General features: G+C 46.4%; 1 protein-coding gene, 102 non-coding genes and 1 pseudogene across 103 annotated transcripts; 103 read left to right on the top strand and 1 right to left on the bottom strand.

Moving 5' to 3' along the window:
* The first annotated feature begins 66,158 nt into the window (after positions 1-66,158).
* Positions 66,159-66,231, top strand: trnak-uuu (transfer RNA lysine (anticodon UUU)). Its single transcript has one exon. It is a non-coding gene; the product is annotated as a tRNA-Lys (tRNA).
* A 1,527-nt stretch (positions 66,232-67,758) lies between these two features.
* On the top strand, positions 67,759-67,831 carry trnak-uuu (transfer RNA lysine (anticodon UUU)). Its single transcript has one exon. It is a non-coding gene; the product is annotated as a tRNA-Lys (tRNA).
* A 1,531-nt stretch (positions 67,832-69,362) lies between these two features.
* On the top strand, positions 69,363-69,435 carry trnak-uuu (transfer RNA lysine (anticodon UUU)). Its single transcript has one exon. It is a non-coding gene; the product is annotated as a tRNA-Lys (tRNA).
* Positions 69,436-70,966: 1,531 nt separating this feature from the next.
* trnak-uuu (transfer RNA lysine (anticodon UUU)) lies at positions 70,967-71,039 on the top strand. The gene has a single exon. It is a non-coding gene; the product is annotated as a tRNA-Lys (tRNA).
* A 1,531-nt stretch (positions 71,040-72,570) lies between these two features.
* Positions 72,571-72,643, top strand: trnak-uuu (transfer RNA lysine (anticodon UUU)). Its single transcript has one exon. It is a non-coding gene; the product is annotated as a tRNA-Lys (tRNA).
* Positions 72,644-74,163: 1,520 nt separating this feature from the next.
* Positions 74,164-74,236, top strand: trnak-uuu (transfer RNA lysine (anticodon UUU)). The gene has a single exon. It is a non-coding gene; the product is annotated as a tRNA-Lys (tRNA).
* Positions 74,237-75,767: 1,531 nt separating this feature from the next.
* Positions 75,768-75,840, top strand: trnak-uuu (transfer RNA lysine (anticodon UUU)). The gene has a single exon. It is a non-coding gene; the product is annotated as a tRNA-Lys (tRNA).
* A 1,527-nt stretch (positions 75,841-77,367) lies between these two features.
* On the top strand, positions 77,368-77,440 carry trnak-uuu (transfer RNA lysine (anticodon UUU)). The gene has a single exon. It is a non-coding gene; the product is annotated as a tRNA-Lys (tRNA).
* A 1,531-nt stretch (positions 77,441-78,971) lies between these two features.
* trnak-uuu (transfer RNA lysine (anticodon UUU)) lies at positions 78,972-79,044 on the top strand. The gene has a single exon. It is a non-coding gene; the product is annotated as a tRNA-Lys (tRNA).
* Positions 79,045-80,575: 1,531 nt separating this feature from the next.
* trnak-uuu (transfer RNA lysine (anticodon UUU)) lies at positions 80,576-80,648 on the top strand. The gene has a single exon. It is a non-coding gene; the product is annotated as a tRNA-Lys (tRNA).
* A 1,531-nt stretch (positions 80,649-82,179) lies between these two features.
* Positions 82,180-82,252, top strand: trnak-uuu (transfer RNA lysine (anticodon UUU)). The gene has a single exon. It is a non-coding gene; the product is annotated as a tRNA-Lys (tRNA).
* A 1,527-nt stretch (positions 82,253-83,779) lies between these two features.
* On the top strand, positions 83,780-83,852 carry trnak-uuu (transfer RNA lysine (anticodon UUU)). Its single transcript has one exon. It is a non-coding gene; the product is annotated as a tRNA-Lys (tRNA).
* Positions 83,853-85,379: 1,527 nt separating this feature from the next.
* Positions 85,380-85,452, top strand: trnak-uuu (transfer RNA lysine (anticodon UUU)). The gene has a single exon. It is a non-coding gene; the product is annotated as a tRNA-Lys (tRNA).
* Positions 85,453-90,183: 4,731 nt separating this feature from the next.
* On the top strand, positions 90,184-90,256 carry trnak-uuu (transfer RNA lysine (anticodon UUU)). Its single transcript has one exon. It is a non-coding gene; the product is annotated as a tRNA-Lys (tRNA).
* A 1,531-nt stretch (positions 90,257-91,787) lies between these two features.
* On the top strand, positions 91,788-91,860 carry trnak-uuu (transfer RNA lysine (anticodon UUU)). Its single transcript has one exon. It is a non-coding gene; the product is annotated as a tRNA-Lys (tRNA).
* A 1,531-nt stretch (positions 91,861-93,391) lies between these two features.
* Positions 93,392-93,464, top strand: trnak-uuu (transfer RNA lysine (anticodon UUU)). The gene has a single exon. It is a non-coding gene; the product is annotated as a tRNA-Lys (tRNA).
* Positions 93,465-94,995: 1,531 nt separating this feature from the next.
* On the top strand, positions 94,996-95,068 carry trnak-uuu (transfer RNA lysine (anticodon UUU)). Its single transcript has one exon. It is a non-coding gene; the product is annotated as a tRNA-Lys (tRNA).
* Positions 95,069-96,599: 1,531 nt separating this feature from the next.
* On the top strand, positions 96,600-96,672 carry trnak-uuu (transfer RNA lysine (anticodon UUU)). The gene has a single exon. It is a non-coding gene; the product is annotated as a tRNA-Lys (tRNA).
* Positions 96,673-98,203: 1,531 nt separating this feature from the next.
* On the top strand, positions 98,204-98,276 carry trnak-uuu (transfer RNA lysine (anticodon UUU)). The gene has a single exon. It is a non-coding gene; the product is annotated as a tRNA-Lys (tRNA).
* A 1,531-nt stretch (positions 98,277-99,807) lies between these two features.
* Positions 99,808-99,880, top strand: trnak-uuu (transfer RNA lysine (anticodon UUU)). Its single transcript has one exon. It is a non-coding gene; the product is annotated as a tRNA-Lys (tRNA).
* A 1,531-nt stretch (positions 99,881-101,411) lies between these two features.
* On the top strand, positions 101,412-101,484 carry trnak-uuu (transfer RNA lysine (anticodon UUU)). The gene has a single exon. It is a non-coding gene; the product is annotated as a tRNA-Lys (tRNA).
* Positions 101,485-103,015: 1,531 nt separating this feature from the next.
* trnak-uuu (transfer RNA lysine (anticodon UUU)) lies at positions 103,016-103,088 on the top strand. Its single transcript has one exon. It is a non-coding gene; the product is annotated as a tRNA-Lys (tRNA).
* Positions 103,089-104,619: 1,531 nt separating this feature from the next.
* trnak-uuu (transfer RNA lysine (anticodon UUU)) lies at positions 104,620-104,692 on the top strand. The gene has a single exon. It is a non-coding gene; the product is annotated as a tRNA-Lys (tRNA).
* Positions 104,693-106,223: 1,531 nt separating this feature from the next.
* On the top strand, positions 106,224-106,296 carry trnak-uuu (transfer RNA lysine (anticodon UUU)). Its single transcript has one exon. It is a non-coding gene; the product is annotated as a tRNA-Lys (tRNA).
* A 1,531-nt stretch (positions 106,297-107,827) lies between these two features.
* trnak-uuu (transfer RNA lysine (anticodon UUU)) lies at positions 107,828-107,900 on the top strand. Its single transcript has one exon. It is a non-coding gene; the product is annotated as a tRNA-Lys (tRNA).
* Positions 107,901-109,431: 1,531 nt separating this feature from the next.
* Positions 109,432-109,504, top strand: trnak-uuu (transfer RNA lysine (anticodon UUU)). The gene has a single exon. It is a non-coding gene; the product is annotated as a tRNA-Lys (tRNA).
* Positions 109,505-111,035: 1,531 nt separating this feature from the next.
* Positions 111,036-111,108, top strand: trnak-uuu (transfer RNA lysine (anticodon UUU)). Its single transcript has one exon. It is a non-coding gene; the product is annotated as a tRNA-Lys (tRNA).
* A 1,531-nt stretch (positions 111,109-112,639) lies between these two features.
* trnak-uuu (transfer RNA lysine (anticodon UUU)) lies at positions 112,640-112,712 on the top strand. Its single transcript has one exon. It is a non-coding gene; the product is annotated as a tRNA-Lys (tRNA).
* A 1,531-nt stretch (positions 112,713-114,243) lies between these two features.
* On the top strand, positions 114,244-114,316 carry trnak-uuu (transfer RNA lysine (anticodon UUU)). The gene has a single exon. It is a non-coding gene; the product is annotated as a tRNA-Lys (tRNA).
* Positions 114,317-115,847: 1,531 nt separating this feature from the next.
* trnak-uuu (transfer RNA lysine (anticodon UUU)) lies at positions 115,848-115,920 on the top strand. Its single transcript has one exon. It is a non-coding gene; the product is annotated as a tRNA-Lys (tRNA).
* Positions 115,921-117,448: 1,528 nt separating this feature from the next.
* trnak-uuu (transfer RNA lysine (anticodon UUU)) lies at positions 117,449-117,521 on the top strand. Its single transcript has one exon. It is a non-coding gene; the product is annotated as a tRNA-Lys (tRNA).
* A 1,531-nt stretch (positions 117,522-119,052) lies between these two features.
* On the top strand, positions 119,053-119,125 carry trnak-uuu (transfer RNA lysine (anticodon UUU)). The gene has a single exon. It is a non-coding gene; the product is annotated as a tRNA-Lys (tRNA).
* Positions 119,126-120,656: 1,531 nt separating this feature from the next.
* On the top strand, positions 120,657-120,729 carry trnak-uuu (transfer RNA lysine (anticodon UUU)). The gene has a single exon. It is a non-coding gene; the product is annotated as a tRNA-Lys (tRNA).
* A 1,531-nt stretch (positions 120,730-122,260) lies between these two features.
* On the top strand, positions 122,261-122,333 carry trnak-uuu (transfer RNA lysine (anticodon UUU)). Its single transcript has one exon. It is a non-coding gene; the product is annotated as a tRNA-Lys (tRNA).
* A 1,531-nt stretch (positions 122,334-123,864) lies between these two features.
* Positions 123,865-123,937, top strand: trnak-uuu (transfer RNA lysine (anticodon UUU)). Its single transcript has one exon. It is a non-coding gene; the product is annotated as a tRNA-Lys (tRNA).
* A 1,527-nt stretch (positions 123,938-125,464) lies between these two features.
* Positions 125,465-125,537, top strand: trnak-uuu (transfer RNA lysine (anticodon UUU)). Its single transcript has one exon. It is a non-coding gene; the product is annotated as a tRNA-Lys (tRNA).
* Positions 125,538-127,068: 1,531 nt separating this feature from the next.
* trnak-uuu (transfer RNA lysine (anticodon UUU)) lies at positions 127,069-127,141 on the top strand. The gene has a single exon. It is a non-coding gene; the product is annotated as a tRNA-Lys (tRNA).
* A 1,531-nt stretch (positions 127,142-128,672) lies between these two features.
* Positions 128,673-128,745, top strand: trnak-uuu (transfer RNA lysine (anticodon UUU)). Its single transcript has one exon. It is a non-coding gene; the product is annotated as a tRNA-Lys (tRNA).
* A 1,531-nt stretch (positions 128,746-130,276) lies between these two features.
* On the top strand, positions 130,277-130,349 carry trnak-uuu (transfer RNA lysine (anticodon UUU)). The gene has a single exon. It is a non-coding gene; the product is annotated as a tRNA-Lys (tRNA).
* A 1,531-nt stretch (positions 130,350-131,880) lies between these two features.
* trnak-uuu (transfer RNA lysine (anticodon UUU)) lies at positions 131,881-131,953 on the top strand. Its single transcript has one exon. It is a non-coding gene; the product is annotated as a tRNA-Lys (tRNA).
* A 1,531-nt stretch (positions 131,954-133,484) lies between these two features.
* On the top strand, positions 133,485-133,557 carry trnak-uuu (transfer RNA lysine (anticodon UUU)). Its single transcript has one exon. It is a non-coding gene; the product is annotated as a tRNA-Lys (tRNA).
* Positions 133,558-135,088: 1,531 nt separating this feature from the next.
* On the top strand, positions 135,089-135,161 carry trnak-uuu (transfer RNA lysine (anticodon UUU)). Its single transcript has one exon. It is a non-coding gene; the product is annotated as a tRNA-Lys (tRNA).
* A 1,531-nt stretch (positions 135,162-136,692) lies between these two features.
* trnak-uuu (transfer RNA lysine (anticodon UUU)) lies at positions 136,693-136,765 on the top strand. The gene has a single exon. It is a non-coding gene; the product is annotated as a tRNA-Lys (tRNA).
* Positions 136,766-138,296: 1,531 nt separating this feature from the next.
* On the top strand, positions 138,297-138,369 carry trnak-uuu (transfer RNA lysine (anticodon UUU)). The gene has a single exon. It is a non-coding gene; the product is annotated as a tRNA-Lys (tRNA).
* Positions 138,370-139,900: 1,531 nt separating this feature from the next.
* On the top strand, positions 139,901-139,973 carry trnak-uuu (transfer RNA lysine (anticodon UUU)). The gene has a single exon. It is a non-coding gene; the product is annotated as a tRNA-Lys (tRNA).
* A 1,531-nt stretch (positions 139,974-141,504) lies between these two features.
* On the top strand, positions 141,505-141,577 carry trnak-uuu (transfer RNA lysine (anticodon UUU)). Its single transcript has one exon. It is a non-coding gene; the product is annotated as a tRNA-Lys (tRNA).
* Positions 141,578-143,108: 1,531 nt separating this feature from the next.
* Positions 143,109-143,181, top strand: trnak-uuu (transfer RNA lysine (anticodon UUU)). The gene has a single exon. It is a non-coding gene; the product is annotated as a tRNA-Lys (tRNA).
* Positions 143,182-144,712: 1,531 nt separating this feature from the next.
* On the top strand, positions 144,713-144,785 carry trnak-uuu (transfer RNA lysine (anticodon UUU)). The gene has a single exon. It is a non-coding gene; the product is annotated as a tRNA-Lys (tRNA).
* A 1,531-nt stretch (positions 144,786-146,316) lies between these two features.
* Positions 146,317-146,389, top strand: trnak-uuu (transfer RNA lysine (anticodon UUU)). Its single transcript has one exon. It is a non-coding gene; the product is annotated as a tRNA-Lys (tRNA).
* Positions 146,390-147,475: 1,086 nt separating this feature from the next.
* On the top strand, positions 147,476-147,548 carry trnak-uuu (transfer RNA lysine (anticodon UUU)). Its single transcript has one exon. It is a non-coding gene; the product is annotated as a tRNA-Lys (tRNA).
* A 1,531-nt stretch (positions 147,549-149,079) lies between these two features.
* trnak-uuu (transfer RNA lysine (anticodon UUU)) lies at positions 149,080-149,152 on the top strand. Its single transcript has one exon. It is a non-coding gene; the product is annotated as a tRNA-Lys (tRNA).
* A 1,531-nt stretch (positions 149,153-150,683) lies between these two features.
* On the top strand, positions 150,684-150,756 carry trnak-uuu (transfer RNA lysine (anticodon UUU)). Its single transcript has one exon. It is a non-coding gene; the product is annotated as a tRNA-Lys (tRNA).
* Positions 150,757-152,287: 1,531 nt separating this feature from the next.
* Positions 152,288-152,360, top strand: trnak-uuu (transfer RNA lysine (anticodon UUU)). The gene has a single exon. It is a non-coding gene; the product is annotated as a tRNA-Lys (tRNA).
* Positions 152,361-153,891: 1,531 nt separating this feature from the next.
* trnak-uuu (transfer RNA lysine (anticodon UUU)) lies at positions 153,892-153,964 on the top strand. The gene has a single exon. It is a non-coding gene; the product is annotated as a tRNA-Lys (tRNA).
* Positions 153,965-155,495: 1,531 nt separating this feature from the next.
* On the top strand, positions 155,496-155,568 carry trnak-uuu (transfer RNA lysine (anticodon UUU)). The gene has a single exon. It is a non-coding gene; the product is annotated as a tRNA-Lys (tRNA).
* Positions 155,569-157,099: 1,531 nt separating this feature from the next.
* On the top strand, positions 157,100-157,172 carry trnak-uuu (transfer RNA lysine (anticodon UUU)). Its single transcript has one exon. It is a non-coding gene; the product is annotated as a tRNA-Lys (tRNA).
* Positions 157,173-158,703: 1,531 nt separating this feature from the next.
* Positions 158,704-158,776, top strand: trnak-uuu (transfer RNA lysine (anticodon UUU)). Its single transcript has one exon. It is a non-coding gene; the product is annotated as a tRNA-Lys (tRNA).
* A 1,531-nt stretch (positions 158,777-160,307) lies between these two features.
* On the top strand, positions 160,308-160,380 carry trnak-uuu (transfer RNA lysine (anticodon UUU)). The gene has a single exon. It is a non-coding gene; the product is annotated as a tRNA-Lys (tRNA).
* Positions 160,381-161,911: 1,531 nt separating this feature from the next.
* Positions 161,912-161,984, top strand: trnak-uuu (transfer RNA lysine (anticodon UUU)). Its single transcript has one exon. It is a non-coding gene; the product is annotated as a tRNA-Lys (tRNA).
* Positions 161,985-163,515: 1,531 nt separating this feature from the next.
* Positions 163,516-163,588, top strand: trnak-uuu (transfer RNA lysine (anticodon UUU)). The gene has a single exon. It is a non-coding gene; the product is annotated as a tRNA-Lys (tRNA).
* Positions 163,589-165,119: 1,531 nt separating this feature from the next.
* trnak-uuu (transfer RNA lysine (anticodon UUU)) lies at positions 165,120-165,192 on the top strand. Its single transcript has one exon. It is a non-coding gene; the product is annotated as a tRNA-Lys (tRNA).
* Positions 165,193-166,723: 1,531 nt separating this feature from the next.
* trnak-uuu (transfer RNA lysine (anticodon UUU)) lies at positions 166,724-166,796 on the top strand. The gene has a single exon. It is a non-coding gene; the product is annotated as a tRNA-Lys (tRNA).
* Positions 166,797-168,327: 1,531 nt separating this feature from the next.
* Positions 168,328-168,400, top strand: trnak-uuu (transfer RNA lysine (anticodon UUU)). The gene has a single exon. It is a non-coding gene; the product is annotated as a tRNA-Lys (tRNA).
* Positions 168,401-169,931: 1,531 nt separating this feature from the next.
* trnak-uuu (transfer RNA lysine (anticodon UUU)) lies at positions 169,932-170,004 on the top strand. Its single transcript has one exon. It is a non-coding gene; the product is annotated as a tRNA-Lys (tRNA).
* Positions 170,005-171,535: 1,531 nt separating this feature from the next.
* On the top strand, positions 171,536-171,608 carry trnak-uuu (transfer RNA lysine (anticodon UUU)). The gene has a single exon. It is a non-coding gene; the product is annotated as a tRNA-Lys (tRNA).
* Positions 171,609-173,139: 1,531 nt separating this feature from the next.
* Positions 173,140-173,212, top strand: trnak-uuu (transfer RNA lysine (anticodon UUU)). Its single transcript has one exon. It is a non-coding gene; the product is annotated as a tRNA-Lys (tRNA).
* Positions 173,213-174,743: 1,531 nt separating this feature from the next.
* trnak-uuu (transfer RNA lysine (anticodon UUU)) lies at positions 174,744-174,816 on the top strand. The gene has a single exon. It is a non-coding gene; the product is annotated as a tRNA-Lys (tRNA).
* A 1,531-nt stretch (positions 174,817-176,347) lies between these two features.
* trnak-uuu (transfer RNA lysine (anticodon UUU)) lies at positions 176,348-176,420 on the top strand. Its single transcript has one exon. It is a non-coding gene; the product is annotated as a tRNA-Lys (tRNA).
* A 1,531-nt stretch (positions 176,421-177,951) lies between these two features.
* Positions 177,952-178,024, top strand: trnak-uuu (transfer RNA lysine (anticodon UUU)). Its single transcript has one exon. It is a non-coding gene; the product is annotated as a tRNA-Lys (tRNA).
* A 1,531-nt stretch (positions 178,025-179,555) lies between these two features.
* On the top strand, positions 179,556-179,628 carry trnak-uuu (transfer RNA lysine (anticodon UUU)). Its single transcript has one exon. It is a non-coding gene; the product is annotated as a tRNA-Lys (tRNA).
* Positions 179,629-181,159: 1,531 nt separating this feature from the next.
* trnak-uuu (transfer RNA lysine (anticodon UUU)) lies at positions 181,160-181,232 on the top strand. Its single transcript has one exon. It is a non-coding gene; the product is annotated as a tRNA-Lys (tRNA).
* A 1,531-nt stretch (positions 181,233-182,763) lies between these two features.
* On the top strand, positions 182,764-182,836 carry trnak-uuu (transfer RNA lysine (anticodon UUU)). The gene has a single exon. It is a non-coding gene; the product is annotated as a tRNA-Lys (tRNA).
* Positions 182,837-184,367: 1,531 nt separating this feature from the next.
* On the top strand, positions 184,368-184,440 carry trnak-uuu (transfer RNA lysine (anticodon UUU)). Its single transcript has one exon. It is a non-coding gene; the product is annotated as a tRNA-Lys (tRNA).
* Positions 184,441-185,971: 1,531 nt separating this feature from the next.
* Positions 185,972-186,044, top strand: trnak-uuu (transfer RNA lysine (anticodon UUU)). The gene has a single exon. It is a non-coding gene; the product is annotated as a tRNA-Lys (tRNA).
* A 1,531-nt stretch (positions 186,045-187,575) lies between these two features.
* Positions 187,576-187,648, top strand: trnak-uuu (transfer RNA lysine (anticodon UUU)). Its single transcript has one exon. It is a non-coding gene; the product is annotated as a tRNA-Lys (tRNA).
* A 1,531-nt stretch (positions 187,649-189,179) lies between these two features.
* On the top strand, positions 189,180-189,252 carry trnak-uuu (transfer RNA lysine (anticodon UUU)). Its single transcript has one exon. It is a non-coding gene; the product is annotated as a tRNA-Lys (tRNA).
* Positions 189,253-190,783: 1,531 nt separating this feature from the next.
* Positions 190,784-190,856, top strand: trnak-uuu (transfer RNA lysine (anticodon UUU)). The gene has a single exon. It is a non-coding gene; the product is annotated as a tRNA-Lys (tRNA).
* Positions 190,857-192,387: 1,531 nt separating this feature from the next.
* On the top strand, positions 192,388-192,460 carry trnak-uuu (transfer RNA lysine (anticodon UUU)). Its single transcript has one exon. It is a non-coding gene; the product is annotated as a tRNA-Lys (tRNA).
* A 1,531-nt stretch (positions 192,461-193,991) lies between these two features.
* Positions 193,992-194,064, top strand: trnak-uuu (transfer RNA lysine (anticodon UUU)). The gene has a single exon. It is a non-coding gene; the product is annotated as a tRNA-Lys (tRNA).
* A 1,531-nt stretch (positions 194,065-195,595) lies between these two features.
* On the top strand, positions 195,596-195,668 carry trnak-uuu (transfer RNA lysine (anticodon UUU)). Its single transcript has one exon. It is a non-coding gene; the product is annotated as a tRNA-Lys (tRNA).
* A 1,531-nt stretch (positions 195,669-197,199) lies between these two features.
* On the top strand, positions 197,200-197,272 carry trnak-uuu (transfer RNA lysine (anticodon UUU)). The gene has a single exon. It is a non-coding gene; the product is annotated as a tRNA-Lys (tRNA).
* Positions 197,273-198,803: 1,531 nt separating this feature from the next.
* trnak-uuu (transfer RNA lysine (anticodon UUU)) lies at positions 198,804-198,876 on the top strand. Its single transcript has one exon. It is a non-coding gene; the product is annotated as a tRNA-Lys (tRNA).
* Positions 198,877-200,407: 1,531 nt separating this feature from the next.
* Positions 200,408-200,480, top strand: trnak-uuu (transfer RNA lysine (anticodon UUU)). Its single transcript has one exon. It is a non-coding gene; the product is annotated as a tRNA-Lys (tRNA).
* Positions 200,481-202,011: 1,531 nt separating this feature from the next.
* trnak-uuu (transfer RNA lysine (anticodon UUU)) lies at positions 202,012-202,084 on the top strand. The gene has a single exon. It is a non-coding gene; the product is annotated as a tRNA-Lys (tRNA).
* Positions 202,085-203,615: 1,531 nt separating this feature from the next.
* On the top strand, positions 203,616-203,688 carry trnak-uuu (transfer RNA lysine (anticodon UUU)). The gene has a single exon. It is a non-coding gene; the product is annotated as a tRNA-Lys (tRNA).
* A 1,531-nt stretch (positions 203,689-205,219) lies between these two features.
* On the top strand, positions 205,220-205,292 carry trnak-uuu (transfer RNA lysine (anticodon UUU)). Its single transcript has one exon. It is a non-coding gene; the product is annotated as a tRNA-Lys (tRNA).
* Positions 205,293-206,823: 1,531 nt separating this feature from the next.
* trnak-uuu (transfer RNA lysine (anticodon UUU)) lies at positions 206,824-206,896 on the top strand. The gene has a single exon. It is a non-coding gene; the product is annotated as a tRNA-Lys (tRNA).
* A 1,531-nt stretch (positions 206,897-208,427) lies between these two features.
* On the top strand, positions 208,428-208,500 carry trnak-uuu (transfer RNA lysine (anticodon UUU)). Its single transcript has one exon. It is a non-coding gene; the product is annotated as a tRNA-Lys (tRNA).
* Positions 208,501-210,031: 1,531 nt separating this feature from the next.
* trnak-uuu (transfer RNA lysine (anticodon UUU)) lies at positions 210,032-210,104 on the top strand. The gene has a single exon. It is a non-coding gene; the product is annotated as a tRNA-Lys (tRNA).
* Positions 210,105-211,635: 1,531 nt separating this feature from the next.
* On the top strand, positions 211,636-211,708 carry trnak-uuu (transfer RNA lysine (anticodon UUU)). The gene has a single exon. It is a non-coding gene; the product is annotated as a tRNA-Lys (tRNA).
* Positions 211,709-213,239: 1,531 nt separating this feature from the next.
* Positions 213,240-213,312, top strand: trnak-uuu (transfer RNA lysine (anticodon UUU)). Its single transcript has one exon. It is a non-coding gene; the product is annotated as a tRNA-Lys (tRNA).
* Positions 213,313-214,843: 1,531 nt separating this feature from the next.
* trnak-uuu (transfer RNA lysine (anticodon UUU)) lies at positions 214,844-214,916 on the top strand. Its single transcript has one exon. It is a non-coding gene; the product is annotated as a tRNA-Lys (tRNA).
* A 1,531-nt stretch (positions 214,917-216,447) lies between these two features.
* trnak-uuu (transfer RNA lysine (anticodon UUU)) lies at positions 216,448-216,520 on the top strand. The gene has a single exon. It is a non-coding gene; the product is annotated as a tRNA-Lys (tRNA).
* Positions 216,521-218,051: 1,531 nt separating this feature from the next.
* On the top strand, positions 218,052-218,124 carry trnak-uuu (transfer RNA lysine (anticodon UUU)). The gene has a single exon. It is a non-coding gene; the product is annotated as a tRNA-Lys (tRNA).
* A 1,531-nt stretch (positions 218,125-219,655) lies between these two features.
* On the top strand, positions 219,656-219,728 carry trnak-uuu (transfer RNA lysine (anticodon UUU)). The gene has a single exon. It is a non-coding gene; the product is annotated as a tRNA-Lys (tRNA).
* Positions 219,729-221,259: 1,531 nt separating this feature from the next.
* trnak-uuu (transfer RNA lysine (anticodon UUU)) lies at positions 221,260-221,332 on the top strand. The gene has a single exon. It is a non-coding gene; the product is annotated as a tRNA-Lys (tRNA).
* Positions 221,333-222,863: 1,531 nt separating this feature from the next.
* On the top strand, positions 222,864-222,936 carry trnak-uuu (transfer RNA lysine (anticodon UUU)). Its single transcript has one exon. It is a non-coding gene; the product is annotated as a tRNA-Lys (tRNA).
* A 1,535-nt stretch (positions 222,937-224,471) lies between these two features.
* On the top strand, positions 224,472-224,544 carry trnak-uuu (transfer RNA lysine (anticodon UUU)). Its single transcript has one exon. It is a non-coding gene; the product is annotated as a tRNA-Lys (tRNA).
* A 1,530-nt stretch (positions 224,545-226,074) lies between these two features.
* trnak-uuu (transfer RNA lysine (anticodon UUU)) lies at positions 226,075-226,147 on the top strand. Its single transcript has one exon. It is a non-coding gene; the product is annotated as a tRNA-Lys (tRNA).
* A 1,530-nt stretch (positions 226,148-227,677) lies between these two features.
* On the top strand, positions 227,678-227,750 carry trnak-uuu (transfer RNA lysine (anticodon UUU)). The gene has a single exon. It is a non-coding gene; the product is annotated as a tRNA-Lys (tRNA).
* Positions 227,751-229,270: 1,520 nt separating this feature from the next.
* On the top strand, positions 229,271-229,343 carry trnak-uuu (transfer RNA lysine (anticodon UUU)). Its single transcript has one exon. It is a non-coding gene; the product is annotated as a tRNA-Lys (tRNA).
* Positions 229,344-229,938: 595 nt separating this feature from the next.
* LOC132882528 (hepatic lectin-like) lies at positions 229,939-238,165 on the top strand (annotated as a pseudogene).
* On the top strand, positions 230,865-230,937 carry trnak-uuu (transfer RNA lysine (anticodon UUU)). The gene has a single exon. It is a non-coding gene; the product is annotated as a tRNA-Lys (tRNA).
* Positions 238,166-263,456: 25,291 nt separating the features above from the next.
* On the bottom strand, positions 263,457-267,321 carry LOC132882527 (uncharacterized). The gene is made up of 3 exons (XM_060915630.1): positions 267,192-267,321; positions 266,649-266,764; positions 263,457-264,071 (listed from the first exon to the last, which is right to left on the bottom strand). The coding sequence occupies exons 1-3, from the start codon at positions 267,319-267,321 to the stop codon at positions 263,457-263,459; spliced, it is 861 nt and encodes a 286-aa protein (XP_060771613.1).
* Between the last annotated feature and the right edge of the window lie 3,401 nt (positions 267,322-270,722).

The raw sequence follows: 270,722 nt of genomic DNA, 5'->3' as shown, positions 1-270,722 counted from the left end.
TTCTTCCAAGCCTGGTGCGCTACTACCCTGGAAATAGGCAGTACGTAGCCGTCTATAATATTCACAAGGAGCCTCAGACCGTTTTTGTTTGATTTGTAATGCACACAATGTCGCGGAGGTTTCGTCTGTGTACGGTGCTTATTCTTCCCTCATGTAGTTGCGAAGTTTCGAATAACTATTGCGAATGTTTGGGGGTAGTGTCTCTAAAAAGGCACGAATGCTGCTACTGGAGGTTTTCCAGATCAGTTTGAGTTTCTCTCGCATTGTGGCTTTCAGTAGGTCCATCAGGCATCGGTCAATTTCTCACAAATAATCATTCACATTTGTTCTTTTATTGTCGGGATCGAATTGCTCTACATCTTTGGCAAGTAGGTCAATTTGCCGTAAGTGAAGAGTTTGGTGCACGTCCTTGTGCGGCCTTTTTGGCTCTCCTGAGTACTCACTATCTAAGCTACTCTGGTGTTGCTCCGATTTCACACTAGATTTGTAGCCTGATTCATCCGAAGATGGATCAGGGGTACTGTAGCACACTGACCTGGGTGTGCTATGGTCCTGGGCTCGGGATGAGCACAGTATGGCTCCACCCTGGCTAAACGACGAAGTCATGTAGTGAGTTGATGGAGTTTGGCGGGGTGTCTGGTCCTCAACCAGGTAATCTACGGTGTCCGGTTCGGACACCTCTTCCCGCTCTGAGCTTTGGCGCATTGCTGGGGGTCTTTCACGCCCCTCGCGCCCTTCTTGGGGGGTCTGCTCCTCGGCAGCCCTCTTGGCAGCCATTTCGGCTTTCTCTAGCCTTTTGGCGCAATCATCAATGGAGTTTTTCAAGAACTCACGCTCCCTAGGTAACTCATTATTATCGGCTGCCAGCTCGGCGTTGCTGGTGGTCAGCCTTTCAACCTCTCCGCGGAGGCATCTGATTTCTGAATCAGTATCTCAGAAGTATGATAGGAATAGCTTACCCAGTGCTGCTTGGACACTAAAAATTGTTCCTTTTGGATCTCTCATAGGTTTGTTCGAGTTATCTATGTTGTTTTGGCATTCACTTTTACTCGTGTTCCTAATGTTTGCCTTTTCGGAGGCAGAGCAGTGAATGAGGTCTGTGATGACCTCAAGGAGAGACACATCTTGAGCGTTGTCTTCAATTTTTGAGACACGAGGGGATGCCATTTTGCTTAGGTTGGATATTGGATAATTAATTAATCAATGAGTTAATTTATTAATTAATTTTTTATTAATTAATATTAACTACGTAATTAATCAATTAATCAATAAAGTTGTTTTGTTTGACAATGCTACCTCTTATCCTAAATTAAGAATAGGTTATTAGTATTTTGTGATATGGTTATCACGCTACTGTTAACCGTTTAAACACACCTGGGGATATACTTTGGCAATTGCTTACTCAAACTGATAGTTTATCTGTTGTTGCAACAATATTCAAGAAGTCACACCAATCTCCTCGCACGGGGCACCAATTTAACATGTAGGTGCAATTGGTAATTGAGTGATCAATCTCATTAAATCTGAAGGTTAATAATTAAATGGAATCAGTCTCATGAATTAATCTCATTAAATCAGTCTCATTAATCAGTCTCATTAATTAATACCGTTAATTTGCTTAATAATACATTATCAAACAGCTAAATTATGGTATATTCCAAATTATTATGATCACTTACCATATTACATAACTCATGCACCTTTGAATTCTTTGAGATTGGGTACTTCAAAGATATTGGAACACAAACACACAGTTTCAATAATAAATGAATTTATTATAACAAAGATAAAAATGGATAATATCAGTTGGAATCTATATACAGATATGATATATACTTAATGAGTGTGTGTGTGAGAGAGAGAGGCCTTGTGTGTGTGGCCTACACAAAAGAATTAGCTCTGGTAGCTAACTCCACGTGTGTTTGTGGGGGGAGGATGATGACCTCGTGGTCCCTTGAGATAATACCATTAGCCCTGGATGCTAATGAAACAAAAGAATTAGCTGTGTGTTTAGCTAAGGTGTGTTTGTGAGGCCTGTGGCCACGTGTGGAGACACAGATTAGCCTTGTGTCACTAGCTAAGACAAAGGAATGCTAGCTAAGGTGTGTTTGTGAGGCCTGTGGTAAACAAAGGTTAGCCTAGCTTGCTAACGAGACAAAAGGAATTAGCCGTATGTGGCTAGCTAAGGCCCAAGGATCCTACCTCGTGGAGTTAAGACAAAAGGTGTGTAGGTGAGTGTGGAGGAGGGCCGCCACGTGTTCCCTTGAGACAATACACTTAGTTCTGGATGCTAATGAGACAGAAGAATTAGCCGTAGCAGCTAACCCACTAGCTTTATAGCATTACCAAATTCACTGAAACCTTGATGAGGTCAAAATATGTGTAAGAATGAAATTAAGAGTGTTAGGAAGGAATAGAAGATAGCATGCAACCTGTCTATTAAACAATTGAGAGATCAAAACAAAATAGAACAATCAATTCAACACCGAGTGTCTACAGTGTACACATTTAAACCGTTCCTGAGTTTAATTCACACTCCTTAATAAAGCTAATTCCTAAGACTAGTTGCATGCCCAAATTTTGCCAGTCTTACTCAGTATCTTGCCTCTAGCAAGATTATGAAGAGATGTTCTGAGACTTTTGAAGTTTCACCATTGTGGAGCACGTGAGTCGCTTCCCGTGGTCGCTTGTGATGAAAAGAAGTCTCTGATCAAAATAATGTGCACAGCGCTTTAATTAGGAGGAATTCCGGTCGCTCCTAACTTTTTAAATTAAACTGCTTTGGGCTGCAGTTAAGTACATACTTGATAATAGACAAACAAATGAAAAACTGGTTGTAACTCGACTGAGTTAAAAATTTGCGCGATTCGGGACTCTACCGTGGCCAAAGGTATGTAAAAGAAAAGCGCAAAACTCTGATTCTTGCAAGAATGAAGAAAAGACGTCTTTATCTGGTTTTCTGGTGCAGGGTATCTCTTTGTGTCTGGACGGCTTGGGATCCAAGACGAGAGATAGACGGAAGTGTTGTTCCATTTCTTATGCTTTCATGGAGGATATGACATTGGTGATACTGCCCCTGCGTGACGCAGTTCAATGCGGAAGCTGGTGATGGGAGTTGTAGTCCTTAAAGGGACTGTGTTGTAGTTCTTAGACGGACTGTGTACCTACAATAGGCTCCAGCTTGCCTGCGACCCTGTAGAACAGGATAAAGTGGCTAGAGATGATATGAGATGTTGGCCTTAAGTGGAGCCCGGTACCTGAAAGGGTTAATTGGTTCACCTGCGCTAATTAGCGGAGCGCGCGTGAGTGCTCAAGGGTGTATGGAAAGTTTAGAAGCTTGGAGACGCCAGCAGGCACACGGTTTTGGAAGATTGGAAGCTGCGTTGTCGCAAGCTTGTGGATTACTTGTCAGGAGTTCGTGGATGTGGATTTACGTGCTTGTAGGATTGACTGACTTTTCTGGTTGGTGAGAATAAGGCTGAACTGCTGAACGGGCCGCCATGCTCGTGTTTGAACTTGAGCTGCCGCACGCACTTTACAAACTGAACCGGCCTGTGTGCACTCTGCCTTTTGCCTTTCCTACTGCGCAGTGTTCAACCTTTTTAAGTTAGTAACGAACTTTTGTGTTTAAAGCTTTTAAGTTTCAGTATGACTGAGGAAGAGACTGAAGACCAGGATTTCTCAAATGAACGAGAACTGTTTAAGTTAATTGCAATACGCAGAGGGAAGCTTGGTGTTCTAGCACATAAACATAACAAAATCAACAGCCTTAATGAATCCGGCCAAGAAAAAGAAACTGTTGAGAAACAAATTAAGTTATTTGAGGGATTTTTTGTTGAGTTTAATAACTTGCAAGCATCAATACAGAGATTGATAAAAGAGGACTATGAAAGAGAGGCCGATCATACAGACTGGTACAAACCAAAATTTCAGTTTTACAAAGACTTCTTGGATGGCATTATAAAATGGGTTCAGTGCGAACAAAGTGATGAAAAGGAGGAAGCGGGTGACGAGGAAGAAGAGGGACAGCATGAACGTGCCTTCAATATTAAACCCCAGGATAGCGCATCTCAAACAGCTCCCAATGTTCTGCAGAGCTATAAAGCGACACGCGTTCTCATGGTGCATTTACACGTAGCCGGATATCTATGAAGACGCATATTTATTTATGCGGTTGCACCTCTCATTTACACGTAAATGGAGGTTTCAGTCACTGAAAACGTATATCTTTTGAAAACTCCGTTTTCATGCCTGCGTGTAAATAGTGGAAAACGGAGTTTTAGGTTTTCCCGATGTCACGATATGCGTCACAGAACAATATTTGCGTCAAGCACTCAATATTTTGGTTTGATGGTCTCATGGATGCAACATGGGTGGTCGTCCTTTTTACATATTTGCAAACACTTTTGGTTTGTTTGCATTTGCAAATAGGACTACAACTGCTTTATGAGGAGCAGAGGAGAAGAACTGCGAGGAGGGTCGCAGTTTTTCAGGCACTTTTCCTCCCACCAAGACAAAGGCTTGCTGCTTACCAATGTCACCGCCGCTTTTGGATCCGACCCGGGCGAACTGCTGCCTGGTGGCTAAACTTCACAAATGAAGTTGTTCTCCCGGAGGAATGGCACGAGAACTTCCGAATGTCGCAGTCATCGCTGCTCTCGCTTGCGGAGTTACTGCATCTGTACATTGAAGGCCAGACGACTGTCATGCAGAGCCCAGTCAGTGTATTGACAAAAGTAGCCTGCACCTTATATTATTTAGCTGATGAGGGTAGAATATGGAAAATGGCAAATACATTCAGGCTCTCTAGGTCGATGGTTTCCATAATAATCAGACAAGTGTGTAAAGCGATTACTGTGCATCTTGGTCCTACGGTAGCAGCTATTGAATTTTTCTCGTTCCAGCCGCACGCCATGCGACTGCTGTGCAGTTCCCAGCTGAACGCCAGGGGGCTGCCATGGATGGCTCAGACCCCCTCCCTCTCCTATTTTAATTCTAAACATGCCCATTCATTCGATTCCACGGTGTCGCCATTAGATGGCGCTTCTCTCATTAAAAAAAAAAAAAAACATTACTTGAAATGTTGTGTGAAGCTGTTGTACTGCACTTTATTCTGTTTTTTTTATGATCTTATGGATTAAAAACATTGAGATGAAAGCCATCTGAAAGTCTTTTTTTGGGGGGTACATCTTACCTTCTCCGAATAAGTAATGGTTACTAAGTGATATTAATTACCTTTGATTAGTAATTATCAGGTATTACCTACTAGCAAACGAGATAATTTTACCCAATTTCAGTGAGAAAATAGCTGTTGAATAGATACATAAATGTGAGGTAAATTTTACCCAATTTAAGTATTTCATAGCTTTTTATTTCAGTTATTTTATACTCAATATATGGAATTAAATCTACCCCAAACAAGTCAATGCAAATTGTTACCTCAGATTTATTGGGTAAATTCTATACGGTAGGTTACTTTTTTCAGTGCAGGAGCAGGCAAAACTGTGGGTCTTGGTAGTCTGGTGGTTACTGCACATGCCTTGTACCGGTAACTCCTGAAACATGGTTCGATTCTTGCCTTGGGTTTTTCACCCTCACTCCTCTCTCCCTGTTTTCTGCCAACCTCTATACCAGCTACTGTTAAACAAAGGCAAACTCGCTCAAAAATAAATATTTAAAAAAAAGTGACTCTTGCAATCACTGTGCACTTTTTAGTGTTACATGTAGGTCCTGCTTTCAAATAGGCTAGACAATATTAAATAGTGGCAATGTTGGGATGACTGAAAACAAACTTTTTTTTTTGCTTATAAGACTTTACTAACTACTGAAATCTATTACAAGTTGAATGTAGCCACTGATTACTGTTTCATGAAGTAGGCCTTATAGGGCACGCTAAACATGCTTGTGATGAAAGTACCGTATAGCTTAATTGTTTGAATCAGTGTATCATTCGTTCTTTCTATTTTCAAATAATAATAATAATAAGTTAAATTTATATAGCGCCTTTCAAAAAACCCAAGGACGCTTTACAATTATAGACAAGGAAAGAAAAAATAAATAAATAAATAAATAAATAAAAATATAATAAAAAGTGTAAAGTCCACCAAGTAGGGGTCAGGATGTAATTCCCGTGGTGTAGCAGCCACAGTCCCACCAAAAGGCGCACGAAAACAAGTCCCACATCTCCAGCACCGCTGCCGTGATGCCGTCAGCAACATCACTCGAACACCACGCCATGGATCCACACAGCGAGCAGAGAAGCTCCGCCACGCAGAGCGCTGGTGTGTCCCAAACCGCCTGCACAGCCGCCGCGATCAAAAATGGCAATCAAAAAATGAAAAAGTGATTGGTTATTTTGTTGTTTTTATTTTAACACAAAAAATTAAAAAATGACTGATTTTTCATATTTTTTTTTATATGAGCCTAAAATTGAAATGAAAGTCATTTTTTGATTGCCAATTAAAACTGGAAAGAATGAATGATACACAATCCATGTATCATTCGTTCTTTCTTTTTTCAGTAATACGCAATGACTCAGCCAGGCCCTTTCTTTAGTGTAATAAGAGACAGTAGAGAGGTTCATTCCATTTGTCTATTTTTATTAAAATGTACCGGTACAGTGTAATCACAAAACAGTATCGTATTTGAACCGACAAGAGACAGTTACCGTACCATTTCCCACTATGCCCTCCTTTGTTCCTAATAACCAGATTTATCATGTTTAATTATTAACAATTATAATAATAATAAATCAATATAAAACCCCGACATCTACAGAAGATTTTCAACAAATAGGGGGCAGGGAAGCTCGCACACTCCAGCAGCGAGTGATCTGTGATGAGATGATTTTGAGAAGCAAAAAAAAAAAAACACTCATCTCATCTCATTATCTCTAGCCGCTTTATCCTTCTACAGGGTTGCAGGCAAGCTGGAGCCTATCCCAGCTGACTATGGGCGAAAGGCGGGGTACACCCTGGACAAATCGCCAGGTCATCACAGGGCTGACACAGACACCCATTCATACTCAGATTCACACCTACGGTCAATTTAGAGTCACCAGTTAACCTAACCTGCATGTCTTTGGACTGTGGGGGAAACCGGAGCACCCGGAGGAAACCCACGCGGACACGGGGAGAACATGCAAACTCCAAACAGAAAGGCCCTCGCCGGCCCCGGGGCTCGAACCCAGGACCTTCTTGCTGTGAGGCGACAGCGCTAACCACTACACCACCGTGCCGCCCTAGGTAAAATCATTTTAGAAATTTTAGAAATCATTACATTCTTGTTTTTTCAATAAAAATAATATTTTTTAACTTTATAATTCTTAGTTACGTGCCGGGGCTCTGTCAGTCATTGATAGCCCAACTAATCACAGCGCTGTGGTTCTTTTCCTGATCCTTGGCATTGTTTTTTTTTCTTTCTTTGTTGATAATGTGTTATCGTATATGATAAACACGGTTCATTAAAAGGCCCAGAGATTTTCATTTCTGCTGCATGCCCCCTCCTCTCTGCAAAAATTGTGTATTCCTCTCAAGGTGCTAACTGTCTCCATTGTATTGTGAACAGCCACTCCACCCCCCAATGAGGTTGCTATTCATGAATGGTAATTTGGTTTTAGGTTACACCCCAATTTCAATGACAATTTATGGCCCTTTTCTGCCGCTTTTCCACTACAAACGCGGCTGAGCCGTGCCGTGCCGAGTCGAGCTGAGTCGGGCTGAGCGGGGCTATTGAAGTTGCATTTCGACTACAACCGCGCTGAACCGTGCTGGCTGGAAGTGGGTGGACACATTGGGTGGAGTTAGCGAAAGTGGGTGGACGTCACGTGATGTCGTTAAGCAGCGCAAACAGTGACATCAGTGACAGTGGCGGAACAAGTCAGAGCCGGGCCGGGGGCGGGGCAAATGACCGGGCATTTTATTAAAGCTTATCATAACATCATTTTAGGCTACAAAATGTCCGCAACTGCGGTGTTTACCAATTTCAACACTACCGGGTGCAACTATGTTATTTAGTACATCAAGTCCTTCAAACGAACATGTAACTCAGAAACAAAAAACATTAGGATACTGTACATGGCTCATAATAAAACATCAATAGCCTATACTGCGCACATTATTTGAAGGGCATACGAATGAGCGCTCAGAGTGGTGACAGGAAGAGTCAGAAATAAAAGGAGGGCAGTGCAAACCTCACTGAATGCACTGTGTTTACCAATTTCAACACTACGGGGTGCAACTATGTTATTTTGTACATTAAGTCCTTCAAACGAACATGTAACTCAACCAAAAAACATTCGGCGACATACTGTACATGGCTCATAATAAAACATCAATAGCCTACTGCGCGCATTATTTGAAGGGCATACGGCGAGCCTTGCACTCCGCGAACTCGTCCACGATGCTCTGTATGTCACTGATTCAGTGATCTTTTAAGCGGTAGTCTCACGACCCGAATAGTAAACAATAAACATGGAGGACATGGAGTCGTTAGTATTGCTGGTCTTGGTGCTGTGGCTTGTTGTCACCTACAACACCAACAGATACTGGCAAGAGCGTATAGATGAGGCGAGGCACATAAGGCTTCAGAAATTCTCGTAATTCGTAATTATTCTTCTTCCGGGTTTGCGGTGTTTACAGATCCCAGCGCGCTCGCGGGGCGTGTGTGGGCATGTGAGGACACTCCTCCTCACCAATCAGTGCACAGGGGAGTGTCTGCTCACGCCCCCAACCTCAGTCGGCACGGTTTGGCTCGCTTCAGCCCTACTCCAAAACGGTGCGAGTTTTAGGGGCTAAGCAGGGCTGAAACGAGCTGAGTCGTGCTGGTTTTTGGTAGTCGAAACGCGAGCCGTGTCGGGCTGAAGTGAGCTGAAGCGAGCTGAAGTGAGCTGAAAAAGGGTAGTGGAAAAGGGCCATTCCACTACCCTTTTTCAGCTCACTTCAGCTCGCTTCAGCTCACTTCAGCCCGACACGGCTCGCGTTTCGACTACCAAAAACCAGCACGACTCAGTTCGCTTCAGCCCTGCTTAGCCCCTAAAACTCGCACGGTTTTGGAGTGGGGCTGAAGCGAGCCAAGCCGTGCTGAGTGAGGTTGGGGGTGTGAGCAGACACTCCCCTGTGCACTGATTGGTGAGGAGGCATGTCCTCACATGCCCACACACGCCCCGCGAGCGCGCTGGGATCTGTAAACACCGCAAACCCGGAAGGAGAATAATTATGAATTACGAGAATTTCTGAAGCCTTATGCGCCTCGCCTCATCTATACGCTCTTGCCAGTATCTGTTGGCGTTGTCGGTGACAACAAGCCACAGCACCAAGACCAGCAACACTAACGACTCCATGTCCTCCATGTTTATAGTTTACTATTCGGGTCGTGAGACTACCGCTTAAAAGATCACTGATGTCACTGTTTGTGCTGCTTAACGACATCACCTGACGTCCACCCACTTTCGCTAACTCCACCCAATGTGTCCACCCACTTCCAGCCAGCACGGTTCAGCGCGGTTGTAGTCGAAATGCAACCCCAACAGCCCCACTCAGCCCGACTCAGCACGGCACAGCTCAGCCCGACTCAGCCGCATTTGTAGTGGAAAAGCGGCATTACTCTGCCAAGCTCACAATGTCAGAGGACAGAGGACTGGAATTAGTGCCCCAAAAAACACAATTTCAGCTTGGAAAAACTACAGATGGTATAACTTCAGGAAGAAAATAAACATTTATTTCACACTAAGCAGGCTCGCTACATATGGAGGCTATACAAAGCACAGAAATGTAGCATACAGTTGTCCCATCTAGTAGTTTCCACATTCCCATGGTGAGTCTTTCCTACGGTACATTTGCCACAGGTGTATTTGTGGCAGCGTACACAAAGTTCAGTGCTTCTGTTATTATTGCAGGGTATGCGCACCTGGCACTGTCTTTTTCTTCTGAGAAACTTTCATCTCATACTGCTGTTTGTGTTCTTTCCCTTGTGCCTTTTCCTGCAAAAGCCTGTTTTGAAGTTCCTCTGCAAGCTCCAGCATGAACAATTGGCAACTTTCTTTGGATCCTGTACATCCTGTGTACAAGACGTGCATTTGTGACAGCCATGTCAAGCAGGTTGTAAAACACAGCCATGGGCCATCTCCATGTTCCTGCATGCACCGAGTAGTTGCGTAATTTCTGGTCCATGATATCAACGCTGCATTTGAAATGGTTGTAATCAACAACAGTGTTTGGTTTTTGTTTTGGGGTGTCCACAATTTCCACTTTCTGATGCATGGTGCTCAGAAGACAAACAGATTTATTTTTTTTGTTGCAAACACCATCAGCAAGGCACTTCCAGATGTGAACACCCGTGTGGAGTACAACTGGCGCCCCAAGGTTTCCTTTGCAGTTGCTGGTAGCTCCTGACGATTTTTGTTGATGGTGCCAAGCAGAGTTGTTTTTCGTTGAAGAAGCCTGTTAGCCAAAGACAGAGAGGTGAAGAAATTATCCATAGTTACAGTCCTTCCCTGGTCCATACGGTAAATGGTTCCATCAATTTCAAAACAACATTCTCTGATAGCCTCTCTCCCGTTGGACAAGTGGGATCTTTTCCCAAGTAAGGGATGGCATTACACATGTATTCTGTGTCCAGATCTGCTGCAATCCAAAACTTGATTCCAAACTTGTCAGGGTTGGATGCGATGTACTGCAGAAAGGGACAATGAACCTTTGAAGGAAATAACTGCTCATGCATGGTAACATGTTGCCCTGGACTGTAGGACGACACACAATTCTGAACAAACTCCTGCCAGATGTCTGAAATTGCTGCAAATTTGTCCGTTTGTATGCGCTCCTTGCGGGTGTCCTTGCTGTCGAAGCGAAGGTACCGCTTTATTTCAAGAAAGCGGTTACGGGGCATTATGGCTTTGATATCGGGGTTGCCGAATCTATTGGCCCACATGAGTCGCATGGCACCAATGTAGCCCTTGGCAGCCCTTCACAAAAGGATTGCGAGGAATGCCATCAGCTCGAAGACACTCATCTGCCAGCTGAGATTTGTTCTACGGCCCTCCTGGACTGTGCAGTCTCTGATGGCCAACAACATGCTGATATCCAACAAATACAGGAAGCTTTGAAGGCGACTCGTGATTTTGCGTGTTGCAAACTCTGTTGGCCCTCCAGATCCACTGAATGCTGTCTGTGGAGTTTCATGAGCAGAAAAGTCTCCAACTTTGTGGTGGAACCACACAGTGCCATCTTTCGCCTTCTCTGTGGATCCAGGTGTTATGCCCACATCTGCAACTTTTTGTTTTTTTTATTACAAGGGGGGTTGATGTGTGTTGTGTCTTCCTCCTCATCTGATGTGGCCTCTGTGTCTGAACTGTCCCGCTCAATCACATACTTGGGTTAGGGTTTCCGGAAAGATCCACGTCCTGGCCTAGGCCAAGGCCGTGTTGTGCCCTGTCCTTCCCAAGCCCCATCCTCAATGCTCCACAAGTGTCTGGTCAGTACCCCCATGTTATATTATTTGAGGCTAGGTTTTGGGCTAGGGGTTGGGTTAGAGGTGAGCTCAGGTTGGGGTTAGATCCAGGATTTGGGGTTAGGGTTAGAACTGATCCTTCTTGGTTGCCTTGGTTGTGACATTGTGAAGTCTGGTAAGGGTTAGAAACAAAGAGGCTATTTCTCAGGTAACACAATAATTAGGCTTCTTTACACAACAATGGGAGGCAAGTAATGGTACGTTAGACTTATTCACAAATTTGGGGGGGGATTTCATTGCAGACTAAAGTCTGCACTTTGGGCCTTCTAGTGTTAAAAATATGCTGTTAACTCAAAACACTTCTTATTCATTGCAAAACGTTTATTTCAGTGCTGTATACAGGTATTGAGCACACAATGTGACCGCTTTTATGCGATAGCCTAATAATAATAGAACAACCCGAAAATTGCAGGGTAACCCCAGACCTGCGCAAGTGATGCGCTACTGGCAAAAGAGCCAGCGATATATGAAAAAAACCCACACCTTGGACCAAATACATATTATTTTCGGCACGCTGCTCCACCAGTCTGTAATGGTATTTTTCATATGATTACATTATGGTGTAAATGTAGTCTTGAGAAAAAAAAAAACATGTTTGCAGACCGGGTGGCAAGGTGGTGTAGTGGTTAGTGCTGTCGCCTCACAGCAAGAAGGTCTGGGTTTGAGCCCCGTGGCCGGCGAGGGCCTTTCTGTGTGGAGTTTGCATGTTCTCCCCGTGTCCGCGTGGGTTTCCTCTGGGTGCTCCGGTTTCCCCCACAGTCCAAAGACATGCAGGTTAGGTTAACTGGTGACTCTAAATTGACCATAGGTGTGAGTGTGAATGGTTGTCTGTGTCTATGTGTCAGCCCTGTGATGACCTGGCGACTTGTCCAGGGTGTACCCCGCCTTTCGCCCGTAGTCAGCTGGGATAGGCTCCAGCTTGCCTGCGACCCTGTAGAAGGATAAAGTGGCTAGAGATAATGAGATGTTTGCAGACCTTTTGTTAAAATCGCTAAAAGTGATGTTGTAATATTGAAACAATGGGTCTTACAGGGTAAACTACAGTATGGCGTCTAACCTTTTATAATGCGTAACAGCTCGTTTGGCTGGAATGCGCAAGCTGCCCTACCCCCCATTCAGTGAAAAGGGACCATTCTCTTTGAACAATGCAAAAGGCATCCCCCAAAACAGAACATTCAGAACCTGTTTTTCTGTCTCCTATAAACTGCTAAGGGCAAACACTCAGAACACACACTGAAAAAAATGATACTTTGGATAAACTGTGGAAAAACTGAATTAAATATTAATTTATGTCTATCATATATAATTTGTGCTGGATATTTTATTTGGCATTAATAAAAACATTTTAAGATGCCTAAATTTGTGGATGTGGTCTAATCTCGCGTATGTTTCCGATTCCTTCCCGCACATGTTTTTTCAGAGGGGACACACACACACAATGCTAATGCACTACTGCCAATGTGCAATTCTAATATTTTTGCCTGTGTGTGTGTGTGTGTGTTTGTGTGTGTGCGTACATAAGTGTGTGTGTGTGTGTGTGTGTGTGTGCATAAGTGTGTGTATACATGTGTATGTGTGTGCGTGTGTAAAGTCTTATTTTTTATTTTGTTCATACACTGACACTCTCATTCTCTCTCTTCTCTCTCACGCACTCTTCTTTTTCACTTTCAAACTCCTTTCTTTCTTTTTATTTATTTTTTCTTATTCCTTTTTATTTTCTTCATTTCCAGTGTGTATGTGTGTGAGAGAGAGAGAGAGAGAGAGAGAGAGAATGAATAGCCTCAGTGTAATATGACACTCTGGCCAAACGCTGTCAGGGTTTTACACACACACAACATGCAGACAGATAGAGAAAGATTGAGAGAGAGAGAGACATACAGATAGACACAGACAGACAGAGATAGACAGACAGAGATACAGATAGATAGATAGATAGATAGATAGATAGATAGATAGATAGATAGATAGATAGATAGATAGACATGTAAAGCCTCAGCTGCGCATGCCGCCTGGCAACGCACACCCTCGCTCCGTGCGCTAGGTGAAGGATCGGTCAGTGGAGAGCTCAGCTAAGCTCAGCATGTTTAATTCCCCAAGCCAATGACAAGAACTTTCGTGAGAAATAACGCGAACGTCTGCATCATGCGGGATTTGTGGGCGGGAGCGGGACTGAAAATCATAATTCTTTGCGGGAACGGGACTGAAAATTCTGTCCCGCGCAGACCTCTACGGAAAACCCAGGAATGCAGTGTAACCCCTGGGCTACCAAGGCGCATATAGTCCCTGCCGTTTTCCCTTCACATACCGTACATAAATCACCTGTCAGACCTGTTGAATTCATTTTTAATTATATTGACATTGCGCTGTAACCGATGAGTAATTTCATTTCTATTAGGATTTCCCAGTGTGATTGGCAGCTGCAGCAGTGTTACGCTTCTTTCAGAAAACATATTCAAACTCGCTGTATGAGCGCACTAAAATCGTATGGCTTTTTAACTCCCGGTGAAAGTCCTCCGGTTTGAATTAACTAACTGAAATCAGCTGTTCTCAGCGTTTGATAAACCTGCTTTGTGAAACGGACAATCACTGCTCCTCCCCGTGGAAAAATGAGGGATAGCAGCTGGTTTTCATACAAGCTGCTTAGGGGCGTCACCAGTCAGGACTGCATTGACTACGTCATTGTGGGGGATAAATTATCTGCACTGACCAATCGGCAGACAGTCAAGAACCAGTCAGGGGATGGCCAAGGGCCTGCAGAGGGCCAGTCACGGAAACGTGGAACAAATTCAATGGCTGCCACTGTAAGTACATGCGACTGCCGACAACAGAAACTGCTGTCCAACAGCTTGTGCACGGATTTCAGCAAGCGCACAGCCTCCCCCAGTGTCTAGGTGCTGTAGATGGTGCACACACACAGATAAAACAACCTTCAGCCAATTCCACAGATTACATTAACAGGAAAGGCAGGTATACTTTAAATATTCAAGCTACCTGTGACTACAAATATCCATTCATGGACATGGTGATGAAAGGTTCAAGGTATTTTTAATGTCCCCTGAGGGCAATTAACTTTGCAGCCAGCAGAAGAAACATGCACCAACAATAAATACAGTCACAATTGAGACATAAACCAACCATAAATAATTAGAACAATAAAAACATTCATCAAGAAGTGTTTTAAAAGGACGGTTACAGCAGGTAAAAATGAATTTTTGAATCTGTTGGTTCTACAACCTTTTAAAACAAATCTGCGTCTGGATGGTAAAAGGGAGAACTCTGAGAACAGGGGGTGACTGGGGTCAGCTAAAATTGCCTGTGCTTTTTCGAGTGACCTGATTTTATGGAGAGTGGAGATATTGTTCAGGGGAGTATTGGCAATTTTGCTACAGAGACTGATAATGTTAAAAATACGGTTCTTGTTTTTCTGTGTCAGCAACCCAAACCAGCAGATAAAAAGTAAGAACAGATTCAATAAAACAACTGTAAAACATTCTCATAAAACTGCCGTCCATGTTAAAATTCCTCAGTTTATGATAAAAATGCATACGTTGGTGAGCTTTCTTGCATAGTGTCCACGTTTGTCAAAAGTAAATCTGTAGTCGATTATGGTACCCAAGTATTTATACTCCTGCACAACTTCAACTACCTGATCACTAATATATACAGGGGAGATGACATCTTTGTTTTTTCTAAAATCAATGATCGTTTCTTTAGTTTTGCTGACGTTTATGTCTAAAAAGGATGACTTACACCAGTTAATAAAATCAGACACCACTGAGCCATGATCAGGATCATCTGACTTTAAAAGAGACACAATAACAGAGTCATCAGCAAACTTTAAAATATGCCATCCTGTGTGCTGGCTTTGACACAAATTTGTGTATAAAACAAATAAAAGGGGGGAGAGAACACAACCCTGCGGTGAACCAGTGGAGGAGAGCAGAGCATCAGATAAAACATTGTTGACCCTGACACGTTGGGATCTGGCGGTTAAAAAATCCATCAACCAAGAAATAAGACCAGGGTCAATGTTATGTGTGTTCTTTAACCTATTAGCTAAAATATGTGGCTGGATCCAGTTAAAAGCAGAGAAAAAATCAATAAAAACAAGACATGCAAAGGTGTTAGCTGCCTCAAGGTGTGAGAGCACCAAGTTCAGTAAAGTGCATATGGCATCGTCCACCCCCTACCTGGCCTATAGGCAAATTGCAATGGGTCCAAGCCAGTTTTCACAGCAGATAATAGTGCATTCTTAACTATCTTCTCAAATGACTTCATAACAAGGGATGTAAGGGCAACGGGCCTGTAGTCATTCAGCTGTTTTGGAGCTCTGTTTTTAGGGACGGGGACAATAATGGAATCTTTCCATGAGCAAGGGACCTTATTGAGATGGAGGGAGCGTCTAAAAATATAGCAAAAAATATCAGACAACTGATCTGCACAATTCTTGAGTAAGCAGCCACTGATACCATCAGGGCCTGGACTTTTCCTCTCCTTCACACCCTGGAAAAGTCTCCAGACCATACCCTCCTCAATGTGGACAGGATTTTGGTCCGCTGTCACAGCCTTAAAATGGGATTGTTCCACTGCAAAGTTGTGTGTATTAAAACGGTTATAAAAAACATTCAGTTCATGGTCAGACATGTTGCCATGGGAAATAGGACATTTTTTGGTTTTCATACCCATCATGGATTTCACCCCTTCCCATGCAGGGCAGGAGCGACCGGCACAAAGCAGGTTCTCCACTCTATCTTTATAGCTACACTTGGCAAGCTTAAGTTCTTTCTTAACTTGTTTTTGTAGCTCTCTATACTTAGTAGTGTCCCTCTGATAAAAACAAATGTTACGCTGATTTATTAAGTTTTTAACTGATTTTGAAATCCATGGTTTGTTGTTCGGAAAGAAAGAAACCTGTTTGAGTGGAATAACCAAGTCCTAACAGAAGATTACATATGCTGACATAGTCTCTGTGAGATCATCTAGATCAGTACAGACCTCCTTAAACAAGGCCCAGTCTGTACAGCTGTAGCAGTCCTGTAGACTTTGGATTGATTCCTCCGACCAAACCGGAACCAAACGTTTCACTGGCTTGTGTTCCTTCAGGACTGGTTTATAGGATGGAAGTAAATACATGGTGTTGTGATCTGACAAACCAAGTGGGGCTGTGCGCAAGGACTTGTAAGTACCCTTCACAGAACCGTAACAGAGGTCCAGACATTTTCCATGGCGAGTCGGACAAGTCACATACTGGTAAAAATTACACAGGGACTTCCCTGGTTTACAATGGTTAAAATCGCCCATGACAAGGACCGGCGCATCCGGGGAAATCCCTTGTATGGTAGCCACTGCAGCACCTTGACTATAACCTGGGTTGCTAACTCAGCATTAGCTTTCAGGTGAATGTAGACAAGTGTTACAAATAACTGTGGAAATTCCCTTGGTAAATAAAATGGACGAAGGGACACAGACAACAGTTCAATGTCGGGGGTACATAGTGACTCTCTGATTATCACCGTGCTGCACCAGTTCTTATTAACATAGAGACATAAGCCTCCCCCCAGTGATTTACCTGTCACCGAGGGATCTCTGTCCAAGCAAACAGGCTCCCCAAAGCTGTCGATCCCCAAATCGGACTGGGGGTCATGATCTTTGAGCCATGTCTCAGTCAAGGCAAGGAGACAAGCGTTCTTATACTCATGTGAAAACTTGATGTTTGCCTGGAGCTCGTCAATCTTGTTGCGAAGTGACTGGACGTTGGCTAAGATGACAGTGGGCAGAGGAATCCGTCAGTGGCCTTGCCTCTTCAGTCTCTGGCGCACACTACCCCGTCTCCCCCTCTTCCTCAATGGCCTGGGACCCCAGCCCTGGTTACCGCTGATGTATACTGGATGGATGATCTCCACAGGGAAGGTGGATGAGGGATCCACACTGCCAGCGTTGTTGTCCCGTAGAAGCAGCAGGAAATCGCAGCCATATTGGAGAGGCCCTCGGTGGTCACATAATCCACTCAGTAGGTGACAGAAGAAAGTGATGAGAAATAGAAGGCCCAACATACCGCGGTAAGTCATTGTAATTGTTGCAGTAAATAGTAACGATAGTCTGAACTTGTTAGTAATGATGATAAAGACAAAAAACAAGGAGGTTAGAGCTTAAAAGACACGCACTGACATTCATATGCTCACAACGCTCACACACCGCTGCTGCTGCCTGTCGCCATTACCAGCGTCACCATCATGTTAAAATAAATGGCTGGGGAGTGTCCATGATGCTCGTATGTTTGCAAATTCTAATCTAATCACATACCTGAAAAATGGAAATATTCCACCCTATCCCAGGCAAATTATTGATGAAGAAGAGGCCATACCAATTTACCTACTGGGCGACCCCGCATATCCACTGCTCCCACATCTGATCAAAGAATACGCCAATGGGGGGAGCACTGCCCAAGAGCAGTACTTCAGACTGTCTTTGGGCCATCCACGGATGGTAATAGAATGTGTGTTTGGTAGGCTAAAAGCCCGGTTTGGAGCCCTGAGAAGGTCAATGGACATCAATCTTGATGACCTCCCTTTTGTCATTTTCCTGGCATTACCTGGCAGGAGAGGTAATCTGCCACCACCATATGTAGCCCCCGGTCTGTAGGCCAAATTGAATTTAAAGTGCTGAAGGGTGATACCCAGAGTGATCCGCATGGTGGTCCCACTGGTCAGAACAGAGGGTGAATGGGTGTCCGAGCAGGTAGTATCAGAGAGTGAGGACTGCCCACTTGATGGGCAAACACTTTTTGTCCATCGATATTTTCCACTCATCCAGCATTCAAGAGTGACCTGGAAAAAGCAGTGCTGTCACACAGATTCGAACTGGAGCTGTTGCGACCACAGTCCCATAAGAGCGTCTGCTAAATACCTGTAACATATTCTAATGTAATCTCAAAACAAAATTTCGGCTTGCTGTATGTATTTGACGAGGGATAAATTTTGTATCCAGCTGTTTGGATAGAGCCGTAACGTACTTGCCCCAGGAGTTGCTGAAATAGCTCAGTTAGGAGTGTGTTAGACTGAAAATCTAAGCATCTTTGGCTCAAGCCTGGATTTCAGCATCAAGGACTGTGGCTGTGTATATCTTGGTCTGTGCTTTTTTTTTTTGCCAGGTTGATGCCAGTAATTTGATGGTTAAAACAATCACACTGTTTGACTTTGGTTCCATGGTGTAATGGTTAGCACTCTGAATCCAGTGATCTGAGTTCAAATCTCAGTGGAACCTGTGAATCCTTCATTTGCAGCTTCCAAACTAACATGCACAGAATGTCTCAACAGAAAGCTCCTTTTGGTCAAGCCAGCTTTTATGTCCCAAACCCTTTGTGTCTGTCACCATGAAACAACTTCTTTTCAAGATGGGTATGGGCCAGTTCTGCAATTTTGAATCTGGGCTTTATTGTAATATCATCACAGCTTCAATGGTATTGGCCACTATGTGTCTGTATTGATCTTCCGAAAAGCACAAGTGCTGTATGATTTGGCTCCATGGTGTCATGGTTAGCACTCTGGATGGTGAATCCAGCCATCTGAGTTCAAATGTTGGTGGAACCTGTGAAAGATTGTGCCTGCATTGAATGATGGATAAACAAGACAATTTTGTTTCAGTGAGGAAAATCCCACTTTTTATGCAATGCATGATCAGAATACATAAAACAGAAATGTACCCCCTTTTTATTACAAAGTTGTACTGATCAGTCAGCATTTTCTCCAATTTGGACAGAGAAATCCTGTTTGCTGTAGCAGAAAGAAACCGTTGCTCCAAGTTATCATTGTTTCTAGCCAGTGGACCACTGATGACCCATCCCAGCAATGTCCTAATGGCATATGGACCATTCCCACAGCTGTTGATGACCTCCCAAGGTTCCATTATCTTGGGAGCATTGCTACCAATTAACAGCACAACATTTGCCTTAATGCTTGGGATGTGCACCTTTGACAAATATGGCCAATTAGGTGGGGTTTACATTAGACCGTATCAGCGGATCATCAGATTAATGTTTTTAAAACGATTAGCGTGCACACAGCAATGTCAATACACGATTTGCGTGCACACAGCAACGCCAATACACGGATACGCTCGGCTCCGCAGGCATCCTGCGCTCCAGATCACTCCGCCCTGAACAGCGAGTGCCCTCTGGAGGGTGCGCACTCCGGCCCTGCGCAGCTCACAGAGTGCGCGAGTGAAGTGCACGAGCAGTGATTCGGGACTGAGCTGCTGTGTGTGTGATCTCAGTGCATATCGGGCATGCGCGTCACTTACCACTTGCAAGTGGAAGGATGGCAAGCCTAAAGACAATCATAACTACACAATGGGCAGTATTTGCATCAGTATTTGCAGTATTTTCATACTTTTATACTCTTTAATGAAAGGTGATACAAGGCGGAAGTCCGCGCCGTTTTTCAGCAGTCGCGTCACATGACCAACGCCAGCGAAGCAGGAAGGTGGATGTCACAGTGACGTTATCCAATGACGACGCCAGCTAGAGCTCAGCACAGCATATCCACGTATTCTCAATGTTTACACAGCACCAGACCAGACACGATCTGGATTGAATACGTGGACCCTGGCGGATTCCCGTTTCCCGGCGTTTCCAGGCATTTTAATGTAAACGGACAGTGCATCCGCGAAGAAAATGAGACAGATACGGTCTAATGTAAACTTGGCCTTAGTCAGATCTTCAGGAGTTACCAGATCATCTACAGTGACAGGCATTTCCTTCTGTGTAAAAACCTTGAGAAGGATGTGAAAATCATTGCTGTCCAGACCAGTTATCTCTTAACCAGTCAAAGAATAAGCTGGAACAATCTTTTCTTACCCATAGTCTGCAACAGGAGGCTAGTTCTTCTGCCTGTAACATTCAATTTCTGTATTAGATGTTCTGAGTAAAATGTAGCCAAGCTACCGGCATCCAGGAAGGCATATGTATGTATAATTTGATTCCCCTTTTTTAATTTCACCTTTCCAGGTAAAATGGATAGAGCACCTCGGTCCTTACCGGCCCCTGTTGGGCTACATGTTATGAGTGGGGTCAACTGATCATTGGATGGTTCCTTTGATTGTTCCAGAATTGCAAGATGCCCCTTAATATGAAGCACAGTAGGATGAGTTTGACTACATGCTTTAGACATCAAGCACTGCTGGCAATTATGACTCATAAGCCCAGAACGTAAACATGCAAAGCAAACTCCCCTTTCCTTCAGGAAGATTATCTTTTCCTTGTGCCCCTTTCTCTGAAACTTCTTATACTCATCCAAAGTGTGACCACAAGCACACACACAAAAAAAAACATTCAACTCCTTTAGATGTCTCTAAATCTGAAGTTGGTTCAAGAACTCCCTCAGACAAATCCATAGATGTTACTGTTGTGGTGACAATATTTCCTTTTATTCTATCCCTGGGCTGCAATTTAAACTTGTTGGGATTCTTTTCCCCTATGGCACCAAATGATGGCTCCTGTATGTCACTAAACAACTGCGCACTAGTTCTTGTGGTCGTCCTCTTGTAAACTGCTCCAAATGGTACAAGCAGTCTGCCTTTCCTGCCTTTTGCTCCATTCCTTGTTCAAAGGCTTTGATAAATGCCCTTTACTGGAGTGGATTCCTTTCAAATATGGGAATTTCTTGGGGTGGCATGGACAATGTACTGTTGTCGCACTAAAGATGCAGTTATGTCGTTTTCTCTGTGCATGATGGTAAGGAGGTCACTAGATGAATATTGACCACTTTGCTGATATGAGAATTGCCTCTGCTCACCCTCCATTGGTGCCATTGTTGGCTGGCGACAAATTTGTTATAATGTTCCCATAGTATTGGTTTCTTGCTGTTGCTCATTGGGATTGGCCCACTGCTTTGAGGCAGCCTCAGACCACTGTTCCATTTCCTTTCTTTGCACATCTGGTAATTGTGGGTCATTAGATGGAAATGATCCCTTCATCGCACTGATTTCTTTTGTTGGCTTCCAAAATCACAGATTGTATTCTTTCACTATAGGATTTAAGACGTTGATGGATTGCCATTTCCGTTTTTCCCTTTCGAGATAGGAGTTCATGCCATCTGAGGGTGCTTGAGAAGAACTTTACAGATCTGAGGCCTGCAATACAGCAAATTTAGCAGTTGATGCAGCCAGTTCAGTCTCATCTCATTATCTCTAGCCGCTTTATCTTGTCCTACAGGGTCGCAGGCAAGCTGGAGCCTATCCCAGCTGACTACAGGCAAAAGGCAGGATACACCCTGGACAAGTCACCAGGTTATCACAGGGCCGACACATAGACACAGACAACCATTCACATCTACAGTCAATTTAAAGTCACCAGTTAACCTAACCTACATGTCTTTGGACTATGGGGGAAACCAGAGCACCCAGAGGAAACCCACATGGACAACATGCAAACTCCGCACAGAAAGGCCCTCGCCGGCCACGGGGCTCAAACCCAGACCTTCTTGCTGTGAGGCGACAGCACTAACCACTACACCACCGTGCCACCCCCAGTTCAGTCTCATCTCAGTTAATTCTATGATAAATTGGACATAAACATTATCCTTCACAATAAAAGGAAATATTTAAAAAAATATCAGCATTTGCCCAGAAGACTTTAAGTTTATTGGTCATTCATTTATTTACTTATTTATTAATTTGTTTGTTTATTTTACTGAGACATGGTCAAGTCCCAGGATGAGACAAAGAATGCAAATGAAGCCAGTATTAAGCAGAAGGAACTTGGAATTTTGCATTCGTGATCTGCATCCAAGACCCTCCAATTTCCCTCTTCTGGTACATGGCTGAATAGGATTGCTCTTGGAAGGTGCATTTCCTGAAAGTCAAGTCAAGTTTATTTGTATAGCGCTTTTAACAATAAACATTGTCGCAAAGCAGCTTTACAGAATTTGAATAACTTAAAATATGAGCTAATTTTATCCCTAATTTATCCCCAACAAGCACGCCTGTAGCGACGGTGGCAAGGAAAAACTCCCTTAGACGACATGAGGAAGAAACCTCGAGAGGAACCAGACTCAAAAGGGAACCCATCCTCATTTGGGCAACAACAGACAACATGACTATAACATTAACAGTCCGAACATAAAGTCAGCTTTGTTGATGCTATAAACCCCCCACCGACGGAAACCCGAGCGCAAAACCGTTCACAACAACCACAGTCCCAAAGTCAGCAAGTCAACTGCAGTAAGCAAGTCAACTGCAGTCCCCAGCACAAAAGCACCACTGCAAGAGTCCAGAGCATCCTCCAGGCGCGACCCCCAACTGTCCACATGGGGCCGCCCTCCACAGGAGCGATGCGATGAGACTCCAACCAGACACAGGGCACCAGGATGGATCAGGCAGGTCCGAGGAGTAGAAGAGGTTCAGCATCTCGATCCCAGGACCAACATGTAACTCAGAGGGACAGATTTGGGGGGGGGAGAACTGAGAGAAAAACACAGGTTGTTGGGTATGCCCAATGTCACCTGAATAAGTAGGAACAGTATACATATTGCACTGAGTACAAGCAGGGACTCTGGCAACTAACTATGACAGCATAACTAAAAGGGGAGAGCCAGAAGATAACACAGGCATGAGGGAGTCCCAGAACATAAAGCAGCCAGCCACTACACCGTCAACAAACTCGAGTGAGCAAGCGAGTGGGGACTGATAGCATCCATACATCCCAGTTTACCAAAACACTATGTCTGAGGACCCTCCAGATCTACATCTTTACCTCAAACACCATTAACAAAAGGCTTGACTAAACAGATATGTTTTCAGCCTAGACTTAAACACTGAGACTGTGTCTGATTCCTGAACACTACTTGGAAGGCTGTTCCATAACTGTGGGGCTTTGTAAGAAAAAACTCTGCCCCTTGATGTAGCCTTCACTATGGGAGGTACCATCAGATAGCCTGCACCTTTTGATCTAAGTAGGCGGGGCGGGTCATAGAGGAGCAGAAGTTTACTCAGGTACTGTGATGTGAGACCATTCAGTGCTTTAAAGGTCAATAGTAGTACTTTATAATCAATACAAAATTTGATTGGGAGCCAATGCAGTGTGGATAAGACAGGGGTGATGGGGTCATATGTGATGCCTCACCGAATCCAGGGACACATGTCGGCCGAAACGAATCCGAGATAATCACAAAAGAAGCATTTTTTTTTTCGAAATTTGTGATTTTTGTTTTTTTCCATCATGTGCAAGTTGAGATCTTGAAGAATGCAATCAGTATTTCAGATAATAGATTGTTTTGTTGGAAAAGCATACTTTTTTTGTTGCAATTTGTCTCGTTTTTGTCAGGACTGTTGCCTGCTGGGGTGTGTGGGTAAATTACCATATGGGCCATTCACGTGATGATTTAAGTCCTTTTTTTTTTTTTCACGAATCAGCTATATGATACAAGCTGAGCTTGTGGCTACTTAAGCTGCATACAGGCATGTAATTTCACTATGGAATGAGCAAGCTAAACAGAGCGCAGAGGGGCTGAAACACCGCGAAGCAAACAGACACACGTTTTTTACATCGGAGATAACCATTTCTAGCAAAAAAACCCAACCAAAAGGAAGCTAGGATTACCTTCCATCGGAGGCATTGGCGTGTGCAAGGCGCCGTTTCTCTTTCTGATGGGGTAAGTTTATTAACCTAAGGCTGTGTGGTTATTTTTGCATGTAACAGAGAGTGTTGTGGTTTGGTTAAGCCTAGGTCACAACCGGACGTACGATTTTTTGGCCGTGTGATTTTTGGCGTTTCCCAAATCACTGCGTTTTTTTTTTTGTTCATGGAGAAAGACGCGCGTTGGCCGTAAGTTTGTCTTGCAACCTGAAAAAAACGTAAGCGCCCGTAGAGTTTGTTTGACATGACAAAGAACCTCTGCGGCCGGTTTGCGGCTCGAAAATCAGCACATCACACGCGCCCTCCGTGCGTTTCTTGCGTTTTTTGCATGTAGACCGGCCGTAGGAGCATGTATGGCCGGTTGTAACCGAGGGTTTACATGAAACTAGCGTTGTGTTAGTTGTGTCATCATCGTGCTATCTTTCTTACGGTGTGAGTAATTTTTCAACCACAAAATGTTAAAGTATACTTTAGGACTTATTTTTGTACTTCATAATTGTTTTGGGCATACTTTGCATGGAAGGAAAATTGACGTGGTGTTCTTTGTTTACATGAAAGTAGTATCGTGCTAGCTCGTAGGGGGTAGAGCTTTCCTTAATATCATGCAAATGAGCACCATTATGTGCCCGCCCTACACCCAGAGTAGCTGAGATGGAAAACTTTGAGGGCGATTTTCTCCCTTTTCTGTTTTAAGAGATATGCACTTTCAAAAGGCCTCACATTCTTCAAATATTGTCAGATCTCCACATGGAAGGCATCATTGGAAAGCTTAGAAACTGTACTTTCTGAATCTGTCAATAACTCAAAATGCCCCCAGGTGGACATGTGTCCCTGGATTCTGGATTTGGGCACATATTTTCTAGTTCTAGTAAGGACTCTTGCTGCTGCATTTTGAACTAACTGGAGCTTGTTTATGCACTTATTGGAACATTCAGACAGTAAGGCATTACAATAATCCAACCTGGAGGTAATGTAACAGGATAGATGAGTGGGCGCCATTAAGGGCGAATGGATCAGACCAAAAACAGAGGGAGAGGACAAAAAAAAATCCAAGCAAGAGTTTTTATTTTTAAAACTTAGTGGCAATTTTTAGCCAAACAATGTTCAAAACACACTGTTCCCTTCTTCTTCTGTATTTTTGATATTTAAAAAAACAGATTTGTACAAAAATAGATTTTCAAAAAAAAAAATACAAAATTTGTCAACTAGAATGTCCCAAAAATATTTGCTATGTCTCTTTAAGAGCAGAGAACCACCAGCAGCAAAGTCAATGTCAAAACAAACTCACCACATGAGATCAAACGCTAAAACTGAAGACACAGGACTAGACTAACATACATAAAGAAGATGACCAGCACCATTCCAACATGAAAAGGGGAACACATAACAATCACTAAACACAAACAATAACATTACAGACTCTGATGCATCATAAGGACATCCTACAACATTTAAACAACAAGTTGACAACATAAACATTAAAACTAAACATCGCAAAACCTCACTGTAATACAGAGATATAGAAGTGGCTTGATCAAGGCCATCTCCGTCTTCCCTATGACGTTCTAGCAAGTGGACCGGACCAATTGTGGCCAGAATGAAATAAATGAGTCTGTTTCATATCGGCACTCTTTTTCCACCCGCAGGATGCGACAAGACAGTTAATCACCACGGCAAGAAACGGTATATTACTTTTTTTCTTTTCAGCACCTAAGTCTCTGCAGCAACTTGGTACATTAAAAAGAAACATTAGAAATGGTCTGTGTTGCGTTTTTCTTACCAAAGACATTTATGGAAAAAACAGTGTTCATGGGCAAAAAAGTACCAGCAAAGTTTAATGTATTAGCGTTTAACTCAATATTCCTGGAGTTGCCAGGATGTGTGTGTTTAGGCACAGGTAGGCAGTGAACAAGGGCTGCTTCACAGCCGCGAGGCAAGGGAAATGTGCGGTCCGTCCGTGACCGTCACAGGTAACAAAAGCATGAACTAGTTTTTTCCGCGTCATGTAGTGACATTAAATTTCTTATCTTAGCAATATTTCTGAGATGAAAGAAAGCTATCCGGATAATGTTATCAATGTGAGTTTCGAGTGAAAGACTGGGGTCAATAACTCCAGGATCTTTTACTGCTGCACATGAAGAAACAGAAAGGCCATCCAGAGTTACTGTGGAATCAGAAAACTTACTTCTAGCTGCATGTGGTCCGAGTACAAGTACTTCTGTCTTGTCAGAGTTAAGCAGAAGGAAGTTAATAAGCATCTAGTGTCTAATGTCCTTCACACATTCCTCAATTCTATAAAGCTGGTGTCTCTCATCAGGTTTTGCAGAAACATACAACTGTGTGTCATCAGCATAACAGTGGAAACTAATATGTTTATGAATACCCAGAAGTAACATATATAAAGAAAAAAGCAGTGGCCCCAAGACAGAACTTTGTGGAATACCAAACTTTACCTCAGTACATCTAGAAATATCACTATTTATATCAACATACTGATAGCTATCAATTAAATAAGAGCTGAGCCAGGAGAGGGCTGTTCCCTTAACTCCCACAACATTTTCTAGTCTATCCAGAAGAATGGAATGATCAATGGTATCAAATGCTGCACTGAGGTCAAGCAACACAAGCAGCGAGACACAGCCCTGATCAGACGCCAACAGTAGGTCATTTACTACTTTAACCAAAGCTGTCTGTGTTATAATGAGGTCTAAATCCTGACTGATACATTTCATGGATGTTATTCCTATGTAAATATGACCATAACTGCTGTGTCACAGCTTTTTCAAGGATCTTGGAGATAAAGGGGAGGTTTGATATTGGCCGATAATTGGACAGCTGACAGGGATCAAGGTCAGGTTTTTTAATCAGGAGTTTGATAACTGCTAGTTTAAAGGATTTGGGTACATAGCCAATCCTAAGAGAAGAATTTATTATTTTTAGAAGCGGTTCAATTACTTCAGGTATTATCTGTTTGAATAGACATGTAGGTAAGGGATCTAGTACGCAAGTTGAGGCTTTTGATGCTGAGATTAATGAAAGTAATTCAGTTTCTTTTAGGGGAATAAAATGTTCTAATTGCTGATCTGATACAGTTATAATGTAGGAAAATGGCGGCACTTAGCTCTGGGGACTCTGGGGCATACAGCAGAGCCAGGGCTGCACTGAGGAAAGGTATCAATACTGCCAACCAACAATATAGGAGGCATATTGAAGCCTGTTTCAGCAACTCTATTAAACCCCAGGCAGGTATGGGAGGGCATCAGGGCCATCATGGACTACAAGAGCAAAGCAACAGTAACATCTTCCTCAGCTGATGCCACCTTAGCTGAGGATTTTAAACTATTTTTATGCCTGCTTTGACAGGAAAAACACAGACCCAGTGCTGCCCCCCCCTTCCTCTGACCCTGCTCCAGTCTTGAGCTCTCATGAGGTGAGACGTGTCCTCGACAGCATCAACACCAGAAAAGCAGCCGGACCGGATAGTGTGCTGGGCCGCGTGCTGAAAGATTGTGCTGCAGAGCTAACAGATGTCTTCACCTCCATTTACAATACATCGCTGTCCACATCATGGGTCCCCACCTGCTTTAAGGCAGCAACAATAGTTCCCATCCCCAAGCAGTCAAATGTCACATGTCTGAATGACTACAGACCTGTGGCACTCACCTCCATTCCTGCCAAATGCCTTGAAAGACTGGTCAACAAACACATTAAAGGCGCAATACCACCAACACCTGACCCATACCAATTTGCATACAAACAGAACAGGTCGACTGAGGATGCTATTGCCATTGTGCTCCATTCACTATTGGAGCATCTCGAGCAGAAGAACACCTATGTGAGGCTCCTCTTTGTCGATTTCAGCTCGGCCTTTAATACAATCTGGCCCTTCAAGCTCCAAGCCAAACTACACCATCTTGGATTGAACATCTCACTGTGCAATTGGATTGTGGACTTTCTGACAAACTGAACACAGAATGTGAGAGTAGACAAGCACACTTCCTCCACCCTTTCAATCAATACTGGGGCCCCCCCAGGGTGTGTGCTTAGCCCTCTGCTTTACACCCTGTTCACACATGACTGCTCTGCTTCTTCTCTTTCCAATCTCATTGTTAAATTTGCTGATGACACTACAGTGCTCGGACTTCTCAACAACAATAATGAGACGGATTACAGGGCTGAAGTGCAACATCTAGTGTCATGGTGTGTGGGTAATAATCTCATACCGAACATCAAGAAGACCAAGGAGATGATTGTGGACCCCCGCAAGAAGAGACAAAACAACCACCCTCCACTCTTTATTGGCAATGAGGCGGTGGAGAGGGTGATGTACTTCAAATTCTTGGGAGTGACTATCACTGAGGACCTGTCCTAGGGCATCAACACCACCTCAGCGGTAGGAAAGGCCCAGCAACAGCTCTACTACCTGAGGCAACTGAAGAATGCCGGGATCCAGAAACAGCTGATGGTGAACTTTTACAACTGTGCCATCAGCAGTGTTCTGATGTCTGGTTTCCTTGTGTGGTTCTCCAGCTGTACTAAGGCCGAACAGCAGGCACTCCAGCAGGTGGTAAAAACAGCGGGTAAAATCATGGGGACCGCTCTACCAGAGATCAGTACCATCTACACCTCCTGCTGTCTGAAGAGAGTGTGTAATATCCTCCATGACCAACACCACCCGGCCCATCACCTGTTCCACCTGCTGCCCTCAGGCAGAAGGTACAGGGCCTTACCAGCCAGAACAACCAGAATGGCCCAAAGCCTGTACCCTCAGGCAGTGAGGCTGCTGAACAGTGACCCACTCCCCTCTCTCCCCTCCTCCCATGGACAGTAGACCACACCTCACCCTACAATAACTGTGAACTGGACTCTGCATTGCTGCAACATTACATTAACTCCACATCTGACCATGCTCTCTGTTTTTGGTGCCCCTGTTTTTGATCTGTTTTCCGATATACCTCTTGCTGCTACGACTATGACTGTTTACATTTCGTGCCTGCACTGGACTCTATTTATAATGTGTATTATGGGACTTTGCACTACTATGCACTTTTTACATTATGCACTTTTACACCTACTATGTATGGCTGGGTTCCTCCAACGGAATTTCGTTGTTATTTATGACAATGACAATAAAAAAGTGATTGGCTGATATTGTTAACTACAGGGTCACTTACATTGTCTGACCATAAATTACTAGTTTGAATTTTTTGTCAGATATTCTCAATTTTGTCATTAAAAAAATTCATGAAATCGTTGCTACTACATACTACAGGTGTGCATGTGTCTATAGTGGACAAGTTATGCAGGGGCTGACAGTGACCCAATCAAAGTTGATAACTCTGGGAGATCATTTATAAAGCTCTGTGCAGTAGTTGACATGAATGTATATTTAATGCAGTAGCATGGTGAGGTGCATATATTATTACTCATAGTTTGAATGAGATGAGATAATGATCGGAGATAACTTCAGACTGTGGAAATATGACTATATTTTCTACGTTTAACCTGAATGTTAGCATTAGATCGAGGGCGTGACCACCATTATGGGTTGGTCCTATGACATTCTGATTAATCCCTACTGAATCTAAAATGGACACAAACACTGTTTTCAAAGGGTCTTCTGGGTTATCGAAGTGAATATTAAAATCTCCGACAACTAAAGCTTTGTCTAAGGAAATAACCAGATCTGAGATAAAATCTGCAAATTCAGAAAGAAACTCAGAATATTGCCCCGGGGGCCTGTAAATAATAAGTAATGGAATTAACTGAGTAGACTTATTTTTCGAGGCTACATACATTATATGGGTATGAAGAACTTCAAATGTATTGAATTTATAACCAGGTTTTTGTGTTACACCTAGACATGGGCATAGAGGACGTGGGGGACATGTCCCCCGCACTTCCAGTATTTGTGCCCTCTGTCCCCCACACTTTTTACAGCCATTACAACCACTCAATTCATTTTTAACATGTGGAAACGCGTTTTTCCAAGCCGCCTCTTAACGCATCATGAGCAGGTGGAGCTAAGGCGGCAAACAAACACCACTGTCGTGTGTGATCAGAGACACTTTAGAAAATATTGTATGAGTATCTTTGGTGTGATTCAGATCTGGGCAGTGCTTCTGTATGTTCAGCAAACCAGCCAAGAGGCTAAAGACTTTAGATAGTTTTTTTCCAAACAAACCGTGTAAGTTGAGTAATGCTGTTGAATGTAGATAATGTTTAGCTGAAAGATGACAAATAGATGTCAATTTAGTTAGTTAAGCTAGCTAGCTAACTTAGAGGTGGTAGTAACTAGTTACATTTACTCAAGTAACTTCTTAGATAAATTGTACTCTTAAGAGTTGTCTCCCATCTCATCTCCTCTAGCCGCTTTATCCTGTTCTACAGGGTCACAGGCAAGCTGGAGCCTATCCCAGCTGACTACGGGCGAAAGGCGGGGTACACCCTGGACAAGTCGCCAGGTCATCACAGGGCTGACACATAGACACAGACAACCATTCACACTCACGGTCAATTTAGAGTCACCAGTTAACCTAACCTGCATGTCTTTGGGGGAAATTGGAGCACCTGGAGACGGGGAGAACATGCAAACTCCGCACAGAAAGGCCCTCGTCGGCCACGGGGCTCAAACCCGGACCTTCTTGCTGTGAGGCGACAGCACTAACCACTACACCACCGTGCCGCCCTCTTAAGAGTTGTTTTGTTGCAAAATACGTTTTACTTTTACTTGAGTAATATTATTCTAAAGTAACAATACTCTTACTTGAGTAATGTTACTATTTTGGCTACTCTAAGATTACTCACTTCTGGGTAGAAAATAAGAATATAAATGTATTTGTGTTCCTTTGACTGTTATTTTTGTAAAGGTTTAATTTATTTTTGTGGTAGTTAAAGTTTAAAGTACATGAATTTGCTGATTATTATTACTGTATTCCTAATTCTATTTCAAAATGTTGCTTTCCATATATTTTTTAATCTTTATTGCCACAATAGAAAGAGCAGGGTGAGAGAGGAGACAGTGGACCAGAGGCCAACAGGGATGATTATGCAGGGTCACAGGTGAGAAGAGAATATAACTAGCTATGTGACTACTACTATTCTTAATTCTATTTATAAATTTTGCTTTCTAGATTTATAGATTTTGACTTTAGATTTTGATATATCATTTTAAAGAACTAAAGTTGGTTCCCTGGTGCTGTGCTGTTTGTGGTTATGTGGTTCTTTAGCTGCTAAGGAGAGGTGCAATTGAATGCAAGAGGATGATAAATCACTCAATAGACCTCTGAACAATTTGTCCCCCTCACTTCTAAAATGATGGCTACGCCCCTGCACCTAGATAATCATTATAGATAACCACAACGCCTCCTCCTCTGCCAGTTAGACGAGGCTGGTGTATATAACTGTATCCAGGAGGACTCGCTTCATTTAATGCTATATATTCATTTGGCTTAATCCATGTTTCAGTTAAACAAAGTACATTAAACTTCTGATCAGTAATGAGTTCATTAACCATTAGCACTTTAGATGTAAGAGATCTAATATTTAATAGCCCCACCTTTAGATCAAAAGTGCAGGCAGCAGCTGTACAGTCAGTATGATCTAATTTTATTTTGATTAGGTTACTGGAACAAACTCTCTGAAAATTTCTACCTTTTTGTTGAGCTCGGGGAACAGACACCATCTCGATGTAGTGGACCCTGAGTGACGACTCTGTGCAGCTAGCAGACAGTCGGTTTAGCCTGTTCGTCTGCTCCCTGGCCTTGGCTCTGGATTGTCAGAAATTAACTTGGCCTGTTCTGAGACTATGACCTATGCTGCAGGAAATGAGAGCAGCACCTTCCCGAGTGGGATGGATACCGTCCCACCCTAACAAACCAGCAGTGCCCTCAAAATTAGCCCAATTATCTATAAAGCCCACACTGTTTTCAGAGCACCACCTGGACAGCCAGCAGTTCAGTGACCATAACCTGCTGTAAGCTATATCGCCACGCCACATTGGGATGGGGTCAGAACATACTACAGCATCGGACATCGCCTTCGCTAATTTAAACACCTCTACAAAGTTACTCTTAGTAACCTCAGACTGACGAAGGCATATATCATTAGCTCCTGCATGGATAACTATCTTTGAGAACCTGTGATTGCCTAGGACCCTAAGATTACCTGCTATGTCCGGTGCCCTGGCTCCCGGTATACACCTGACTAAAGCTGCTGGTGCCCCTAAAGGCTGAGCTAATTTCACGTGCCGTATGATAGAGTCCCCTATAACCAGAGCTCTTTCAAGTTTCTCAGCAGGTGCATCACTAAGGAGAGCAAACCTGTTCAACACGTGACGTGGAGAGGAGTGGTGCTCCCGTGGGCGAGCCTCAGCAGTAACTTTGGCTCTACGCTTATGCCGCTGAGCCGTCACCCATTCACCCCGCTGTAAGGGCTCTAATGACGGAGTTGGGGGATTACTAACTCCACCTAGGGCATCTAGACTTTCCCCTACAGAAACTACACTGTTCTCACGCTCACTGGCCTTCTCTAAAGCCTGGACACGCACTTCTAGCACTATAATTTTCTCTGTCGGAGAGCTAACTAATCTGCACTTATCACAAATAAAGCTAATAAAGCTATCGCTAGCGACGGAGGAAGAATGACTAAACTTCCTGCACTCAGCACACTGAACAGGCTGAAGGTGTGCCATGATGAAAAGATTCATGTACGTTAATCGAAGATCTGTTGACATTAAAGCAGATCCGATGTGGATGGCCTCCGCTTGTGGTCTTTACACAGGAGAAGAAAAAGAAAGCTTCCGGTCTCTGCGTTCTTCTGAAAAAAAAGGAAAAAGGAAAGCGACAGTACAATAAAAATGAAGATAATACTGGAAAATTATCTCATCTCATTATCTCTAGCCGCTTTATCCTTCTACAGGGTCGCAGGCAAGCTGGAGCCTATCCCAGCTGACTACGGGCGAAAGGCGGGGTACACCCTGGACAAGTCACCAGGTCATCACAGGGCTGACACATAGACAACCATTCACACTCACATTCACACCTACAGTCAATTTAGAGTAACCAGTTAACCTAACCTGCATGTCTTTGGACTGTGGGGGAAACCGGAGCACCCGGAGGAAACCCACGCGGACACAGGGAGAACATGCAAACTCCGCACAGAAAGGCCCTCGCCGGCCACGGGGCTCGAACCCGGACCTTCTTGCTGTGATGCGACAGCGCTAACCACTACACCACCGTGCCGCCCTACTGGAAAATTATTTGTAGAAAAAAAGAAAATTTAAAAAAAGATTAGTAATTAACGCCAACGCGCGTGGGAAAAAAAAGTACTCGTCGCAAACCACTCAGGAACCAGGAAGTGCGTAGGAACTCAACCAGGAAGTCCGCTGTCCGCTGAAATAATAATAGAAATAATAAATAATAGAAATACTACAGACAAACTCTTTAGAATTTTCTATATTTCTGCATAAATATGACCCAAAACATCATCAGATTTTCACACAAGTCCTAAAAGTAGATAAAGAGAACCCAGTTAAATAAATGAGACAAAAATATTATACTTGGTCATTTATTTATTGAGGAAAATGATCCAATATTACATATCTGTGAGTGGCAAAATGTATGTGAACCTTTGCTTTCAGTAGACGCATTTTTTTAGGCTTGCTTTTAATCTATAGTTTTTTTTTAAATAAATTTATTTATTTTTTATTTAGTTATTAGCCTTTTTAATTAGTTATTGAATTATTTATTAGTTTGTGATTGTAAAGTGTTTAGAGCATATTTGTATAGGCGCTAAATAAATTGTATTATTTTAATTTTTGGTAAAACTAGAGATAATTAAAAAAAACATAAAATTCATATCTGGTTGCTGGTCACCTTACTTATGTAAGGATCTAAGGACATATAGACACTTGTTTGCTTCTATGAGTTTCCCTTAACATGCTCTTTAAATTTATTATTACTCTGAAAGTTACTCTTAGTATTTTAAAGTGCATATCCTGGACCAATTTTTTTTTTTAATATATATGAAAGTATTTCCCTTTACACACTCATCCAGAAGGGTAATTTTGCACAAGGCCATCTGTCTACAGCAGAAAAAAATAACGTCTGGAAAAATCCCAAGGGAGTCTGGAGCCAGAATCGTGACGTCACCTGCGGAAGTGTTAGCAGGCTGCGAGAACTTGCACAGTTTCAGTGCACAGCCTGTGTAGACCAAGCGCTCCCATTTCTCTCTCGTTGTCTGGTCTTTTGGGAAACGCTGAGTACTAATCCCATCAAGATTGGTGTTGCTATACCATCCTACGATACATCTGTTAACCATTTTAATAGTTATATGATAACGTTGAAGAAATTTGCAGAAAACCACCAGGTTGTTTTCTCATAAACAAACCAGCGCTGACGTAGGATTCAGAGGGAGGCGTCCCGCACGCAATGTCACAAAAATCAATGTTTGGCAGGAAATCCAAATGGCAAGTTTTTTTCAGAGGTGGACCAATTCGCCTCAAATGGTTTGATTTCAACTGAATTGTTCTGGTATTGCGCAAGGTAAAAAAAAAATTGCAGAGAATGCAGAATGTTACAGATATTTGACCAAAGTTTAATATAAAATAGGAGAATTACATTGATCTTGCTCCTGAATTTACCAATGATATGCCCTTTAAGCTTCTCTACTTGCTTTATGCTACAATCTGAATTCATATCTCCCTTAGTTTTCTGATAAATAACTAATTAATTACTTTTATTAATATTGTAGGGCAGGCAATTGTCCCTAAACCAATCAAAATATTGTTCAACAACTTCTTTACGTATCTGCTCATTAGTATTAGCATTTTTGCTCTTGCATTCCTTAACTTGGATGGTAATATCACCCGCATATTTAATTATATGACTCAGTTCATTTTCAGCAATATCAAGATCGTTAATGGGCAATTCCATGTAAATGTCAACCTCACCATGCAAGAATAAAGCAACATGTAATACATCAAAACCACTCCCAGAGATATCACCTAGGCCTGTATTTTACAGATGTGAATAAGTTGAACCAATTTGTCACAAGAATTGTTCCCATCGCCTTAATATGTCAGTCTTTCTTTCTTATAATGTAAAACCCAAGCTAAAATCAACTTTGATCATGTACAATTCTATATTATTGCCACAAGCCACAGAAATGTATGCTAAAATCCACAAAACAGCAAAACAATAGCCATCCTAAATATTATTTAAGAACTTTGATAGTTTTAGCTGATATTTAGAGAGTTTTTCAAAGGGTTATGGTGGTTAAATTGCTGATTTTCTAAACATATGCCATGTCTATTTCAGACGCGTCACATCCATAACGGAATTTCGTCACATCCATAACGCTGACTTTTCCTTCCGAAACTCTGCATGAAATACAAAATATTTTAAACAAAGATTTTTTAATATTCACCTTGGACCCCTCTATCAAATGGATATCTCCATTTCGACATTAGGTTTACAATTTCACAGAGTTTGATAAAAATGTACAGTCACCCAAGAAAAGTGATACTTTTTCTGTCACATCCATAACGCATCTTTTATTGGCATTTTCTGGCATGCCCTAGATGTACTATGGGAATTGTTCTTGTTCTATCACTTCTCCAGTATGGTACAGCCTTAAAATATGCAACACCTGTTTAAATACTGGGAGACAATAAAACATGCACTGGGTCATTTGTTGCCATTTTGAGTTCAAGTGTCACGTCCATAACGCTGGAATTGCTCTAATAATAATTTCAACTTGGCCTTTCTCACACCCAAAGCCACTTTACAATTACAAAAAAAAAAAAGCACCAAAAGAGGCTTAGGATGTAATTCCAGTGGCATCGCTACCCACAGTCCCACCAAATGGCACACGAAGGTATGTCCCACACTGCCTGCACAGCCACCACAACACCATCAGGCAACATCATTCAGAACAGCGCACTGAGCACAGAAGCACCACCGCACAGAGCGCTGGACGACCATGATGTTAAAAGAGTAACGACCTCACTGCAGTCCATTGCAAGGAACACAGGCATCACCCATGGCAGACCAAGGCCTGAAGAGAACTGACACCCAAAACTGGGTCTGGAGCTCCACCACAACCACCGGACAAAACATTCAAACAAAGAACAACCATCAAACTATACAAACACAAAAAGAAAAACAAAGGGGGGGGGGAGAGAAAAATAAAAAGCTACAGTGAGAAGCGGCAGCCGAAATGTGCACAACTGGAAATGGGAACAATAATAAACAAATTAAAAAGATGTAGGTGACTTACACTTCCTTGAGTCATTCTCTTATTAACAAAATGCCACTGATAAGTATTACCCCAAAAAACGAGCTTTTGTTTTCTATCTTTAGAATCTCTGTGTGTAAGGGTCAAGGCCAGAAAACCATACTGGGTGCCCATGATCTTCGGGCCCTTAGACGGCACTGGATCACATACAGGCATGCTTCTGTACTGGAAGCAGGGCCAGATTAACACTTTCTGAGGCCCGGGGCTAATTACCAGGATGAGGCCCTTCATATCGTGTCCTAACGCATGACCTCACACAAACCCACGACAGGTGCACTGACACATCAGCGCACACAGTACCAATCTATGACACACTACCGTTTAAAGCGAACTGGCAATATGAATTCAATTCAATTCAATTCAATTCAAGGGTAGCTTTATTGCCATGACTCATTGCAGTAGTGTTGACAAAGCTGACAGAATAATGATGGAAAACAAAACATATCTGAATAGACCTATACTTAAAAATATAGGAAGAAAGAAACTAAGAAATTAAACTTATGGTGACTTGTATTAGGCTAATCATCCCAGAAAAGGTAATAAAATGTATTTGTGGTAGATAGAAGAAAACTTAAGGTATGATTTAGATTTAAAAAAAAGGGAAGTTTTGCAATACTTGTAGCTTAGTCAGATAGAATGAAAGGAAACATTATCGTGTATAGTAGTAATAATAATATTTTTAAATGAATAAATGCATAAATCAATATGTATAGCCTGTAGGTACTGTAGACCAGTGTTTCACAAACTTTTTTTCATGGTGACCCACATTTTAAAAGCCACAAACCTTTTTCGCGAAACAAGTCAATAGAGATTATATGTAATTCACAAAGTTGTAATTGACCAGTATTTAAAAAACATTTTTAAAAAGCTCAATGAATACATGTTCAAAATACACACATGTCCAGGCTACTCACAAACCCAAGCAAGAAGGCAGACAGGCAAATTTATGGTGCAACATATTTGGGGTAGGCTATTTGAAATGTGCACACAAACACGCTAAAAACTATTTTACAATTAATGGAGCATATTGAGTAGGCAGCGGCGGCCCGTCAGAAAAAAAAACATGACTCACCAAGTGATTTCAAAAGGCCCGTTTTCTGCTGTTCCTCAATGCAAAATCATCAATGAGCTCCTCAAAGTCCAGTTGTCCCAGTATGTCATGCTCTATTGACATTAAAGTCAGATTGTTCAGTCTCTCCTCCAACATTGATGTTCTCAGTCTATGCTTGATAATGCCCAGTTTGGAAAATGACCTCTCCCCGCTGGCATTGCTGACAGGCAATGTAAGGTAAATCCTGAGTGCTATGTCGACATTTGGGAAAACATTTTGTAGATGCCTCTCTCGAATGAATGCCAGTAAGTTCCTCGGCTTTCTGTTTTCAGTGGAAACTTTTGCAAAATGCACAAACTGCCCCAGTTTGTCAGGGAAATCATCCGCCAGGTCTTCATGGTATTTTGCCTGCAGGTTGACACTTTTCTCACGTATTTCACTAAGGGACAATTTGTCTAGTTGTGTTAGAAATCCGAAGTATGTGCAGGTTTCTTTGTACACTGCGTGTCTCTGCTGTAATGCACTAATCAGTTTGTCTATTATGACAAAGAATGTCTCCCGAAATCGGTCTTCTCCCGCATTGTGCACATGGTCAGGTTCGTCGGTGTCATCGGCTCGGGTGGTGTGCTTCACTGGTCGAGTCACTGTGTACTGCTGTGACAATGACAGTGATTTGGCCTGGGATTCCAAGTGTTTGAACTGGGAGCGTAAATTGTACACAAAGTCTATGAGGGACTGGAGTAATTCCACAGCAGTAACTAGGTCCAAATCCACTGTCTGCAGGGCCGTGCTTGTGATTTCAAATCTTTGCAGCACGGTATCCCATATGATGGTGAGGAATGCTGTCTTGAATCTATTCATTTTTTTGCCAGGGATTTCGCCTCCTCACGTGCGGCTGATTTCTGATTGTCATCTTCCGCTATCTCCTTTAAAGTGTCGTGGACATTTCTGAAATTTAAACGGAGAGATTTTGTAGCCCGTGCATGTGCCGCCCATCGCGTAGATGAAAGTCCCTTCACCGTCTCCATGCGTTTGTTCTCGTTAGACTCAAGTCCATCCATTAATATTTTCCAGCGGCTAGGCGAAGCTGCGAAAAAAGTGAAAATGGATTGAATCAGCCTAAAAAAAGAACTGGCGTCACAGCAACAATCAACACTACAGACCCCAACAAGGTTCAGGGAGTGGGCTGCACATGGAATCCAATCAGCAAGGGGGTTTCTTTCCTGAATTCAAGCACGCAATCCCTTGTACGCACCTGACATGTTGGACGCATTGTCAAAGCACTGTCCCCTGCAATTTCTGATGTCGATGTGCATGTCCTGCAGCAGACTTGTGACAGAGTCAAAAAGGGACTTGCCTGTATGGCTAAATATGGGCAGAAATTTCAAAAATCCCTCAAAGATTTTGCCCTCCTCAGACACATAATGCACCACAAACGTTAACTGGTCAATGTGACTCAAATCCGGTGTAGAATCCACTATCAGAGAAAAATACTTCGCGTTTTGCAGCTGCATAATGATCTCTGCTTGAACTCGCTGACCCATGAGACCAATAAACTCCTCGCATATAATAGATGACAAATATGAGGGTGTCCCTCGCCCCTTATTTCCGTATTTTTCAAGTGTTCATCCAGAAAGGGATCAAACTTGCCCAGCAACTCTAAAATTCCCAAATAGTTGCCGTTGTGCACTGAGCCCAGTGTTTCGTTGTCTCCGTGGAATGCGAGCCCACGCTCTGACAAAAATTTAATTACTGCCACAATTCTCCGCAGTACTTCTTTCCAGTAATTAGCCTCATCTTTGAGTTGATCCTACAGCTCCGCGTCTATCCCACGTACCTGCGTGCACGCAAGCCAAGTGAGCACTGCATTTCGGTGAGGCTGGCCCGCTTCATGCATCTCCACCCGGTCAACGGAATGCTTCCAATCTGAAAATCCAAAAGCGGATGATTCGTGACCGAATAGTTTGCAAAAAAAGCAAAACATGTTTCCAGTGGATGGGGAGTAAGAAAGCCATTCTCTTGCTACCTTTTCTCCGTTTCTGAGCGAGCGTCTGAACAATGTTTTGCTCAGACATCGTTTCTGACTTTTATAAGTCCTTTCAGAAGTCGAAAAATTGTCATCTTTATGTTGACAAAGTGTGGGTGCAGTAATTCCCTTTCCGACCCAGTAGGTACGCATCTCCTCATTAACTTCTCCCCAACATGCAACATCGGTCGATATATCTGTTTTTGCCCCTGCCTCAGAATCAACAGGCTCCTCCGCTACATTACCTGCCGCTGGTTCTTCTCCATCACTTGTTTCTTCAGAGGAGATTGTATTGCTAGCAGACTGGCTAGTTGTGTTGGTTAGTTGGCTAGTGGCCGTTGGTTGCTGTCCATTGCTGACAGTTGCATCTTCGCTGGTAGCCACTACAGCAGGCTGACTAGTACTCCACGTATTGGTTAGTTTGGGTGTTTTCTTAAGTAATTCTGTCACTCTTTCATGTTTTATTGCTTGTAATTTTCTTTTTTTGGCCCCGCTCTCGTGTTTCCTTTGACCCGACATTTTCGCTCGTTTTTTACTCTACTTCTACTAACTTTAGTCACTTGACATCAGCAACCGGAGGCCCCCCTTGGTGGTGAGGCCCGGGGCTGCAGCCCTTTGAGCCCATTCTTTTAATCCGGCCTTGATTGGAAGTCACAAAATGGGCTCAGGAATATTTCCAGAGAACATTATCTGTGAACACAATTCACCGTGCCATCCGCCATTGCTAGCTAAAACTCCGTAGTTCAAAGAAGAAGCCGTATCTAAACATGATCCAGAAGCGCAGATGTCTTCTCTGGGCCAAGGCTCATTTAAAATGGACTGTGGCAAAGTGGAATACTGTTCTGTGGTCAGACGAATCAAAATTTGGAATTCTTTATGGAAATCAGGGACGCTGTGTCATTCAGACTAAAGAGGAGAAGGACGACCCAAGTTGTTATCAGCGCTCAGTTCAGAAGCCTGCATCTCTGATGTTATGGGGCTGCATTAGTGAGTGTGGCATGGGCAGCTTACACATCTGGAAAGACACCATCAGTGCTGAAAGGTATATCCAGGTTCTAGAGCAACATATGCTCCCATCCAGACGACATCTCTTTCAGAGAAGACCTTGCATTTTCCAACATGACAATGCCAAACCACATACTGCATCAATTACATCATCATGGCTGCGTAGAAGAAGGGTTCGGGTACTGAACTGGCCAGCCTGCAGTCCAGATCTTTCACCCATAGAAAACATTTGGTGCATCATAAAACGGAAGTTACGACAAAAAAGACCTAAGACAATTGAGCAACTAGAATCCTACATTAGACAAGAATGGGTTAACATTCCTATCCCTAAACTTGAGCAACTTGTCTCCTCAGTCCCCAGACGTTTACAGACTGTTGTAAAGAGAAAAGGGGATGTCTCACAGTGGGAAACATGGCCTTGTCCCAACTTTTTTGAGATGTGTTGTCATGAAATTTAAAATCACCTAATTTTTCTCTTTAAATGATACATTTTCTCAGTTTAAACATTTGATATGTCATCTATGTTCTACGTATTCTGAATAAAATATGGAATTTTGAAACTTCCACATCATTGCATTCCATTTTCATTTACCATTTTTTACTTTGTCCCAACCTTTTTGGAATCAGGGTTGTATTTGGATATGCATGCTGGGTCCTACAACCACCTTTCTAGTTTGAGTTATGGAGGAAAAATTGTACAAATTGTTGCATGACAGAGAATGAAAAGTGACCATCAGTTCACATTCACAAATGCATTTCCCCCCATGTCTGTTACTTTATCTTTCACATATTCTCATCTCATCTCATTATCTCTAGCTGCTTTGTCCTGTTCTACAGGGTAGCAGGCAAGCTGGAGCCTATCCCAGCTGACTACGGGCGAAAGGCGGGGTACACCCTGGACAAGTCGCCAGGTCATCACAGGGCTTCTTTCACATATTATAATAGCAATATTTTGTGTTTGCCAGAGATGAGGATGGGTTACCTTTCGCGTCCGGTTGCTCTCGAGGTTTCTTCCTCATATCATCTCAGGAAGTTTTTCCTTGTCATTGTCGCCTCTGGCTTGCTCACCAGGGATACATTTATAAATTTAAATTTTATATCTGGAATAGATTTATTTCTGGAAAGGTGCTTTGTGACAATGTCCATTATTAAAAGCACTGTACAAATCTAATTACACTGAATCGACTTTTAGATATGCAGATTAGCTTTTATTAGTATAAGTCCATGCCTTTGATAACTGCAACAGCTGCAGCCTTGTGTTGATTTTGAGGCTCACATTAACCTTTAAAAATCCTTAACCTTGGTATTAAACAAATTATATGATCACATACAAACCCACTCAACCTTAAAAACAATATAAGCAGTGCTCGCTCAAAAAAAGACTGGACCATCCCTTATCACAGAATTATTATTTAAATTAAATAAATGAAACAATGGCCTTACATATATTTCATCAAATAGTGTATCATCAAATCGGATCATAAAACAAAACAAAGCAAATGTCACTGATGGTTTCTTATTCATCCATCTCATCTTTGTTGTATTTACATGATCATACTATAAAGTTTAAATGGAGTGTTTTAAAAATCCCTTTGCTTTAACAAATGCTTGATTTGCAGGAAAATAATACATACAGGGACACACCCTGTGAATTACATACATTTAAATCAAAACATTCCTGCCAGGTTTTTATTAATTTTGATTATAATAATTCCTTTCAGTATTTTGTTCATATGAAATAAGGAAGGTTTATTTCTTCAGAATGGAAACTTGGCTCCATAATCTTCATAAATAAAGCTTTATTTAAATAGTTTGGCAATGTAATCTGACTTACTTTGTATACAATATATACAACAACAAAAATGAGTACACACAACTACCTACAACATGCAGGTGACATCACATGACCACATGATTAATGGTTTCTGTATTCACATGATTCTAATAACTATAAACACACACACACACACACACACACACGTCCATAACTTCTTAATACGGTACACATACATGAATTCCTTCATCATAATAAGTGCTTTATTCTGATCAGGGTCACAGTGGATTTGGAGCCAATTATGCCTACATCATACGATAATCTCATCTCATTCTCATCTCATCTCTAGCCGCTTTATCCTGTTCTACAGGGTCGCAGGCAAGCTGGAGCCTATCCCAGCTGACTATGGGTGAAAGGCGGGGTACACCCTGGACAAGTCGCCAGGTCATCACAGGGCTTCATATGATAGTTTCTATACAAAAATAAAGGATTGTAAGGCAACACTTATTTCTTCCACAGGAAATGTGTTTTGAATAAATTTTATTAAAATTTAATTTTGTGGTTTTTGTTGGGAATTCTGAAAAGAAGTTTCAGAAGCCAGCTTCACTGAAATAGTCAAGTCAAGTCAAGTTTATTTGTATAGCGCTTTTAACAATGAATATTGTCGCAAAGCAGCTTTACAGAATTTGAACGACTTAAAATATGAGCTAATTTTATCCTTAATCTATCCCCAATGAGCATGCCTGTGGCGACGGTGGCAAGGAAAAACTCCCTCAGATGACATGAGGAAGAAACATCGAGAGGAACCAGACTCAAAAGGGAACCCATCCTCATTTGGGCAACAACAGACAACATGACTATAACATTAACAGTCCTAATATAAAGTCAGCTTCGTTGATGCTATAAACCCCCCACCGACGGAAACCCGAGCGCAAAACCATTCATGACAACCGCAGTCCCAAAGTCAGCAAGTCAACTGCAGTCCTAAAGTCAGGAAGTCAACTGCAGTCCCCAGCCACAGAAACACCACTGCAAGAGTCCAGAACATCCTCCAGGCGTGACCCGCAACATGGGGCCGCCCTCCACAGGAGCGATGCGATGAGACTCCAACCAGACACAGGGCACCAGGATGGATCAGGCAGGTCCAAGGAGCAGAAGAGGTCAGCATCTCGATCCCAGGACTGACATGTAACTCAGAGGGACAGATTTGGGGGGGAGAGAAAAAAAAAACACAGGTTGTTAGGTATGCCCAATGTCACCTGAATAAGTAGGAACAGTATACATATTGCACTGAGTGCAAGCAGGGACTCCGGCAACTAACTATGACAGCATAACTAAAAGGGGAGAGCCAGAAGTTAACACAGGCATGAGAGAGCCCTGGGACATAAAGTAGCAGCCACTACACCGTCAACAAACTCGAGTGAGCAAGCGAGTGGGGGACTGACAGCATCCATACATCCCAGTTTATCAAAACACTCTATGTCTGAGGACCCTCCAGATCGAGTCCTTTACCTCATAAACACCATTAACAAAAGGCTTGACTAAACAGATATGTTTTCAGCCTAGACTTAAACACTGAGACTGTGTCTGAGTCCTGAACACTACTTGGAAGGCTGTTCCATAACTGTGGGGCTTTGTAAGAAAAGTCCCACAAATACATTTCTCCATGCTCTCTCTCTCTCTCTTGTACACCTGCTTGCACTCAAAATCCCACTTCCCAGAATTCACAGCAGCTTTCATGTATGGCCACAACAGTCTACAACACCCACCCTGCACATCACTGCTCACAGTCTTCTGAGTGCTAATCATTTGCACTTGTTCACAATCACCACAGCTCACTGTTTATGGACTTCAACTCTCACAGTTCACCGTGAAGTGATGCTCAGTCCTTTGTGTCTGATTTTAAGCCTTTTGTTATTGTTCTGCTGATTTTGACTTTGTTTGGACTTTGCCTTTTGATGTTGCCTCTGATGTTCTGTTTGTGCCTCGCCTGACCTTTGCCTGTTTTTTGATACTGCCTTTTGCATCATGATTTGGATCTGATTAACAGTGGGCTCTTTATAAACACCCCGTTCTGCTTTTACAGCTGTCTGTTGCATGCCAATCTCTCTCTCTCTCTCTCTCTCTCGCTCTCTCGGTAATTTCACTGTCATCCTAGAAAAAGGCATGTAACATTTTCACAGAAGAGAAAAATAAATAAGTTTTATCTTCTTTTACTTCCTCGATCTAGGATATTCCAGTGTGCTTAAACAAACTTTCATTATTGTGCTCCAAACTCAATAGTTGTTTAACAGGAAATGTGATGGTCTTTTTTTTAAACAACTCTATTCTTGTAAACAACTGAAAAAAAAAGAAACCCTCAATATTTTAATATACCATTATTAAGAATGATGTTTAGTTCTAATTTAGAAATAAACTTCAGCAGATTAATACACAAATTATGGTTTCTCTACAAAAGCAAACTGACATCATAGACTGAGGGTTGAGCCTGCAGAGGTAAACATGTAAAGAGCTCCATCGTGTGAGAAAACCACGACTCTGCTCCAGTCATGTGTAGTGCTTTTTGTACAGTGTAGTTGGGTTTCCTGTCACTGTGGGCCTCAGACTGCAGTAGTACAGTGCAGAGTCTGTCACTGCAGCAGAGGAGATGAGCAGATCTACTTTCTTACTCATTTTATCAAGTTTAATGGACACTTGTGGATGAGGTGGTTGAGCCTTTGTGACATGTCCACCGCTTTCAACAATCAGCAGCAGAAACTCTGGTCTTGATCCAGGTTTTTGTTGATACCAGTGAAGACTGTTACCTGATCCAGTATATGTGCAGGACAGTGTGATGTTGCTGCCTTCAGTTCCAGATATAGTGGTTTGTTCTGGTTTAATGCTGTTGTCAGCAGCTTCTGCTATAAATACATTAACATAATATCATGACCATTTATTATTAATAAACTGTTATTAAAAACATTGTTCTTTTTGTTTGTTAAATAATTAAACATTTCATGTATAATGTATCTGACTTACCAATGTCAGCATGAGTGAGGAAAAGCAAGAAGAAGAGTAACATTGTTGTTATGAGTGTTTAGTTCAGACCTCTAGTTTTAGAAATAAATGCCAGTGTTGTGTATTTGACATTGTTTCTGATGTCTCCACATGTAGCTCCACCCACTCATATTGATTCATATTCACCACGACTCTGCTTCAGCTTATAATACACAAGCCTTTATTTGCATGTCTGTGATTTTAATCAATTATGACTTTATGTTGCTATGAACTACAGCACAAATATTACAACTTTGAAAAATCCCCAGCTTTGCCATGAGACATATTCTATAATCAGATACAAATTGACTGTGGAACGGGCTGTGGGATTGGTTCTGGACTAATGGCCTTTAGGAGGTGCTCGAGAACAATGGCCTCCTTTGTTGCCACTGTGTCTGCCTCAGATGGACTAGCCCCCTCCAAAATTTTTTTTTATTGGGGTTCTCCTTCTCTAGGGAAACATAAATGAACCAGAGCATGACCAAAAAAATCATGTGAGCTCTGAAGGCACGGGTGCTCTACAGGCAAACAGTCCAAATCGACAGGCAATCTCAAGAACGGGAAACAAGCAAAAGGTCGGGTGAGGTATGAACAGACTATCACAGGCAAAGAGAACAACGGAAACTAGGAACAGGTACAGGAATCAGAAAACCAGGAAATCTAGCACAGGGAAATAAGGCTCGGTGATGCGCACTGTGTGCGAGAGTCTGCTCGGTGCGAGTGCAGGCCGGAGCGCATCCCAGAGTCCTTCTGGTGCGCCAGAGTGCGCAGGACTGACAGTGATGCATTACATAAAAACCAAAAGAGGCACAAACTGTCAAAAAAGCATTTTAATTTTGCAAGTATATAATTTTAATGCACATACACCCACCCATTTGCATACTCAGTCAAACCGAGGGTTAATTTAAAATCACTTATCCATCCACTAGGACCAGCTTTAAACCAGTCTATTATTGATAATAGCCCTTCTCACTCACCATTAATGAAGCAATGTGTTCAAAGCTTAATATTCACGGTGTAAGGAAATCACACTTCAGCCCAAGATGCAGCTTTAGCTCTACTTTCACATTACAACCCCAAATCAGAAAAAGTTGGGACAGCATGGAAATAAAAAAGAAAGCAGTTATTTCTAAATTTACTTTGCCTTGTGTTTCATTGTAGACAGTAGGAACCCAAGATATTTCATGCTTTGTCTGGTCAGCTTCATTTCATTTGTTAATATGCCTAAAATAAGGAAGATAATAATATTTTTGCTTCTGAATTAAGGTTTATTAAACCCCTTACTGCTCAGCTCTAACAACACACAAAGTTAAACATCATTAAAGGTGCCCTTCCACCAAAAACGTTTAAACCTGGATCTTTTTGAAATACCATTGTTCACTCCGAGTTGCATATGCATGCTGCATGTGAAAATGTAATTCTACTCCCATTCCCTGTATTAGCTTATGAAAGAAAATAGTTGGAAAAATGAGCGGATCAGAAAAAGCCATACGAAGTTACGTCACTTCAAAAATTAGTATTCATGGCCTTGCCCACCTTGGCTTGTGACCGCCCATGGGAAGAAAGCGCTAGGAGAGAGATGTAATTCGCCCCGCGGCGTGGCGCAGCGCTCCGCATCAGTTTCGTTTCTAACAGCGGCTCCAGCCTGACTTTGCACACTCGTAACTCGGGCAGGGGAGGTCCCAGCCTCCCCAGACTTGGTAGCCAGCAGCCTCTGCCCTCTCCTGAATGAAAGAGTGCTCCCTGGGCGGGCTAGCTCTGTGCCACGGGACGTAATTTGCCCTGAGGCGTGGCGCGGTGCTCTGCATCAGTTTCATTTCAACGGCGACTCCAGCCCGACTTTGCACGCTTGTAACTCGGGCAGGGGAGGTCCCAGCCTCCCCAGACTTGGCAGCCAGTGACCCCTGCCCTCTCCCGAACAAACCAGCGCTGCCAGGGCCCGTCAGCTCCCAGCTAGGGGACATTATTCCCCCCACACCCCCCGAGGCGAGCTCCTCTCCGTGCCTCGTGCCTTGATGAGAGCCATTGCCGCAGGGAGTATTCAAATAAATAAATGAATGAATGAATGAATGAATCCCTCCCAGTCACACGCGCGCACACACACAAGCGTTCTGGTTGGGGAGAGAGCTCCCTTCCTCTGCTCTCCCTCTCTTCTTATAGGGCGCGGTCACTGGGGAAGACACACAAACACACGTTAATTCCCATCAGGTGCAGTGATTCTGCCACTTACCTTCCCTGACTCTGCCCTCCATTCACAGACCAAAGCTCAGCCATGCCCCCGCTGCCACATCTACATTCAGGGTGGCCGCGGGTCCTTAAAAAGTCTTAAAAAGTCTTAAATTTAATTTTCCTAAAATAAGGCCATTAAAAAGTCTTTAATTGTCTTAAATTTCAAACCCCGTGGTCTTAAATTTTCAATCTTAAATTTAGGGAGATTTTACTTAGTCATATCGTTAAAATGTGGTACACTTTGGATGGGGAAAAAGTTTAATCATTTTTGATGCTCACAGTTATACCGTGCAGGCTCCGAATCCACCGGTTGCTAGACACAAGCGTGCTTGACAACCACTCAGTGCCTGATCTGTTGTGTAAAGGCCAATTTATGCTGACAACCCAGTCCTCGCAGATAGCGTCGCAGACAGTGTCTGCGTAGCCCCCCCACCTTCGCAGACGCTCTGCGCGCACCTCCCAAAAATTGTGACCACCGCAGAAGCCTCGCAGACAAGAGGGCTCTGATTGGTCCACTCTACATCCGCTGTACACGCACTTCCGCTTCCCTACTTTCCCGGTTTGGTTTGTTTTAACGACCGGCATTTTTAAAAACACGAGCGAAGATGGAGCAGCATGAAGAGCGGTTGATTGAGGAAGTACGTACATCTATACGACTCCAGTTCTAGTCATTATAAAAAAAAAGTTCTAGTCATTATAAGTAACCGGAGGATAAACACTCCACTAACCACACCCACCAACTACTCCTAGCGACTTCGCACCCCCTTGCGTTGTGCCGGTGAATAACATCGCGCACGCCTATTACTCCCTGCTCAACGATAAATTACAACTGTCTGCGAAAAGCTATCTGCGAAAGCCTTGTCGCAAGAGCATGCAGAGGCCTTAAGTCCTATCATGTGAGAGAGCGAGCAGCCCCGCCCCTCTTTGCTCCCTGAGTGGAGCTCATCGCCTTGGTAACGGTGCTCAGGTGCAAGGAAGAGACACAATATGACAAGCAAAGAGAGCTTTTTCTCAGAGTTCCCTCTCCTCAAACAATGGGGATTTACACGGAAACAAAAGGAGTTATTCACAAACTTCTTTCACATTGAGTGCTACAAGGCTCTCATGAACACATTTATGTAAGTTTTTTGTCCCTAGAGTAAAAAATGTGGACACTAGAGCGAGTTAAAAACAAGTGACATTTCTGATTTTGCAGTCAAAGCGCTGCCACATTTATAATGGGAGTCTATGGGGCAGCGCGCCTGTCCTCTCCTTACTTTCAGGCTTCTCATTCAAAAACTGTAAGTTCTATCGCTCAGGTAGACACATTGTGTGAATCAAGACAAGTGTGGCTACAACTTTTGAGAAAATTGTGTGTGTAGAGTGAAAATTGTGGCTGAAAACACAGTTTAAATGAGAAGGTTAGAGCTTTTTTTTTTTCAAGCTGTCTACACTCTAAATTCCTGAGCCCCGCTGGTGTGTAACACAATAGACACCCATTATAAAGTCTGAATTTCTCCAGATTTGATCATGGTGTTTGATCTGTGACTGATCAAAAAGTATAGAACCTAGCAAAAAAGTTGAATGCCAGATCCACACAGGAGAATTTTGTCTCCGTTTTAAAGTTTGAATCATGTCTCTAGGTGAAAGCATGCCAGAGCAGCAGATGTTTGAAAAACATTGAAAATGTGCGATTTTTTCAATTAATTCCATAGAAAATGAATGGGAAATTTTGTGTGATTTTTTTTCGCGACTATGTCGCGAAAAAAATCGGAGAATGCTGAACAAAGTAATAGCATAGCGAGTTCGAATGAGCCACACGTTTTGATGTATTGTTTGTCTGTGTGCGATGTACGGTTATTGGGTTATTCGAAATCAAAATTTGTACAGAAGATGAAAAACGGAAGAACAAGAGTTTGCTGTGCTTTGCTCCCTATATGGGAGTCAATAGTTTGCAATGCATAGCACTGCATCACTAATAATAAACTCCTGTGCACGCAGTTCCCAGGATTAAATGTATTTTCCACAGACCATTTATTTATTCATTTTACTCAAATACAAAGTAAAATGGCAGTAAATCATCTTTCTTTTCTTGCGTATTGCATCATGAGGCGTTCCTGGCTTGTAAATCTCTTATTTTCGGTGCATGACACATTCATGCAGCTGAGCATGCTATGAATTAACAACGACAACGGTCTGCAGTGGGGCTACACAATTAAACACTCAGCAAACATTTCTCCATTTGTGTATTCAAATACACTCCAACGACTCAGTTTGGTTTCATTTACAACCAACAGTGTCTTTTGATGCCAGCACGTAATTGAACGAGAGAAGATTGGTTTACCGGAGACAAAATAAGCGTTATCTCTGCTTCTGTTCCCTCCGACGGCCCCGACACACTACTGCCTCCGCCGAGTGCGCGCACACACACACCGCATGTCGGGGCCGCGGATGAGTTACTTTCCCTTGATCAACGAAGTCAGCGGGGAATTTGTGGTTATTATCGGTACAAACAGCGCGAATCACAACTTAAATGAGTGCGGTTCAGTTTGACATTATTGTCAGTCCGTTAGATAAACATTTAATTTTATTAAAATCGAAAATTAATATTTAGAGCCTGTGGGCTACAAAAATAATAGTCATTAAAGTAGCCGGCTGGACTTAATTGTGTAGTCGGCTGTATGGCCGGCAGCCGGCGCTTGTGGAAAGCCCTGCGTTCCGCGCAGAATATAGAATCGAATCAGCTCTGCGCATGCGCCGTGCAGCACAAAAAAATGGCAGCCACCATGAAGGAAGGAGATCCGGAGTTTTCAAACCTTTGCTTAAGTGTGAAATCGCAAAATGGTATTCTAGCGAACAACAAAATAGTAAAGATTCAGAAAAACAAATCATTCAGTGATCATTTTAATAGTGTAATTTCATCCGAACTAGGCCTAACGGTCGATTTAGAACTACAAAAAGTCCGTGTGTCGGACATTTTAAGTACCTTTGTAAAAGTTTTGCAAATGTTGCAGTCAGCATTTAAAATGCTAACAAAGTTTTTGTACAAGTTTCAGTTGATTAAACTGTCATTTTATTAAATGTGTCTGCTTTTGTAATAAAAAAGTACTGAAAGAAAAAGCAAACACAGCATTGCGATTTTCTTATCCATCCATTAAAAAAAAAATCCCTCCCTCCCGAAAATTTTTTTGCTCACCCGGTGGACAGGAAACGGATTTTTTTTTTAAGGATGGCCTTGGATTCAAACATTGTGACTGCATTCTGATTGTCACATAGTTACAAGTTTATCCTATCCTTATATTGTGTTCTGAGTGTGAATGCCTGTCAAGGAAAAGAAATGAAGTACTTCTACTAGAATAGTGTTTTCTGATGAATGTTTACAAGAACAATAAGTTACATTAAATTATATAGGTTTTTTTTTTCCAAAAGAGTACGTTTTTGTGTGACTTTAGATTTGGTCTTAATTTTTTTTGGAACATGGTCTTAAAAAGTCTTAAATTTAACTTGGACAAACCTGTAGACACCCTGACATTGTTATTGGTCAATACATTGATGTCGAGACCATAATAGCCAATCGAAACAGTTTTTACAAAGACACCCACATCCACTTGTTGTGACCCACTGGAGGTAGCGTCACAGTGCTGTTAGCCGATCAGAGGTAACATGTTTACTGATTGCTGTTAGCCAATCAGAGGTAACATGTTTACATGTCATGAATATTAATGAGTAAGAGCTGAAATCCTGTCATTCTTCCGCCACCCACTCCTCCACCAAACTAGAACAGCCTGAAACAGGAGAACCACAGCATTTTTTTCACCAAAACCGGCTCACAGGGCATTCATTCATACTAGAGACCACCGCACAATTAATGAAAAAACGATGCAAGGGGACCTTTAAATATGAAAAATTAAACTTTTCTCTACTCAAGGTATCATTAGAAGAAGAGAAAGAACAGTAAAAAAAGAGTTACAGACAAGTTCACTGTTTCTGACACAGCAGGTGCTTTATCAAAGAAATGGAATTAGATGAGGATTTATTCTCATGAAAGTTTAGTCATCCGTGGACAGTTATGTTGTTTTATCAAAATGGTGTCTCTGAACTTAACTGAGCTTCTAAGAGTAACCAGAGCAGGGGTTTGGATAATATACCGGTATATGCAGTATGTATGATAGAAGACCAGATATACTCTGTCACAGAGGTTTTATTGTGAAAAGTCATGTTCTTCATCAAAGAACTGAACATCTCTGGAGGATGTGAGCAGGGTTGTGTGGTTCTCAGTACTTTGCCCACAATAAGATAACTGACTTCTCCATCTAGTGTTTACCAAGGAGAAAAACCTTTACTGTATACATTCATACAGTAAATGTTTACTACACATACAGTGCATACATTACAGAAAGACAAAATAGTTATGGGCTGTCAAAAAGATTATTTTAATTTTGAAAATTAATATATTTGCACAAAAATACAGTACAAGTCAAATTTTTGGACACACCTAATTCAAAGGGTTCATTTTTTTCATGAAAAGACACTTCATGTCATAAAGTCATGATGGACTGTCGTTTCTCTTTACTTAGGTGAGCAGTTCCTGACATAATATGGATTACTACCAGTGTCAAATAGAGCTACTTACTGTATTTTTATTATTTACTATTTACTGTTTGATATCAAACACATTAAGAAAGCAAGGAATTCCACTAATTAACTTTTGACAAGGGAACACCTGTTAACTGATTACCTCATGAAGCTGGTTAAGATAATACCAATAGTGTGCAAAGCATCATCATGTGCCATGTGTTATTTCATAGTTTTGATGTCTTCAGTATTGTTCTACAATGTAGAAAAGAGTCAAAATATTCTGATTCCCACAATATACAGTTTCAGTATTATATATGTGGGTTTAATACACTCAGATAATGACATGCCCTTCCTCAGGACAATCCAACAGTGTAATTACTCCAGTCAGAACAGAGAGACTCATGGGTCCACAGGCATTGTGGAATTCTGCTATGAGGATTGGGCCAAGCCTTGTCTTTAGTGCACTGGCTATTGAGGAATATGGAATTGTACCATGAGGGTACAAAGATTTCTTTATTATAAAAAAATGACATAACAGCACACCACCACACATTTTAAGCAGACAATTTGTAAAAATGTGATAATTTGATGATTATTTGTTTTACTGGCAGCACTATGACACATGCAGTTTTACATGTTCACCCCACATGGGTCCTTCAGTTTCTTCCCACCTCCAAAAAAACAAGACTGTAGGAAATTTACTGGGATAAAATGCCCCTAGGTGTGAATAAGGACTCACATCCCATTCTGTGAAGGACTCACATCCCATTCAGGATTTATTCCCACTTCACACCCAAGGGATTCCAGTACAGGCTCTATAATCACCACGACCCTGACCAGCGTATAATGGTTACCAAAGAATGAATTCTGTCTCTTAATAATGTAACATGTGGCAACAATATAATCCCTTTATAAATCTTCAGAGAGAAAGAGAGATTCCCACCAAAAATGTCTCAAAATCATCAGCAGAACTGCCGACAATATAAACAAAACTGTGTGAAATTTTTGTACAGTGCAGTTGGATTTCCTGTCACTGTGGGCCGCAGAGCACAGTAGTATAGTGCAGAGTCTGATACAGCAGCAGAGGAGATGAGCAGATCCACTTGTTTATTTCCTTCAACTTTAGCAGACATTCTTGGGGGAATATTGGGACTTACCGGTAGACCTCCACTTTGAAGAACATAAAGAAGGAACTCGGGTTTAGATTTTGGATATTATCTGTACCATTGCAGGGTGTTTTGTGTAAAACTTGTATCGTATTTGTAGGACAGAGTAACATCACCACCTTCATGAACAACTTCATGGGTGAAAAGTGACTCTATTGAATCTGCCATGGAGTCACTTGTCATAGAAAGGAGAATATAATGTTTTTAACCTTTACATAATCAAGCCAGAACTACATAAGTCAGACCCCCATTCTGCTGTTTTTAACACCACACAGACTAATTAATCACTAATTTAACACTTAATATTTCTAAAGTCACAGAAAAACGTTAACTCACCGAGTGAGAACCACAGACACATGAATATAACAGTGAACATGACGAATGGTCTCAGCTGAATGAGAATTTCTGTGCTCTGATATATTAAGATCATAAAGGTTCCTGAAGCTCCAACCCACAGCATCACATGACAGTGTCACCAATGTTATTGACTGATTGATGATTCTTACTGAATAATCCTGGCTTTACATTCAGCCTCATATATGGAACCTGATTTAAGCACATTGTAAGTAAATACAAACTGGAATCAGGAATAGCTACTGTAATAGTCAAAACTATGCAGTGCAAATAATTTAATTTTAAAACCAATTATTATTCAATAATTACATCAGGATTTTTTTAAAAATCAGGTTTCTGGAAGACAGTTGTGGTTAACCTTTGGCAATGTTGCCGCAAATTTGTGGCAAGGTCATATTTTGACATGCAAATTAATTTTATGGCAAACCTCTGGTGCACTTGTGGCTAACTTTGTGGAAAACTTACAGCAAACAATTGATTCCTAATTTTAATTTTTTGCCACAGGTTTGCTAGAATGTTTACTGTTTGCAGCAAATTTGCTGGCTGTGAGATGAGTGCTCAGGGACTTTGTACAAAGTGCAACACCGAAAAGATTTATGACAAAGATATTCAACAATTTCACTCTTACATGGTGTAGAGTCACCAACATCACTTCACATATCGATGATGATGATGATGATTATTATTATTATTACAGAAAATATTAAATAAACACAATTATATCAACAACACAAAAAGCAAACTAGTGGAAGAAAAAACAAATTTGTTTGCTGCATTGATACAAATCACCACATGTATGAATGAGTATTTATGCATTGTGCCAAGTTGTCTGTGCAGATTCTCAATCATCCAGGTCATAGTAAACTGTGGGTGGTAGAAAAAGGGCAACTGGACTTGCTTGAAGATTCTTGAAAACGTTTCACCTCTCGTCCAAAAGGCTTCCTCAGTTCTGTCTGACTAATAGGGAGTATCAGATATTTATCCTCTCCTGGCTCAGAATCAGAATCAGAATTCTGATGACCAGCTCATCTAAGGTGTCACTGAGGCATCATGTTGGTGTGGGTCGCTGGAGGCTGGGTGTGAATGGCGAGTCATTAGGGTGATCAAAGGATTGCCCGCTACCTAGCGGGCAATCCTTTGATCACCCTAATGACTCGCCATTCACACCCAGCCTCCAGCGACCCACACCAACATGATGCCTCAGTGACACCTTAGATGAGCTGGTCATCAGAATTCTGATTCTGATTCTGAGCCAGGAGAGGATAAATATCTGATACTCCCTATTAGTCAGACAGAACTGAGGAAGCCTTTTGGACGAGAGGTGAAACGTTTTCAAGAATCTTCAAGCAAGTCCAGTTGCCCTTTTTCTACCACCCACATTGTGCCAAGTTATTTAAATGATTTTCCTCAAATAAATATGAATTTCCTTTGATTTTATTCAGGAAATTCATATAGTATAATTATCTTATCTCATTATTTCTAGCCACTTTATCCTGTTCTACAGGGTCGCAGGCAAGCTGTAGCCTATCCCAGCTGACTACAGGCAAAAGGTGGGGTACACCCTGGACAAGTCGCCAGGTCATCACAGGGCTGACACCAGGCCTGGAATTTCGTCATTTTAGGGGCAAGGCCACTTGGCCTTTTGTGCTGTCAATTTTTTGAGGGCACGAAGGCCAAAAGCCAGGGCACACCAAGGCCATAAAATAAAACAATGATTTTAAGTTCACGTCTATAATGAATTTAATTTAAGGACTAATGACTCTTCTGAGGAAGATTGGAGTCTCAGTCGAAACTATCAAGCAGGTAAAGAAACATCTCCTACACTATTATGTCTGAAGATAAGAAAATATTGAACACATCTAAACTTATCAATCCATCACTCACTTCAAAAACTGTAAAACTTATTAAACCTATATCCTCCCATAATTTTTGTTCAATTGACACCAAATGTGCAAGAGCATCTTCATACTGTACTACTACACAGATTTTTGATTAATCAAAATTGAGCCTGGAGTACATCAAAATGTTTGACTGTAAATGGAACGTATACTAGCATGCAGGCTACTGATTAACCCAGACCTGGGCATTTTACGGCCCGCGGGCCTCATCCGGCCCTTTGGTTCATTCTGACCGGCCCACGTAAGGTTAATTAGAAATTACAAAATAAACGCATTTTCTAATTTTACCTCATGCATGGACTGAATGTGCATTGCTTTTATTTTGAAGTTGTGTTCAACAAAAACGCAATGTGCGCGACATGAACATGACATGAAATCCCACAAAACCTAATCCCGCAATAACTACTTCTGTAATTTGTCCAGACCAACCACAAACTTGTATGTCATCCTTCAAACGGTCCAGCCAATCACATCGTGTGACATCACCAGCAGGCGCCGAAGCCCGAGCTAATCTGTAGATCTGATACCTACACCGAATCGACACAGCATCATTATTATAATATGACGTATCTTGCTTGATATGTGGAGTAGAAAGACAATATTGTGATGTCTTTATTGTGTTTTGGGGTGAATGTGACTTGGGGGGGAAGGTACAAACGTTCACATTTTGTTAACCATTGTTTTGGGAAATTTGATTGAATAAATGACGTTTTTCATAAGGCAACCTTGTTTTTTCCATACTCTTACCAGTCTTAGCAGCTTGTAAAAACAATGTTATTTACTGCTTTATATAAAGAAATACAATTAATATTATGCAGAATTTAGTTCAGCCTTTTGGTCCGGCCCTCCACAAGATTTTCTGTTTCTCATGTGGCCCCATGGAAAAAATAATTGCCCACCCCTGGATTAACCCATGAGAGCCCAGACCGATTTCTCAATCAAGGAAAATTATTGAGGAAATAAAATGAACTAAATAGACGACCAAGAAAACATTTCTGACCTTTTATTTTTTTAAATAGCACTTTCATGTCTCAAGATTTGAAATATTAAATTGCAAATTTGCAGAACAGTGCAACACTATTACACTGTTAACCCGAAAGTTCATTATATGCAAACAGTTTGAGGAAATACCACTTTTAAAGATTAGTTTTATTGCATTACTTAAACAGTATGAGTATATGAAGAGTATATGAGACAGTCATTGGGTGTACTCATTTTTGTAATTTAAACAAACTTAAACTATCATGTTTTACCCCAGGCCACAGTGCTGCCCTGTTGTGATTGGCTCAAAACTCAAGACAAGTCTGTGCTTGTCCGATGATGGCTACAGAGGAAGTTGCACCATTTTCTAATTTACACAGAGCAATTTAAGGTCTTTGCACTTTGCATGCTCCTTGGACAATCTGCCTGCATTTTTCTAACAATGAGATAAAATCTCTTGCGATGGTGATCTCGTCAAGATGGCAGCAGTTACACTTCGGTTAAACAGCAAAAAGAAACATACAATACTAGTAACAAAACAATGCTGACTGCATAGATTAAAAAAGTGGCTATGAACAGACAACAGCACATATCACGTATCATATTACAGCAGGAATAAGCAGTAGTAACATCCATGACCTTACGCTTAAAGCTCGACAAAGGAAAAACTTGACAGCAAGCTACTGTAATTAGCATTTGTTACCGACTAAAGTCGGTACTGGGCACATTAAAAGTGGGTCAACGTTGTAATGACATAACGTTACTGTATAAGCAATGCTTATTTAACGGTAACAAACTTAAGCCCTATACAGTATGTTGAAATTCCTATCTTATTTGTTCGTTAATTTATCACACAGTCTTACCTCAGTCAACTTCTTCCCTCCGTCTGTGAAAATTCAACTTCTCAGACGCAGACACAAGTGAGAAGGGGATGCGTTTGATTAAGTCTCCTGGTTGGCTGGTGATAGATTGCTGTCATTATAGCACGTCGGAGCGGTTCATACCAGGCTTGAGTCCAATCCACCACTGATGAGTTGCCCAATAAGAATCCAGAATGTCATCAAAAGACGTATTTTTTTCTCAATAGACGCAGGTGATGATAAGGCCTATTGGCAGTCACGAGGCAGACTACAAAACCGCAGGGCATCAAGGCCACTGTGGCCTTATGGCAAATATTTTTTTCCACGGGCACAAGGCCAAATTGAGAGAACACAAGGGCCATGGCCCTCATGAAATTCCTGCCCTGACTGACACATAGACAACCATCAATTTAGAGTCACCAGTTAAATTAACCTGCATGTCTTTGGACTGTGGAGAAAACTGGAGCACCCAGAGGAGACCCACACAGACAACATGCAAACTCCACACAGAAAGGCCCTCGCCAGCCATGGGGCTCAAACCCAGACCTTCTTGCTGTGAGGCAACAGCGCTAACCACTACATCACCGTGCTACCCCTACTAACCATGGTCTCATCGCATCACTCCTGTGGAGGGCGGCCCCATGTGGACAATTGGGGGTCGCACCTGGAGGAAGCTCTGGACACTTGCAGTAGTGCTTTTGTGGCTGGGGACTGCAGTTGACTTGCTGACTTGGGGACTGCAGTTGACTTGCTGACTTTGGGACTGCAGTTTTCGTGAACGGTTTTCTGCTCAGGTTTCCGTCGGTGGGAAATTTATAGCATCAACGAAGCTGACTTTATGTTAGGATTGTTAATGTAATAGTCATGTTGTCTGTTGTTGCCCAAATGAGGATGGGTTCCCTTTTGAGTCTGGTTCCTCTCGAGGTTTCTTCCTCATGTTTTCTGAGGGAGTTTTTCCTTGCCACCGTTGCCACAGGCTTGCTCATTGGGGATAGATTAAGGATAAAATTAGTTTATATTTTAAGTTGTTCAAATTCTGTAAAGCTGCTTTGCAACAATGTTTATTGTTAAAAGTGCTATACAAATAAACTTGACTTGACTTGAGGATGGCCCCACATGAAGAGCCTGAAGATCAGTGAGGTCACTCATGGTGTTTATGGTTTGTCTCTTGAGGGCTTGGCCTGTCCAGTGTTTTTGTTAGCTCAGATGAGAAAGTAGCCAGAATGTACAGCCCACTCTATGATTGACACACTGCATTATTTAAAATGTGTAGCCATTTTTTGCAAGGCAAATAGTAAACAGAAGCTAACTGCAGCTAGGAACTAAAGTTGTGAGTGACATTACAGCAGTTTCTGTGGGCTGTTTTGAGGATTGGCACAGGGGCTTCAAGGTTCTGTTGTGGCCACAATCTTCAGCAAGTGTGAATGAGTTGGGGCTCAGTGGTAAGACTGCTGGCCTTGTAAACCAGAGGTTGTGAGTTCAACCCTTACTGGGGCCTGTAAGGGACATTTTTGAATGTAGAAAGGTGATCCAGACAAAAGAAGGGATATTGAGAACACTGACACCAGAAGGTGAGCAAGTGCTGCTCATGATTTTTCATCACCTGAAGTCCACTTTCTGCTGGTGAGAATGGCCCCAGATGGACAATTTGAAGATCAGTGAGATTACTGTGTATGAGACAAAGAACCTGAAGGTGTCTTTGGTGTGCAATTTCTGCAAAACATGTTGCACTCAAGTCTCCATCAATGCACAGTTGATAACATCAACAAAAAATGACTTCAAGAGGGACCACATGATGATGGCTGGTGAGAAGACATGTTTGGACAGCATGCAGTCATCTTATCAGAGAAGTTTGCTTTTTATCCATTTGTCTCGTCTTGTCTCATCTTCATCCGCTTTATCCGGGCCCGGGTCGCGGAGGCAGCAGTCTAAGCATGGAAGTCCAAACTTCCCTTTCCCCAGACACCTCAGCCAGCTCCTCGGGAAGAACACCGAGGTGTTCCCAGGCCAGCCGAGAGACATAGTCCCTCCAGCGTGTCCTGGGTCTTCCCCGGGGCCTCCTCCCGGGGGGACATGCCTGGAACACCTCCACAGGGAGGCGTCCAGGAGGCATCTGAAAAAGATGCCCGAGCCACCTCAGCTGATTCCTCTCGATGTGGAGGAGCAGCGGCTCTACTCCGAGCCCCTCCCAAGTGACTGTGCTTCTCACCCTATCTCTAAGGGAGCACCCAGCCACCCTGCAAAGGAAACTCCTTCCCTCACTCGTGAACAAGATCCCAAGATACTTAAACTCCTCCACTTGAGGCAGGACTTCTCCACCAACCTGGAGAGGGCAAGCCACCCTTTTCCGGTCAAGAACCATGGCCTCGGACTTGGAGGTGCTGATTCTCATCCCAGCCGCTTCACACTTGACTGCAAACTGCCCCAGTGCATGCTGAAGGTCCTGGTTTGAAGAAGCCAACAGGACAACATCATCCTCAAAAAGCAGAGATGAAATCCTGTGGTTCCCAAACAGGATTCCTTCCGGCCCCTGGCTGCGCCTAGAAATTCTGTCCATAAAAATTATGAACAGAACCGGTGACAAAGGGCAGCCCTGCCAGAATCCAACATGCACTGGGAACAGGTCTGACTTACTGCCGGCAATGCGAACCAGACTCTTGCTCCTTTCATACAGGGACTGGACAGCCCTTAGCAAAGAGCCCCGAACCCCATACTCCCGAAGCACCCCCCACAGAATACCATGGGGGACACAGTCGAATGCCTTCTCCAGATCCACAAAGCACATATGGACTGGTTGGGCAAACTCCCACGAACCCTCGAGCACCCTATGAAGGGTATAGAGCTGGTCCAGTGTTCCGCGACCAGGACGAAAACTGCATTGTTCCTCCTGGATCCTAGGTTCGACTATTGGTTGAATTCTCCTCTCCAGTACCCTGGAATAAACCTTCCCTGGGAGGCTGAGAAGTGTGATTCCCTTATAATTGGAGCACACACTCTCCAGTCCCCTTTCTTAAAAAGAGGGACCACCACCCCAGTCTGCCACTCCAGAGGCACTGTCCCCGACCGCCACGCGATGTTGCAGAGGTGTGTCAACCAAGACAGCCCCACAACATCCAGAGACTTGAGATACTCAGGGCGGATCTCATCCACCCCCAGTGCCTTGCCACCGAGGAGCTTGCAAACCACCTCAGTGACTTCGGCTTGGGGTAATGGACGAGTCCACCTCTGAGTCATCAGCCTCAGTCTCCTCAATGGAAGACATGACAGTGGGATTGAGGAGATCCTCAAAGTATTCCTTCCACCACCTGACAATGTCCCCAGTCGAGGTCAACAGCTCCCCACCCGCACTGTAAACAGTGTTGGCAGAGTACTGCTTCCCCCTCCTGAGGCGCCGGACGGTTTGCCAGAATTTCTTCGAGGCCAACCGATAGTCCTTCTCCATGGCCTCCCCGAACTCCTCCCAGTTCCGAGTTTTTGCCTCCGCAACTGCCCGAGCTGCAGCACGCCTGGCCTGCCGATACCCGTCAGCTGCCTCAGGAGTCCCGGAGGTCAACATGACCTGATAGGACTCCTTCTTCAGCTTGACGGCATCCCTTACTTCTGGTGTCCACCACCAGGTTTGGGGATTGCCGCCACGACAGGCACCGGAGACCTTGCAGTTCTAGGTGGTTTTTTTTTTATCCATTTGTACTTAGGTTTAAACTTTTTTTTTTAGTTCTAAAAAAAAAATACTGAGGTCCAGACCTCAGTGACCTCATAGCTGGCAATGGACATGATTTTAATACAGCCTAATTCCCAATAAAGCTATTCTCATTTACATTTTTTTTCTGTTATCAGGCAATGGAGCGAGTATGAAATAGTGACTTAAGTGTGGCCCATTAAAACAACATGTTCACCAGCAGTCACATCCAAGCCATTTTCATGCTGCTGCTCTGCACTGAGAAAATTCCTATTTCATAACCTCAGTGTCATCTAACAAAATCAGCATGCACATAATTAAAAAAAAAAACTGTGCAGTGAGAATTACTATATTTACATATAAAATTATTACTCAGAGAGAAAGTTTGAAGAGACAAGGTGTTTTCCTTATTTTTTCTCTCACACAGTGCACAGCCTCTGTCTGCCTGGGAAACCAACCACAAGAAGGATGTTTCGTTTTCAGTCAGGGATGATTAGACCTCATCTGCCCTGCAGTGAATAAACCTTTTAATCCTCTGGAGACAAAGATATCGTCTCCCGAAAGTAGCTATGATTCGTTCAAAAAGTCACAAGATTTGGCACTAAGTCAAAACTGAGCGGTGGGACTTTGCCATTTTTTTCTGAACCGCACTTCCAGGAGGGGCTGCCATCAGCCTCCCAAGCCCGGCCGAGAGCACTCCCTGTCGGGCACGGCCAGGCAGATGAATGCCCTGGTCCATTTGCCCTGTCTAGAAAAAAGATGCAACCTCGCGCCCATGGTAAAACTGAGCAAGGGGACTGTCATTTTCCAGCCTGATGGCCATGGTAAAACTGAGAAGTGGGACTTTGCCATTTTTCCACCTAATGCCCATGGTAAAACTGAGCGGTGGGACTTTGCCATTTTTTTCTGAACCGCACTTCCAGGAGGGGCTGCCATAGGCCTCCCAAGCCGGCCGAGAGTGCTCCTCATCAGTCACGGCCAGGCGGACGAATGCCCTGGTCTGTCTGCCCTGTCTAAAAAAAGGTACATCCTCGGACCCATGGTAAAGCTGAGCAGGGGAACTTTGTCATTTTTCAGCCTGATGCCCATGGTAAAACTGAGCGGTGGGACTTTGTCAATTAGTCTGTCTTCTGTCAAGTTCCTGTCGAGGACTTAGACTTTGTCAACCAACAGAACCACACCCAAAGCTATGAACAATAAATGAGAAAAATAAATAAATAAATAGAAATAATTGAAGGACAAATGAGCAATTAAAGGAAAATAGAAATAATTAACAATTTTACACTTGAAAAAAACCTTGCTCCTGGTGGAATTTAAACTAACACCTCCCTTGCCTAGCAAGCAATAGACAGCTGCTCTAACGACTGAGCTATCCAGCAATTCCAAAAAAAATTGCCTAGATAGCCCAAATAAAGCCGATACTCCACAAGTATATGGGGAAAAGGTAGGAATCCATGCAGGTTTGTGCAAGTATAAATAAGGTCTCTGATCCAGTGCGGAGAACAAATTTTCAGTTGGACAGTTGGACATATGCACCCAAAGGTGGTGAGGGCTGCTTTTTATGAGTGAAGCAGAGACAAGATGACACCTTGTTGTCGTTGGATAGTGCTGTTGAACAAAAAAGTAGGGGACAGGCACCCTGCTGTTCATTTCATGAGTCAGTTACGCGAATAAGCTTTTGACAGTGGACGGTGTCCAGTGTGGAAAAGTGATGCTCAAATTAGGCGCGAGACATGGAATGTGACAAGACCGAGAGTCAGCTTTGTTTAGGCTCACATCAAACTTTTACATTTTCTATGAATATCGACGTTTTTGAACACGACAAAGACCAGGTGGCATGAGCAGGGGATTCGCTTAACACCAGAAGTCCCAGCATTTTTCTGTCTACCTAGAAGACCCACATAGGGGCCATTTGGCCCGACCGCTTTTCCCCAATACACTAATCACTCATTTTGTTATGGTAATGAGGCTGTTAGTGGCAGTTTGTGGGGTGAGGAGGTCACATTTCACACACTTCACACTTCAGTGGTGAAGTCATGTTGGCTACTTCTGTGTGAATGTGAGAATGAGGAATAAAAACACATTCTATTCTAAAATGTGAACATGTGAATGTCCCATGTGACCATAACGACTCATGTGACTGCAACCAGACAATTGTTTGATGGATAAATACCTCAGTGCACATGGACTATCGCTTCAGTTCCCTCAAGAATTTTGTGGTGAAAGAAGCTCCTCTCCGAGGAACAAAGATGCAGAGATTCAACATTCAACAGCTTCTGTGTGAATGTGAGAATGAGGAATAAAAACACATTCTATTCTAAAATGTGAACATGTGAATGTCCCATGTGACCATAACGACTCATGTGACTGCAACCAGACAATTGTTTGATGGATAAATACCTCAGTGCACATGGACTATCGCTTCAGTTCACTCAAGAATTTTGTGGTGAAAGAAGCTCCTCTCCAAGGAACGAAGATGCAGAGATTCAACATTCAACAGGCATTGTAAGATTTCATTTCTAAGCTGTAAGGTAACTAACAGCCACATTTCCATAACAAAATGAATGTCTACAGGGAGGACTTGGGGCCAATTGGCCCTCTTGTGGGTTTTCTAGGTAAAAAGGCCAAATGGCCCCTGTCTGGGACTTCTCAGACGAAGCTGTCGGAAATGAGTGTCCGAGGTCCTGACACGCTTTGGCCACTAAAGACACCTAAGAGCGTAGCCTGGGAAGCTCACTGAGGAGCGCATCAGTTTTTTAATCTGATGGTCCAATGGCCAGTTCACTCCTTGTCAGAGGAATAGGCTTGTTTTTTAGTCGTTTGAAAATGCGTTTGAAAACAACCAGAGGTGGGGAGCCTTCTGTGATCCAACTTTAATTCGTACTTTCACTGCGATGCGGTACTATCGTTCTGAAGCTAGCACACCATTCCACAACCAGCCCCCTGATACGTGTGTTCTCTAAGGGGCGCCTCGAGGCATTTTCTTCAGCGAACCGAATTGGTGAAAGAGCTCTTAGCGGAGCGATCTTGGCTTTTAGCATGAGCTTAAAAAAAAAATATCCTGGATGGTCATCGTAGAGATTGGAGTGCATCTGAACGTCTCTGCATTAGACAGTGCAAAAAGCCCAACAACATTCTGTTGGTGGGTGCGTCACCGCGACGTGATTTCAAGAAACAGCCTTCTGATATGGAGTCAGACGCGCTACCTTTGCGCCACGAGGTCTGAGCGGAGCTGGCGCAGACCGTACCACCAAGGCACAGAGTTGGCATTGCTCTGAAATCTGAACTCAAGCATTGCAAGAGGACGAGCACAAGCTCAATACAAAAGCATAGCCTGACAGGACTCCCCTTTCCAATATAGTCAGCGATATTTCCAAGATCATACGGTATGGCAGTTCTCACCTCGGAGTGTGAGTGCAAAGTGTGGACAAGTAATGCTCAACTTAGGCGTGAGACACGCGACGTGACAAGACCGAGAGTCAGCTTTGTTTTGGCTCACATCAAACTTTTACATGTTCAATGAATAGCGACGTTTTTGAACGCGACAAAGACCAGGTGGCATGAGCAGGGGATTCGCTTAATCAGAGGAAGCTGTCGAAAATGAGCGTCCGAGGTTCTGACACGCTTTGGCCGCTAAAGAAACCTAAGAGCGTAGCCTGGGAAGCTCACTGAGGAGCGCATCAGTGTTTTAATCTGATGGTCCAATGGCCAGTTCACTCCTTGTCAGAGGAATAGGCTTGTTTTTTAGTCGTTTGGTCTCCTTGTCCCGAAAAGACAAGCGGGTGATGCGTGTCAAACCAGTCCAATACCATGAGAAGAAAGGCATGCCTGGAACCAAGGCAAGACCTCTATGAAGAAGAGTCGTGTGGTAGCATTGTCTAAGTGAGCCGCTGGTCAAGATCCTTCAGGTTGTAAAAGAAAACGCATGTCCCGTGCTCACCTTAGAGCCTGCACTGCTCAGTAGATAGGTTCAAGGTTCAGCTTTCTTTGAGTGAACTGTACGGTTTGACAGGTTAAACAAGCACTTTTTTGCTGGCGCAGACCGTACCACCAAGGCACAGAGTTGGCATCGCTCTGAAATCTGAACTCAAGCTTTGCCAGAGGACGAGCACAAGCTCAATACAAAAGCATAGCCTGACTGGACTCCCCTTCCCAATATAGTCAGCGATATTTCCAAGATCATACGGTATGGCAGTTCTCACCTCGGAGTGTGAGTGCAAAGTGTGGACAAGTGATGCTCAACTTAGGCACGAGACACGCGACGTGACAAGACCGAGAGTCAGCTTTGTTTTGGCTCACATCAAACTTTTACATGTTCAATGAACAGCGACGTTTTTGAACGCGACAAAGACCAGGTGGCATGAGCAGGGGATTCGCTTAATCAGAGGGAGCTGTCGAAAATGAGCGTCCGAGGTTCTGACACGCTTTGGCCGCTAAAGAAACCTAAGAGCGTAGCCTGGGAAGCTCACTGAGGAGCGCATCAGTGTTTTAATCTGATGGTCCAATGACCAGTTCACTCCTTGTCAGAGGAATAGGCTTGTTTTTTAGTCGTTTGGTCTCATTGTCCCAAAAAGACAAGCGGGTGATGCGTGTCAAACCAGTCCAATACCAGGAGAAGAAAGGCATGCCTGGAACCAAGGCAAGACCTCTATGAAGAAGAGTCGTGTGGTAGCATTGTCCAAGTGAGCCGCTGGTCAAGATCCTTCAGGTTGTAAAAGAAAACACATGTCCCGTGCTCACCTTAGAGCCTGCACTGCTCAGTAGATAGGTACAAGGTTCAGCATTCTTTGAGTGAACTGTACGGTTTGACAGGTTAAACAAGCACTTTTTTGACATTATTTGTGCCAGCCGACGGCCAATCAAGAGGAAAAGCTGCTTTTACTGAGTGAAGGAGAGACAAGATGACACCTTGTTGTCGTTGGATAGTGCTGTTGAACGAAAAATAGGGGACAAGCACCCTGCTGTTCATTTCATGAGTCAGTTACAGGAAAAAGCTTATGACGGGCGCAAGAAGGTCTCTGATCCAGTGCGGAGGACAAATTTTCTCAGCGGAAACAGTTGGACGTGTGCGCCCACGGGCCCGACCGATTCTTTCTCGTTGACCTGGGACCCTGAATAGCTCAGTCGGTAGAGCATCAGACTTTTAATCTGAGGGTCCAGGGTTCAAGTCCCTGTTTGGGCGCTTATTTCGACAGGTTCATCTTCTAGCAGAAACCTGGTTGAAAATGCATTTGAAAACAACCAGAGGTCGGGAGCCTTCTGTGATCCAACTTTAAATCGTACTGCGATGCGGTACCATCCTTCTGAAGCTAGCACACCATTCCACAACCAGCCGCCTGATACGCGTGTTCTCTAAGCGGCGCCTCGAGGCATTTTCTTCAGCGAGCCGAATTGGTGAAAGAGCTCTTAGCGGAGCCATCTTGGCTTTTAGCATGAGCTTGAAAAAATAATATCCTGGATGGTTATCGTAGAGATTGGAGTGCATCTGAACGTCTCTGCATTAGACAGTGCAAAAAGCCCAACAACATTCTGTTGGTGCGTCACCTCGACGTGATTTCAAGAAACAGCCTTCTGATATGGAGTCAGACGCACTACCTTTGCGCCACGAGGTCTGAGCGGAGCTGGCGCAGACCGTACCACCAAGGCACAGAGTTGGCATCGCTCTGAAATCTGAACTCAAGCTTTGCCAGAGGACGAGCACAAGCTCAATACAAAAGCACAGCCTGACTGGACTCCCCTTCCCAATATAGTCAGCGATATTTCCAAGATCATACGGTATGGCAGTTCTCACCTCGGAGTGTGAGTGCAAAGTGTGGACAAGTGATGCTCAACTTAGGCGCGAGACACGCGACGTGACAAGACCGAGAGTCAGCTTTGTTTTGGCTCACATCAAACTTTTACATGTTCAATGAACAGCGACGTTTTTGAACGCGACAAAGACCAGGTGGCATGAGCAGGGGATTCGCTTAATCAGAGGGAGCTGTCGAAAATGAGCGTCCGAGGTTCTGACACGCTTTGGCCGCTAAAGAAACCTAAGAGCGTAGCCTGGGAAGCTCACTGAGGAGCGCATCAGTGTTTTAATCTGATGGTCCAATGGCCAGTTCACTCCTTGTCAGAGGAATAGGCTTGTTTTTTAGTCGTTTGGTCTCCTTGTCCCGAAAAGACAAGCAGGTGATGCGTGTCAAACCAGTCCAATACCAGGAGAAGAAAGGCATTCCTGGAACCAAGGCAAGACCTCTATGAAGAAGAGTCGTGCTGGTAGCATTGTGCAAGTGAGCCGCTGGTCAAGATCCTTCAGGTTGTAAAAGAAAACACATGTCCCGTGCTCACCTTAGAGCCTGCACTGCTCAGTAGATAGGTACAAGGTTCAGCTTTCTTTGAGTGAACTGTACGGTTTGACAGGTTAAACAAGCACTTTTTTGACATTATTTGTGCCAGCCGACAGCCAATCAAGAGGAAAAGCTGCTGAGGGATGCTTTTACTGAGTGAAGTAGAGAAAAGATGACACCTTGTTGTCGTTGGATAGTGCTGTTGAACGAAAAATAGGGGACAAGCACCCTGCTGTTCATTTCATGAGTCAGTTACAGGAAAAAGCTTATGACGGGCGCAAGAAGGTCTCTGATCCAGTGCGGAGGACAAATTTTCTCAGCGGAAACAGTTGGACGTGTGCGCCCACGGGCCCGACCGATTCTTTCTCGTTGACCTGGGACCCTGAATAGCTCAGTCGGTAGAGCATCAGACTTTTAATCTGAGGGTCCAGGGTTCAAGTCCCTGTTCGGGCGCTTATTTCGACAGGTTCATCTTCTCGCAGAAACCTGGTTGAAAATGCATTTGAAAACAACCAGAGGTCGGGAGCCTTCTGTGATCCAACTTTAAATCGTACTGCGATGCGGTACCATCCTTCTGAAGCTAGCACACAATTCCACAACCAGCCGCCTGATACGCGTGTTCTCTAAGCAGCGCCTCGAGGCATTTTCTTCAGCCAGCCGAATTGGTGAAAGAGCTCTTAGCGGAGCCATCTTGGCTTTTAGCATGAGCTTGAAAAAATAATATCCTGGATGGTTATCGTAGAGATTGGAGTGCATCTGAACGTCTCTGCATTAGACAGTGCAAAAAGCCCAACAACATTCTGTTGGTGCGTCACCTCGACGTGATTTCAAGAAACAGCCTTCTGATATGGAGTCAGACGCGCTACCTTTGCGCCACGAGGTCTGAGCGGAGCTGGCGCAGACCGTACCACCAAGGCACAGAGTTGGCATCGCTCTGAAATCTGAACTCAAGCTTTGCCAGAGGACGAGCACAAGCTCAATACAAAAGCACAGCCTGACTGGACTCCCCTTCCCAATATAGTCAGCGATATTTCCAAGATCATACGGTATGGCAGTTCTCACCTCGGAGTGTGAGTGCAAAGTGTGGACAAGTGATGCTCAACTTAGGCGCGAGACACGCGACGTGACAAGACCGAGAGTCAGCTTTGTTTTGGCTCACATCAAACTTTTACATGTTCAATGAACAGCGACGTTTTTGAACGCGACAAAGACCAGGTGGCATGAGCAGGGGGTTCGCTTAATCAGAGGGAGCTGTCGAAAATGAGCGTCCGAGGTTCTGACACGCTTTGGCCGCTAAAGAAACCTAAGAGCGTAGCCTGGGAAGCTCACTGAGGGGCGCATCAGTGTTTTAATCTTATGGTCCAATGGCCAGTTCACTCCTTGTCAGAGGAATAGGCTTGTTTTTTAGTCGTTTGGTCTCCTTGTCCCAAAAAGAGAAGCAGGTGATGCGTGTCAAACCAGTCCAATACCAGGAGAAGAAAGGCATTCCTGGAACCAAGGCAAGACCTCTATGAAGAAGAGTCGTGCTGGTAGCATTGTGCAAGTGAGCCGCTGGTCAAGATCCTTCAGGTTGTAAAAGAAAACACATGTCCCGTGCTCACCTTAGAGCCTGCACTGCTCAGTAGATAGGTACAAGGTTCAGCGTTCTTTGAGTGAACTGTACGGTTTGACAGGTTAAACAAGCACTTTTTTGACATTATTTGTGCCAGCCGACAGCCAATCAAGAGGAAAAGCTGCTGAGGGATGCTTTTACTGAGTGAAGTAGAGAAAAGATGACACCTTGTTGTCGTTGGATAGTGCTGTTGAACGAAAAATAGGGGACAAGCACCCTGCTGTTCATTTCATGAGTCAGTTACAGGAAAAAGCTTATGACGGGCGCAAGAAGGTCTCTGATCCAGTGCGGAGGACAAATTTTCTCAGCGGAAACAGTTGGACGTGTGCGCCCACGGGCCCGACCGATTCTTTCCCGAAGGTTGACCCGGGAGCCCGAATAGCTCAGTCGGTAGAGCATCAGACTTTTAATCTGAGGGTCCAGGGTTCAAGTCCCTGTTCGGGTGCTTATTTCGACAGGTTCATCTTCTCGCAGAAACCTGGTTGAAAATGCATTTGAAAACAACCAGAGGTCGGGAGCCTTCTGTGATCCAACTTTAAATCGTACTGCGATGCGGTACCATCCTTCTGAAGCTAGCACACCATTCCACAACCAGCCGCCTGATACGCGTGTTCTCTAAGCGGCGCCTCGAGGCATTTTCTTCAGCGAGCCGAATTGGTGAAAGAGCTCTTAGCGGAGCCATCTTGGCTTTTAGCATGAGCTTGAAAAAATAATATCCTGGATGGTTATCGTAGAGATTGGAGTGCATCTGAACGTCTCTGCATTAGACAGTGCAAAAAGCCCAACAACATTCTGTTGGTGCGTCACCTCGACGTGATTTCAAGAAACAGCCTTCTGATATGGAGTCAGACGCGCTACCTTTGCGCCACGAGGTCTGAGCGGAGCTGGCGCAGACCGTACCACCAAGGCACAGAGTTGGCATCGCTCTGAAATCTGAACTCAAGCTTTGCCAGAGGACGAGCACAAGCTCAATACAAAAGCACAGCCTGACTGGACTCCCCTTCCCAATATAGTCAGCGATATTTCCAAGATCATACGGTATGGCAGTTCTCACCTCGGAGTGTGAGTGCAAAGTGTGGACAAGTGATGCTCAACTTAGGCGCGAGACACGTGACGTGACAAGACCGAGAGTCAGCTTTGTTTTGGCTCACATCAAACTTTTACATGTTCAATGAACAGCGACGTTTTTGAACGCGACAAAGACCAGGTGGCATGAGCAGGGGGTTCGCTTAATCAGAGGGAGCTGTCGAAAATGAGCGTCCGAGGTTCTGACACGCTTTGGCCGCTAAAGAAACCTAAGAGCGTAGCCTGGGAAGCTCACTGAGGGGCGCATCAGTGTTTTAATCTTATGGTCCAATGGCCAGTTCACTCCTTGTCAGAGGAATAGGCTTGTTTTTTAGTCGTTTGGTCTCCTTGTCCCAAAAAGACAAGCAGGTGATGCGTGTCAAACCAGTCCAATACCAGGAGAAGAAAGGCATTCCTGGAACCAAGGCAAGACCTCTATGAAGAAGAGTCGTGCTGGTAGCATTGTGCAAGTGAGCCGCTGGTCAAGATCCTTCAGGTTGTAAAAGAAAACACATGTCCCGTGCTCACCTTAGAGCCTGCACTGCTCAGTAGATAGGTACAAGGTTCAGCGTTCTTTGAGTGAACTGTACGGTTTGACAGGTTAAACAAGCACTTTTTTGACATTATTTGTGCCAGCTGACAGCCAATCAAGAGGAAAAGCTGCTGAGGGATGCTTTTACTGAGTGAAGTAGAGACAAGATGACACCTTGTTGTCGTTGGATAGTGCTGTTGAACGAAAAATAGGGGACAAGCACCCTGCTGTTCATTTCATGAGTCAGTTACAGGAAAAAGCTTATGACGGGCGCAAGAAGGTCTCTGATCCAGTGCGGAGGACAAATTTTCTCAGCGGAAACAGTTGGACGTGTGCGCCCACGGGCCCGACCGATTCTTTCCCGAAGGCTGACCTGGGAGCCTGAATAGCTCAGTCGGTAGAGCATCAGACTTTTAATCTGAGGGTCCAGGGTTCAAGTCCCTGTTCGGGTGCTTATTTCGACAGGTTCATCTTCTCGCAGAAACCTGGTTGAAAATGCATTTGAAAACAACCAGAGGTCGGGAGCCTTCTGTGATCCAACTTTAAATCGTACTGCGATGCGGTACCATCCTTCTGAAGCTAGCACACCATTCCACAACCAGCCGCCTGATACGCGTGTTCTCTAAGCGGCGCCTCGAGGCATTTTCTTCAGCCAGCCGAATTGGTGAAAGAGCTCTTAGCGGAGCCATCTTGGCTTTTAGCATGAGCTTGAAAAAATAATATCCTGGATGGTTATCGTAGAGATTGGAGTGCATCTGAACGTCTCTGCATTAGACAGTGCAAAAAGCCCAACAACATTCTGTTGGTGCGTCACCTCGACGTGATTTCAAGAAACAGCCTTCTGATATGGAGTCAGACGCGCTACCTTTGCGCCACGAGGTCTGAGCGGAGCTGGCGCAGACCGTACCACCAAGGCACAGAGTTGGCATCGCTCTGAAATCTGAACTCAAGCTTTGCCAGAGGACGAGCACAAGCTCAATACAAAAGCACAGCCTGACTGGACTCCCCTTCCCAATATAGTCAGCGATATTTCCAAGATCATACGGTATGGCAGTTCTCACCTCGGAGTGTGAGTGCAAAGTGTGGACAAGTGATGCTCAACTTAGGCGCGAGACACGCGACGTGACAAGACCGAGAGTCAGCTTTGTTTTGGCTCACATCATACTTTTACATGTTCAATGAACAGCGACGTTTTTGAACGCGACAAAGACCAGGTGGCATGAGCAGGGGATTCGCTTAATCAGAGGGAGCTGTCGAAAATGAGCGTCCGAGGTTCTGACACGCTTTGGCCGCTAAAGAAACCTAAGAGCGTAGCCTGGGAAGCTCACTGAGGAGCGCATCAGTGTTTTAATCTGATGGTCCAATGGCCAGTTCACTCCTTGTCAGAGGAATAGGCTTGTTTTTTAGTCGTTTGGTCTCCTTGTCCCAAAAAGACAAGCAGGTGATGCGTGTCAAACCAGTCCAATACCAGGAGAAGAAAGGCATTCCTGGAACCAAGGCAAGACCTCTATGAAGAAGAGTCGTGCTGGTAGCATTGTGCAAGTGAGCCGCTGGTCAAGATCCTTCAGGTTGTAAAAGAAAACACATGTCCCGTGCTCACCTTAGAGCCTGCACTGCTCAGTAGATAGGTACAAGGTTCAGCGTTCTTTGAGTGAACTGTACGGTTTGACAGGTTAAACAAGCACTTTTTTGACATTATTTGTGCCAGCCGACAGCCAATCAAGAGGAAAAGCTGCTGAGGGATGCTTTTACTGAGTGAAGTAGAGACAAGATGACACCTTGTTGTCGTTGGATAGTGCTGTTGAACGAAAAATAGGGGACAAGCACCCTGCTGTTCATTTCATGAGTCAGTTACAGGAAAAAGCTTATGACGGGCGCAAGAAGGTCTCTGATCCAGTGCGGAGGACAAATTAAATCAGCGGAAACAGTTGGACGTGTGCGCCCACGGGCCCGACCGATTCTTTCCCGAAGGCTGACCCGGGAGCCCGAATAGCTCAGTCGGTAGAGCATCAGACTTTTAATCTGAGGGTCCAGGGTTCAAGTCCCTGTTCGGGCGCTTATTTCGACAGGTTCATCTTCTCGCAGAAACCTGGTTGAAAATGCATTTGAAAACAACCAGAGGTCGGGAGCCTTCTGTGATCCAACTTTAAATCGTACTGCGATGCGGTACCATCCTTCTGAAGCTAGCACACCATTCGCCTGATACGCGTGTTCTCTAAGCGGCGCCTCGAGGCATTTTCTTCAGCGAGCCGAATTGGTGAAAGAGCTCTTAGCGGAGCCATCTTGGCTTTTAGCATGAGCTTGAAAAAATAATATCCTGGATGGTTATCGTAGAGATTGGAGTGCATCTGAACGTCTCTGCATTAGACAGTGCAAAAAGCCCAACAACATTCTGTTGGTGCGTCACCTCGACGTGATTTCAAGAAACAGCCTTCTGATATGGAGTCAGACGCGCTACCTTTGCGCCACGAGGTCTGAGCGGAGCTGGCGCAGACCGTACCACCAAGGCACAGAGTTGGCATCGCTCTGAAATCTGAACTCAAGCTTTGCCAGAGGACGAGCACAAGCTCAATACAAAAGCACAGCCTGACTGGACTCCCCTTCCCAATATAGTCAGCGATATTTCCAAGATCATACAGTATGGCAGTTCTCACCTCGGAGTGTGAGTGCAAAGTGTGGACAAGTGATGCTCAACTTAGGCGCGAGACACGCGACGTGACAAGACCGAGAGTCAGCTTTGTTTTGGCTCACATCAAACTTTTACATGTTCAATGAACAGCGACGTTTTTGAACGCGACAAAGACCAGGTGGCATGAGCAGGGGGTTCGCTTAATCAGAGGGAGCTGTCGAAAATGAGCGTCCGAGGTTCTGACACGCTTTGGCCACTAAAGAAACCTAAGAGCGTAGCCTGGGAAGCTCACTGAGGGGCGCATCAGTGTTTTAATCTTATGGTCCAATGGCCAGTTCACTCCTTGTCAGAGGAATAGGCTTGTTTTTTAGTCGTTTGGTCTCCTTGTCCCAAAAAGACAAGCAGGTGATGCGTGTCAAACCAGTCCAATACCAGGAGAAGAAAGGCATTCCTGGAACCAAGGCAAGACCTCTATGAAGAAGAGTCGTGCTGGTAGCATTGTGCAAGTGAGCCGCTGGTCAAGATCCTTCAGGTTGTAAAAGAAAACACATGTCCCGTGCTCACCTTAGAGCCTGCACTGCTCAGTAGATAGGTACAAGGTTCAGCGTTCTTTGAGTGAACTGTACGGTTTGACAGGTTAAACAAGCACTTTTTTGACATTATTTGTGCCAGCTGACAGCCAATCAAGAGGAAAAGCTGCTGAGGGATGCTTTTACTGAGTGAAGTAGAGACAAGATGACACCTTGTTGTCGTTGGATAGTGCTGTTGAACGAAAAATAGGGGACAAGCACCCTGCTGTTCATTTCATGAGTCAGTTACAGGAAAAAGCTTATGACGGGCGCAAGAAGGTCTCTGATCCAGTGCGGAGGACAAATTTTCTCAGCGGAAACAGTTGGACGTGTGCGCCCACGGGCCCGACCGATTCTTTCCCGAAGGCTGACCCGGGAGCCTGAATAGCTCAGTCGGTAGAGCATCAGACTTTTAATCTGAGGGTCCAGGGTTCAAGTCCCTGTTCGGGTGCTTATTTCGACAGGTTCATCTTCTCGCAGAAACCTGGTTGAAAATGCATTTGAAAACAACCAGAGGTCGGGAGCCTTCTGTGATCCAACTTTAAATCGTACTGCGATGCGGTACCATCCTTCTGAAGCTAGCACACCATTCCACAACCAGCTGCCTGATACGCGTGTTCTCTAAGCGGCGCCTCGAGGCATTTTCTTCAGCCAGCCGAATTGGTGAAAGAGCTCTTAGCGGAGCCATCTTGGCTTTTAGCATGAGCTTGAAAAAATAATATCCTGGATGGTTATCGTAGAGATTGGAGTGCATCTGAACGTCTCTGCATTAGACAGTGCAAAAAGCCCAACAACATTCTGTTGGTGCGTCACCTCGACGTGATTTCAAGAAACAGCCTTCTGATATGGAGTCAGACGCGCTACCTTTGCGCCACGAGGTCTGAGCGGAGCTGGCGCAGACCGTACCACCAAGGCACAGAGTTGGCATCGCTCTGAAATCTGAACTCAAGCTTTGCCAGAGGACGAGCACAAGCTCAATACAAAAGCACAGCCTGACTGGACTCCCCTTCCCAATATAGTCAGCGATATTTCCAAGATCATACGGTATGGCAGTTCTCACCTCGGAGTGTGAGTGCAAAGTGTGGACAAGTGATGCTCAACTTAGGCGCGAGACACGCGACGTGACAAGACCGAGAGTCAGCTTCGTTTTGGCTCACATCATACTTTTACATGTTCAATGAACAGCGACGTTTTTGAACGCGACAACGACCAGGTGGCATGAGCAGGGGATTCGCTTAATCAGAGGGAGCTGTCGAAAATGAGCGTCCGAGGTTCTGACACGCTTTGGCCGCTAAAGAAACCTAAGAGCGTAGCCTGGGAAGCTCACTGAGGAGCGCATCAGTGTTTTAATCTGATGGTCCAATGGCCAGTTCACTCCTTGTCAGAGGAATAGGCTTGTTTTTTAGTCGTTTGGTCTCCTTGTCCCAAAAAGACAAGCAGGTGATGCGTGTCAAACCAGTCCAATACCAGGAGAAGAAAGGCATTCCTGGAACCAAGGCAAGACCTCTATGAAGAAGAGTCGTGCTGGTAGCATTGTGCAAGTGAGCCGCTGGTCAAGATCCTTCAGGTTGTAAAAGAAAACACATGTCCCGTGCTCACCTTAGAGCCTGCACTGCTCAGTAGATAGGTACAAGGTTCAGCGTTCTTTGAGTGAACTGTACGGTTTGACAGGTTAAACAAGCACTTTTTTGACATTATTTGTGCCAGCCGACAGCCAATCAAGAGGAAAAGCTGCTGAGGGATGCTTTTACTGAGTGAAGTAGAGACAAGATGACACCTTGTTGTCGTTGGATAGTGCTGTTGAACGAAAAATAGGGGACAAGCACCCTGCTGTTCATTTCATGAGTCAGTTACAGGAAAAAGCTTATGACGGGCGCAAGAAGGTCTCTGATCCAGTGCGGAGGACAAATTTTCTCAGCGGAAACAGTTGGACGTGTGCGCCCACGGGCCCGACCGATTCTTTCCCGAAGGCTGACCCGGGAGCCCGAATAGCTCAGTCGGTAGAGCATCAGACTTTTGATCTGAGGGTCCAGGGTTCAAGTCCCTGTTCGGGCGCTTATTTCGACAGGTTCATCTTCTCGCAGAAACCTGGTTGAAAATGCATTTGAAAACAACCAGAGGTCGGGAGCCTTCTGTGATCCAACTTTAAATCGTACTGCGATGCGGTACCATCCTTCTGAAGCTAGCACACCATTCCACAACCAGCCGCCTGATACGCGTGTTCTCTAAGCGGCGCCTCGAGGCATTTTCTTCAGCCAGCCGAATTGGTGAAAGAGCTCTTAGCGGAGCCATCTTGGCTTTTAGCATGAGCTTGAAAAAATAATATCCTGGATGGTTATCGTAGAGATTGGAGTGCATCTGAACGTCTCTGCATTAGACAGTGCAAAAAGCCCAACAACATTCTGTTGGTGCGTCACCTCGACGTGATTTCAAGAAACAGCCTTCTGATATGGAGTCAGACGCGCTACCTTTGCGCCACGAGGTCTGAGCGGAGCTGGCGCAGACCGTACCACCAAGGCACAGAGTTGGCATCGCTCTGAAATCTGAACTCAAGCTTTGCCAGAGGACGAGCACAAGCTCAATACAAAAGCACAGCCTGACTGGACTCCCCTTCCCAATATAGTCAGCGATATTTCCAAGATCATACGGTATGGCAGTTCTCACCTCGGAGTGTGAGTGCAAAGTGTGGACAAGTGATGCTCAACTTAGGCGCGAGACACGCGACGTGACAAGACCGAGAGTCAGCTTTGTTTTGGCTCACATCATACTTTTACATGTTCAATGAACAGCGACGTTTTTGAACGCGACAAAGACCAGGTGGCATGAGCAGGGGATTCGCTTAATCAGAGGGAGCTGTCGAAAATGAGCGTCCGAGGTTCTGACACGCTTTGGCCGCTAAAGAAACCTAAGAGCGTAGCCTGGGAAGCTCACTGAGGGGCGCATCAGTGTTTTAATCTGATGGTCCAATGGCCAGTTCACTCCTTGTCAGAGGAATAGGCTTGTTTTTTAGTCGTTTGGTCTCCTTGTCCCGAAAAGACAAGCAGGTGATGCGTGTCAAACCAGTCCAATACCAGGAGAAGAAAGGCATTCCTGGAACCAAGGCAAGACCTCTATGAAGAAGAGTCGTGCTGGTAGCATTGTGCAAGTGAGCCGCTGGTCAAGATCCTTCAGGTTGTAAAAGAAAATACATGTCCCGTGCTCACCTTAGAGCCTGCACTGCTCAGTAGATAGGTACAAGGTTCAGCTTTCTTTGAGAGAACTGTACGGTTTGACAGGTTAAACAAGCACTTTTTTGACATTATTTGTGCCAGCCGACGGCCAATCAAGAGGAAAAGCTGCTGAGGGATGCTTTTACTGAGTGAAGTAGAGACAAGATGACACCTTGTTGTCGTTGGATAGTGCTGTTGAACGAAAAATAGGGGACAAGCACCCTGCTGTTCATTTCATGAGTCAGTTACAGGAAAAAGCTTATGACGGGCGCAAGAAGGTCTCTGATCCAGTGCGGAGGACAAATTTTCTCAGCGGAAACAGTTGGACGTGTGCGCCCACGGGCCTGACCGATTCTTTCTCGTTGACCTGGGACCCTGAATAGCTCAGTCGGTAGAGCATCAGACTTTTAATCTGAGGGTCCAGGGTTCAAGTCCCTGTTCGGGCGCTTATTTCGACAGGTTCATCTTCTCGCAGAAACCTGGTTGAAAATGCATTTGAAAACAACCAGAGGTCGGGAGCCTTCTGTGATCCAACTTTAAATCGTACTGCGATGCGGTACCATCCTTCTGAAGCTAGCACACCATTCCACAACCAGCCGCCTGATACGCGTGTTCTCTAAGCGGCGCCTCGAGGCATTTTCTTCAGCGAGCCGAATTGGTGAAAGAGCTCTTAGCGGAGCCATCTTGGCTTTTAGCATGAGCTTGAAAAAATAATATCCTGGATGGTTATCGTAGAGATTGGAGTGCATCTGAACGTCTCTGCATTAGACAGTGCAAAAAGCCCAACAACATTCTGTTGGTGCGTCACCTCGACGTGATTTCAAGAAACAGCCTTCTGATATGGAGTCAGACGCGCTACCTTTGCGCCACGAGGTCTGAGCGGAGCTGGCGCAGACCGTACCACCAAGGCACAGAGTTGGCATCGCTCTGAAATCTGAACTCAAGCTTTGCCAGAGGACGAGCACAAGCTCAATACAAAAGCACAGCCTGACTGGACTCCCCTTCCCAATATAGTCAGCGATATTTCCAAGATCATACGGTATGGCAGTTCTCACCTCGGAGTGTGAGTGCAAAGTGTGGACAAGTGATGCTCAACTTAGGCGCGAGACACGCGACGTGACAAGACCGAGAGTCAGCTTTGTTTTGGCTCACATCAAACTTTTACATGTTCAATGAACAGCGACGTTTTTGAACGCGACAAAGACCAGGTGGCATGAGCAGGGGGTTCGCTTAATCAGAGGGAGCTGTCGAAAATGAGCGTCCGAGGTTCTGACACGCTTTGGCCGCTAAAGAAACCTAAGAGCGTAGCCTGGGAAGCTCACTGAGGGGCGCATCAGTGTTTTAATCTGATGGTCCAATGGCCAGTTCACTCCTTGTCAGAGGAATAGGCTTGTTTTTTAGTCGTTTGGTCTCCTTGTCCCAAAAAGACAAGCAGGTGATGCGTGTCAAACCAGTCCAATACCAGGAGAAGAAAGGCATTCCTGGAACCAAGGCAAGACCTCTATGAAGAAGAGTCGTGCTGGTAGCATTGTGCAAGTGAGCCGCTGGTCAAGATCCTTCAGGTTGTAAAAGAAAACACATGTCCCGTGCTCACCTTAGAGCCTGCACTGCTCAGTAGATAGGTACAAGGTTCAGCGTTCTTTGAGTGAACTGTACGGTTTGACAGGTTAAACAAGCACTTTTTTGACATTATTTGTGCCAGCCGACAGCCAATCAAGAGGAAAAGCTGCTGAGGGATGCTTTTACTGAGTGAAGTAGAGACAAGATGACACCTTGTTGTCGTTGGATAGTGCTGTTGAACGAAAAATAGGGGACAAGCACCCTGCTGTTCATTTCATGAGTCAGTTACAGGAAAAAGCTTATGACGGGCGCAAGAAGGTCTCTGATCCAGTGCGGAGGACAAATTTTCTCAGCGGAAACAGTTGGACGTGTGCGCCCACGGGCCCGACCGATTCTTTCCCGAAGGCTGACCCGGGAGCCCGAATAGCTCAGTCGGTAGAGCATCAGACTTTTAATCTGAGGGTCCAGGGTTCAAGTCCCTGTTCGGGTGCTTATTTCGACAGGTTCATCTTCTCGCAGAAACCTGGTTGAAAATGCATTTGAAAACAACCAGAGGTCGGGAGCCTTCTGTGATCCAACTTTAAATCGTACTGCGATGCGGTACCATCCTTCTGAAGCTAGCACACCATTCCACAACCAGCCGCCTGATACGCGTGTTCTCTAAGCGGCGCCTCGAGGCATTTTCTTCAGCCAGCCGAATTGGTGAAAGAGCTCTTAGCGGAGCCATCTTGGCTTTTAGCATGAGCTTGAAAAAATAATATCCTGGATGGTTATCGTAGAGATTGGAGTGCATCTGAACGTCTCTGCATTAGACAGTGCAAAAAGCCCAACAACATTCTGTTGGTGCGTCACCTCGACGTGATTTCAAGAAACAGCCTTCTGATATGGAGTCAGACGCGCTACCTTTGCGCCACGAGGTCTGAGCGGAGCTGGCGCAGACCGTACCACCAAGGCACAGAGTTGGCATCGCTCTGAAATCTGAACTCAAGCTTTGCCAGAGGACGAGCACAAGCTCAATACAAAAGCACAGCCTGACTGGACTCCCCTTCCCAATATAGTCAGCGATATTTCCAAGATCATACGGTATGACAGTTCTCACCTCGGAGTGTGAGTGCAAAGTGTGGACAAGTGATGCTCAACTTAGGCGCGAGACACGCGACGTGACAAGACCGAGAGTCAGCTTTGTTTTGGCTCACATCATACTTTTACATGTTCAATGAACAGCGACGTTTTTGAACGCGACAAAGACCAGGTGGCATGAGCAGGGGATTCGCTTAATCAGAGGGAGCTGTCGAAAATGAGCGTCCGAGGTTCTGACACGCTTTGGCCGCTAAAGAAACCTAAGAGCGTAGCCTGGGAAGCTCACTGAGGAGCGCATCAGTGTTTTAATCTGATGGTCCAATGGCCAGTTCACTCCTTGTCAGAGGAATAGGCTTGTTTTTTAGTCGTTTGGTCTCCTTGTCCCAAAAAGACAAGCAGGTGATGCGTGTCAAACCAGTCCAATACCAGGAGAAGAAAGGCATTCCTGGAACCAAGGCAAGACCTCTATGAAGAAGAGTCGTGCTGGTAGCATTGTGCAAGTGAGCCGCTGGTCAAGATCCTTCAGGTTGTAAAAGAAAACACATGTCCCGTGCTCACCTTAGAGCCTGCACTGCTCAGTAGATAGGTACAAGGTTCAGCGTTCTTTGAGTGAACTGTACGGTTTGACAGGTTAAACAAGCACTTTTTTGACATTATTTGTGCCAGCCGACAGCCAATCAAGAGGAAAAGCTGCTGAGGGATGCTTTTACTGAGTGAAGTAGAGACAAGATGACACCTTGTTGTCGTTGGATAGTGCTGTTGAACGAAAAATAGGGGACAAGCACCCTGCTGTTCATTTCATGAGTCAGTTACAGGAAAAAGCTTATGACGGGCGCAAGAAGGTCTCTGATCCAGTGCGGAGGACAAATTTTCTCAGCGGAAACAGTTGGACGTGTGCGCCCACGGGCCCGACCGATTCTTTCCCGAAGGTTGACCTGGGAGCCCGAATAGCTCAGTCGGTAGAGCATCAGACTTTTAATCTGAGGGTCCAGGGTTCAAGTCCCTGTTCGGGCGCTTATTTCGACAGGTTCATCTTCTCGCAGAAACCTGGTTGAAAATGCATTTGAAAACAACCAGAGGTCGGGAGCCTTCTGTGATCCAACTTTAAATCGTACTGCGATGCGGTACCATCCTTCTGAAGCTAGCACACCATTCCACAACCAGCCGCCTGATACGCGTGTTCTCTAAGCGGCGCCTCGAGGCATTTTCTTCAGCCAGCCGAATTGGTGAAAGAGCTCTTAGCGGAGCCATCTTGGCTTTTAGCATGAGCTTGAAAAAATAATATCCTGGATGGTTATCGTAGAGATTGGAGTGCATCTGAACGTCTCTGCATTAGACAGTGCAAAAAGCCCAACAACATTCTGTTGGTGCGTCACCTCGACGTGATTTCAAGAAACAGCCTTCTGATATGGAGTCAGACGCGCTACCTTTGCGCCACGAGGTCTGAGCGGAGCTGGCGCAGACCGTACCACCAAGGCACAGAGTTGGCATCGCTCTGAAATCTGAACTCAAGCTTTGCCAGAGGACGAGCACAAGCTCAATACAAAAGCACAGCCTGACTGGACTCCCCTTCCCAATATAGTCAGCGATATTTCCAAGATCATACGGTATGACAGTTCTCACCTCGGAGTGTGAGTGCAAAGTGTGGACAAGTGATGCTCAACTTAGGCGCGAGACACGCGACGTGACAAGACCGAGAGTCAGCTTTGTTTTGGCTCACATCATACTTTTACATGTTCAATGAACAGCGACGTTTTTGAACGCGACAAAGACCAGGTGGCATGAGCAGGGGATTCGCTTAATCAGAGGGAGCTGTCGAAAATGAGCGTCCGAGGTTCTGACACGCTTTGGCCGCTAAAGAAACCTAAGAGCGTAGCCTGGGAAGCTCACTGAGGAGCGCATCAGTGTTTTAATCTGATGGTCCAATGGCCAGTTCACTCCTTGTCAGAGGAATAGGCTTGTTTTTTAGTCGTTTGGTCTCCTTGTCCCAAAAAGACAAGCAGGTGATGCGTGTCAAACCAGTCCAATACCAGGAGAAGAAAGGCATTCCTGGAACCAAGGCAAGACCTCTATGAAGAAGAGTCGTGCTGGTAGCATTGTGCAAGTGAGCCGCTGGTCAAGATCCTTCAGGTTGTAAAAGAAAACACATGTCCCGTGCTCACCTTAGAGCCTGCACTGCTCAGTAGATAGGTACAAGGTTCAGCGTTCTTTGAGTGAACTGTACGGTTTGACAGGTTAAACAAGCACTTTTTTGACATTATTTGTGCCAGCCGACAGCCAATCAAGAGGAAAAGCTGCTGAGGGATGCTTTTACTGAGTGAAGTAGAGACAAGATGACACCTTGTTGTCGTTGGATAGTGCTGTTGAACGAAAAATAGGGGACAAGCACCCTGCTGTTCATTTCATGAGTCAGTTACAGGAAAAAGCTTATGACGGGCGCAAGAAGGTCTCTGATCCAGTGCGGAGGACAAATTTTCTCAGCGGAAACAGTTGGACGTGTGCGCCCACGGGCCCGACCGATTCTTTCCCGAAGGCTGACCCGGGAGCCCGAATAGCTCAGTCGGTAGAGCATCAGACTTTTAATCTGAGGGTCCAGGGTTCAAGTCCCTGTTCGGGCGCTTATTTCGACAGGTTCATCTTCTCGCAGAAACCTGGTTGAAAATGCATTTGAAAACAACCAGAGGTCGGGAGCCTTCTGTGATCCAACTTTAAATCGTACTGCGATGCGGTACCATCCTTCTGAAGCTAGCACACCATTCCACAACCAGCCGCCTGATACGCTTGTTCTCTAAGCGGCGCCTCGAGGCATTTTCTTCAGCCAGCCGAATTGGTGAAAGAGCTCTTAGCGGAGCCATCTTGGCTTTTAGCATGAGCTTGAAAAAATAATATCCTGGATGGTTATCGTAGAGATTGGAGTGCATCTGAACGTCTCTGCATTAGACAGTGCAAAAAGCCCAACAACATTCTGTTGGTGCGTCACCTCGACGTGATTTCAAGAAACAGCCTTCTGATATGGAGTCAGACGCGCTACCTTTGCGCCACGAGGTCTGAGCGGAGCTGGCGCAGACCGTACCACCAAGGCACAGAGTTGGCATCGCTCTGAAATCTGAACTCAAGCTTTGCCAGAGGACGAGCACAAGCTCAATACAAAAGCACAGCCTGACTGGACTCCCCTTCCCAATATAGTCAGCGATATTTCCAAGATCATACGGTATGGCAGTTCTCACCTCGGAGTGTGAGTGCAAAGTGTGGACAAGTGATGCTCAACTTAGGCGCGAGACACGCGACGTGACAAGACCGAGAGTCAGCTTTGTTTTGGCTCACATCATACTTTTACATGTTCAATGAACAGCGACGTTTTTGAACGCGACAAAGACCAGGTGGCATGAGCAGGGGATTCGCTTAATCAGAGGGAGCTGTCGAAAATGAGCGTCCGAGGTTCTGACACGCTTTGGCCGCTAAAGAAACCTAAGAGCGTAGCCTGGGAAGCTCACTGAGGGGCGCATCAGTGTTTTAATCTGATGGTCCAATGGCCAGTTCACTCCTTGTCAGAGGAATAGGCTTGTTTTTTAGTCGTTTGGTCTCCTTGTCCCGAAAAGACAAGCAGGTGATGCGTGTCAAACCAGTCCAATACCAGGAGAAGAAAGGCATTCCTGGAACCAAGGCAAGACCTCTATGAAGAAGAGTCGTGCTGGTAGCATTGTGCAAGTGAGCCGCTGGTCAAGATCCTTCAGGTTGTAAAAGAAAATACATGTCCCGTGCTCACCTTAGAGCCTGCACTGCTCAGTAGATAGGTACAAGGTTCAGCTTTCTTTGAGTGAACTGTACGGTTTGACAGGTTAAACAAGCACTTTTTTGACATTATTTGTGCCAGCCGACGGCCAATCAAGAGGAAAAGCTGCTGAGGGATGCTTTTACTGAGTGAAGTAGAGACAAGATGACACCTTGTTGTCGTTGGATAGTGCTGTTGAACGAAAAATAGGGGACAAGCACCCTGCTGTTCATTTCATGAGTCAGTTACAGGAAAAAGCTTATGACGGGCGCAAGAAGGTCTCTGATCCAGTGCGGAGGACAAATTTTCTCAGCGGAAACAGTTGGACGTGTGCGCCCACGGGCCCGACCGATTCTTTCTCGTTGACCTGGGACCCTGAATAGCTCAGTCGGTAGAGCATCAGACTTTTAATCTGAGGGTCCAGGGTTCAAGTCCCTGTTCGGGCGCTTATTTCGACAGGTTCATCTTCTCGCAGAAACCTGGTTGAAAATGCATTTGAAAACAACCAGAGGTCGGGAGCCTTCTGTGATCCAACTTTAAATCGTACTGCGATGCGGTACCATCCTTCTGAAGCTAGCACACCATTCCACAACCAGCCGCCTGATACGCGTGTTCTCTAAGCGGCGCCTCGAGGCATTTTCTTCAGCCAGCCGAATTGGTGAAAGAGCTCTTAGCGGAGCCATCTTGGCTTTTAGCATGAGCTTGAAAAAATAATATCCTGGATGGTTATCGTAGAGATTGGAGTGCATCTGAACGTCTCTGCATTAGACAGTGCAAAAAGCCCAACAACATTCTGTTGGTGCGTCACCTCGACGTGATTTCAAGAAACAGCCTTCTGATATGGAGTCAGACGCGCTACCTTTGCGCCACGAGGTCTGAGCGGAGCTGGCGCAGACCGTACCACCAAGGCACAGAGTTGGCATCGCTCTGAAATCTGAACTCAAGCTTTGCCAGAGGACGAGCACAAGCTCAATACAAAAGCACAGCCTGACTGGACTCCCCTTCCCAATATAGTCAGCGATATTTCCAAGATCATACGGTATGGCAGTTCTCACCTCGGAGTGTGAGTGCAAAGTGTGGACAAGTGATGCTCAACTTAGGCGCGAGACACGCGACGTGACAAGACCGAGAGTCAGCTTTGTTTTGGCTCACATCATACTTTTACATGTTCAATGAACAGCGACGTTTTTGAACGCGACAAAGACCAGGTGGCATGAGCAGGGGATTCGCTTAATCAGAGGGAGCTGTCGAAAATGAGCGTCCGAGGTTCTGACACGCTTTGGCCGCTAAAGAAACCTAAGAGCGTAGCCTGGGAAGCTCACTGAGGGGCGCATCAGTGTTTTAATCTGATGGTCCAATGGCCAGTTCACTCCTTGTCAGAGGAATAGGCTTGTTTTTTAGTCGTTTGGTCTCCTTGTCCCGAAAAGACAAGCAGGTGATGCGTGTCAAACCAGTCCAATACCAGGAGAAGAAAGGCATTCCTGGAACCAAGGCAAGACCTCTATGAAGAAGAGTCGTGCTGGTAGCATTGTGCAAGTGAGCCGCTGGTCAAGATCCTTCAGGTTGTAAAAGAAAATACATGTCCCGTGCTCACCTTAGAGCCTGCACTGCTCAGTAGATAGGTACAAGGTTCAGCTTTCTTTGAGTGAACTGTACGGTTTGACAGGTTAAACAAGCACTTTTTTGACATTATTTGTGCCAGCCGACGGCCAATCAAGAGGAAAAGCTGCTGAGGGATGCTTTTACTGAGTGAAGTAGAGACAAGATGACACCTTGTTGTCGTTGGATAGTGCTGTTGAACGAAAAATAGGGGACAAGCACCCTGCTGTTCATTTCATGAGTCAGTTACAGGAAAAAGCTTATGACGGGCGCAAGAAGGTCTCTGATCCAGTGCGGAGGACAAATTTTCTCAGCGGAAACAGTTGGACGTGTGCGCCCACGGGCCCGACCGATTCTTTCTCGTTGACCTGGGACCCTGAATAGCTCAGTCGGTAGAGCATCAGACTTTTAATCTGAGGGTCCAGGGTTCAAGTCCCTGTTCGGGCGCTTATTTCGACAGGTTCATCTTCTCGCAGAAACCTGGTTGAAAATGCATTTGAAAACAACCAGAGGTCGGGAGCCTTCTGTGATCCAACTTTAAATCGTACTGCGATGCGGTACCATCCTTCTGAAGCTAGCACACCATTCCACAACCAGCCGCCTGATACGCGTGTTCTCTAAGCGGCGCCTCGAGGCATTTTCTTCAGCCAGCCGAATTGGTGAAAGAGCTCTTAGCGGAGCCATCTTGGCTTTTAGCATGAGCTTGAAAAAATAATATCCTGGATGGTTATCGTAGAGATTGGAGTGCATCTGAACGTCTCTGCATTAGACAGTGCAAAAAGCCCAACAACATTCTGTTGGTGCGTCACCTCGACGTGATTTCAAGAAACAGCCTTCTGATATGGAGTCAGACGCGCTACCTTTGCGCCACGAGGTCTGAGCGGAGCTGGCGCAGACCGTACCACCAAGGCACAGAGTTGGCATCGCTCTGAAATCTGAACTCAAGCTTTGCCAGAGGACGAGCACAAGCTCAATACAAAAGCACAGCCTGACTGGACTCCCCTTCCCAATATAGTCAGCGATATTTCCAAGATCATACGGTATGGCAGTTCTCACCTCGGAGTGTGAGTGCAAAGTGTGGACAAGTGATGCTCAACTTAGGCGCGAGACACGCGACGTGACAAGACCGAGAGTCAGCTTTGTTTTGGCTCACATCAAACTTTTACATGTTCAATGAACAGTGACGTTTTTGAACGCGACAAAGACCAGGTGGCATGAGCAGGGGGTTCGCTTAATCAGAGGGAGCTGTCGAAAATGAGCGTCCGAGGTTCTGACACGCTTTGGCCGCTAAAGAAACCTAAGAGCGTAGCCTGGGAAGCTCACTGAGGGGCGCATCAGTGTTTTAATCTTATGGTCCAATGGCCAGTTCACTCCTTGTCAGAGGAATAGGCTTGTTTTTTAGTCGTTTGGTCTCCTTGTCCCGAAAAGACAAGCAGGTGATGCGTGTCAAACCAGTCCAATACCAGGAGAAGAAAGGCATTCCTGGAACCAAGGCAAGACCTCTATGAAGAAGAGTCGTGCTGGTAGCATTGTGCAAGTGAGCCGCTGGTCAAGATCCTTCAGGTTGTAAAAGAAAACACATGTCCCGTGCTCACCTTAGAGCCTGCACTGCTCAGTAGATAGGTACAAGGTTCAGCGTTCTTTGAGTGAACTGTACGGTTTGACAGGTTAAACAAGCACTTTTTTGACATTATTTGTGCCAGCTGACAGCCAATCAAGAGGAAAAGCTGCTGAGGGATGCTTTTACTGAGTGAAGTAGAGACAAGATGACACCTTGTTGTCGTTGGATAGTGCTGTTGAACGAAAAATAGGGGACAAGCACCCTGCTGTTCATTTCATGAGTCAGTTACAGGAAAAAGCTTATGACGGGCGCAAGAAGGTCTCTGATCCAGTGCGGAGGACAAATTTTCTCAGCGGAAACAGTTGGACGTGTGCGCCCACGGGCCCGACCGATTCTTTCTCGTTGACCTGGGACCCTGAATAGCTCAGTCGGTAGAGCATCAGACTTTAAATCTGAGGGTCCAGGGTTCAAGTCCCTGTTCGGGCGCTTATTTCGACAGGTTCATCTTCTCGCAGAAACCTGGTTGAAAATGCATTTGAAAACAACCAGAGGTCGGGAGCCTTCTGTGATCCAACTTTAAATCGTACTGCGATGCGGTACCATCCTTCTGAAGCTAGCACACCATTCCACAACCAGCCGCCTGATACGCGTGTTCTCTAAGCGGCGCCTCGAGGCATTTTCTTCAGCCAGCCGAATTGGTGAAAGAGCTCTTAGCGGAGCCATCTTGGCTTTTAGCATGAGCTTGAAAAAATAATATCCTGGATGGTTATCGTAGAGATTGGAGTGCATCTGAACGTCTCTGCATTAGACAGTGCAAAAAGCCCAACAACATTCTGTTGGTGCGTCACCTCGACGTGATTTCAAGAAACAGCCTTCTGATATGGAGTCAGACGCGCTACCTTTGCGCCACGAGGTCTGAGCGGAGCTGGCGCAGACCGTACCACCAAGGCACAGAGTTGGCATCGCTCTGAAATCTGAACTCAAGCTTTGCCAGAGGACGAGCACAAGCTCAATACAAAAGCACAGCCTGACTGGACTCCCCTTCCCAATATAGTCAGCGATATTTCCAAGATCATACGGTATGGCAGTTCTCACCTCGGAGTGTGAGTGCAAAGTGTGGACAAGTGATGCTCAACTTAGGCGCGAGACACGCGACGTGACAAGACCGAGAGTCAGCTTTGTTTTGGCTCACATCAAACTTTTACATGTTCAATGAACAGCGACGTTTTTGAACGCGACAAAGACCAGGTGGCATGAGCAGGGGGTTCGCTTAATCAGAGGGAGCTGTCGAAAATGAGCGTCCGAGGTTCTGACACGCTTTGGCCGCTAAAGAAACCTAAGAGCGTAGCCTGGGAAGCTCACTGAGGGGCGCATCAGTGTTTTAATCTTATGGTCCAATGGCCAGTTCACTCCTTGTCAGAGGAATAGGCTTGTTTTTTAGTCGTTTGGTCTCCTTGTCCCGAAAAGACAAGCAGGTGATGCGTGTCAAACCAGTCCAATACCAGGAGAAGAAAGGCATTCCTGGAACCAAGGCAAGACCTCTATGAAGAAGAGTCGTGCTGGTAGCATTGTGCAAGTGAGCCGCTGGTCAAGATCCTTCAGGTTGTAAAAGAAAACACATGTCCCGTGCTCACCTTAGAGCCTGCACTGCTCAGTAGATAGGTACAAGGTTCAGCGTTCTTTGAGTGAACTGTACGGTTTGACAGGTTAAACAAGCACTTTTTTGACATTATTTGTGCCAGCTGACAGCCAATCAAGAGGAAAAGCTGCTGAGGGATGCTTTTACTGAGTGAAGTAGAGACAAGATGACACCTTGTTGTCGTTGGATAGTGCTGTTGAACGAAAAATAGGGGACAAGCACCCTGCTGTTCATTTCATGAGTCAGTTACAGGAAAAAGCTTATGACGGGCGCAAGAAGGTCTCTGATCCAGTGCGGAGGACAAATTTTCTCAGCGGAAACAGTTGGACGTGTGCGCCCACGGGCCCGACCGATTCTTTCTCGTTGACCTGGGACCCTGAATAGCTCAGTCGGTAGAGCATCAGACTTTAAATCTGAGGGTCCAGGGTTCAAGTCCCTGTTCGGGCGCTTATTTCGACAGGTTCATCTTCTCGCAGAAACCTGGTTGAAAATGCATTTGAAAACAACCAGAGGTCGGGAGCCTTCTGTGATCCAACTTTAAATCGTACTGCGATGCGGTACCATCCTTCTGAAGCTAGCACACCATTCCACAACCAGCCGCCTGATACGCGTGTTCTCTAAGCGGCGCCTCGAGGCATTTTCTTCAGCCAGCCGAATTGGTGAAAGAGCTCTTAGCGGAGCCATCTTGGCTTTTAGCATGAGCTTGAAAAAATAATATCCTGGATGGTTATCGTAGAGATTGGAGTGCATCTGAACGTCTCTGCATTAGACAGTGCAAAAAGCCCAACAACATTCTGTTGGTGCGTCACCTCGACGTGATTTCAAGAAACAGCCTTCTGATATGGAGTCAGACGCGCTACCTTTGCGCCACGAGGTCTGAGCGGAGCTGGCGCAGACCGTACCACCAAGGCACAGAGTTGGCATCGCTCTGAAATCTGAACTCAAGCTTTGCCAGAGGACGAGCACAAGCTCAATACAAAAGCACAGCCTGACTGGACTCCCCTTCCCAATATAGTCAGCGATATTTCCAAGATCATACGGTATGGCAGTTCTCACCTCGGAGTGTGAGTGCAAAGTGTGGACAAGTGATGCTCAACTTAGGCGCGAGACACGCGACGTGACAAGACCGAGAGTCAGCTTTGTTTTGGCTCACATCATACTTTTACATGTTCAATGAACAGCGACGTTTTTGAACGCGACAAAGACCAGGTGGCATGAGCAGGGGATTCGCTTAATCAGAGGGAGCTGTCGAAAATGAGCGTCCGAGGTTCTGACACGCTTTGGCCGCTAAAGAAACCTAAGAGCGTAGCCTGGGAAGCTCACTGAGGGGCGCATCAGTGTTTTAATCTTATGGTCCAATGGCCAGTTCACTCCTTGTCAGAGGAATAGGCTTGTTTTTTAGTCGTTTGGTCTCCTTGTCCCAAAAAGACAAGCAGGTGATGCGTGTCAAACCAGTCCAATACCAGGAGAAGAAAGGCATTCCTGGAACCAAGGCAAGACCTCTATGAAGAAGAGTCGTGCTGGTAGCATTGTGCAAGTGAGCCGCTGGTCAAGATCCTTCAGGTTGTAAAAGAAAACACATGTCCCGTGCTCACCTTAGAGCCTGCACTGCTCAGTAGATAGGTACAAGGTTCAGCGTTCTTTGAGTGAACTGTACGGTTTGACAGGTTAAACAAGCACTTTTTTGACATTATTTGTGCCAGCTGACAGCCAATCAAGAGGAAAAGCTGCTGAGGGATGCTTTTACTGAGTGAAGTAGAGACAAGATGACACCTTGTTGTCGTTGGATAGTGCTGTTGAACGAAAAATAGGGGACAAGCACCCTGCTGTTCATTTCATGAGTCAGTTACAGGAAAAAGCTTATGACGGGCGCAAGAAGGTCTCTGATCCAGTGCGGAGGACAAATTTTCTCAGCGGAAACAGTTGGACGTGTGCGCCCACGGGCCCGACCGATTCTTTCCCGAAGGCTGACCCGGGAGCCCGAATAGCTCAGTCGGTAGAGCATCAGACTTTTAATCTGAGGGTCCAGGGTTCAAGTCCCTGTTCGGGTGCTTATTTCGACAGGTTCATCTTCTCGCAGAAACCTGGTTGAAAATGCATTTGAAAACAACCAGAGGTCGGGAGCCTTCTGTGATCCAACTTTAAATCGTACTGCGATGCGGTACCATCCTTCTGAAGCTAGCACACCATTCCACAACCAGCCGCCTGATACGCGTGTTCTCTAAGCGGCGCCTCGAGGCATTTTCTTCAGCCAGCCGAATTGGTGAAAGAGCTCTTAGCGGAGCCATCTTGGCTTTTAGCATGAGCTTGAAAAAATAATATCCTGGATGGTTATCGTAGAGATTGGAGTGCATCTGAACGTCTCTGCATTAGACAGTGCAAAAAGCCCAACAACATTCTGTTGGTGCGTCACCTCGACGTGATTTCAAGAAACAGCCTTCTGATATGGAGTCAGACGCGCTACCTTTGCGCCACGAGGTCTGAGCGGAGCTGGCGCAGACCGTACCACCAAGGCACAGAGTTGGCATCGCTCTGAAATCTGAACTCAAGCTTTGCCAGAGGACGAGCACAAGCTCAATACAAAAGCACAGCCTGACTGGACTCCCCTTCCCAATATAGTCAGCGATATTTCCAAGATCATACGGTATGGCAGTTCTCACCTCGGAGTGTGAGTGCAAAGTGTGGACAAGTGATGCTCAACTTAGGCGCGAGACACGCGACGTGACAAGACCGAGAGTCAGCTTTGTTTTGGCTCACATCATACTTTTACATGTTCAATGAACAGCGACGTTTTTGAACGCGACAAAGACCAGGTGGCATGAGCAGGGGATTCGCTTAATCAGAGGGAGCTGTCGAAAATGAGCGTCCGAGGTTCTGACACGCTTTGGCCGCTAAAGAAACCTAAGAGCGTAGCCTGGGAAGCTCACTGAGGGGCGCATCAGTGTTTTAATCTGATGGTCCAATGGCCAGTTCACTCCTTGTCAGAGGAATAGGCTTGTTTTTTAGTCGTTTGGTCTCCTTGTCCCGAAAAGACAAGCAGGTGATGCGTGTCAAACCAGTCCAATACCAGGAGAAGAAAGGCATTCCTGGAACCAAGGCAAGACCTCTATGAAGAAGAGTCGTGCTGGTAGCATTGTGCAAGTGAGCCGCTGGTCAAGATCCTTCAGGTTGTAAAAGAAAATACATGTCCCGTGCTCACCTTAGAGCCTGCACTGCTCAGTAGATAGGTACAAGGTTCAGCTTTCTTTGAGTGAACTGTACGGTTTGACAGGTTAAACAAGCACTTTTTTGACATTATTTGTGCCAGCCGACGGCCAATCAAGAGGAAAAGCTGCTGAGGGATGCTTTTACTGAGTGAAGTAGAGACAAGATGACACCTTGTTGTCGTTGGATAGTGCTGTTGAACGAAAAATAGGGGACAAGCACCCTGCTGTTCATTTCATGAGTCAGTTACAGGAAAAAGCTTATGACGGGCGCAAGAAGGTCTCTGATCCAGTGCGGAGGACAAATTTTCTCAGCGGAAACAGTTGGACGTGTGCGCCCACGGGCCCGACCGATTCTTTCCCGAAGGCTGACCCGGGAGCCTGAATAGCTCAGTCGGTAGAGCATCAGACTTTTAATCTGAGGGTCCAGGGTTCAAGTCCCTGTTCGGGTGCTTATTTCGACAGGTTCATCTTCTCGCAGAAACCTGGTTGAAAATGCATTTGAAAACAACCAGAGGTCGGGAGCCTTCTGTGATCCAACTTTAAATCGTACTGCGATGCGGTACCATCCTTCTGAAGCTAGCACACCATTCCACAACCAGCCGCCTGATACGCGTGTTCTCTAAGCGGCGCCTCGAGGCATTTTCTTCAGCCAGCCGAATTGGTGAAAGAGCTCTTAGCGGAGCCATCTTGGCTTTTAGCATGAGCTTGAAAAAATAATATCCTGGATGGTTATCGTAGAGATTGGAGTGCATCTGAACGTCTCTGCATTAGACAGTGCAAAAAGCCCAACAACATTCTGTTGGTGCGTCACCTCGACGTGATTTCAAGAAACAGCCTTCTGATATGGAGTCAGACGCGCTACCTTTGCGCCACGAGGTCTGAGCGGAGCTGGCGCAGACCGTACCACCAAGGCACAGAGTTGGCATCGCTCTGAAATCTGAACTCAAGCTTTGCCAGAGGACGAGCACAAGCTCAATACAAAAGCACAGCCTGACTGGACTCCCCTTCCCAATATAGTCAGCGATATTTCCAAGATCATACGGTATGGCAGTTCTCACCTCGGAGTGTGAGTGCAAAGTGTGGACAAGTGATGCTCAACTTAGGCGCGAGACACGCGACGTGACAAGACCGAGAGTCAGCTTTGTTTTGGCTCACATCAAACTTTTACATGTTCAATGAACAGCGACGTTTTTGAACGCGACAAAGACCAGGTGGCATGAGCAGGGGATTCGCTTAATCAGAGGGAGCTGTCGAAAATGAGCGTCCGAGGTTCTGACACGCTTTGGCCGCTAAAGAAACCTAAGAGCGTAGCCTGGGAAGCTCACTGAGGGGCGCATCAGTGTTTTAATCTTATGGTCCAATGGCCAGTTCACTCCTTGTCAGAGGAATAGGCTTGTTTTTTAGTCGTTTGGTCTCCTTGTCCCAAAAAGACAAGCAGGTGATGCGTGTCAAACCAGTCCAATACCAGGAGAAGAAAGGCATTCCTGGAACCAAGGCAAGACCTCTATGAAGAAGAGTCGTGCTGGTAGCATTGTGCAAGTGAGCCGCTGGTCAAGATCCTTCAGGTTGTAAAAGAAAACACATGTCCCGTGCTCACCTTAGAGCCTGCACTGCTCAGTAGATAGGTACAAGGTTCAGCGTTCTTTGAGTGAACTGTACGGTTTGACAGGTTAAACAAGCACTTTTTTGACATTATTTGTGCCAGCTGACAGCCAATCAAGAGGAAAAGCTGCTGAGGGATGCTTTTACTGAGTGAAGTAGAGACAAGATGACACCTTGTTGTCGTTGGATAGTGCTGTTGAACGAAAAATAGGGGACAAGCACCCTGCTGTTCATTTCATGAGTCAGTTACAGGAAAAAGCTTATGACGGGCGCAAGAAGGTCTCTGATCCAGTGCGGAGGACAAATTTTCTCAGCGGAAACAGTTGGACGTGTGCGCCCACGGGCCCGACCGATTCTTTCCCGAAGGCTGACCCGGGAGCCCGAATAGCTCAGTCGGTAGAACATCAGACTTTTAATCTGAGGGTCCAGGGTTCAAGTCCCTGTTCGGGTGCTTATTTCGACAGGTTCATCTTCTCGCAGAAACCTGGTTGAAAATGCATTTGAAAACAACCAGAGGTCGGGAGCCTTCTGTGATCCAACTTTAAATCGTACTGCGATGCGGTACCATTCTTCTGAAGCTAGCACACCATTCCACAACCAGCCGCCTGATACGCGTGTTCTCTAAGCGGCGCCTCGAGGCATTTTCTTCAGCCAGCCGAATTGGTGAAAGAGCTCTTAGCGGAGCCATCTTGGCTTTTAGCATGAGCTTGAAAAAATAATATCCTGGATGGTTATCGTAGAGATTGGAGTGCATCTGAACGTCTCTGCATTAGACAGTGCAAAAAGCCCAACAACATTCTGTTGGTGCGTCACCTCGACGTGATTTCAAGAAACAGCCTTCTGATATGGAGTCAGACGCGCTACCTTTGCGCCACGAGGTCTGAGCGGAGCTGGCGCAGACCGTACCACCAAGGCACAGAGTTGGCATCGCTCTGAAATCTGAACTCAAGCTTTGCCAGAGGACGAGCACAAGCTCAATACAAAAGCACAGCCTGACTGGACTCCCCTTCCCAATATAGTCAGCGATATTTCCAAGATCATACGGTATGGCAGTTCTCACCTCGGAGTGTGAGTGCAAAGTGTGGACAAGTGATGCTCAACTTAGGCGCGAGACACGCGACGTGACAAGACCGAGAGTCAGCTTTGTTTTGGCTCACATCATACTTTTACATGTTCAATGAACAGCGACGTTTTTGAACGCGACAAAGACCAGGTGGCATGAGCAGGGGATTCGCTTAATCAGAGGGAGCTGTCGAAAATGAGCGTCCGAGGTTCTGACACGCTTTGGCCGCTAAAGAAACCTAAGAGCGTAGCCTGGGAAGCTCACTGAGGGGCGCATCAGTGTTTTAATCTTATGGTCCAATGGCCAGTTCACTCCTTGTCAGAGGAATAGGCTTGTTTTTTAGTCGTTTGGTCTCCTTGTGCCAAAAAGACAAGCAGGTGATGCGTGTCAAACCAGTCCAATACCAGGAGAAGAAAGGCATTCCTGGAACCAAGGCAAGACCTCTATGAAGAAGAGTCGTGCTGGTAGCATTGTGCAAGTGAGCCGCTGGTCAAGATCCTTCAGGTTGTAAAAGAAAACACATGTCCCGTGCTCACCTTAGAGCCTGCACTGCTCAGTAGATAGGTACAAGGTTCAGCGTTCTTTGAGTGAACTGTACGGTTTGACAGGTTAAACAAGCACTTTTTTGACATTATTTGTGCCAGCCGACAGCCAATCAAGAGGAAAAGCTGCTGAGGGATGCTTTTACTGAGTGAAGTAGAGACAAGATGACACCTTGTTGTCGTTGGATAGTGCTGTTGAACGAAAAATAGGGGTCAAGCACCCTGCTGTTCATTTCATGAGTCAGTTACAGGAAAAAGCTTATGACGGGCGCAAGAAGGTCTCTGATCCAGTGCGGAGGACAAATTTTCTCAGCGGAAACAGTTGGACGTGTGCGCCCACGGGCCCGACCGATTCTTTCCCGAAGGCTGACCCGGGAGCCTGAATAGCTCAGTCGGTAGAGCATCAGACTTTTAATCTGAGGGTCCAGGGTTCAAGTCCCTGTTCGGGTGCTTATTTCGACAGGTTCATCTTCTCGCAGAAACCTGGTTGAAAATGCATTTGAAAACAACCAGAGGTCGGGAGCCTTCTGTGATCCAACTTTAAATCGTACTGCGATGCGGTACCATCCTTCTGAAGCTAGCACACCATTCCACAACCAGCCGCCTGATACGCGTGTTCTCTAAGCGGCGCCTCGAGGCATTTTCTTCAGCCAGCCGAATTGGTGAAAGAGCTCTTAGCGGAGCCATCTTGGCTTTTAGCATGAGCTTGAAAAAATAATATCCTGGATGGTTATCGTAGAGATTGGAGTGCATCTGAACGTCTCTGCATTAGACAGTGCAAAAAGCCCAACAACATTCTGTTGGTGCGTCACCTCGACGTGATTTCAAGAAACAGCCTTCTGATATGGAGTCAGACGCGCTACCTTTGCGCCACGAGGTCTGAGCGGAGCTGGCGCAGACCGTACCACCAAGGCACAGAGTTGGCATCGCTCTGAAATCTGAACTCAAGCTTTGCCAGAGGACGAGCACAAGCTCAATACAAAAGCACAGCCTGACTGGACTCCCCTTCCCAATATAGTCAGCGATATTTCCAAGATCATACGGTATGGCAGTTCTCACCTCGGAGTGTGAGTGCAAAGTGTGGACAAGTGATGCTCAACTTAGGCGCGAGACACGCGACGTGACAAGACCGAGAGTCAGCTTTGTTTTGGCTCACATCAAACTTTTACATGTTCAATGAACAGCGACGTTTTTGAACGCGACAAAGACCAGGTGGCATGAGCAGGGGATTCGCTTAATCAGAGGGAGCTGTCGAAAATGAGCGTCCGAGGTTCTGACACGCTTTGGCCGCTAAAGAAACCTAAGAGCGTAGCCTGGGAAGCTCACTGAGGGGCGCATCAGTGTTTTAATCTTATGGTCCAATGGCCAGTTCACTCCTTGTCAGAGGAATAGGCTTGTTTTTTAGTCGTTTGGTCTCCTTGTCCCAAAAAGACAAGCAGGTGATGCGTGTCAAACCAGTCCAATACCAGGAGAAGAAAGGCATTCCTGGAACCAAGGCAAGACCTCTATGAAGAAGAGTCGTGCTGGTAGCATTGTGCAAGTGAGCCGCTGGTCAAGATCCTTCAGGTTGTAAAAGAAAACACATGTCCCGTGCTCACCTTAGAGCCTGCACTGCTCAGTAGATAGGTACAAGGTTCAGCGTTCTTTGAGTGAACTGTACGGTTTGACAGGTTAAACAAGCACTTTTTTGACATTATTTGTGCCAGCTGACAGCCAATCAAGAGGAAAAGCTGCTGAGGGATGCTTTTACTGAGTGAAGTAGAGACAAGATGACACCTTGTTGTCGTTGGATAGTGCTGTTGAACGAAAAATAGGGGTCAAGCACCCTGCTGTTCATTTCATGAGTCAGTTACAGGAAAAAGCTTATGACGGGCGCAAGAAGGTCTCTGATCCAGTGCGGAGGACAAATTTTCTCAGCGGAAACAGTTGGACGTGTGCGCCCACGGGCCCGACCGATTCTTTCCCGAAGGCTGACCCGGGAGCCTGAATAGCTCAGTCGGTAGAGCATCAGACTTTTAATCTGAGGGTCCAGGGTTCAAGTCCCTGTTCGGGTGCTTATTTCGACAGGTTCATCTTCTCGCAGAAACCTGGTTGAAAATGCATTTGAAAACAACCAGAGGTCGGGAGCCTTCTGTGATCCAACTTTAAATCGTACTGCGATGCGGTACCATCCTTCTGAAGCTAGCACACCATTCCACAACCAGCCGCCTGATACGCGTGTTCTCTAAGCGGCGCCTCGAGGCATTTTCTTCAGCCAGCCGAATTGGTGAAAGAGCTCTTAGCGGAGCCATCTTGGCTTTTAGCATGAGCTTGAAAAAATAATATCCTGGATGGTTATCGTAGAGATTGGAGTGCATCTGAACGTCTCTGCATTAGACAGTGCAAAAAGCCCAACAACATTCTGTTGGTGCGTCACCTCGACGTGATTTCAAGAAACAGCCTTCTGATATGGAGTCAGACGCGCTACCTTTGCGCCACGAGGTCTGAGCGGAGCTGGCGCAGACCGTACCACCAAGGCACAGAGTTGGCATCGCTCTGAAATCTGAACTCAAGCTTTGCCAGAGGACGAGCACAAGCTCAATACAAAAGCACAGCCTGACTGGACTCCCCTTCCCAATATAGTCAGCGATATTTCCAAGATCATACGGTATGGCAGTTCTCACCTCGGAGTGTGAGTGCAAAGTGTGGACAAGTGATGCTCAACTTAGGCGCGAGACACGCGACGTGACAAGACCGAGAGTCAGCTTTGTTTTGGCTCACATCAAACTTTTACATGTTCAATGAACAGCGACGTTTTTGAACGCGACAAAGACCAGGTGGCATGAGCAGGGGATTCGCTTAATCAGAGGGAGCTGTCGAAAATGAGCGTCCGAGGTTCTGACACGCTTTGGCCGCTAAAGAAACCTAAGAGCGTAGCCTGGGAAGCTCACTGAGGGGCGCATCAGTGTTTTAATCTTATGGTCCAATGGCCAGTTCACTCCTTGTCAGAGGAATAGGCTTGTTTTTTAGTCGTTTGGTCTCCTTGTCCCAAAAAGACAAGCAGGTGATGCGTGTCAAACCAGTCCAATACCAGGAGAAGAAAGGCATTCCTGGAACCAAGGCAAGACCTCTATGAAGAAGAGTCGTGCTGGTAGCATTGTGCAAGTGAGCCGCTGGTCAAGATCCTTCAGGTTGTAAAAGAAAACACATGTCCCGTGCTCACCTTAGAGCCTGCACTGCTCAGTAGATAGGTACAAGGTTCAGCGTTCTTTGAGTGAACTGTACGGTTTGACAGGTTAAACAAGCACTTTTTTGACATTATTTGTGCCAGCTGACAGCCAATCAAGAGGAAAAGCTGCTGAGGGATGCTTTTACTGAGTGAAGTAGAGACAAGATGACACCTTGTTGTCGTTGGATAGTGCTGTTGAACGAAAAATAGGGGTCAAGCACCCTGCTGTTCATTTCATGAGTCAGTTACAGGAAAAAGCTTATGACGGGCGCAAGAAGGTCTCTGATCCAGTGCGGAGGACAAATTTTCTCAGCGGAAACAGTTGGACGTGTGCGCCCACGGGCCCGACCGATTCTTTCCCGAAGGCTGACCCGGGAGCCTGAATAGCTCAGTCGGTAGAGCATCAGACTTTTAATCTGAGGGTCCAGGGTTCAAGTCCCTGTTCGGGTGCTTATTTCGACAGGTTCATCTTCTCGCAGAAACCTGGTTGAAAATGCATTTGAAAACAACCAGAGGTCGGGAGCCTTCTGTGATCCAACTTTAAATCGTACTGCGATGCGGTACCATCCTTCTGAAGCTAGCACACCATTCCACAACCAGCCGCCTGATACGCGTGTTCTCTAAGCGGCGCCTCGAGGCATTTTCTTCAGCCAGCCGAATTGGTGAAAGAGCTCTTAGCGGAGCCATCTTGGCTTTTAGCATGAGCTTGAAAAAATAATATCCTGGATGGTTATCGTAGAGATTGGAGTGCATCTGAACGTCTCTGCATTAGACAGTGCAAAAAGCCCAACAACATTCTGTTGGTGCGTCACCTCGACGTGATTTCAAGAAACAGCCTTCTGATATGGAGTCAGACGCGCTACCTTTGCGCCACGAGGTCTGAGCGGAGCTGGCGCAGACCGTACCACCAAGGCACAGAGTTGGCATCGCTCTGAAATCTGAACTCAAGCTTTGCCAGAGGACGAGCACAAGCTCAATACAAAAGCACAGCCTGACTGGACTCCCCTTCCCAATATAGTCAGCGATATTTCCAAGATCATACGGTATGGCAGTTCTCACCTCGGAGTGTGAGTGCAAAGTGTGGACAAGTGATGCTCAACTTAGGCGCGAGACACGCGACGTGACAAGACCGAGAGTCAGCTTTGTTTTGGCTCACATCAAACTTTTACATGTTCAATGAACAGCGACGTTTTTGAACGCGACAAAGACCAGGTGGCATGAGCAGGGGATTCGCTTAATCAGAGGGAGCTGTCGAAAATGAGCGTCCGAGGTTCTGACACGCTTTGGCCGCTAAAGAAACCTAAGAGCGTAGCCTGGGAAGCTCACTGAGGGGCGCATCAGTGTTTTAATCTTATGGTCCAATGGCCAGTTCACTCCTTGTCAGAGGAATAGGCTTGTTTTTTAGTCGTTTGGTCTCCTTGTCCCAAAAAGACAAGCAGGTGATGCGTGTCAAACCAGTCCAATACCAGGAGAAGAAAGGCATTCCTGGAACCAAGGCAAGACCTCTATGAAGAAGAGTCGTGCTGGTAGCATTGTGCAAGTGAGCCGCTGGTCAAGATCCTTCAGGTTGTAAAAGAAAACACATGTCCCGTGCTCACCTTAGAGCCTGCACTGCTCAGTAGATAGGTACAAGGTTCAGCGTTCTTTGAGTGAACTGTACGGTTTGACAGGTTAAACAAGCACTTTTTTGACATTATTTGTGCCAGCTGACAGCCAATCAAGAGGAAAAGCTGCTGAGGGATGCTTTTACTGAGTGAAGTAGAGACAAGATGACACCTTGTTGTCGTTGGATAGTGCTGTTGAACGAAAAATAGGGGACAAGCACCCTGCTGTTCATTTCATGAGTCAGTTACAGGAAAAAGCTTATGACGGGCGCAAGAAGGTCTCTGATCCAGTGCGGAGGACAAATTTTCTCAGCGGAAACAGTTGGACGTGTGCGCCCACGGGCCCGACCGATTCTTTCCCGAAGGCTGACCCGGGAGCCCGAATAGCTCAGTCGGTAGAGCATCAGACTTTTAATCTGAGGGTCCAGGGTTCAAGTCCCTGTTCGGGCGCTTATTTCGACAGGTTCATCTTCTCGCAGAAACCTGGTTGAAAATGCATTTGAAAACAACCAGAGGTCGGGAGCCTTCTGTGATCCAACTTTAAATCGTACTGCGATGCGGTACCATCCTTCTGAAGCTAGCACACCATTCCACAACCAGCCGCCTGATACGCGTGTTCTCTAAGCGGCGCCTCGAGGCATTTTCTTCAGCCAGCCGAATTGGTGAAAGAGCTCTTAGCGGAGCCATCTTGGCTTTTAGCATGAGCTTGAAAAAATAATATCCTGGATGGTTATCGTAGAGATTGGAGTGCATCTGAACGTCTCTGCATTAGACAGTGCAAAAAGCCCAACAACATTCTGTTGGTGCGTCACCTCGACGTGATTTCAAGAAACAGCCTTCTGATATGGAGTCAGACGCGCTACCTTTGCGCCACGAGGTCTGAGCGGAGCTGGCGCAGACCGTACCACCAAGGCACAGAGTTGGCATCGCTCTGAAATCTGAACTCAAGCTTTGCCAGAGGACGAGCACAAGCTCAATACAAAAGCACAGCCTGACTGGACTCCCCTTCCCAATATAGTCAGCGATATTTCCAAGATCATACGGTATGGCAGTTCTCACCTCGGAGTGTGAGTGCAAAGTGTGGACAAGTGATGCTCAACTTAGGCGCGAGACACGCGACGTGACAAGACCGAGAGTCAGCTTTGTTTTGGCTCACATCAAACTTTTACATGTTCAATGAACAGCGACGTTTTTGAACGCGACAAAGACCAGGTGGCATGAGCAGGGGGTTCGCTTAATCAGAGGGAGCTGTCGAAAATGAGCGTCCGAGGTTCTGACACGCTTTGGCCGCTAAAGAAACCTAAGAGCGTAGCCTGGGAAGCTCACTGAGGAGCGCATCAGTGTTTTAATCTGATGCTCCAATGGCCAGTTCACTCCTTGTCAGAGGAATAGGCTTGTTTTTTAGTCGTTTGGTCTCCTTGTCCCGAAAAGACAAGCAGGTGATGCGTGTCAAACCAGTCCAATACCAGGAGAAGAAAGGCATTCCTGGAACCAAGGCAAGACCTCTATGAAGAAGAGTCGTGCTGGTAGCATTGTGCAAGTGAGCCGCTGGTCAAGATCCTTCAGGTTGTAAAAGAAAACACATGTCCCGTGCTCACCTTAGAGCCTGCACTGCTCAGTAGATAGGTACAAGGTTCAGCGTTCTTTGAGTGAACTGTACGGTTTGACAGGTTAAACAAGCACTTTTTTGACATTATTTGTGCCAGCCGACAGCCAATCAAGAGGAAAAGCTGCTGAGGGATGCTTTTACTGAGTGAAGTAGAGACAAGATGACACCTTGTTGTCGTTGGATAGTGCTGTTGAACGAAAAATAGGGGACAAGCACCCTGCTGTTCATTTCATGAGTCAGTTACAGGAAAAAGCTTATGACGGGCGCAAGAAGGTCTCTGATCCAGTGCGGAGGACAAATTTTCTCAGCGGAAACAGTTGGACGTGTGCGCCCACGGGCCCGACCGATTCTTTCCCGAAGGCTGACCCGGGAGCCTGAATAGCTCAGTCGGTAGAGCATCAGACTTTTAATCTGAGGGTCCAGGGTTCAAGTCCCTGTTCAGGCGCTTATTTCGACAGGTTCATCTTCTCGCAGAAACCTGGTTGAAAATGCATTTGAAAACAACCAGAGGTCGGGAGCCTTCTGTGATCCAACTTTAAATCGTACTGCGATGCGGTACCATTCTTCTGAAGCTAGCACACCATTCCACAACCAGCCGCCTGATACGCGTGTTCTCTAAGCGGCGCCTCGAGGCATTTTCTTCAGCCAGCCGAATTGGTGAAAGAGCTCTTAGCGGAGCCATCTTGGCTTTTAGCATGAGCTTGAAAAAATAATATCCTGGATGGTTATCGTAGAGATTGGAGTGCATCTGAACGTCTCTGCATTAGACAGTGCAAAAAGCCCAACAACATTCTGTTGGTGCGTCACCTCGACGTGATTTCAAGAAACAGCCTTCTGATATGGAGTCAGACGCGCTACCTTTGCGCCACGAGGTCTGAGCGGAGCTGGCGCAGACCGTACCACCAAGGCACAGAGTTGGCATCGCTCTGAAATCTGAACTCAAGCTTTGCCAGAGGACGAGCACAAGCTCAATACAAAAGCACAGCCTGACTGGACTCCCCTTCCCAATATAGTCAGCGATATTTCCAAGATCATACGGTATGGCAGTTCTCACCTCGGAGTGTGAGTGCAAAGTGTGGACAAGTGATGCTCAACTTAGGCGCGAGACACGCGACGTGACAAGACCGAGAGTCAGCTTTGTTTTGGCTCACATCAAACTTTTACATGTTCAATGAACAGCGACGTTTTTGAACGCGACAAAGACCAGGTGGCATGAGCAGGGGGTTCGCTTAATCAGAGGGAGCTGTCGAAAATGAGCGTCCGAGGTTCTGACACGCTTTGGCCGCTAAAGAAACCTAAGAGCGTAGCCTGGGAAGCTCACTGAGGAGCGCATCAGTGTTTTAATCTGATGCTCCAATGGCCAGTTCACTCCTTGTCAGAGGAATAGGCTTGTTTTTTAGTCGTTTGGTCTCCTTGTCCCGAAAAGACAAGCAGGTGATGCGTGTCAAACCAGTCCAATACCAGGAGAAGAAAGGCATTCCTGGAACCAAGGCAAGACCTCTATGAAGAAGAGTCGTGCTGGTAGCATTGTGCAAGTGAGCCGCTGGTCAAGATCCTTCAGGTTGTAAAAGAAAACACATGTCCCGTGCTCACCTTAGAGCCTGCACTGCTCAGTAGATAGGTACAAGGTTCAGCTTTCTTTGAGTGAACTGTACGGTTTGACAGGTTAAACAAGCACTTTTTTGACATTATTTTTGCCAGCCGACAGCCAATCAAGAGGAAAAGCTGCTGAGGGATGCTTTTACTGAGTGAAGTAGAGACAAGATGACACCTTGTTGTCGTTGGATAGTGCTGTTGAACGAAAACTAGGGGACAAGCACCCTGCTGTTCATTTCATGAGTCAGTTACAGGAAAAAGCTTATGACGGGCGCAAGAAGGTCTCTGATCCAGTGCGGAGGACAAATTTTCTCAGCGGAAACAGTTGGACGTGTGCGCCCACGGGCCCGACCGATTCTTTCCCGAAGGCTGACCCGGGAGCCCGAATAGCTCAGTCGGTAGAGCATCAGACTTTTAATCTGAGGGTCCAGGGTTCAAGTCCCTGTTCGGGCGCTTATTTCGACAGGTTCATCTTCTCGCAGAAACCTGGTTGAAAATGCATTTGAAAACAACCAGAGGTCGGGAGCCTTCTGTGATCCAACTTTAAATCGTACTGCGATGCGGTACCATTCTTCTGAAGCTAGCACACCATTCCACAACCAGCCGCCTGATACGCGTGTTCTCTAAGCGGCGCCTCGAGGCATTTTCTTCAGCCAGCCGAATTGGTGAAAGAGCTCTTAGCGGAGCCATCTTGGCTTTTAGCATGAGCTTGAAAAAATAATATCCTGGATGGTTATCGTAGAGATTGGAGTGCATCTGAACGTCTCTGCATTAGACAGTGCAAAAAGCCCAACAACATTCTGTTGGTGCGTCACCTCGACGTGATTTCAAGAAACAGCCTTCTGATATGGAGTCAGACGCGCTACCTTTGCGCCACGAGGTCTGAGCGGAGCTGGCGCAGACCGTACCACCAAGGCACAGAGTTGGCATCGCTCTGAAATCTGAACTCAAGCTTTGCCAGAGGACGAGCACAAGCTCAATACAAAAGCACAGCCTGACTGGACTCCCCTTCCCAATATAGTCAGCGATATTTCCAAGATCATACGGTATGGCAGTTCTCACCTCGGAGTGTGAGTGCAAAGTGTGGACAAGTGATGCTCAACTTAGGCGCGAGACACGCGACGTGACAAGACCGAGAGTCAGCTTTGTTTTGGCTCACATCAAACTTTTACATGTTCAATGAACAGCGACGTTTTTGAACGCGACAAAGACCAGGTGGCATGAGCAGGGGGTTCGCTTAATCAGAGGGAGCTGTCGAAAATGAGCGTCCGAGGTTCTGACACGCTTTGGCCGCTAAAGAAACCTAAGAGCGTAGCCTGGGAAGCTCACTGAGGAGCGCATCAGTGTTTTAATCTGATGCTCCAATGGCCAGTTCACTCCTTGTCAGAGGAATAGGCTTGTTTTTTAGTCGTTTGGTCTCCTTGTCCCGAAAAGACAAGCAGGTGATGCGTGTCAAACCAGTCCAATACCAGGAGAAGAAAGGCATTCCTGGAACCAAGGCAAGACCTCTATGAAGAAGAGTCGTGCTGGTAGCATTGTGCAAGTGAGCCGCTGGTCAAGATCCTTCAGGTTGTAAAAGAAAACACATGTCCCGTGCTCACCTTAGAGCCTGCACTGCTCAGTAGATAGGTACAAGGTTCAGCTTTCTTTGAGTGAACTGTACGGTTTGACAGGTTAAACAAGCACTTTTTTGACATTATTTGTGCCAGCCGACAGCCAATCAAGAGGAAAAGCTGCTGAGGGATGCTTTTACTGAGTGAAGTAGAGACAAGATGACACCTTGTTGTCGTTGGATAGTGCTGTTGAACGAAAAATAGGGGACAAGCACCCTGCTGTTCATTTCATGAGTCAGTTACAGGAAAAAGCTTATGACGGGCGCAAGAAGGTCTCTGATCCAGTGCGGAGGACAAATTTTCTCAGCGGAAACAGTTGGACGTGTGCGCCCACGGGCCCGACCGATTCTTTCCCGAAGGCTGACCCGGGAGCCCGAATAGCTCAGTCGGTAGAGCATCAGACTTTTAATCTGAGGGTCCAGGGTTCAAGTCCCTGTTCGGGCGCTTATTTCGACAGGTTCATCTTCTCGCAGAAACCTGGTTGAAAATGCATTTGAAAACAACCAGAGGTCGGGAGCCTTCTGTGATCCAACTTTAAATCGTACTGCGATGCGGTACCATTCTTCTGAAGCTAGCACACCATTCCACAACCAGCCGCCTGATACGCGTGTTCTCTAAGCGGCGCCTCGAGGCATTTTCTTCAGCCAGCCGAATTGGTGAAAGAGCTCTTAGCGGAGCCATCTTGGCTTTTAGCATGAGCTTGAAAAAATAATATCCTGGATGGTTATCGTAGAGATTGGAGTGCATCTGAACGTCTCTGCATTAGACAGTGCAAAAAGCCCAACAACATTCTGTTGGTGCGTCACCTCGACGTGATTTCAAGAAACAGCCTTCTGATATGGAGTCAGACGCGCTACCTTTGCGCCACGAGGTCTGAGCGGAGCTGGCGCAGACCGTACCACCAAGGCACAGAGTTGGCATCGCTCTGAAATCTGAACTCAAGCTTTGCCAGAGGACGAGCACAAGCTCAATACAAAAGCACAGCCTGACTGGACTCCCCTTCCCAATATAGTCAGCGATATTTCCAAGATCATACGGTATGGCAGTTCTCACCTCGGAGTGTGAGTGCAAAGTGTGGACAAGTGATGCTCAACTTAGGCGCGAGACACGCGACGTGACAAGACCGAGAGTCAGCTTTGTTTTGGCTCACATCAAACTTTTACATGTTCAATGAACAGCGACGTTTTTGAACGCGACAAAGACCAGGTGGCATGAGCAGGGGGTTCGCTTAATCAGAGGGAGCTGTCGAAAATGAGCGTCCGAGGTTCTGACACGCGTTGGCCGCTAAAGAAACCTAAGAGCGTAGCCTGGGAAGCTCACTGAGGAGCGCATCAGTGTTTTAATCTGATGCTCCAATGGCCAGTTCACTCCTTGTCAGAGGAATAGGCTTGTTTTTTAGTCGTTTGGTCTCCTTGTCCCGAAAAGACAAGCAGGTGATGCGTGTCAAACCAGTCCAATACCAGGAGAAGAAAGGCATTCCTGGAACCAAGGCAAGACCTCTATGAAGAAGAGTCGTGCTGGTAGCATTGTGCAAGTGAGCCGCTGGTCAAGATCCTTCAGGTTGTAAAAGAAAACACATGTCCCGTGCTCACCTTAGAGCCTGCACTGCTCAGTAGATAGGTACAAGGTTCAGCTTTCTTTGAGTGAACTGTACGGTTTGACAGGTTAAACAAGCACTTTTTTGACATTATTTGTGCCAGCCGACAGCCAATCAAGAGGAAAAGCTGCTGAGGGATGCTTTTACTGAGTGAAGTAGAGACAAGATGACACCTTGTTGTCGTTGGATAGTGCTGTTGAACGAAAAATAGGGGACAAGCACCCTGCTGTTCATTTCATGAGTCAGTTACAGGAAAAAGCTTATGACGGGCGCAAGAAGGTCTCTGATCCAGTGCGGAGGACAAATTTTCTCAGCGGAAACAGTTGGACGTGTGCGCCCACGGGCCCGACCGATTCTTTCCCGAAGGCTGACCCGGGAGACCGAATAGCTCAGTCGGTAGAGCATCAGACTTTTAATCTGAGGGTCCAGGGTTCAAGTCCCTGTTCGGGCGCTTATTTCGACAGGTTCATCTTCTCGCAGAAACCTGGTTGAAAATGCATTTGAAAACAACCAGAGGTCGGGAGCCTTCTGTGATCCAACTTTAAATCGTACTGCGATGCGGTACCATTCTTCTGAAGCTAGCACACCATTCCACAACCAGCCGCCTGATACGCGTGTTCTCTAAGCGGCGCCTCGAGGCATTTTCTTCAGCCAGCCGAATTGGTGAAAGAGCTCTTAGCGGAGCCATCTTGGCTTTTAGCATGAGCTTGAAAAAATAATATCCTGGATGGTTATCGTAGAGATTGGAGTGCATCTGAACGTCTCTGCATTAGACAGTGCAAAAAGCCCAACAACATTCTGTTGGTGCGTCACCTCGACGTGATTTCAAGAAACAGCCTTCTGATATGGAGTCAGACGCGCTACCTTTGCGCCACGAGGTCTGAGCGGAGCTGGCGCAGACCGTACCACCAAGGCACAGAGTTGGCATCGCTCTGAAATCTGAACTCAAGCTTTGCCAGAGGACGAGCACAAGCTCAATACAAAAGCACAGCCTGACTGGACTCCCCTTCCCAATATAGTCAGCGATATTTCCAAGATCATACGGTATGGCAGTTCTCACCTCGGAGTGTGAGTGCAAAGTGTGGACAAGTGATGCTCAACTTAGGCGCGAGACACGCGACGTGACAAGACCGAGAGTCAGCTTTGTTTTGGCTCACATCATACTTTTACATGTTCAATGAACAGCGACGTTTTTGAATGCGACAAAGACCAGGTGGCATGAGCAGGGGGTTCGCTTAATCAGAGGGAGCTGTCGAAAATGAGCGTCCGAGGTTCTGACACGCTTTGGCCGCTAAAGAAACCTAAGAGCGTAGCCTGGGAAGCTCACTGAGGAGCGCATCAGTGTTTTAATCTGATGCTCCAATGGCCAGTTCACTCCTTGTCAGAGGAATAGGCTTGTTTTTTAGTCGTTTGGTCTCCTTGTCCCGAAAAGACAAGCAGGTGATGCGTGTCAAACCAGTCCAATACCAGGAGAAGAAAGGCATTCCTGGAACCAAGGCAAGACCTCTATGAAGAAGAGTCGTGCTGGTAGCATTGTGCAAGTGAGCCGCTGGTCAAGATCCTTCAGGTTGTAAAAGAAAACACATGTCCCGTGCTCACCTTAGAGCCTGCACTGCTCAGTAGATAGGTACAAGGTTCAGCGTTCTTTGAGTGAACTGTACGGTTTGACAGGTTAAACAAGCACTTTTTTGACATTATTTGTGCCAGCCGACAGCCAATCAAGAGGAAAAGCTGCTGAGGGATGCTTTTACTGAGTGAAGTAGAGACAAGATGACACCTTGTTGTCGTTGGATAGTGCTGTTGAACGAAAAATAGGGGACAAGCACCCTGCTGTTCATTTCATGAGTCAGTTACAGGAAAAAGCTTATGACGGGCGCAAGAAGGTCTCTGATCCAGTGCGGAGGACAAATTTTCTCAGCGGAAACAGTTGGACGTGTGCGCCCACGGGCCCGACCGATTCTTTCCCGAAGGCTGACCCGGGAGCCCGAATAGCTCAGTCGGTAGAGCATCAGACTTTTAATCTGAGGGTCCAGGGTTCAAGTCCCTGTTCGGGCGCTTATTTCGACAGGTTCATCTTCTCGCAGAAACCTGGTTGAAAATGCATTTGAAAACAACCAGAGGTCGGGAGCCTTCTGTGATCCAACTTTAAATCGTACTGCGATGCGGTACCATTCTTCTGAAGCTAGCACACCATTCCACAACCAGCCGCCTGATACGCGTGTTCTCTAAGCGGCGCCTCGAGGCATTTTCTTCAGCCAGCCGAATTGGTGAAAGAGCTCTTAGCGGAGCCATCTTGGCTTTTAGCATGAGCTTGAAAAAATAATATCCTGGATGGTTATCGTAGAGATTGGAGTGCATCTGAACGTCTCTGCATTAGACAGTGCAAAAAGCCCAACAACATTCTGTTGGTGCGTCACCTCGACGTGATTTCAAGAAACAGCCTTCTGATATGGAGTCAGACGCGCTACCTTTGCGCCACGAGGTCTGAGCGGAGCTGGCGCAGACCGTACCACCAAGGCACAGAGTTGGCATCGCTCTGAAATCTGAACTCAAGCTTTGCCAGAGGACGAGCACAAGCTCAATACAAAAGCACAGCCTGACTGGACTCCCCTTCCCAATATAGTCAGCGATATTTCCAAGATCATACGGTATGGCAGTTCTCACCTCGGAGTGTGAGTGCAAAGTGTGGACAAGTGATGCTCAACTTAGGCGCGAGACACGCGACGTGACAAGACCGAGAGTCAGCTTTGTTTTGGCTCACATCAAACTTTTACATGTTCAATGAACAGCGACGTTTTTGAACGCGACAAAGACCAGGTGGCATGAGCAGGGGGTTCGCTTAATCAGAGGGAGCTGTCGAAAATGAGCGTCCGAGGTTCTGACACGCTTTGGCCGCTAAAGAAACCTAAGAGCGTAGCCTGGGAAGCTCACTGAGGAGCGCATCAGTGTTTTAATCTGATGCTCCAATGGCCAGTTCACTCCTTGTCAGAGGAATAGGCTTGTTTTTTAGTCGTTTGGTCTCCTTGTCCCGAAAAGACAAGCAGGTGATGCGTGTCAAACCAGTCCAATACCAGGAGAAGAAAGGCATTCCTGGAACCAAGGCAAGACCTCTATGAAGAAGAGTCGTGCTGGTAGCATTGTGCAAGTGAGCCGCTGGTCAAGATCCTTCAGGTTGTAAAAGAAAACACATGTCCCGTGCTCACCTTAGAGCCTGCACTGCTCAGTAGATAGGTACAAGGTTCAGCTTTCTTTGAGTGAACTGTACGGTTTGACAGGTTAAACAAGCACTTTTTTGACATTATTTGTGCCAGCCGACAGCCAATCAAGAGGAAAAGCTGCTGAGGGATGCTTTTACTGAGTGAAGTAGAGACAAGATGACACCTTGTTGTCGTTGGATAGTGCTGTTGAACGAAAAATAGGGGACAAGCACCCTGCTGTTCATTTCATGAGTCAGTTACAGGAAAAAGCTTATGACGGGCGCAAGAAGGTCTCTGATCCAGTGCGGAGGACAAATTTTCTCAGCGGAAACAGTTGGACGTGTGCGCCCACGGGCCCGACCGATTCTTTCCCGAAGGCTGACCCGGGAGCCCGAATAGCTCAGTCGGTAGAGCATCAGACTTTTAATCTGAGGGTCCAGGGTTCAAGTCCCTGTTCGGGCGCTTATTTCGACAGGTTCATCTTCTCGCAGAAACCTGGTTGAAAATGCATTTGAAAACAACCAGAGGTCGGGAGCCTTCTGTGATCCAACTTTAAATCGTACTGCGATGCGGTACCATTCTTCTGAAGCTAGCACACCATTCCACAACCAGCCGCCTGATACGCGTGTTCTCTAAGCGGCGCCTCGAGGCATTTTCTTCAGCCAGCCGAATTGGTGAAAGAGCTCTTAGCGGAGCCATCTTGGCTTTTAGCATGAGCTTGAAAAAATAATATCCTGGATGGTTATCGTAGAGATTGGAGTGCATCTGAACGTCTCTGCATTAGACAGTGCAAAAAGCCCAACAACATTCTGTTGGTGCGTCACCTCGACGTGATTTCAAGAAACAGCCTTCTGATATGGAGTCAGACGCGCTACCTTTGCGCCACGAGGTCTGAGCGGAGCTGGCGCAGACCGTACCACCAAGGCACAGAGTTGGCATCGCTCTGAAATCTGAACTCAAGCTTTGCCAGAGGACGAGCACAAGCTCAATACAAAAGCACAGCCTGACTGGACTCCCCTTCCCAATATAGTCAGCGATATTTCCAAGATCATACGGTATGGCAGTTCTCACCTCGGAGTGTGAGTGCAAAGTGTGGACAAGTGATGCTCAACTTAGGCGCGAGACACGCGACGTGACAAGACCGAGAGTCAGCTTTGTTTTGGCTCACATCAAACTTTTACATGTTCAATGAACAGCGACGTTTTTGAACGCGACAAAGACCAGGTGGCATGAGCAGGGGGTTCGCTTAATCAGAGGGAGCTGTCGAAAATGAGCGTCCGAGGTTCTGACACGCTTTGGCCGCTAAAGAAACCTAAGAGCGTAGCCTGGGAAGCTCACTGAGGAGCGCATCAGTGTTTTAATCTGATGCTCCAATGGCCAGTTCACTCCTTGTCAGAGGAATAGGCTTGTTTTTTAGTCGTTTGGTCTCCTTGTCCCGAAAAGACAAGCAGGTGATGCGTGTCAAACCAGTCCAATACCAGGAGAAGAAAGGCATTCCTGGAACCAAGGCAAGACCTCTATGAAGAAGAGTCGTGCTGGTAGCATTGTGCAAGTGAGCCGCTGGTCAAGATCCTTCAGGTTGTAAAAGAAAACACATGTCCCGTGCTCACCTTAGAGCCTGCACTGCTCAGTAGATAGGTACAAGGTTCAGCGTTCTTTGAGTGAACTGTACGGTTTGACAGGTTAAACAAGCACTTTTTTGACATTATTTTTGCCAGCCGACAGCCAATCAAGAGGAAAAGCTGCTGAGGGATGCTTTTACTGAGTGAAGTAGAGACAAGATGACACCTTGTTGTCGTTGGATAGTGCTGTTGAACGAAAAATAGGGGACAAGCACCCTGCTGTTCATTTCATGAGTCAGTTACAGGAAAAAGCTTATGACGGGCGCAAGAAGGTCTCTGATCCAGTGCGGAGGACAAATTTTCTCAGCGGAAACAGTTGGACGTGTGCACCCACGGGCCTGACCGATTCTTTCCCGAAGGCTGACCCGGGAGCCTGAATAGCTCAGTCGGTAGAGCATCAGACTTTTAATCTGAGGGTCCAGGGTTCAAGTCCCTGTTCGGGCGCTTATTTCGACAGGTTCATCTTCTCGCAGAAACCTGGTTGAAAATGCATTTGAAAACAACCAGAGGTCGGGAGCCTTCTGTGATCCAACTTTAAATCGTACTGCGATGCGGTACCATTCTTCTGAAGCTAGCACACCATTCCACAACCAGCCGCCTGATACGCGTGTTCTCTAAGCGGCGCCTCGAGGCATTTTCTTCAGCCAGCCGAATTGGTGAAAGAGCTCTTAGCGGAGCCATCTTGGCTTTTAGCATGAGCTTGAAAAAATAATATCCTGGATGGTTATCGTAGAGATTGGAGTGCATCTGAACGTCTCTGCATTAGACAGTGCAAAAAGCCCAACAACATTCTGTTGGTGCGTCACCTCGACGTGATTTCAAGAAACAGCCTTCTGATATGGAGTCAGACGCGCTACCTTTGCGCCACGAGGTCTGAGCGGAGCTGGCGCAGACCGTACCACCAAGGCACAGAGTTGGCATCGCTCTGAAATCTGAACTCAAGCTTTGCCAGAGGACGAGCACAAGCTCAATACAAAAGCACAGCCTGACTGGACTCCCCTTCCCAATATAGTCAGCGATATTTCCAAGATCATACGGTATGGCAGTTCTCACCTCGGAGTGTGAGTGCAAAGTGTGGACAAGTGATGCTCAACTTAGGCGCGAGACACGCGACGTGACAAGACCGAGAGTCAGCTTTGTTTTGGCTCACATCAAACTTTTACATGTTCAATGAACAGCGACGTTTTTGAACGCGACAAAGACCAGGTGGCATGAGCAGGGGGTTCGCTTAATCAGAGGGAGCTGTCGAAAATGAGCGTCCGAGGTTCTGACACGCTTTGGCCGCTAAAGAAACCTAAGAGCGTAGCCTGGGAAGCTCACTGAGGAGCGCATCAGTGTTTTAATCTGATGCTCCAATGGCCAGTTCACTCCTTGTCAGAGGAATAGGCTTGTTTTTTAGTCGTTTGGTCTCCTTGTCCCGAAAAGACAAGCAGGTGATGCGTGTCAAACCAGTCCAATACCAGGAGAAGAAAGGCATTCCTGGAACCAAGGCAAGACCTCTATGAAGAAGAGTCGTGCTGGTAGCATTGTGCAAGTGAGCCGCTGGTCAAGATCCTTCAGGTTGTAAAAGAAAACACATGTCCCGTGCTCACCTTAGAGCCTGCACTGCTCAGTAGATAGGTACAAGGTTCAGCGTTCTTTGAGTGAACTGTACGGTTTGACAGGTTAAACAAGCACTTTTTTGACATTATTTTTGCCAGCCGACAGCCAATCAAGAGGAAAAGCTGCTGAGGGATGCTTTTACTGAGTGAAGTAGAGACAAGATGACACCTTGTTGTCGTTGGATAGTGCTGTTGAACGAAAAATAGGGGACAAGCACCCTGCTGTTCATTTCATGAGTCAGTTACAGGAAAAAGCTTATGACGGGCGCAAGAAGGTCTCTGATCCAGTGCGGAGGACAAATTTTCTCAGCGGAAACAGTTGGACGTGTGCACCCACGGGCCTGACCGATTCTTTCCCGAAGGCTGACCCGGGAGCCTGAATAGCTCAGTCGGTAGAGCATCAGACTTTTAATCTGAGGGTCCAGGGTTCAAGTCCCTGTTCGGGCGCTTATTTCGACAGGTTCATCTTCTCGCAGAAACCTGGTTGAAAATGCATTTGAAAACAACCAGAGGTCGGGAGCCTTCTGTGATCCAACTTTAAATCGTACTGCGATGCGGTACCATTCTTCTGAAGCTAGCACACCATTCCACAACCAGCCGCCTGATACGCGTGTTCTCTAAGCGGCGCCTCGAGGCATTTTCTTCAGCCAGCCGAATTGGTGAAAGAGCTCTTAGCGGAGCCATCTTGGCTTTTAGCATGAGCTTGAAAAAATAATATCCTGGATGGTTATCGTAGAGATTGGAGTGCATCTGAACGTCTCTGCATTAGACAGTGCAAAAAGCCCAACAACATTCTGTTGGTGCGTCACCTCGACGTGATTTCAAGAAACAGCCTTCTGATATGGAGTCAGACGCGCTACCTTTGCGCCACGAGGTCTGAGCGGAGCTGGCGCAGACCGTACCACCAAGGCACAGAGTTGGCATCGCTCTGAAATCTGAACTCAAGCTTTGCCAGAGGACGAGCACAAGCTCAATACAAAAGCACAGCCTGACTGGACTCCCCTTCCCAATATAGTCAGCGATATTTCCAAGATCATACGGTATGGCAGTTCTCACCTCGGAGTGTGAGTGCAAAGTGTGGACAAGTGATGCTCAACTTAGGCGCGAGACACGCGACGTGACAAGACCGAGAGTCAGCTTTGTTTTGGCTCACATCAAACTTTTACATGTTCAATGAACAGCGACGTTTTTGAACGCGACAAAGACCAGGTGGCATGAGCAGGGGGTTCGCTTAATCAGAGGAAGCTGTCGAAAATGAGCGTCCGAGGTTCTGACACGCTTTGGCCGCTAAAGAAACCTAAGAGCGTAGCCTGGGAAGCTCACTGAGGAGCGCATCAGTGTTTTAATCTGATGCTCCAATGGCCAGTTCACTCCTTGTCAGAGGAATAGGCTTGTTTTTTAGTCGTTTGGTCTCCTTGTCCCGAAAAGACAAGCAGGTGATGCGTGTCAAACCAGTCCAATACCAGGAGAAGAAAGGCATTCCTGGAACCAAGGCAAGACCTCTATGAAGAAGAGTCGTGCTGGTAGCATTGTGCAAGTGAGCCGCTGGTCAAGATCCTTCAGGTTGTAAAAGAAAACACATGTCCCGTGCTCACCTTAGAGCCTGCACTGCTCAGTAGATAGGTACAAGGTTCAGCTTTCTTTGAGTGAACTGTACGGTTTGACAGGTTAAACAAGCACTTTTTTGACATTATTTTTGCCAGCCGACAGCCAATCAAGAGGAAAAGCTGCTGAGGGATGCTTTTACTGAGTGAAGTAGAGACAAGATGACACCTTGTTGTCGTTGGATAGTGCTGTTGAACGAAAAATAGGGGACAAGCACCCTGCTGTTCATTTCATGAGTCAGTTACAGGAAAAAGCTTATGACGGGCGCAAGAAGGTCTCTGATCCAGTGCGGAGGACAAATTTTCTCAGCGGAAACAGTTGGACGTGTGCGCCCACGGGCCCGACCGATTCTTTCCCGAAGGCTGACCCGGGAGCCCGAATAGCTCAGTCGGTAGAGCATCAGACTTTTAATCTGAGGGTCCAGGGTTCAAGTCCCTGTTCGGGCGCTTATTTCGACAGGTTCATCTTCTCGCAGAAACCTGGTTGAAAATGCATTTGAAAACAACCAGAGGTCGGGAGCCTTCTGTGATCCAACTTTAAATCGTACTGCGATGCGGTACCATCCTTCTGAAGCTAGCACACCATTCCACAACCAGCCGCCTGATACGCGTGTTCTCTAAGCGGCGCCTCGAGGCATTTTCTTCAGCCAGCCGAATTGGTGAAAGAGCTCTTAGCGGAGCCATCTTGGCTTTTAGCATGAGCTTGAAAAAATAATATCCTGGATGGTTATCGTAGACATTGGAGTGCATCTGAACGTCTCTGCATTAGACAGTGCAAAAAGCCCAACAACATTCTGTTGGTGCGTCACCTCGACGTGATTTCAAGAAACAGCCTTCTGATATGGAGTCAGACGCGCTACCTTTGCGCCACGAGGTCTGAGCGGAGCTGGCACAGACCGTACCACCAAGGCACAGAGTTGGCATCGCTCTGAAATCTGAACTCAAGCTTTGCCAGAGGACGAGCACAAGCTCAATACAAAAGCACAGCCTGACTGGACTCCCCTTCCCAATATAGTCAGCGATATTTCCAAGATCATACGGTATGGCAGTTCTCACCTCGGAGTGTGAGTGCAAAGTGTGGACAAGTGATGCTCAACTTAGGCGCGAGACACGCGACGTGACAAGACCGAGAGTCAGCTTTGTTTTGGCTCACATCATACTTTTACATGTTCAATGAACAGCGACGTTTTTGAACGCGACAAAGACCAGGTGGCATGAGCAGGGGGTTCGCTTAATCAGAGGGAGCTGTCGAAAATGAGCGTCCGAGGTTCTGACACGCTTTGGCCGCTAAAGAAACCTAAGAGCGTAGCCTGGGAAGCTCACTGAGGAGCGCATCAGTGTTTTAATCTGATGCTCCAATGGCCAGTTCACTCCTTGTCAGAGGAATAGGCTTGTTTTTTAGTCGTTTGGTCTCCTTGTCCCGAAAAGACAAGCAGGTGATGCGTGTCAAACCAGTCCAATACCAGGAGAAGAAAGGCATTCCTGGAACCAAGGCAAGACCTCTATGAAGAAGAGTCGTGCTGGTAGCATTGTGCAAGTGAGCCGCTGGTCAAGATCCTTCAGGTTGTAAAAGAAAACACATGTCCCGTGCTCACCTTAGAGCCTGCACTGCTCAGTAGATAGGTACAAGGTTCAGCGTTCTTTGAGTGAACTGTACGGTTTGACAGGTTAAACAAGCACGTTTTTGACATTATTTGTGCCAGCCGACAGCCAATCAAGAGGAAAAGCTGCTGAGGGATGCTTTTACTGAGTGAAGTAGAGACAAGATGACACCTTGTTGTCGTTGGATAGTGCTGTTGAACGAAAAATAGGGGACAAGCACCCTGCTGTTCATTTCATGAGTCAGTTACAGGAAAAAGCTTATGACGGGCGCAAGAAGGTCTCTGATCCAGTGCGGAGGACAAATTTTCTCAGCGGAAACAGTTGGACGTGTGCGCCCACGGGCCCGACCGATTCTTTCCCGAAGGCTGACCCGGGAGCCTGAATAGCTCAGTCGGTAGAGCATCAGACTTTTAATCTGAGGGTCCAGGGTTCAAGTCCCTGTTTGGGCGCTTATTTCGACAGGTTCATCTTCTCGCAGAAACCTGGTTGAAAATGCATTTGAAAACAACCAGAGGTCGGGAGCCTTCTGTGATCCAACTTTAAATCGTACTGCGATGCGGTACCATCCTTCTGAAGCTAGCACACCATTCCACAACCAGCCGCATACGCGTGTTCTCTAAGCGGCGCCTCGAGGCATTTTCTTCAGCGAGCCAAATTGGTGAAAGAGCTCTTAGCGGAGCCATCTTGGCTTTTAGCATGAGCTTGAAAAAATAATATCCTGGATGGTTATCGTAGAGATTGGAGTGCATCTGAACGTCTCTGCATTAGACAGTGCAAAAAGCCCAACAACATTCTGTTGGTGCGTCACCTCGACGTGATTTCAAGAAACAGCCTTCTGATATGGAGTCAGACGCGCTACCTTTGCGCCACGAGGTCTGAGCGGAGCTGGCGCAGACCGTACCACCAAGGCACAGAGTTGGCATCGCTCTGAAATCTGAACTCAAGCTTTGCCAGAGGAAGAGCACAAGCTCAATACAAAAGCACAGCCTGACTGGACTCCCCTTCCCAATATAGTCAGCGATATTTCCAAGATCATACGGTATGGCAGTTCTCACCTCGGAGTGTGAGTGCAAAGTGTGGACAAGTGATGCTCAACTTAGGCGCGAGACACGCGACGTGACAAGACCGAGAGTCAGCTTTGTTTTGGCTCACATCATACTTTTACATGTTCAATGAACAGCGACGTTTTTGAACGCGACAAAGACCAGGTGGCATGAGCAGGGGGTTCGCTTAATCAGAGGGAGCTGTCGAAAATGAGCGTCCGAGGTTCTGACACGCTTTGGCCGCTAAAGAAACCTAAGAGCGTAGCCTGGGAAGCTCACTGAGGAGCGCATCAGTGTTTTAATCTGATGCTCCAATGGCCAGTTCACTCCTTGTCAGAGGAATAGGCTTGTTTTTTAGTCGTTTGGTCTCCTTGTCCCGAAAAGACAAGCAGGTGATGCGTGTCAAACCAGTCCAATACCAGGAGAAGAAAGGCATTCCTGGAACCAAGGCAAGACCTCTATGAAGAAGAGTCGTGCTGGTAGCATTGTGCAAGTGAGCCGCTGGTCAAGATCCTTCAGGTTGTAAAAGAAAACACATGTCCCGTGCTCACCTTAGAGCCTGCACTGCTCAGTAGATAGGTACAAGGTTCAGCGTTCTTTGAGTGAACTGTACGGTTTGACAGGTTAAACAAGCACTTTTTTGACATTATTTGTGCCAGCCGACAGCCAATCAAGAGGAAAAGCTGCTGAGGGATGCTTTTACTGAGTGAAGTAGAGACAAGATGACACCTTGTTGTCGTTGGATAGTGCTGTTGAACGAAAAATAGGGGACAAGCACCCTGCTGTTCATTTCATGAGTCAGTTACAGGAAAAAGCTTATGACGGGCGCAAGAAGGTCTCTGATCCAGTGCGGAGGACAAATTTTCTCAGCGGAAACAGTTGGACGTGTGCGCCCACGGGCCCGACCGATTCTTTCCCGAAGGCTGACCCGGGAGCCCGAATAGCTCAGTCGGTAGAGCATCAGACTTTTAATCTGAGGGTCCAGGGTTCAAGTCCCTGTTCGGGCGCTTATTTCGACAGGTTCATCTTCTCGCAGAAACCTGGTTGAAAATGCATTTGAAAACAACCAGAGGTCGGGAGCCTTCTGTGATCCAACTTTAAATCGTACTGCGATGCGGTACCATCCTTCTGAAGCTAGCACACCATTCCACAACCAGCCGCCTGATACGCGTGTTCTCTAAGCGGCGCCTCGAGGCATTTTCTTCAGCCAGCCGAATTGGTGAAAGAGCTCTTAGCGGAGCCATCTTGGCTTTTAGCATGAGCTTGAAAAAATAATATCCTGGATGGTTATCGTAGAGATTGGAGTGCATCTGAACGTCTCTGCATTAGACAGTGCAAAAAGCCCAACAACATTCTGTTGGTGCGTCACCTCGACGTGATTTCAAGAAACAGCCTTCTGATATGGAGTCAGACGCGCTACCTTTGCGCCACGAGGTCTGAGCGGAGCTGGCGCAGACCGTACCACCAAGGCACAGAGTTGGCATCGCTCTGAAATCTGAACTCAAGCTTTGCCAGAGGACGAGCACAAGCTCAATACAAAAGCACAGCCTGACTGGACTCCCCTTCCCAATATAGTCAGCGATATTTCCAAGATCATACGGTATGGCAGTTCTCACCTCGGAGTGTGAGTGCAAAGTGTGGACAAGTGATGCTCAACTTAGGCGCGAGACACGCGACGTGACAAGACCGAGAGTCAGCTTTGTTTTGGCTCACATCATACTTTTACATGTTCAATGAACAGCGACGTTTTTGAATGCGACAAAGACCAGGTGGCATGAGCAGGGGGTTCGCTTAATCAGAGGGAGCTGTCGAAAATGAGCGTCCGAGGTTCTGACACGCTTTGGCCGCTAAAGAAACCTAAGAGCGTAGCCTGGGAAGCTCACTGAGGAGCGCATCAGTGTTTTAATCTGATGCTCCAATGGCCAGTTCACTCCTTGTCAGAGGAATAGGCTTGTTTTTTAGTCGTTTGGTCTCCTTGTCCCGAAAAGACAAGCAGGTGATGCGTGTCAAACCAGTCCAATACCAGGAGAAGAAAGGCATTCCTGGAACCAAGGCAAGACCTCTATGAAGAAGAGTCGTGCTGGTAGCATTGTGCAAGTGAGCCGCTGGTCAAGATCCTTCAGGTTGTAAAAGAAAACACATGTCCCGTGCTCACCTTAGAGCCTGCACTGCTCAGTAGATAGGTACAAGGTTCAGCGTTCTTTGAGTGAACTGTACGGTTTGACAGGTTAAACAAGCACTTTTTTGACATTATTTTTGCCAGCCGACAGCCAATCAAGAGGAAAAGCTGCTGAGGGATGCTTTTACTGAGTGAAGTAGAGACAAGATGACACCTTGTTGTCGTTGGATAGTGCTGTTGAACGAAAAATAGGGGACAAGCACCCTGCTGTTCATTTCATGAGTCAGTTACAGGAAAAAGCTTATGACGGGCGCAAGAAGGTCTCTGATCCAGTGCGGAGGACAAATTTTCTCAGCGGAAACAGTTGGACGTGTGCGCCCACGGGCCCGACCGATTCTTTCCCGAAGGCTGACCCGGGAGCCCGAATAGCTCAGTCGGTAGAGCATCAGACTTTTAATCTGAGGGTCCAGGGTTCAAGTCCCTGTTCGGGCGCTTATTTCGACAGGTTCATCTTCTCGCAGAAACCTGGTTGAAAATGCATTTGAAAACAACCAGAGGTCGGGAGCCTTCTGTGATCCAACTTTAAATCGTACTGCGATGCGGTACCATCCTTCTGAAGCTAGCACACCATTCCACAACCAGCCGCCTGATACGCGTGTTCTCTAAGCGGCGCCTCGAGGCATTTTCTTCAGCCAGCCGAATTGGTGAAAGAGCTCTTAGCGGAGCCATCTTGGCTTTTAGCATGAGCTTGAAAAAATAATATCCTGGATGGTTATCGTAGAGATTGGAGTGCATCTGAACGTCTCTGCATTAGACAGTGCAAAAAGCCCAACAACATTCTGTTGGTGCGTCACCTCGACGTGATTTCAAGAAACAGCCTTCTGATATGGAGTCAGACGCGCTACCTTTGCGCCACGAGGTCTGAGCGGAGCTGGCGCAGACCGTACCACCAAGGCACAGAGTTGGCATCGCTCTGAAATCTGAACTCAAGCTTTGCCAGAGGACGAGCACAAGCTCAATACAAAAGCACAGCCTGACTGGACTCCCCTTCCCAATATAGTCAGCGATATTTCCAAGATCATACGGTATGGCAGTTCTCACCTCGGAGTGTGAGTGCAAAGTGTGGACAAGTGATGCTCAACTTAGGCGCGAGACACGCGACGTGACAAGACCGAGAGTCAGCTTTGTTTTGGCTCACATCATACTTTTACATGTTCAATGAACAGCGACGTTTTTGAATGCGACAAAGACCAGGTGGCATGAGCAGGGGGTTCGCTTAATCAGAGGGAGCTGTCGAAAATGAGCGTCCGAGGTTCTGACACGCTTTGGCCGCTAAAGAAACCTAAGAGCGTAGCCTGGGAAGCTCACTGAGGAGCGCATCAGTGTTTTAATCTGATGCTCCAATGGCCAGTTCACTCCTTGTCAGAGGAATAGGCTTGTTTTTTAGTCGTTTGGTCTCCTTGTCCCGAAAAGACAAGCAGGTGATGCGTGTCAAACCAGTCCAATACCAGGAGAAGAAAGGCATTCCTGGAACCAAGGCAAGACCTCTATGAAGAAGAGTCGTGCTGGTAGCATTGTGCAAGTGAGCCGCTGGTCAAGATCCTTCAGGTTGTAAAAGAAAACACATGTCCCGTGCTCACCTTAGAGCCTGCACTGCTCAGTAGATAGGTACAAGGTTCAGCGTTCTTTGAGTGAACTGTACGGTTTGACAGGTTAAACAAGCACTTTTTTGACATTATTTTTGCCAGCCGACAGCCAATCAAGAGGAAAAGCTGCTGAGGGATGCTTTTACTGAGTGAAGTAGAGACAAGATGACACCTTGTTGTCGTTGGATAGTGCTGTTGAACGAAAAATAGGGGACAAGCACCCTGCTGTTCATTTCATGAGTCAGTTACAGGAAAAAGCTTATGACGGGCGCAAGAAGGTCTCTGATCCAGTGCGGAGGACAAATTTTCTCAGCGGAAACAGTTGGACGTGTGCGCCCACGGGCCCGACCGATTCTTTCCCGAAGGCTGACCCGGGAGCCCGAATAGCTCAGTCGGTAGAGCATCAGACTTTTAATCTGAGGGTCCAGGGTTCAAGTCCCTGTTCGGGCGCTTATTTCGACAGGTTCATCTTCTCGCAGAAACCTGGTTGAAAATGCATTTGAAAACAACCAGAGGTCGGGAGCCTTCTGTGATCCAACTTTAAATCGTACTGCGATGCGGTACCATTCTTCTGAAGCTAGCACACCATTCCACAACCAGCCGCCTGATACGCGTGTTCTCTAAGCGGCGCCTCGAGGCATTTTCTTCAGCCAGCCGAATTGGTGAAAGAGCTCTTAGCGGAGCCATCTTGGCTTTTAGCATGAGCTTGAAAAAATAATATCCTGGATGGTTATCGTAGAGATTGGAGTGCATCTGAACGTCTCTGCATTAGACAGTGCAAAAAGCCCAACAACATTCTGTTGGTGCGTCACCTCGACGTGATTTCAAGAAACAGCCTTCTGATATGGAGTCAGACGCGCTACCTTTGCGCCACGAGGTCTGAGCGGAGCTGGCGCAGACCGTACCACCAAGGCACAGAGTTGGCATCGCTCTGAAATCTGAACTCAAGCTTTGCCAGAGGACGAGCACAAGCTCAATACAAAAGCACAGCCTGACTGGACTCCCCTTCCCAATATAGTCAGCGATATTTCCAAGATCATACGGTATGGCAGTTCTCACCTCGGAGTGTGAGTGCAAAGTGTGGACAAGTGATGCTCAACTTAGGCGCGAGACACGCGATGTGACAAGACCGAGAGTCAGCTTTGTTTTGGCTCACATCAAACTTTTACATGTTCAATGAACAGCGACGTTTTTGAACGCGACAAAGACCAGGTGGCATGAGCAGGGGGTTCGCTTAATCAGAGGGAGCTGTCGAAAATGAGCGTCCGAGGTTCTGACACGCTTTGGCCGCTAACGAAACCTAAGAGCGTAGCCTGGGAAGCTCACTGAGGAGCGCATCAGTGTTTTAATCTGATGCTCCAATGGCCAGTTCACTCCTTGTCAGAGGAATAGGCTTGTTTTTTAGTCGTTTGGTCTCCTTGTCCCGAAAAGACAAGCAGGTGATGCGTGTCAAACCAGTCCAATACCAGGAGAAGAAAGGCATTCCTGGAACCAAGGCAAGACCTCTATGAAGAAGAGTCGTGCTGGTAGCATTGTGCAAGTGAGCCGCTGGTCAAGATCCTTCAGGTTGTAAAAGAAAACACATGTCCCGTGCTCACCTTAGAGCCTGCACTGCTCAGTAGATAGGTACAAGGTTCAGCGTTCTTTGAGTGAACTGTACGGTTTGACAGGTTAAACAAGCACTTTTTTGACATTATTTTTGCCAGCCGACAGCCAATCAAGAGGAAAAGCTGCTGAGGGATGCTTTTACTGAGTGAAGTAGAGACAAGATGACACCTTGTTGTCGTTGGATAGTGCTGTTGAACGAAAAATAGGGGACAAGCACCCTGCTGTTCATTTCATGAGTCAGTTACAGGAAAAAGCTTATGACGGGCGCAAGAAGGTCTCTGATCCAGTGCGGAGGACAAATTTTCTCAGCGGAAACAGTTGGACGTGTGCGCCCACGGGCCCGACCGATTCTTTCCCGAAGGCTGACCCGGGAGCCTGAATAGCTCAGTCGGTAGAGCATCAGACTTTTAATCTGAGGGTCCAGGGTTCAAGTCCCTGTTCGGGTGCTTATTTCGACAGGTTCATCTTCTCGCAGAAACCTGGTTGAAAATGCATTTGAAAACAACCAGAGGTCGGGAGCCTTCTGTGATCCAACTTTAAATCGTACTGCGATGCGGTACCATCCTTCTGAAGCTAGCACACCATTCCACAACCAGCCGCCTGATACGCGTGTTCTCTAAGCGGCGCCTCGAGGCATTTTCTTCAGCCAGCCGAATTGGTGAAAGAGCTCTTAGCGGAGCCATCTTGGCTTTTAGCATGAGCTTGAAAAAATAATATCCTGGATGGTTATCGTAGAGATTGGAGTGCATCTGAACGTCTCTGCATTAGACAGTGCAAAAAGCCCAACAACATTCTGTTGGTGCGTCACCTCGACGTGATTTCAAGAAACAGCCTTCTGATATGGAGTCAGACGCGCTACCTTTGCGCCACGAGGTCTGAGCGGAGCTGGCGCAGACCGTACCACCAAGGCACAGAGTTGGCATCGCTCTGAAATCTGAACTCAAGCTTTGCCAGAGGACGAGCACAAGCTCAATACAAAAGCACAGCCTGACTGGACTCCCCTTCCCAATATAGTCAGCGATATTTCCAAGATCATACGGTATGGCAGTTCTCACCTCGGAGTGTGAGTGCAAAGTGTGGACAAGTGATGCTCAACTTAGGCGCGAGACACGCGACGTGACAAGACCGAGAGTCAGCTTTGTTTTGGCTCACATCATACTTTTACATGTTCAATGAACAGCGACGTTTTTGAACGCGACAAAGACCAGGTGGCATGAGCAGGGGGTTCGCTTAATCAGAGGGAGCTGTCGAAAATGAGCGTCCGAGGTTCTGACACGCTTTGGCCGCTAAAGAAACCTAAGAGCGTAGCCTGGGAAGCTCACTGAGGAGCGCATCAGTGTTTTAATCTGATGCTCCAATGGCCAGTTCACTCCTTGTCAGAGGAATAGGCTTGTTTTTTAGTCGTTTGGTCTCCTTGTCCCGAAAAGACAAGCAGGTGATGCGTGTCAAACCAGTCCAATACCAGGAGAAGAAAGGCATTCCTGGAACCAAGGCAAGACCTCTATGAAGAAGAGTCGTGCTGGTAGCATTGTGCAAGTGAGCCGCTGGTCAAGATCCTTCAGGTTGTAAAAGAAAACACATGTCCCGTGCTCACCTTAGAGCCTGCACTGCTCAGTAGATAGGTACAAGGTTCAGCGTTCTTTGAGTGAACTGTACGGTTTGACAGGTTAAACAAGCACTTTTTTGACATTATTTTTGCCAGCCGACAGCCAATCAAGAGGAAAAGCTGCTGAGGGATGCTTTTACTGAGTGAAGTAGAGACAAGATGACACCTTGTTGTCGTTGGATAGTGCTGTTGAACGAAAAATAGGGGACAAGCACCCTGCTGTTCATTTCATGAGTCAGTTACAGGAAAAAGCTTATGACGGGCGCAAGAAGGTCTCTGATCCAGTGCGGAGGACAAATTTTCTCAGCGGAAACAGTTGGACGTGTGCGCCCACGGGCCCGACCGATTCTTTCCCGAAGGCTGACCCGGGAGCCCGAATAGCTCAGTCGGTAGAGCATCAGACTTTTAATCTGAGGGTCCAGGGTTCAAGTCCCTGTTCGGGTGCTTATTTCGACAGGTTCATCTTCTCGCAGAAACCTGGTTGAAAATGCATTTGAAAACAACCAGAGGTCGGGAGCCTTCTGTGATCCAACTTTAAATCGTACTGCGATGCGGTACCATTCTTCTGAAGCTAGCACACCATTCCACAACCAGCGGCCTGATACGCGTGTTCTCTAAGCGGCGCCTCGAGGCATTTTCTTCAGCCAGCCGAATTGGTGAAAGAGCTCTTAGCGGAGCCATCTTGGCTTTTAGCATGAGCTTGAAAAAATAATATCCTGGATGGTTATCGTAGAGATTGGAGTGCATCTGAACGTCTCTGCATTAGACAGTGCAAAAAGCCCAACAACATTCTGTTGGTGCGTCACCTCGACGTGATTTCAAGAAACAGCCTTCTGATATGGAGTCAGACGCGCTACCTTTGCGCCACGAGGTCTGAGCGGAGCTGGCGCAGACCGTACCACCAAGGCACAGAGTTGGCATCGCTCTGAAATCTGAACTCAAGCTTTGCCAGAGGACGAGCACAAGCTCAATACAAAAGCACAGCCTGACTGGACTCCCCTTCCCAATATAGTCAGCGATATTTCCAAGATCATACGGTATGGCAGTTCTCACCTCGGAGTGTGAGTGCAAAGTGTGGACAAGTGATGCTCAACTTAGGCGCGAGACACGCGACGTGACAAGACCGAGAGTCAGCTTTGTTTTGGCTCACATCAAACTTTTACATGTTCAATGAACAGCGACGTTTTTGAACGCGACAAAGACCAGGTGGCATGAGCAGGGGGTTCGCTTAATCAGAGGGAGCTGTCGAAAATGAGCGTCCGAGGTTCTGACACGCTTTGGCCGCTAAAGAAACCTAAGAGCGTAGCCTGGGAAGCTCACTGAGGAGCGCATCAGTGTTTTAATCTGATGCTCCAATGGCCAGTTCACTCCTTGTCAGAGGAATAGGCTTGTTTTTTAGTCGTTTGGTCTCCTTGTCCCGAAAAGACAAGCAGGTGATGCGTGTCAAACCAGTCCAATACCAGGAGAAGAAAGGCATTCCTGGAACCAAGGCAAGACCTCTATGAAGAAGAGTCGTGCTGGTAGCATTGTGCAAGTGAGCCGCTGGTCAAGATCCTTCAGGTTGTAAAAGAAAACACATGTCCCGTGCTCACCTTAGAGCCTGCACTGCTCAGTAGATAGGTACAAGGTTCAGCGTTCTTTGAGTGAACTGTACGGTTTGACAGGTTAAACAAGCACTTTTTTGACATTATTTTTGCCAGCCGACAGCCAATCAAGAGGAAAAGCTGCTGAGGGATGCTTTTACTGAGTGAAGTAGAGACAAGATGACACCTTGTTGTCGTTGGATAGTGCTGTTGAACGAAAAATAGGGGACAAGCACCCTGCTGTTCATTTCATGAGTCAGTTACAGGAAAAAGCTTATGACGGGCGCAAGAAGGTCTCTGATCCAGTGCGGAGGACAAATTTTCTCAGCGGAAACAGTTGGACGTGTGCGCCCACGGGCCCGACCGATTCTTTCTCGTTGACCTGGGACCCTGAATAGCTCAGTCGGTAGAGCATCAGACTTTTAATCTGAGGGTCCAGGGTTCAAGTCCCTGTTCGGGCGCTTATTTCGACAGGTTCATCTTCTCGCAGAAACCTGGTTGAAAATGCATTTGAAAACAACCAGAGGTCGGGAGCCTTCTGTGATCCAACTTTAAATCGTACTGCGATGCGGTACCATCTTTCTGAAGCTAGCACACCATTCCACAACCAGCCGCCTGATACGCGTGTTCTCTAAGCGGCGCCTCGAGGCATTTTCTTCAGCGAGCCGAATTGGTGAAAGAGCTCTTAGCGGAGCCATCTTGGCTTTTAGCATGAGCTTGAAAAAATAATATCCTGGATGGTTATCGTAGAGATTGGAGTGCATCTGAACGTCTCTGCATTAGACAGTGCAAAAAGCCCAACAACATTCTGTTGGTGCGTCACCTCGACGTGATTTCAAGAAACAGCCTTCTGATATGGAGTCAGACGCGCTACCTTTGCGCCACGAGGTCTGAGCGGAGCTGGCGCAGACCGTACCACCAAGGCACAGAGTTGGCATCGCTCTGAAATCTGAACTCAAGCTTTGCCAGAGGACGAGCACAAGCTCAATACAAAAGCACAGCCTGACTGGACTCCCCTTCCCAATATAGTCAGCGATATTTCCAAGATCATACGGTATGGCAGTTCTCACCTCGGAGTGTGAGTGCAAAGTGTGGACAAGTGATGCTCAACTTAGGCGCGAGACACGCGACGTGACAAGACCGAGAGTCAGCTTTGTTTTGGCTCACATCATACTTTTACATGTTCAATGAACAGCGACGTTTTTGAACGCGACAAAGACCAGGTGGCATGAGCAGGGGGTTCGCTTAATCAGAGGGAGCTGTCGAAAATGAGCGTCCGAGGTTCTGACACGCTTTGGCCGCTAAAGAAACCTAAGAGCGTAGCCTGGGAAGCTCACTGAGGAGCGCATCAGTGTTTTAATCTGATGGTCCAATGGCCAGTTCACTCCTTGTCAGAGGAATAGGCTTGTTTTTTAGTCGTTTGGTCTCCTTGTCCCGAAAAGACAAGCAGGTGATGCGTGTCAAACCAGTCCAATACCAGGAGAAGAAAGGCATTCCTGGAACCAAGGCAAGACCTCTATGAAGAAGAGTCGTGCTGGTAGCATTGTGCAAGTGAGCCGCTGGTCAAGATCCTTCAGGTTGTAAAAGAAAACACATGTCCCGTGCTCACCTTAGAGCCTGCACTGCTCAGTAGATAGGTACAAGGTTCAGCGTTCTTTGAGTGAACTGTACGGTTTGACAGGTTAAACAAGCACTTTTTTGACATTATTTGTGCCAGCCGACAGCCAATCAAGAGGAAAAGCTGCTGAGGGATGCTTTTACTGAGTGAAGTAGAGACAAGATGACACCTTGTTGTCGTTGGATAGTGCTGTTGAACGAAAAATAGGGGACAAGCACCCTGCTGTTCATTTCATGAGTCAGTTACAGGAAAAAGCTTATGACGGGCGCAAGAAGGTCTCTGATCCAGTGCGGAGGACAAATTTTCTCAGCGGAAACAGTTGGACGTGTGCGCCCACGGGCCCGACCGATTCTTTCCCGAAGGCTGACCTGGGAGCCCGAATAGCTCAGTCGGTAGAGCATCAGACTTTTAATCTGAGGGTCCAGGGTTCAAGTCCCTGTTCGGGCGCTTATTTCGACAGGTTCATCTTCTCGCAGAAACCTGGTTGAAAATGCATTTGAAAACAACCAGAGGTCGGGAGCCTTCTGTGATCCAACTTTAAATCGTACTGCGATGCGGTACCATCCTTCTGAAGCTAGCACACCATTCCACAACCAGCCGCCTGATACGCGTGTTCTCTAAGCGGCGCCTCGAGGCATTTTCTTCAGCCAGCCGAATTGGTGAAAGAGCTCTTAGCGGAGCCATCTTGGCTTTTAGCATGAGCTTGAAAAAATAATATCCTGGATGGTTATCGTAGAGATTGGAGTGCATCTGAACGTCTCTGCATTAGACAGTGCAAAAAGCCCAACAACATTCTGTTGGTGCGTCACCTCGACGTGATTTCAAGAAACAGCCTTCTGATATGGAGTCAGACGCGCTACCTTTGCGCCACGAGGTCTGAGCGGAGCTGGCGCAGACCGTACCACCAAGGCACAGAGTTGGCATCGCTCTGAAATCTGAACTCAAGCTTTGCCAGAGGACGAGCACAAGCTCAATACAAAAGCACAGCCTGACTGGACTCCCCTTCCCAATATAGTCAGCGATATTTCCAAGATCATACGGTATGGCAGTTCTCACCTCGGAGTGTGAGTGCAAAGTGTGGACAAGTGATGCTCAACTTAGGCGCGAGACACGCGACGTGACAAGACCGAGAGTCAGCTTTGTTTTGGCTCACATCAAACTTTTACATGTTCAATGAACAGCGACGTTTTTGAACGCGACAAAGACCAGGTGGCATGAGCAGGGGGTTCGCTTAATCAGAGGGAGCTGTCGAAAATGAGCGTCCGAGGTTCTGACACGCTTTGGCCGCTAAAGAAACCTAAGAGCGTAGCCTGGGAAGCTCACTGAGGAGCGCATCAGTGTTTTAATCTGATGCTCCAATGGCCAGTTCACTCCTTGTCAGAGGAATAGGCTTGTTTTTTAGTCGTTTGGTCTCCTTGTCCCGAAAAGACAAGCAGGTGATGCGTGTCAAACCAGTCCAATACCAGGAGAAGAAAGGCATTCCTGGAACCAAGGCAAGACCTCTATGAAGAAGAGTCGTGCTGGTAGCATTGTGCAAGTGAGCCGCTGGTCAAGATCCTTCAGGTTGTAAAAGAAAACACATGTCCCGTGCTCACCTTAGAGCCTGCACTGCTCAGTAGATAGGTACAAGGTTCAGCGTTCTTTGAGTGAACTGTACGGTTTGACAGGTTAAACAAGCACTTTTTTGACATTATTTTTGCCAGCCGACAGCCAATCAAGAGGAAAAGCTGCTGAGGGATGCTTTTACTGAGTGAAGTAGAGACAAGATGACACCTTGTTGTCGTTGGATAGTGCTGTTGAACGAAAAATAGGGGACAAGCACCCTGCTGTTCATTTCATGAGTCAGTTACAGGAAAAAGCTTATGACGGGCGCAAGAAGGTCTCTGATCCAGTGCGGAGGACAAATTTTCTCAGCGGAAACAGTTGGACGTGTGCGCCCACGGGCCCGACCGATTCTTTCCCGCCGGCTGACCCGGGAGCCCGAATAGCTCAGTCGGTAGAGCATCAGACTTTTAATCTGAGGGTCCAGGGTTCAAGTCCCTGTTCGGGCGCTTATTTTGACAGGTTCATCTTCTCGCAGAAACCTGGTTGAAAATGCATTTGAAAACAACCAGAGGTCGGGAGCCTTCTGTGATCCAACTTTAAATCGTACTGCGATGCGGTACCATCCTTCTGAAGCTAGCACACCATTCCACAACCAGCCGCCTGATACGCGTGTTCTCTAAGCGGCGCCTCGAGGCATTTTCTTCAGCCAGCCGAATTGGTGAAAGAGCTCTTAGCGGAGCCATCTTGGCTTTTAGCATGAGCTTGAAAAAATAATATCCTGAATGGTTATCGTAGAGATTGGAGTGCATCTGAACGTCTCTGCATTAGACAGTGCAAAAAGCCCAACAACATTCTGTTGGTGCGTCACCTCGACGTGATTTCAAGAAACAGCCTTCTGATATGGAGTCAGACGCGCTACCTTTGCGCCACGAGGTCTGAGCGGAGCTGGCGCAGACCGTACCACCAAGGCACAGAGTTGGCATCGCTCTGAAATCTGAACTCAAGCTTTGCCAGAGGACGAGCACAAGCTCAATACAAAAGCACAGCCTGACTGGACTCCCCTTCCCAATATAGTCAGCGATATTTCCAAGATCATACGGTATGGCAGTTCTCACCTCGGAGTGTGAGTGCAAAGTGTGGACAAGTGATGCTCAACTTAGGCGCGAGACACGCGACGTGACAAGACCGAGAGTCAGCTTTGTTTTGGCTCACATCAAACTTTTACATGTTCAATGAACAGCGACGTTTTTGAACGCGACAAAGACCAGGTGGCATGAGCAGGGGGTTCGCTTAATCAGAGGGAGCTGTCGAAAATGAGCGTCCGAGGTTCTGACACGCTTTGGCCGCTAAAGAAACCTAAGAGCGTAGCCTGGGAAGCTCACTGAGGAGCGCATCAGTGTTTTAATCTGATGCTCCAATGGCCAGTTCACTCCTTGTCAGAGGAATAGGCTTGTTTTTTAGTCGTTTGGTCTCCTTGTCCCGAAAAGACAAGCAGGTGATGCGTGTCAAACCAGTCCAATACCAGGAGAAGAAAGGCATTCCTGGAACCAAGGCAAGACCTCTATGAAGAAGAGTCGTGCTGGTAGCATTGTGCAAGTGAGCCGCTGGTCAAGATCCTTCAGGTTGTAAAAGAAAACACATGTCCCGTGCTCACCTTAGAGCCTGCACTGCTCAGTAGATAGGTACAAGGTTCAGCGTTCTTTGAGTGAACTGTACGGTTTGACAGGTTAAACAAGCACTTTTTTGACATTATTTGTGCCAGCCGACAGCCAATCAAGAGGAAAAGCTGCTGAGGGATGCTTTTACTGAGTGAAGTAGAGACAAGATGACACCTTGTTGTCGTTGGATAGTGCTGTTGAACGAAAAATAGGGGACAAGCACCCTGCTGTTCATTTCATGAGTCAGTTACAGGAAAAAGCTTATGACGGGCGCAAGAAGGTCTCTGATCCAGTGCGGAGGACAAATTTTCTCAGCGGAAACAGTTGGACGTGTGCGCCCACGGGCCCGACCGATTCTTTCCCGAAGGCTGACCCGGGAGCCCGAATAGCTCAGTCGGTAGAGCATCAGACTTTTAATCTGAGGGTCCAGGGTTCAAGTCCCTGTTCGGGCGCTTATTTCGACAGGTTCATCTTCTCGCAGAAACCTGGTTGAAAATGCATTTGAAAACAACCAGAGGTCGGGAGCCTTCTGTGATCCAACTTTAAATCGTACTGCGATGCGGTACCATCTTTCTGAAGCTAGCACACCATTCCACAACCAGCCGCCTGATACGCGTGTTCTCTAAGCGGCGCCTCGAGGCATTTTCTTCAGCGAGCCGAATTGGTGAAAGAGCTCTTAGCGGAGCCATCTTGGCTTTTAGCATGAGCTTGAAAAAATAATATCCTGGATGGTTATCGTAGAGATTGGAGTGCATCTGAACGTCTCTGCATTAGACAGTGCAAAAAGCCCAACAACATTCTGTTGGTGCGTCACCTCGACGTGATTTCAAGAAACAGCCTTCTGATATGGAGTCAGACGCGCTACCTTTGCGCCACGAGGTCTGAGCGGAGCTGGCGCAGACCGTACCACCAAGGCACAGAGTTGGCATCGCTCTGAAATCTGAACTCAAGCTTTGCCAGAGGACGAGCACAAGCTCAATACAAAAGCACAGCCTGACTGGACTCCCCTTCCCAATATAGTCAGTGATATTTCCAAGATCATACGGTATGGCAGTTCTCACCTCGGAGTGTGAGTGCAAAGTGTGGACAAGTGATGCTCAACTTAGGCGCGAGACACGCGACGTGACAAGACCGAGAGTCAGCTTTGTTTTGGCTCACATCAAACTTTTACATGTTCAATGAACAGCGACGTTTTTGAACGCGACAAAGACCAGGTGGCATGAGCAGGGGGTTCGCTTAATCAGAGGGAGCTGTCGAAAATGAGCGTCCGAGGTTCTGACACGCTTTGGCCGCTAAAGAAACCTAAGAGCGTAGCCTGGGAAGCTCACTGAGGAGCGCATCAGTGTTTTAATCTGATGCTCCAATGGCCAGTTCACTCCTTGTCAGAGGAATAGGCTTGTTTTTTAGTCGTTTGGTCTCCTTGTCCCGAAAAGACAAGCAGGTGATGCGTGTCAAACCAGTCCAATACCAGGAGAAGAAAGGCATTCCTGGAACCAAGGCAAGACCTCTATGAAGAAGAGTCGTGCTGGTAGCATTGTGCAAGTGAGCCGCTGGTCAAGATCCTTCAGGTTGTAAAAGAAAACACATGTCCAGTGCTCACCTTAGAGCCTGCACTGCTCAGTAGATAGGTGCAAGGTTCAGCTTTCTTTGAGTGAACTGTACGGTTTGACAGGTTAAACAAGCACTTTTTTGACATTATTTGTGCCAGCCGACAGCCAATCAAGAGGAAAAGCTGCTGAGGGATGCTTTTACTGAGTGAAGTAGAGACAAGATGACACCTTGTTGTCGTTGGATAGTGCTGTTGAACGAAAAATAGGGGACAAGCACCCTGCTGTTCATTTCATGAGTCAGTTACAGGAAAAAGCTTATGACGGGCGCAAGAAGGTCTCTGATCCAGTGCGGAGGACAAATTTTCTCAGCGGAAACAGTTGGACGTGTGCGCCCACGGGCCCGACCGATTCTTTCCCGCCGGCTGACCCGGGAGCCCGAATAGCTCAGTCGGTAGAGCATCAGACTTTTAATCTGAGGGTCCAGGGTTCAAGTCCCTGTTCGGGCGCTTATTTTGACAGGTTCATCTTCTCGCAGAAACCTGGTTGAAAATGCATTTGAAAACAACCAGAGGTTGGGAGCCTTCTGTGATCCAACTTTAAATCGTACTGCGATGCGGTACCATCCTTCTGAAGCTAGCACACCATTCCACAACCAGCCGCCTGATACGCGTGTTCTCTAAGCGGCGCCTCGAGGCATTTTCTTCAGCCAGCCGAATTGGTGAAAGAGCTCTTAGCGGAGCCATCTTGGCTTTTAGCATGAGCTTGAAAAAATAATATCCTGAATGGTTATCGTAGAGATTGGAGTGCATCTGAACGTCTCTGCATTAGACAGTGCAAAAAGCCCAACAACATTCTGTTGGTGCGTCACCTCGACGTGATTTCAAGAAACAGCCTTCTGATATGGAGTCAGACGCGCTACCTTTGCGCCACGAGGTCTGAGCGGAGCTGGCGCAGACCGTACCACCAAGGCACAGAGTTGGCATCGCTCTGAAATCTGAACTCAAGCTTTGCCAGAGGACGAGCACAAGCTCAATACAAAAGCACAGCCTGACTGGACTCCCCTTCCCAATATAGTCAGCGATATTTCCAAGATCATACGGTATGGCAGTTCTCACCTCGGAGTGTGAGTGCAAAGTGTGGACAAGTGATGCTCAACTTAGGCGCGAGACACGCGACGTGACAAGACCGAGAGTCAGCTTTGTTTTGGCTCACATCAAACTTTTACATGTTCAATGAACAGCGACGTTTTTGAACGCGACAAAGACCAGGTGGCATGAGCAGGGGGTTCGCTTAATCAGAGGGAGCTGTCGAAAATGAGCGTCCGAGGTTCTGACACGCTTTGGCCGCTAAAGAAACCTAAGAGCGTAGCCTGGGAAGCTCACTGAGGAGCGCATCAGTGTTTTAATCTGATGCTCCAATGGCCAGTTCACTCCTTGTCAGAGGAATAGGCTTGTTTTTTAGTCGTTTGGTCTCCTTGTCCCGAAAAGACAAGCAGGTGATGCGTGTCAAACCAGTCCAATACCAGGAGAAGAAAGGCATTCCTGGAACCAAGGCAAGACCTCTATGAAGAAGAGTCGTGCTGGTAGCATTGTGCAAGTGAGCCGCTGGTCAAGATCCTTCAGGTTGTAAAAGAAAACACATGTCCCGTGCTCACCTTAGAGCCTGCACTGCTCAGTAGATAGGTACAAGGTTCAGCGTTCTTTGAGTGAACTGTACGGTTTGACAGGTTAAACAAGCACTTTTTTGACATTATTTGTGCCAGCCGACAGCCAATCAAGAGGAAAAGCTGCTGAGGGATGCTTTTACTGAGTGAAGTAGAGACAAGATGACACCTTGTTGTCGTTGGATAGTGCTGTTGAACGAAAAATAGGGGACAAGCACCCTGCTGTTCATTTCATGAGTCAGTTACAGGAAAAAGCTTATGACGGGCGCAAGAAGGTCTCTGATCCAGTGCGGAGGACAAATTTTCTCAGCGGAAACAGTTGGACGTGTGCGCCCACGGGCCCGACCGATTCTTTCCCGAAGGCTGACCCGGGAGCCCGAATAGCTCAGTCGGTAGAGCATCAGACTTTTAATCTGAGGGTCCAGGGTTCAAGTCCCTGTTCGGGCGCTTATTTCGACAGGTTCATCTTCTCGCAGAAACCTGGTTGAAAATGCATTTGAAAACAACCAGAGGTCGGGAGCCTTCTGTGATCCAACTTTAAATCGTACTGCGATGCGGTACCATCCTTCTGAAGCTAGCACACCATTCCACAACCAGCCGCCTGATACGCGTGTTCTCTAAGCGGCGCCTCGAGGCATTTTCTTCAGCCAGCCGAATTGGTGAAAGAGCTCTTAGCGGAGCCATCTTGGCTTTTAGCATGAGCTTGAAAAAATAATATCCTGGATGGTTATCGTAGAGATTGGAGTGCATCTGAACGTCTCTGCATTAGACAGTGCAAAAAGCCCAACAACATTCTGTTGGTGCGTCACCTCGACGTGATTTCAAGAAACAGCCTTCTGATATGGAGTCAGACGCGCTACCTTTGCGCCACGAGGTCTGAGCGGAGCTGGCGCAGACCGTACCACCAAGGCACAGAGTTGGCATCGCTCTGAAATCTGAACTCAAGCTTTGCCAGAGGACGAGCACAAGCTCAATACAAAAGCACAGCCTGACTGGACTCCCCTTCCCAATATAGTCAGCGATATTTCCAAGATCATACGGTATGGCAGTTCTCACCTCGGAGTGTGAGTGCAAAGTGTGGACAAGTGATGCTCAACTTAGGCGCGAGACACGCGACGTGACAAGACCGAGAGTCAGCTTTGTTTTGGCTCACATCAAACTTTTACATGTTCAATGAACAGCGACGTTTTTGAACGCGACAAAGACCAGGTGGCATGAGCAGGGGGTTCGCTTAATCAGAGGGAGCTGTCGAAAATGAGCGTCCGAGGTTCTGACACGCTTTGGCCGCTAAAGAAACCTAAGAGCGTAGCCTGGGAAGCTCACTGAGGAGCGCATCAGTGTTTTAATCTGATGCTCCAATGGCCAGTTCACTCCTTGTCAGAGGAATAGGCTTGTTTTTTAGTCGTTTGGTCTCCTTGTCCCGAAAAGACAAGCAGGTGATGCGTGTCAAACCAGTCCAATACCAGGAGAAGAAAGGCATTCCTGGAACCAAGGCAAGACCTCTATGAAGAAGAGTCGTGCTGGTAGCATTGTGCAAGTGAGCCGCTGGTCAAGATCCTTCAGGTTGTAAAAGAAAACACATGTCCCGTGCTCACCTTAGAGCCTGCACTGCTCAGTAGATAGGTACAAGGTTCAGCTTTCTTTGAGTGAACTGTACGGTTTGACAGGTTAAACAAGCACTTTTCTGACATTATTTGTGCCAGCCGACAGCCAATCAAGAGGAAAAGCTGCTGAGGGATGCTTTTACTGAGTGAAGTAGAGACAAGATGACACCTTGTTGTCGTTGGATAGTGCTGTTGAACGAAAAATAGGGGACAAGCACCCTGCTGTTCATTTCATGAGTCAGTTACAGGAAAAAGCTTATGACGGGCGCAAGAAGGTCTCTGATCCAGTGCGGAGGACAAATTTTCTCAGCGGAAACAGTTGGACGTGTGCGCCCACGGGCCCGACCGATTCTTTCCCGAAGGCTGACCCGGGAGCCCGAATAGCTCAGTCGGTAGAGCATCAGACTTTTAATCTGAGGGTCCAGGGTTCAAGTCCCTGTTCGGGCGCTTATTTCGACAGGTTCATCTTCTCGCAGAAACCTGGTTGAAAATGCATTTGAAAACAACCAGAGGTCGGGAGCCTTCTGTGATCCAACTTTAAATCGTACTGCGATGCGGTACCATCCTTCTGAAGCTAGCACACCATTCCACAACCAGCCGCCTGATACGCGTGTTCTCTAAGCGGCGCCTCGAGGCATTTTCTTCAGCCAGCCGAATTGGTGAAAGAGCTCTTAGCGGAGCCATCTTGGCTTTTAGCATGAGCTTGAAAAAATAATATCCTGGATGGTTATCGTAGAGATTGGAGTGCATCTGAACGTCTCTGCATTAGACAGTGCAAAAAGCCCAACAACATTCTGTTGGTGCGTCACCTCGACGTGATTTCAAGAAACAGCCTTCTGATATGGAGTCAGACGCGCTACCTTTGCGCCACGAGGTCTGAGCGGAGCTGGCGCAGACCGTACCACCAAGGCACAGAGTTGGCATCGCTCTGAAATCTGAACTCAAGCTTTGCCAGAGGACGAGCACAAGCTCAATACAAAAGCATAGCCTGACAGGACTCCCCTTCCCAATATAGTCAGCGATATTTCCAAGATCATACGGTATGGCAGTTCTCACCTCGGAGTGTGAGTGCAAAGTGTGGACAAGTGATGCTCAACTTAGGCGCGAGACACGCGACGTGACAAGACCGAGAGTCAGCTTTGTTTTGGCTCACATCATACTTTTACATGTTCAATGAACAGCGACGTTTTTGAACGCGACAAAGACCAGGTGGCATGAGCAGGGGGTTCGCTTAATCAGAGGGAGCTGTCGAAAATGAGCGTCCGAGGTTCTGACACGCTTTGGCCGCTAAAGAAACCTAAGAGCGTAGCCTGGGAAGCTCACTGAGGAGCGCATCAGTGTTTTAATCTGATGCTCCAATGGCCAGTTCACTCCTTGTCAGAGGAATAGGCTTGTTTTTTAGTCGTTTGGTCTCCTTGTCCCGAAAAGACAAGCAGGTGATGCGTGTCAAACCAGTCCAATACCAGGAGAAGAAAGGCATTCCTGGAACCAAGGCAAGACCTCTATGAAGAAGAGTCGTGCTGGTAGCATTGTGCAAGTGAGCCGCTGGTCAAGATCCTTCAGGTTGTAAAAGAAAACACATGTCCCATGCTCACCTTAGAGCCTGCACTGCTCAGTAGATAGGTACAAGGTTCAGCTTTCTTTGAGTGAACTGTACGGTTTGACAGGTTAAACAAGCACTTTTTTGACATTATTTGTGCCAGCCGACAGCCAATCAAGAGGAAAAGCTGCTGAGGGATGCTTTTACTGAGTGAAGTAGAGACAAGATGACACCTTGTTGTCGTTGGATAGTGCTGTTGAACGAAAAATAGGGGACAAGCACCCTGCTGTTCATTTCATGAGTCAGTTACAGGAAAAAGCTTATGACGGGCGCAAGAAGGTCTCTGATCCAGTGCGGAGGACAAATTTTCTCAGCGGAAACAGTTGGACGTGTGCGCCCACGGGCCCGACCGATTCTTTCCCGAAGGCTGACCCGGGAGCCCGAATAGCTCAGTCGGTAGAGCATCAGACTTTTAATCTGAGGGTCCAGGGTTCAAGTCCCTGTTCGGGCGCTTATTTCGACAGGTTCATCTTCTCGCAGAAACCTGGTTGAAAATGCATTTGAAAACAACCAGAGGTCGGGAGCCTTCTGTGATCCAACTTTAAATCGTACTGCGATGCGGTACCATCCTTCTGAAGCTAGCACACCATTCCACAACCAGCCGCCTGATACGCGTGTTCTCTAAGCGGCGCCTCGAGGCATTTTCTTCAGCCAGCCGAATTGGTGAAAGAGCTCTTAGCGGAGCCATCTTGGCTTTTAGCATGAGCTTGAAAAAATAATATCCTGGATGGTTATCGTAGAGATTGGAGTGCATCTGAACGTCTCTGCATTAGACAGTGCAAAAAGCCCAACAACATTCTGTTGGTGCGTCACCTCGACGTGATTTCAAGAAACAGCCTTCTGATATGGAGTCAGACGCGCTACCTTTGCGCCACGAGGTCTGAGCGGAGCTGGCGCAGACCGTACCACCAAGGCACAGAGTTGGCATCGCTCTGAAATCTGAACTCAAGCTTTGCCAGAGGACGAGCACAAGCTCAATACAAAAGCACAGCCTGACTGGACTCCCCTTCCCAATATAGTCAGCGATATTTCCAAGATCATACGGTATGGCAGTTCTCACCTCGGAGTGTGAGTGCAAAGTGTGGACAAGTGATGCTCAACTTAGGCGCGAGACACGCGACGTGACAAGACCGAGAGTCAGCTTTGTTTTGGCTCACATCATACTTTTACATGTTCAATGAACAGCGACGTTTTTGAACGCGACAAAGACCAGGTGGCATGAGCAGGGGATTCGCTTAATCAGAGGGAGCTGTCGAAAATGAGCGTCCGAGGTTCTGACACGCTTTGGCCGCTAAAGAAACCTAAGAGCGTAGCCTGGGAAGCTCACTGAGGAGCGCATCAGTGTTTTAATCTGATGCTCCAATGGCCAGTTCACTCCTTGTCAGAGGAATAGGCTTGTTTTTTAGTCGTTTGGTCTCCTTGTCCCGAAAAGACAAGCAGGTGATGCGTGTCAAACCAGTCCAATACCAGGAGAAGAAAGGCATTCCTGGAACCAAGGCAAGACCTCTATGAAGAAGAGTCGTGCTGGTAGCATTGTGCAAGTGAGCCGCTGGTCAAGATCCTTCAGGTTGTAAAAGAAAACACATGTCCCGTGCTCACCTTAGAGCCTGCACTGCTTAGTAGATAGGTACAAGGTTCAGCTTTCTTTGAGTGAACTGTACGGTTTGACAGGTTAAACAAGCACTTTTTTGACATTATTTGTGCCAGCCGACAGCCAATCAAGAGGAAAAGCTGCTGAGGGATGCTTTTACTGAGTGAAGTAGAGACAAGATGACACCTTGTTGTCGTTGGATAGTGCTGTTGAACGAAAAATAGGGGACAAGCACCCTGCTGTTCATTTCATGAGTCAGTTACAGGAAAAAGCTTATGACGGGCGCAAGAAGGTCTCTGATCCAGTGCGGAGGACAAATTTTCTCAGCGGAAACAGTTGGACGTGTGCGCCCACGGGCCCGACCGATTCTTTCCCGAAGGCTGACCCGGGAGCCCGAATAGCTCAGTCGGTAGAGCATCAGACTTTTAATCTGAGGGTCCAGGGTTCAAGTCCCTGTTCGGGCGCTTATTTCGACAGGTTCATCTTCTCGCAGAAACCTGGTTGAAAATGCATTTGAAAACAACCAGAGGTCGGGAGCCTTCTGTGATCCAACTTTAAATCGTACTGCGATGCGGTACCATCCTTCTGAAGCTAGCACACCATTCCACAACCAGCCGCCTGATACGCGTGTTCTCTAAGCGGCGCCTCGAGGCATTTTCTTCAGCGAGCCGAATTGGTGAAAGAGCTCTTAGCGGAGCCATCTTGGCTTTTAGCATGAGCTTGAAAAAATAATATCCTGGATGGTTATCGTAGAGATTGGAGTGCATCTGAACGTCTCTGCATTAGACAGTGCAAAAAGCCCAACAACATTCTGTTGGTGCGTCACCTCGACGTGATTTCAAGAAACAGCCTTCTGATATGGAGTCAGACGCGCTACCTTTGCGCCACGAGGTCTGAGCGGAGCTGGCGCAGACCGTACCACCAAGGCACAGAGTTGGCATCGCTCTGAAATCTGAACTCAAGCTTTGCCAGAGGACGAGCACAAGCTCAATACAAAAGCATAGCCTGACAGGACTCCCCTTCCCAATATAGTCAGCGATATTTCCAAGATCATACGGTATGGCAGTTCTCACCTCGGAGTGTGAGTGCAAAGTGTGGACAAGTGATGCTCAACTTAGGCGCGAGACACGCGACGTGACAAGACCGAGAGTCAGCTTTGTTTTGGCTCACATCATACTTTTACATGTTCAATGAACAGCGACGTTTTTGAACGCGACAAAGACCAGGTGGCATGAGCAGGGGGTTCGCTTAATCAGAGGGAGCTGTCGAAAATGAGCGTCCGAGGTTCTGACACGCTTTGGCCGCTAAAGAAACCTAAGAGCGTAGCCTGGGAAGCTCACTGAGGAGCGCATCAGTGTTTTAATCTGATGCTCCAATGGCCAGTTCACTCCTTGTCAGAGGAATAGGCTTGTTTTTTAGTCGTTTGGTCTCCTTGTCCCGAAAAGACAAGCAGGTGATGCGTGTCAAACCAGTCCAATACCAGGAGAAGAAAGGCATTCCTGGAACCAAGGCAAGACCTCTATGAAGAAGAGTCGTGCTGGTAGCATTGTGCAAGTGAGCCGCTGGTCAAGATCCTTCAGGTTGTAAAAGAAAACACATGTCCCGTGCTCACCTTAGAGCCTGCACTGCTCAGTAGATAGGTACAAGGTTCAGCTTTCTTTGAGTGAACTGTACGGTTTGACAGGTTAAACAAGCACTTTTTTGACATTATTTGTGCCAGCCGACAGCCAATCAAGAGGAAAAGCTGCTGAGGGATGCTTTTACTGAGTGAAGTAGAGACAAGATGACACCTTGTTGTCGTTGGATAGTGCTGTTGAACGAAAAATAGGGGACAAGCACCCTGCTGTTCATTTCATGAGTCAGTTACAGGAAAAAGCTTATGACGGGCGCAAGAAGGTCTCTGATCCAGTGCGGAGGACAAATTTTCTCAGCGGAAACAGTTGGACGTGTGCGCCCACGGGCCCGACCGATTCTTTCCCGAAGGCTGACCCGGGAGCCCGAATAGCTCAGTCGGTAGAGCATCAGACTTTTAATCTGAGGGTCCAGGGTTCAAGTCCCTGTTCGGGCGCTTATTTCGACAGGTTCATCTTCTCGCAGAAACCTGGTTGAAAATGCATTTGAAAACAACCAGAGGTCGGGAGCCTTCTGTGATCCAACTTTAAATCGTACTGCGATGCGGTACCATCCTTCTGAAGCTAGCACACCATTCCACAACCAGCCGCCTGATACGCGTGTTCTCTAAGCGGCGCCTCGAGGCATTTTCTTCAGCCAGCCGAATTGGTGAAAGAGCTCTTAGCGGAGCCATCTTGGCTTTTAGCATGAGCTTGAAAAAATAATATCCTGGATGGTTATCGTAGAGATTGGAGTGCATCTGAACGTCTCTGCATTAGACAGTGCAAAAAGCCCAACAACATTCTGTTGGTGCGTCACCTCGACGTGATTTCAAGAAACAGCCTTCTGATATGGAGTCAGACGCGCTACCTTTGCGCCACGAGGTCTGAGCGGAGCTGGCGCAGACCGTACCACCAAGGCACAGAGTTGGCATCGCTCTGAAATCTGAACTCAAGCTTTGCCAGAGGACGAGCACAAGCTCAATACAAAAGCACAGCCTGACTGGACTCCCCTTCCCAATATAGTCAGCGATATTTCCAAGATCATACGGTATGGCAGTTCTCACCTCGGAGTGTGAGTGCAAAGTGTGGACAAGTGATGCTCAACTTAGGCGCGAGACACGCGACGTGACAAGACCGAGAGTCAGCTTTGTTTTGGCTCACATCATACTTTTACATGTTCAATGAACAGCGACGTTTTTGAACGCGACAAAGACCAGGTGGCATGAGCAGGGGATTCGCTTAATCAGAGGGAGCTGTCGAAAATGAGCGTCCGAGGTTCTGACACGCTTTGGCCGCTAAAGAAACCTAAGAGCGTAGCCTGGGAAGCTCACTGAGGAGCGCATCAGTGTTTTAATCTGATGGTCCAATGGCCAGTTCACTCCTTGTCAGAGGAATAGGCTTGTTTTTTAGTCGTTTGGTCTCCTTGTCCCGAAAAGACAAGCAGGTGATGCGTGTCAAACCAGTCCAATACCAGGAGAAGAAAGGCATTCCTGGAACCAAGGCAAGACCTCTATGAAGAAGAGTCGTGCTGGTAGCATTGTGCAAGTGAGCCGCTGGTCAAGATCCTTCAGGTTGTAAAAGAAAACACATGTCCCGTGCTCACCTTAGAGCCTGCACTGCTCAGTAGATAGGTACAAGGTTCAGCGTTCTTTGAGTGAACTGTACGGTTTGACAGGTTAAACAAGCACTTTTTTGACATTATTTGTGCCAGCCGACAGCCAATCAAGAGGAAAAGCTGCTGAGGGATGCTTTTACTGAGTGAAGTAGAGACAAGATGACACCTTGTTGTCGTTGGATAGTGCTGTTGAACGAAAAATAGGGGACAAGCACCCTGCTGTTCATTTCATGAGTCAGTTACAGGAAAAAGCTTATGACGGGCGCAAGAAGGTCTCTGATCCAGTGCGGAGGACAAATTTTCTCAGCGGAAACAGTTGGACGTGTGCGCCCACGGGCCCGACCGATTCTTTCCCGAAGGCTGACCCGGGAGCCCGAATAGCTCAGTCGGTAGAGCATCAGACTTTTAATCTGAGGGTCCAGGGTTCAAGTCCCTGTTCGGGCGCTTATTTCGACAGGTTCATCTTCTCGCAGAAACCTGGTTGAAAATGCATTTGAAAACAACCAGAGGTCGGGAGCCTTCTGTGATCCAACTTTAAATCGTACTGCGATGCGGTACCATCCTTCTGAAGCTAGCACACCATTCCACAACCAGCCGCCTGATACGCGTGTTCTCTAAGCGGCGCCTCGAGGCATTTTCTTCAGCCAGCCGAATTGGTGAAAGAGCTCTTAGCGGAGCCATCTTGGCTTTTAGCATGAGCTTGAAAAAATAATATCCTGGATGGTTATCGTAGAGATTGGAGTGCATCTGAACGTCTCTGCATTAGACAGTGCAAAAAGCCCAACAACATTCTGTTGGTGCGTCACCTCGACGTGATTTCAAGAAACAGCCTTCTGATATGGAGTCAGACGCGCTACCTTTGCGCCACGAGGTCTGAGCGGAGCTGGCGCAGACCGTACCACCAAGGCACAGAGTTGGCATCGCTCTGAAATCTGAACTCAAGCTTTGCCAGAGGACGAGCACAAGCTCAATACAAAAGCATAGCCTGACAGGACTCCCCTTCCCAATATAGTCAGCGATATTTCCAAGATCATACGGTATGGCAGTTCTCACCTCAGAGTGTGAGTGCAAAGTGTGGACAAGTGATGCTCAACTTAGGCGCGAGACACGCGACGTGACAAGACCGAGAGTCAGCTTTGTTTTGGCTCACATCATACTTTTACATGTTCAATGAACAGCGACGTTTTTGAACGCGACAAAGACCAGGTGGCATGAGCAGGGGATTCGCTTAATCAGAGGGAGCTGTCGAAAATGAGCGTCCGAGGTTCTGACACGCTTTGGCCGCTAAAGAAACCTAAGAGCGTAGCCTGGGAAGCTCACTGAGGAGCGCATCAGTGTTTTAATCTGATGGTCCAATGGCCAGTTCACTCCTTGTCAGAGGAATAGGAATGTTTTTTAGTCGTTTGGTCTCCTTGTCCCAAAAAGACAAGCAGGTGATGCGTGTCAAACCAGTCCAATACCAGGAGAAGAAAGGCATTCCTGGAACCAAGGCAAGACCTCTATGAAGAAGAGTCGTGCTGGTAGCATTGTGCAAGTGAGCCGCTGGTCAAGATCCTTCAGGTTGTAAAAGAAAACACATGTCCCGTGCTCACCTTAGAGCCTGCACTGCTCAGTAGATAGGTACAAGGTTCAGCGTTCTTTGAGTGAACTGTACGGTTTGACAGGTTAAACAAGCACTTTTTTGACATTATTTTTGCCAGCCGACAGCCAATCAAGAGGAAAAGCTGCTGAGGGATGCTTTTACTGAGTGAAGTAGAGACAAGATGACACCTTGTTGTCGTTGGATAGTGCTGTTGAACGAAAAATAGGGGACAAGCACCCTGCTGTTCATTTCATGAGTCAGTTACAGGAAAAAGCTTATGACGGGCGCAAGAAGGTCTCTGATCCAGTGCGGAGGACAAATTTTCTCAGCGGAAACAGTTGGACGTGTGCGCCCACGGGCCCGACCGATTCTTTCCCGAAGGCTGACCCGGGAGCCCGAATAGCTCAGTCGGTAGAGCATCAGACTTTTAATCTGAGGGTCCAGGGTTCAAGTCCCTGTTCGGGCGCTTATTTCGACAGGTTCATCTTCTCGCAGAAACCTGGTTGAAAATGCATTTGAAAACAACCAGAGGTCGGGAGCCTTCTGTGATCCAACTTTAAATCGTACTGCGATGCGGTACCATCCTTCTGAAGCTAGCACACCATTCCACAACCAGCCGCCTGATACGCGTGTTCTCTAAGCGGCGCCTCGAGGCATTTTCTTCAGCCAGCCGAATTGGTGAAAGAGCTCTTAGCGGAGCCATCTTGGCTTTTAGCATGAGCTTGAAAAAATAATATCCTGGATGGTTATCGTAGACATTGGAGTGCATCTGAACGTCTCTGCATTAGACAGTGCAAAAAGCCCAACAACATTCTGTTGGTGCGTCACCTCGACGTGATTTCAAGAAACAGCCTTCTGATATGGAGTCAGACGCGCTACCTTTGCGCCACGAGGTCTGAGCGGAGCTGGCGCAGACCGTACCACCAAGGCACAGAGTTGGCATCGCTCTGAAATCTGAACTCAAGCTTTGCCAGAGGACGAGCACAAGCTCAATACAAAAGCATAGCCTGACAGGACTCCCCTTCCCAATATAGTCAGCGATATTTCCAAGATCATACGGTATGGCAGTTCTCACCTCAGAGTGTGAGTGCAAAGTGTGGACAAGTGATGCTCAACTTAGGCGCGAGACACGCGACGTGACAAGACCGAGAGTCAGCTTTGTTTTGGCTCACATCATACTTTTACATGTTCAATGAACAGCGACGTTTTTGAACGCGACAAAGACCAGGTGGCATGAGCAGGGGATTCGCTTAATCAGAGGGAGCTGTCGAAAATGAGCGTCCGAGGTTCTGACACGCTTTGGCCGCTAAAGAAACCTAAGAGCGTAGCCTGGGAAGCTCACTGAGGAGCGCATCAGTGTTTTAATCTGATGGTCCAATGGCCAGTTCACTCCTTGTCAGAGGAATAGGAATGTTTTTTAGTCGTTTGGTCTCCTTGTCCCAAAAAGACAAGCAGGTGATGCGTGTCAAACCAGTCCAATACCAGGAGAAGAAAGGCATTCCTGGAACCAAGGCAAGACCTCTATGAAGAAGAGTCGTGCTGGTAGCATTGTGCAAGTGAGCCGCTGGTCAAGATCCTTCAGGTTGTAAAAGAAAACACATGTCCCGTGCTCACCTTAGAGCCTGCACTGCTCAGTAGATAGGTACAAGGTTCAGCGTTCTTTGAGTGAACTGTACGGTTTGACAGGTTAAACAAGCACTTTTTTGACATTATTTTTGCCAGCCGACAGCCAATCAAGAGGAAAAGCTGCTGAGGGATGCTTTTACTGAGTGAAGTAGAGACAAGATGACACCTTGTTGTCGTTGGATAGTGCTGTTGAACGAAAAATAGGGGACAAGCACCCTGCTGTTCATTTCATGAGTCAGTTACAGGAAAAAGCTTATGACGGGCGCAAGAAGGTCTCTGATCCAGTGCGGAGGACAAATTTTCTCAGCGGAAACAGTTGGACGTGTGCGCCCACGGGCCCGACCGATTCTTTCCCGAAGGCTGACCCGGGAGCCCGAATAGCTCAGTCGGTAGAGCATCAGACTTTTAATCTGAGGGTCCAGGGTTCAAGTCCCTGTTCGGGCGCTTATTTCGACAGGTTCATCTTCTCGCAGAAACCTGGTTGAAAATGCATTTGAAAACAACCAGAGGTCGGGAGCCTTCTGTGATCCAACTTTAAATCGTACTGCGATGCGGTACCATCCTTCTGAAGCTAGCACACCATTCCACAACCAGCCGCCTGATACGCGTGTTCTCTAAGCGGCGCCTCGAGGCATTTTCTTCAGCCAGCCGAATTGGTGAAAGAGCTCTTAGCGGAGCCATCTTGGCTTTTAGCATGAGCTTGAAAAAATAATATCCTGGATGGTTATCGTAGAGATTGGAGTGCATCTGAACGTCTCTGCATTAGACAGTGCAAAAAGCCCAACAACATTCTGTTGGTGCGTCACCTCGACGTGATTTCAAGAAACAGCCTTCTGATATGGAGTCAGACGCGCTACCTTTGCGCCACGAGGTCTGAGCGGAGCTGGCGCAGACCGTACCACCAAGGCACAGAGTTGGCATCGCTCTGAAATCTGAACTCAAGCTTTGCCAGAGGACGAGCTCAAGCTCAATACAAAAGCATAGCCTGACAGGACTCCCCTTCCCAATATAGTCAGCGATATTTCCAAGATCATACGGTATGGCAGTTCTCACCTCGGAGTGTGAGTGCAAAGTGTGGACAAGTGATGCTCAACTTAGGCGCGAGACACGCGACGTGACAAGACCGAGAGTCAGCTTTGTTTTGGCTCACATCATACTTTTACATGTTCAATGAACAGCGACGTTTTTGAACGCGACAAAGACCAGGTGGCATGAGCAGGGGATTCGCTTAATCAGAGGGAGCTGTCGAAAATGAGCGTCCGAGGTTCTGACACGCTTTGGCCGCTAAAGAAACCTAAGAGCGTAGCCTGGGAAGCTCACTGAGGAGCGCATCAGTGTTTTAATCTGATGGTCCAATGGCCAGTTCACTCCTTGTCAGAGGAATAGGAATGTTTTTTAGTCGTTTGGTCTCCTTGTCCCAAAAAGACAAGCAGGTGATGCGTGTCAAACCAGTCCAATACCAGGAGAAGAAAGGCATTCCTGGAACCAAGGCAAGACCTCTATGAAGAAGAGTCGTGCTGGTAGCATTGTGCAAGTGAGCCGCTGGTCAAGATCCTTCAGGTTGTAAAAGAAAACACATGTCCCGTGCTCACCTTAGAGCCTGCACTGCTCAGTAGATAGGTACAAGGTTCAGCGTTCTTTGAGTGAACTGTACGGTTTGACAGGTTAAACAAGCACTTTTTTGACATTATTTGTGCCAGCCGACAGCCAATCAAGAGGAAAAGCTGCTGAGGGATGCTTTTACTGAGTGAAGTAGAGACAAGATGACACCTTGTTGTCGTTGGATAGTGCTGTTGAACGAAAAATAGGGGACAAGCACCCTGCTGTTCATTTCATGAGTCAGTTACAGGAAAAAGCTTATGACGGGCGCAAGAAGGTCTCTGATCCAGTGCGGAGGACAAATTTTCTCAGCGGAAACAGTTGGACGTGTGCGCCCACGGGCCCGACCGATTCTTTCCCGCCGGCTGACCCGGGAGCCCGAATAGCTCAGTCGGTAGAGCATCAGACTTTTAATCTGAGGGTCCAGGGTTCAAGTCCCTGTTCGGGCGCTTATTTCGACAGGTTCATCTTCTCGCAGAAACCTGGTTGAAAATGCATTTGAAAACAACCAGAGGTCGGGAGCCTTCTGTGATCCAACTTTAAATCGTACTGCGATGCGGTACCATCCTTCTGAAGCTAGCACACCATTCCACAACCAGCCGCCTGATACGCGTGTTCTCTAAGCGGCGCCTCGAGGCATTTTCTTCAGCCAGCCGAATTGGTGAAAGAGCTCTTAGCGGAGCGATCTTGGCTTTTAGCATGAGCTTGAAAAAATAATATCCTGGATGGTTATCGTAGAGATTGGAGTGCATCTGAACGTCTCTGCATTAGACAGTGCAAAAAGCCCAACAACATTCTGTTGGTGCGTCACCTCGACGTGATTTCAAGAAACAGCCTTCTGATATGGAGTCAGACGCGCTACCTTTGCGCCACGAGGTCTGAGCGGAGCTGGCGCAGACCGTACCACCAAGGCACAGAGTTGGCATCGCTCTGAAATCTGAACTCAAGCTTTGCCAGAGGACGAGCTCAAGCTCAATACAAAAGCATAGCCTGACAGGACTCCCCTTCCCAATATAGTCAGCGATATTTCCAAGATCATACGGTATGGCAGTTCTCACCTCGGAGTGTGAGTGCAAAGTGTGGACAAGTGATGCTCAACTTAGGCGCGAGACACGCGACGTGACAAGACCGAGAGTCAGCTTTGTTTTGGCTCACATCATACTTTTACATGTTCAATGAACAGCGACGTTTTTGAACGCGACAAAGACCAGGTGGCATGAGCAGGGTAAACAAGCACTTTTTTGACATTATTTTTGCCAGCCGACAGCCAATCAAGAGGAAAAGCTGCTGAGGGATGCTTTTACTGAGTGAAGTAGAGACAAGATGACACCTTGTTGTCGTTGGATAGTGCTGTTGAACGAAAAATAGGGGACAAGCACCCTGCTGTTCATTTCATGAGTCAGTTACAGGAAAAAGCTTATGACGGGCGCAAGAAGGTCTCTGATCCAGTGCGGAGGACAAATTTTCTCAGCGGAAACAGTTGGACGTGTGCGCCCACGGGCCCGACCGATTCTTTCCCGAAGGCTGACCCGGGAGCCCGAATAGCTCAGTCGGTAGAGCATCAGACTTTTAATCTGAGGGTCCAGGGTTCAAGTCCCTGTTCGGGCGCTTATTTCGACAGGTTCATCTTCTCGCAGAAACCTGGTTGAAAATGCATTTGAAAACAACCAGAGGTCGGGAGCCTTCTGTGATCCAACTTTAAATCGTACTGCGATGCGGTACCATCCTTCTGAAGCTAGCACACCATTCCACAACCAGCCGCCTGATACGCGTGTTCTCTAAGCGGCGCCTCGAGGCATTTTCTTCAGCCAGCCGAATTGGTGAAAGAGCTCTTAGCGGAGCGATCTTGGCTTTTAGCATGAGCTTGAAAAAATAATATCCTGGATGGTTATCGTAGAGATTGGAGTGCATCTGAACGTCTCTGCATTAGACAGTGCAAAAAGCCCAACAACATTCTGTTGGTGCGTCACCTCGACGTGATTTCAAGAAACAGCCTTCTGATATGGAGTCAGACGCGCTACCTTTGCGCCACGAGGTCTGAGCGGAGCTGGCGCAGACCGTACCACCAAGGCACAGAGTTGGCATCGCTCTGAAATCTGAACTCAAGCTTTGCCAGAGGACGAGCACAAGCTCAATACAAAAGCATAGCCTGACAGGACTCCCCTTCCCAATATAGTCAGCGATATTTCCAAGATCATACGGTATGGCAGTTCTCACCTCAGAGTGTGAGTGCAAAGTGTGGACAAGTGATGCTCAACTTAGGCGCGAGACACGCGACGTGACAAGACCGAGAGTCAGCTTTGTTTTGGCTCACATCATACTTTTACATGTTCAATGAACAGCGACGTTTTTGAACGCGACAAAGACCAGGTGGCATGAGCAGGGGATTCGCTTAATCAGAGGGAGCTGTCGAAAATGAGCGTCCGAGGTTCTGACACGCTTTGGCCGCTAAAGAAACCTAAGAGCGTAGCCTGGGAAGCTCACTGAGGAGCGCATCAGTGTTTTAATCTGATGGTCCAATGGCCAGTTCACTCCTTGTCAGAGGAATAGGAATGTTTTTTAGTCGTTTGGTCTCCTTGTCCCGAAAAGACAAGCAGGTGATGCGTGTCAAACCAGTCCAATACCAGGAGAAGAAAGGCATTCCTGGAACCAAGGCAAGACCTCTATGAAGAAGAGTCGTGCTGGTAGCATTGTGCAAGTGAGCCGCTGGTCAAGATCCTTCAGGTTGTAAAAGAAAACACATGTCCCGTGCTCACCTTAGAGCCTGCACTGCTCAGTAGATAGGTACAAGGTTCAGCGTTCTTTGAGTGAACTGTACGGTTTGACAGGTTAAACAAGCACTTTTTTGACATTATTTTTGCCAGCCGACAGCCAATCAAGAGGAAAAGCTGCTGAGGGATGCTTTTACTGAGTGAAGTAGAGACAAGATGACACCTTGTTGTCGTTGGATAGTGCTGTTGAACGAAAAATAGGGGACAAGCACCCTGCTGTTCATTTCATGAGTCAGTTACAGGAAAAAGCTTATGACGGGCGCAAGAAGGTCTCTGATCCAGTGCGGAGGACAAATTTTCTCAGCGGAAACAGTTGGACGTGTGCGCCCACGGGCCCGACCGATTCTTTCCCGAAGGCTGACCCGGGAGCCCGAATAGCTCAGTCGGTAGAGCATCAGACTTTTAATCTGAGGGTCCAGGGTTCAAGTCCCTGTTCGGGCGCTTATTTCGACAGGTTCATCTTCTCGCAGAAACCTGGTTGAAAATGCATTTGAAAACAACCAGAGGTCGGGAGCCTTCTGTGATCCAACTTTAAATCGTACTGCGATGCGGTACCATCCTTCTGAAGCTAGCACACCATTCCACAACCAGCCGCCTGATACGCGTGTTCTCTAAGCGGCGCCTCGAGGCATTTTCTTCAGCCAGCCGAATTGGTGAAAGAGCTCTTAGCGGAGCCATCTTGGCTTTTAGCATGAGCTTGAAAAAATAATATCCTGGATGGTTATCGTAGAGATTGGAGTGCATCTGAACGTCTCTGCATTAGACAGTGCAAAAAGCCCAACAACATTCTGTTGGTGCGTCACCTCGACGTGATTTCAAGAAACAGCCTTCTGATATGGAGTCAGACGCGCTACCTTTGCGCCACGAGGTCTGAGCGGAGCTGGCGCAGACCGTACCACCAAGGCACAGAGTTGGCATCGCTCTGAAATCTGAACTCAAGCTTTGCCAGAGGACGAGCACAAGCTCAATACAAAAGCATAGCCTGACAGGACTCCCCTTCCCAATATAGTCAGCGATATTTCCAAGATCATACGGTATGGCAGTTCTCACCTCAGAGTGTGAGTGCAAAGTGTGGACAAGTGATGCTCAACTTAGGCGCGAGACACGCGACGTGACAAGACCGAGAGTCAGCTTTGTTTTGGCTCACATCATACTTTTACATGTTCAATGAACAGCGACGTTTTTGAACGCGACAAAGACCAGGTGGCATGAGCAGGGGATTCGCTTAATCAGAGGGAGCTGTCGAAAATGAGCGTCCGAGGTTCTGACACGCTTTGGCCGCTAAAGAAACCTAAGAGCGTAGCCTGGGAAGCTCACTGAGGAGCGCATCAGTGTTTTAATCTGATGGTCCAATGGCCAGTTCACTCCTTGTCAGAGGAATAGGAATGTTTTTTAGTCGTTTGGTCTCCTTGTCCCAAAAAGACAAGCAGGTGATGCGTGTCAAACCAGTCCAATACCAGGAGAAGAAAGGCATTCCTGGAACCAAGGCAAGACCTCTATGAAGAAGAGTCGTGCTGGTAGCATTGTGCAAGTGAGCCGCTGGTCAAGATCCTTCAGGTTGTAAAAGAAAACACATGTCCCGTGCTCACCTTAGAGCCTGCACTGCTCAGTAGATAGGTACAAGGTTCAGCGTTCTTTGAGTGAACTGTACGGTTTGACAGGTTAAACAAGCACTTTTTTGACATTATTTGTGCCAGCCGACAGCCAATCAAGAGGAAAAGCTGCTGAGGGATGCTTTTACTGAGTGAAGTAGAGACAAGATGACACCTTGTTGTCGTTGGATAGTGCTGTTGAACGAAAAATAGGGGACAAGCACCCTGCTGTTCATTTCATGAGTCAGTTACAGGAAAAAGCTTATGACGGGCGCAAGAAGGTCTCTGATCCAGTGCGGAGGACAAATTTTCTCAGCGGAAACAGTTGGACGTGTGCGCCCACGGGCCCGACCGATTCTTTCCCGAAGGCTGACCCGGGAGCCCGAATAGCTCAGTCGGTAGAGCATCAGACTTTTAATCTGAGGGTCCAGGGTTCAAGTCCCTGTTCGGGCGCTTATTTCGACAGGTTCATCTTCTCGCAGAAACCTGGTTGAAAATGCATTTGAAAACAACCAGAGGTCGGGAGCCTTCTGTGATCCAACTTTAAATCGTACTGCGATGCGGTACCATCCTTCTGAAGCTAGCACACCATTCCACAACCAGCCGCCTGATACGCGTGTTCTCTAAGCGGCGCCTCGAGGCATTTTCTTCAGCCAGCCGAATTGGTGAAAGAGCTCTTAGCGGAGCCATCTTGGCTTTTAGCATGAGCTTGAAAAAATAATATCCTGGATGGTTATCGTAGAGATTGGAGTGCATCTGAACGTCTCTGCATTAGACAGTGCAAAAAGCCCAACAACATTCTGTTGGTGCGTCACCTCGACGTGATTTCAAGAAACAGCCTTCTGATATGGAGTCAGACGCGCTACCTTTGCGCCACGAGGTCTGAGCGGAGCTGGCGCAGACCGTACCACCAAGGCACAGAGTTGGCATCGCTCTGAAATCTGAACTCAAGCTTTGCCAGAGGACGAGCTCAAGCTCAATACAAAAGCATAGCCTGACAGGACTCCCCTTCCCAATATAGTCAGCGATATTTCCAAGATCATACGGTATGGCAGTTCTCACCTCGGAGTGTGAGTGCAAAGTGTGGACAAGTGATGCTCAACTTAGGCGCGAGACACGCGACGTGACAAGACCGAGAGTCAGCTTTGTTTTGGCTCACATCATACTTTTACATGTTCAATGAACAGCGACGTTTTTGAACGCGACAAAGACCAGGTGGCATGAGCAGGGGATTCGCTTAATCAGAGGGAGCTGTCGAAAATGAGCGTCCGAGGTTCTGACACGCTTTGGCCGCTAAAGAAACCTAAGAGCGTAGCCTGGGAAGCTCACTGAGGAGCGCATCAGTGTTTTAATCTGATGGTCCAATGGCCAGTTCACTCCTTGTCAGAGGAATAGGAATGTTTTTTAGTCGTTTGGTCTCCTTGTCCCAAAAAGACAAGCAGGTGATGCGTGTCAAACCAGTCCAATACCAGGAGAAGAAAGGCATTCCTGGAACCAAGGCAAGACCTCTATGAAGAAGAGTCGTGCTGGTAGCATTGTGCAAGTGAGCCGCTGGTCAAGATCCTTCAGGTTGTAAAAGAAAACACATGTCCCGTGCTCACCTTAGAGCCTGCACTGCTCAGTAGATAGGTACAAGGTTCAGCGTTCTTTGAGTGAACTGTACGGTTTGACAGGTTAAACAAGCACTTTTTTGACATTATTTGTGCCAGCCGACAGCCAATCAAGAGGAAAAGCTGCTGAGGGATGCTTTTACTGAGTGAAGTAGAGACAAGATGACACCTTGTTGTCGTTGGATAGTGCTGTTGAACGAAAAATAGGGGACAAGCACCCTGCTGTTCATTTCATGAGTCAGTTACAGGAAAAAGCTTATGACGGGCGCAAGAAGGTCTCTGATCCAGTGCGGAGGACAAATTTTCTCAGCGGAAACAGTTGGACGTGTGCGCCCACGGGCCCGACCGATTCTTTCCCGCCGGCTGACCCGGGAGCCCGAATAGCTCAGTCGGTAGAGCATCAGACTTTTAATCTGAGGGTCCAGGGTTCAAGTCCCTGTTCAGGCGCTTATTTCGACAGGTTCATCTTCTCGCAGAAACCTGGTTGAAAATGCATTTGAAAACAACCAGAGGTCGGGAGCCTTCTGTGATCCAACTTTAAATCGTACTGCGATGCGGTACCATCCTTCTGAAGCTAGCACACCATTCCACAACCAGCCGCCTGATACGCGTGTTCTCTAAGCGGCGCCTCGAGGCATTTTCTTCAGCCAGCCGAATTGGTGAAAGAGCTCTTAGCGGAGCGATCTTGGCTTTTAGCATGAGCTTGAAAAAATAATATCCTGGATGGTTATCGTAGAGATTGGAGTGCATCTGAACGTCTCTGCATTAGACAGTGCAAAAAGCCCAACAACATTCTGTTGGTGCGTCACCTCGACGTGATTTCAAGAAACAGCCTTCTGATATGGAGTCAGACGCGCTACCTTTGCGCCACGAGGTCTGAGCGGAGCTGGCGCAGACCGTACCACCAAGGCACAGAGTTGGCATCGCTCTGAAATCTGAACTCAAGCTTTGCCAGAGGACGAGCACAAGCTCAATACAAAAGCATAGCCTGACAGGACTCCCCTTCCCAATATAGTCAGCGATATTTCCAAGATCATACGGTATGGCAGTTCTCACCTCAGAGTGTGAGTGCAAAGTGTGGACAAGTGATGCTCAACTTAGGCGCGAGACACGCGACGTGACAAGACCGAGAGTCAGCTTTGTTTTGGCTCACATCATACTTTTACATGTTCAATGAACAGCGACGTTTTTGAACGCGACAAAGACCAGGTGGCATGAGCAGGGGATTCGCTTAATCAGAGGGAGCTGTCGAAAATGAGCGTCCGAGGTTCTGACACGCTTTGGCCGCTAAAGAAACCTAAGAGCGTAGCCTGGGAAGCTCACTGAGGAGCGCATCAGTGTTTTAATCTGATGGTCCAATGGCCAGTTCACTCCTTGTCAGAGGAATAGGAATGTTTTTTAGTCGTTTGGTCTCCTTGTCCCAAAAAGACAAGCAGGTGATGCGTGTCAAACCAGTCCAATACCAGGAGAAGAAAGGCATTCCTGGAACCAAGGCAAGACCTCTATGAAGAAGAGTCGTGCTGGTAGCATTGTGCAAGTGAGCCGCTGGTCAAGATCCTTCAGGTTGTAAAAGAAAACACATGTCCCGTGCTCACCTTAGAGCCTGCACTGCTCAGTAGATAGGTACAAGGTTCAGCGTTCTTTGAGTGAACTGTACGGTTTGACAGGTTAAACAAGCACTTTTTTGACATTATTTGTGCCAGCCGACAGCCAATCAAGAGGAAAAGCTGCTGAGGGATGCTTTTACTGAGTGAAGTAGAGACAAGATGACACCTTGTTGTCGTTGGATAGTGCTGTTGAACGAAAAATAGGGGACAAGCACCCTGCTGTTCATTTCATGAGTCAGTTACAGGAAAAAGCTTATGACGGGCGCAAGAAGGTCTCTGATCCAGTGCGGAGGACAAATTTTCTCAGCGGAAACAGTTGGACGTGTGCGCCCACGGGCCCGACCGATTCTTTCCCGAAGGCTGACCCGGGAGCCCGAATAGCTCAGTCGGTAGAGCATCAGACTTTTAATCTGAGGGTCCAGGGTTCAAGTCCCTGTTCGGGCGCTTATTTCGACAGGTTCATCTTCTCGCAGAAACCTGGTTGAAAATGCATTTGAAAACAACCAGAGGTCGGGAGCCTTCTGTGATCCAACTTTAAATCGTACTGCGATGCGGTACCATCCTTCTGAAGCTAGCACACCATTCCACAACCAGCCGCCTGATACGCGTGTTCTCTAAGCGGCGCCTCGAGGCATTTTCTTCAGCCAGCCGAATTGGTGAAAGAGCTCTTAGCGGAGCCATCTTGGCTTTTAGCATGAGCTTGAAAAAATAATATCCTGGATGGTTATCGTAGAGATTGGAGTGCATCTGAACGTCTCTGCATTAGACAGTGCAAAAAGCCCAACAACATTCTGTTGGTGCGTCACCTCGACGTGATTTCAAGAAACAGCCTTCTGATATGGAGTCAGACGCGCTACCTTTGCGCCACGAGGTCTGAGCGGAGCTGGCGCAGACCGTACCACCAAGGCACAGAGTTGGCATCGCTCTGAAATCTGAACTCAAGCTTTGCCAGAGGACGAGCTCAAGCTCAATACAAAAGCATAGCCTGACAGGACTCCCCTTCCCAATATAGTCAGCGATATTTCCAAGATCATACGGTATGGCAGTTCTCACCTCGGAGTGTGAGTGCAAAGTGTGGACAAGTGATGCTCAACTTAGGCGCGAGACACGCGACGTGACAAGACCGAGAGTCAGCTTTGTTTTGGCTCACATCATACTTTTACATGTTCAATGAACAGCGACGTTTTTGAACGCGACAAAGACCAGGTGGCATGAGCAGGGGATTCGCTTAATCAGAGGGAGCTGTCGAAAATGAGCGTCCGAGGTTCTGACACGCTTTGGCCGCTAAAGAAACCTAAGAGCGTAGCCTGGGAAGCTCACTGAGGAGCGCATCAGTGTTTTAATCTGATGGTCCAATGGCCAGTTCACTCCTTGTCAGAGGAATAGGAATGTTTTTTAGTCGTTTGGTCTCCTTGTCCCAAAAAGACAAGCAGGTGATGCGTGTCAAACCAGTCCAATACCAGGAGAAGAAAGGCATTCCTGGAACCAAGGCAAGACCTCTATGAAGAAGAGTCGTGCTGGTAGCATTGTGCAAGTGAGCCGCTGGTCAAGATCCTTCAGGTTGTAAAAGAAAACACATGTCCCGTGCTCACCTTAGAGCCTGCACTGCTCAGTAGATAGGTACAAGGTTCAGCGTTCTTTGAGTGAACTGTACGGTTTGACAGGTTAAACAAGCACTTTTTTGACATTATTTGTGCCAGCCGACAGCCAATCAAGAGGAAAAGCTGCTGAGGGATGCTTTTACTGAGTGAAGTAGAGACAAGATGACACCTTGTTGTCGTTGGATAGTGCTGTTGAACGAAAAATAGGGGACAAGCACCCTGCTGTTCATTTCATGAGTCAGTTACAGGAAAAAGCTTATGACGGGCGCAAGAAGGTCTCTGATCCAGTGCGGAGGACAAATTTTCTCAGCGGAAACAGTTGGACGTGTGCGCCCACGGGCCCGACCGATTCTTTCCCGCCGGCTGACCCGGGAGCCCGAATAGCTCAGTCGGTAGAGCATCAGACTTTTAATCTGAGGGTCCAGGGTTCAAGTCCCTGTTCAGGCGCTTATTTCGACAGGTTCATCTTCTCGCAGAAACCTGGTTGAAAATGCATTTGAAAACAACCAGAGGTCGGGAGCCTTCTGTGATCCAACTTTAAATCGTACTGCGATGCGGTACCATCCTTCTGAAGCTAGCACACCATTCCACAACCAGCCGCCTGATACGCGTGTTCTCTAAGCGGCGCCTCGAGGCATTTTCTTCAGCCAGCCGAATTGGTGAAAGAGCTCTTAGCGGAGCGATCTTGGCTTTTAGCATGAGCTTGAAAAAATAATATCCTGGATGGTTATCGTAGAGATTGGAGTGCATCTGAACGTCTCTGCATTAGACAGTGCAAAAAGCCCAACAACATTCTGTTGGTGCGTCACCTCGACGTGATTTCAAGAAACAGCCTTCTGATATGGAGTCAGACGCGCTACCTTTGCGCCACGAGGTCTGAGCGGAGCTGGCGCAGACCGTACCACCAAGGCACAGAGTTGGCATCGCTCTGAAATCTGAACTCAAGCTTTGCCAGAGGACGAGCACAAGCTCAATACAAAAGCATAGCCTGACAGGACTCCCCTTCCCAATATAGTCAGCGATATTTCCAAGATCATACGGTATGGCAGTTCTCACCTCAGAGTGTGAGTGCAAAGTGTGGACAAGTGATGCTCAACTTAGGCGCGAGACACGCGACGTGACAAGACCGAGAGTCAGCTTTGTTTTGGCTCACATCATACTTTTACATGTTCAATGAACAGCGACGTTTTTGAACGCGACAAAGACCAGGTGGCATGAGCAGGGGATTCGCTTAATCAGAGGGAGCTGTCGAAAATGAGCGTCCGAGGTTCTGACACGCTTTGGCCGCTAAAGAAACCTAAGAGCGTAGCCTGGGAAGCTCACTGAGGAGCGCATCAGTGTTTTAATCTGATGGTCCAATGGCCAGTTCACTCCTTGTCAGAGGAATAGGAATGTTTTTTAGTCGTTTGGTCTCCTTGTCCCGAAAAGACAAGCAGGTGATGCGTGTCAAACCAGTCCAATACCAGGAGAAGAAAGGCATTCCTGGAACCAAGGCAAGACCTCTATGAAGAAGAGTCGTGCTGGTAGCATTGTGCAAGTGAGCCGCTGGTCAAGATCCTTCAGGTTGTAAAAGAAAACACATGTCCCGTGCTCACCTTAGAGCCTGCACTGCTCAGTAGATAGGTACAAGGTTCAGCGTTCTTTGAGTGAACTGTACGGTTTGACAGGTTAAACAAGCACTTTTTTGACATTATTTGTGCCAGCCGACAGCCAATCAAGAGGAAAAGCTGCTGAGGGATGCTTTTACTGAGTGAAGTAGAGACAAGATGACACCTTGTTGTCGTTGGATAGTGCTGTTGAACGAAAAATAGGGGACAAGCACCCTGCTGTTCATTTCATGAGTCAGTTACAGGAAAAAGCTTATGACGGGCGCAAGAAGGTCTCTGATCCAGTGCGGAGGACAAATTTTCTCAGCGGAAACTGTTGGACGTGTGCGCCCACGGGCCCGACCGATTCTTTCCCGAAGGCTGACCCGGGAGCCCGAATAGCTCAGTCGGTAGAGCATCAGACTTTTAATCTGAGGGTCCAGGGTTCAAGTCCCTGTTCGGGCGCTTATTTCGACAGGTTCATCTTCTCGCAGAAACCTGGTTGAAAATGCATTTGAAAACAACCAGAGGTCGGGAGCCTTCTGTGATCCAACTTTAAATCGTACTGCGATGCGGTACCATCCTTCTGAAGCTAGCACACCATTCCACAACCAGCCGCCTGATACGCGTGTTCTCTAAGCGGCGCCTCGAGGCATTTTCTTCAGCCAGCCGAATTGGTGAAAGAGCTCTTAGCGGAGCCATCTTGGCTTTTAGCATGAGCTTGAAAAAATAATATCCTGGATGGTTATCGTAGAGATTGGAGTGCATCTGAACGTCTCTGCATTAGACAGTGCAAAAAGCCCAACAACATTCTGTTGGTGCGTCACCTCGACGTGATTTCAAGAAACAGCCTTCTGATATGGAGTCAGACGCGCTACCTTTGCGCCACGAGGTATGAGCGGAGCTGGCGCAGACCGTACCACCAAGGCACAGAGTTGGCATCGCTCTGAAATCTGAACTCAAGCTTTGCCAGAGGACGAGCTCAAGCTCAATACAAAAGCATAGCCTGACAGGACTCCCCTTCCCAATATAGTCAGCGATATTTCCAAGATCATACGGTATGGCAGTTCTCACCTCGGAGTGTGAGTGCAAAGTGTGGACAAGTGATGCTAAACTTAGGCGCGAGACACGCGACGTGACAAGACCGAGAGTCAGCTTTGTTTTGGCTCACATCATACTTTTACATGTTCAATGAACAGCGACGTTTTTGAACGCGACAAAGACCAGGTGGCATGAGCAGGGGATTCGCTTAATCAGAGGGAGCTGTCGAAAATGAGCGTCCGAGGTTCTGACACGCTTTGGCCGCTAAAGAAACCTAAGAGCGTAGCCTGGGAAGCTCACTGAGGAGCGCATCAGTGTTTTAATCTGATGGTCCAATGGCCAGTTCACTCCTTGTCAGAGGAATAGGAATGTTTTTTAGTCGTTTGGTCTCCTTGTCCCAAAAAGACAAGCAGGTGATGCGTGTCAAACCAGTCCAATACCAGGAGAAGAAAGGCATTCCTGGAACCAAGGCAAGACCTCTATGAAGAAGAGTCGTGCTGGTAGCATTGTGCAAGTGAGCCGCTGGTCAAGATCCTTCAGGTTGTAAAAGAAAACACATGTCCCGTGCTCACCTTAGAGCCTGCACTGCTCAGTAGATAGGTACAAGGTTCAGCGTTCTTTGAGTGAACTGTACGGTTTGACAGGTTAAACAAGCACTTTTTTGACATTATTTTTGCCAGCCGACAGCCAATCAAGAGGAAAAGCTGCTGAGGGATGCTTTTACTGAGTGAAGTAGAGACAAGATGACACCTTGTTGTCGTTGGATAGTGCTGTTGAACGAAAAATAGGGGACAAGCACCCTGCTGTTCATTTCATGAGTCAGTTACAGGAAAAAGCTTATGACGGGCGCAAGAAGGTCTCTGATCCAGTGCGGAGGACAAATTTTCTCAGCGGAAACAGTTGGACGTGTGCGCCCACGGGCCCGACCGATTCTTTCCCGAAGGCTGACCCGGGAGCCCGAATAGCTCAGTCGGTAGAGCATCAGACTTTTAATCTGAGGGTCCAGGGTTCAAGTCCCTGTTCGGGCGCTTATTTCGACAGGTTCATCTTCTCGCAGAAACCTGGTTGAAAATGCATTTGAAAACAACCAGAGGTCGGGAGCCTTCTGTGATCCAACTTTAAATCGTACTGCGATGCGGTACCATCCTTCTGAAGCTAGCACACCATTCCACAACCAGCCGCCTGATACGCGTGTTCTCTAAGCGGCGCCTCGAGGCATTTTCTTCAGCCAGCCGAATTGGTGAAAGAGCTCTTAGCGGAGCCATCTTGGCTTTTAGCATGAGCTTGAAAAAATAATATCCTGGATGGTTATCGTAGAGATTGGAGTGCATCTGAACGTCTCTGCATTAGACAGTGCAAAAAGCCCAACAACATTCTGTTGGTGCGTCACCTCGACGTGATTTCAAGAAACAGCCTTCTGATATGGAGTCAGACGCGCTACCTTTGCGCCACGAGGTCTGAGCGGAGCTGGCGCAGACCGTACCACCAAGGCACAGAGTTGGCATCGCTCTGAAATCTGAACTCAAGCTTTGCCAGAGGACGAGCACAAGCTCAATACAAAAGCACAGCCTGACTGGACTCCCCTTCCCAATATAGTCAGCGATATTTCCAAGATCATACGGTATGGCAGTTCTCACCTCGGAGTGTGAGTGCAAAGTGTGGACAAGTGATGCTCAACTTAGGCGCGAGACACGCGACGTGACAAGACCGAGAGTCAGCTTTGTTTTGGCTCACATCATACTTTTACATGTTCAATGAACAGCGACGTTTTTGAACGCGACAAAGACCAGGTGGCATGAGCAGGGGATTCGCTTAATCAGAGGGAGCTGTCGAAAATGAGCGTCCGAGGTTCTGACACGCTTTGGCCGCTAAAGAAACCTAAGAGCGTAGCCTGGGAAGCTCACTGAGGAGCGCATCAGTGTTTTAATCTGATGCTCCAATGGCCAGTTCACTCCTTGTCAGAGGAATAGGCTTGTTTTTTAGTCGTTTGGTCTCCTTGTCCCGAAAAGACAAGCAGGTGATGCGTGTCAAACCAGTCCAATACCAGGAGAAGAAAGGCATTCCTGGAACCAAGGCAAGACCTCTATGAAGAAGAGTCGTGCTGGTAGCATTGTGCAAGTGAGCCGCTGGTCAAGATCCTTCAGGTTGTAAAAGAAAACACATGTCCCGTGCTCACCTTAGAGCCTGCACTGCTCAGTAGATAGGTACAAGGTTCAGCGTTCTTTGAGTGAACTGTACGGTTTGACAGGTTAAACAAGCACTTTTTTGACATTATTTTTGCCAGCCGACAGCCAATCAAGAGGAAAAGCTGCTGAGGGATGCTTTTACTGAGTGAAGTAGAGACAAGATGACACCTTGTTGTCGTTGGATAGTGCTGTTGAACGAAAAATAGGGGACAAGCACCCTGCTGTTCATTTCATGAGTCAGTTACAGGAAAAAGCTTATGACGGGCGCAAGAAGGTCTCTGATCCAGTGCGGAGGACAAATTTTCTCAGCGGAAACAGTTGGACGTGTGCGCCCACGGGCCCGACCGATTCTTTCCCGAAGGCTGACCCGGGAGCCCGAATAGCTCAGTCGGTAGAGCATCAGACTTTTAATCTGAGGGTCCAGGGTTCAAGTCCTTGTTCGGGCGCTTATTTCGACAGGTTCATCTTCTTGCAGAAACCTGGTTGAAAATGCATTTGAAAACAACCAGAGGTCGGGAGCCTTCTGTGATCCAACTTTAAATCGTACTGCGATGCGGTACCATCCTTCTGAAGCTAGCACACCATTCCACAACCAGCCGCCTGATACGCGTGTTCTCTAAGCGGCGCCTCGAGGCATTTTCTTCAGCCAGCCGAATTGGTGAAAGAGCTCTTAGCGGAGCCATCTTGGCTTTTAGCATGAGCTTGAAAAAATAATATCCTGGATGGTTATCGTAGAGATTGGAGTGCATCTGAACGTCTCTGCATTAGACAGTGCAAAAAGCCCAACAACATTCTGTTGGTGCGTCACCTCGACGTGATTTCAAGAAACAGCCTTCTGATATGGAGTCAGACGCGCTACCTTTGCGCCACGAGGTCTGAGCGGAGCTGGCGCAGACCGTACCACCAAGGCACAGAGTTGGCATCGCTCTGAAATCTGAACTCAAGCTTTGCCAGAGGACGAGCACAAGCTCAATACAAAAGCACAGCCTGACTGGACTCCCCTTCCCAATATAGTCAGCGATATTTCCAAGATCATACGGTATGGCAGTTCTCACCTCGGAGTGTGAGTGCAAAGTGTGGACAAGTGATGCTCAACTTAGGCGCGAGACACGCGACGTGACAAGACCGAGAGTCAGCTTTGTTTTGGCTCACATCATACTTTTACATGTTCAATGAACAGCGACGTTTTTGAACGCGACAAAGACCAGGTGGCATGAGCAGGGGATTCGCTTAATCAGAGGGAGCTGTCGAAAATGAGCGTCCGAGGTTCTGACACGCTTTGGCCGCTAAAGAAACCTAAGAGCGTAGCCTGGGAAGCTCACTGAGGAGCGCATCAGTGTTTTAATCTGATGCTCCAATGGCCAGTTCACTCCTTGTCAGAGGAATAGGCTTGTTTTTTAGTCGTTTGGTCTCCTTGTCCCGAAAAGACAAGCAGGTGATGCGTGTCAAACCAGTCCAATACCAGGAGAAGAAAGGCATTCCTGGAACCAAGGCAAGACCTCTATGAAGAAGAGTCGTGCTGGTAGCATTGTGCAAGTGAGCCGCTGGTCAAGATCCTTCAGGTTGTAAAAGAAAACACATGTCCCGTGCTCACCTTAGAGCCTGCACTGCTCAGTAGATAGGTACAAGGTTCAGCGTTCTTTGAGTGAACTGTACGGTTTGACAGGTTAAACAAGCACTTTTTTGACATTATTTTTGCCAGCCGACAGCCAATCAAGAGGAAAAGCTGCTGAGGGATGCTTTTACTGAGTGAAGTAGAGACAAGATGACACCTTGTTGTCGTTGGATAGTGCTGTTGAACGAAAAATAGGGGACAAGCACCCTGCTGTTCATTTCATGAGTCAGTTACAGGAAAAAGCTTATGACGGGCGCAAGAAGGTCTCTGATCCAGTGCGGAGGACAAATTTTCTCAGCGGAAACAGTTGGACGTGTGCGCCCACGGGCCCGACCGATTCTTTCCCGAAGGCTGACCTGGGAGCCCGAATAGCTCAGTCGGTAGCGCATCAGACTTTTAATCTGAGGGTCCAGGGTTCAAGTCCTTGTTCGGGCGCTTATTTCGACAGGTTCATCTTCTCGCAGAAACCTGGTTGAAAATGCATTTGAAAACAACCAGAGGTCGGGAGCCTTCTGTGATCCAACTTTAAATCGTACTGCGATGCGGTACCATCCTTCTGAAGCTAGCACACCATTCCACAACCAGCCGCCTGATACGCGTGTTCTCTAAGCGGCGCCTCGAGGCATTTTCTTCAGCCAGCCGAATTGGTGAAAGAGCTCTTAGCGGAGCCATCTTGGCTTTTAGCATGAGCTTGAAAAAATAATATCCTGGATGGTTATCGTAGAGATTGGAGTGCATCTGAACGTCTCTGCATTAGACAGTGCAAAAAGCCCAACAACATTCTGTTGGTGCGTCACCTCGACGTGATTTCAAGAAACAGCCTTCTGATATGGAGTCAGACGCGCTACCTTTGCGCCACGAGGTCTGAGCGGAGCTGGCGCAGACCGTACCACCAAGGCACAGAGTTGGCATCGCTCTGAAATCTGAACTCAAGCTTTGCCAGAGGACGAGCACAAGCTCAATACAAAAGCACAGCCTGACTGGACTCCCCTTCCCAATATAGTCAGCGATATTTCCAAGATCATACGGTATGGCAGTTCTCACCTCGGAGTGTGAGTGCAAAGTGTGGACAAGTGATGCTCAACTTAGGCGCGAGACACGCGACGTGACAAGACCGAGAGTCAGCTTTGTTTTGGCTCACATCATACTTTTACATGTTCAATGAACAGCGACGTTTTTGAACGCGACAAAGACCAGGTGGCATGAGCAGGGGATTCGCTTAATCAGAGGGAGCTGTCGAAAATGAGCGTCCGAGGTTCTGACACGCTTTGGCCGCTAAAGAAACCTAAGAGCGTAGCCTGGGAAGCTCACTGAGGAGCGCATCAGTGTTTTAATCTGATGCTCCAATGGCCAGTTCACTCCTTGTCAGAGGAATAGGCTTGTTTTTTAGTCGTTTGGTCTCCTTGTCCCGAAAAGACAAGCAGGTGATGCGTGTCAAACCAGTCCAATACCAGGAGAAGAAAGGCATTCCTGGAACCAAGGCAAGACCTCTATGAAGAAGAGTCGTGCTGGTAGAATTGTGCAAGTGAGCCGCTGGTCAAGATCCTTCAGGTTGTAAAAGAAAACACATGTCCCGTGCTCACCTTAGAGCCTGCACTGCTCAGTAGATAGGTACAAGGTTCAGCTTTCTTTGAGTGAACTGTACGGTTTGACAGGTTAAACAAGCACTTTTTTGACATTATTTGTGCCAGCCGACAGCCAATCAAGAGGAAAAGCTGCTGAGGGATGCTTTTACTGAGTGAAGTAGAGACAAGATGACACCTTGTTGTCGTTGGATAGTGCTGTTGAACGAAAAATAGGGGACAAGCACCCTGCTGTTCATTTCATGAGTCAGTTACAGGAAAAAGCTTATGACGGGCGCAAGAAGGTCTCTGATCCAGTGCGGAGGACAAATTTTCTCAGCGGAAACAGTTGGACGTGTGTGCCCACGGGCCCGACCGATTCTTTCCCGAAGGCTGACCCGGGAGCCCGAATAGCTCAGTGGGTAGAGCATCAGACTTTTAATCTGAGGGTCCAGGGTTCAAGTCCCTGTTTGGGTGCTTATTTCGACAGGTTCATCTTCTCGCAGAAACCTGGTTGAAAATGCATTTGAAAACAACCAGAGGTCGGGAGCCTTCTGTGATCCAACTTTAAATCGTACTGCGATGCGGTACCATCCTTCTGAAGCTAGCACACCATTCCACAACCAGCCGCCTGATACGCGTGTTCTCTAAGCGGCGCCTCGAGGCATTTTCTTCAGCCAGCCGAATTGGTGAAAGAGCTCTTAGCGGAGCCATCTTGGCTTTTAGCATGAGCTTGAAAAAATAATATCCTGGATGGTTATCGTAGAGATTGGAGTGCATCTGAACGTCTCTGCATTAGACAGTGCAAAAAGCCCAACAACATTCTGTTGGTGCGTCACCTCGACGTGATTTCAAGAAACAGCCTTCTGATATGGAGTCAGACGCGCTACCTTTGCGCCACGAGGTCTGAGCGGAGCTGGCGCAGACCGTACCACCAAGGCACAGAGTTGGCATCGCTCTGAAATCTGAACTCAAGCTTTGCCAGAGGACGAGCACAAGCTCAATACAAAAGCACAGCCTGACTGGACTCCCCTTCCCAATATAGTCAGCGATATTTCCAAGATCATACGGTATGGCAGTTCTCACCTCGGAGTGTGAGTGCAAAGTGTGGACAAGTGATGCTCAACTTAGGCGCGAGACACGCGACGTGACAAGACCGAGAGTCAGCTTTGTTTTGGCTCACATCATACTTTTACATGTTCAATGAACAGCGACGTTTTTGAACGCGACAAAGACCAGGTGGCATGAGCAGGGGATTCGCTTAATCAGAGGGAGCTGTCGAAAATGAGCGTCCGAGGTTCTGACACGCTTTGGCCGCTAAAGAAACCTAAGAGCGTAGCCTGGGAAGCTCACTGAGGAGCGCATCAGTGTTTTAATCTGATGCTCCAATGGCCAGTTCACTCCTTGTCAGAGGAATAGGCTTGTTTTTTAGTCGTTTGGTCTCCTTGTCCCGAAAAGACAAGCAGGTGATGCGTGTCAAACCAGTCCAATACCAGGAGAAGAAAGGCATTCCTGGAACCAAGGCAAGACCTCTATGAAGAAGAGTCGTGCTGGTAGCATTGTGCAAGTGAGCCGCTGGTCAAGATCCTTCAGGTTGTAAAAGAAAACACATGTCCCGTGCTCACCTTAGAGCCTGCACTGCTCAGTAGATAGGTACAAGGTTCAGCGTTCTTTGAGTGAACTGTACGGTTTGACAGGTTAAACAAGCACTTTTTTGACATTATTTTTGCCAGCCGACAGCCAATCAAGAGGAAAAGCTGCTGAGGGATGCTTTTACTGAGTGAAGTAGAGACAAGATGACACCTTGTTGTCGTTGGATAGTGCTGTTGAACGAAAAATAGGGGACAAGCACCCTGCTGTTCATTTCATGAGTCAGTTACAGGAAAAAGCTTATGACGGGCGCAAGAAGGTCTCTGATCCAGTGCGGAGGACAAATTTTCTCAGCGGAAACAGTTGGACGTGTGCGCCCACGGGCCCGACCGATTCTTTCCCGAAGGCTGACCTGGGAGCCCGAATAGCTCAGTCGGTAGCGCATCAGACTTTTAATCTGAGGGTCCAGGGTTCAAGTCCTTGTTCGGGCGCTTATTTCGACAGGTTCATCTTCTCGCAGAAACCTGGTTGAAAATGCATTTGAAAACAACCAGAGGTCGGGAGCCTTCTGTGATCCAACTTTAAATCGTACTGCGATGCGGTACCATCCTTCTGAAGCTAGCACACCATTCCACAACCAGCCGCCTGATACGCGTGTTCTCTAAGCGGCGCCTCGAGGCATTTTCTTCAGCCAGCCGAATTGGTGAAAGAGCTCTTAGCGGAGCCATCTTGGCTTTTAGCATGAGCTTGAAAAAATAATATCCTGGATGGTTATCGTAGAGATTGGAGTGCATCTGAACGTCTCTGCATTAGACAGTGCAAAAAGCCCAACAACATTCTGTTGGTGCGTCACCTCGACGTGATTTCAAGAAACAGCCTTCTGATATGGAGTCAGACGCGCTACCTTTGCGCCACGAGGTCTGAGCGGAGCTGGCGCAGACCGTACCACCAAGGCACAGAGTTGGCATCGCTCTGAAATCTGAACTCAAGCTTTGCCAGAGGACGAGCACAAGCTCAATACAAAAGCACAGCCTGACTGGACTCCCCTTCCCAATATAGTCAGCGATATTTCCAAGATCATACGGTATGGCAGTTCTCACCTCGGAGTGTGAGTGCAAAGTGTGGACAAGTGATGCTCAACTTAGGCGCGAGACACGCGACGTGACAAGACCGAGAGTCAGCTTTGTTTTGGCTCACATCATACTTTTACATGTTCAATGAACAGCGACGTTTTTGAACGCGACAAAGACCAGGTGGCATGAGCAGGGGATTCGCTTAATCAGAGGGAGCTGTCGAAAATGAGCGTCCGAGGTTCTGACACGCTTTGGCCGCTAAAGAAACCTAAGAGCGTAGCCTGGGAAGCTCACTGAGGAGCGCATCAGTGTTTTAATCTGATGCTCCAATGGCCAGTTCACTCCTTGTCAGAGGAATAGGCTTGTTTTTTAGTCGTTTGGTCTCCTTGTCCCGAAAAGACAAGCAGGTGATGCGTGTCAAACCAGTCCAATACCAGGAGAAGAAAGGCATTCCTGGAACCAAGGCAAGACCTCTATGAAGAAGAGTCGTGCTGGTAGAATTGTGCAAGTGAGCCGCTGGTCAAGATCCTTCAGGTTGTAAAAGAAAACACATGTCCCGTGCTCACCTTAGAGCCTGCACTGCTCAGTAGATAGGTACAAGGTTCAGCTTTCTTTGAGTGAACTGTACGGTTTGACAGGTTAAACAAGCACTTTTTTGACATTATTTGTGCCAGCCGACAGCCAATCAAGAGGAAAAGCTGCTGAGGGATGCTTTTACTGAGTGAAGTAGAGACAAGATGACACCTTGTTGTCGTTGGATAGTGCTGTTGAACGAAAAATAGGGGACAAGCACCCTGCTGTTCATTTCATGAGTCAGTTACAGGAAAAAGCTTATGACGGGCGCAAGAAGGTCTCTGATCCAGTGCGGAGGACAAATTTTCTCAGCGGAAACAGTTGGACGTGTGTGCCCACGGGCCCGACCGATTCTTTCCCGAAGGCTGACCCGGGAGCCCGAATAGCTCAGTGGGTAGAGCATCAGACTTTTAATCTGAGGGTCCAGGGTTCAAGTCCCTGTTTGGGTGCTTATTTCGACAGGTTCATCTTCTCGCAGAAACCTGGTTGAAAATGCATTTGAAAACAACCAGAGGTCGGGAGCCTTCTGTGATCCAACTTTAAATCGTACTGCGATGCGGTACCATCCTTCTGAAGCTAGCACACCATTCCACAACCAGCCGCCTGATACGCGTGTTCTCTAAGCGGCGCCTCGAGGCATTTTCTTCAGCCAGCCGAATTGGTGAAAGAGCTCTTAGCGGAGCCATCTTGGCTTTTAGCATGAGCTTGAAAAAATAATATCCTGGATGGTTATCGTAGAGATTGGAGTGCATCTGAACGTCTCTGCATTAGACAGTGCAAAAAGCCCAACAACATTCTGTTGGTGCGTCACCTCGACGTGATTTCAAGAAACAGCCTTCTGATATGGAGTCAGACGCGCTACCTTTGCGCCACGAGGTCTGAGCGGAGCTGGCGCAGACCGTACCACCAAGGCACAGAGTTGGCATCGCTCTGAAATCTGAACTCAAGCTTTGCCAGAGGACGAGCACAAGCTCAATACAAAAGCACAGCCTGACTGGACTCCCCTTCCCAATATAGTCAGCGATATTTCCAAGATCATACGGTATGGCAGTTCTCACCTCGGAGTGTGAGTGCAAAGTGTGGACAAGTGATGCTCAACTTAGGCGCGAGACACGCGACGTGACAAGACCGAGAGTCAGCTTTGTTTTGGCTCACATCATACTTTTACATGTTCAATGAACAGCGACGTTTTTGAACGCGACAAAGACCAGGTGGCATGAGCAGGGGATTCGCTTAATCAGAGGGAGCTGTCGAAAATGAGCGTCCGAGGTTCTGACACGCTTTGGCCGCTAAAGAAACCTAAGAGCGTAGCCTGGGAAGCTCACTGAGGAGCGCATCAGTGTTTTAATCTGATGCTCCAATGGCCAGTTCACTCCTTGTCAGAGGAATAGGAATGTTTTTTAGTCGTTTGGTCTCCTTGTCCCGAAAAGACAAGCAGGTGATGCGTGTCAAACCAGTCCAATACCAGGAGAAGAAAGGCATTCCTGGAACCAAGGCAAGACCTCTATGAAGAAGAGTCGTGCTGGTAGCATTGTGCAAGTGAGCCGCTGGTCAAGATCCTTCAGGTTGTAAAAGAAAACACATGTCCCGTGCTCACCTTAGAGCCTGCACTGCTCAGTAGATAGGTACAAGGTTCAGCGTTCTTTGAGTGAACTGTACGGTTTGACAGGTTAAACAAGCACTTTTTTGACATTATTTTTGCCAGCCGACAGCCAATCAAGAGGAAAAGCTGCTGAGGGATGCTTTTACTGAGTGAAGTAGAGACAAGATGACACCTTGTTGTCGTTGGATAGTACTGTTGAACGAAAAATAGGGGACAAGCACCCTGCTGTTCATTTCATGAGTCAGTTACAGGAAAAAGCTTATGACGGGCGCAAGAAGGTCTCTGATCCAGTGCGGAGGACAAATTTTCTCAGCGGAAACAGTTGGACGTGTGTGCCCACGGGCCCGACCGATTCTTTCCCGAAGGCTGACCCGGGAGCCCGAATAGCTCAGTCGGTAGAGCATCAGACTTTTAATCTGAGGGTCCAGGGTTCAAGTCCCTGTTCGGGCGCTTATTTCGACAGGTTCATCTTCTCGCAGAAACCTGGTTGAAAATGCATTTGAAAACAACCAGAGGTCGGGAGCCTTCTGTGATCCAACTTTAAATCGTACTGCGATGCGGTACCATCCTTCTGAAGCTAGCACACCATTCCACAACCAGCCGCCTGATACGCGTGTTCTCTAAGCGGCGCCTCGAGGCATTTTCTTCAGCCAGCCGAATTGGTGAAAGAGCTCTTAGCGGAGCGATCTTGGCTTTTAGCATGAGCTTGAAAAAATAATATCCTGGATGGTTATCGTAGAGATTGGAGTGCATCTGAACGTCTCTGCATTAGACAGTGCAAAAAGCCCAACAACATTCTGTTGGTGCGTCACCTCGACGTGATTTCAAGAAACAGCCTTCTGATATGGAGTCAGACGCGCTACCTTTGCGCCACGAGGTCTGAGCGGAGCTGGCGCAGACCGTACCACCAAGGCACAGAGTTGGCATCGCTCTGAAATCTGAACTCAAGCTTTGCCAGAGGACGAGCACAAGCTCAATACAAAAGCACAGCCTGACTGGACTCCCCTTCCCAATATAGTCAGCGATATTTCCAAGATCATACGGTATGGCAGTTCTCACCTCGGAGTGTGAGTGCAAAGTGTGGACAAGTGATGCTCAACTTAGGCGCGAGACACGCGACGTGACAAGACCGAGAGTCAGCTTTGTTTTGGCTCACATCATACTTTTACATGTTCAATGAACAGCGACGTTTTTGAACGCGACAAAGACCAGGTGGCATGAGCAGGGGATTCGCTTAATCAGAGGGAGCTGTCGAAAATGAGCGTCCGAGGTTCTGACACGCTTTGGCCGCTAAAGAAACCTAAGAGCGTAGCCTGGGAAGCTCACTGAGGAGCGCATCAGTGTTTTAATCTGATGCTCCAATGGCCAGTTCACTCCTTGTCAGAGGAATAGGCTTGTTTTTTAGTCGTTTGGTCTCCTTGTCCCGAAAAGACAAGCAGGTGATGCGTGTCAAACCAGTCCAATACCAGGAGAAGAAAGGCATTCCTGGAACCAAGGCAAGACCTCTATGAAGAAGAGTCGTGCTGGTAGCATTGTGCAAGTGAGCCGCTGGTCAAGATCCTTCAGGTTGTAAAAGAAAACACATGTCCCGTGCTCACCTTAGAGCCTGCACTGCTCAGTAGATAGGTACAAGGTTCAGCGTTCTTTGAGTGAACTGTACGGTTTGACAGGTTAAACAAGCACTTTTTTGACATTATTTTTGCCAGCCGACAGCCAATCAAGAGGAAAAGCTGCTGAGGGATGCTTTTACTGAGTGAAGTAGAGACAAGATGACACCTTGTTGTCGTTGGATAGTGCTGTTGAACGAAAAATAGGGGACAAGCACCCTGCTGTTCATTTCATGAGTCAGTTACAGGAAAAAGCTTATGACGGGCGCAAGAAGGTCTCTGATCCAGTGCGGAGGACAAATTTTCTCAGCGGAAACAGTTGGACGTGTGCGCCCACGGGCCCGACCGATTCTTTCCCGAAGGCTGACCCGGGAGCCTGAATAGCTCAGTCGGTAGAGCATCAGACTTTTAATCTGAGGGTCCAGGGTTCAAGTCCCTGTTCGGGCGCTTATTTCGACAGGTTCATCTTCTCGCAGAAACCTGGTTGAAAATGCATTTGAAAACAACCAGAGGTCGGGAGCCTTCTGTGATCCAACTTTAAATCGTACTGCGATGCGGTACCATCCTTCTGAAGCTAGCACACCATTCCACAACCAGCCGCCTGATACGCGTGTTCTCTAAGCGGCGCCTCGAGGCATTTTCTTCAGCCAGCCGAATTGGTGAAAGAGCTCTTAGCGGAGCCATCTTGGCTTTTAGCATGAGCTTGAAAAAATAATATCCTGGATGGTTATCGTAGAGATTGGAGTGCATCTGAACGTCTCTGCATTAGACAGTGCAAAAAGCCCAACAACATTCTGTTGGTGCGTCACCTCGACGTGATTTCAAGAAACAGCCTTCTGATATGGAGTCAGACGCGCTACCTTTGCGCCACGAGGTCTGAGCGGAGCTGGCGCAGACCGTACCACCAAGGCACAGAGTTGGCATCGCTCTGAAATCTGAACTCAAGCTTTGCCAGAGGACGAGCACAAGCTCAATACAAAAGCACAGCCTGACTGGACTCCCCTTCCCAATATAGTCAGCGATATTTCCAAGATCATACGGTATGGCAGTTCTCACCTCGGAGTGTGAGTGCAAAGTGTGGACAAGTGATGCTCAACTTAGGCGCGAGACACGCGACGTGACAAGACCGAGAGTCAGCTTTGTTTTGGCTCACATCATACTTTTACATGTTCAATGAACAGCGACGTTTTTGAACGCGACAAAGACCAGGTGGCATGAGCAGGGGATTCGCTTAATCAGAGGGAGCTGTCGAAAATGAGCGTCCGAGGTTCTGACACGCTTTGGCCGCTAAAGAAACCTAAGAGCGTAGCCTGGGAAGCTCACTGAGGAGCGCATCAGTGTTTTAATCTGATGCTCCAATGGCCAGTTCACTCCTTGTCAGAGGAATAGGCTTGTTTTTTAGTCGTTTGGTCTCCTTGTCCCGAAAAGACAAGCAGGTGATGCGTGTCAAACCAGTCCAATACCAGGAGAAGAAAGGCATTCCTGGAACCAAGGCAAGACCTCTATGAAGAAGAGTCGTGCTGGTAGCATTGTGCAAGTGAGCCGCTGGTCAAGATCCTTCAGGTTGTAAAAGAAAACACATGTCCCGTGCTCACCTTAGAGCCTGCACTGCTCAGTAGATAGGTACAAGGTTCAGCGTTCTTTGAGTGAACTGTACGGTTTGACAGGTTAAACAAGCACTTTTTTGACATTATTTGTGCCAGCCGACAGCCAATCAAGAGGAAAAGCTGCTGAGGGATGCTTTTACTGAGTGAAGTAGAGACAAGATGACACCTTGTTGTCGTTGGATAGTGCTGTTGAACGAAAAATAGGGGACAAGCACCCTGCTGTTCATTTCATGAGTCAGTTACAGGAAAAAGCTTATGACGGGCGCAAGAAGGTCTCTGATCCAGTGCGGAGGACAAATTTTCTCAGCGGAAACAGTTGGACGTGTGCGCCCACGGGCCCGACCGATTCTTTCCCGAAGGCTGACCCGGGAGCCCGAATAGCTCAGTCGGTAGAGCATCAGACTTTTAATCTGAGGGTCCAGGGTTCAAGTCCCTGTTCGGGCGCTTATTTCGACAGGTTCATCTTCTCGCAGAAACCTGGTTGAAAATGCATTTGAAAACAACCAGAGGTCGGGAGCCTTCTGTGATCCAACTTTAAATCGTACTGCGATGCGGTACCATCCTTCTGAAGCTAGCACACCATTCCACAACCAGCCGCCTGATACGCGTGTTCTCTAAGCGGCGCCTCGAGGCATTTTCTTCAGCCAGCCGAATTGGTGAAAGAGCTCTTAGCGGAGCCATCTTGGCTTTTAGCATGAGCTTGAAAAAATAATATCCTGGATGGTTATCGTAGAGATTGGAGTGCATCTGAACGTCTCTGCATTAGACAGTGCAAAAAGCCCAACAACATTCTGTTGGTGCGTCACCTCGACGTGATTTCAAGAAACAGCCTTCTGATATGGAGTCAGACGCGCTACCTTTGCGCCACGAGGTCTGAGCGGAGCTGGCGCAGACCGTACCACCAAGGGCCAGAGTTGGCATCGCTCTGAAATCTGAACTCAAGCTTTGCCAGAGGACGAGCTCAAGCTCAATACAAAAGCACAGCCTGACAGGACTCCCCTTCCCAATATAGTCAGCGATATTTCCAAGATCATACGGTATGGCAGTTCTCACCTCGGAGTGTGAGTGCAAAGTGTGGACAAGTGATGCTCAACTTAGGCGCGAGACACGCGACGTGACAAGACCGAGAGTCAGCTTTGTTTTGGCTCACATCATACTTTTACATGTTCAATGAACAGCGACGTTTTTGAACGCGACAAAGACCAGGTGGCATGAGCAGGGGATTCGCTTAATCAGAGGGAGCTGTCGAAAATGAGCGTCCGAGGTTCTGACACGCTTTGGCCGCTAAAGAAACCTAAGAGCGTAGCCTGGGAAGCTCACTGAGGAGCGCATCAGTGTTTTAATCTGATGCTCCAATGGCCAGTTCACTCCTTGTCAGAGGAATAGGCTTGTTTTTTAGTCGTTTGGTCTCCTTGTCCCGAAAAGACAAGCAGGTGATGCGTGTCAAACCAGTCCAATACCAGGAGAAGAAAGGCATTCCTGGAACCAAGGCAAGACCTCTATGAAGAAGAGTCGTGCTGGTAGCATTGTGCAAGTGAGCCGCTGGTCAAGATCCTTCAGGTTGTAAAAGAAAACACATGTCCCGTGCTCACCTTAGAGCCTGCACTGCTCAGTAGATAGGTACAAGGTTCAGCGTTCTTTGAGTGAACTGTACGGTTTGACAGGTTAAACAAGCACTTTTTTGACATTATTTTTGCCAGCCGACAGCCAATCAAGAGGAAAAGCTGCTGAGGGATGCTTTTACTGAGTGAAGTAGAGACAAGATGACACCTTGTTGTCGTTGGATAGTGCTGTTGAACGAAAAATAGGGGACAAGCACCCTGCTGTTCATTTCATGAGTCAGTTACAGGAAAAAGCTTATGACGGGCGCAAGAAGGTCTCTGATCCAGTGCGGAGGACAAATTTTCTCAGCGGAAACAGTTGGACGTGTGCGCCCACGGGCCCGACCGATTCTTTCCCGAAGGCTGACCCGGGAGCCCGAATAGCTCAGTCGGTAGAGCATCAGACTTTTAATCTGAGGGTCCAGGGTTCAAGTCCCTGTTCGGGCGCTTATTTCGACAGGTTCATCTTCTCGCAGAAACCTGGTTGAAAATGCATTTGAAAACAACCAGAGGTCGGGAGCCTTCTGTGATCCAACTTTAAATCGTACTGCGATGCGGTACCATCCTTCTGAAGCTAGCACACCATTCCACAACCAGCCGCCTGATACGCGTGTTCTCTAAGCGGCGCCTCGAGGCATTTTCTTCAGCCAGCCGAATTGGTGAAAGAGCTCTTAGCGGAGCCATCTTGGCTTTTAGCATGAGCTTGAAAAAATAATATCCTGGATGGTTATCGTAGAGATTGGAGTGCATCTGAACGTCTCTGCATTAGACAGTGCAAAAAGCCCAACAACATTCTGTTGGTGCGTCACCTCGACGTGATTTCAAGAAACAGCCTTCTGATATGGAGTCAGACGCGCTACCTTTGCGCCACGAGGTCTGAGCGGAGCTGGCGCAGACCGTACCACCAAGGCACAGAGTTGGCATCGCTCTGAAATCTGAACTCAAGCTTTGCCAGAGGACGAGCACAAGCTCAATACAAAAGCACAGCCTGACTGGACTCCCCTTCCCAATATAGTCAGCGATATTTCCAAGATCATACGGTATGGCAGTTCTCACCTCGGAGTGTGAGTGCAAAGTGTGGACAAGTGATGCTCAACTTAGGCGCGAGACACGCGACGTGACAAGACCGAGAGTCAGCTTTGTTTTGGCTCACATCATACTTTTACATGTTCAATGAACAGCGACGTTTTTGAACGCGACAAAGACCAGGTGGCATGAGCAGGGGATTCGCTTAATCAGAGGGAGCTGTCGAAAATGAGCGTCCGAGGTTCTGACACGCTTTGGCCGCTAAAGAAACCTAAGAGCGTAGCCTGGGAAGCTCACTGAGGAGCGCATCAGTGTTTTAATCTGATGCTCCAATGGCCAGTTCACTCCTTGTCAGAGGAATAGGCTTGTTTTTTAGTCGTTTGGTCTCCTTGTCCCGAAAAGACAAGCAGGTGATGCGTGTCAAACCAGTCCAATACCAGGAGAAGAAAGGCATTCCTGGAACCAAGGCAAGACCTCTATGAAGAAGAGTCGTGCTGGTAGCATTGTGCAAGTGAGCCGCTGGTCAAGATCCTTCAGGTTGTAAAAGAAAACACATGTCCCGTGCTCACCTTAGAGCCTGCACTGCTCAGTAGATAGGTACAAGGTTCAGCGTTCTTTGAGTGAACTGTACGGTTTGACAGGTTAAACAAGCACTTTTTTGACATTATTTTTGCCAGCCGACAGCCAATCAAGAGGAAAAGCTGCTGAGGGATGCTTTTACTGAGTGAAGTAGAGACAAGATGACACCTTGTTGTCGTTGGATAGTGCTGTTGAACGAAAAATAGGGGACAAGCACCCTGCTGTTCATTTCATGAGTCAGTTACAGGAAAAAGCTTATGACGGGCGCAAGAAGGTCTCTGATCCAGTGCGGAGGACAAATTTTCTCAGCGGAAACAGTTGGACGTGTGCGCCCACGGGCCCGACCGATTCTTTCCCGAAGGCTGACCCGGGAGCCCGAATAGCTCAGTCGGTAGAGCATCAGACTTTTAATCTGAGGGTCCAGGGTTCAAGTCCCTGTTCGGGCGCTTATTTCGACAGGTTCATCTTCTCGCAGAAACCTGGTTGAAAATGCATTTGAAAACAACCAGAGGTCGGGAGCCTTCTGTGATCCAACTTTAAATCGTACTGCGATGCGGTACCATCCTTCTGAAGCTAGCACACCATTCCACAACCAGCCGCCTGATACGCGTGTTCTCTAAGCGGCGCCTCGAGGCATTTTCTTCAGCCAGCCGAATTGGTGAAAGAGCTCTTAGCGGAGCCATCTTGGCTTTTAGCATGAGCTTGAAAAAATAATATCCTGGATGGTTATCGTAGAGATTGGAGTGCATCTGAACGTCTCTGCATTAGACAGTGCAAAAAGCCCAACAACATTCTGTTGGTGCGTCACCTCGACGTGATTTCAAGAAACAGCCTTCTGATATGGAGTCAGACGCGCTACCTTTGCGCCACGAGGTCTGAGCGGAGCTGGCGCAGACCGTACCACCAAGGGCCAGAGTTGGCATCGCTCTGAAATCTGAACTCAAGCTTTGCCAGAGGACGAGCTCAAGCTCAATACAAAAGCACAGCCTGACAGGACTCCCCTTCCCAATATAGTCAGCGATATTTCCAAGATCATACGGTATGGCAGTTCTCACCTCGGAGTGTGAGTGCAAAGTGTGGACAAGTGATGCTCAACTTAGGCGCGAGACACGCGACGTGACAAGACCGAGAGTCAGCTTTGTTTTGGCTCACATCATACTTTTACATGTTCAATGAACAGCGACGTTTTTGAACGCGACAAAGACCAGGTGGCATGAGCAGGGGATTCGCTTAATCAGAGGGAGCTGTCGAAAATGAGCGTCCGAGGTTCTGACACGCTTTGGCCGCTAAAGAAACCTAAGAGCGTAGCCTGGGAAGCTCACTGAGGAGCGCATCAGTGTTTTAATCTGATGCTCCAATGGCCAGTTCACTCCTTGTCAGAGGAATAGGCTTGTTTTTTAGTCGTTTGGTCTCCTTGTCCCGAAAAGACAAGCAGGTGATGCGTGTCAAACCAGTCCAATACCAGGAGAAGAAAGGCATTCCTGGAACCAAGGCAAGACCTCTATGAAGAAGAGTCGTGCTGGTAGCATTGTGCAAGTGAGCCGCTGGTCAAGATCCTTCAGGTTGTAAAAGAAAACACATGTCCCGTGCTCACCTTAGAGCCTGCACTGCTCAGTAGATAGGTACAAGGTTCAGCGTTCTTTGAGTGAACTGTACGGTTTGACAGGTTAAACAAGCACTTTTTTGACATTATTTTTGCCAGCCGACAGCCAATCAAGAGGAAAAGCTGCTGAGGGATGCTTTTACTGAGTGAAGTAGAGACAAGATGACACCTTGTTGTCGTTGGATAGTGCTGTTGAACGAAAAATAGGGGACAAGCACCCTGCTGTTCATTTCATGAGTCAGTTACAGGAAAAAGCTTATGACGGGCGCAAGAAGGTCTCTGATCCAGTGCGGAGGACAAATTTTCTCAGCGGAAACAGTTGGACGTGTGCGCCCACGGGCCCGACCGATTCTTTCCCGAAGGCTGACCCGGGAGCCCGAATAGCTCAGTCGGTAGAGCATCAGACTTTTAATCTGAGGGTCCAGGGTTCAAGTCCCTGTTCGGGCGCTTATTTCGACAGGTTCATCTTCTCGCAGAAACCTGGTTGAAAATGCATTTGAAAACAACCAGAGGTCGGGAGCCTTCTGTGATCCAACTTTAAATCGTACTGCGATGCGGTACCATCCTTCTGAAGCTAGCACACCATTCCACAACCAGCCGCCTGATACGCGTGTTCTCTAAGCGGCGCCTCGAGGCATTTTCTTCAGCCAGCCGAATTGGTGAAAGAGCTCTTAGCGGAGCCATCTTGGCTTTTAGCATGAGCTTGAAAAAATAATATCCTGGATGGTTATCGTAGAGATTGGAGTGCATCTGAACGTCTCTGCATTAGACAGTGCAAAAAGCCCAACAACATTCTGTTGGTGCGTCACCTCGACGTGATTTCAAGAAACAGCCTTCTGATATGGAGTCAGACGCGCTACCTTTGCGCCACGAGGTCTGAGCGGAGCTGGCGCAGACCGTACCACCAAGGCACAGAGTTGGCATCGCTCTGAAATCTGAACTCAAGCTTTGCCAGAGGACGAGCACAAGCTCAATACAAAAGCACAGCCTGACTGGACTCCCCTTCCCAATATAGTCAGCGATATTTCCAAGATCATACGGTATGGCAGTTCTCACCTCGGAGTGTGAGTGCAAAGTGTGGACAAGTGATGCTCAACTTAGGCGCGAGACACGCGACGTGACAAGACCGAGAGTCAGCTTTGTTTTGGCTCACATCATACTTTTACATGTTCAATGAACAGCGACGTTTTTGAACGCGACAAAGACCAGGTGGCATGAGCAGGGGATTCGCTTAATCAGAGGGAGCTGTCGAAAATGAGCGTCCGAGGTTCTGACACGCTTTGGCCGCTAAAGAAACCTAAGAGCGTAGCCTGGGAAGCTCACTGAGGAGCGCATCAGTGTTTTAATCTGATGCTCCAATGGCCAGTTCACTCCTTGTCAGAGGAATAGGCTTGTTTTTTAGTCGTTTGGTCTCCTTGTCCCGAAAAGACAAGCAGGTGATGCGTGTCAAACCAGTCCAATACCAGGAGAAGAAAGGCATTCCTGGAACCAAGGCAAGACCTCTATGAAGAAGAGTCGTGCTGGTAGCATTGTGCAAGTGAGCCGCTGGTCAAGATCCTTCAGGTTGTAAAAGAAAACACATGTCCCGTGCTCACCTTAGAGCCTGCACTGCTCAGTAGATAGGTACAAGGTTCAGCGTTCTTTGAGTGAACTGTACGGTTTGACAGGTTAAACAAGCACTTTTTTGACATTATTTGTGCCAGCCGACAGCCAATCAAGAGGAAAAGCTGCTGAGGGATGCTTTTACTGAGTGAAGTAGAGACAAGATGACACCTTGTTGTCGTTGGATAGTGCTGTTGAACGAAAAATAGGGGACAAGCACCCTGCTGTTCATTTCATGAGTCAGTTACAGGAAAAAGCTTATGACGGGCGCAAGAAGGTCTCTGATCCAGTGCGGAGGACAAATTTTCTCAGCGGAAACAGTTGGACGTGTGCGCCCACGGGCCCGACCGATTCTTTCCCGAAGGCTGACCCGGGAGCCCGAATAGCTCAGTCGGTAGAGCATCAGACTTTTAATCTGAGGGTCCAGGGTTCAAGTCCCTGTTCGGGCGCTTATTTCGACAGGTTCATCTTCTCGCAGAAACCTGGTTGAAAATGCATTTGAAAACAACCAGAGGTCGGGAGCCTTCTGTGATCCAACTTTAAATCGTACTGCGATGCGGTACCATCCTTCTGAAGCTAGCACACCATTCCACAACCAGCCGCCTGATACGCGTGTTCTCTAAGCGGCGCCTCGAGGCATTTTCTTCAGCCAGCCGAATTGGTGAAAGAGCTCTTAGCGGAGCCATCTTGGCTTTTAGCATGAGCTTGAAAAAATAATATCCTGGATGGTTATCGTAGAGATTGGAGTGCATCTGAACGTCTCTGCATTAGACAGTGCAAAAAGCCCAACAACATTCTGTTGGTGCGTCACCTCGACGTGATTTCAAGAAACAGCCTTCTGATATGGAGTCAGACGCGCTACCTTTGCGCCACGAGGTCTGAGCGGAGCTGGCGCAGACCGTACCACCAAGGCACAGAGTTGGCATCGCTCTGAAATCTGAACTCAAGCTTTGCCAGAGGACGAGCACAAGCTCAATACAAAAGCACAGCCTGACTGGACTCCCCTTCCCAATATAGTCAGCGATATTTCCAAGATCATACGGTATGGCAGTTCTCACCTCGGAGTGTGAGTGCAAAGTGTGGACAAGTGATGCTCAACTTAGGCGCGAGACACGCGACGTGACAAGACCGAGAGTCAGCTTTGTTTTGGCTCACATCATACTTTTACATGTTCAATGAACAGCGACGTTTTTGAACGCGACAAAGACCAGGTGGCATGAGCAGGGGATTCGCTTAATCAGAGGGAGCTGTCGAAAATGAGCGTCCGAGGTTCTGACACGCTTTGGCCGCTAAAGAAACCTAAGAGCGTAGCCTGGGAAGCTCACTGAGGAGCGCATCAGTGTTTTAATCTGATGCTCCAATGGCCAGTTCACTCCTTGTCAGAGGAATAGGCTTGTTTTTTAGTCGTTTGGTCTCCTTGTCCCGAAAAGACAAGCAGGTGATGCGTGTCAAACCAGTCCAATACCAGGAGAAGAAAGGCATTCCTGGAACCAAGGCAAGACCTCTATGAAGAAGAGTCGTGCTGGTAGCATTGTGCAAGTGAGCCGCTGGTCAAGATCCTTCAGGTTGTAAAAGAAAACACATGTCCCGTGCTCACCTTAGAGCCTGCACTGCTCAGTAGATAGGTACAAGGTTCAGCGTTCTTTGAGTGAACTGTACGGTTTGACAGGTTAAACAAGCACTTTTTTGACATTATTTGTGCCAGCCGACAGCCAATCAAGAGGAAAAGCTGCTGAGGGATGCTTTTACTGAGTGAAGTAGAGACAAGATGACACCTTGTTGTCGTTGGATAGTGCTGTTGAACGAAAAATAGGGGACAAGCACCCTGCTGTTCATTTCATGAGTCAGTTACAGGAAAAAGCTTATGACGGGCGCAAGAAGGTCTCTGATCCAGTGCGGAGGACAAATTTTCTCAGCGGAAACAGTTGGACGTGTGCGCCCACGGGCCCGACCGATTCTTTCCCGAAGGCTGACCCGGGAGCCCGAATAGCTCAGTCGGTAGAGCATCAGACTTTTAATCTGAGGGTCCAGGGTTCAAGTCCCTGTTCGGGCGCTTATTTCGACAGGTTCATCTTCTCGCAGAAACCTGGTTGAAAATGCATTTGAAAACAACCAGAGGTCGGGAGCCTTCTGTGATCCAACTTTAAATCGTACTGCGATGCGGTACCATCCTTCTGAAGCTAGCACACCATTCCACAACCAGCCGCCTGATACGCGTGTTCTCTAAGCGGCGCCTCGAGGCATTTTCTTCAGCCAGCCGAATTGGTGAAAGAGCTCTTAGCGGAGCCATCTTGGCTTTTAGCATGAGCTTGAAAAAATAATATCCTGGATGGTTATCGTAGAGATTGGAGTGCATCTGAACGTCTCTGCATTAGACAGTGCAAAAAGCCCAACAACATTCTGTTGGTGCGTCACCTCGACGTGATTTCAAGAAACAGCCTTCTGATATGGAGTCAGACGCGCTACCTTTGCGCCACGAGGTCTGAGCGGAGCTGGCGCAGACCGTACCACCAAGGCACAGAGTTGGCATCGCTCTGAAATCTGAACTCAAGCTTTGCCAGAGGACGAGCACAAGCTCAATACAAAAGCACAGCCTGACTGGACTCCCCTTCCCAATATAGTCAGCGATATTTCCAAGATCATACGGTATGGCAGTTCTCACCTCGGAGTGTGAGTGCAAAGTGTGGACAAGTGATGCTCAACTTAGGCGCGAGACACGCGACGTGACAAGACCGAGAGTCAGCTTTGTTTTGGCTCACATCATACTTTTACATGTTCAATGAACAGCGACGTTTTTGAACGCGACAAAGACCAGGTGGCATGAGCAGGGGATTCGCTTAATCAGAGGGAGCTGTCGAAAATGAGCGTCCGAGGTTCTGACACGCTTTGGCCGCTAAAGAAACCTAAGAGCGTAGCCTGGGAAGCTCACTGAGGAGCGCATCAGTGTTTTAATCTGATGGTCCAATGGCCAGTTCACTCCTTGTCAGAGGAATAGGAATGTTTTTTAGTCGTTTGGTCTCCTTGTCCCGAAAAGACAAGCAGGTGATGCGTGTCAAACCAGTCCAATACCAGGAGAAGAAAGGCATTCCTGGAACCAAGGCAAGACCTCTATGAAGAAGAGTCGTGCTGGTAGCATTGTGCAAGTGAGCCGCTGGTCAAGATCCTTCAGGTTGTAAAAGAAAACACATGTCCCGTGCTCACCTTAGAGCCTGCACTGCTCAGTAGATAGGTACAAGGTTCAGCGTTCTTTGAGTGAACTGTACGGTTTGACAGGTTAAACAAGCACTTTTTTGACATTATTTTTGCCAGCCGACAGCCAATCAAGAGGAAAAGCTGCTGAGGGATGCTTTTACTGAGTGAAGTAGAGACAAGATGACACCTTGTTGTCGTTGGATAGTGCTGTTGAACGAAAAATAGGGGACAAGCACCCTGCTGTTCATTTCATGAGTCAGTTACAGGAAAAAGCTTATGACGGGCGCAAGAAGGTCTCTGATCCAGTGCGGAGGACAAATTTTCTCAGCGGAAACAGTTGGACGTGTGCGCCCACGGGCCCGACCGATTCTTTCCCGAAGGCTGACCCGGGAGCCCGAATAGCTCAGTCGGTAGAGCATCAGACTTTTAATCTGAGGGTCCAGGGTTCAAGTCCCTGTTCGGGCGCTTATTTCGACAGGTTCATCTTCTCGCAGAAACCTGGTTGAAAATGCATTTGAAAACAACCAGAGGTCGGGAGCCTTCTGTGATCCAACTTTAAATCGTACTGCGATGCGGTACCATCCTTCTGAAGCTAGCACACCATTCCACAACCAGCCGCCTGATACGCGTGTTCTCTAAGCGGCGCCTCGAGGCATTTTCTTCAGCCAGCCGAATTGGTGAAAGAGCTCTTAGCGGAGCCATCTTGGCTTTTAGCATGAGCTTGAAAAAATAATATCCTGGATGGTTATCGTAGAGATTGGAGTGCATCTGAACGTCTCTGCATTAGACAGTGCAAAAAGCCCAACAACATTCTGTTGGTGCGTCACCTCGACGTGATTTCAAGAAACAGCCTTCTGATATGGAGTCAGACGCGCTACCTTTGCGCCACGAGGTCTGAGCGGAGCTGGCGCAGACCGTACCACCAAGGCACAGAGTTGGCATCGCTCTGAAATCTGAACTCAAGCTTTGCCAGAGGACGAGCACAAGCTCAATACAAAAGCACAGCCTGACTGGACTCCCCTTCCCAATATAGTCAGCGATATTTCCAAGATCATACGGTATGGCAGTTCTCACCTCGGAGTGTGAGTGCAAAGTGTGGACAAGTGATGCTCAACTTAGGCGCGAGACACGCGACGTGACAAGACCGAGAGTCAGCTTTGTTTTGGCTCACATCATACTTTTACATGTTCAATGAACAGCGACGTTTTTGAACGCGACAAAGACCAGGTGGCATGAGCAGGGGATTCGCTTAATCAGAGGGAGCTGTCGAAAATGAGCGTCCGAGGTTCTGACACGCTTTGGCCGCTAAAGAAACCTAAGAGCGTAGCCTGGGAAGCTCACTGAGGAGCGCATCAGTGTTTTAATCTGATGCTCCAATGGCCAGTTCACTCCTTGTCAGAGGAATAGGCTTGTTTTTTAGTCGTTTGGTCTCCTTGTCCCGAAAAGACAAGCAGGTGATGCGTGTCAAACCAGTCCAATACCAGGAGAAGAAAGGCATTCCTGGAACCAAGGCAAGACCTCTATGAAGAAGAGTCGTGCTGGTAGCATTGTGCAAGTGAGCCGCTGGTCAAGATCCTTCAGGTTGTAAAAGAAAACACATGTCCCGTGCTCACCTTAGAGCCTGCACTGCTCAGTAGATAGGTACAAGGTTCAGCGTTCTTTGAGTGAACTGTACGGTTTGACAGGTTAAACAAGCACTTTTTTGACATTATTTGTGCCAGCCGACAGCCAATCAAGAGGAAAAGCTGCTGAGGGATGCTTTTACTGAGTGAAGTAGAGACAAGATGACACCTTGTTGTCGTTGGATAGTGCTGTTGAACGAAAAATAGGGGACAAGCACCCTGCTGTTCATTTCATGAGTCAGTTACAGGAAAAAGCTTATGACGGGCGCAAGAAGGTCTCTGATCCAGTGCGGAGGACAAATTTTCTCAGCGGAAACAGTTGGACGTGTGCGCCCACGGGCCCGACCGATTCTTTCCCGAAGGCTGACCCGGGAGCCCGAATAGCTCAGTCGGTAGAGCATCAGACTTTTAATCTGAGGGTCCAGGGTTCAAGTCCCTGTTCGGGCGCTTATTTCGACAGGTTCATCTTCTCGCAGAAACCTGGTTGAAAATGCATTTGAAAACAACCAGAGGTCGGGAGCCTTCTGTGATCCAACTTTAAATCGTACTGCGATGCGGTACCATCCTTCTGAAGCTAGCACACCATTCCACAACCAGCCGCCTGATACGCGTGTTCTCTAAGCGGCGCCTCGAGGCATTTTCTTCAGCCAGCCGAATTGGTGAAAGAGCTCTTAGCGGAGCCATCTTGGCTTTTAGCATGAGCTTGAAAAAATAATATCCTGGATGGTTATCGTAGAGATTGGAGTGCATCTGAACGTCTCTGCATTAGACAGTGCAAAAAGCCCAACAACATTCTGTTGGTGCGTCACCTCGACGTGATTTCAAGAAACAGCCTTCTGATATGGAGTCAGACGCGCTACCTTTGCGCCACGAGGTCTGAGCGGAGCTGGCGCAGACCGTACCACCAAGGCACAGAGTTGGCATCGCTCTGAAATCTGAACTCAAGCTTTGCCAGAGGACGAGCACAAGCTCAATACAAAAGCACAGCCTGACTGGACTCCCCTTCCCAATATAGTCAGCGATATTTCCAAGATCATACGGTATGGCAGTTCTCACCTCGGAGTGTGAGTGCAAAGTGTGGACAAGTGATGCTCAACTTAGGCGCGAGACACGCGACGTGACAAGACCGAGAGTCAGCTTTGTTTTGGCTCACATCATACTTTTACATGTTCAATGAACAGCGACGTTTTTGAACGCGACAAAGACCAGGTGGCATGAGCAGGGGATTCGCTTAATCAGAGGGAGCTGTCGAAAATGAGCGTCCGAGGTTCTGACACGCTTTGGCCGCTAAAGAAACCTAAGAGCGTAGCCTGGGAAGCTCACTGAGGAGCGCATCAGTGTTTTAATCTGATGCTCCAATGGCCAGTTCACTCCTTGTCAGAGGAATAGGCTTGTTTTTTAGTCGTTTGGTCTCCTTGTCCCGAAAAGACAAGCAGGTGATGCGTGTCAAACCAGTCCAATACCAGGAGAAGAAAGGCATTCCTGGAACCAAGGCAAGACCTCTATGAAGAAGAGTCGTGCTGGTAGCATTGTGCAAGTGAGCCGCTGGTCAAGATCCTTCAGGTTGTAAAAGAAAACACATGTCCCGTGCTCACCTTAGAGCCTGCACTGCTCAGTAGATAGGTACAAGGTTCAGCGTTCTTTGAGTGAACTGTACGGTTTGACAGGTTAAACAAGCACTTTTTTGACATTATTTGTGCCAGCCGACAGCCAATCAAGAGGAAAAGCTGCTGAGGGATGCTTTTACTGAGTGAAGTAGAGACAAGATGACACCTTGTTGTCGTTGGATAGTGCTGTTGAACGAAAAATAGGGGACAAGCACCCTGCTGTTCATTTCATGAGTCAGTTACAGGAAAAAGCTTATGACGGGCGCAAGAAGGTCTCTGATCCAGTGCGGAGGACAAATTTTCTCAGCGGAAACAGTTGGACGTGTGCGCCCACGGGCCCGACCGATTCTTTCCCGAAGGCTGACCCGGGAGCCCGAATAGCTCAGTCGGTAGAGCATCAGACTTTTAATCTGAGGGTCCAGGGTTCAAGTCCCTGTTCGGGCGCTTATTTCGACAGGTTCATCTTCTCGCAGAAACCTGGTTGAAAATGCATTTGAAAACAACCAGAGGTCGGGAGCCTTCTGTGATCCAACTTTAAATCGTACTGCGATGCGGTACCATCCTTCTGAAGCTAGCACACCATTCCACAACCAGCCGCCTGATACGCGTGTTCTCTAAGCGGCGCCTCGAGGCATTTTCTTCAGCCAGCCGAATTGGTGAAAGAGCTCTTAGCGGAGCCATCTTGGCTTTTAGCATGAGCTTGAAAAAATAATATCCTGGATGGTTATCGTAGAGATTGGAGTGCATCTGAACGTCTCTGCATTAGACAGTGCAAAAAGCCCAACAACATTCTGTTGGTGCGTCACCTCGACGTGATTTCAAGAAACAGCCTTCTGATATGGAGTCAGACGCGCTACCTTTGCGCCACGAGGTCTGAGCGGAGCTGGCGCAGACCGTACCACCAAGGCACAGAGTTGGCATCGCTCTGAAATCTGAACTCAAGCTTTGCCAGAGGACGAGCTCAAGCTCAATACAAAAGCATAGCCTGACAGGACTCCCCTTCCCAATATAGTCAGCGATATTTCCAAGATCATACGGTATGGCAGTTCTCACCTCGGAGTGTGAGTGCAAAGTGTGGACAAGTGATGCTCAACTTAGGCGCGAGACACGCGACGTGACAAGACCGAGAGTCAGCTTTGTTTTGGCTCACATCATACTTTTACATGTTCAATGAACAGCGACGTTTTTGAACGCGACAAAGACCAGGTGGCATGAGCAGGGGATTCGCTTAATCAGAGGGAGCTGTCGAAAATGAGCGTCCGAGGTTCTGACACGCTTTGGCCGCTAAAGAAACCTAAGAGCGTAGCCTGGGAAGCTCACTGAGGAGCGCATCAGTGTTTTAATCTGATGCTCCAATGGCCAGTTCACTCCTTGTCAGAGGAATAGGCTTGTTTTTTAGTCGTTTGGTCTCCTTGTCCCGAAAAGACAAGCAGGTGATGCGTGTCAAACCAGTCCAATACCAGGAGAAGAAAGGCATTCCTGGAACCAAGGCAAGACCTCTATGAAGAAGAGTCGTGCTGGTAGCATTGTGCAAGTGAGCCGCTGGTCAAGATCCTTCAGGTTGTAAAAGAAAACACATGTCCCGTGCTCACCTTAGAGCCTGCACTGCTCAGTAGATAGGTACAAGGTTCAGCGTTCTTTGAGTGAACTGTACGGTTTGACAGGTTAAACAAGCACTTTTTTGACATTATTTGTGCCAGCCGACAGCCAATCAAGAGGAAAAGCTGCTGAGGGATGCTTTTACTGAGTGAAGTAGAGACAAGATGACACCTTGTTGTCGTTGGATAGTGCTGTTGAACGAAAAATAGGGGACAAGCACCCTGCTGTTCATTTCATGAGTCAGTTACAGGAAAAAGCTTATGACGGGCGCAAGAAGGTCTCTGATCCAGTGCGGAGGACAAATTTTCTCAGCGGAAACAGTTGGACGTGTGCGCCCACGGGCCCGACCGATTCTTTCCCGAAGGCTGACCCGGGAGCCCGAATAGCTCAGTCGGTAGAGCATCAGACTTTTAATCTGAGGGTCCAGGGTTCAAGTCCCTGTTCGGGCGCTTATTTCGACAGGTTCATCTTCTCGCAGAAACCTGGTTGAAAATGCATTTGAAAACAACCAGAGGTCGGGAGCCTTCTGTGATCCAACTTTAAATCGTACTGCGATGCGGTACCATCCTTCTGAAGCTAGCACACCATTCCACAACCAGCCGCCTGATACGCGTGTTCTCTAAGCGGCGCCTCGAGGCATTTTCTTCAGCCAGCCGAATTGGTGAAAGAGCTCTTAGCGGAGCCATCTTGGCTTTTAGCATGAGCTTGAAAAAATAATATCCTGGATGGTTATCGTAGAGATTGGAGTGCATCTGAACGTCTCTGCATTAGACAGTGCAAAAAGCCCAACAACATTCTGTTGGTGCGTCACCTCGACGTGATTTCAAGAAACAGCCTTCTGATATGGAGTCAGACGCGCTACCTTTGCGCCACGAGGTCTGAGCGGAGCTGGCGCAGACCGTACCACCAAGGCACAGAGTTGGCATCGCTCTGAAATCTGAACTCAAGCTTTGCCAGAGGACGAGCACAAGCTCAATACAAAAGCACAGCCTGACTGGACTCCCCTTCCCAATATAGTCAGCGATATTTCCAAGATCATACGGTATGGCAGTTCTCACCTCGGAGTGTGAGTGCAAAGTGTGGACAAGTGATGCTCAACTTAGGCGCGAGACACGCGACGTGACAAGACCGAGAGTCAGCTTTGTTTTGGCTCACATCATACTTTTACATGTTCAATGAACAGCGACGTTTTTGAACGCGACAAAGACCAGGTGGCATGAGCAGGGGATTCGCTTAATCAGAGGGAGCTGTCGAAAATGAGCGTCCGAGGTTCTGACACGCTTTGGCCGCTAAAGAAACCTAAGAGCGTAGCCTGGGAAGCTCACTGAGGAGCGCATCAGTGTTTTAATCTGATGCTCCAATGGCCAGTTCACTCCTTGTCAGAGGAATAGGCTTGTTTTTTAGTCGTTTGGTCTCCTTGTCCCAAAAAGACAAGCAGGTGATGCGTGTCAAACCAGTCCAATACCAGGAGAAGAAAGGCATTCCTGGAACCAAGGCAAGACCTCTATGAAGAAGAGTCGTGCTGGTAGCATTGTGCAAGTGAGCCGCTGGTCAAGATCCTTCAGGTTGTAAAAGAAAACACATGCCCCGTGCTCACCTTAGAGCCTGCACTGCTCAGTAGATAGGTACAAGGTTCAGCGTTCTTTGAGTGAACTGTACGGTTTGACAGGTTAAACAAGCACTTTTTTGACATTATTTTTGCCAGCCGACAGCCAATCAAGAGGAAAAGCTGCTGAGGGATGCTTTTACTGAGTGAAGTAGAGACAAGATGACACCTTGTTGTCGTTGGATAGTGCTGTTGAACGAAAAATAGGGGACAAGCACCCTGCTGTTCATTTCATGAGTCAGTTACAGGAAAAAGCTTATGACGGGCGCAAGAAGGTCTCTGATCCAGTGCGGAGGACAAATTTTCTCAGCGGAAACAGTTGGACGTGTGCGCCCACGGGCCCGACCGATTCTTTCCCGAAGGCTGACCCGGGAGCCCGAATAGCTCAGTCGGTAGAGCATCAGACTTTTAATCTGAGGGTCCAGGGTTCAAGTCCCTGTTCGGGCGCTTATTTCGACAGGTTCATCTTCTCGCAGAAACCTGGTTGAAAATGCATTTGAAAACAACCAGAGGTCGGGAGCCTTCTGTGATCCAACTTTAAATCGTACTGCGATGCGGTACCATCCTTCTGAAGCTAGCACACCATTCCACAACCAGCCGCCTGATACGCGTGTTCTCTAAGCGGCGCCTCGAGGCATTTTCTTCAGCCAGCCGAATTGGTGAAAGAGCTCTTAGCGGAGCCATCTTGGCTTTTAGCATGAGCTTGAAAAAATAATATCCTGGATGGTTATCGTAGAGATTGGAGTGCATCTGAACGTCTCTGCATTAGACAGTGCAAAAAGCCCAACAACATTCTGTTGGTGCATCACCTCGACGTGATTTCAAGAAACAGCCTTCTGATATGGAGTCAGACGCGCTACCTTTGCGCCACGAGGTCTGAGCGGAGCTGGCGCAGACCGTACCACCAAGGCACAGAGTTGGCATCGCTCTGAAATCTGAACTCAAGCTTTGCCAGAGGACGAGCACAAGCTCAATACAAAAGCACAGCCTGACTGGACTCCCCTTCCCAATATAGTCAGCGATATTTCCAAGATCATACGGTATGGCAGTTCTCACCTCGGAGTGTGAGTGCAAAGTGTGGACAAGTGATGCTCAACTTAGGCGCGAGACACGCGACGTGACAAGACCGAGAGTCAGCTTTGTTTTGGCTCACATCATACTTTTACATGTTCAATGAACAGCGACGTTTTTGAACGCGACAAAGACCAGGTGGCATGAGCAGGGGATTCGCTTAATCAGAGGGAGCTGTCGAAAATGAGCGTCCGAGGTTCTGACACGCTTTGGCCGCTAAAGAAACCTAAGAGCGTAGCCTGGGAAGCTCACTGAGGAGCGCATCAGTGTTTTAATCTGATGCTCCAATGGCCAGTTCACTCCTTGTCAGAGGAATAGGCTTGTTTTTTAGTCGTTTGGTCTCCTTGTCCCGAAAAGACAAGCAGGTGATGCGTGTCAAACCAGTCCAATACCAGGAGAAGAAAGGCATTCCTGGAACCAAGGCAAGACCTCTATGAAGAAGAGTCGTGCTGGTAGCATTGTGCAAGTGAGCCGCTGGTCAAGATCCTTCAGGTTGTAAAAGAAAACACATGTCCCGTGCTCACCTTAGAGCCTGCACTGCTCAGTAGATAGGTACAAGGTTCAGCGTTCTTTGAGTGAACTGTACGGTTTGACAGGTTAAACAAGCACTTTTTTGACATTATTTTTGCCAGCCGACAGCCAATCAAGAGGAAAAGCTGCTGAGGGATGCTTTTACTGAGTGAAGTAGAGACAAGATGACACCTTGTTGTCGTTGGATAGTGCTGTTGAACGAAAAATAGGGGACAAGCACCCTGCTGTTCATTTCATGAGTCAGTTACAGGAAAAAGCTTATGACGGGCGCAAGAAGGTCTCTGATCCAGTGCGGAGGACAAATTTTCTCAGCGGAAACAGTTGGACGTGTGCGCCCACGGGCCCGACCGATTCTTTCCCGAAGGCTGACCCGGGAGCCCGAATAGCTCAGTCGGTAGAGCATCAGACTTTTAATCTGAGGGTCCAGGGTTCAAGTCCCTGTTCGGGCGCTTATTTCGACAGGTTCATCTTCTCGCAGAAACCTGGTTGAAAATGCATTTGAAAACAACCAGAGGTCGGGAGCCTTCTGTGATCCAACTTTAAATCGTACTGCGATGCGGTACCATCCTTCTGAAGCTAGCACACCATTCCACAACCAGCCGCCTGATACGCGTGTTCTCTAAGCGGCGCCTCGAGGCATTTTCTTCAGCCAGCCGAATTGGTGAAAGAGCTCTTAGCGGAGCCATCTTGGCTTTTAGCATGAGCTTGAAAAAATAATATCCTGGATGGTTATCGTAGAGATTGGAGTGCATCTGAACGTCTCTGCATTAGACAGTGCAAAAAGCCCAACAACATTCTGTTGGTGCGTCACCTCGACGTGATTTCAAGAAACAGCCTTCTGATATGGAGTCAGACGCGCTACCTTTGCGCCACGAGGTCTGAGCGGAGCTGGCGCAGACCGTACCACCAAGGCACAGAGTTGGCATCGCTCTGAAATCTGAACTCAAGCTTTGCCAGAGGACGAGCACAAGCTCAATACAAAAGCACAGCCTGACTGGACTCCCCTTCCCAATATAGTCAGCGATATTTCCAAGATCATACGGTATGGCAGTTCTCACCTCGGAGTGTGAGTGCAAAGTGTGGACAAGTGATGCTCAACTTAGGCGCGAGACACGCGACGTGACAAGACCGAGAGTCAGCTTTGTTTTGGCTCACATCATACTTTTACATGTTCAATGAACAGCGACGTTTTTGAACGCGACAAAGACCAGGTGGCATGAGCAGGGGATTCGCTTAATCAGAGGGAGCTGTCGAAAATGAGCGTCCGAGGTTCTGACACGCTTTGGCCGCTAAAGAAACCTAAGAGCGTAGCCTGGGAAGCTCACTGAGGAGCGCATCAGTGTTTTAATCTGATGCTCCAATGGCCAGTTCACTCCTTGTCAGAGGAATAGGCTTGTTTTTTAGTCGTTTGGTCTCCTTGTCCCGAAAAGACAAGCAGGTGATGCGTGTCAAACCAGTCCAATACCAGGAGAAGAAAGGCATTCCTGGAACCAAGGCAAGACCTCTATGAAGAAGAGTCGTGCTGGTAGCATTGTGCAAGTGAGCCGCTGGTCAAGATCCTTCAGGTTGTAAAAGAAAACACATGTCCCGTGCTCACCTTAGAGCCTGCACTGCTCAGTAGATAGGTACAAGGTTCAGCGTTCTTTGAGTGAACTGTACGGTTTGACAGGTTAAACAAGCACTTTTTTGACATTATTTTTGCCAGCCGACAGCCAATCAAGAGGAAAAGCTGCTGAGGGATGCTTTTACTGAGTGAAGTAGAGACAAGATGACACCTTGTTGTCGTTGGATAGTGCTGTTGAACGAAAAATAGGGGACAAGCACCCTGCTGTTCATTTCATGAGTCAGTTACAGGAAAAAGCTTATGACGGGCGCAAGAAGGTCTCTGATCCAGTGCGGAGGACAAATTTTCTCAGCGGAAACAGTTGGACGTGTGCGCCCACGGGCCCGACCGATTCTTTCCCGAAGGCTGACCCGGGAGCCCGAATAGCTCAGTCGGTAGAGCATCAGACTTTTAATCTGAGGGTCCAGGGTTCAAGTCCCTGTTCGGGCGCTTATTTCGACAGGTTCATCTTCTCGCAGAAACCTGGTTGAAAATGCATTTGAAAACAACCAGAGGTCGGGAGCCTTCTGTGATCCAACTTTAAATCGTACTGCGATGCGGTACCATCCTTCTGAAGCTAGCACACCATTCCACAACCAGCCGCCTGATACGCGTGTTCTCTAAGCGGCGCCTCGAGGCATTTTCTTCAGCCAGCCGAATTGGTGAAAGAGCTCTTAGCGGAGCCATCTTGGCTTTTAGCATGAGCTTGAAAAAATAATATCCTGGATGGTTATCGTAGAGATTGGAGTGCATCTGAACGTCTCTGCATTAGACAGTGCAAAAAGCCCAACAACATTCTGTTGGTGCGTCACCTCGACGTGATTTCAAGAAACAGCCTTCTGATATGGAGTCAGACGCGCTACCTTTGCGCCACGAGGTCTGAGCGGAGCTGGCGCAGACCGTACCACCAAGGCACAGAGTTGGCATCGCTCTGAAATCTGAACTCAAGCTTTGCCAGAGGACGAGCACAAGCTCAATACAAAAGCACAGCCTGACTGGACTCCCCTTCCCAATATAGTCAGCGATATTTCCAAGATCATACGGTATGGCAGTTCTCACCTCGGAGTGTGAGTGCAAAGTGTGGACAAGTGATGCTCAACTTAGGCGCGAGACACGCGACGTGACAAGACCGAGAGTCAGCTTTGTTTTGGCTCACATCATACTTTTACATGTTCAATGAACAGCGACGTTTTTGAACGCGACAAAGACCAGGTGGCATGAGCAGGGGATTCGCTTAATCAGAGGGAGCTGTCGAAAATGAGCGTCCGAGGTTCTGACACGCTTTGGCCGCTAAAGAAACCTAAGAGCGTAGCCTGGGAAGCTCACTGAGGAGCGCATCAGTGTTTTAATCTGATGCTCCAATGGCCAGTTCACTCCTTGTCAGAGGAATAGGCTTGTTTTTTAGTCGTTTGGTCTCCTTGTCCCGAAAAGACAAGCAGGTGATGCGTGTCAAACCAGTCCAATACCAGGAGAAGAAAGGCATTCCTGGAACCAAGGCAAGACCTCTATGAAGAAGAGTCGTGCTGGTAGCATTGTGCAAGTGAGCCGCTGGTCAAGATCCTTCAGGTTGTAAAAGAAAACACATGTCCCGTGCTCACCTTAGAGCCTGCACTGCTCAGTAGATAGGTACAAGGTTCAGCGTTCTTTGAGTGAACTGTACGGTTTGACAGGTTAAACAAGCACTTTTTTGACATTATTTTTGCCAGCCGACAGCCAATCAAGAGGAAAAGCTGCTGAGGGATGCTTTTACTGAGTGAAGTAGAGACAAGATGACACCTTGTTGTCGTTGGATAGTGCTGTTGAACGAAAAATAGGGGACAAGCACCCTGCTGTTCATTTCATGAGTCAGTTACAGGAAAAAGCTTATGACGGGCGCAAGAAGGTCTCTGATCCAGTGCGGAGGACAAATTTTCTCAGCGGAAACAGTTGGACGTGTGCGCCCACGGGCCCGACCGATTCTTTCCCGAAGGCTGACCCGGGAGCCCGAATAGCTCAGTCGGTAGAGCATCAGACTTTTAATCTGAGGGTCCAGGGTTCAAGTCCCTGTTCGGGCGCTTATTTCGACAGGTTCATCTTCTCGCAGAAACCTGGTTGAAAATGCATTTGAAAACAACCAGAGGTCGGGAGCCTTCTGTGATCCAACTTTAAATCGTACTGCGATGCGGTACCATCCTTCTGAAGCTAGCACACCATTCCACAACCAGCCGCCTGATACGCGTGTTCTCTAAGCGGCGCCTCGAGGCATTTTCTTCAGCCAGCCGAATTGGTGAAAGAGCTCTTAGCGGAGCCATCTTGGCTTTTAGCATGAGCTTGAAAAAATAATATCCTGGATGGTTATCGTAGAGATTGGAGTGCATCTGAACGTCTCTGCATTAGACAGTGCAAAAAGCCCAACAACATTCTGTTGGTGCGTCACCTCGACGTGATTTCAAGAAACAGCCTTCTGATATGGAGTCAGACGCGCTACCTTTGCGCCACGAGGTCTGAGCGGAGCTGGCGCAGACCGTACCACCAAGGCACAGAGTTGGCATCGCTCTGAAATCTGAACTCAAGCTTTGCCAGAGGACGAGCACAAGCTCAATACAAAAGCACAGCCTGACTGGACTCCCCTTCCCAATATAGTCAGCGATATTTCCAAGATCATACGGTATGGCAGTTCTCACCTCGGAGTGTGAGTGCAAAGTGTGGACAAGTGATGCTCAACTTAGGCGCGAGACACGCGACGTGACAAGACCGAGAGTCAGCTTTGTTTTGGCTCACATCATACTTTTACATGTTCAATGAACAGCGACGTTTTTGAACGCGACAAAGACCAGGTGGCATGAGCAGGGGATTCGCTTAATCAGAGGGAGCTGTCGAAAATGAGCGTCCGAGGTTCTGACACGCTTTGGCCGCTAAAGAAACCTAAGAGCGTAGCCTGGGAAGCTCACTGAGGAGCGCATCAGTGTTTTAATCTGATGCTCCAATGGCCAGTTCACTCCTTGTCAGAGGAATAGGCTTGTTTTTTAGTCGTTTGGTCTCCTTGTCCCGAAAAGACAAGCAGGTGATGCGTGTCAAACCAGTCCAATACCAGGAGAAGAAAGGCATTCCTGGAACCAAGGCAAGACCTCTATGAAGAAGAGTCGTGCTGGTAGCATTGTGCAAGTGAGCCGCTGGTCAAGATCCTTCAGGTTGTAAAAGAAAACACATGTCCCGTGCTCACCTTAGAGCCTGCACTGCTCAGTAGATAGGTACAAGGTTCAGCGTTCTTTGAGTGAACTGTACGGTTTGACAGGTTAAACAAGCACTTTTTTGACATTATTTTTGCCAGCCGACAGCCAATCAAGAGGAAAAGCTGCTGAGGGATGCTTTTACTGAGTGAAGTAGAGACAAGATGACACCTTGTTGTCGTTGGATAGTGCTGTTGAACGAAAAATAGGGGACAAGCACCCTGCTGTTCATTTCATGAGTCAGTTACAGGAAAAAGCTTATGACGGGCGCAAGAAGGTCTCTGATCCAGTGCGGAGGACAAATTTTCTCAGCGGAAACAGTTGGACGTGTGCGCCCACGGGCCCGACCGATTCTTTCCCGAAGGCTGACCCGGGAGCCCGAATAGCTCAGTCGGTAGAGCATCAGACTTTTAATCTGAGGGTCCAGGGTTCAAGTCCCTGTTCGGGCGCTTATTTCGACAGGTTCATCTTCTCGCAGAAACCTGGTTGAAAATGCATTTGAAAACAACCAGAGGTCGGGAGCCTTCTGTGATCCAACTTTAAATCGTACTGCGATGCGGTACCATCCTTCTGAAGCTAGCACACCATTCCACAACCAGCCGCCTGATACGCGTGTTCTCTAAGCGGCGCCTCGAGGCATTTTCTTCAGCCAGCCGAATTGGTGAAAGAGCTCTTAGCGGAGCCATCTTGGCTTTTAGCATGAGCTTGAAAAAATAATATCCTGGATGGTTATCGTAGAGATTGGAGTGCATCTGAACGTCTCTGCATTAGACAGTGCAAAAAGCCCAACAACATTCTGTTGGTGCGTCACCTCGACGTGATTTCAAGAAACAGCCTTCTGATATGGAGTCAGACGCGCTACCTTTGCGCCACGAGGTCTGAGCGGAGCTGGCGCAGACCGTACCACCAAGGCACAGAGTTGGCATCGCTCTGAAATCTGAACTCAAGCTTTGCCAGAGGACGAGCACAAGCTCAATACAAAAGCACAGCCTGACTGGACTCCCCTTCCCAATATAGTCAGCGATATTTCCAAGATCATACGGTATGGCAGTTCTCACCTCGGAGTGTGAGTGCAAAGTGTGGACAAGTGATGCTCAACTTAGGCGCGAGACACGCGACGTGACAAGACCGAGAGTCAGCTTTGTTTTGGCTCACATCATACTTTTACATGTTCAATGAACAGCGACGTTTTTGAACGCGACAAAGACCAGGTGGCATGAGCAGGGGATTCGCTTAATCAGAGGGAGCTGTCGAAAATGAGCGTCCGAGGTTCTGACACGCTTTGGCCGCTAAAGAAACCTAAGAGCGTAGCCTGGGAAGCTCACTGAGGAGCGCATCAGTGTTTTAATCTGATGCTCCAATGGCCAGTTCACTCCTTGTCAGAGGAATAGGCTTGTTTTTTAGTCGTTTGGTCTCCTTGTCCCGAAAAGACAAGCAGGTGATGCGTGTCAAACCAGTCCAATACCAGGAGAAGAAAGGCATTCCTGGAACCAAGGCAAGACCTCTATGAAGAAGAGTCGTGCTGGTAGCATTGTGCAAGTGAGCCGCTGGTCAAGATCCTTCAGGTTGTAAAAGAAAACACATGTCCCGTGCTCACCTTAGAGCCTGCACTGCTCAGTAGATAGGTACAAGGTTCAGCGTTCTTTGAGTGAACTGTACGGTTTGACAGGTTAAACAAGCACTTTTTTGACATTATTTTTGCCAGCCGACAGCCAATCAAGAGGAAAAGCTGCTGAGGGATGCTTTTACTGAGTGAAGTAGAGACAAGATGACACCTTGTTGTCGTTGGATAGTGCTGTTGAACGAAAAATAGGGGACAAGCACCCTGCTGTTCATTTCATGAGTCAGTTACAGGAAAAAGCTTATGACGGGCGCAAGAAGGTCTCTGATCCAGTGCGGAGGACAAATTTTCTCAGCGGAAACAGTTGGACGTGTGCGCCCACGGGCCCGACCGATTCTTTCCCGAAGGCTGACCCGGGAGCCCGAATAGCTCAGTCGGTAGAGCATCAGACTTTTAATCTGAGGGTCCAGGGTTCAAGTCCCTGTTCGGGCGCTTATTTCGACAGGTTCATCTTCTCGCAGAAACCTGGTTGAAAATGCATTTGAAAACAACCAGAGGTCGGGAGCCTTCTGTGATCCAACTTTAAATCGTACTGCGATGCGGTACCATCCTTCTGAAGCTAGCACACCATTCCACAACCAGCCGCCTGATACGCGTGTTCTCTAAGCGGCGCCTCGAGGCATTTTCTTCAGCCAGCCGAATTGGTGAAAGAGCTCTTAGCGGAGCCATCTTGGCTTTTAGCATGAGCTTGAAAAAATAATATCCTGGATGGTTATCGTAGAGATTGGAGTGCATCTGAACGTCTCTGCATTAGACAGTGCAAAAAGCCCAACAACATTCTGTTGGTGCGTCACCTCGACGTGATTTCAAGAAACAGCCTTCTGATATGGAGTCAGACGCGCTACCTTTGCGCCACGAGGTCTGAGCGGAGCTGGCGCAGACCGTACCACCAAGGCACAGAGTTGGCATCGCTCTGAAATCTGAACTCAAGCTTTGCCAGAGGACGAGCACAAGCTCAATACAAAAGCACAGCCTGACTGGACTCCCCTTCCCAATATAGTCAGCGATATTTCCAAGATCATACGGTATGGCAGTTCTCACCTCGGAGTGTGAGTGCAAAGTGTGGACAAGTGATGCTCAACTTAGGCGCGAGACACGCGACGTGACAAGACCGAGAGTCAGCTTTGTTTTGGCTCACATCATACTTTTACATGTTCAATGAACAGCGACGTTTTTGAACGCGACAAAGACCAGGTGGCATGAGCAGGGGATTCGCTTAATCAGAGGGAGCTGTCGAAAATGAGCGTCCGAGGTTCTGACACGCTTTGGCCGCTAAAGAAACCTAAGAGCGTAGCCTGGGAAGCTCACTGAGGAGCGCATCAGTGTTTTAATCTGATGCTCCAATGGCCAGTTCACTCCTTGTCAGAGGAATAGGCTTGTTTTTTAGTCGTTTGGTCTCCTTGTCCCGAAAAGACAAGCAGGTGATGCGTGTCAAACCAGTCCAATACCAGGAGAAGAAAGGCATTCCTGGAACCAAGGCAAGACCTCTATGAAGAAGAGTCGTGCTGGTAGCATTGTGCAAGTGAGCCGCTGGTCAAGATCCTTCAGGTTGTAAAAGAAAACACATGTCCCGTGCTCACCTTAGAGCCTGCACTGCTCAGTAGATAGGTACAAGGTTCAGCGTTCTTTGAGTGAACTGTACGGTTTGACAGGTTAAACAAGCACTTTTTTGACATTATTTTTGCCAGCCGACAGCCAATCAAGAGGAAAAGCTGCTGAGGGATGCTTTTACTGAGTGAAGTAGAGACAAGATGACACCTTGTTGTCGTTGGATAGTGCTGTTGAACGAAAAATAGGGGACAAGCACCCTGCTGTTCATTTCATGAGTCAGTTACAGGAAAAAGCTTATGACGGGCGCAAGAAGGTCTCTGATCCAGTGCGGAGGACAAATTTTCTCAGCGGAAACAGTTGGACGTGTGCGCCCACGGGCCCGACCGATTCTTTCCCGAAGGCTGACCCGGGAGCCCGAATAGCTCAGTCGGTAGAGCATCAGACTTTTAATCTGAGGGTCCAGGGTTCAAGTCCCTGTTCAGGCGCTTATTTCGACAGGTTCATCTTCTTGCAGAAACCTGGTTGAAAATGCATTTGAAAACAACCAGAGGTCGGGAGCCTTCTGTGATCCAACTTTAAATCGTACTGCGATGCGGTACCATCCTTCTGAAGCTAGCACACCATTCCACAACCAGCCGCCTGATACGCGTGTTCTCTAAGCGGCGCCTCGAGGCATTTTCTTCAGCCAGCCGAATTGGTGAAAGAGCTCTTAGCGGAGCCATCTTGGCTTTTAGCATGAGCTTGAAAAAATAATATCCTGGATGGTTATCGTAGAGATTGGAGTGCATCTGAACGTCTCTGCATTAGACAGTGCAAAAAGCCCAACAACATTCTGTTGGTGCGTCACCTCGACGTGATTTCAAGAAACAGCCTTCTGATATGGAGTCAGACGCGCTACCTTTGCGCCACGAGGTCTGAGCGGAGCTGGCGCAGACCGTACCACCAAGGCACAGAGTTGGCATCGCTCTGAAATCTGAACTCAAGCTTTGCCAGAGGACGAGCACAAGCTCAATACAAAAGCACAGCCTGACTGGACTCCCCTTCCCAATATAGTCAGCGATATTTCCAAGATCATACGGTATGGCAGTTCTCACCTCGGAGTGTGAGTGCAAAGTGTGGACAAGTGATGCTCAACTTAGGCGCGAGACACGCGACGTGACAAGACCGAGAGTCAGCTTTGTTTTGGCTCACATCATACTTTTACATGTTCAATGAACAGCGACGTTTTTGAACGCGACAAAGACCAGGTGGCATGAGCAGGGGATTCGCTTAATCAGAGGGAGCTGTCGAAAATGAGCGTCCGAGGTTCTGACACGCTTTGGCCGCTAAAGAAACCTAAGAGCGTAGCCTGGGAAGCTCACTGAGGAGCGCATCAGTGTTTTAATCTGATGCTCCAATGGCCAGTTCACTCCTTGTCAGAGGAATAGGCTTGTTTTTTAGTCGTTTGGTCTCCTTGTCCCGAAAAGACAAGCAGGTGATGCGTGTCAAACCAGTCCAATACCAGGAGAAGAAAGGCATTCCTGGAACCAAGGCAAGACCTCTATGAAGAAGAGTCGTGCTGGTAGCATTGTGCAAGTGAGCCGCTGGTCAAGATCCTTCAGGTTGTAAAAGAAAACACATGTCCCGTGCTCACCTTAGAGCCTGCACTGCTCAGTAGATAGGTACAAGGTTCAGCGTTCTTTGAGTGAACTGTACGGTTTGACAGGTTAAACAAGCACTTTTTTGACATTATTTTTGCCAGCCGACAGCCAATCAAGAGGAAAAGCTGCTGAGGGATGCTTTTACTGAGTGAAGTAGAGACAAGATGACACCTTGTTGTCGTTGGATAGTGCTGTTGAACGAAAAATAGGGGACAAGCACCCTGCTGTTCATTTCATGAGTCAGTTACAGGAAAAAGCTTATGACGGGCGCAAGAAGGTCTCTGATCCAGTGCGGAGGACAAATTTTCTCAGCGGAAACAGTTGGACGTGTGCGCCCACGGGCCCGACCGATTCTTTCCCGAAGGCTGACCCGGGAGCCCGAATAGCTCAGTCGGTAGAGCATCAGACTTTTAATCTGAGGGTCCAGGGTTCAAGTCCCTGTTCGGGCGCTTATTTCGACAGGTTCATCTTCTCGCAGAAACCTGGTTGAAAATGCATTTGAAAACAACCAGAGGTCGGGAGCCTTCTGTGATCCAACTTTAAATCGTACTGCGATGCGGTACCATCCTTCTGAAGCTAGCACACCATTCCACAACCAGCCGCCTGATACGCGTGTTCTCTAAGCGGCGCCTCGAGGCATTTTCTTCAGCCAGCCGAATTGGTGAAAGAGCTCTTAGCGGAGCCATCTTGGCTTTTAGCATGAGCTTGAAAAAATAATATCCTGGATGGTTATCGTAGAGATTGGAGTGCATCTGAACGTCTCTGCATTAGACAGTGCAAAAAGCCCAACAACATTCTGTTGGTGCGTCACCTCGACGTGATTTCAAGAAACAGCCTTCTGATATGGAGTCAGACGCGCTACCTTTGCGCCACGAGGTCTGAGCGGAGCTGGCGCAGACCGTACCACCAAGGCACAGAGTTGGCATCGCTCTGAAATCTGAACTCAAGCTTTGCCAGAGGACGAGCACAAGCTCAATACAAAAGCACAGCCTGACTGGACTCCCCTTCCCAATATAGTCAGCGATATTTCCAAGATCATACGGTATGGCAGTTCTCACCTCGGAGTGTGAGTGCAAAGTGTGGACAAGTGATGCTCAACTTAGGCGCGAGACACGCGACGTGACAAGACCGAGAGTCAGCTTTGTTTTGGCTCACATCATACTTTTACATGTTCAATGAACAGCGACGTTTTTGAACGCGACAAAGACCAGGTGGCATGAGCAGGGGATTCGCTTAATCAGAGGGAGCTGTCGAAAATGAGCGTCCGAGGTTCTGACACGCTTTGGCCGCTAAAGAAACCTAAGAGCGTAGCCTGGGAAGCTCACTGAGGAGCGCATCAGTGTTTTAATCTGATGCTCCAATGGCCAGTTCACTCCTTGTCAGAGGAATAGGCTTGTTTTTTAGTCGTTTGGTCTCCTTGTCCCAAAAAGACAAGCAGGTGATGCGTGTCAAACCAGTCCAATACCAGGAGAAGAAAGGCATTCCTGGAACCAAGGCAAGACCTCTATGAAGAAGAGTCGTGCTGGTAGCATTGTGCAAGTGAGCCGCTGGTCAAGATCCTTCAGGTTGTAAAAGAAAACACATGTCCCGTGCTCACCTTAGAGCCTGCACTGCTCAGTAGATAGGTACAAGGTTCAGCGTTCTTTGAGTGAACTGTACGGTTTGACAGGTTAAACAAGCACTTTTTTGACATTATTTGTGCCAGCCGACAGCCAATCAAGAGGAAAAGCTGCTGAGGGATGCTTTTACTGAGTGAAGTAGAGACAAGATGACACCTTGTTGTCGTTGGATAGTGCTGTTGAACGAAAAATAGGGGACAAGCACCCTGCTGTTCATTTCATGAGTCAGTTACAGGAAAAAGCTTATGACGGGCGCAAGAAGGTCTCTGATCCAGTGCGGAGGACAAATTTTCTCAGCGGAAACAGTTGGACGTGTGCGCCCACGGGCCCGACTGATTCTTTCCCGAAGGCTGACCCGGGAGCCCGAATAGCTCAGTGGGTAGAGCATCAGACTTTTAATCTGAGGGTCCAGGGTTCAAGTCCCTGTTCTGGTGCTTATTTCGACAGGTTCATCTTCTCGCAGAAACCTGGTTGAAAATGCATTTGAAAACAACCAGAGGTCGGGAGCCTTCTGTGATCCAACTTTAAATCGTACTGCGATGCGGTACCATCCTTCTGAAGCTAGCACACCATTCCACAACCAGCCGCCTGATACGCGTGTTCTCTAAGCGGCGCCTCGAGGCATTTTCTTCAGCCAGCCAAATTGGTGAAAGAGCTCTTAGCGGAGCCATCTTGGCTTTTAGCATGAGCTTGAAAAAATAATATCCTGGATGGTTATCGTAGAGATTGGAGTGCATCTGAACGTCTCTGCATTAGACAGTGCAAAAAGCCCAACAACATTCTGTTGGTGCGTCACCTCGACGTGATTTCAAGAAACAGCCTTCTGATATGGAGTCAGACGCGCTACCTTTGCGCCACGAGGTCTGAGCGGAGCTGGCGCAGACCGTACCACCAAGGCACAGAGTTGGCATCGCTCTGAAATCTGAACTCAAGCTTTGCCAGAGGACGAGCACAAGCTCAATACAAAAGCACAGCCTGACTGGACTCCCCTTCCCAATATAGTCAGCGATATTTCCAAGATCATACGGTATGGCAGTTCTCACCTCGGAGTGTGAGTGCAAAGTGTGGACAAGTGATGCTCAACTTAGGCGCGAGACACGCGACGTGACAAGACCGAGAGTCAGCTTTGTTTTGGCTCACATCATACTTTTACATGTTCAATGAACAGCGACGTTTTTGAACGCGACAACGACCAGGTGGCATGAGCAGGGGATTCGCTTAATCAGAGGGAGCTGTCGAAAATGAGCGTCCGAGGTTCTGACACGCTTTGGCCGCTAAAGAAACCTAAGAGCGTAGCCTGGGAAGCTCACTGAGGAGCGCATCAGTGTTTTAATCTGATGGTCCAATGGCCAGTTCACTCCTTGTCAGAGGAATAGGCTTGTTTTTTAGTCGTTTGGTCTCCTTGTCCCGAAAAGACAAGCAGGTGATGCGTGTCAAACCAGTCCAATACCAGGAGAAGAAAGGCATTCCTGGAACCAAGGCAAGACCTCTATGAAGAAGAGTCGTGCTGGTAGCATTGTGCAAGTGAGCCGCTGGTCAAGATCCTTCAGGTTGTAAAAGAAAACACATGTCCCGTGCTCACCTTAGAGCCTGCACTGCTCAGTAGATAGGTACAAGGTTCAGCGTTCTTTGAGTGAACTGTACGGTTTGACAGGTTAAACAAGCACTTTTTTGACATTATTTGTGCCAGCCGACAGCCAATCAAGAGGAAAAGCTGCTGAGGGATGCTTTTACTGAGTGAAGTAGAGACAAGATGACACCTTGTTGTCGTTGGATAGTGCTGTTGAACGAAAAATAGGGGACAAGCACCCTGCTGTTCATTTCATGAGTCAGTTACAGGAAAAAGCTTATGACGGGCGCAAGAAGGTCTCTGATCCAGTGCGGAGGACAAATTTTCTCAGCGGAAACAGTTGGACGTGTGCGCCCACGGGCCCGACCGATTCTTTCCCGAAGGCTGACCCGGGAGCCCGAATAGCTCAGTCGGTAGAGCATCAGACTTTTAATCTGAGGGTCCAGGGTTCAAGTCCCTGTTCGGGCGCTTATTTCGACAGGTTCATCTTCTCGCAGAAACCTGGTTGAAAATGCATTTGAAAACAACCAGAGGTCGGGAGCCTTCTGTGATCCAACTTTAAATCGTACTGCGATGCGGTACCATCCTTCTGAAGCTAGCACACCATTCCACAACCAGCCGCCTGATACGCGTGTTCTCTAAGCGGCGCCTCGAGGCATTTTCTTCAGCCAGCCGAATTGGTGAAAGAGCTCTTAGCGGAGCCATCTTGGCTTTTAGCATGAGCTTGAAAAAATAATATCCTGGATGGTTATCGTAGAGATTGGAGTGCATCTGAACGTCTCTGCATTAGACAGTGCAAAAAGCCCAACAACATTCTGTTGGTGCGTCACCTCGACGTGATTTCAAGAAACAGCCTTCTGATATGGAGTCAGACGCGCTACCTTTGCGCCACGAGGTCTGAGCGGAGCTGGCGCAGACCGTACCACCAAGGCACAGAGTTGGCATCGCTCTGAAATCTGAACTCAAGCTTTGCCAGAGGACGAGCACAAGCTCAATACAAAAGCACAGCCTGACTGGACTCCCCTTCCCAATATAGTCAGCGATATTTCCAAGATCATACGGTATGGCAGTTCTCACCTCGGAGTGTGAGTGCAAAGTGTGGACAAGTGATGCTCAACTTAGGCGCGAGACACGCGACGTGACAAGACCGAGAGTCAGCTTTGTTTTGGCTCACATCATACTTTTACATGTTCAATGAACAGCGACGTTTTTGAACGCGACAAAGACCAGGTGGCATGAGCAGGGGATTCGCTTAATCAGAGGGAGCTGTCGAAAATGAGCGTCCGAGGTTCTGACACGCTTTGGCCGCTAAAGAAACCTAAGAGCGTAGCCTGGGAAGCTCACTGAGGAGCGCATCAGTGTTTTAATCTGATGCTCCAATGGCCAGTTCACTCCTTGTCAGAGGAATAGGCTTGTTTTTTAGTCGTTTGGTCTCCTTGTCCCAAAAAGACAAGCAGGTGATGCGTGTCAAACCAGTCCAATACCAGGAGAAGAAAGGCATTCCTGGAACCAAGGCAAGACCTCTATGAAGAAGAGTCGTGCTGGTAGCATTGTGCAAGTGAGCCGCTGGTCAAGATCCTTCAGGTTGTAAAAGAAAACACATGTCCCGTGCTCACCTTAGAGCCTGCACTGCTCAGTAGATAGGTACAAGGTTCAGCGTTCTTTGAGTGAACTGTACGGTTTGACAGGTTAAACAAGCACTTTTTTGACATTATTTGTGCCAGCCGACAGCCAATCAAGAGGAAAAGCTGCTGAGGGATGCTTTTACTGAGTGAAGTAGAGACAAGATGACACCTTGTTGTCGTTGGATAGTGCTGTTGAACGAAAAATAGGGGACAAGCACCCTGCTGTTCATTTCATGAGTCAGTTACAGGAAAAAGCTTATGACGGGCGCAAGAAGGTCTCTGATCCAGTGCGGAGGACAAATTTTCTCAGCGGAAACAGTTGGACGTGTGCGCCCACGGGCCCGACTGATTCTTTCCCGAAGGCTGACCCGGGAGCCCGAATAGCTCAGTGGGTAGAGCATCAGACTTTTAATCTGAGGGTCCAGGGTTCAAGTCCCTGTTCGGGCGCTTATTTCGACAGGTTCATCTTCTCGCAGAAACCTGGTTGAAAATGCATTTGAAAACAACCAGAGGTCGGGAGCCTTCTGTGATCCAACTTTAAATCGTACTGCGATGCGGTACCATCCTTCTGAAGCTAGCACACCATTCCACAACCAGCCGCCTGATACGCGTGTTCTCTAAGCGGCGCCTCGAGGCATTTTCTTCAGCCAGCCAAATTGGTGAAAGAGCTCTTAGCGGAGCCATCTTGGCTTTTAGCATGAGCTTGAAAAAATAATATCCTGGATGGTTATCGTAGAGATTGGAGTGCATCTGAACGTCTCTGCATTAGACAGTGCAAAAAGCCCAACAACATTCTGTTGGTGCGTCACCTCGACGTGATTTCAAGAAACAGCCTTCTGATATGGAGTCAGACGCGCTACCTTTGCGCCACGAGGTCTGAGCGGAGCTGGCGCAGACCGTACCACCAAGGCACAGAGTTGGCATCGCTCTGAAATCTGAACTCAAGCTTTGCCAGAGGACGAGCACAAGCTCAATACAAAAGCACAGCCTGACTGGACTCCCCTTCCCAATATAGTCAGCGATATTTCCAAGATCATACGGTATGGCAGTTCTCACCTCGGAGTGTGAGTGCAAAGTGTGGACAAGTGATGCTCAACTTAGGCGCGAGACACGCGACGTGACAAGACCGAGAGTCAGCTTTGTTTTGGCTCACATCATACTTTTACATGTTCAATGAACAGCGACGTTTTTGAACGCGACAACGACCAGGTGGCATGAGCAGGGGATTCGCTTAATCAGAGGGAGCTGTCGAAAATGAGCGTCCGAGGTTCTGACACGCTTTGGCCGCTAAAGAAACCTAAGAGCGTAGCCTGGGAAGCTCACTGAGGAGCGCATCAGTGTTTTAATCTGATGGTCCAATGGCCAGTTCACTCCTTGTCAGAGGAATAGGCTTGTTTTTTAGTCGTTTGGTCTCCTTGTCCCGAAAAGACAAGCAGGTGATGCGTGTCAAACCAGTCCAATACCAGGAGAAGAAAGGCATTCCTGGAACCAAGGCAAGACCTCTATGAAGAAGAGTCGTGCTGGTAGCATTGTGCAAGTGAGCCGCTGGTCAAGATCCTTCAGGTTGTAAAAGAAAACACATGTCCCGTGCTCACCTTAGAGCCTGCACTGCTCAGTAGATAGGTACAAGGTTCAGCGTTCTTTGAGTGAACTGTACGGTTTGACAGGTTAAACAAGCACTTTTTTGACATTATTTGTGCCAGCCGACAGCCAATCAAGAGGAAAAGCTGCTGAGGGATGCTTTTACTGAGTGAAGTAGAGACAAGATGACACCTTGTTGTCGTTGGATAGTGCTGTTGAACGAAAAATAGGGGACAAGCACCCTGCTGTTCATTTCATGAGTCAGTTACAGGAAAAAGCTTATGACGGGCGCAAGAAGGTCTCTGATCCAGTGCGGAGGACAAATTTTCTCAGCGGAAACAGTTGGACGTGTGCGCCCACGGGCCCGACTGATTCTTTCCCGAAGGCTGACCCGGGAGCCCGAATAGCTCAGTGGGTAGAGCATCAGACTTTTAATCTGAGGGTCCAGGGTTCAAGTCCCTGTTCTGGTGCTTATTTCGACAGGTTCATCTTCTCGCAGAAACCTGGTTGAAAATGCATTTGAAAACAACCAGAGGTCGGGAGCCTTCTGTGATCCAACTTTAAATCGTACTGCGATGCGGTACCATCCTTCTGAAGCTAGCACACCATTCCACAACCAGCCGCCTGATACGCGTGTTCTCTAAGCGGCGCCTCGAGGCATTTTCTTCAGCCAGCCAAATTGGTGAAAGAGCTCTTAGCGGAGCCATCTTGGCTTTTAGCATGAGCTTGAAAAAATAATATCCTGGATGGTTATCGTAGAGATTGGAGTGCATCTGAACGTCTCTGCATTAGACAGTGCAAAAAGCCCAACAACATTCTGTTGGTGCGTCACCTCGACGTGATTTCAAGAAACAGCCTTCTGATATGGAGTCAGACGCGCTACCTTTGCGCCACGAGGTCTGAGCGGAGCTGGCGCAGACCGTACCACCAAGGCACAGAGTTGGCATCGCTCTGAAATCTGAACTCAAGCTTTGCCAGAGGACGAGCACAAGCTCAATACAAAAGCACAGCCTGACTGGACTCCCCTTCCCAATATAGTCAGCGATATTTCCAAGATCATACGGTATGGCAGTTCTCACCTCGGAGTGTGAGTGCAAAGTGTGGACAAGTGATGCTCAACTTAGGCGCGAGACACGCGACGTGACAAGACCGAGAGTCAGCTTTGTTTTGGCTCACATCATACTTTTACATGTTCAATGAACAGCGACGTTTTTGAACGCGACAACGACCAGGTGGCATGAGCAGGGGATTCGCTTAATCAGAGGGAGCTGTCGAAAATGAGCGTCCGAGGTTCTGACACGCTTTGGCCGCTAAAGAAACCTAAGAGCGTAGCCTGGGAAGCTCACTGAGGAGCGCATCAGTGTTTTAATCTGATGGTCCAATGGCCAGTTCACTCCTTGTCAGAGGAATAGGCTTGTTTTTTAGTCGTTTGGTCTCCTTGTCCCGAAAAGACAAGCAGGTGATGCGTGTCAAACCAGTCCAATACCAGGAGAAGAAAGGCATTCCTGGAACCAAGGCAAGACCTCTATGAAGAAGAGTCGTGCTGGTAGCATTGTGCAAGTGAGCCGCTGGTCAAGATCCTTCAGGTTGTAAAAGAAAACACATGTCCCGTGCTCACCTTAGAGCCTGCACTGCTCAGTAGATAGGTACAAGGTTCAGCGTTCTTTGAGTGAACTGTACGGTTTGACAGGTTAAACAAGCACTTTTTTGACATTATTTGTGCCAGCCGACAACCAATCAAGAGGAAAAGCTGCTGAGGGATGCTTTTACTGAGTGAAGTAGAGACAAGATGACACCTTGTTGTCGTTGGATAGTGCTGTTGAACGAAAAATAGGGGACAAGCACCCTGCTGTTCATTTCATGAGTCAGTTACAGGAAAAAGCTTATGACGGGCGCAAGAAGGTCTCTGATCCAGTGCGGAGGACAAATTTTCTCAGCGGAAACAGTTGGACGTGTGCGCCCACGGGCCCGACCGATTCTTTCCCGAAGGCTGACCCGGGAGCCCGAATAGCTCAGTCGGTAGAGCATCAGACTTTTAATCTGAGGGTCCAGGGTTCAAGTCCCTGTTCGGGCGCTTATTTCGACAGGTTCATCTTCTCGCAGAAACCTGGTTGAAAATGCATTTGAAAACAACCAGAGGTCGGGAGCCTTCTGTGATCCAACTTTAAATCGTACTGCGATGCGGTACCATCCTTCTGAAGCTAGCACACCATTCCACAACCAGCCGCCTGATACGCGTGTTCTCTAAGCGGCGCCTCGTGGCATTTTCTTCAGCCAGCCGAATTGGTGAAAGAGCTCTTAGCGGAGCCATCTTGGCTTTTAGCATGAGCTTGAAAAAATAATATCCTGGATGGTTATCGTAGAGATTGGAGTGCATCTGAACGTCTCTGCATTAGACAGTGCAAAAAGCCCAACAACATTCTGTTGGTGCGTCACCTCGACGTGATTTCAAGAAACAGCCTTCTGATATGGAGTCAGACGCGCTACCTTTGCGCCACGAGGTCTGAGCGGAGCTGGCGCAGACCGTACCACCAAGGCACAGAGTTGGCATCGCTCTGAAATCTGAACTCAAGCTTTGCCAGAGGACGAGCACAAGCTCAATACAAAAGCACAGCCTGACTGGACTCCCCTTCCCAATATAGTCAGCGATATTTCCAAGATCATACGGTATGGCAGTTCTCACCTCGGAGTGTGAGTGCAAAGTGTGGACAAGTGATGCTCAACTTAGGCGCGAGACACGCGACGTGACAAGACCGAGAGTCAGCTTTGTTTTGGCTCACATCATACTTTTACATGTTCAATGAACAGCGACGTTTTTGAACGCGACAAAGACCAGGTGGCATGAGCAGGGGATTCGCTTAATCAGAGGGAGCTGTCGAAAATGAGCGTCCGAGGTTCTGACACGCTTTGGCCGCTAAAGAAACCTAAGAGCGTAGCCTGGGAAGCTCACTGAGGAGCGCATCAGTGTTTTAATCTGATGCTCCAATGGCCAGTTCACTCCTTGTCAGAGGAATAGGCTTGTTTTTTAGTCGTTTGGTCTCCTTGTCCCGAAAAGACAAGCAGGTGATGCGTGTCAAACCAGTCCAATACCAGGAGAAGAAAGGCATTCCTGGAACCAAGGCAAGACCTCTATGAAGAAGAGTCGTGCTGGTAGCATTGTGCAAGTGAGCCGCTGGTCAAGATCCTTCAGGTTGTAAAAGAAAACACATGTCCCGTGCTCACCTTAGAGCCTGCACTGCTCAGTAGATAGGTACAAGGTTCAGCGTTCTTTGAGTGAACTGTACGGTTTGACAGGTTAAACAAGCACTTTTTTGACATTATTTTTGCCAGCCGACAGCCAATCAAGAGGAAAAGCTGCTGAGGGATGCTTTTACTGAGTGAAGTAGAGACAAGATGACACCTTGTTGTCGTTGGATAGTGCTGTTGAACGAAAAATAGGGGACAAGCACCCTGCTGTTCATTTCATGAGTCAGTTACAGGAAAAAGCTTATGACGGGCGCAAGAAGGTCTCTGATCCAGTGCGGAGGACAAATTTTCTCAGCGGAAACAGTTGGACGTGTGCGCCCACGGGCCCGACCGATTCTTTCCCGAAGGCTGACCCGGGAGCCCGAATAGCTCAGTCGGTAGAGCATCAGACTTTTAATCTGAGGGTCCAGGGTTCAAGTCCCTGTTCGGGCGCTTATTTCGACAGGTTCATCTTCTCGCAGAAACCTGGTTGAAAATGCATTTGAAAACAACCAGAGGTCGGGAGCCTTCTGTGATCCAACTTTAAATCGTACTGCGATGCGGTACCATCCTTCTGAAGCTAGCACACCATTCCACAACCAGCCGCCTGATACGCGTGTTCTCTAAGCGGCGCCTCGAGGCATTTTCTTCAGCCAGCCGAATTGGTGAAAGAGCTCTTAGCGGAGCCATCTTGGCTTTTAGCATGAGCTTGAAAAAATAATATCCTGGATGGTTATCGTAGAGATTGGAGTGCATCTGAACGTCTCTGCATTAGACAGTGCAAAAAGCCCAACAACATTCTGTTGGTGCGTCACCTCGACGTGATTTCAAGAAACAGCCTTCTGATATGGAGTCAGACGCGCTACCTTTGCGCCACGAGGTCTGAGCGGAGCTGGCGCAGACCGTACCACCAAGGCACAGAGTTGGCATCGCTCTGAAATCTGAACTCAAGCTTTGCCAGAGGACGAGCACAAGCTCAATACAAAAGCACAGCCTGACTGGACTCCCCTTCCCAATATAGTCAGCGATATTTCCAAGATCATACGGTATGGCAGTTCTCACCTCGGAGTGTGAGTGCAAAGTGTGGACAAGTGATGCTCAACTTAGGCGCGAGACACGCGACGTGACAAGACCGAGAGTCAGCTTTGTTTTGGCTCACATCATACTTTTACATGTTCAATGAACAGCGACGTTTTTGAACGCGACAAAGACCAGGTGGCATGAGCAGGGGATTCGCTTAATCAGAGGGAGCTGTCGAAAATGAGCGTCCGAGGTTCTGACACGCTTTGGCCGCTAAAGAAACCTAAGAGCGTAGCCTGGGAAGCTCACTGAGGAGCGCATCAGTGTTTTAATCTGATGCTCCAATGGCCAGTTCACTCCTTGTCAGAGGAATAGGCTTGTTTTTTAGTCGTTTGGTCTCCTTGTCCCGAAAAGACAAGCAGGTGATGCGTGTCAAACCAGTCCAATACCAGGAGAAGAAAGGCATTCCTGGAACCAAGGCAAGACCTCTATGAAGAAGAGTCGTGCTGGTAGCATTGTGCAAGTGAGCCGCTGGTCAAGATCCTTCAGGTTGTAAAAGAAAACACATGTCCCGTGCTCACCTTAGAGCCTGCACTGCTCAGTAGATAGGTACAAGGTTCAGCGTTCTTTGAGTGAACTGTACGGTTTGACAGGTTAAACAAGCACTTTTTTGACATTATTTTTGCCAGCCGACAGCCAATCAAGAGGAAAAGCTGCTGAGGGATGCTTTTACTGAGTGAAGTAGAGACAAGATGACACCTTGTTGTCGTTGGATAGTGCTGTTGAACGAAAAATAGGGGACAAGCACCCTGCTGTTCATTTCATGAGTCAGTTACAGGAAAAAGCTTATGACGGGCGCAAGAAGGTCTCTGATCCAGTGCGGAGGACAAATTTTCTCAGCGGAAACAGTTGGACGTGTGCGCCCACGGGCCCGACCGATTCTTTCCCGAAGGCTGACCCGGGAGCCCGAATAGCTCAGTCGGTAGAGCATCAGACTTTTAATCTGAGGGTCCAGGGTTCAAGTCCCTGTTCGGGCGCTTATTTCGACAGGTTCATCTTCTCGCAGAAACCTGGTTGAAAATGCATTTGAAAACAACCAGAGGTCGGGAGCCTTCTGTGATCCAACTTTAAATCGTACTGCGATGCGGTACCATCCTTCTGAAGCTAGCACACCATTCCACAACCAGCCGCCTGATACGCGTGTTCTCTAAGCGGCGCCTCGAGGCATTTTCTTCAGCCAGCCGAATTGGTGAAAGAGCTCTTAGCGGAGCCATCTTGGCTTTTAGCATGAGCTTGAAAAAATAATATCCTGGATGGTTATCGTAGAGATTGGAGTGCATCTGAACGTCTCTGCATTAGACAGTGCAAAAAGCCCAACAACATTCTGTTGGTGCGTCACCTCGACGTGATTTCAAGAAACAGCCTTCTGATATGGAGTCAGACGCGCTACCTTTGCGCCACGAGGTCTGAGCGGAGCTGGCGCAGACCGTACCACCAAGGCACAGAGTTGGCATCGCTCTGAAATCTGAACTCAAGCTTTGCCAGAGGACGAGCACAAGCTCAATACAAAAGCACAGCCTGACTGGACTCCCCTTCCCAATATAGTCAGCGATATTTCCAAGATCATACGGTATGGCAGTTCTCACCTCGGAGTGTGAGTGCAAAGTGTGGACAAGTGATGCTCAACTTAGGCGCGAGACACGCGACGTGACAAGACCGAGAGTCAGCTTTGTTTTGGCTCACATCATACTTTTACATGTTCAATGAACAGCGACGTTTTTGAACGCGACAAAGACCAGGTGGCATGAGCAGGGGATTCGCTTAATCAGAGGGAGCTGTCGAAAATGAGCGTCCGAGGTTCTGACACGCTTTGGCCGCTAAAGAAACCTAAGAGCGTAGCCTGGGAAGCTCACTGAGGAGCGCATCAGTGTTTTAATCTGATGCTCCAATGGCCAGTTCACTCCTTGTCAGAGGAATAGGCTTGTTTTTTAGTCGTTTGGTCTCCTTGTCCCAAAAAGACAAGCAGGTGATGCGTGTCAAACCAGTCCAATACCAGGAGAAGAAAGGCATTCCTGGAACCAAGGCAAGACCTCTATGAAGAAGAGTCGTGCTGGTAGCATTGTGCAAGTGAGCCGCTGGTCAAGATCCTTCAGGTTGTAAAAGAAAACACATGTCCCGTGCTCACCTTAGAGCCTGCACTGCTCAGTAGATAGGTACAAGGTTCAGCGTTCTTTGAGTGAACTGTACGGTTTGACAGGTTAAACAAGCACTTTTTTGACATTATTTGTGCCAGCCGACAGCCAATCAAGAGGAAAAGCTGCTGAGGGATGCTTTTACTGAGTGAAGTAGAGACAAGATGACACCTTGTTGTCGTTGGATAGTGCTGTTGAACGAAAAATAGGGGACAAGCACCCTGCTGTTCATTTCATGAGTCAGTTACAGGAAAAAGCTTATGACGGGCGCAAGAAGGTCTCTGATCCAGTGCGGAGGACAAATTTTCTCAGCGGAAACAGTTGGACGTGTGCGCCCACGGGCCCGACCGATTCTTTCCCGAAGGCTGACCCGGGAGCCCGAATAGCTCAGTGGGTAGAGCATCAGACTTTTAATCTGAGGGTCCAGGGTTCAAGTCCCTGTTCGGGTGCTTATTTCGACAGGTTCATCTTCTCGCAGAAACCTGGTTGAAAATGCATTTGAAAACAACCAGAGGTCGGGAGCCTTCTGTGATCCAACTTTAAATCGTACTGCGATGCGGTACCATCCTTCTGAAGCTAGCACACCATTCCACAACCAGCCGCCTGATACGCGTGTTCTCTAAGCGGCGCCTCGAGGCATTTTCTTCAGCCAGCCAAATTGGTGAAAGAGCTCTTAGCGGAGCCATCTTGGCTTTTAGCATGAGCTTGAAAAAATAATATCCTGGATGGTTATCGTAGAGATTGGAGTGCATCTGAACGTCTCTGCATTAGACAGTGCAAAAAGCCCAACAACATTCTGTTGGTGCGTCACCTCGACGTGATTTCAAGAAACAGCCTTCTGATATGGAGTCAGACGCGCTACCTTTGCGCCACGAGGTCTGAGCGGAGCTGGCGCAGACCGTACCACCAAGGCACAGAGTTGGCATCGCTCTGAAATCTGAACTCAAGCTTTGCCAGAGGACGAGCACAAGCTCAATACAAAAGCACAGCCTGACTGGACTCCCCTTCCCAATATAGTCAGCGATATTTCCAAGATCATACGGTATGGCAGTTCTCACCTCGGAGTGTGAGTGCAAAGTGTGGACAAGTGATGCTCAACTTAGGCGCGAGACACGCGACGTGACAAGACCGAGAGTCAGCTTTGTTTTGGCTCACATCATACTTTTACATGTTCAATGAACAGCGACGTTTTTGAACGCGACAACGACCAGGTGGCATGAGCAGGGGATTCGCTTAATCAGAGGGAGCTGTCGAAAATGAGCGTCCGAGGTTCTGACACGCTTTGGCCGCTAAAGAAACCTAAGAGCGTAGCCTGGGAAGCTCACTGAGGAGCGCATCAGTGTTTTAATCTGATGGTCCAATGGCCAGTTCACTCCTTGTCAGAGGAATAGGCTTGTTTTTTAGTCGTTTGGTCTCCTTGTCCCGAAAAGACAAGCAGGTGATGCGTGTCAAACCAGTCCAATACCAGGAGAAGAAAGGCATTCCTGGAACCAAGGCAAGACCTCTATGAAGAAGAGTCGTGCTGGTAGCATTGTGCAAGTGAGCCGCTGGTCAAGATCCTTCAGGTTGTAAAAGAAAACACATGTCCCATGCTCACCTTAGAGCCTGCACTGCTCAGTAGATAGGTACAAGGTTCAGCGTTCTTTGAGTGAACTGTACGGTTTGACAGGTTAAACAAGCACTTTTTTGACATTATTTGTGCCAGCCGACAACCAATCAAGAGGAAAAGCTGCTGAGGGATGCTTTTACTGAGTGAAGTAGAGACAAGATGACACCTTGTTGTCGTTGGATAGTGCTGTTGAACGAAAAATAGGGGACAAGCACCCTGCTGTTCATTTCATGAGTCAGTTACAGGAAAAAGCTTATGACGGGCGCAAGAAGGTCTCTGATCCAGTGTGGAGGACAAATTTTCTCAGCGGAAACAGTTGGACGTGTGCGCCCACGGGCCCGACCGATTCTTTCCCGAAGGCTGACCCGGGAGCCCGAATAGCTCAGTCGGTAGAGCATCAGACTTTTAATCTGAGGGTCCAGGGTTCAAGTCCCTGTTCAGGCGCTTATTTCGACAGGTTCATCTTCTCGCAGAAACCTGGTTGAAAATGCATTTGAAAACAACCAGAGGTCGGGAGCCTTCTGTGATCCAACTTTAAATCGTACTGCGATGCGGTACCATCCTTCTGAAGCTAGCACACCATTCCACAACCAGCCGCCTGATACGCGTGTTCTCTAAGCGGCGCCTCGAGGCATTTTCTTCAGCCAGCCGAATTGGTGAAAGAGCTCTTAGCGGAGCCATCTTGGCTTTTAGCATGAGCTTGAAAAAATAATATCCTGGATGGTTATCGTAGAGATTGGAGTGCATCTGAACGTCTCTGCATTAGACAGTGCAAAAAGCCCAACAACATTCTGTTGGTGCGTCACCTCGACGTGATTTCAAGAAACAGCCTTCTGATATGGAGTCAGACGCGCTACCTTTGCGCCACGAGGTCTGAGCGGAGCTGGCGCAGACCGTACCACCAAGGCACAGAGTTGGCATCGCTCTGAAATCTGAACTCAAGCTTTGCCAGAGGACGAGCACAAGCTCAATACAAAAGCACAGCCTGACTGGACTCCCCTTCCCAATATAGTCAGCGATATTTCCAAGATCATACGGTATGGCAGTTCTCACCTCGGAGTGTGAGTGCAAAGTGTGGACAAGTGATGCTCAACTTAGGCGCGAGACACGCGACGTGACAAGACCGAGAGTCAGCTTTGTTTTGGCTCACATCATACTTTTACATGTTCAATGAACAGCGACGTTTTTGAACGCGACAAAGACCAGGTGGCATGAGCAGGGGATTCGCTTAATCAGAGGGAGCTGTCGAAAATGAGCGTCCGAGGTTCTGACACGCTTTGGCCGCTAAAGAAACCTAAGAGCGTAGCCTGGGAAGCTCACTGAGGAGCGCATCAGTGTTTTAATCTGATGCTCCAATGGCCAGTTCACTCCTTGTCAGAGGAATAGGCTTGTTTTTTAGTCGTTTGGTCTCCTTGTCCCGAAAAGACAAGCAGGTGATGCGTGTCAAACCAGTCCAATACCAGGAGAAGAAAGGCATTCCTGGAACCAAGGCAAGACCTCTATGAAGAAGAGTCGTGCTGGTAGCATTGTGCAAGTGAGCCGCTGGTCAAGATCCTTCAGGTTGTAAAAGAAAACACATGTCCCGTGCTCACCTTAGAGCCTGCACTGCTCAGTAGATAGGTACAAGGTTCAGCGTTCTTTGAGTGAACTGTACGGTTTGACAGGTTAAACAAGCACTTTTTTGACATTATTTGTGCCAGCCGACAGCCAATCAAGAGGAAAAGCTGCTGAGGGATGCTTTTACTGAGTGAAGTAGAGACAAGATGACACCTTGTTGTCGTTGGATAGTGCTGTTGAACGAAAAATAGGGGACAAGCACCCTGCTGTTCATTTCATGAGTCAGTTACAGGAAAAAGCTTATGACGGGCGCAAGAAGGTCTCTGATCCAGTGCGGAGGACAAATTTTCTCAGCGGAAACAGTTGGACGTGTGCGCCCACGGGCCCGACCGATTCTTTCCCGAAGGCTGACCCGGGAGCCCGAATAGCTCAGTGGGTAGAGCATCAGACTTTTAATCTGAGGGTCCAGGGTTCAAGTCCCTGTTTGGGTGCTTATTTCGACAGGTTCATCTTCTCGCAGAAACCTGGTTGAAAATGCATTTGAAAACAACCAGAGGTCGGGAGCCTTCTGTGATCCAACTTTAAATCGTACTGCGATGCGGTACCATCCTTCTGAAGCTAGCACACCATTCCACAACCAGCCGCCTGATACGCGTGTTCTCTAAGCGGCGCCTCGAGGCATTTTCTTCAGCCAGCCAAATTGGTGAAAGAGCTCTTAGCGGAGCCATCTTGGCTTTTAGCATGAGCTTGAAAAAATAATATCCTGGATGGTTATCGTAGAGATTGGAGTGCATCTGAACGTCTCTGCATTAGACAGTGCAAAAAGCCCAACAACATTCTGTTGGTGCGTCACCTCGACGTGATTTCAAGAAACAGCCTTCTGATATGGAGTCAGACGCGCTACCTTTGCGCCACGAGGTCTGAGCGGAGCTGGCGCAGACCGTACCACCAAGGCACAGAGTTGGCATCGCTCTGAAATCTGAACTCAAGCTTTGCCAGAGGACGAGCACAAGCTCAATACAAAAGCACAGCCTGACTGGACTCCCCTTCCCAATATAGTCAGCGATATTTCCAAGATCATACGGTATGGCAGTTCTCACCTCGGAGTGTGAGTGCAAAGTGTGGACAAGTGATGCTCAACTTAGGCGCGAGACACGCGACGTGACAAGACCGAGAGTCAGCTTTGTTTTGGCTCACATCATACTTTTACATGTTCAATGAACAGCGACGTTTTTGAACGCGACAACGACCAGGTGGCATGAGCAGGGGATTCGCTTAATCAGAGGGAGCTGTCGAAAATGAGCGTCCGAGGTTCTGACACGCTTTGGCCGCTAAAGAAACCTAAGAGCGTAGCCTGGGAAGCTCACTGAGGAGCGCATCAGTGTTTTAATCTGATGGTCCAATGGCCAGTTCACTCCTTGTCAGAGGAATAGGCTTGTTTTTTAGTCGTTTGGTCTCCTTGTCCCGAAAAGACAAGCAGGTGATGCGTGTCAAACCAGTCCAATACCAGGAGAAGAAAGGCATTCCTGGAACCAAGGCAAGACCTCTATGAAGAAGAGTCGTGCTGGTAGCATTGTGCAAGTGAGCCGCTGGTCAAGATCCTTCAGGTTGTAAAAGAAAACACATGTCCCGTGCTCACCTTAGAGCCTGCACTGCTCAGTAGATAGGTACAAGGTTCAGCGTTCTTTGAGTGAACTGTACGGTTTGACAGGTTAAACAAGCACTTTTTTGACATTATTTGTGCCAGCCGACAGCCAATCAAGAGGAAAAGCTGCTGAGGGATGCTTTTACTGAGTGAAGTAGAGACAAGATGACACCTTGTTGTCGTTGGATAGTGCTGTTGAACGAAAAATAGGGGACAAGCACCCTGCTGTTCATTTCATGAGTCAGTTACAGGAAAAAGCTTATGACGGGCGCAAGAAGGTCTCTGATCCAGTGCGGAGGACAAATTTTCTCAGCGGAAACAGTTGGACGTGTGCGCCCACGGGCCCGACCGATTCTTTCCCGAAGGCTGACCCGGGAGCCCGAATAGCTCAGTGGGTAGAGCATCAGACTTTTAATCTGAGGGTCCAGGGTTCAAGTCCCTGTTTGGGTGCTTATTTCGACAGGTTCATCTTCTCGCAGAAACCTGGTTGAAAATGCATTTGAAAACAACCAGAGGTCGGGAGCCTTCTGTGATCCAACTTTAAATCGTACTGCGATGCGGTACCATCCTTCTGAAGCTAGCACACCATTCCACAACCAGCCGCCTGATACGCGTGTTCTCTAAGCGGCGCCTCGAGGCATTTTCTTCAGCCAGCCAAATTGGTGAAAGAGCTCTTAGCGGAGCCATCTTGGCTTTTAGCATGAGCTTGAAAAAATAATATCCTGGATGGTTATCGTAGAGATTGGAGTGCATCTGAACGTCTCTGCATTAGACAGTGCAAAAAGCCCAACAACATTCTGTTGGTGCGTCACCTCGACGTGATTTCAAGAAACAGCCTTCTGATATGGAGTCAGACGCGCTACCTTTGCGCCACGAGGTCTGAGCGGAGCTGGCGCAGACCGTACCACCAAGGCACAGAGTTGGCATCGCTCTGAAATCTGAACTCAAGCTTTGCCAGAGGACGAGCACAAGCTCAATACAAAAGCACAGCCTGACTGGACTCCCCTTCCCAATATAGTCAGCGATATTTCCAAGATCATACGGTATGGCAGTTCTCACCTCGGAGTGTGAGTGCAAAGTGTGGACAAGTGATGCTCAACTTAGGCGCGAGACACGCGACGTGACAAGACCGAGAGTCAGCTTTGTTTTGGCTCACATCATACTTTTACATGTTCAATGAACAGCGACGTTTTTGAACGCGACAACGACCAGGTGGCATGAGCAGGGGATTCGCTTAATCAGAGGGAGCTGTCGAAAATGAGCGTCCGAGGTTCTGACACGCTTTGGCCGCTAAAGAAACCTAAGAGCGTAGCCTGGGAAGCTCACTGAAGAGCGCATCAGTGTTTTAATCTGATGGTCCAATGGCCAGTTCACTCCTTGTCAGAGGAATAGGCTTGTTTTTTAGTCGTTTGGTCTCCTTGTCCCGAAAAGACAAGCAGGTGATGCGTGTCAAACCAGTCCAATACCAGGAGAAGAAAGGCATTCCTGGAACCAAGGCAAGACCTCTATGAAGAAGAGTCGTGCTGGTAGCATTGTGCAAGTGAGCCGCTGGTCAAGATCCTTCAGGTTGTAAAAGAAAACACATGTCCCGTGCTCACCTTAGAGCCTGCACTGCTCAGTAGATAGGTACAAGGTTCAGCGTTCTTTGAGTGAACTGTACGGTTTGACAGGTTAAACAAGCACTTTTTTGACATTATTTGTGCCAGCCGACAACCAATCAAGAGGAAAAGCTGCTGAGGGATGCTTTTACTGAGTGAAGTAGAGACAAGATGACACCTTGTTGTCGTTGGATAGTGCTGTTGAACGAAAAATAGGGGACAAGCACCCTGCTGTTCATTTCATGAGTCAGTTACAGGAAAAAGCTTATGACGGGCGCAAGAAGGTCTCTGATCCAGTGCGGAGGACAAATTTTCTCAGCGGAAACAGTTGGACGTGTGCGCCCACGGGCCCGACCGATTCTTTCCCGAAGGCTGACCCGGGAGCCCGAATAGCTCAGTCGGTAGAGCATCAGACTTTTAATCTGAGGGTCCAGGGTTCAAGTCCCTGTTCAGGCGCTTATTTCGACAGGTTCATCTTCTCGCAGAAACCTGGTTGAAAATGCATTTGAAAACAACCAGAGGTCGGGAGCCTTCTGTGATCCAACTTTAAATCGTACTGCGATGCGGTACCATCCTTCTGAAGCTAGCACACCATTCCACAACCAGCCGCCTGATACGCGTGTTCTCTAAGCGGCGCCTCGAGGCATTTTCTTCAGCCAGCCGAATTGGTGAAAGAGCTCTTAGCGGAGCCATCTTGGCTTTTAGCATGAGCTTGAAAAAATAATATCCTGGATGGTTATCGTAGAGATTGGAGTGCATCTGAACGTCTCTGCATTAGACAGTGCAAAAAGCCCAACAACATTCTGTTGGTGCGTCACCTCGACGTGATTTCAAGAAACAGCCTTCTGATATGGAGTCAGACGCGCTACCTTTGCGCCACGAGGTCTGAGCGGAGCTGGCGCAGACCGTACCACCAAGGCACAGAGTTGGCATCGCTCTGAAATCTGAACTCAAGCTTTGCCAGAGGACGAGCACAAGCTCAATACAAAAGCACAGCCTGACTGGACTCCCCTTCCCAATATAGTCAGCGATATTTCCAAGATCATACGGTATGGCAGTTCTCACCTCGGAGTGTGAGTGCAAAGTGTGGACAAGTGATGCTCAACTTAGGCGCGAGACACGCGACGTGACAAGACCGAGAGTCAGCTTTGTTTTGGCTTACATCATACTTTTACATGTTCAATGAACAGCGACGTTTTTGAACGCGACAAAGACCAGGTGGCATGAGCAGGGGGTTCGCTTAATCAGAGGGAGCTGTCGAAAATGAGCGTCCGAGGTTCTGACACGCTTTGGCCGCTAAAGAAACCTAAGAGCGTAGCCTGGGAAGCTCACTGAGGAGCGCATCAGTGTTTTAATCTGATGCTCCAATGGCCAGTTCACTCCTTGTCAGAGGAATAGGCTTGTTTTTTAGTCGTTTGGTCTCCTTGTCCCGAAAAGACAAGCAGGTGATGCGTGTCAAACCAGTCCAATACCAGGAGAAGAAAGGCATTCCTGGAACCAAGGCAAGACCTCTATGAAGAAGAGTCGTGCTGGTAGCATTGTGCAAGTGAGCCGCTGGTCAAGATCCTTCAGGTTGTAAAAGAAAACACATGTCCCGTGCTCACCTTAGAGCCTGCACTGCTCAGTAGATAGGTACAAGGTTCAGCGTTCTTTGAGTGAACTGTACGGTTTGACAGGTTAAACAAGCACTTTTTTGACATTATTTGTGCCAGCCGACAGCCAATCAAGAGGAAAAGCTGCTGAGGGATGCTTTTACTGAGTGAAGTAGAGACAAGATGACACCTTGTTGTCGTTGGATAGTGCTGTTGAACGAAAAATAGGGGACAAGCACCCTGCTGTTCATTTCATGAGTCAGTTACAGGAAAAAGCTTATGACGGGCGCAAGAAGGTCTCTGATCCAGTGCGGAGGACAAATTTTCTCAGCGGAAACAGTTGGACGTGTGCGCCCACGGGCCCGACCGATTCTTTCCCGAAGGCTGACCCGGGAGCCCGAATAGCTCAGTCGGTAGAGCATCAGACTTTTAATCTGAGGGTCCAGGGTTCAAGTCCCTGTTCGGGCGCTTATTTCGACAGGTTCATCTTCTCGCAGAAACCTGGTTGAAAATGCATTTGAAAACAACCAGAGGTCGGGAGCCTTCTGTGATCCAACTTTAAATCGTACTGCGATGCGGTACCATCCTTCTGAAGCTAGCACACCATTCCACAACCAGCCGCCTGATACGCGTGTTCTCTAAGCGGCGCCTCGAGGCATTTTCTTCAGCCAGCCGAATTGGTGAAAGAGCTCTTAGCGGAGCCATCTTGGCTTTTAGCATGAGCTTGAAAAAATAATATCCTGGATGGTTATCGTAGAGATTGGAGTGCATCTGAACGTCTCTGCATTAGACAGTGCAAAAAGCCCAACAACATTCTGTTGGTGCGTCACCTCGACGTGATTTCAAGAAACAGCCTTCTGATATGGAGTCAGACGCGCTACCTTTGCGCCACGAGGTCTGAGCGGAGCTGGCGCAGACCGTACCACCAAGGCACAGAGTTGGCATCGCTCTGAAATCTGAACTCAAGCTTTGCCAGAGGACGAGCACAAGCTCAATACAAAAGCACAGCCTGACTGGACTCCCCTTCCCAATATAGTCAGCGATATTTCCAAGATCATACGGTATGGCAGTTCTCACCTCGGAGTGTGAGTGCAAAGTGTGGACAAGTGATGCTCAACTTAGGCGCGAGACACGCGACGTGACAAGACCGAGAGTCAGCTTTGTTTTGGCTTACATCATACTTTTACATGTTCAATGAACAGCGACGTTTTTGAACGCGACAAAGACCAGGTGGCATGAGCAGGGGGTTCGCTTAATCAGAGGGAGCTGTCGAAAATGAGCGTCCGAGGTTCTGACACGCTTTGGCTGCTAAAGAAACCTAAGAGCGTAGCCTGGGAAGCTCACTGAGGAGCGCATCAGTGTTTTAATCTGATGCTCCAATGGCCAGTTCACTCCTTGTCAGAGGAATAGGCTTGTTTTTTAGTCGTTTGGTCTCCTTGTCCCGAAAAGACAAGCAGGTGATGCGTGTCAAACCAGTCCAATACCAGGAGAAGAAAGGCATTCCTGGAACCAAGGCAAGACCTCTATGAAGAAGAGTCGTGCTGGTAGCATTGTGCAAGTGAGCCGCTGGTCAAGATCCTTCAGGTTGTAAAAGAAAACACATGTCCCGTGCTCACCTTAGAGCCTGCACTGCTCAGTAGATAGGTACAAGGTTCAGCTTTCTTTGAGTGAACTGTACGGTTTGACAGGTTAAACAAGCACTTTTTTGACATTATTTGTGCCAGCCGACAGCCAATCAAGAGGAAAAGCTGCTGAGGGATGCTTTTACTGAGTGAAGTAGAGACAAGATGACACCTTGTTGTCGTTGGATAGTGCTGTTGAACGAAAAATAGGGGACAAGCACCCTGCTGTTCATTTCATGAGTCAGTTACAGGAAAAAGCTTATGACGGGCGCAAGAAGGTCTCTGATCCAGTGCGGAGGACAAATTTTCTCAGCGGAAACAGTTGGACGTGTGTGCCCACGGGCCCGACCGATTCTTTCCCGAAGGCTGACCCGGGAGCCCGAATAGCTCAGTGGGTAGAGCATCAGACTTTTAATCTGAGGGTCCAGGGTTCAAGTCCCTGTTTGGGTGCTTATTTCGACAGGTTCATCTTCTCGCAGAAACCTGGTTGAAAATGCATTTGAAAACAACCAGAGGTCGGGAGCCTTCTGTGATCCAACTTTAAATCGTACTGCGATGCGGTACCATCCTTCTGAAGCTAGCACACCATTCCACAACCAGCCGCCTGATACGCGTGTTCTCTAAGCGGCGCCTCGAGGCATTTTCTTCAGCCAGCCGAATTGGTGAACGAGCTCTTAGCGGAGCCATCTTGGCTTTTAGCATGAGCTTGAAAAAATAATATCCTGGATGGTTATCGTAGAGATTGGAGTGCATCTGAACGTCTCTGCATTAGACAGTGCAAAAAGCCCAACAACATTCTGTTGGTGCGTCACCTCGACGTGATTTCAAGAAACAGCCTTCTGATATGGAGTCAGACGCGCTACCTTTGCGCCACGAGGTCTGAGCGGAGCTGGCGCAGACCGTACCACCAAGGCACAGAGTTGGCATCGCTCTGAAATCTGAACTCAAGCTTTGCCAGAGGACGAGCACAAGCTCAATACAAAAGCACAGCCTGACTGGACTCCCCTTCCCAATATAGTCAGCGATATTTCCAAGATCATACGGTATGGCAGTTCTCACCTCGGAGTGTGAGTGCAAAGTGTGGACAAGTGATGCTCAACTTAGGCGCGAGACACGCGACGTGACAAGACCGAGAGTCAGCTTTGTTTTGGCTCACATCATACTTTTACATGTTCAATGAACAGCGACGTTTTTGAACGCGACAAAGACCAGGTGGCATGAGCAGGGGATTCGCTTAATCAGAGGGAGCTGTCGAAAATGAGCGTCCGAGGTTCTGACACGCTTTGGCCGCTAAAGAAACCTAAGAGCGTAGCCTGGGAAGCTCACTGAGGAGCGCATCAGTGTTTTAATCTGATGCTCCAATGGCCAGTTCACTCCTTGTCAGAGGAATAGGCTTGTTTTTTAGTCGTTTGGTCTCCTTGTCCCGAAAAGACAAGCAGGTGATGCGTGTCAAACCAGTCCAATACCAGGAGAAGAAAGGCATTCCTGGAACCAAGGCAAGACCTCTATGAAGAAGAGTCGTGCTGGTAGCATTGTGCAAGTGAGCCGCTGGTCAAGATCCTTCAGGTTGTAAAAGAAAACACATGTCCCGTGCTCACCTTAGAGCCTGCACTGCTCAGTAGATAGGTACAAGGTTCAGCGTTCTTTGAGTGAACTGTACGGTTTGACAGGTTAAACAAGCACTTTTTTGACATTATTTTTGCCAGCCGACAGCCAATCAAGAGGAAAAGCTGCTGAGGGATGCTTTTACTGAGTGAAGTAGAGACAAGATGACACCTTGTTGTCGTTGGATAGTGCTGTTGAACGAAAAATAGGGGACAAGCACCCTGCTGTTCATTTCATGAGTCAGTTACAGGAAAAAGCTTATGACGGGCGCAAGAAGGTCTCTGATCCAGTGCGGAGGACAAATTTTCTCAGCGGAAACAGTTGGACGTGTGCGCCCACGGGCCCGACCGATTCTTTCCCGAAGGTTGACCCGGGAGCCCGAATAGCTCAGTCGGTAGAGCATCAGACTTTTAATCTGAGGGTCCAGGGTTCAAGTCCCTGTTCGGGCGCTTATTTCGAGAGGTTCATCTTCTCGCAGAAACCTGGTTGAAAATGCATTTGAAAACAACCAGAGGTCGGGAGCCTTCTGTGATCCAACTTTAAATCGTACTGCGATGCGGTACCATCCTTCTGAAGCTAGCACACCATTCCACAACCAGCCGCCTGATACGCGTGTTCTCTAAGCGGCGCCTCGAGGCATTTTCTTCAGCCAGCCGAATTGGTGAAAGAGCTCTTAGCTTAGCGGAGCCATCTTGGCTTTTAGCATGAGCTTGAAAAAATAATATCCTGGATGGTTATCGTAGAGATTGGAGTGCATCTGAACGTCTCTGCATTAGACAGTGCAAAAAGCCCAACAACATTCTGTTGGTGCGTCACCTCGACGTGATTTCAAGAAACAGCCTTCTGATATGGAGTCAGACGCGCTACCTTTGCGCCACGAGGTCTGAGCGGAGCTGGCGCAGACCGTACCACCAAGGCACAGAGTTGGCATCGCTCTGAAATCTGAACTCAAGCTTTGCCAGAGGACGAGCACAAGCTCAATACAAAAGCACAGCCTGACTGGACTCCCCTTCCCAATATAGTCAGCGATATTTCCAAGATCATACGGTATGGCAGTTCTCACCTCGGAGTGTGAGTGCAAAGTGTGGACAAGTGATGCTCAACTTAGGCGCGAGACACGCGACGTGACAAGACCGAGAGTCAGCTTTGTTTTGGCTCACATCATACTTTTACATGTTCAATGAACAGCGACGTTTTTGAACGCGACAAAGACCAGGTGGCATGAGCAGGGGATTCGCTTAATCAGAGGGAGCTGTCGAAAATGAGCGTCCGAGGTTCTGACACGCTTTGGCCGCTAAAGAAACCTAAGAGCGTAGCCTGGGAAGCTCACTGAGGAGCGCATCAGTGTTTTAATCTGATGCTCCAATGGCCAGTTCACTCCTTGTCAGAGGAATAGGCTTGTTTTTTAGTCGTTTGGTCTCCTTGTCCCGAAAAGACAAGCGGGTGATGCGTGTCAAACCAGTCCAATACCATGAGAAGAAAGGCATGCCTGGAACCAAGGCAAGACCTCTATGAAGAAGAGTCGTGTGGTAGCATTGTCCAAGTGAGCCGCTGGTCAAGATCCTTCAGGTTGTAAAAGAAAACACATGTCCCGTGCTCACCTTAGAGCCTGCACTGCTCAGTAGATAGGTACAAGGTTCAGCTTTCTTTGAGTGAACTGTACGGTTTGACAGGTTAAACAAGCACTTTTTTGACATTATTTGTGCCAGCCGACAGCCAATCAAGAGGAAAAGCTGCTGAGGGCTGCTTTTACTGAGTGAAGTAGAGACAAGATGACACCTTGTTGTCGTTGGATAGTGCTGTTGAACGAAAAATAGGGGACAAGCACCCTGCTGTTCATTTCATGAGTCAGTTACGGGAATAAGCTTATGACGGATGCAAGAAGGTCTCTGATCCAGTGCGGAGGACAAATTTTCTCAGCGGAAACAGTTGGACGTGTGCGCCCACGTGCCCGACCGATTCTTTCCCGAAGGTTGACCCGGGAGCCCGAATAGCTCAGTCGGTAGAGCATCAGACTTTTAATCTGAGGGTCCAGGGTTCAAGTCCCTGTTCGGGCGCTTATTTCGACAGGTTCATCTTCTCGCAGAAACCTGGTTGAAAATGCATTTGAAAACGACCAGAGGTCGGGAGCCTTCTGTGATGCAACTTTAAATCGTACTGCGATGCGGTACCATCCTTCTGAAGCTAGCACACCATTCCACAACCAGCCGCCTGATACGCGTGTTCTCTAAGCGGCGCCTCGAGGCTTTTTCTTCAGCCAGCCGAATTGGTGAAAGAGCTCTTAGCGGAGCCATCTTGGCTTTTAGCATGAGCTTGAAAAAATAATATCCTGGATGGTTATCGTAGAGATTGGAGTGCATCTGAACGTCTCTGCATTAGACAGTGCAAAAAGCCCAACAACATTCTGTTGGTGCGTCACCTCGACGTGATTTCAAGAAACAGCCTTCTGATATGGAGTCAGACGCGCTACCTTTGCGCCACGAGATCTGAGCGGAGCTGGCGCAGACCGTACCACCAAGGCACAGAGTTGGCATCGCTCTGAAATCTGAACTCAAGCTTTGCCAGAGGACGAGCACAAGCTCAATACAAAAGCATAGCCTGACAGGACTCCCCTTCCCAATATAGTCAGCGATATTTCCAAGATCATACGGTATGGCAGTTCTCACCTCGGAGTGTGAGTGCAAAGTGTGGACAAGTGATGCTCAACTTAGGCGCGAGACACGCGACGTGACAAGACCGAGAGTCAGCTTTGTTTTGGCTCACATCAAACTTTTACATGTTCAATGAACAGCGACGTTTTTGAACGCGACAAAGACCAGGTGGCATGAGCAGGGGATTCGCTTAATCAGAGGAAGCTGTCGAAAATGAGCGTCCGAGGTTCTGACACGCTTTGGCCGCTAAAGAAACCTAAGAGCGTAGCCTGGGAAGCTCACTGAGGAGCGCATCAGTGTTTTAATCTGATGGTCCAATGGCCAGTTCACTCCTTGTCAGAGGAATAGGCTTGTTTTTTAGTCGTTTGGTCTCCTTGTCCCGAAAAGACAAGCGGGTGATGCGTGTCAAACCAGTCCAATACCATGAGAAGAAAGGCATGCCTGGAACCAAGGCAAGACCTCTATGAAGAAGAGTCGTGTGGTAGCATTGTCCAAGTGAGCCGCTGGTCAAGATCCTTCAGGTTGTAAAAGAAAACACATGTCCCGTGCTCACCTTAGAGCCTGCACTGCTCAGTAGATAGGTACAAGGTTCAGCTTTCTTTGAGTGAACTGTACGGTTTGACAGGTTAAACAAGCACTTTTTTGACATTATTTGTGCCAGCCGACGGCCAATCAAGAGGAAAAGCTGCTGAGGGCTGCTTTTACTGAGTGAAGTAGAGACAAGATGACACCTTGTTGTCGTTGGATAGTGCTGTTGAACGAAAAATAGGGGACAAGCACCCTGCTGTTCATTTCATGAGTCAGTTACGGGAATAAGCTTATGACGGATGCAAGAAGGTCTCTGATCCAGTGCGGAGGACAAATTTTCTCAGCGGAAACAGTTGGACGTGTGCGCCCACGTGCCCGACCGATTCTTTCCCGAAGGTTGACCCGGGAGCCCGAATAGCTCAGTCGGTAGAGCATCAGACTTTTAATCTGAGGGTCCAGGGTTCAAGTCCCTGTTCGGGCGCTTATTTCGACAGGTTCATCTTCTCGCAGAAACCTGGTTGAAAATGCATTTGAAAACGACCAGAGGTCGGGAGCCTTCTGTGATGCAACTTTAAATCGTACTGCGATGCGGTACCATCCTTCTGAAGCTAGCACACCATTCCACAACCAGCCGCCTGATACGCGTGTTCTCTAAGCGGCGCCTCGAGGCATTTTCTTCAGCCAGCCGAATTGGTGAAAGAGCTCTTAGCGGAGCCATCTTGGCTTTTAGCATGAGCTTGAAAAAATAATATCCTGGATGGTTATCGTAGAGATTGGAGTGCATCTGAACGTCTCTGCATTAGACAGTGCAAAAAGCCCAACAACATTCTGTTGGTGCGTCACCTCGACGTGATTTCAAGAAACAGCCTTCTGATATGGAGTCAGACGCGCTACCTTTGCGCCACGAGATCTGAGCGGAGCTGGCGCAGACCGTACCACCAAGGCACAGAGTTGGCATCGCTCTGAAATCTGAACTCAAGCTTTGCCAGAGGACGAGCACAAGCTCAATACAAAAGCATAGCCTGACAGGACTCCCCTTCCCAATATAGTCAGCGATATTTCCAAGATCATACGGTATGGCAGTTCTCACCTCGGAGTGTGAGTGCAAAGTGTGGACAAGTGATGCTCAACTTAGGCGCGAGACACGCGACGTGACAAGACCGAGAGTCAGCTTTGTTTTGGCTCACATCAAACTTTTACATGTTCAATGAACAGCGACGTTTTTGAACGCGACAAAGACCAGGTGGCATGAGCAGGGGATTCGCTTAATCAGAGGAAGCTGTCGAAAATGAGCGTCCGAGGTTCTGACACGCTTTGGCCGCTAAAGAAACCTAAGAGCGTAGCCTGGGAAGCTCACTGAGGAGCGCATCAGTGTTTTAATCTGATGGTCCAATGGCCAGTTCACTCCTTGTCAGAGGAATAGGCTTGTTTTTTAGTCGTTTGGTCTCCTTGTCCCGAAAAGACAAGCGGGTGATGCGTGTCAAACCAGTCCAATACCATGAGAAGAAAGGCATGCCTGGAACCAAGGCAAGACCTCTATGAAGAAGAGTCGTGTGGTAGCATTGTCCAAGTGAGCCGCTGGTCAAGATCCTTCAGGTTGTAAAAGAAAACACATGTCCCGTGCTCACCTTAGAGCCTGCACTGCTCAGTAGATAGGTACAAGGTTCAGCTTTCTTTGAGTGAACTGTACGGTTTGACAGGTTAAACAAGCACTTTTTTGACATTATTTGTGCCAGCCGACGGCCAATCAAGAGGAAAAGCTGCTGAGGGCTGCTTTTACTGAGTGAAGTAGAGACAAGATGACACCTTGTTGTCGTTGGATAGTGCTGTTGAACGAAAAATAGGGGACAAGCACCCTGCTGTTCATTTCATGAGTCAGTTACGGGAATAAGCTTATGACGGATGCAAGAAGGTCTCTGATCCAGTGCGGAGGACAAATTTTCTCAGCGGAAACAGTTGGACGTGTGCGCCCACGTGCCCGACCGATTCTTTCCCGAAGGTTGACCCGGGAGCCCGAATAGCTCAGTCGGTAGAGCATCAGACTTTTAATCTGAGGGTCCAGGGTTCAAGTCCCTGTTCGGGCGCTTATTTCGACAGGTTCATCTTCTCGCAGAAACCTGGTTGAAAATGCATTTGAAAACGACCAGAGGTCGGGAGCCTTCTGTGATGCAACTTTAAATCGTACTGCGATGCGGTACCATCCTTCTGAAGCTAGCACACCATTCCACAACCAGCCGCCTGATACGCGTGTTCTCTAAGCGGCGCCTCGAGGCATTTTCTTCAGCCAGCCGAATTGGTGAAAGAGCTCTTAGCGGAGCCATCTTGGCTTTTAGCATGAGCTTGAAAAAATAATATCCTGGATGGTTATCGTAGAGATTGGAGTGCATCTGAACGTCTCTGCATTAGACAGTGCAAAAAGCCCAACAACATTCTGTTGGTGCGTCACCTCGACGTGATTTCAAGAAACAGCCTTCTGATATGGAGTCAGACGCGCTACCTTTGCGCCACGAGATCTGAGCGGAGCTGGCGCAGACCGTACCACCAAGGCACAGAGTTGGCATCGCTCTGAAATCTGAACTCAAGCTTTGCCAGAGGACGAGCACAAGCTCAATACAAAAGCATAGCCTGACAGGACTCCCCTTCCCAATATAGTCAGCGATATTTCCAAGATCATACGGTATGGCAGTTCTCACCTCGGAGTGTGAGTGCAAAGTGTGGACAAGTGATGCTCAACTTAGGCGCGAGACACGCGACGTGACAAGACCGAGAGTCAGCTTTGTTTTGGCTCACATCAAACTTTTACATGTTCAATGAACAGCGACGTTTTTGAACGCGACAAAGACCAGGTGGCATGAGCAGGGGATTCGCTTAATCAGAGGAAGCTGTCGAAAATGAGCGTCCGAGGTTCTGACACGCTTTGGCCGCTAAAGAAACCTAAGAGTGTAGCCTGGGAAGCTCACTGAGGAGCGCATCAGTGTTTTAATCTGATGGTCCAATGGCCAGTTCACTCCTTGTCAGAGGAATAGGCTTGTTTTTTAGTCGTTTGGTCTCCTTGTCCCGAAAAGACAAGCGGGTGATGCGTGTCAAACCAGTCCAATACCATGAGAAGAAAGGCATGCCTGGAACCAAGGCAAGACCTCTATGAAGAAGAGTCGTGTGGTAGCATTGTCCAAGTGAGCCGCTGGTCAAGATCCTTCAGGTTGTAAAAGAAAACACATGTCCCGTGCTCACCTTAGAGCCTGCACTGCTCAGTAGATAGGTACAAGGTTCAGCTTTCTTTGAGTGAACTGTACGGTTTGACAGGTTAAACAAGCACTTTTTTGACATTATTTGTGCCAGCCGACGGCCAATCAAGAGGAAAAGCTGCTTTTACTGAGTGAAGGAGAGACAAGATGACACCTTGTTGTCGTTGGATAGTGCTGTTAAACGAAAAACAGGGGACAAGCACGCTGCTGTTCATTTCATGAGTCAGTTACGGGAATAAGCTTATGACGGGCGCAAGAAGGTCTCTGATCCAGTGCGGAGGACAAATTTTCTCAGCGGAAACAGTTGGACGTGTGCGCCCACGGGCCTGACCGATTCTTTCCCGAGGGCTGACCCGGGAGCCCGAATAGCTCAGTGGGTAGAGCATCAGACTTTTAATCTGAGGGTCCGGGGTTCAAGTCCCTGTTCGGGTGCTTATTTCGACAGGTTCCTCTTCTCGCAGAAACCTGGTTGAAAATGCTTTTGAAAACAACCAGAGGTTGGGAGCCTTCTGTGATCCAACTTTAAATCGTACTGCGATGCGGTACTATCCTTCTGAAGCTAGCACACCATTCCACAACCAGCCGCCTGATACGCGTGTTCTCTAAGCGGCGCCTCGAGGCATTTTCTTCAGCGAGCCGAATTGGTGAAAGAGCTCTTAGCGGAGCGATCTTGGCTTTTAGCATGAGCTTGAAAAAAAAATATCCTGGATGGTTATCGTAGAGATTGGAGTGCATCTGAACGTCTCTGCATTAGACAGTGCAAAAAGCCCAACAACATTCTGTTGGTGCGTCACCTCGACGTGATTTCAAGAAACAGCCTTCTGATATGGAGTCAGACGCGCTACCTTTGCGCCACGAGGTCTGAGCGGAGCTGGCGCAGACCGTACCACCAAGGCACAGAGTTGGCATCGCTCTGAAATCTGAATTCAAGCTTTGCCAGAGGACGAGCACAAGCTCAATCCAAAAGCATAGCCTGACTGGACTCCCCTTCCCAATATAGTCAGCGATATTTCCAAGATCATACGGTATGGCAGTTCTCACCTCGGAGTGTGAGTGCAAAGTGTGGACAAGTGATGCTCAACTTAGGCGCGAGACACGCGACGTGACAAGACCGAGAGTCAGCTTTGTGTTGGCTCACATCAAACTTTTACATGTTCAATGAACAGCGACGTTTTTGAACGCGACAAAGACCAGGTGGCATGAGCAGGGGATTCGCTTAATCAGAGGGAGCTGTCGAAAATGAGCGTCCGAGGTTCTGACACGCTTTGGCCGCTACAGAAACCTAAGAGCGTAGCCTGGGAAGCTCACTGAGGAGCGCATCAGTGTTTTAATCTGATGGTCCAATGGCCAGTTCACTCCTTGTCAGAGGAATAGGCTTGTTTTTTAGTCGTTTGGTCTCCTTGTCCCGAAAAGACAAGCGGGTGATGCGTGTCAAACCAGTCCAATACCAGGAGAAGAAAGGCATTCCTGGAACCAAGGCAAGACCTCTATGAAGAAGAGTCGTGCTGGTAGCATTGTGCAAGTGAGCCGCTGGTCAAGATCCTTCAGGTTGTAAAAGAAAACACATGTCCCGTGCTCACCTTAGAGCCTGCACTGCTCAGTAGATAGGTACAAGGTTCAGCTTTCTTTGAGTGAACTGTACGGTTTGACAGGTTAAACAAGCCCTTTTTTGACATTATTTGTGCCAGCCGACGGCCAATCAAGAGGAAAAGCTGCTTTTACTGAGTGAAGGAGAGACAAGATGACACCTTGTTGTCGTTGGATAGTGCTGTTAAACGAAAAATAGGGGACAAGCACGCTGCTGTTCATTTCATGAGTCAGTTACGGGAATAAGCTTATGATGGGCGCAAGAAGGTCTCTGATCCAGTGCGGAGGACAAATTTTCTCAGCGGAAACAGTTGGACGTGTGCGCCCACGGGCCCGACCGATTCTTTCCCGAGGGCTGACCCGGGAGCCCGAATAGCTCAGTGGGTAGAGCATCAGACTTTTACTCTGAGGGTCCAGGGTTCAAGTCCCTGTTCGGGCGCTTATTTCGACAGGTTCATCTTCTCGCAGAAACCTGGTTGAAAATGCGTTTGAAAACAACCAGAGGTCGGGAGCCTTCTGTGATCCAACTTTAAATCGTACTGCGATGCGGTACTATCCTTCTGAAGCTAGCACACCATTCCACAACCAGCCACCTGATACGCGTGTTCTCTAAGCGGCGCCTCGAGGCATTTTCTTCAGCGAGCCGAATTGGTGAAAGAGCTCTTAGCGGAGCGATCTTGGCTTTTAGCATGAGCTTGAAAAAAAAATATCCTGGATGGTTATCGTAGAGATTGGAGTGCATCTGAACGTCTCTGCATTAGACAGTGCAAAAAGCCCAACAACATTCTGTTGGTGCGTCACCTCGACGTGATTTCAAGAAACAGCCTTCTGATATGGAGTCAGGAACCTTCTCACAGGAGCCTGGTTGATAATGCGTTTGAAAACAACCAGAGGTCTGGAGCCTTCTGTAATCCAACTTTAAATTGTACTCTCACTGCGATGCGGTACTGAAAACTCTATCCTTCTGAAGCTAGCACACCATTCCACAACAAGAAAGGCATTCCTGGAACCAAGGCATCTTAGCTGCCAGGTGAGGTAAGTGCTTGTCTCTGCCTTGAAGCTGAAGATTTAATTCCTTCAGCTTTCCAAATTTTTCGCTGAGATAGGCCAGTTTCATCAGAAATTGTTCATCACTGAACTTGTTTGCAGCCTCATACATCTGCTCCTCCTCCAAAAAGATCTGAATCTCCTCTCTGAGCTCAAATACTTGTGTCAACACTTTGCTTCGCGAGATCCACCAATGCCTTGCTGTGAAACAGCAAATGATCAGCTCCCATCCCCTCACAAAGTGCTGAGATCAATCGCATTTTCAGGGGTCAGGTTTTGATGAAATTGACCACACTTACAGCCTCTGTCAAAAGCTCATTTAGTTCAGGGCTGAGCTGTCTTGATTCTAGCGTCTCTCTTTGAAGGACACAGTGTGTCCATTGCACATTTGGTGTAACCCCCTTGATCAGTGCCTCCAGTACTTTTCTCTTCCCTGCCATGGTCTGTGCACCATCTGAGCAAAAGTTCACACAGTTTTCCCATTTCAGCCTGTGCTCTATGAAGTAATTGTCAAGAGTCCTGAAGAGCTCATCAGCTGTGGCTCTCCTTTGGACGGTCTTGCAAAGCAGCAAATCCTCACCCAATGACTCTGACTTTATAAAGCGGACATAAGAAATTAACAAACAGTCTTTATTACTGTCAGTAGCCTCGCCCACTTGTAATGCAAAACGTGTCTTTGAGTTTTTCCATGAGTTGTTCAAGATCACATGAAATATCGCATATACATCTTGCAACAGTGTCATTGACAGGCTGCTTTCGATTTTGCAGCACTTGTCTAATCAAGCATAATTGATACCATGTCTAGACTAGCGGAGAGAATGAGCTACTCAGCTATCGTGTCTGGTTTCTTGCACTGGGCAATTCTGTATGCAACTTTGAATGCAGCCATTTGTGCTTTACTGTTCACTGATGTAGATTTTACCATGCGATTTTCCTGCTGACAGTATTCTGTGACCGGAGGGCGGAGTCAGGGAAGGTAAGTGGCAGAATCACTGCACCTGATGTTGGTTAATCTGTGTTTGTGTGTCTTCCCCAGTGACCGTGCCCTACAAGAAGAGAGAGAGAGCAGAGGAAGGAAGCTCTCTCCCCAACCAGATGACTGGTGTGTGTGTGTGTGTGTGTGTGTGTGTGTGTATAGATAGATAGATAGATAGATAGATAGATAGATAGATAGATAGATAGATAGATAGATAGATAGATAGATAGATAGATAGATAGATAGATAGATAGATAGAGTATCTAAAGTCTGAAAAGACATAAAATAAAGAGGTTCTTGTGGAACTTAATTCTGGCCTGCCGTCTTTTCTGTGCATAGCAAATTCCTCAGTGTTGAATTAACACTTTCAGAGTTAATTTCTGTCCAGTTGGACCTATATAAACACAGTAGGGTGTTAAATCAACACTCTGGGTGTTAATTCAACACTGGGGATTTTGCTGTGTGCTCCACCCCTACGAGCTGCTACACATTGTTAAAATCATTTTACAAAAAATTAACACATTCTTACTGTACATACCTTTACTGTCAATGTGAGACTCAATTGACATTTCAGTTGACACTGAGGCGCCTGTTGCGCATGCCTGAATTAATTATATTTTTTTTCTGTGTGTGAAAAATAAATGAACTTCCATTCATAAACAAAATACCCAATTACAATAAATGCATACATTTTTTTACAATACACATAATTAATGTTAATTGGGTGAAAATACTCCAATCAATGCACGAGCTGGTGCGCATGCCCAAGACTGGCGCTACAAAGCCACCCCAGCCTCCGTAGTTCGGGTCCTTTGACACAGGAACCTGGAAGTCCTGCAGTAAACAAACAATGAAGCAACGGGAAAATGTAGCTCTCACCTACACGATCACAGATACATAAAATAAAAGACCTGAACTTAACTAATGTGTGTGTGTGTGTGTGTGCTGTTATATGATTACTGTAACTGTGTATGGACAGAAAAGACAATAGATAAGCGTAACCGTTGAACAATAACACTACAAACGCCCGCAAAGTTATTTAGCTGCTGACTAGCTGCAGCTTGTCGCTTCCAACATTACTATGTGTCAGTATAGTGTAATGTGGTGTGGTGTAGTGTAACGCAGGGATAGACCTCAAATCTGCATAGCTCTGGGTCACAATCTGTATATGCAGCTGGCCGGATGGTTTTCTATTGCGATCGCATGGGCATTTCAGGTAGCCTTGTATGCATTCATTTAATGGTCTTCTGCATGTTAAATAGTTTTTAAAAATTATAATAAAGTAAATGTGATTTATTTGGTGTCTACTGATGAAGTTACGTTTATTTATTTTTTTGGCCACGGGAAGGGTGGCGGGCCAGAATTATAACATGGTGGTGCACCACTTTAAAAGCACCCGTGGAGAACACTGAGTTCGTATGCCACAAAGCCCGATCAAGATTTGGGAAATCAGAACATAACACGAATGCTTGCAGAACAAAGAAATCGAATGTATAACAATTCAAAGAAAACGAATGTATAATCGCTTTCGTTTTTTCATGGTCGCCATCATGCTATACCATACAGGATAGGGTTGCCATCTTACCATGTGGGAACCACGTGATATGCTATAATTTAATACACGCTAAATGATTGGACAATATAAGAAGGATTAGCCAATCGGTTCCCACCTTTTATCTAGTCACATGTACACAGCCTCAGCAACCAAACAGCATTCCTTATCAAATAAGTCCAGCAAGAAAGTTCAAACAATTATGGGAAAAACTGCATTTGGACAAAAAACATACATTACAACCAATGATTTTGATCAGCAATCGGTTACTAATAAAAACCCTGATTAATGAAAGTTAATCTGTCTACCTGACTAGTTGGTGCTATGGGTGTAACCTTATTTATATTTTTACCTTCATCTATTTTTGGAAAATATTTCATTTCTTATCATAACATGGTATGTCTGGGCAGTATCATGAGAGTATCCATGACAGTGCAGTTGCAGATTACTGAGTCTTCTTCTCAGGTGATGAGCAATAATTTGGAAATTGCATAGCCCTGATAAACATACAGATACAGGAAAGGAGGTTTAGACATAAGTATTAGCAAAAGCTAGTCAAGTGCGAAAAGAAAGACCTTGAAGCTTCTGCCTTCCTCATTCAGATCTCACTCCAAACCTCCTTTCCTCAAATGCATGCATTTGTTGAGATCCAAAAAAGTTGTCACACACCAGATTAAATGAAAATGCATTATAATCTTGTGGGAAGATCATCTATGGATGTATGCATCTGTCATTTCTTTCAGTGCTATACAATTTTCAAATTATTGCCCATCACTTGCAAAGGCAACTCAGAAATCAGACATACATTGCAAAGACTAATTCACGACGATCTTTTGCGGCCATGATATCACTACAACCAGTAAATTCTGAAATTAGTCTCCATTATGAAATTACAGGGAGAAACATACATTGAATATACATGATTTATGTGTACATTGGTTCTGTGTAAATGACCTGCTTTGCATTTCCACAGTTTGTTTTTGTACAACCAGCATGATTTGATAGTCGTGGAATAAAAATTAATCACAATCATGGGGTTTGTGAGGATGTTTTGGATTGAGCCAGTCAGTGGAATTTAAGCCAGCCCAGTGAGGTGAGGCAGTGTGGAAGTTCCCGAATGGTGGGAGTGCTGAGCTTTGGGTCCCTTAAATTGTGGAAGAAGCCTTTCCATCCTTCCAGCAATTGAATGCCTTGTCTAAGCTGGTACCTGGGCAAACCCACAAAACATTAGGGAGTGCATTTGTTTAATATGTGTTTCCTTTTACCCTATTACCTAAAGGGTGGCAATATTTATATAGTTCACTCCATGATATAACCTATATATTTTACCAAGAGCTATAACTTACACCATGGTGTAAACTCATTACTCTTCTCAGATTAACTCCTGAACAACAGATGTACAAGTATTTAAAAAAAAATTACATCCCTTACATTACTTAATTTTTCTCTAGTTACAGGAATCAACCCTGCAGGGAAGAAATGCTACACACTGACTGCAGTGTGTGTGGTGTTGATGTGTGTTCTACTGCTGATTGCCGTCACAGTGTTGTGGATCAAATTCAACAACCTTAATAGAGAAAAAGACCAGTTACAAACCAGTTACAACACCCTGACTAAAGAGAAAGACCAGTTACAGACCAGTTACAACACCCTGACTAAAGAGAAAGACCAGTTACAGACCAGTTACAACACCCTGAAAATCCATGACCTTGAGTTTAACATTTCCAAGTCATTCAAGGTCAAAGTTCATGGGGCCAAATGAAAGCCCATATGGCACTTCCTATAAGTTGATATAGGTAAACATCTGTCTACCATCAACCGTTTTCAAGTTATAGCCCTCTGAAATCTGTGACCTTGAGTTTGACCTTTCAAGGTCACTCAAGGTCAAAGATCATGGTGGCAAATGAAAGGCCATGTGGGAGTTCCTATATGCTCATAATAGTAAACATTTGTTTATCGGCAACCGTTTTTGAGTTATAATGGGAAATATATTATGTTGACTGAAAGGTTGACCTTTCTGGTGACATTGACCTTCACTTTGACCCGATAACCCCCAAAATTTAATCAAGTAATCGATGGACCATTGCCCACCTTCCCTGAAAATTTGAAGTCAATCAGTGCAACTGTCTAGACACTAGATTGTTAACAGACAGACAGACAGACACACAAACAAATAAACAAGGGCAAAGGTCATGGTGCCAATTGAAAGCCCATATATGGCTTCCTATATGCTGATAATGATAAACATCCCTCTGTCTCTAACTGTTTTCGAGTTATAATGGAAAATATGAAAATTTTAGCAATGACCATGACCCCCCTGACATTTGCCCCCCAACTGCTAAGAAAACTACGAGAGATGCCCCATCATGTAGCATATCAATGGAAGCAGAATTGAAAGATGAACATTTTGGAATTGGTTTAAAGTAAATATGATGAAGGAAGAGATCGTGAACAAAACAATTTTGACCTTTTTGGTGACCTTGACTTTGACCAGATGACACTCAAAATGTTGGAGGTTCTATTTGAGACGAATGCCCATCTATCCTGAAAGTTTCATGAAGTTTGCTCTAGCTGTTTTCCCGTAATGTTGCTAACAAACAAACAAACAAACAAACAAACAAAGAAACCCCACCGAAAACAATAACTCGCCCCCGGTGGACTCCGTCCCGGGTGAGGTAGTAAAGGAGAGTCAAAATCCTTAAACATCATGCACTTCCTTTACTGTCTCACATCCTGGACCACAAAAAAATTATCACTGACATCCTAGTCTATCTACAAACAATACATTCAGCCTTTTGCACAGCAGTCTCTGTAACTTTGCAAAACATCTTCCTTTTCGCTTTCATCAAGTTCTGAGATATTTTGAATATACATCACAAAAAAAAGTTGGTTCAATACACCATCCAAACCTCTCAGATTTCATCCTCCTCAATTAAGACACAATAATGTTTACCTTCAAGCCCAGCATGATTGCACAACAGGAAAAAAAAAATGTCCCTCTAATAAATAAAAGTGAATTCTCAGTTTTATTATTATTATTATTATTATTATTATTATTATTATTATTATTATTATATTCCTAATGCTCAAACTATTACCTCCAACTTTCTGTCAGTGTTTCTGTCAGTTCTCATCAACATTATGGACAAGCTTAAATTCTACTTCTAGTTAAAATCTACTAAATGCTTAAAATTTTGCTTAAATGTTTCTTTAAATTTAGTCCCTTTACTGAACCCCACAGACACAACTCACCTGTAACTTCTAAATAGTGTCGGAGTCTGTAGTTAGTGTACATCTAAGATCTGAATACAGATATGCATAATTTCAGTATTAAAATATTACCCAACTCTGAACACAACCTTAAATGTCTTTTTCTGTGATCAATTTCACTTTTCAAAGCGAGATGTTTCAACTCCAGTATTTACTACATCTCTACTGAGGTGAAAACCTGGACTGAGGGCAGTACAGTATACAGTGTCTTATCAGTGCTGAAGCTTAACTAATTTTGAGAATTATTCTCCCTTTTTTTCATTAAAATGGTCTGGATCCAGGATGGACTTGTTTCAACTATAGTTCTTACTACATCTCAATGAAACGAAAGAGCTGGACTGAGAGCAGACAGGACTGCAGAGAGCGAGGTGCAGACCTTGTGATCATAAACAGCAGAGAGGAACAGGTGAGAGCGAGCGAGAGAGAGAGAGAGAGACAGAGACTCTTATTTATTCTGATTATTTACTATAACCATGACAGGAGTTCATCACTAAATTGCTGCATAACAGACACGCTTGGATTGGTCTGAATGACCAAGAGACTGAGGGTATATGGAAGTGGGTGGATGATACAACACTGACCACTGGGTAAGAAATCACTGAGCTGATATTTGCTCATAATACAGTTACTGACTCTTCTTTGCCCTGAGAAAATCCTCTGATTCTCATCTTCAGGTACTGGGGACAAGGAGAACCCAACAGTCGGGCAGGAAATGAGGACTGTATTCTAAAACATGGTTGGACTAATCTTTTCAACAACTGGGCTGATTATCCCTGTGATAATGAGTTTATTAGGATCTGTGAGAAGACAAGCTTTAACTGAATTGCTGGATGTGAATGAAAAGCAGGAAGTTGAATTTATATTTTTATCTGTGTAAGTCAGTGTGTTGTGCCTGAAATTCCTCTTAAAGGGCTGATGACACGAACATGACTCTATGCAATTTCTTAAATAAACTATACAACATGGCAAACATGTTAGATTTCTGTTATAATTACGTGAAAAGAAGCTGTTGTTATGCGAATATCCAACTTTTAATTGCACAGCGCAAGAAAACTGGGTCCGTGGCTCGCGGCCATGTTGTGACGTCAGCGGAAGAACACGCTGCGGTTCACTGGCTGTTCTACTCTGGTTCTACTCAATGGAAATGGCGCATGAAAACACCGGTGAACTCTCTAGTGTTAGCTCTTCCTCTTCTGGGACTCTAGAATTGTGTTGATCTCTTCCGAATAGAATCTATGATAGCCTACCCTGTTTACCCTTTGCCTCTCGTTGCTAGGCGGCAGTTACATGAAAGCCGCAAGCTTTCACAAGCAAATACATGACTGATATCACGCCGACTTTATGATTACATTTATGATTATCATGTAGAATCTATAGCTCTACGTACCTTTATCTTATGTCGTTTCACAACACATGTTCTGACAGGAGGACTGTCTTTGGATCCCGCATAGCTACTAGTAGACCCCCTCCGGAATACTGGCAGTGTTGCCAGATTGGGAGGTTTCCTGCCCAGTTGGGCAGTTTCAAGTGCATTTTGGTGGGTTTTGAATATATTTTGGGCTGGAAAACTTCAGCAGTATCTGGCGACAGATACCGCTGACGTTTTCCAGCCCAAAATATGTTCAAAACCCACCAAAATGCACTTGAAACTGCCCAACTGGGAGGGAAACCTCCCAATCTGGCAACACTGTGTAGGCACTGCTGATGGTAGTAACACACGTTTGTGCTGAACTGAACACCCAAGAGATTCTTTTAAGCTGGGAAGGGTGTCAAAACAATCCAAATCGAAGTGTTCAGAGCACAGGACGGATGTTGGTGAGGGCTCCCACTTGTCACGAGTGCGCCTGACTTGCTTCACCCACTTCGCATGCAGCTCGGGATCTCTGGGAAACTTGAATAAACTTACCCCATCCTTGTGGGTTTTGGAGCAAAAGCCGGCAACAGAACGCGAAGGCATAATAACTATATATATATATAATAATGTATAATAAAAATACTAATAATGATAAACTGAACACCTGTCACATCAACAACAAACTGGTAAGTTAGGAGGAAGGTTCTTTCGCTGACGTCATATAGCTCCTCCTCCTCCTTCGTCTCCTGGGTGCTGCAGCCCTGTCAAATTTGCCCAAATAGCCGCGTTTTTTTATCATAACTTGTAAAATAGGTGCCTTCGTGAATTAATATATGGATCATCGGGAATTACTTTTTATGTTATAAAACATTGCCAAAGATGTCAAAAACGTGTCATCAGCACTTTAATAACTCTGTAACTGGGCGGCACGGTGGTGTAGTGGTTAGCACTGTTGCCTCACAGCAAGAAGGTCTGGGTTCGAGCCCTGTGGCCAGCAAGGGCCTTTCTGTGTGGAGTTTGCATGTTCTCCCCGTGTCTGCGTGGGTTTCCTCCGGGTGCTCCGGTTTCCCCCAAAGACGTGCAGGTTAGGTTAACTGGTGACTCTAAATTGACCATAGGTGTGAATGTGAGTGTGAATGGTTGTCTGTGTCTATGTGTCAGCCCTGTGATGACCTGGCGATTTGTCCAGGGTGTACCCCGCCTTTCGCCCGTAGTCGGCTGGGATAGGCTCCAGCTTGCCTGCGACCCTGTAGAACAGGATAAAGCGGCTAGAGATAATGAGGAGGGGAACTCTGTAACCATCATGGGGTCACTTGCTTTTCTTTTAGAACCTATATTTACATTCAGGTTCATTTGGGAAATAGTACAGATTCTACGGTAGCGATGTGTAAGCATGAGTGTAAGTGTGCTTTAAACTCATCAATCTGCTGTAAATTTCATTCAATCACTTTGTACTGTGAAGACAGTTACAATGCAAATTACTCAATGTTACATCCATCCTCCTTTTGGCTTCCTCTCTATCCTTTCTTTTTATAATTCATGATACATGGTGTGAAGTCACAGTGATACAAGATGACAGAATAAAGTTTCAATGTACCACTATTCATTCATCTCTGCTTGGTTCCTTTAGCTGCCTTTTAACTATGAAACAGGATTGTGAAGCATTATACAAGAACAGTATCATGAATGATTTATGCATTCAGTAGGATTAATTCAGGCTGTAGGTTTATCCGGTGTACCACAGATGATTTTGGCTTTCTGAATTCTATGTATCATGACGGGCGGCACGGTGGTGTAGTGGTTAGCACTGTCGCCTCACAGCAAGAAGTTCCTGGGTTCGAGCCCAGTGGCCGGCGAGGGCCTTTTTCCTCCGGGTGCTCCGGTTTCCCCCAAAGTCCAAAGACATGCAGGCGAGGTTAACTGGTGGCTCTAAATTGACCGTAGGTGTGAATGTGAGTGTGAATGGTTGTCTGTGTCTATGTGTTAGCCCTGTGATGACCTGGCGACTTGTCCAGGGTGTACCCCGCCTTTCGCCCGTAGTCAGCTGGGATAGGCTCCAGCTTGCCTGCGACCCTGTAGAAGGATAAAGCGGCTAGAGATAATGAGATGAGATGAGATGCTCGACATACAGCACAGATGAAATTTCAGTCCTCTCTGACCCACGGTGCAAACAGGCAATGCAATAAATAAAAATAGAATAATGTGCTGTTTATGAAGTCAGAGACAGCAGGGTGTCACAAGGAGACAAGGTGTTCATTTACAATCACTCTCATGCACTCAGACGGGACATTTTGGAGACTCTGACTAACTCCATCTTCTGCTTTCAGATGAATTTTAAATCAATTTTACTGAACAACAAACAGCATTAAAGACAACTGTGAGGAAAAAGTCGGATTAAATAGAACACAGTGAAAATTTCAAAAACTGGTTTCATTTCATGGCCTGGTCATGTGACATTTACTGAAATTAAAGAAAAACGATAATGAGGTGAAATTATTACTTTTTTCTTTTCAACATTCACCTAAAAAGGTCATTACTTACCTGAGTGTCTGTAATGTTTATCATCCTTAAGAGCAGAGAGCAACTTCTTTTCTGAGTCTCCTATTTTATTCCCAGACAGACTCAGTACTCTCAGGTGTGAGGGATTTGATCTCAGAGCTGAAGCGAGAGCAGCACAGCCTTCATCTGAGACACGACACCACCACAACCTGCAGAGACACAATGACACACACTTCACTGCCTCAGTTTATGAACATTAAGATTTGTTTTGATGTTTTTGCTTTGCTTTCTAATTAGCTCTTGGAGAAGTCATTAGCTCAGAGGTTCACACACTTTTTAAACCCCAGAGTGTGAATGTTTAAATGGTTTATTCAGGACTGACAAGAACAGGTGTGACCGGTTTCTTTAGACAGAATGTGCTTGTCTACTATTCTGACTCGGATGAAGATTAGACCATGTCTAATCTTCTATTAAAGAAAACCAGGTAATGTCAAAGCCTTCAAAAACTTTTCTGCAAACACAAGTAGAGAAATATACATATATATATATATTAGTGCTGTCAAAAATGTCGCGTTATTAACGCGTTAACTTGACTCAATTTTAACGGCGATAATTTTTTTATCTCGAGATTAACGCTTTGTGACATGATGTAGGTTTTTCATAAGCTTTTGAAACTGCCAGGAACTTGGAACAGAGACTTTGCTTAGAAAAATGATAGCAGCTAGACTGTAATGCCACGCCCCGCACAGCCAGAGTCCTCTGCCCTCCCCCGAAGAGCCACGGTGCTCGGCTTAGGTTTCGTTTTCCCATCGGCGGCTCCAGCCCCACTTTGCAGTGGCTGTGACAAGACGTGTTATGCTCTGCAATAAAAAAAAAAAAACATTGGTACAACCAGTGTTCGAACTATGCCGATATTTTCGGGGGGGCCCTTTTTTTCCCTTGGGGGGGTGCTTGCGCTTGTCTCAGAGCGCGGATCTCCATCACGCGCTCACTTCGGATATGCAAATGCTTCCCATTACACACGATTGCTATGTCAATAAACATCATTTTGCCAATATTTTAGAGACCCCTCAACATTTCCCAAATCATGTTTTCAAGGGATCTCATGTCTGTTTCAGGGGATCTTGGATCCCCCAAGTACCCCCGTAGTTCGAACGGTGAGCAAGCCCATTCACTTTTTTATGCTGATAAGAGAATTACATGGTTTTTCATGTGACAAAAATGTGCGATTAAATTGCGATTAATCGCGAGTTAACTATGACAGTCGCGACATTAATTGCGATTAAATATTTTAATCGCTTGACAGCACTTATATATATATATTTTAATCCTGTTATTTATGAAGAAACATTTTGTGGGTCTTAAAATTGGTGAATTTTTCAAAGTATGTGAAAGAATTTTGATTTCAGAAGAGAAAATGTCTATTCTTCATTACAGTTCTCTCTCTCTCTCTCTCTCTCTAATGCTGAGATGTTTTTTTTTTTCTTCTGTGTAAAACACACCCGCCCACACTCCATTCCCTCCCAGTGAAGCCGTGTGTCTGGGCAGGGCTCAAAATGATGCATTAAATCCTGTTGTCCAGTGAGCTTTCATCTTTCTGCCTATTAAAACAGCGAGTACACAAACACCTAACAGACACTAATAGATGCAGAGGCTTCAGTGGGGGTCTGTTAGCTCTGTGTCAGGGGCTTTTCACATAGGCTGCACTGTTCACCACTAAACAGTTTGAGTTTAATGAACAAACAGCGCGATATTGCAGTGAGATACTCCATCAATCTGATTCACTAAAACACTGAACAACACCAAGACTGATGAAAAAAATAGACAGTTTGGGAAACGTTTCATTGCTGCATTTTAATGAAATGTGAGGGGAAGTCGGGCTTCCAGTGTCATCTTAAAGCAATCACCACTGACAGAGATGGACTGGAAGGTTATTTACTATTTTATCATCATCATCATCAATTCTTTTTGTTGAAAAATTCAAAATCACGCTGTGGCTTTCAGTTTATTGGAAGTTATTTTCTGTTCCTTTTAAATTTTTATTTAAAAGCCTTTTTTTATCTATTTTTACTGCATCAGTTCTATGCCATTAACGTCTCATTTTAGTTTTTAAACTCTATATTCCTGAGATCATTTCCACCATGTCACTGCTGCTTTTAAACCCTGCAGCTCACACAGAGGGCAGTTAGTTTGTGTCTCAGGTGCAGTTTGTGTGATTAGTTACAGTGTTGTAGTAAATTTCACAGTGACTTCAGACACATTGCTGTTGGATCAAGTCCCGTTTTGTGCTGCAGCTTCTCACATACGTCCATCTGACCCAAAGACTCTGTGACAAATCATCAGTGTGCAGTGAAAAGAAACAATCTTCCTCCTCAGGACATTGATGATGAACCTAAAACCTCTGCTTCAGTCTCACTATTAGAGAATATGCCTTACTGAGGAGCAGGTCATGTGACTCTCAGAGAGATCATCTTACCCCAGTTTCTCCAGTTTACAGTGAGGATTCTCCAGTCCAGCACAGAGACACTTCACTCCTGAGTCTCCTAGATTATTATCAGACAAATTCAGGTCTCTCAGGTGTGAGGGGTTTGATCTCAGAGCTGAGCTCAGAGCAGCACAGCCTTCATCTGAGACACCACAACCACACAACCTGCAGAGACACAATGACACACACTTCATCAACAGATTTTCATCTTGGTGTAATAGTGGTTGTGAAGATGATGTCTCTCATGTTGGACTGTCTCTATTCTCTTCACCAATCACAAGGTATTATTAATAATGACTCAAACTAAAAGTGATTCTGAGGAGAAATGATCACTTCATAATTAATATACTTGTTCTGCATGTTTTACTTTTACAGAAAATTTTAATTGATAAACAACACTGTATCCAACTATTAACTGCTGCTTTAGTGATGTGACTCTCAGAGAGATGATCTTACCCCAGTTTCTCCAGTTTACAGTGAGGATTCTCCAGTACAGCACAGAGATGCTTCACTGCTGAGTCTTCTAGTTTATTCCCAATCAGATCCAGTGTCTTCACAGTCAGATGCAGTTCTCTCAGACTGGAGGTCTCTGAGTTGAGCACTGAGACCAGAGCTTCAGCGCTTCTCCCTTTAATTGAATCACAACTGATCCTGAAGGAAATAAAATAATACATAATAAACTCACACAAATGATCAAACAGGTCCTCAAATCTTTCACTGCACCATTTCATTTTCATAAATGACAATATACAAACTCCGAGTTGACAATACACTGAAATGCTGTAACAGTAATTCACAGTTAGAGCTGTTCGGATTTGAGTTTTCTGCTGCACATGTCATCACTGACACATGGGATAAACACACAACATAAAATCTGATCACCAAATTGGGAAATAAGAGTCTGATCTAAAATAAAAGCAAAAGAGTTTCAAATGTCAGGTTTAGATGAAGCAGGCAGAGTTCGAGGCAGAGTTATATTTATCTGAACAGATCAGACATTTGATTTGTTCTCTAATTAGTGAGCGACTGAAAAGATCACAGCCCAGTGCTGAAGGAGTTTTATGGAGATACTCATGATGAGCTCGCTGGCTAAGTGTGTGTGTTGCCAGGTGTCCCTTATTTGTTCCTGGTGCCAGTGATTTACAGACTGGGCATGTTCTTCCCCTTACACTGTGTTGTCTCTCCCTGTCTGACCTGAAATCAATAAAATCACAGAGCTACAGCAGGGAAAAGAACAAAAGCTGAGAAGGTCAATGGAACAAAAAAACAAATTATAAACCATAACAGGATATTAAAACAAAAGATAAATCATGTAATAAATTCATATTATGATGTAATAAAAGTTAATAAGATTGGTGTTTCTAATGAGTGCTCTGTGAAAGTCTGTTTTTCCACTTGAATAAAACCTTTTATCAGGTTATGGAATCAATTTTGTGCCAAAATGTTCATACAATACTTTTGAAATATCAAACAAAAATGATAAATCAAAATATTAAATAAATAAATAAATAAATAAATAAGTCAATTTTTTTAGACTGGCAAACAAATTATTCATGTAATCGTGCAAAATATCAGTCTATTACTCTTCAGAAACCTTTTATTTTTGTTCCGCATCTTTCTCAGTTTTGTTTGACGTAATTTATTTTGGTTGCGATTCCAGCTTTCTCATTTGCGCTCCCTGACTTTTTGCTTGCAGTTTTGGCACAAACTTCACGTGTGGGTGGGCTGTCCAGGAATGCATTCCCATTGGCTAACTTGTGTTTGACTGACAGCTACGCTCAGCGATTCCCCCGGAAGCTTTTGCGGCCATTTCCTACTCAGATTTTGGCGGACTGTTTGACGAGTGACCGATCCATTGACGGTAAACAAGGATCGAGTGGACTTCAGTGGCGACTATGATATTGAATTAATTCAACAAAGTGTAAGTATGGGACAAATGTGTTGTATGTGTTGCAGTAGTGCACATTATGCAGGTGTTTCATGGCAGGTCAAATAGACTTAGCTCCACTACCCAATACAATAGCTGTCTTGCTAACGTTAAACACGTTGACCGAGAGGGTTGAAGCAGAGGGTCTTTGACATAAATCTTATTTTGGTGGTCTAACTGGCAGAGCTGTGGATGGTTTTGTTTGTGGGTGTGTATTTGTGTGTACTGTAAGAGTGAGAGAGTTGTTTGTCAATATGATAGATTGCAGTGTTTGTCAGTGAGTATGGACATTTTTTTTTTTTGTTAGCATTTCATTAGCGAGCATCTCATTGCTAGGCTATGCTAGTAGCCCAAGTACTTGTGCATGAACGTGAATGCAGCACACTTCTCCTTAACTTGTACATGTTCCGTTTTCTTTTAAAAGATAGTTTGCCCTAGAAGTTAACGAACATACATATACATGGTACCCATAGTTCAAGTTCTGCTAGAGACATCTCAATCATCTATTGATATTTATTCTAACGTGATATGATGTATTTTTCAGAGAGGACCTCACAAGCCAATACCCCTCAGGATGGAATCCGAGGTAACGTTAAGGCAGGACATGGACTGCAGGGTTCTCCACGGATTGAAAATATAGGGGGGTGGGGGTCAATCGGATGACCTTGAAACAAATTTGCATAAATTTACATATACCATTTGCATAAAATGTACATAAAATACTCTCAAATAGTAATCATTTAGAATAGAGGAATCAATTGGACTGGTACAAAACACATCATACATCAAACATTACACACTTACACATCATATTCAGACACATTGTTTGAAATGGAACTGGAAAAAATATATTTTTTATTTAGCAAACTACAAAAAAAGAACAGAAAAGTACAGAAAAGTTTTTGTATTAACTATATTCACATTGCTCCACAAAAGCTGACATTGTTTGAAATGGAAATGTAATTGCAGGCACCACTGGAAAAAATAATTTTTTTTTAGAGAGTAAAGTACATTGAAAAGTTGTTGTTTTAACTATATTTACACTGCTCCATGGCTATATTTGCTGCACCAACTTTGAACTTTTTGTTTTTATCCTTTATTTCTCTGCTGACAATAACAATCAGTTATCTAGAACTTGATGTCGATTCACACGTTATTATAAAGGCGTGTGTGGCAGCGGGGGCGTGGTCAAGCATCGGTCTGTGACAGGAGGGTGGAGTCAGGGAAGGTAAGTGGCAGAATCACTACACCTATCGTTAATTAATGTGTTTGTGTGTCTTCCCAGTGACCACGCCCTATTTAAGGAGAGAGAGCGAGAGCAGAGGGAGTTCTCTCCCGAACCAGACGGCTGATGTGTGTGTGTGTGTGTGTCTGACTGAGCGTGTGTGAGAGTATATATGAATGCTGAAAAGCTGAATAAAAGAGAGTTTTGTGAACTCAGTTCTGGCCTGCTGTCCTTCTGTACTCCACCCACCTACATGAACTGTCACAGTGGGGCTGAAACCTGGGAGAGCACAGAAGGACGGCAGGCCAGAATTGAGTTCACAAAACTCTCTTTTATTCAGCTTTTCAGCGTTCATATATACTCTCACACATGCTCAGACACACGCACACACATCAGCCGTCTGGTTCGGGAGAGAGCTCCCTCTGCTCTCTCTCCTTAAATAGGGCGCAGTCACTGGGAAGACACACAAACACATTAATTAACGACAGGTGTAGTGATTCTGCCACTTACCTTCCCTGACTCCGCCCTCCTGTCACAGACCGATGCTTGACCACGCCCCCGCTGCCACAGCGTGTTATCTCCCGGCACAAGAACAATGTGTCAAAAATGCCGAAGTGTGAAACGCTTTTCTTAGACTATAATTGTCAGACTGACTAAACTAATTGCTGGTAAATGAGTTTCACACTCGGGTGTTGTCGCATTGTCGGTACTCCAACAGAGAAAGGCTATCTGTCACAAAGAAAACAAAGGGACGTCTCTTCCTTTTGTAAAGGGGCAGCAGAAATTAAATGGGGGCGGGAATCACAGAAAGGGGGGCGGCCCGCACCTCTAAAACCCCTCGTGGAGAACCCTGGAAAGGGTGCGCATACAAATTGAGTAAACGTCATCAGTGTTGGCGAAGTTACTCAAAAAAAGGAACTCGTTACTTCACTTTAGTGACTGCTTTGAATTGTAATTGGGTTACATCACTTGTTACTCCTTTTAAACAGTAACTTCACTACATTACTCGTTACTTTACTTTTTTTCATATTGTCCACTTGCCATGTACCATTTGTAGGTGGAGGCAGCGACAGATTTCACAGAGCTAACCAATGACATAATAAATTGTGGCTACACAGGACAGCTGAGGTCTGACAGTAAGGATGCCATAATAAGGTAATATCCATACATGTCTATGCACATTTAACATTAACTTTCTTTGGTATAGTACTTCATAGATTTTGTGCCACGCAGATGAGATGAAACACAATTTCAGACCATCAGCATCTGGCTATTCCTCTTCTACTAAAGCTATTGTTAATTAAGATTGCATCAAGCATTGTGCCTGTTTATCTATCTTGTATTACAATTGTGACTTATTGTGTTATTTTTATACTGTGTAGCCACTTTACCCTGTATTTGATACAGTTTCTGCACTGGCATGTACTTGAACTGGCACTGACCCTTTCTTGCATGAAGGTCATCACAACATCCATCTGCACATTTCCATGTCATCACCACTTCCACACTTCTGAACTTAGTACCCTGAAATGGCACCAAATTAGAACTGTTTCTTATCTCTTTGATAATGTGTATGTGCATATACCGTATGTAGATCATGTGTAGGCTAATGTGTATCTTTTTATGGATGCTACAGGATACTTGAATTTCCTACGGGATGAATAAAGTACTCTCTTATCTTAAACACAGTGAAGTACTCACTAACCCTTGCATACTGTTAGGAAGGAAAACTGGAAAGCTAGAGAACTGTTCACAGACATCACTTTAATTAGAGGCTGGTTTATTGCCAAATCAGGTTTAACTTATACCAATTTTCTTAACAGAGCTGTTGTTCTGCATGCCACCATGCACCTGGTGCCAGTGCTTCAACAGTTAAGGAATAGCCTAGGGTTATACAATTTCCTTGATGTCATTGCAAGGCACACAACCGTCTGCTCGCACCTGTTTGTCCCCCAACAGACTGATGACAAGGTAAGAGTACTTCTACATCTACATCGCATGGTTTTCTCTTAAGTGTTAATTAAATGTGTTCTATTGACTGCCTTTTCAGCCCGATGCAGATTACATAATGAGCATCATAGTTCCAAATATGAGCGAGAAAGGAAGTCCAAAGCAAGCAAATGAAACTGCCATCTTGAACTACTTCCAAGATTTCCTGGAAGACCTTCAAGACACAGGTTTGATTCTTGGGTCACTGGGAAGTGAACGTACTGGTTGCATGAGTAATAGCTATCTATGAGCACCACTACATACATTTAGGTCTTGTTTAGATTGTCAGCCCAAATCCAGATTGTCTCTAGTTTGATAGTCTGAACAGCAGAAACCCACATAAAATACGTTTTTCCCTAATCTGACTCCACTCCCATATGGAGATGATTTGTTGAACGAGAGCTTTGACAGCCGGTTTGTGCAGGAGACCGCTTCTGTTGTGAATACACCGTCATCACGAACAGCCAGCAATAGTTACAGACCATGAACATGCCAAATTACTATGTGAATAAGGCCTTTTCCTTATTTCCTTTTTAAACAAATACATTTCTCCTTTTCATGCAGATCCAGATGACAAGAATCTGGAAGAGCTAGACCCTGATGATCACCAAAAATTCCACATCAATGTCCCAATGGTGATGCAATGGCTTACAGGACAAAGGCACAAGCCTATTCTACCTTCTGAAAAAGCACATTTTAAAATTCATGTGGCATTTGAGCACCACTGCAGTGACAAAATGCCTGGTCACCGCATTTGTTACCCTCTAGTCAGTGCTTGCACCAATACAGTCACATTTCCTGTTGCACACATGACTACATGTAATGAATTCAGAAATGTACTGACGACAGCCATGAGAATGGGGGCTGATTTTGGTCGGGTGTAGAGATTTTTCTCTCTCTCTCTATCAATCTATCTATCTATCCCTATCTGTCGCCCCGTCTCTCTATATTACAAAATTCAAAAGTTGTAAACATCACTGCTTACTCGGTTCTTCTAACCCAGGTGAATGTGTTCTAAACTTTACTGCTTACTCAGTTTCTCTAACCCAGGTGAATGTGTTCTAAACTTTACTGCTTATTCACAGCTCTTGTAACTCAGGTGAATGTATGATTGAAGGTTTCACGTACAAGAATTGAGTTCTAAACATTACTGCTTACTCGTTCATAACTTGATGCAACACGGTAGTTCTTCTAACCCAGATGTTGTTTGCCAGAAGAGCTAACCCAGTGTAAGTCATTTGTGTTTTTACCCAGTAAACACATTTGTTCTTAAATTGTTGTAAGTTTGTTTACTTTATTGTATGTTCTGGCATTTTGAGCATTTTTGCATTTTTTCATCATTAACAAGACATGACTAAACAGTATTATGCATGATGCATAATTCCAAAGCACTAGTTCATTTTTCTATGAACTGAACACTTTTATAAGCAAAGAACTTGTACCCAGCATAGGTTTAGCTTAGGACAGTCTGTGCACAAGATCAAGTGTTTGTATGTACAAGTCCTTATGGCACAATGGCAAAACTGTGGGGTTAACTGATTCTTCGAGTATGGCAAAGTTCCTCTCTGACAGGGGGCAGGGAATCTCTGTCACCACCACTCTATCCTCAGGGTCACTGGTACAGTCTGGGAAATAATTCTCTGTTGGCTGGAAAACAGTCTGGTTAGATCAATACTACCATTTTAGACATCTAGTATTATTCTATTGCCCTCAGGAGAGCAGAGACCTGCCCGTATGGCAACGTTCCATGGAAACCATGAGATTGTTAAACTAACAATCATATGTTTTTGATGGGACTTAGCCACATGGGCAGGTTTGTGTAAGCAGAGAAGTGTGAACAAAAGGTGTTTTACCTCTACATCTGGCACAGAAGTTTGTAGCATCCCAATGTGCCACAGCTGGTCAGGAGACAGGTTTCCTTCTGTTCTTAGAGGATGTTTGTTCCAACCATTCAAGAAGCACTTCAGATCAGACCTCAGTCGTGGTAGAATCATGTAATGCACACAGAAGAGGTGTATTTCATCTGAGAGGTCAAGCAGCCCCTCTTCCTCCAGAGCATGTAGGTCTTCATAGTAGTTGCAAGTGACAGCTGACCATACGTCGCGCCATAGCTGCTCCACTCTAGGTATCGGAGTATACAACCACATAGTTGGTATCTTAAAACACTATTCAATAAGCATGTTATCTGAGGAATTAAAATTGTCCATGCTAAGGATTGGAGTGAAGTGGTCTGTATCCAATATTTTGTTAAGTTTCAGATCTGTTGGCTTGCCATATGGTAGCACTGTTTGGATATTGGGTGTGTGAATGTTGTAATAATCTTAGAATCCAATAACTTGTGAAGTTTCAGATAAATCATTCAGGGCACTCTGACTGATCTATTGCCTAGTACCACTTACCTCTGATTGTGTACACTTTTCCCAGCGATGAAACTTCCACGTCCAGTTCCTCGCACTGAGAACATGCATCGGGCAATATCCACGTTTTCCACTCCTTGGTCACCACGTACTCTATACAACAATAGTAGTGGTAAAGCATCAAATTAGTAAAGCCCACCAGTGCCTTGGTTCTCACTAGTGAGGCATAGAGACAAGATGGGTATGGGTTGTATGTGTATCCTTATTCATGTTTTTTTTTTAGTGACATATGATATGCGTTTACGTCACGGGCAATTGCTCTAAGACAACGAGGGAGGCTCAGCCTCCTCTAAAAATGACGAATATCGTGTAGGATGAATTGCGCTAGGCTTATATTATAGCCGACCTTATAACATTGCTATTTCAGATCCAGAATCATAGAAATATATGTGCTCAACCCAACTACAGTGCGAAATCATTCCGTTATAACTTTCCCCAGTTCGCCTAATGTGTGCGTGAGTTTTTCCCCCTCGTGACAGCGCGATGCAGCCCAGCCTCAGAGGACTTCAATGGCATTTGGGAGCTATGCGCTTTTCAATATCAAAATGCAAGACGGTTATTGGACAAATACTGCGAAAATGCCCGCCCCACGGACTCCCAGCCTCAGTGGACTTCAATGGCATTTGGGAGCTATGCGCTTGTCAATCTCAAAATGCAAGACGGTTATTGGACAAATACTGCGAAAATGCCCGCCCCACGGACTCCCAGCCTCAGTGGACTTCAATGGAATTTGGGAGCTATGCGCTTGTCAATCTCAAAATGCAAGACGGTTATTGGAAAAATACTGCAAAAATGCCCGCCCCACAGACTCCCAGCCTCAGTGGACTTCAATGGTATTTGGGAGCTATGCGCTTTTCAATATCAAAATGCAAGACAGTTATTGGACAAATACTGCGAAAATGCCCGCCCCACAGACTCCCAGCCTCACAGTGGGAGGGACATGGCAGTTTCTGCGAGGAGACTGGTGATTGGTGAAAGCGGCCGGATATTTTCTTTGATTGACAGCTCGTTTCAACTATAGACAGGCAGCGGTGAATTTCAGTTCAGTCCCATGCGGATTCGCAAGTGGTGTGGTGTATTGTAAGAGATCAGCTTATATTTCGATTTAATTCATTACATATGGTTTCTACCAGCTTTTTTAGTTTGTATAAATTTTCATTGTAAATAAAGTGTAAATATAGTGTTGTCAAGTTTGCTATCTTAGTCCCAGAAATTTTGTATATTTGAGTGACTGAACTTGAACTTGAGGGGGCTAGTCAGCTAGCAAGAAAGCTGCGCACGGATGCCAAGCATTGCTGATTTAATTTTGGCGAAGCCATTTGCCAGGCTTCCTTTCGAGGAAAAAATTAAAATTAAAGAGCAGGGTAGACCAACACCTCAAATTGACTTGGTGAAAAAGGTAGGGAATAATACTCGTTCTTTTCAGCTCTCCTGGTACGAGAAAGTGAATTGGCTAACAGCAAGTGACCCACATCAACAACAATAAATAGGCTACTTTAGTAATATGTCATGGATGGACCAAAAATATAGAATCTATTTAAAATGTTTATGCTGAGTATATTATATTGGAATATATATTTCTCTGGATATTAATTAAACACAGCTACAATTTGGAAAACATTTTTAAACAAAAACACAGCCGAGAACATTTCACACTACAGACCTGGATTAAAAGTTAAGGGTTATCAAAATTGTCAATAAAACATTTCTCAGTCAAAATAAGTAAAATATAGGGGAAGTGTCATTGAATGAAATGTGTGGGACCCAGCTCTATGTTTGGCTGTGCCTATTCCAGAACACTCTGCTGTTACTGCTGAGGTTCCTGACAAAGAGCTGCTTTCAATAATGATCAATTTTTAAACAACATGCCACAATTGTAAAATATAAAATGTTAAAATATACCCCCCCCCAACACCACCATCATGTATATTGGACAGTAGGCTAATGGGCCAAAAGAACCTGTTATTTCACTGTTTGTGACCCTGCCAACAATCAGCCAGATCAGAGGCAAGAGTATGGGCAAAATTGATGTGTTTTTTCTTTTTTCTTTTAAAATCTGGAAATATCGTAACCGACCAGCCTCCCCTGTTTGAAAGACTACCAGCCGCCACTGGTTTACGTATATTTTCAAAACATCACTGGCCCAAGAGACATTTCCTAGGCATTTGTTCCAGTGCCAAAAAGTCCATTATGTATGACTAACAGTTTACAGAACTGTTGGTGTTTCCTACCTCGACTGCCATCCGTGTTTGTGTACACCATCCATAAAGAAAGAGAAGGCAGTGGAAGCTTTGTTGTTTGCGGCGGCATCAAGATATAAGATCTATGTAAAAACAGGATTGAACAAATGAAAATACTGGTCATGATATGTAATTACTGTTCTTTTTTCAGTTCATTTTCTGAAGATGGTACTTATACATACCCTCCTTGAGAAGCCATCAATTCCACTGAATATCACAATATTAAATCTAAGAAGTAGCAACATTTTCAGATTCATTTTTTTGCCATTTGACAAGTGACTAAACAATATATATGTTGTGACTCTCTGAGTAAGACTGAGAGACAGAGAATGTGTGTGTGTGTGTGTGTGTGTGTGTGTGTGTGTGTGTGTGTGTGTGTGTGTGTGTGCCAGAGGCATGCAGCAGAAAGCCTGCATACTGACCTGATTAATTTGTGGTTGGTATCCACATGAACCAAGGACAGTGGTGTAGGAACACTGTACGTTCTGCGAGATACAAATCCAACCTGTATCATTCTAGCCAAAACCCCAGCTCCATCCACAAGTTGTACACTACTCCACACTCTACACCATTGCACACGGTAGTCTCTGGCTAACAGCTCACCCTTAACAAGTCTATACCCAGCATGGGGCATTCTTGCTTTTATGGACCTCACAACGCAATCCAATTCATCATCAGACATGCTGGAATAGCATCCATGAACAGAGAGACCATGTTCTTTCATTTGCCTGTAAAATGTCCTTCTTGAAATACCATACAAGTTTGCTAGATATTCTACAGGCAGTGCATTGGAAAGGAGAGCTTTAATATCATCTCCTGCAATCTCTAGATGAGGCCCCCCCCAGCTCAGCCACAGTTACAGTTACAACGTCTGATGCATTAACAGATGCTTGCTGAGCAGATGTATCAGACAAGCTAGTGATGTTTATCAGCTCCTGTAGGCTGGTGATGAGTTCCGGTGGGATATTTAAGTGTTGTGATGCCACTGCTGCTAAAGAAAGCTCCTGCTGAGCAACATTCAGTAGATAATCTAGGTCTAATGTTCCATTTCTAAGAATTAAGAGGAATCTCGCTTGAATCCTTTGTAAGATTTCCTCTCGTACTTGCTCCTGTAAACAATAATATACGGTAATTTTTTTTTTACTATATATACTATAAGTGGGTGCTAAGTATCTATAACAATCTCAATCTCAGATGTAAGCGGTCAAAACAACCAGGGTAACATAAGCTGCAAATACATAAAATGTTATCTTACCGGGGACTGCATTGGAGTCTCAGGTAAGTCCCACAATTTCACTATAAAGAGAAAATCATAGTTACAGGCATGACAAGGAGATGTGTTGTCACAGTAGACTTGGTCATGTGTTCCAGTAGTGATATCCTGGATTTCCAAAAGTCTAAATGAAGGATGGCCAAACTACAGTCCAGGGGCCCCACCAAAAATAAAATGTAATGTGGTCTTGTTACAACCCCGATTCCAAAAAAGTTGGGACAAAGTACAAATTGTAAATAAAAACGGAATGTAATGATGTGGAAGTTTCAAAATTCCATATTTTATTCAGAATAGAACATAGATGACATATCAAATGTTTAAACTGAGAAAATGTATCATGTAAAGAGAAAAATTAGGTGATTTTAAATTTCATGACAACACATCTCAAAAAAGTTGGGACAAGGCCATGTTTACCACTGTGAGACATCCCCTTTTCTCTTTACAACAGTCTGTAAACGTCTGGGGACTGAGGAGACAAGTTGCTCAAGTTTAGGGATAGGAATGTTAACCCATTGTTGTCTAATGTAGGATTCTAGTTGCTCAACTGTCTTAGGCCTTTTTTTGTCGTATCTTCCGTTTTATGATGCGCCAAATGTTTTCTATGGGTGAAAGATCTGGACTGCAGGCTGGCCAGTTCAGTACCCGGACCCTTCTTCTTCTACGCAGTCATGATGCTGTAATTGATGCAGTATGTGGTTTGGCATTGTCATGTTGGAAAATGCAAGGTCTTCCCTGAAAGAGACGTCGTCTGGATGGGCGCATATGTTGCTCTAGAACCTGGATATACCTTTCAGCATTGATGGTGTCTTTCCAGATGTGTAAACTGCCCATGCCACACATACTAATGCAACCCTATACCATCAGAGATACAGGCTTCTGAACTGAGCGCTGATAACAACTTGGGTCGTCCTTCTCCTCTTTAGTCCGAATGACACGGCGTCCCTGATTTCCATAAAGAGCTTCAAATTTTGATTCGTCTGACCACAGAATAGTTTTCCACTTTGCCACAGTCCATTTTAAATGAGCCTTGGCCCAGAGAAGACATCTGCGCTTCTGGATCACGTTTAGATACAGCTTCTTCTTTGAACTATAGAGTTTTAGCTGGCAACGGCGGATGGCACGGTGAATTGTGTTCGCAGATAATGTTCTCTGGAAATATTCCTGAGCCCATTTTGTGATTTCCAATACAGAAGTATGCCTGTATGTGATGCAGTGCCGTCTAAGGGCCCGAAGATCACAGGCACCCAGTATGGGTTTCCGGCCTTGACCCTTACGCACAGAGATTCTTCCAGATTCTCTGAATCTTTTGATGATATTATGCACTGTAGATGATGATATGTTCAAACTATTTGCAATTTTACACTGTCGAACTCCTTTCTGATATTGCTCCACTATTTGTCGGTGCAGAATTAGGGGGATTGGTGATCCTCTTCCCATCTTTACTTCTGAGAGCCGCTGCCACTCCAAGATGCTCTTTTTATACCCAGTCATGTTAATGACCTATTGCCAATTGACCTAATGAGTTGCAATTTGGTCCTCCAGCTGTTCCTTTTTTGTACCTTTAACTTTTCCAGCCTCTTATTGCCCCTGTCCCAACTTTTTTGAGATGTGTTGCTGTCATGAAATTTCAAATGAGCCAATATTTGGCATGAAATTTCAAAATGTCTCACTTTCGACATTTGATATGTTGTCTATGTTCTATTGTGAATACAATATCAGTTTTTGAGATTTGGAAATTATTGCATTCCGTTTTTATTTACAATTTGTACTTTGTCCCAACTTTTTTGGAATCGGGGTTGTACATTAATCTAGTATTACATGTGCATTACACATCATAGTTTCAACACTGTCATAGTAATACACTGAATGTATGTGCCAGCATAGAGGTTTTCTGACTGAAAACACAGTTGCAGTTGCACTTGTAACTACCTGAAAATTGTAATCTTTCATTGCATCAGCCCTTGGCAGCTTAGATTTTTCAGTAAGTGGCCCGCAAACAGAAAAGTTTGACCACTTTGGGTCTAATGCTAAACAAAATAGTCTTTTATAATCGCCATTCAGACACTCAGACACACACACACACAGCCAGAGAGAGAGAGAGAAGATGTAGTGTAGTATGTGTAGTGCGGGCTGCTGCTGTAGGTGCAGGATAGGACTCAGGTGGGGACTTGCTGCAAATCAGGCTTTATTCTGGTCAAAACAACACAAATGCACGACATCTAAATATTGCAGTTGTGTGTTCCAAATCTCCAGCATGGAAAATAAATCTCATAAGATTTATGTCAAAGACTCTCTGCTTCGGGGGCGTCGTGGCTCGGGTGGCTAGGGTGCCATGCTATGGATCCGGGGACCCGGGTTTGATTCTGACCCGAGGTCATTTCCCGATCCCTCCCCGTCTCTCTCCCGCTCATTTCCTGTCTCTGCACTGTCCTATCCAATAGAGGTGCAAAAAGCCCAAAAAAAATCTAAAAAAAAAAAGACCCTCTGCTTCAACCCTAGCATAGCTTAGCAATGAGATGCCCGCTAATGAAACGCTAACGAAAAAAAATGTCCATGCTCACTGACAAACACTGCAATCTATCATATTGACAAACAACTCTCTCACTCTTACACACAAATACACACCCACAAACAAAACCATCCACAGCTCTGCCAGTTAGACCACCAAAATAAGATTTATGTCAAAGATCCTCTGCTTCAACCCTCTCGGTCAACGTGTTTAACATTAGCAAGACAGCTATTATACTGGGTAGTGGAGCTAAGTCTAACATTTGACTTGCCATGAAACACCTGCATAATGTGTACTACTGCAACACATATGTAAGGATTTATTCTTGATCTCAGTTTAACCAAGAAGGCATTAACCTATTTGTAACCCTTTGTTCTTATATGCTCTACTGACATGTGCAAATATTTTGTGTTAATACCAGCTGGAAACAGTATTTTGCTTATGTGGAGAATTCCATTGCCCTGTGCTATCATAAGAACAGGCTTTGCATAAGAAATGTGTCTGCAACCCCCTGCTTATTATTGCATACCATTGCGATAATGTATCATGTTTTGCTGCAGATAACTCGACCCACTTAGGGCAAGGTCCTCTTACTTGCACGAAGTCTTCCTTCCCCTACACATATATAAAGTCTTCTGTTGTCTCTTGTCTTTTGGTGAGTTGTGAATAAAGACTGTGAAACTTTTTTGGTTCCTGTCTTGCTTCACGATTCGCCCCAGAGCTCTGGGTGACACGGACGGATCGATCTGCGAGAGGGTGATCGCCCAGGTTGGAGCAAGAGGAAGAGACGGTGAATCTCTGACCTAACAACATACAACACATTTGTCCCGTACTTACACTTTGTTGAATTAATTCAATATCATAGTCACCACTGAAGTCCACTCTATCCTTGTTTACCGTCAATGGATCGGTCACTCATCAAACAGTCCGCCAAAATCCGAGTAGGAAATGGCTGCAACAGCTTCCGGGGGAATCGCTGAGCGTAGCTGTCAGTCAAGCACAAGTTACCCAATGGGAATGCATTCCTGGACAGCCCACCCACACGTGAAGTTTGTGCCAAAACTGCAAGCAAAAAGTCAGGGAGCACAAACGAGAAAGCTGGAATCGCAACCAAAATAAATTACGTCAAACAAAACTGAGAAAGACGCGGAACAAAAATAAAAGTTTTCTGAAGAGTAATAGACTGATATTTTGCCTCTCAAAAAAATTGGCTTATTTATTTATTTTGTATTTTGATTTATCATTTTTGTTTGATATTTCAAAAGTATTATATGAACATTTTGGCACAAAATTGATTCCATAACCTGATAAAAAGTTTTATTCAAGTGGAAAAACAGACTTTCACAGAGCACTCATTAGAAACACCAATCTTATTAACTTTAATTACATCATAATATGAATTTATTACATGATTTATCTTTTGTTTTAATATCCTGTTATGGTTTATATATATATATATATATATATATATATATATATATATATATATATATATATATATAAAATTTTTTTTTTTTTCATTGACCTTCTCAGCTTTTGTTCTTTTCCCTGCTGTAGCTCTGTGATTTTATTGATTTCAGGTCAGACAGGGAGAGACAACACAGTGTAAGGGGAAGAACATGCCCAGTCTGTAAATCACTGGCACCAGGAACAAATAAGGGACACCTGGCAACACACACACTTAGCCAGCGAGCTCATCATGAGTATCTCCATAAAACTCCTTCAGCACTGGGCTGTGATCTTTTCAGTCGCTCACTAATTAGAGAACAAATCAAATGTCTGATCTGTTCAGATAAATATAACTCTGCCTCGAACTCTGCCTGCTTCATCTAAACCTGACATTTGAAACTCTTTTCCTTTCTCCTCTTATAAATATTTTAGATCAGACTCTTATTTCCCAATTTGGTGATCAGATTTCATGTTGCGTGTTTATCCCATGTGTCAGTGATGACGTGTGCAGCAGAAAACTCAAATCCAAACAGCTCTAACTGTGAATTACTGTTACAGCATTTCAGTGTATTGTCGACTTGGAGTTTGTATTTTGTCATTTATGAAAATGAAATGGTGCAGTGAAAGATTTGAGGACCTGTTTGATCATTTGTGTGAGTTTATTATGTATTATTTTATTTCCTTCAGGATCAGTTTTGATTCATTTAAAGGGAAAAGCGCTGAAGCTCTGGTCTCAGTGCTCAACTCAGAAACCTCCAGTCTGAGAGAACTGCATCTGACTGTGAAGACACTGGATCTGACTGGGAATAAACTAGAAGACTCAGCAGTGAAGCGCCTCTGTGCTGTACTGGAGAATCCTCACTGTAAACTGGAGAAACTGGGGTAAGATCATCTGTCTGAGAGTCACAATACATCACTAAAGCAGCAGTTAATAGTTGGATACAGTGTTTATCAATTAAAATTTTCTGTAAAAGTAAAACATGCAGAACAAGTATATTAATTATGAAGTGATCATTTCTCCTCAGAATCACTTTTAGTTTGAGTCATTATTAATAATACCTTGTGATTGGTGAAGAGAATAGAGACAGTCCAACATGAGAGACATCATCTTCACAACCACTATTACACCAAGATGAAAATCTGTTGATGAAGTGGGTGTCATTGTGTCTCTGCAGGTTGTGTGGTTGTGGTGTCTCAGATGAAGGCTGTGCTGCTCTGAGTTCAGCTCTGAGATCAAACCTCTCACACCTGAGAGACCTGAATTTGTCTGATAATAATCTGGGAGACTCAGGAGTGAAGTGTCTCTGTGCTGGACTGGAGAATCCTCACTGTAAACTGGAGAAACTGGGGTAAGATGATCTCTCTGAGAGTCACATGACCTGCTCCTCAGTAAGGCACATTTCTCTAATAGTGAGACTGAAGCAGAGGTTTTAGGTTCATCATCAATGTCCTGAGGAGGAAGATTGTTTCTTTTCACTGCACACTGATGATTTGTCACAGAGTCTTTGGGCCAGATGGACGTATGTGAGAAGCTGCAGCACAAAACGGAACTTGATCCAACAGCAATGTGTCTGAAGTCACTGTGAAATTTACTACAACACTGTAACTAATCACACAAACTGCACCTGAGACACAACCTAACTGCCCTCTGTGTGAGCTGCAGGGTTTAAAAGCAGCAGTGACATGGTGGAAATGATCTCAGGAATATAGAGTTTAAAAACTAAAATGAGACGTTAATGCCATAGAACTGATGCAGTAAAAATAGATTAAAAAGGCTTTTAAATAAAAATTTAAAAGGAGCAGAAAAGAATTTCCAATAAACTGAAAGCCACAGCGTGATTTTGAATTTTTCAACAAAAAGAATTGATGATGATGATAAAATAGTAAATAATCTTCCAGTCCATCTCTGTCAGTGGTGATTGCTTTAAGACGACACTGGAAGCCCGGCTTCCCCTCACATTTCATTAAAATGCAGCAATGAAATGTTTCCCAAAGTGTCTATTTTATTCACCAGTCTTGGTGTTGTTCAGTGTTTTAGTGAATCAGATTGATGAAGTATCTCACTGCAATATCGCGCTGTTTGTTCATTAAACTCAAACTGTTTAGTGGTGAACAGTGCAGCCTGTGTGAAAAGCCCCTGACACAGAGCTAACGCTGGGCATACACTGTGCGATTTTTGGCTCGATTTTGACACGATTTTCACTCGTGCGCCTATTTTGGAGATCGGGCCGATTTTTGGCTCAATCGTGCGCCTCGGATCGTGTAGTATACATGGGGTAACGACAAGCTATTAACACTTCCCGATCTCCTCCCAATCGATCGGATGAAAATCAAACATGTTTGAAATCCTGGTCGCCCATCTTGAGGCTATCGCACTGTTGAAGCAGTGTCATGAGTCGATTTACCTCAACCTGTCACACTACACATGCGCGAACACAGATACGGAAGAGAAAACAAACACTGAGCAGCATGGCAGCAGCAGCACCGCACATAATTTGGACCCAAGAAATGGAGGCTCGATTTGTGGAATTGTGCCAGGCACAGCCGAGCCTTTTTGACGTGTCCTCTGAGAGCTACCACAACCGGAATCACCGAGAGAAGAGCTGGGTGGAGATTGCGGCACAATTGCAATTGCCTGGTAAGTTTTTGTCCGGACTAGCATTTTAGCAAAGTGGATATGTTGTTGGTGGCTGTTGTTGTTGTTGGTGGGGTGTGTGTGTGTGTGTGTGTGTGTGTGTGTGTGTGTGTGTGTGTGTGTGTGTGTGTGTGTGTGTGTGTGAGAGAGAGAGAGAAAGACAGAGAGACAGATTGGATGTAATTTATTTGCTCCAATAATTGGAGATAACGCTGAATGCTATCGAACTAACAATTGCCTAGATTACGAAGTGTGTGCGTGTGACTGAATTTCTTTCTAGTGGAACTATCAAAAAATGTTTGATTACCAAATAGTAGCAGTAGATGTAGTAAATATACATCATACAGTACATGTTAATGTTTTATTACAGTGAGTGTGGTGAAAATCCGGGTCACATCACTGTGGATGCAGTATGGCAGACTCCTTAAACCCAAGGCCAGTGGCAGTGGCCAAAAACCACTTACGCCCAAACAGAAATGGATTCTTCAACACTTGGACTTTCTAAAGGCCCATGTCACTCACAGACATACAGACTCCACTCTGAGAGTAAGTTTATGATCAAGTTCTTTGAAAATACACAAACTCACACCATATGAAAATGAAGGGATATTTGAGGGGAAATCATAGGAATGAAATTGAAGTCCAAAGAAAATTCCCAGTGTGTCTGTAGATTCTCGTTCATCCAGGTCATGGTAGTCAAGTTGTTCTCTATAGGCAGCTGGACTTTTGTAACTTGAAGACGTTTCACCTTTCATCCAATTCGAAGTACACATGTTTAGTCAAATAAATGCCACAAATTTAAACTATAATCATGATCATTTTTCCGTAGCAGCACTATATCTAATGTAAGTTACTCCTCCTGACAGTCTAGGTTTAGTGATAATACAGTGAGAAATTGGTATCTGACCTAAAGAACAGTATTAAGATCTTAACTTGTGTGTAATCTCTTTGCCTCTGTCTGCTTTCTCTACTGTGTCCTACAGCTTGGGTCGGAGTCAGAGGACACAGGTGCAACAGAGGAGGGAGAGGAGGATCAGAGCACTGTGGATATCAAAGGCGATATCTTCGCTTCTTCAAATACCAGTAGCCCGGTTTCTGTGACTCATGAATACCCCTTAAACCCTGTACCAGTCAGAGAGCCCAGTGGTCAATCTGTGAAAAGACCAAGAATACAGAAGCCAAAACCAAAATCTGCGGAACACAATATCGAGTTGGCCAAACTGTCCCTGCTGCAGCAGGTGCAAAACACACTGTCAGCATCTAATACAGATTCGGAAGACCTTTTTGGCCAACAGGTAGCCTCAGAGTTAAGAAATGTAAAGAATCTGTCTACACAATTAAGGCTTAGGAGGAACAGATGCTCTGGAGATGGAACAGAGCAGCACTTCAGTGAGCCTGCATGGCAGCCAGGTGCAATATGCTGGTTTACAGGCTAGGCCACATTCCATGCACCAATATCAGGCCCAGCCACCACCACCCCAAAATTGCCAGGCAACATCTTCCCAGCCTATGCCTTTTCTGAACATGCTGAACTCAGAGTAGCTGGGTAGATTAAAGAATTAGTGTAGTGAAATGCAGGAACCAATGTAGTGATGTTCTTTCAATATGTTCAGGATTACATGTTGTTTATATATCACTATGATGTGACTTGCCATCTACCTCAAGTTTACTTTTTGTTACGTGAAATATTTTTTATATTTAATGAAGAAAATAATTTGTTATTTTTTCCCACAAAGGTAGATTTATTTTTGTTATAACAAAGGGATTTGTGTAATATTCCTGTATAGTTTCTATACAACATGGTCAATAAACAAAGTAACATTTGTTCAAATAGTGAAGTGTCATTTTATACTAAACCAAAAATAATGCATTGTAAGGCTAGAAAGAAAACTTTATTCAGACAATATTATGTTTATGTCTCTGATCTCCCTACACCATGTTCTCTTGCCAAGAAACACTCCCTGCAGGTGTGACAAAGTAGTTGCAAAGGAGGTCCCGCTGCATCTTTGCCTCCACTGAAGGGTTTCTTGCTCGGCCCATTGAAACTGATTGAAGCCCTCCCTCCCTTCTCCAGGCTCCTTCAACAAGCTGATGGTTGGCGTCCTCTGTGTCTACGTATCCAGGTGGTACGTAGGCATCTGGCCTGCGTTGCCGAAGGAAATTGTGCAGGCAAAGACAATTTTCACAACCTTGTCAGGTTCCAGGCAGATAGTTGTTCTGAACACTCGGAAGCGGTTTGCCAGAATTCCGAATGCATTTTCCACCACACGTCGAGCTCTGGACAGGCGGTAATTGTATATTCGTTGATTGGTGTTGAGGTTCCAAAATGGATATGGTTTAATGAGGTCAGGGCGGAGAGGATAAGCCTCATCACCAACCAGCACATATGGCATCACAGCATCAGTGCCTGGCAGGGTATCTGTGGGGGGGAAGTTCAGGGTGCCTGTGTCCATTGCTTCCCTCAAGTCCAAATGGGCAAACACTCCTGCGTCTGACACCCTTCCCTGTGTCCCTGCGCATGCATAGACAAACCTGTAACTTGCATCCACTACAGCCATAAGGATGATTGAAAATCTTGATTTATAGTTGTGGAACATGCTTCCACTCTTGGCAGGGGGTTGAATGAAGATGTGCTTGCCATCTATAGCCCCCAAGCAGTGGGGAAACTGCCACTTGCTGCAAAAGTCGCTGGCAATGGCCTTCCATTCAGCATCAGTTGATGGTGTCTGAAACAAGTACAAAGTGATACATGAAATGAATTTGGTGAATTAATGTTTTTCTTTTCTTAACCACACATTTGAAACCACTTAGAGTTTACAAAATATACACAGGAATAATTGTAGGTGAGAAATCATTGTGCAAGTAAACCTTTCAATAGTCTGGCCATGGGTAAAAGAATAGAAGGAAGTTTATTTGTCACATGCATATGATTACTAATGTAAACAATGCAGTGAAATGGTCAGTTCCTTTGCCTAATTTGCATGGGGGGGGGGGGGGGGGGCTAGGAAGGTAGATAAGTGCATACAGTGGTGCTTGAAAGTTTGTGAACCCTTTAGAATTTTCTATATTTCTGCATAAATATGACCTAAAACATCATCAGATTTTCACACAAGTCCTAAAAGTAGATAAAGAGAACACAGTTAAAGAAATGAGACAAAAATATTATACTTGGTCATTTATTTATTGAGGAAAATGATCCAATATTACAGATCTGTGAGTGGCAAAAGTATGTGAACCTCTAGGATTAGCAGTTAATTTGAAGGTGAAATTAGAGTCAGGTATTTTCAATCAGTGGGATGACAATCAGGTGTGAGTGGGCACCCTGTTTTATTTAAAGAACTGGGATCTATCAAAGTCTCATCTTCACAACACATGTTTGTTGAAGTGTATCATGGCATGAACAAAGGAGACTTCTGAGGACCCTAAAAAAAAAGCGTTGTTGATGCTCATCAGGCTGGAAAAGGTTACAAAACCATCTCTAAAGAGTTTGGACTCCACCAATCCACAATCAGACATATTGTGTACAAATGGAGGAAATTCAAGACCATTGTTACCCTCCCCAGAAGTGGTCGACCAACAAAGATCACTCCAAGAGCAAGGCATGTAATAGTCGGTGAGGTCACAAAGGACCCCAGGGTAACTTCTAAGCAACTGAAGGCCTCTCTCACATTGGCTAATGTTAATGTTCATGAGTCCACCATCAGGAAAACACTGAACAACAATGGTGTGCATGGCAGGGTTGCAAGGAGAAAGCCACTGCTCTCCAAAAAGAACATTGCTGCTCATCTGCAGTTTGCTAAAGATCACATGGACAAGCCAGAAGGCTATTGGAAAAATGTTTTGTGGACGGATGAGACCAAAGTAGAACTTTTTGGTTTAAATGAGAAGCATTCTGTTTGGAGAAAGGAAAACACTGCATTCCAGCATAAGAACCTTATCCCATCTGTGAAACATGGTGGTGGTAGTATCATGGTTTGGGCCTGTTTTGCTGCATCTGGGCCAGGACAGCTTGCCATCATTGATGGAAGAATGAATTCCGAGTTATACCAGTGAATTCTAAAGGAAAATGTCAGGACATCTGTCCATGAACTGAATCTCAAGAGAAGGTGGGTCATGCAGCAAGACAACGACCCTAAGCACACAAGTTGTTCTACCAAAGAATGGTTAAAGAAGAATAAAGTTAATGTTTTGGAATGGCCAAGTCAAAGTCCTGACCTTAATCCAATCGAAATGTTGTGGAAGGACCTGAAGTGAGCAGTTCATGTGAGGAAACCCACCAACATCCCAGAGTTGAAGCTGTTCTGTACGGAGGAATGGGCTAAAATTCCTCCAAGTCTGTGTGCAGGACTGATCAATGGTTTACCAGAAAAGTTCAGTTGTAGTTATTGCTGCACAAGGGGGTCACACCATACTGAAAGCAAAGGTTCACATACTTTTGCCACTCACAGATCTGTAACATTGGATCATTTTCCTCAAGAAATAAATGACCGAGTATAATATTTTTGTCTCATTTGTTTAACTGGGTTCTCTTTATCTACTTTTAGGACTTGTGTGAAAATCTGATGATGTTTTAGGTCATATTTATGCAGAAATATTGAAAATTCTAAAGGGTTCACAAACTTTCAAGCACCACTGTATATTGCATAAAGTGCATATGGGGGGGGGGGGGTGATGACAGGCAGGCACCACGGAACAACCAGGGGCAAGGAAAATCTCCCTTGTCCCAGGAAGAAATTCTTGGCTCAAGGGGCCAACCCAACTGCCTGGGGTCGTGCTGGTGTGTGTGTGTGTGTGTGTGTGTGTGTGTGTGTGTGAGGGGCATGTCTGGGGTGTAGTGGTGGTGGTACAGTGAAAAAGGGAGGGGGAGGGTGTTAAGATGAAGAAAGGGGTAGAATGATGTGTACTGTATGTATGTAGGGGTTGGAGAGGTAAGGGGCAGTGTGTGTGTGTGTGTGTGTGTGTGTGTGTGTGTGTGTGTGTGTGTGTGTGTGTGCGTGCTTGGGGGCAGGGGGTGGCCAGTTGCTGTGTATGTGGGGCAGTGGCTTACTGACCTTACTGATGATGCAGTAATGAGCTAATTACTAATGCAGTGTTGGAGTAGGGAGCAGTGAGCTGTGTGCATGAGGGGATGAGGAGTTGCTAGTGATGGCAGTGGAGTGAGTGGCAGGGGGAGGGGGGTGGCATGTGCTGGGTGTATGGAGTGGAGAAGTAAGGCAGGTCCATGTTGCTGATGATGGTAGTAGTGTGATTGTGTAATGTAATGTGATGTTCTGTAACATGATTGTACTTCCAGTTATATTTACCTTCAAGTACTCTTCACACAACACAGAGGTAATGGCTGTGCATGTTTCCATCACGATCTTGCTTACAGTGGTGCTTCCAATCCTATATTGGAAACTCAACGAGTTGAAGGTCTCTCCTGTCAAAACAAAGAAAATGTCTTAAATAGTGTTGGGTGGATTTAGATGTATGGGCAGTGAGTAAAGTTGATTTAGTAGCGTGAATTTGAGAGTAGCGTTTTGTTTGGTATTTTGGTGTTTACATGGAATGTCAAAAGAGGTGACATCATGCAGGATCTCATAGTCCACCATTAATGTAAGGGATGGTGAACATGGATGGATCATGGTAATATTGACAGATTTTAGTCATTGGATTGAGAATAGAATCTAGTAGTAGTAGTATCTAGGTGATGTAGTGTAACTTTGTAGAAAGGTGAAACTTTAGTGTGGATGTATGTACAGTAGTTGCATGGGTGAACTTGATTTTTAACATGATAGATGACCTTGCCTCATGTCCACCTTTCAATACTGTAATAGGGAGCATATGTCAAATGTCAACACACTTGCCTGTTGCCAAAAATCTCAGAGTAATAGAAAGCCTCTCCCTAGGGCTGATGGCTTTCCTGAGGTGTGTATCCTTCTTGACAATATGAGGAGTTACCCTCTCCAGAAGATAAGTGAAATCCTCTACAGACATTCTGAGAAGGTCCCGAAAACCTGCCATATCATCAACCTAAAAACAAAGAACCCAATACATAGATGTTGGATGTTGTTGGTAGTTTAAGATTCTGATTATTTAACAAATGTTATAAAGCACATGGAAGTCACATTTGAGTAGAAGCACAGGCACCTTCTCAAAAAATACTTGTGTGACATGTTCCAAGTCACTCACTACAATGCTACCCAAGTAGGCCGAAGTAACTTCACAAGTTCTTACTTCACAGTATGATCAGTAATCTAGAATTAAATGTTGCCTACTTAAGCATGCAAAGTTAGTAGTTTCAGTAAAAAAAAAAGAGGACAATCAGACTCATCACTCTCAGATAAAGCCTATCAACATGTTTGAACCTTAAAATATATTTACATGATATTAAATAAAAAGGCAAGCTGTCAAAATAAAACTATAAGATTGTTTGCACAGTTTCTCCCCTATGGTTGCAGTCACTGGATAGATAGACCACCAAATCTCAACAGATATGTCCTTATATGTAGCCTACTAGGCTACAAATGCAGAAGAGTAGAAAGTAAAAGTTGGCAGAACTATAATAAGTAGCCTACAGACAGACAGACAGCAGGTGTTAAAATGTCTGTGTAGTATGCTTACCTCCAGCTCTCCTTGGAGAATTGACAGACCATACTGTCCACGTCTGCCAAGCCATTTCCTCGTCGTCGGCTTTTCTTTTTCGTGTCTGCGCACAGAATAGCACAAATTGCCAAGGCAAGGCGTTTATTTTTGTTGAGCATTCTCATCATCATGAAAGATCTGTGAGCATCTCCCACTTCCGGTCTCCTCTTCTTCTTCACGTTGCAGTTCCGGATACAAGAATCCAACGAGTCGTACAGTGTGAGCAGTCAGATCGCATCGGATCGTATAGTGTCTCATCTCATCTCATTATCTCTAGCCGCTTTATCCTTCTACAGGGTCGCAGGCAAGCTGGAGCCTATCCCAGCTGACTACGGGCGAAAGGCGGGGTACACCCTGGACAAGTCACCAGGTCATCACAGGGCTGACACATAGACACAGACAACCATTCACACCTACGGTCAATTTAGGCCGAATCCCATTTCACCCCTTGGACCAACCCCTTGGCCCTTCCCCTCCATTTTGCGCGTTCACGTGAAGGGGTAGGGGTATCCCAATCCCAGTTAACGCGGAGGGGGAGGGGAAGGGGTAGGGCTTCTGTACCCCTCCAAACGGAGATTTTCCTGGAGCTGACTCCGAACGAAGGGGTTTGAGTGATTTCCCACAATGCCATGCGGATTTCAGCGAGATTTCATGCGGATTTCAGAAAGATGGCGGTTCCCGCGGCGGAAGATTGTCATAAATGTATTTTCTCCATTATTTACGTGTTTTAAGTTGTTATCCAGAGGAAACACGCCGCTTGATTCGCTTTCGAGCTGAGAATGAGCAGCGATTTCTGAAATCCAAGCTGCTGCTAAAAAGCTTTGGGAGTGAGTATTGTTTTCGGTTGCTTTACTGCGTACGTTTTGTTCTGTTATTCTCGCTTTTATTGTTTACATGAGTGTTCTGACACCTCATTCTGTCGGATGTGGTGCACGAAGCGCCAAAGATATCCCATTCAGTGGTGTTAGTTAACAAATCACACCCTGCCAGCAGAGATTTCTGCCTCTGACTGTAGCGGCTGGTCGCAGCCAATGACGCGTCGCGTTTTGCTAACGTAAACGCTGACGGAGGTACGTGATGACGTATGCGATCGTTGAAGGGCTATCCCAATACGTAAGGGTTGAATTTCAAGCCCTATCCCTTGTAGCTCAGTTTCAAGGGGAAGGGCCAAGGGGAAGGCGGAGGGGAAGGCGGAGGGGAAGGGGTAGAAATTAGAATTGGGATTGGGCCTTAGAGTCACCAGTTAACCTAACCTGCATGTCTTTGGACTGTGGGGGGAAACCGGAGCACCCGGAGGAAACCCACGCGGGCACCATGCAAACTCCACACAGAAAGGCCCTCGCCAGCCACAGGGCTTGAACCCGGACCTTCTTGCTGTGAGGCGACAGCGCTAACCACTACACCACCGTGCCGCCCATCGTATAGTGTGAAAACAGGAATCGTAAGCTGCGTGCTGTTTACCCCTGTGATTCACTCGTACAGTGTGAGCAGCAGCTGAATACCGCGATTGAAAAAATCGCACAGTGTATGCCCAGCCTAACAGACCCCCACTGAAGCCTCTGCATCTATTAGTGTCTGTTAGGTGTTTGTGTACTCGCTGTTTTAATAGGCAGAAAGACGAAAGCTCACTGGACAACAGGATTTAACGCATCATTTTGAGCCCTGCCCAGACACACGGCTTCACTGGGAGGGAATGGAGTGTGGGCGGGTGTGTTTTACACAGAAGAAAAAAAAAACATCTCACCATTAGAGAGAGAGAACTGTAATGAAGAATAGACATTTTCTCTTTTGAAATCAAAATTCTTTCACATACTTCGAAAAATTCACCAATTTTAAGACCCACAAAATGTTTCTTCATAAATGACAGGATATATATATATATATATATATATATATATATATATATATATATATATATATATATATATTTCTCTACTTGTGTTTGCAGAAAAGTTTGTGAAGACTTTGACATTACCTGGTTTTCTTTAATAATAAAAACATGGTCTAATCTTCATCCGAGTCAGAATAGTAAACAAACACATTCTGTCTAAAGAAACCAGTCACACCTGTTCTTGTCAGTCCTGAATAAACCATTTAAACATTCACACTCAGGTTTAAAAAGTGTGTGAACCTCTGAGCTAACGACTTCTCCAACAGCTAATTAGAAAGCAAAGCAAAAACATCAAAGCAAATCTTAATGTTCATAAACTGAGGCAGTGAAGTGTGTGTCATTGTGTCTCTGCAGGTTGTGGTGGTGTCGTGTCTCAGATGAAGGCTGTGCTGCTCTCGCTTCAGCTCTGAGATCAAATCCCTCACACCTGAGAGTACGGAGTCTGTCTGGGAATAAAATAGGAGACTCAGAAAAGAAGTTGCTCTCTGCTCTTAAGGATGATAAACATTACAAACTACAGACACTCAGGTAAGTAAGAACGTTTTTAGGCGAATGTTGAAAAGAAAAAAAGTAATAATTTCACCTCATTATCATTTTTCTTTAATTTCAGTAAATGTCACATGACCAGGCCATGAAATGAAACCAGTTTTAAAAATTTTCACTGTGTTCTATTTAATCCGACTTTTTCCTCACAGTTGTCTTTAATGCTGTTTGTTGTTCAGTAAAATTGATTTAAAATTCATCTGAAAGCAGAAGATGGAGTTAGTCAGAGTCTCCAAAATGTCCCGTCTGAGTGCATGAGAGTGATTGTAAATGAACACCTTGTCTCCTTGTGACACCCTGCTGTCTCTGACTTCATAAA

The sequence above is a fragment of the Neoarius graeffei genome, chromosome 3 (genome assembly GCF_027579695.1).
Source record: "Neoarius graeffei isolate fNeoGra1 chromosome 3, fNeoGra1.pri, whole genome shotgun sequence".
Classification (NCBI taxonomy): Eukaryota; Metazoa; Chordata; class Actinopteri; order Siluriformes; family Ariidae; genus Neoarius; species Neoarius graeffei.
This window is presented reverse-complemented; position numbering and strand designations above follow the sequence as displayed.

What these genes read in the sequence shown, in the direction of transcription:
- LOC132882527 (XM_060915630.1), bottom strand. Translation starts at nt 267,321, where the DNA reads ATGTCTGTAGAGGATTTCACTTATCTTCTGGAGAGGGTAACTCCTCAT. An exon ending in TCTGAGATTTTTGGCAACAG is followed by an intron (nt 266,765 to 267,191) that starts GCAAGTGTGTTG and finishes TTGTTTTGACAG; the next exon opens with GAGAGACCTTCAACTCGTTG. An exon ending in TGTGTGAAGAGTACTTGAAG is followed by an intron (nt 264,072 to 266,648) that starts GTAAATATAACT and finishes TACTTGTTTCAG; the next exon opens with ACACCATCAACTGATGCTGA.